The sequence below is a fragment of the Hesperophylax consimilis genome, chromosome 21, assembly GCF_061612785.1.
Source record: "Hesperophylax consimilis isolate HC1 chromosome 21, BYU_Hcon_1.0, whole genome shotgun sequence".
NCBI classification, from domain to species: domain Eukaryota; kingdom Metazoa; phylum Arthropoda; class Insecta; order Trichoptera; family Limnephilidae; genus Hesperophylax; species Hesperophylax consimilis.
The window spans coordinates 21393241-21640950 of record NC_142856.1 but is presented as its reverse complement, the minus strand read 5'-3'; the positions used below and the strand labels follow the sequence as shown (position 1 = coordinate 21640950).

The 247710-nt window shown below is 34.2% G+C and overlaps 5 protein-coding genes, 1 long non-coding RNA gene and 2 pseudogenes across 7 annotated transcripts in view; 4 read left to right on the top strand and 4 right to left on the bottom strand.

The window, feature by feature from the left end:
• Positions 1–6176: 6176 nt before the first annotated feature.
• On the bottom strand, positions 6177–155491 carry LOC149413733 (paired box protein Pax-6-like; annotated as a pseudogene).
• On the bottom strand, positions 90623–93713 carry LOC149413735 (uncharacterized). The gene is made up of 5 exons (XM_089644394.1): positions 93588–93713; positions 93105–93477; positions 92918–93001; positions 92524–92829; positions 90623–90673 (listed from the first exon to the last, which is right to left on the bottom strand). The coding sequence occupies exons 1-5, from the start codon at positions 93701–93703 to the stop codon at positions 90623–90625; spliced, it is 930 nt and encodes a 309-aa protein (XP_089500520.1). The 5' UTR covers positions 93704–93713.
• LOC149413734 (proteasome subunit beta type-1 pseudogene) lies at positions 140974–141666 on the top strand (annotated as a pseudogene).
• A 17818-nt stretch (positions 155492–173309) lies between the features above and the next one.
• Positions 173310–175305, top strand: LOC149413732 (uncharacterized). The gene is made up of 4 exons (XR_016304207.1): positions 173310–173484; positions 174266–174406; positions 174652–174798; positions 174983–175305. It is a non-coding gene; the product is annotated as an uncharacterized LOC149413732 (long non-coding RNA).
• A 2284-nt stretch (positions 175306–177589) lies between these two features.
• LOC149413731 (pickpocket protein 28-like) lies at positions 177590–191805 on the bottom strand. Its single transcript, XM_089644455.1, has 7 exons — positions 191801–191805; positions 189391–189505; positions 186532–186674; positions 185695–185923; positions 184110–184323; positions 182345–182593; positions 177590–177756 (listed from the first exon to the last, which is right to left on the bottom strand). Exons 1-7 carry the CDS (start codon positions 191803–191805, stop codon positions 177590–177592), a joined length of 1122 nt encoding a protein of 373 aa, XP_089500581.1.
• A 6185-nt stretch (positions 191806–197990) lies between these two features.
• On the top strand, positions 197991–199295 carry LOC149413730 (uncharacterized). Its single transcript, XM_089644454.1, has one exon. The coding sequence runs from the start codon at positions 197991–197993 to the stop codon at positions 199293–199295; it is 1305 nt and encodes a 434-aa protein (XP_089500580.1).
• Positions 199296–215638: 16343 nt separating this feature from the next.
• On the bottom strand, positions 215639–227731 carry Capa (cardio acceleratory peptide capability). 2 transcript variants are annotated; one of them, XM_089644639.1, is made up of 5 exons: positions 227561–227731; positions 226246–226266; positions 222336–222452; positions 218061–218288; positions 215639–216316 (listed from the first exon to the last, which is right to left on the bottom strand). In XM_089644639.1, the coding sequence occupies exons 1-5, from the start codon at positions 227616–227618 to the stop codon at positions 216204–216206; spliced, it is 537 nt and encodes a 178-aa protein (XP_089500765.1). In that variant the 5' UTR covers positions 227619–227731; the 3' UTR covers positions 215639–216203. The 2 variants fall into 2 exon arrangements, with proteins under 2 accessions (XP_089500765.1, XP_089500766.1); XM_089644640.1 differs by lacking the exon at positions 226246–226266.
• Positions 227732–247460: 19729 nt separating this feature from the next.
• LOC149413728 (tektin-2-like) overlaps positions 247461–247710 on the top strand; it is an 8346-nt gene continuing 8096 nt past the window's right edge. The window contains exon 1 of the mRNA XM_089644453.1: positions 247461–247669. Within this exon, the coding sequence (XP_089500579.1) occupies positions 247461–247669 (209 nt within the window). The remainder of the gene's footprint in view (positions 247670–247710) is intronic.

Here is a 247710-nt window from a genome sequence, read left to right as displayed (position 1 = left end):
AGTTTAACTAATTGAGTTTAATTCTCACAACATACATGTTTAATTTAGTAATAATACCTACTAGGCCTGGGTTAAACTGTTCTTTTGCGGTATTGCCTAATACTGATATATTAGTCTGCCGGTATTATGATATATTCACATTGGAGCCATCTTTTGTCATCTTTTTTTCTACACACATTAATCAAAACGATTAGGTAGATGCCGTAGGTATTAAGGTACCTTGTTGGAGTGAAAAATATAAATGTTTTTTAAATGATAATTATTTTTTATTCAGCGATTTCTTGATATTAATAAAAATTATGGAATGATTTGTAGCAGCAATTTTTAAGCAATGTAACAGCACTGCATAAATCATCTAATTGTTATTATTTTTATTATCATAGATTATTAACCAAAAACGGGTTTGTTTATTTTTACAAAACTTTCCTGTAATTACTTTTAAACTTAAATATAATATAGCTAGCATTACTCAGTATTCAGTAACGCTGATATCTGTGGATCCCTTACCGATATATTCGATATCTGGCGGTATCGTAATATTTTCGAGTAATATTCAGTAACGCTGATATCTGTGGATCCCTTGCCGATATAATCGATATCTGGCGGTATTGTAATATTTTCGAGTAATATTCACTAACGCTGATATCTGTGGATCCCTTACCGATATATTCGATATCTGGCGGTATCGTAATATTTTCGAGTAATATTCAGTAACGCTGATATCTGTGGATCCCTTGCCGATATAATCGATATCTGGCGGTATCGTAATATTTTCGAGTAATATTCACTAACGCTGATATCTGTGGATCCCTTACCAATATATCCGATGTCTGGCGGTATCGTAATATTTTCAGTGTTACAAATATATTACGTTCAGGCCTAGTACCTACCTACGAATTGGTAAAAATAACTGGTCCAAAAGAAATGTCCACTTTTAAATTGATGTTTAGTTTAAAAAAATGTATTTATATTTTATATACTAATACAAACAGAAAAAAAAACAGGAAACCACCTCTACCCTAAATCAACCGTAACACTTAATTTTAGCTGTTATATATTATACTGTATTTAATCTCTTCCCTGAAGGGATAAGCAGATAGAAGTTTTTTGTCCGATATTAGCTCAATTTCTGCATATTACTTCCGAAAATGATGGAACATTTAAAAAAATCAATTATTTTAATGTTAATAATCATTTTTCATTGTTCTTAGTTTGGCCTAGGGTTAACCTTTCCTAATCCAATGGCGCGCACTGTGAGACGGACACATTTTACATTCATTGTTCTTTGTTGGGCCTAGGGTTAACCTTTCCTAATCCAATGGCGCGCACTGTGAGACGGACACATTTTATATACATTGTTCTTTCTTGGGCCTAGGGTTAACCTTTCCTAATTCCATTGCTCGCACTGTGAGACGGACATATTTTACATTCATTGTTCTTTGTTGAGCCTAGGGTTAACCTTTCCTAATCCGATGGCGCGCACTGTGAGACGGACACATTTTATATGGTTTATCATCGATCACTTATAACGGTTCATACTTTCAGTGCCGTTCTTTATACTTATCTAATGATCATTTTAATATCAAAGGAAGACTGCCTGCTCATTTTTTTAGGCTGAATTATTTTATTAACTGGTTAGGAACTACAGGGGTGTATGTAATAAAATAAAATATTGTAAAACATAGTATTTATTGAAATGTTCATGTGATTTTCCTATTATACGTTTAATGATTAAGGGTACTTAATTCTAGCAAATAATTGTATCTTAAACATACATTAATCACATTTTTGTATGCAATCTGATTATTATTTCTATATTTATAACATTGAATCACATTATTCCACACAATTTTATTGATATACATAATAACTACAAAAGAACATCACAATAATGAAAAACAATTAGCAATAATTTAACTTATTGTAAAACAATATTTTTTACGAAATTTTCTGGACTAAATAAAATAGAAGTCTTTCAAATGTTTTTTCCTTCTTTTAACCCTAATAGATATTTATTAAAATCTCAATAAGCACTTTGTTGAACTGAAAAAATAAAGTATTCGCGGTGTTTTGGAAATAGTTATATTTCCATTGTGTGAAATTCAAAAAAAAAATCTTGTTTCTTGTTCTATTATCCTTGTTTACAAACATGTCTGATGGTCTCCGTGGTTGAAGGGTAAGGCTCGCGACTAGCAATTTTGGAGGTTGCGGGGTTGAAATCCCAGCATGCGCAAGTAAATTTTTTTTTGATTATTTTGAAATGGTTTTAGCTGTGTTTGGTGATCAGATATGCATAGCCAGGTACTTCCCTACCTTCCTCACCCATCTCCTACTCCTCCCCACTACCTTGAGCCTCACAAAATACCCCAATTGGGGATGCAATAGTCTCACTGGCTCCAGATGGTTGGGAGCAGTTGCACAGAATTCATATAAAAAAAAATCTTTTTTTTTTTTTAAATATAGAACTTACTTAGGTACGTTCTTTTATTCTCGTTTACAAAAAAATTGTAATTGAAATTTTTTGAAAAAAGAACTTTTACAAAATTGTTAATTTGTTTTGAAAAAAAGAACTTGTTATTCTTTATTCAATGTTCTTAGCAGAGATTTGTTCATTCTAACATAAACACTGGTAAATATTTTGTATTTAATTGGTTGTAATTTATTTTTAAATAATATAGAGCAAGTACAGCGTGACTGGGTGTGACAAGAAGCAACAGACTCCTACCTAATAATAGGCTAAAATAAGGTACATAATGTTTTATACATTTGATATGTTTAATATCGGCTTTGTGGTATTAATGCCATTTGTGAGTTACATCGAGCTACATCTAAATTATTTACAGAGTCATCAAGAATAAAAGTATAACTAATATGTGCCTATATCAAAAATCTTCAAAATCTGGCTTTTGTTCCGATACACTGGTAAAATCCACAACATCAGGTTTTCTTGGAAAAAGCTTTTAAGGCTCTGTTCATATTGAGAGTAAAAAAGCTCCTGGAGTAATTTTATAGCCTAACAATTTCATACACTCACCAACAAATTTGTATAATCCCAATATTCATATATATATTAACTACTTTTACTACCCGGTTTCGCAAGAGTTTAAACACAATTTTTTTGAAATTTTTGTTAATTAAATGAAAAATATACAAATTGGGCTTTTGATTACTGTCCTATGCGATAACTGAAGGTTCTAGCATAGGACAGTAATCAAAAGTATAACAAACAATAAAGCTTTTTTTATGTCTTGTTAAATTTATTTTTCAAACCTCCATAGATCACGATAAATTTCAAACAGAAAAGCAGTGCAAATTTCATGACACTAGGCTCTAGGTTTGAGAGTTTATTTCTTCATTAGAAATATCTCGCCATTGGTTGCTACTGTTGTCAACCACGACTGTTGTTATTGGATCGAAAAGACTCTGGGAGCTTTTTTACTCCTAATATGAATTGGGCATATTATTATACAGGGTGCGGCAAAACAGACCGTGCAGTTTTGAAGGCCAGCTGGGTGGCGACGAAAGAACGACTATTGTCAAGAAATGAGCGGATGGTGAAGCCAGTGACCAAACCATGGTTACGACTGAAAACGGCACGACCCTCCCGACACAATGAGACCTCTCCCAGGTTCCTATCCCCACCACTGCAGTGTCTGTTTTGTCATACTCTGTAGGATCATTGCAAATGAAATGGTTTTGATTAACTGAACTTATTTTCAACATTGATAGTATCGAATATAATAGATGGTTTTAAGTCCGCATTTAAACTAAAGATTTTACCAAACAAATCCAGGAACAGGTAATATTACAATGATATCAATATACACAATATCCATAAAATCAACAATGATTCATATATTTACCGGTTTATACAAAATCTATTTTGCACGAATCATGTTATTTTGAAATAAACATTAGCCTAGTGATACACAACCATTTAACACTTATAATGTACAATTATACTCCTCACTCGTTTTAAAGTATTCTAAATGTGTAATTTAATGTTTTTTATTGCATTCTTTTGCTAATTTCCATAGCAACACTTGTTTCACTGCAGTTCATATTTTATTACACATTTTTATGCAACCTTCATTAATTAATGAGAAGAAATAATAGATTTCAGGGAAAAATAATCATATTAGAATGTACTATAATAGCTAAACATAAAAACCGATTTATTAACCGGCATGAAAGCGTCTCAACTGTTGGCAAGCTACAATAAAAATAGTGGAGTCAATTAAAATTATGCTTTTGGTGTGTTCAGTATGTGTAAACGATGTTGAGACTTTTGTGTTCGCGGTTTCATTCTAATAAATAATTAATAATTCTTTCATTGGCTCATCTCCATGGTTTCTATTATCTACAGTAACAACTTAGGACGGGTTGTTTCGGAGAATTTGAACAGTTCATCAAATTTCAACGTTCATTTACGGGTTCTGTGAAAGTCCTATTCAAATTCTGTTATTATGTCATTATAGGCTAGTTGCTTGACAGAACTGAAATAAAAACAGAACTTAAAAATATCTTTCACAGAACTTCCAAATTAACTTTGAAATTTGAAGAATTGTTCAAGTTCTCCGAAACAACCCGTCCTTAGACTTGAATACTTCGAGATAATTTTTTAAACTTATTGAGTATTTTTTTAGAGACAAGCACTTCACCCAAGTAATGTTTTCAGTTATATATACAGGGTGTTAAGGAACATACTTGACTTACTTCAACCAGTGATTCCTGACATTATTTGGAGTAAAAAATGTTTATGACTTCCATATGTCGACACTGGTAATCCTGCCATCGACCCCGGCTGTCCAATTCCTACTGATTTTCTATATTTTTGTAAAAAAAAGTAGCTGGAGACGAATATTTTATTTACATTTATTTTCTCCAAATAATGTAAGTAATCACTGGTTAAAGCAAGTTAAGTAAGTCCCTTAACACCCTGTACGATCATTAGCAAAAATCGTCATTTAAAATTTTATTGAATCATGAAACAAACTGAGGTTTAGTTAAACTAATTTATCTGCAGGGATGTATATTTCTCATAAGGGAAATTAAAAGTTGTCTGGTTTATAGCATTTTTATATGTAATATGATTTTAGTATTTTTATTCCGGGAAAGTTTATTTTTAATAATACAAAATTGTAATTAAAAATCTTCAACCACAAAATTTTTAATTCTATATTTTTTTCTGGAAAATAACGAATATTGGAAATGTTAAGGAAAACCATTTTAAACACGTAAACACATTATTGTTTTTTTTTCTCTTATGAGAAAATTGTTTTAGCAGTATGATTTTTTTCTTTAGCCTCATAATAATTATAACAACCAAATCAAGCACAAATACATAATGTTATGTATTAATTTGTGACATTAATACATGTACGAATATGAAATAAGGAGGCGTTGAAATAATATCGAATTATTAGGTATGCTGTTTTAAAACCATATTTTTCAAATTAGTTCATTTTCATCGCATCCATTTCATATTTACTTCCAATCAGCGTAACATGAACACGCTGTTTATTGACGAAACACAAAAATTCCTTTTTTTGACGTAACACTGGAATGCTTTTTACTCACGTAACATGAAAATTATTTTTGTTGGCACAAGACCATATTTATTTAACATGAAAATTTTATTTGTTGACGTAATATAAAGTTGTTTTAAAATACTGTTTAATTGTCAGTGGCTGAATTGGCTTCGCGTCAGGTTCCCACTGCGAATTGGCGCGTATCGTGAGTTCAATTCCTCGACCGGCTAAGACTTCCATCACGATACGAGTAAAATTTTCCGCTAAGTGTGATGGTAGTAGGAGATTTTATAACATTGTCAGGTTGTTACGTAACCTGAAATATTTGTCTTTTTTAAAAAAAAGATATAGTATGAAGGTGGACATTATCATGAAAATACTGTTTTTTTCAACGGTAACATCAACATTATTTTTTTAATGTAACATGGAAGTGTTGCTTATTAACGTAACATCGAATTAACATTAACTCGCACAAAATTAATGTTTATTCACATAACACCAAAATACTGTTCATTTGTCGTAGGTAACACATAAGTTGTTATTTATTGACGTAACACTAAAACGCTGTTTATTGACGTAACATTGGTTTGCTGTTTGCTAGCGTAACACGAGAACAGTTGAAGTTCTCGCTTACTGCCACCAAGGTCACTGCAGACGTGACCAGTACTGCTGACTCATGTCGGGCCCCTGCCCAGGCACGGCGATGGGCACCGACACTCCGGGAGATATGAGGCCGGTGAATTCTAGAAACAAGTAAAAATTATTATATATAAATGTGAATTATACATATTTGTATTACAACATTCCTGTATATTTCCTTCCTGATACAGGTGAACGCCTTGTGTAAGAGATATAACCAATATTTGTTTTTTTATTTATTTAATACAGAACAATGTGGAAGAAAAAATACGACTTGGGCATTGCTATGATATATGTGTATTATTGATAATTAATTAAATGTTATTTCAAAGCTCCTAGAGCTCCATAGCTCATGATCACAATGACATAAGAGGCTAATAATAGATGGAAAATTTCATGATGCTGGAACTTACCGTTCGAGAGCTTTGTATTTTTTTCTATTCTTTGCTGGCATAATTATGATCAAAATGTTTTAAAAACTTCATTCTTCAAAAATAACATAATACGTTAGGTCGCTGAGTGCGAGACATGTAATCGCTTTGATCAATTATGTATGTCTCGCAGTGCGCGCCATTAAACCGGGAAAGAGATGTATAGGAAGGATATTTGTTAATATTCGATAATATCATCCACGTTTGCGATTGTGTGCAGATAGAGTTTCAGTTGTCAATTTAAAAATTGATGAATATTAATCTATATAAGAAATTTATAAGAAATATGAATTCGAAAAAAAATAGCAGAGTTAGCCGGTAGCACTGCGCGACAAAATGTGATTGTCTCGCATTGCACGCCATTGGCTGGGGATTGGGTTTAAATTGTAAATTTCTCTCACCTGAAGACCCGCCATTGCTGAACTGATGGTGATGATTGTGCCCATTGGTGTGGTAGCCCTGGTGCAGGGCGGGGCTGGCCGGGGGCGGGTGGTACAGGGCGGGCCCATAGCCCTGCGTGTAGCCCCCGTAAGGCGCTGGCGAGGGCTCGCGGGGGCACACGTCTGCGAAGCCGCCCATGCCCGACATGGGGGCGCGCAGGAAAGCGGATTCTAGCTCGCTGGAATGTGAAAATATACTATTTTAAATGAAATAAAATTTTAATGCTCTACTTTTGGGAAGTGAATTAGTTGGTTTGAACTTGTGTTTCGTACTGGACAGTGAAAACGAATGTTTTCTAGAAGTTAGTCACTGTCAATACCGTTGTCGATGATTTTGAGTAGGAATTTATTTTTCTTGTATATCCAGTGATGATTGAGTGATTTTATAGAATGCTAATGAGTTCGGTAGAACCTTAGAAGAATAATAAGGTTATGTATCACAAAAAGAAGTATACATTAATTGTAATAGAATACCAAATATATAAATAAATAATAGTTTTTACCTGTAAGAATCCGTGATAGGCAGCGGGGGTGGCGGCGCATACATGTGGTGATGGTGCGTCGTGTGATGATAGGGCGGCGGGGCCGGGGACGCAGGACCTTCCAGCGCGGGGCCGGGCCCGCTCTGGCCGGGGCCCCCCTGCCCGGGGCCTCCCGGCACCCCCGCGCTACCGGGCCCCACGGTGCGCCTCTGGCTGCGCATCTTCTCCTCGCGACGCCACTTGGCGCGGCGGTTGGAAAACCATACCTGGAAATAAATAAAATACCAATTTCACACGCCAATTTCAGATACATTTCAGGTATGACCATGTGACCTAATGGCATCTTCACCACTACTCTTCCCCTATGTAAGTAGTTTTTCTTATGGAATTCTAGTTGGCCATCCCTGATGGTTCTAGGAACATCCACCTTCCACAATTTACCGCGAAACATTCATCGCGGGGAACATTCACTGCCGAAAATTCACCGCACATATTAGATAAAATAAAATGTCTGAATGCGTTGATGTTTCCGAGTTGAATATTGGGCGGTGAAACTTTCTCCGCGGTGAATGTTCCACTGTGAATTTAACGGATACCGACCCAGACATAGTTGGAGCCCTGACGATGTGATGATGGACATCGCAAGACTACCCGAAACTTTGGGTCAATGTGAAATAAGAAGAAATCAACACGGCTAAATCTCAAAAAAGTATAAAATAAAGTCGCTATCCGCGTCTGTCTGTTTGTGCACTTAGTTCTTCTAAACTGCACAACCGATTTTGATAGAATTTTTACTATCATTTAGAGAATTTCTTCCGAAAGGTTTATGTATATAAAACATGCAAATTATATTTATAGAAAGTAGAGAAAAGTCGGTGTTTCGTAATCAAGTCGTAAAAAATATTTTTGGGCGCTTTCATTCCTAACGCTGACTAAACCTTGTGAGATATATCAAAATAATGTTCCACTGAATTGTATATCTTGAAAAGGCCTAGAGAAAATTCCGCGATGGTATATGTCTATCTCCTAAGGATAACCCCTGGCAACGCCGGGTACAGGTCAATAATAATAAGTAAAATGGGTAGGTACCTATTACCTATTACTTATGTGTAATGCGCTTCTTGATAATAATTCTAAGCATTTCTCAGTTTTCGGTGTTAGTAAATTTGCCTAAACGTAGGAGCCAATATTGATTACTAACTATAATGACAATTCCCCTCGGAGGTGGATAACGAGGGTAGAACGACACCCAACTCTTTTGTTGCACACATTTTTGTTTCATTCGCATTTATTCATCGTTTCGTCCTCTCATCTATTATATCTTGACATGACCCGACTCGATAGTGTTATACAGGGTGTCCGGGGTAAAGTGTACAAACTTAGAAAATATTATTCTTCTACGGAAAAAAATATTTTTGTTTTGAAAAAAACGACGAAATTTCAAAAAAAGTTTTGCATCTTTTAATTCACCTAAGATGCGATCAATTGATTTCGTTCCCGATTGCAGATACGAAAGTTGTTAAAATATCACTAGTAATGACTGAATTAACTAAAACCCCCAATTTAATTTAAAAAAGTACACAATGTTAGTATTTCAGGTTCGACATTGTCAATTTATAAATATTTTTTATTCAAGTTTTCTTTTACGTATTCAAAAATATAATTATTCAATTTACAAAAAAAAACAGAGTTTATTTATTTTGTAAATTGAGTAATAATATAACTCAATATATATATACAAGATTTTTTTAGACATTGTCAATTTATAAATATTATTTATTCAAGTTTTCTTTTACGTATTCAAAAATATAATTATTCAATTTACAAAAAAAAACAGAGTTTATTTATTTTGTAAATTGAGTAATAATATAACTCAATATATATATATACAAGATTTTTTTTAAATATAATGGAGTTCTACAAATTAAACTCGAAAACACAAAAAAAAGTATTTTTATTTTTCACGTAGCCATTTGATGTTTAGAAATGATAATCCAAAAACAGATCCGCCAGTGTTGCCATCGTATGACGATTTCTTTTTTTTTCGTGTCAATATCGGATCGGCTATCGACAGCGCTACCGTACTCGTGATATTGATAAAAAATCGTCGGAAGTTGAGCTTATCGATCCATATCGTTAAGTTATTAATTTGATCGTGCAAGACCCCCTGAGTGTTGTTCCGTTTCCTTTATAACCCCAGTTGAGATTGAAACCTTTTTTTATTTTTTTGTTCTGTTTCATGTTTCATTTCGATACATTAATATTATAATATCATCTTCAATGTTTAAATATTAAGTTGATGTATACAATTTAAATATTTTATTTTCTGTTTAAATTGCTCACAATTTCAAGGACTTCCTTTTCATTTTTAATTTTTTATCAAATTTCGCGCGACATTGTAATATTTTATGTTTTCCAAACAATAAATTTCCACAAAGATGGCGTCGAATCGTCATTTCAATTCGGATTACAAGGTGAAGGTAGTGTTTAGGACAAATGTAAAAGCCGAACTAGTATTGATATTAGCCGATATCCATTAGTAGTTAGCAACCAGTTCTAGTTCTGGGTCTCGCTTTGGGCATGTCCGATTAGCCGCCTAATGAAGCGTATGAACTCCGGGCAGACAAACACAACCGTTAAAGAGATACGGAGAGTTACACAGTTACAGATACAGAGAATTCAGAGTTACATAGAGACTGTGTTGCGTAGGTTTGTGGTGTTGCCAGCCTGCAAAGCGATAGTCTGCAGTATTGCCATTTAGTTCTGTGGATTAATGGGCGACATACAAAGTACCCATTTATTCAAATATAGAAGGTGTTTCTGGATATATTCCAAGGCATCCGATATTTTCTTTAAATTTTTTTCTTGCTTTTTATTGTTTTAGATTATTGCGGAAATCAATAGTTAGGTGATATTGACATGTTTAAAGATAACTTTATGAATTTTGTGGATCATATTAAAAAACTATTCCAATCCTATTCTTGAACCTTTGGTTGTCTCTTTGTAAATCAATCCAATAACTTTATTTAAAAAAAATGTTTCTTGTGTTTTTATATCACGTTTGTATTTTTTGTCTATTGTAATTTTATTTTAATTATTTCTTTCTCGTTTTCTAAATTATTTCTGATGTAAAAATTATACTTACTATATTTATTAAAAAGTCCTACGGCCGTAAAATGTGTAAATAAATATAAAAAAATAAATTCTTATTCTTAGATTAATAGACAGGTATAGGTGATATATGTGTTAAGATTAAATTACCAAACACCGAAATTATAATACTGATGGATATTGCATATGTTTTCTCTTTGTCTAAACTAGCATTTGTTGGTAAATAAAATTCAAATAGGTCATGTTATCCCTAACGTACAATAGTGGAATATTTGGTGCTAAAATTTTTGATAGACTTGGTTTGGGGTAAAGGAATTTTGAGGATAGGAAGGAGAGAACATGGGTTTTGTCTTGAAAAGATGAAATAAAATGTTGTAGGAGTGAGGAAACACAGAAACCGGCAAATCGCTCCACAGGCAAGCTGTTAAACTCAAGAACGAGTCGTAGAAAAGACCCGTTCTCGTGTGACCAATATAAGTTGATAATAGTTTAACTGTCTATAGTTAGTAATAAGAAAGATAATTGTAGACTTATACTATATTTTTTGCACATACGGCGCTATACAAATCATCCATTATTGTTATTATTATTGTTATTAAATGTCAACTATTTCGCGTATTTCCCGTCTAGGTATACACCAGTGCCGAAGGGATCAATGACGCTAGTTCCTCGGGGCATCTTCCATTGAAATACCGGTAAGACAAAACAGCACTCCTATCTGATGCCTGTGCTCTAAAGATTGCAAACTGTTTGTTAAGATAGATGAATCTATCAAACGGATCGCCCATTTCTAGGGATGTATTCGAGTATTTCTAGTATTTTGGGACTGCAAACCAGAGGTGACTACCACATTAAACAGTGGGGCGTACCAATTTATGACAGAGTTGTGCCTTAAAAGCAAAATTGCAACTGTGCAACATTATTACGGCTTGGAGATATGAGTGCAATTTGCTGTTTTTTTGTTGTTGTATATTACAAGATAGGTATTATAAATACTTTGCCTTCATTACCAACTACTTTTGTTTTGTTTTATTCTCTTTTCGTCTTAACTGCATCATTCAGTTTACTTCATCCAGTATCATTTTATTTTCACTAAACTGTTACAACGTTGTATCCATATACTTTCAACAACTAAATATCTAATATACAATACTGCCGCCATGGGTGGAACGTTGTATGCTTCTTGAGAATTTCAAGGATGATGCTGTATTTTTACCTATGACGGTATAATAACACTTTATCTAAATCATGCAAACACCTTGTTCTCCTAGTGAGGTGTTCAGAAAACATTACTAATAACCAATACAGTTACTGATTATCAGAGATGTGCTTTATTTCAAATAAATCCATTTCAAATGGAAATGCAAAATGCAAAATGGGTATTTTCCATTTTGCATTTTAAATGCTTTTCTAAAACCCATTTTGCATTTTCAAATGGAAAAGTTTTGACCCATTTCCATTTTGCATTTCAAATGGTTTTGGGTACCCATTTTGCACATCTCTGCTGATTATTAACACTTTTTTATGTAACTGGTAACACTTATTGTGTAAACTCTATGAAAGATAATTTTAACCTACTAAAAAGGAATTTAATTTTTCAACCTAAGTACCTACCGACAAATTGATTTAAATACCTGTATTCTAGCTTCTGGTAAGCCAATCTTCGCTGCCAATCGTTCTCTTGCAAAAACATCGGGGTAGTGCGTTCGTTCGAATTCTAGAAAATAAACACAATAAAATTAATTGTAAATCACACGAACGGCGAAAATGTATGGAACCTACAAACGGTTTGTGACCTTTAAGAGATTGAAAAATACGACTTCATTGATGTTGTTGTAACTGATTTTTTTTCTACTTCAGGATTCTTTCAATTGAAAAATTATCACAAAAAAATGAAATTTTGAACGGTAAAAATCATTTCACTTACAGCATCATCAATAGAGATATGTTTTTCAATTTTTGCACTGTTGCTCACTTAGAAGTCACGAGCCGTCACTGACGGGTCCAACCCTTAAATTTATATCTGAAATGTCTAGAACTGTTTTCAGTTCACAGCGTCTTTTTAATATTGAGCTATTGAGTTCCATATTTTTTATCGATGTAAATGTTGGGTAAAACTGGGTAATTAATTCAAATTCTTTAGCTAACCTCTTTCTAGACTATCTATCTGATCATTGGTGAAGGACGTTCTGTTCCTCTGAAGTTTCCTCTTTAGCCGCAACCTGGCCTGATCATCATCCGGACCCGCGCTGCTGCCCGCGTTGCTGTTTTCTCCCGAACCGGTTTCGTCGGAGTTCAAGCCGTCCAGGTCGCTAACTGAAATTAAAGAAAATAGTTATTTATTGACCACTTCGACATCATATACATATACGGAATCGGGCAACATCGGAAACTTCTTGCGCAGATGACAATACCGCCTGTTTTGATTGATTCAAAAAAACATCGCCAAAATTGTTTTATTTTATGTGAAGTTCAGGCATAAGTATTAGAGTCACGTGGGGTAACCGTGCGCAATTTTTTCATTGAGATTTTTGTATTAAAAAGCTTTAGGTATTTTACTAAATTTTTTTGTTTATTAATATGATCGATTATTAAGGCATCTCAAACAACCATAAAAACCTCATATGGTTCATAAATCAAACAGTTATATAAAAAAGTTTACATGCATGTCGATTGCGTACACTTACCCCGTATGCGGGGTAAGTGTACTCATACCGTAGGGTAAGTGTTCGCACCGCGTAGAGTTACCCCCCATTGCAATTATCACACTTAAATTGTCCCTTATCGTAGTCTGTGCAGTTCTCATGCCACCATGCTTTACACACAATACATTCTATCCAATCTTCTGTTGGTGGATCTCGATATTTCTCCTTGCATTGTGGGCAAAAATAGTCCTTAAAAGCCTGTTTTTGTGCGCTCTTTAAACAGTTATGCACGTTGGAATCTCCCGCCTTACGCTTTGTGGTGATTCTTTGTGGTGTGACTTTCTTGAAAAGAGGTGGTCGTCCGATTTCCATGGTTTTAAATATTGGTTTTCGGACGATTTTTGCATCTGGATCTGTCTGCTTCTGCTGAAGTTTCTTTTTATAGGGACTTGAGATAATTATTTCAGACTTGCAAGCATTTTTCAGTTTGCGTAAAACCGCCGAACTTGAACAACGTTAAACCCAATAGCTCTCGCAATACTTGTGGGAGTAGTCGGTCTTAAAGCTAAAACAGGGTTTCGTTTTAGAAATCCACCCAATCCTTGCCAGCCGTTTTTGTAATTTTGTCAAATCTGTTCTCGATCTTGTTGATTTCAGCATACTCGTAAACAATTTTTCTCATTGTCTGCATAGTCAGGCCGTAGAACATTTCGTCAGTTTTTTTACAATAATCAACGATTTCAGCCTAAAAATAAATGAATAATTATTAGATCAATAGTTTCACAAAAAATGACATCTGCACGATAAATTGAGTATCTATTTATCTAAAAATCTACCTCTTTATCTGGTGTAAATGTCGGACGATATCTCCCCATTGAAGTTGCTATTAATTTTAGTTTTAGGCGTTTACGCAGAGTGGCTTCACTGATCTCAACAATATCTGCAGCATCCCGCTGACTCTTCCCCTCTTTCATAAGCCTTTTTGCAGTTTCTTTTTATTCTTGAGTGCAAACTGACCTCTCCGGGTGCTTTCTCACGTACACACGTGGCATATTTCATTGTAAAAAAATAAGGAGAATTGAAATATTATGCTATAAAATCAATTTTATCTATCGGGGTAAGTGTTCGCACTCGTCCAACTGCGAACGCTTACCCCAGCACACTTACCCCATCACACCAAAATTTAATAAACTTTAAAAATCAGATTAGTGGTTATCTTTATTAGAATTATCACTTTGCACCCGTCTAACTAACAATATTTCACTAAAAATTATCATAGACCACGTCGCTCTGACACAGCTGGTTACACAATATCACACATCGGTAACAGAGATGAAAAATTTAAGAAAAGCACGAAAAAAAGGAATTTACCTACCAGTTTTTATTGACAAATCAGCATCCACTGTACACATGTCCCGCTTCGGCGCGATCCAGAAGGCTACTGAATTAAGGAACGCGCGGGCGCTTAACAGGCACAATCTTGTCGGAAACATCACTGCGAACACTTACACTCCGTGTACGGTTACCCCACGTGACTCTAAAATGTTTTTAGATCGTAATCTAAAAATCTTAATTTGCCATACTATACAGTAAAACGTTATTCAAAAAAGTGTTCGTAAGTGGGAGTTTTGGATATTAACCTCTTTTAAATTTTAGAACATTTTTTTATTTTTTATTTTATTTTATATATATATATATAAAATAAAATAAAAAATAATATATAAATATATATATAAATTATAAACAATACAAACAAAATGAACCTTTGTCTGTCCAAATGGGAATGATTCCCGTTTCAGGACAGCCAAATTGTGTATTTAGTACATAATATTCTTACAATGGAATGGCGATGCTGTCAAAACCTATTTTGAGAACATTGTTGATTGCATTCGAAGTGAAAAGATGGTTTCTTTATCCTTGAAAGAATCGCAAAGATTTAATTTATTACCAGGGTCAATTTGGATAGCATAGTTATTGCATTCAGAACAGATGAATGGTTTCTTTCGGGACATCACAAGTCTGAGATTCTTTCCATCAGGGCATTTTGGAGAACATTTACAATTATACAGGGTGTATCGGCACGTACCCGACAAACTTTAACCAGCTATTCCTTAGCATATTTGGAGTAAAAAATCTTATGTGCACTTTGCTGTCCGGTAACGTTTTTTTTTAATAAAAAATTTACTATTTATATTTTCACCACATGTCACCACTGTTTTATCCTTTGTCAAAGTTTAAAAACCCATCTGGCAAATATTTTATTCGAATTCCGTTGAATAATGCACGTGTGTACCTATATTGGCGCACGTTTACAGTCACAACGAAATGGCACGGCACCATTCGTCTCATTTTTAACTATTATTATTTAGTGTGCGCGAAAGAGCGAAGACGCTTTTTGATATACTTGCTTATAACAGCTGTTGAACACGAAACGCAATACCAATGACAGTGATGAAGTGTGGAAATTTTATTTTTTTTTGTTTTTAATTGAAAAAAAAATGCTACCGGACAGCAAAGTGCCCATAACATTTTTTACTCCAAATGTGCTAAGGAATAGCTGGTTAAAGTTTGTCGGGTTAGTGCCGATACACCCTGTATAGTTAGAATTTCCACATTTATAAATCAGTATAAGACATATGAATCCTTTTGAGAAATACATTTTTTTAGAATATCTTAGGTGATAGAAATTACACATTACTAGACCAGAATATGAATTTAATATTTTAATAAATTTTCCATGTTACTTATTATACAATTCTCACATTATGTATCTAGTCTAAAAGGTGCTCTTCAACCCACAAATAACTCTACAAACATCCCCTGATTCATATAATACCCCTTCCCTAGTCCCAGAGTTCCCTAGTTGCCGGAGTTGCCAGTGTTCCCGAGTTCCCGCACCCAGCGATAAGGTGCCATAAATCCCGTTTACGGGGATCCCGCTAACCGCGCACGATAAAGTATTTTTAGTGCCGCGTTTCGGCACCGCGCGCGGTTTCACTTTAAAATGGCGGCCGCTTTTTAATCCGGGGGCGAGGCGATATCGCAATCCACTGAATTTAAAAACGCAAACAGTTTGCGTGGTATCTGTGGCACCTAATGAATTATTATCACCTTCCTACCTATACTATGCGTCGTTTATGAGAAAGAGGGAGAGGTCATTGTGGAACGGTATGACTTTAGCTTAAGAGACACTTTAAAATCTTTCTCCGCCATTTACAAACTGATTTTTGCAGGTGCCGAAAGAGTATTAGGTAAATAAACGAATAAGGAACAGGTAAAATAATTTCCCACACGGCTTATGTCATCTTTGGGTATTCTGTGTGGAGGATTTTTTCTACCAAAGGAAGGAGAGAAAGATCTGGGAAGGAAAAAGGTTCGAGGGGTGGGTAGGAATTTAAGGGGGCGGTGTGTCAAGGAGTGACGGACGTGTGAATCCATCCCCTCCACTGCGGTACAAGGCGATGCGTCGAGAGTCCTTTTTGCTCTGAGCTTTCAGAGACAACTATTTTTGAATGAGCGTAGCGAAGTTCTGTTTTAACTCGAACTTCTAAAGCGTTTTGAATTTCGTTTTTTTGTTTGTTACGTTCTGGATCCGCTTTAAGATGGTGCCCATTTTTGGTCGTTCACCTCAGTAGCTGATAGGCACAATCGCAAAAAATATTTTTCCGCATAAAGTAGATATTCTGGGGTAAATACAAATGGTAGATTAAACACTATTTTTATAAAAAAATATATAAATACATTATTGGGTAAGACTGTACAATTTACAAAACATAATTTCGCAAAAACGAGTAGATTATTTTGAAAATAGAATCAGCTGATGAACGGCGAAAATGTAGCGTCATCACACGACGGTACCAGGTCAATGGTTCAGTAAAGATTCTTTTTTCAAATGTGAAGTCGTCGTGTTTTAATTATGTAGGTAGGTAGGTATTTCAGTACCTACTTTCAAATCTTATAGTTTCGACGGAAATGTTGGTTTTGATTGAGAATAAGAGAAAATTAAAAATTTAATTTTTTGAACTCGTGTTCTATATTGTTCACAGATCTACTAGTTTACTGTAATAAAAGCAAAGAGGCTACATCGGTTGTCATTTGTTCATCTGTTTTGATTGTTCAGTAAACAAAAAAAGATTCAGAAATTTTTACACAAAAATCTTGGTAGAAAAACTAATACTGGCATAGGGATAATTCAACCTTACCTACTCTAGGAATTGAACCAAAAAAATCCTACTATAATTAAGGTAGGTACTTGAGTAACTACTCGCCAACCGCGATTTTTGCAATCCACATGTTGGGTATAATATGTACGATGTTTAGTATAATATTTTAAAGAGCTTCAAGAATATGTGTCACATTATTCAACACTTCATAAAGTGCAAAGAACAAACCGTTAAACGGAAGATAAATTTACTTATTAAAATTGAGGGTTGCGTTCGAGATAATATTTTTTGGAGGTTTTTACGATTTTGAAGAACTTTCTTATACATTATTTACGAGCTTTGGTATAATAAACACATATAATATATTTTTAGTAGAGTTGGGATACATAACTATATCACTATAAAATACGATTTTACCAAACAATAAAGAGAGTACCTTCCTACTAAACGATATTCATCAAATAGTTACAACGCTATTGAGTCTAACAATATGTGGTTTGTTAATATTTGGTATATCAGAAGAGTGTGTACGAGACGATGTTGGAATGCGAATTCAGGAATGAATATTTGATACAATTTTACACCATAACATTTATATCCTTCTATAGCCGGTAGGTAGGTACCTAGTTTTGGTCGTCTCTTTTATTTTTTACGTACGTACGTACTTACATTTTCTCGAGATAAGTGGCCGCTTGTACTCACTAAATGAGTGATGCTCAAAAAACATTGTCAGTCTGTCCCCTTCGATAGATACAGAATACTAGCAACTTTAAAGTCTTACCCGCTGGATTTATCCGTATGCCATTTGTGAACAAGTGGTGCCATCTCGGCGCAATGAATAATATGGATAGATAATGTTGATGTTTCCAGGCAACATTTCTCGGTGTGATACAAATAATGAAAATTCGAACCGTTTGAATTTGCCATAGTCTTTATTACTATTATTTGCTTAGATGTTTACTGCTATTATTTTTTTTAAATTGAATAAAATTTAGGAGTGCGTAACTTCAACGCCACTGTTCTTAGGGGCAGTGGTTTTTATTTTTAGATAGACACAGTGTGCGCCATGATTAGTGTAGATGTATTCAATAGATATCTGAACGAAGGTGTTCAGGAGAGCCGGAAACTAGGAACCGCCATTTTGCGTGAAGGAAGTTCGTATCAGGAGACCAAAAATACATGCGGTGAAAGCGGACACTACATACACGCTGTACCTATAAAGGCTGCATAATTCACGCTACACGTCTGTCAGGAACCCGAGCGTTAAGTTATTATTTTTATATTAAAAATGGTGAATTGCTAATAAGGCAGAAAGCATCTACTGGACGTAATGACCACGTAATTTAATTGTATAAATAATAAAGCATTTGTTTACTGTCGCGTTACTACAGTGTAGTCCATAAATTTACATAAATAATCTTCCATTAATAACTGAGACACCTACCTACCGTATTGGCAAACGCAATACTAAGGCCGATGGAGGGGGCGATTTTGAACCCCCTCAACCCTTACCTTATATACGCTCTTGTTACTAATAGGTAAGAACTTACATACCTAAGGTAGATACCTATTACTACGTGAAGAATTTTTTTATTTATCAACAGGAAGAACTTTTTGTTAGGTTGAGTTTAGTGTATTAAAAAATTACCAGACTGCTTTTCCTGGTTTACAAAAAATTACAACATTAACTTAATACTTCAACGACAATTTTTCAGACGAAATCCCACCCAATTAATTCGACATGCGGACAATGTCTAGAAAGAAATTCAATACATTTTTTACCCTACTTATTCGTGAGAATCTGACTAACACCTTCGAATCGTCAGCTTTTTCTAAGTTATTCAATCTCCCAACTGACGAACTGACGCAGTAAACAAGTATTGTGTTTCGTGGAGTAAAAAATAACGGCAGCATGGTTTTTTACTGGCACTGACGCGTTTTTTTTTGGGCGGGAAAGAAACAGGTGACAGCTGATGGCCGCCATTGTTTCATGTTGAGCGATGCGCTTTTGTTTCGTATACGAAAAAATGTAGGTCACCTTTGAATGGACCAAAGAAGACGGACTATACGGACTACGCGACGCCGACCTGATACTTCATATTTTAGTAGAATAATGTACTAAATATATGAAGTAGAAAGTGAATTTGCAGTTTTTCAAGAGATTTAAAATAGTTTTAAAGTTCATATGAACATATGCGTGAAAATGTATCAATATTTACTGTTTTATTTCGAAAAATATTTGGAAAAAACCTGTCTTGTATACCTATATATATGTATAAAGTTTTAGCGGCCACCTTTGGTATGGAGCTCTTGGATATCTGAAAACCTCTTGAACCCCGTTTTGCGAAAACGGGCTAAAGTTTGTAACATTCCACTGTATCAACGGATGAATTTGCAATCTTTGGAAAAAAACAGTTAGGAATATTTGGTCATCATTTTTGTCCTTCCAGAACAAGAAGTAGAAAAATAAAAAATAACGTAAATATAAATAAAAATCGGATAAGTTAATCTGAGACACTATCTAGATTACAAACCAATTCTTTGGAAATTTGTAATTATTCGAAAAATGTAACTGCTAAAAAAATAGGAAAAAATTGCTGCAAGATAATTAATTAGTTCCAAATGCTCGAGTGGTTGAAGACATTGTCCCGGTAAGACAGAGATCTTTGGATAGATTCCCAATTGAGACTATTATATTTGTATTTTTTGTGTCTTGTTCTGTTTCATGTTTCGTTTAGATATATTAGTATTATTTTCTTTTTCATTAATCAAAAAATGACTGGAATTCCTATTTATAAGCGAAGCATATCATATATTAATTTTTTTTATTGGTGTCTTTTTTTACTCATTTAAAGTACGCTCTAGCGTGTTTAAATCGCACTTTATGGAACGCGCGTTTTTTAAAGTTACCATGGCAACATCAACAAATCAACAAAATGTGAAGTATGTCAACTTTTAACTATAAATCCAACTATTAATCTTATGTGACAGATTGCAAATTAATGTTTGTGTTTTTCATTTCCATGACAACAAGATATTGTGATGTCACATCAGGAATTCATTAATAGTTCTTATTTCCAAATTTTTAATAATAATATCAATATTTATGTTTTCAAAGTGTACCAATAAAAAAAATAGCGTAAAGTATTCGTGGATAACTGGTCTTTAAAACACTTGCTTTATTTCGAGCACTCGGCTACGCCGTCGTGCTCGAAAAATCGCGCGTGTTTTAAAGACCTGTTTATCCACTTATACTTTAATATACTATTAAACGCTGTTAAAAAAAAGCATCGCGTAAATTTGTAAAAATAATCGCAATATTTGCAATTTGCTGCGTTTACGATATCGACTGCATCCTCTTGTCTCCAAGGAATCAGGAAGAATCCGTCGCATTTTGGGAGGCTCAACACCACCCAAAGATTCCCGGGGAGGGGTGGCGGAGTGGGTGGTGAAAGGGGGTGTGATGAGGCTGTGGGTGGGGGTGGGGTGGCATAACGAGCGCGTTCAGGCGGAAAGTGACGATAAGGGAGTGGAGTGTGGAGCTATGGGGTGACACTCTACCAAGGGGGAGGGGGGGCACAGGGGGAGGGGTATCTAGATTTGAACTTGGAACGGAATAGTCGGGTTTGGCCAACTCTGGAGATGAGCTGTGTTTTGCGATGGGTGGATACTGTAATAATATCGCGCTTTTTAAATACACCTATATTCACATACCCATGTACTAAAAAACTTCACAATAATGCAACAATCTACACGTTTAAAGCAGCAAAAAATCTCTATACGTGAGCTATGGCCTCATGAAACTACCCACATATTTTTAATAATCAGAATTTCTTAACTAAAAAGCACGGTTTATCTGAAATGGAAAAATAAATTCTCAAATGGTTAACTCTGGCTTAGCTTAGATTATCTTTATTGAACATATCTTTTAGACGAAATTATTGATTTCTAAAATAGCAAAAAATTAAGAAATGGTTCTTAATTTTTTTCTCACCAATTTTCCATCTTGACAATACTTACCTGGAGATCAAGATTAGTTTTTATTAAAGAAGTCACTATTATTTACAATTTTTCTTACGAATTTACGTTACTGGTGCAATTGCAATTCTGCAAAGTTGTTTGCAGGCAGCTTGCAGGGTAAAGTTGCCCCGACGATAGCAAACTCCAGACAGGCGAGGCCACCAGAATAACAATTTCGTGCAATTAAATTAATTTTTCGAAACTGAGAGTTCTTAGAAACTTTTTAATTTCTGCAAGTCCCAATTGCTCCCAACCGTCTGGAGCCAGTGAGACTATGGCATCCCCAATGAGGGTATGTTGTGAGGCTGAAATAGTGGAGAGGAGAAGGAGATGGAGAAGAAGCAGGTGGGAAAGTTTCTGGCTATTCAGATCTGGTCACCAAACACGGTCAAAGCCATTTCTAGCAACGTTTGAATTCTGAACGGTGGTCTTACACCAGGGCGATACTGAGAGTATCTTCCACTCTGGAACGTGCCACAAATATACCATATATTATTTTTAATGAATAAATTGTGAAATAACACAAATTAATCAAATAAAATTAACTTGTGAACGGGATTCGAACCCGCGACCTCCAGTTCGCTAGTCGAGAGCCTTACCTCACAACCACGGAGGCCGTTTTTTCTTTTTTATGGTTAAGATATTTCAGTTTGAGCTTTAATTTATTAATTTATTATGGCATGTTAGGAGTTGTATTCGTATACGAAGGGTTTTTTTAATCAATATTTGCGTCCAGCAAGGTGTTCCCAGAATAAGGATCTGTTCGAACAAAAACACTTTTTTCTGTATTTTTTAGAATAATAATATTATATGTTTTTAAATTTTTTTTCGGGCAACAATTTACTCAGAAGAAAGGCTTTAAAGAGAAGAGGCTATGTGGCCGATATTTGATCGCAGCAGATTTTTTTCAAAAACTCTGAACACTTTTAGAAAGTAAGAACTTATTCGGAAAATAAGAACTTTAAAGGAAAACATACATATGTATTTTAAGATATCGAAGTTTTTCCAGAAAATCTGATCTTTTACCAAAAGCCTTTCTTAGTATTTATTTATTTTACTGTTTTTTACAGGTTATTCACACTTTTATAAATTTATATTTCATATATTTTTTTTACTTAATTTAAGAAAATTTTTTTGTTGTTGTTTGTTTTAAGTAAGTAAAAACTCATTACCTAACATTTTTTTAAAGAGATAACATGTAATAAATCTATGTTTTAACACTAATTTAAAGGTTTCAAAGGCCATAACAAATTATTATATTACATTAGAAATTATACTTCAAGTTGAAAATTGTTTCAAAATCTTAGAAATTCCTTAACAAAAAATGCTGTAAACCTTTCACAGCGCCAGAATTGACCGTTCTAAAATTTTGCATCTTCAAGTAAATCTTATGTGAATCAATATTTTTCCACTGCGGAATTTATATTCACCACGCGTTTCAAGCTTATACCGCGAATGTTTGGGGATATGATATATTAGTTCATGATAATCTAAGATAAAAATTGTAATAAAGTTTTCAAAACGAAGCAATTCTAATACGAATAATATAATAATAAAAAAACTGTCTTGTGTGTAATCCTTGCTTTACTTTTGCGAGTAATGCAGTGATAAGAAAGTGGTCATTAGAAAGTCTCATTACAAAATTTAAATAGAACAGCTGACCGAGCGGGAAGAAACTATAATTATAAATGTGTGTTTATACGAACGCTTTGTAAACTACACAAATAAGAATATTTCGATAACTTTTTTTTTTATTTAGGCACTAAAAAAACTGCACTTATAAATTTTTTGCAATGTTTTTTCATGAATAACACGGTGTATATTTTTAATAAAAACACTTATTTCAATGAAACAATTAAATTAGCTTGTTCTTATACGTTGGGGTATACTAATATTATATTATAAGGCATGTAAAATATTCAATTAAATAATATTGTTGAAGCCACATAACTAAGTAATAAATTTCGATGTAGTCCCATTTAATGAATTCCATCTCACCGGTTTAATTAAAATCAACAAATGATGTGAATTTGGCAACACCCTGTGGTGTTATTTGCAGACTGTACTGTCACTACTGTCAGGTGACAGTTGCTGACTCCTCCTCTAATGGATGTGTCAGTCTGAATAGGTGTCGCGGACTGTCAACTGTCACCCTGTAACGAGTTTCGGGCGAACTGTATAATGTTCAATGTTCCCGATAAAAACAATATATGTATTGTATATACTGTCTAGTTTTTTTCCATGAAAACAACAATGATAACATTGAAAATGATAACATTTAATAAATAGGTTACTAAAAAATGATTTTTATGTATTTTGTTTAAGTGATAATATTGTTAATGCTATTATACATTTTCAAAGTTCTGTAGCTACAAAAAAGGTTACGGAAATTGGTGCTCCTGAAAGAATTAGGTAGTAGGCTCTGAGGACCATTATTTCCATCAGGTCCTGTCTGCTCAGGGATTTTTTCGGTTACAACGAGGTGGAAAATATTATTATTAAGTATTACCCCGGCAAAACACCACCGTACACAATAGAAAATTTACTTAAAATGGCTTTATATGTGTTTAGTAACTAGACCGGAATAGCCAGGTGGGCAATTCCCAACCTTCCTCCACCCCATTTTTTCCCCTCTCCACTCCCACTAAAGCCGTACAATATACCCCAATCGGGGGTGCTACGTCATAATAATTACATTTTTTCACCTCCAAATTGAAGATGCCATAGATCCAAAGGTTCCGGCTACTTGACATATTTGTGCAGTATTCCAAATATGAATCTGGTCAAATCGTTTTAAAACATGGTACGACCAATATTTTAACCCTGTCTTATTTTTTGACCGCTTCGTCAAAATTTCGAATTTTCATTGGACTTTACAAACTGAAAATAGTTGCGTTGTTCCAGAAGCTCACCTTTCAGAAAGTATAGCGACACACCTTTGACAAATTTCGTTTCATTGTTAAGAAATGTAATTTCAAAATAACTCTTGAAACAAAAACTTAAAAATATCTTTTGAAATAAGAACTTTTAAATAACACATGAAATAAAGGCTTTAAAATAACTCTTGAAACAAGAAACTTTATAATAACTCTTGAAATAAGAACTTAAAAATAACTCTTGAAATAAGAACTTAAAAATAACTCTTGAAATAAGAACATAAAAATAACTCTATAATAAATAAATAAGAACTCTAAAATTTTCTTTTGTCTCCATTATCTTAAAATGGATAGTAAAGTTTATCAAGAACATTTATCCGACGATCATGGAACACAGAACTTAAAGCATAGAACGTAAAGCATAGCATTGAGCATAGTGATATACTTCATCCAGTTTGTCTGGTGGTGGTCTGAGGTGGCACTCGAAGGCTTAAGCCACGACGTGATCCGAATTATTTACGAATCCAAAAGTATCTCCTTTTTGAACCGTGAATATGAAAGTGAAATAGTGTTATGCGACGGTATTTTTTCGGAAATCATTGAAAATAATGTATTATTAATAATATTGTTAATAATTTGATAATTTGGGTGGCGGCGTTTATGTTTAAAAACCCTTCAAAGACGCTGTTAATATATTCTTGTCATGAAAATGGGACTTGTAAAATTTATTTATTTAAAAAATGTCCTATTGTAAAATTTATTTTTAGTTTTTTTTAAGGGTACAAAAATTATTATATAATTATTCAAAGCTTTTCAAATGCATTCCCAAAACTGGTTAAATTTTCACTTTACTACCCGGTTTCGTCAATGATTTGTAATCTTTTTTTTATTATATGTACATTTTTTTCTTATATTTAATCATAATCGAAAATTGTCACAAAATTTATTTAGTCCTTTAGTCATTTTTAGTGAACATCAATTTAAAAATATGTGGAAATGGATAGAATAATTTTTTTTTAAATTTTAATACCACATAAGAGTTCCAATTGCTCCCAACCGTCTGGAGCCAGTGAGACTATTGCATCCCCGATTGGGGTAAGTGTGAGGCTAAAGGTACTGGGGAGAGGAACGAGATGGTGAAGAGGAAGGTGGGGAAAGTACCTGGCTATTCAGATCTGATCACAGACATCAGACACCAAACACGGCTAAAGCCATTTCAAGCAACGTTTCAATTCTGATCGGTGGACTTACACCAGGGCGATACTGAGAGTATCTTCCACTCTGGAACGTGCCACAAATAAACCATATATTTTTTTAAATGAGTAAATTGTGAAATAACACAAAATAATCAAATAAAATTGACTAGTCTAGAGCTTTACCCTTCGACCACGGAGGCCGTCAAATGTTTTGTATTATCAGTTAAATAAGTATTACCAATAGTAATAATAGTATAAGTTTGGTTGTGGTTTGTGGTGTTGATCTAGAAAAAAATTATTTTAATGGTTTTTAACATGCATTTATTTTAATGAAATCTAGAAGCAAAATGGCGTCAAATCACAATCGAACGCCCCATTTCCGCATAAATTTAAAAATCAATATCATAACCATAGACCAAGGAGTTTAATTTAAATTTAAGAATTTAAAAAAAAGAAGAACTTTCTCCAGTCGTATTGAATTTTTGTCGATGGTAAGAATCGCCTTGTCTCTCTTCGCCACGGCTTTCGCACGGGTTTGCGAGGGACGCAGCATCCCTCTCTGTGCTATTTCCTTCCTTCCGGACTAAGATAACATGACAATGGACCGGCAATGGAATAAAAGAAACGATAGGAGAATAAGGGTTGGGAGTTGGGAGGGGGATTAATTTGGAGAAGAATACTTTTGTACTGGTCGGAGTTTTGCAGTTTAAGGATATAAACGGCAAAATACATAGATTTATTTTAAAGCGACATATAAAAATTTGCATGTTTTAAATCTAAATAATAATTAATTAGAAATAGAAAAAACAGCTGTGCCGAAACCGGTTTGCTTTTAAGGATTTAAAAATTCAAACTACATCTATAGTAAATAAGGTCTTAAAGAGTGTCTACGTATTAACCTTCGCATTTTTTAATTTGACTCTCAACTAGAAGTCTAAAACTTATGGTGACGGATGGAAAATGATTAAATAATTTAAAAAATATATTTAATAAAAAACGACTTATTTAAAAGACAGAACTTTTTTTAAATAAGTAGCATTTAAAGGAACACTGTGATTGTAATCAAACTTACAGCATGTTAAATAACAGAACGAGATATTTTTTAAAATAATTTTCGGTGCACTTAGCGATTTTTTTTCCATCGTGGAAATTTTATTTAATTACTTTTGCGTCTGAATAGAGATTATCTTCAAAAATAACATAGTATATATTCTTAAGACATTAAACCTGGGAGTGTTTAATGAACGTATGTTATATGTCGGTAGAAATTCGGAATCCTCCGCTGTTTTATAAATTGGGATTTAACGCTCCTCATAATATGACTGATTTTTGTATTTGACTAAATACTACAACTATTATTTATACTATTACTACTACTAATACTACTAATACCAATACTTCTACTAATAGTACACTAGTACTAATACTACTAACACTGTTAATGAAAAAATAAGTAAATACACAGATTTAGGAAATGAGATAAAAATAAATTGGCATTCTCAGACTATAAAAATATTACCATTCGTTATTTCGGCTACTGGCTACTTAGCTCTCTCATTAAAAATTTAGGTTTCTTAGATCTATCAAAAAAATAATATATAAAAATGCAAAAATCAGTCATTTTAAATACATTTAGGATAACGAAAGATTTTTTAAATATTTATACTAAGGGATCAGTAGGATTTATAGGCACTGTTAGAAGTTCTACCGAGCCGAACCCTCTGATATGAAAATATCTGGAGTCGGTGAATTATTTTCCCATTTGATCTCTGGTGAGTTGACATGTTGTTCTTGTATTGTTTTGTATTTATTTTGCTTATATAATGCACTTACATAATGTTGATTGACTAGATGATCATTTGTGGAAAAGTGAGTGGAAGGGTTAAGTTTTTCCTTTGGGGAAGATTTAACCCGGACAACTAAATCGGAAGTTAAAAAAAAAGAAAAATTTATACTAATGCTACTACTACTAAACTACTAATAACAATACTATTACTACTTGTACTAATACTACTACTAATCTTCTACTAACTTAACCCTCTGATATGAAAATATCTGGAGTCGGTGAATTATTTTCCCATTTGATCTCTGGTGATTTGACGTGTTGTTCTTGTATTGTTTTGTATTTATTATGCTTGTATAATGCACTTGCATAATGTGGATTGACTAGATGATCATTTGTGGAAAAGTGTGTGAAAGGGTTTAGTTTTTCCCGTGGGGAAGATTTAACCCGGACATAAAGTCGGAAAATTAAGTAAAAACTACTACTACTACTACTACTTCTACTACTACTACTACTACTACTACCAATATTACTACTAATACTACTACTACTATTTATACTAATGCTACTACTACTAAACTACTAATAACAATACTATTACTACTTGTACTAATACTACTACTAATCTTCTACTAACTTAACCCTCTGATATGAAAATATCTGGAGTCGGTGAATTATTTTCCCATTTGATCTCTGGTGAGTTGACGTGTTGTTCTTGTATTGTTTTGTATTTATTATGCTTATATAATGCACTTACATAATGTAATAAATGACATAAAGTAAAAAAATATATACTACTACTTATACTCATACTGTTAATACTAATACATATACTACTAACACTAATACTAATACTATTAATACTACTTTACTAAGTAGGAAAATATATTTTTCAAACTGTGGTTAAAAAACTAAATTTGTGGACAACCGGAAAAAAATTTATGTCTAAAGAATGGGAAGGGTGTCGTGAGGTGGGGTGTGAAGAAGAAAAAAGAAGAAAAATAAGAGGTGTGCGTTATTATTTATTTTGCCCGATATATTTTGAAGCTGTCACGGCCAAATTTAAGGGGGATTCCCCTTTCTTTACGCCCTTCTGGGAACACTGAGAAGTCATAAAAAAGATATAAAATGCATGAGACGAAAAAAGGACGTATAAATATGTATGTGTTATGTATAGATATTAAATATTGTACCCAGATTAAAGAGGCGGTGCGTATTTTATACCTTTTTTATGATATAAAAGACAAAAAATAGGTTTATACTCGTTTGTATGTATTCCCAGGACCGGATTTAGATACTCGTGTACAAGGAACGTGTAACAAGGGCGAATAATATTATATTTTATTTAAAAATGTAAATGCCGCACAAGGCTTCCAAGAAACTGGGCATCTTATATAGGCCTAGCAGATTCTTCAATAGTGACCAGTTTCTAAGAATATCAAATCTCAAGTAGACCCAATAATTTAATTTGGAAGCCACCTCTGGGCTGGAGCCCCACAATACTTGATAAACCTACTTGATTCTGTGCAAGGGAGGACGGTCCGTCTAGTTGACAATCCGTTGTTAAAATACCGATTGCCATCTGTAATGCATAGACGTGATTTAGGCATGCTGAGTCTTTTATATAGGTATTTTAATTAAGCCTGCTCTAAGCATTGTTTTTCCTCCGTCATATAATCCAGGCCTTTTCAAGACCCAATTGCATTCAAAAATCCCTTTTTACAGCTCATAGTTTGTAATCGGCGAAACGCAAAACCAACTGCGCATTTAAAAAAATAAATTATATTTTCCTAATACATGTCTAAAATAGTTGACTGAACACTGAATAGATAATTAGTACACACTAGAAATGTCTTCCATGTCAATTTAATTGGAAACAAACATTTAGCAAGCGCTCTGTCTCTCTTACACTTGTTTGACATCGTATATCACAATCAAATTTTATCGAAACGGAAATTTCACAATCATGATGAAACATGGTTCTGCATATGAAATTTAAGCAAAGAATGGTCAGACTTTTGACTTGCGAAAAACACCGACATCGCATTTTTGCGTTCTTTAGTTGGCGTGTTTAGAGATCCAAAAATCTGATCATTCTTGAGTTTAAATTTCATATTCAGAACTGAATGTTACCATCATTATTAAATTCAAATAGGATGGTGATATATGTTGTCATGAAGAGTGCGCGCTAAATGGGTTGGAACCAAAAGGTACTCTGTGAGAGGCAATATTGATTTCCATTCAAATATACACGGAAGACATTTATAGTGTGTATTATATATTCAGTGATTAGGGAATATAAATCTGGCAATCCAAATCTGATTACCCAATCTATTATATCCATTTTAAGCCAAGTTTCTAATAAATTGTTTTTGACTTCGTGATGTGATCCCTTGTTTCTAGTTTCAGAGTTAACCTCCTTAGACAGGGAAATAAATTTATCGTGAGAAAGCTAAGATACACAACTTTGTTAATTGGCAAACTTTCATAGTAAATAATAATAATATTAGTTAATTATAGACACTTTTTCGGCACCCCTATAACACCATCATTGCGCAGTATTATAATACATGAGCGGAATAATCCCCAATTTGGGGATAATCCCGCTTTGGTTCCAGGAAAGGGGACTCTCAGATATGAAATGACGGAGGAATATTCATTTGTAGATAACTGAATAATATTCTTATTAATATTTAGACTTTAAAAAAATCAATAGGGATCCCATATAAATAAAAATTGGATATGTTTATCCTAGACACTATCTAGGCTACAAACCAATTTCATTAGAAACTTTGAAATCATTTGAAAAAGGTAGCTTCAAAAAATATGGGAGAATTACTTGCAAGATGATATTGATCTGAAATTGAAATATGACGTTTAATAAATAGGTTCCAATGGTCGAGTGGTTTAAGACGCCTGTCCCGGTAAAACAAGAGATCTTGGATTCGATTCCTATTATCTTCTTCTTCAATAAAATAATATTCAAACTAAGTAACAAAAAATCATAATAATAATTATTTGAAAATATTACGATATTACGAGAAAAAAACGTTTGTTAGGGCCTTAACCAAGTTTAAAATCATCATAGTATTGACTTTTTAATATTTTAGATTGCGTAATTTTTATCTCGTCGAATTTAATGTTTCAAAGACCCAATCCTGTCTGATTACGTCTAAAAGGGATCCAAATGATAATCTAGTCTCCTTCAACGGAAGCAATCTTCCGAACAGGCCTTCCATTGATATGCTTGGTGTAACTATAAGTGACCAGCTCAGGTACGGGGGCTCCATCGAAGCCAGAGTAAAGTTGGCCTCTCAGAAGCTGGGCGTACTGTACAGGGCCCGCAGATACTTTAATAGTACACAACTGCTCACCCTGTACAAATCGCAAGTGCGCCCTACTGTCGAATTTGGCAGCCATCTCTGGTCTGGAGCCCCAAAATACCTGAAAAAAACCCTTGACTCTGTGCAGAAACGGGCGGTCCGTTTGATAGATTCCCCAATCTTAACAAACGGACTGCAATCTTTAGAGCACAGGCGTCAGGTAGGTATGCTGTCCTTGTTCTATCGGTATTACAATGGAAGATGCTCTGAGGAACTAGCGTCATTGATCCCTTCGGCACCGGTGCGTAGTCGGGATACACGCCAAACGCGCGCCCAACATTTGTACACAGTTGACACTTGTCACATGAGAACGGGTCGCTTCTACGATTCGTTCTTAAGTTCAACAGCTCGGCTGTGGAACGAACTGCCGGCCTCTGTGTTTCCTCCCTCCTACAACATAGGACTCTTCAAGACCCATGTTCACTCCTTCCTCTCCACAAAAAGACCCTCCACACAGCATCCCCAAAGATGACATAGGCCCTGAGGGAAATTATTTTCTTCAGGGCCTCCTGTGTGGAGTAAATATAAAAAAAAAAAAAAAAATTAGCTAATTATTATTGAAAGTATCTACTGAGAGATTTTCACGGCCAGTACGGACAGCGTTAAAGTACCATTAGAGTTACATCTACCCTGGTGATGGACACTGTGACGTTGTTCGAAACGTTTGGCTAAATAAAGTGGAAGCAAAACACAGCATAGTAACCTACAAATTAATCACGCTATGCTGCGTATAAACAGGAGAAAAAACCGCGCAGCCGAATCACGAATTATGGGAACGGAACGAAGCAACCACAAGCGGGTTATTGTGCCATTCTAGGTATCTCAGAGTTCATCCAAAATATTTGAAAACAGTTTCAATTTTTAAAAATGTATGAATGTAGATGAAGAAAGGGGGGAGCGGAAGCAGAAGTTCAAAAGTTCTAATAATGTCGTAGTAAAGTTATTAGCGGTTGAACTCTCATTCAGCCAAACATTCAAATAACTTACCGTAATATTTTATTAATTTCCTCCTTCTTCCAGCATTATAGGCGTCTGGGTGGTAACTTGACGCTTTAGACCATTCAGGCATTAGGGGAATTGCACAGAAATGTTTGTAACTTTATCATAACATAACATAACATACCCCAATTGGGGATGCCATAAAAAAAGAAAACTTGAAGATTTGCGCGACAATATTCAAAAGTTCTCATTTGGTAGAGTAGTAGGTATAATTAAAATCCACCATTCCCAGCTAGAAACATTAACGTATTAATAATATGTATGTAGGTAGTTACTTAGGAGAATATAATAAAACATAAATCTCCTCTGATAAGGTAGATTCCATCTCTGCCGTTCCGCAGTCCCGCAGTTCTGCGAGCCGCCGCTAGAGGCGCTGTAGGCGCTCCACTTTCTGTTCGCAGCCTATTTAGGTATTCCGAACATAGAGGGGACATTAATTACGAATGAATGATTCTCCGTTTACACCGTTTGATGAGCCGAGGATTATAATAAATGAATACGACGCAAATACACGTACTTAACTTGACGCGAGGGTGGGAGACGGGATGTATGGAGTACCATCTCTGTGTGTTACATATTGTCAGGGGCGCTGTCTTGTACGAGTTATGCGTGTGGCGCACACGGGCGGCCGGTCTGAGGGGTTTATCTATTAGTACTACTATATAAAAAAAATCTCCTTGATTTTGAATACTTAAGACCACGGATTCAGAATTTCTACCGACATATCACATATTTCCCTTTAACACTTTTTTATGCTGAAACATAAGTTATGTTAAGATAATCTCTTTTCAAATGCCGGGTTCAAAAAGTAATTCTATGAAATTACCTCAATAGCAAATCGCATAGCAAATTTTAAAATAAACATATCTGATTCTGTTTGACATGTTATGAGTACCTATGAAAAATTCACAATGTTTCTTAAATGCTACACTCAGATGTCGATGGGTTTTCGTTCCAAGTCGTGTTTTATTAAATATTTTCACTCCAGTGCTAACGCCTATTCAATATAATATTTTTTAAGCGCGCTCCCTCTATTATTTGCAGTAATATTTACCTATCCCTTTCAAACCATATTCAATAATCTTCTTCTTCTTTTTGATCGCTTATAACGGAGCCTTAAAGTAAAACAACTTAACTAGAATGAAACATGATATTATCTTGAAATATTTTGAAAAAAAAACGGCGCTATACAAACCATCCAAGTATTATTATTATTTTTATTAAATGCAAATAGACGAAATTTAATTCTTTTATGTTATATTACAATCCCCATTTTGGAGTTTTTACAAATTATTATTTTTTTTAGTTTTTTAAAAATTTGAAACTGATAACTAGCTGACGTGTACAGGGCGTTGCATGATTTTTTATACTTTCAGTAAATATGATATTCATGTTTTACATAAAGGTATAGAAACCTCTATAAATGAAAATTCTCAGAAAATCTCTAAATGATAGTGAAAACCGTACCAAACTCAGTTGCATAGTTTAGAAGAATTAAACACACAGACAAACAGACGCGGATAGTGACTTTGTTTCATACTACTTAGAGATTCAGACAAGCGATAAAGTATCTACCTGTAGTATGTATCATATTTTAACAGAAAATTATTTTAGTTTATTTAAAAAATTGAATACATTATTTTATTTTCCAGAAATGTAATCTTATGTGAGTATTGAGGCCGATGGGGCGTTTGCCCCTGGCTTCTACCTCTCGCGGCGGCCCTGTCAAAGTACCATCTCCGCTTATTACACATTACGCCATATCCGCGGCGTTTTAAAAAGCCCGCGCTTTGAAGTCGCACTGGCGTTAATAATAAATGTCGCTATTATCGACTGAACTGGAGGTGTAATACGCGTGAAGAGGTACCCAACATGCGAACAACACCCGAAGCTTCCTTTCTGGACCAATGGGTGACAGCTCATGGGTAAACTCCGGTGCCCATAACTGATAATCGACATATATGTAAATGAACCCTGCCGTCGCTTTTGAAGATTATGAGACAAAATTAAATTTAACTACCGACGCGCCATTATTTCAGCGAGTTATTGAAATAAATTACGACGGGATAATTGCTTCAAAGCGAACTCGTTGTATTAGAATAATGTAGGTTGTAAAGGATCGTGTATGATCATTTTGTAAATGCGAGTGGAAAGGTACGCATGTTTTAAAAAAGGCTTAATGCTACATCAATCAAAGGGTGTGCAACATGCGACCATTCTTTTATGTAGACCAATCACTCGCATCATATTTTGCGAATTTCAGATGTAGTGTAAGAAAATATTTATATCCATACTACCTATCTATTAACCCTTAGTGTGACAGCTAGTATGCCGAGCGACCTGCCGAGCGACCTGCCGAGCGACCTGCCACTCGCTGTCGACCTTATTTTAGTAATAAATAAATTGCTTGTTCTTAGCGATGTTTTTGCAAACTGTACCGTCTTACCAGATAATCCTTTGTACTTTTCACAGGATGGAGACATATGGATACAGAGAAAATTAAATCTAATGTTATAAATATATTTATTTTTGTAGAGAAAATTATAGAGAGTTTACATCTCCCGAAAATAATAACAACATTACTTTTACCCACATTCATGTGAGACTGGTATCACTGTGAACCTGCGCGGCAAATATTTCATTCTCTCTCCAGTGGTCTAGCCGCTGGTTTAGCCCTAAATCTCCTCTAATGTACGCGATCTGTTTTGTTCATAAAATTATTGTCACGCGAGTTTTGTTAAAATAAAAACTAAATTGAAAATATTCGAATTCTCATTTATACACACCGACAGTAATCACTCAACCTTGGATTTTGCGGATTGGAGAACCACAGAATCATTCAGCCAACAACCTATTAAAATTGGCGATAATTACAATCCTCCAAATTTTTATTTCTTATATTAACTCCACGTAATGGGGATGCTGTGCGGAGGGTATTTTCAGGACAATGAAGGATAGAAAGTTCTGGGAAGAAAAATGGTATGAGGGGTGGGTAGGAATCTGACAGACAGTATGAATCTGCGATGTATCTATTTGTGCGATGGGTGGAGAGAGTCCGGCTGGAGAGGCCAAAAGGTCACCCTTAACCAGTCTCTCCTAATCCAACCCGCCACGCAGTAGGTGGACAAACGGATGCGTTTTCCAAAGACCTATACAAACCTTACCCTATGAACCCTGGCACCCCGGATAAGTCACCAAACGTAGCAAACCACTTGGGGTGACCTATGGTAGGGGTGTTGGTTATTCAATAAATGATTCGCGGGGCGGCAGTATGTATAATAAAGATTGAAAATATTCTGTTTTATGATATTTTCCAACTAAATAAGCGTTTATCGCAATACAAATTAGACATATGAGGCTTGTCTGTAATAAAAAATGAAATACTGTGACTTTTAAAAATGGACAGTTATTTCATCTGATATGGAATTTGCGGCGCGCTTTTGCATACATAAAAAAACAATGTATGCAAATGACGAAACGACAAGTTAAAATTATATTAATGTACATTAATTCCTTGCCAAGCGAATAAAATTTATCTTAATGTGATAGGAGCATTTTTCAGGTTTAAAATACCGAAAAATCGAGGGAAGTGCGGTGAGTTCTTAGCAAACCCACTACGGATTCGCCAGCATTCTATGGGTTAAATAGAAGGTAAGTAATATTATACTGAACTGATACTATATAGCACTACTCAAACGAAAAATATAATTCATTAGTTTTTCTATTTGGCGTATCTCGAGACACTATTTTTAAAGTATCGGAGTGTTGTATTATTTTTGACAGTCATACATATAACAAGAAAAAAATATATTTCAAACCTCCTGTAACTCCGCTGTGAAGTAAAATAAATTGTTTTGACCCACGAATTTCAGAGAGAAAAAGCTGAACAAATTTTATTACGCAAGATACTCGTAGATAGATTCACAATTTAAGATTTTTTTACTATTCTAACAAACTTACTGTTATTTTCTACTTTATTCTCTTGATTCTTATTTTCATGGTACACTGAGAGTATTTCCATAATACTTCCAAAATACACAAACATATAGTGGATTTTTTTCAGCTACACATTGTTATAAAATCATATTGGACATCACCCTTTCAGAAATCGTCTTTCTTGATATTGTTAATACCTAGCTTCTTTAAAAACCAAATCAAAATCTGAAACTATCTTTTTTAGTGATAAAACAAACACCCATTTAGCACCACTGCATTCAGTCATTTTGCTTACAATATTTATCTAATTTATGTAATGCTTTCCTCTAATTGTGTTCATTACACTGAGAGCAATTAACCACTCTGGTTTAAATTATGTGTTCAGGATTAACTACTGAAGTTATTTACTGTGATTACTTTTAATCTATTCTAATTGAGTGCGCTTATTTGACAATCATTGCGTTCCAAGTAATCAATCTGTATCTCTTGACGAATTGTAATCACTACTAATGAACGACAAATGGTTAATTTAAAGATAAATACACATTAAAACAGAGATTATGAAAATAACCTTAAAAGAAAAACAAAAACACAAAACGATTACCAAAATATACAGGAAAATTTGTTTGTTAAGGCGATGCCATACGTAGTAATGCATAATCATGTGTTTTTGGTTTGAAAATTTGGTCGCCTAGAAATGTTTCAGATGCATTAATTAAATACTGCGAGTAGAATACATCTTGGTTTATGAAATAATCGAGTATTTTTTAGATAAGTTTTTTTATAAGCCCAGAAAAAAATAATGTATATAGCCTATGAAAACTGCTTTAAAGTTCAAAATCTCCTACTTACGAATCCATTTTCGATTATGATTTTATTGTATAATGTGGAAAATTAAGTTATTTATAAAATGATCGAAAAAAAATTAAATATTTATCCCACAAAATAAAATAAAAGGCACTTTTTGGCAATGTTTTTTTCTTGCTTAAATCAAAACAGGCGGATGGTGTTAAGCGGGAATGTAAACCTTATCGCCATCTACGTAAGGGTTGTTATTGATAGCGGCTCAATTTACAATATTACACGACGTAGTGCATCGCCTTAATCGGAACACCGCATTCTTCCATCGACGCCTTTATTAATACAGGCCGTGCTGTAGAAAATTAACTAAAATTCAAAGACTCCTGTTTTCGGACCTTTGAACTGGGTTTAGCAGGGTTTGGTACTCATATTATCAGTATCGCCCTGGTGTAAGACCACCATTCAGAATTGAAACGTTAATTGAAAACGCCGTTAATTGAGTAGCCAGGTATTTCCCACCATCCTCTTCTGTATCTCCTTCTCCTCAACACTACCTTTAGCCTCACAACATATCCCAATTGGGGATGTTATAGTCTCACTAGCTCTTTAAGGTTGGGAGCATTTATGACTCTTTTGCAGTATTCACATAAAAAAAATTCTGTATTTTGCAAGGAATTATAAGCACACATACATTATAATGTTTCATTTCGCTTGCTGGCGAATATTTGAAAATAAAAAATTTATATAAAACTTAACAATTGTGATGGAATAGTAAGCCCCTTGATTTTGAACTCAAAAATTAGGGGTTTGGATCTTTGCATAGGTAAATCCAGTTTTCTCACAAAATAAATTTCAATTTATAAAACATTTTGGTACCTATTTCATAGTGGAAAATACTCTCTTAATGAAATATAACCATTCAGAAAAGAAACTTTCCTTTAAATGGCTTTGGCTGTGTTTGGTATCTAGATCTTTATGTCCTGTTACACATTTACCTGCACTATTTTTTCTCTGATCCTTTCCACACTTACTTCAATAACACGAATCAGCCGGAAGATGGATTGCATCGCTAACCGGTTTAAGTTGGTCTGATAGATTCTGTATGATTGAATTGGAATTTCATGCAAAAAATGTTGGTTTATATCTTTTTCCATCTAACACTTGTGGGAAATCTATTGACATAATCGTTTAATCTTCTCAGGCTATTGTTATGTTTTGAATCAAGCAGCTATTATCCGTAGAGTCAATTTGTTCACTTTTCGAAACAGCTCACGTTGTCTCATAAAAATTGTCGTGATTTATCGTCATAGTTAGAAAAATGAACTAAACAGAATTGAAAGAAAAAAATATCAAGTTTTACATTTAAATATAGAAGTAAACGATAGAATAATTAAAATGTACACCCTCTGTGAAATCAAAGATTCAGACCGCTATTAGAGAAAAAATTAATGAAAATTTGTAAATTTTTAATTAATTATTTTTACATGAAATGACAAAAAAGTGAGGGGACAGTAAATTTTTATAATACATTTATGGAATAAAATATGTGTTTTTTGTTATCAGTATATTTAGTTCAGTGTTTAAAATTAAAAAAAAACATAAGGTGAGCCATTTTTAAAACTTTTTTATTCTTTCAAAAACAGTTATTAGTTTTGAAGACGTTCAGAAATATTCCATTTATTTTCATTTTACTGACATGCGGAAATACACACCAATTCTCCAACTTTCTGACAGCATATATAAGAAATGAAACAGTCAATATGACAGAAGCCTTAAGGGTTACGAAAATTAAATGAAACAATCCAAAGAATCACATATAAATCAAAAGGAAGAACATTTAAATTCAATTTGAAAACACCTCAAAAGTGGTTTTAGTTTAAATTCCATTAAAAACGGCAGCTTTCTTTAGGTCATCGGTAAATCTGTCCCTGAATGACCTCTGTTCCTTTTTTTCAACAAAGAGATTGAATTGCAAAAAATAATTATTTTCTGTAAGAGAAAATTTCGATATTTGACAAATTTTGATCAATTTCACAAGAAGTTAGGATAATTTGACATTTCTTCGTGAAAGCCCGCAAGGCATTTCTAACGATGTATCCTCTCTTCACTGGTAAAACCATAATATTGACTGAAATAGTTTGCGGATATCAACTTATTAGTTATAGGTAATACCAAAGATATTAGAAGAACGAGATATTATGCTATGTTGGCCGCCGGACCGTAGGCGGAGTACTACCTAATTAGGGTACTTTGAATACTATCGGGACGTGTACGCACAGAAATCTGTTCTATGTATTAGTGCGGATACCTTAGCGTAAGCGAAGGTGTGCAGTAGTATTGGTGAACAAAACCGGCGACACTGGGCAAAACAATTCCGCACAGTATGAACTGCTCATAGCACATCTCGTTCTTCTAATATCTTTGGGTAATACAACTAGCAAGAATCTAGTATCTAGCTACTTGCTTGCTATGTCTAATCACAACACGAGTGTATACATGGCTTGTACGGATATATCTGCCCTTTGAAGCCTGTGCAAGATATAAAGGGAGTCTTTATTACTACTAGAGCCTTTACCTAAAGAGCCTACACAAAGAAATTCCTGCTTTCATATTACTTATCCGGTATCTACATAGCTTCTACGCGGAATAGTATTATGTTGTTCTAGTTAATATCAGATGCAACCTCTCTGTGTTTATCTGTCTTTGAATTTGTTTACATAATATAATTATATAAATAGCTTCGCTATAGTGACCCTTTAATTTCCCGGCTTTGCTCGAGTTCAACAATATTTTGTTGATAATGAACAACTGAAAAATATGGAACCAGCTTTACGACTTTTTAAAAATGGTTTTTGTTTGACGGCTTTCATAGTCGAGTGGTTACTACCCTCGGCGACAAATCTTACAACGATTTAAGAAAAAGATTTATTGGGTGTATTTAATGGTAATTGTACTGAGAATAAGTAAATAAATGGTTGTTGATACGTAATTTGTAAAGCTACTCATCACGACACGGGATTGCCCTAGTGGCTTATGTTTTTTATTTGATTGTACACGGAGAAAAATGAGTTATGAGAAATACTTTTAAAAACGTGATGGCTAGCCATTTCCTGATAAAATATTGGTCTATTTAGAATATATCGGAACAGTTGATCTTTTGCTGTTAAATGTAATGACAGTGTTTTTAATATTTTTATGAACAAGTGTTCCGCCGTCCTCATAAAATATTAGCGTTTTAGTGGTACTTTGTTACTAGATCTGTCAATTCATTCGTTAAAGGCCTGCAGTCCCGTTTTTAACAGAAATGTGAATAATTTGACAAGATTTTCAATATATTAGTAATATTTTACATCAGTACGTTTTCTCCGTGTACTCGCACACCTATTTTAAATAATAAACAAATGTATTAGGAATATATACATAATATCCTAAAAGAATAGGATAAATTATAATAAAATAAACGATATAGTTATTTAAAGAAGGTTGAGCAAAAAAACAATAAAGACATAGATACGTATTTGAATACACTTTATCACAGTTATTATTATTATTATCAAACCGCGCCTATGACTGTATCGGATTTATATTTAAACCTCTCCAAACCCAAACAACATTTCCCACTATCTAAAAATAAAAATATTCATACACTCTCTACTATACAGGACGGCTGGAATCACGGCGAAATCTGTCAAGAAGATGCCCCCCGCCCGCCCCCTTTCAGCCCGCCAGGGGGCAGTGGGTGGTGGGTACGCCACTGGCGGTGCCACCCATTGGGGGAGTGGCATTACTGCCGCCCAAATGCGCGCGCCGGGCCCCGCAAGACGGGATATGGGGACGCCCATGACAGGGCCGGAAAAGAACCCTTAAATATTATTTCTAAACCAAGCAATCTGGATGGAGCGAAAGCACACGAATGGCGTCGCGAAATTAGCTTACATCATTGTGTCTGTAATTACTTGGTTAATTTTTTTTACATTAACTCCACACAAATAAAATATACTCCCTCTTGACCTGTGTCATCTTTAGTGATGCTGTGTGGAAACTCTTTTTAATGAAAGGAAAGAGATAAAGTTCTGGGAAACAAAAAGGTATTGCATTCAGGAGTTACGAACGAATCCCTCACGAGTCCGGCTGGAGAGATCAAAGGGTCTTCCCCAATTGGCCTCTCCCAATCCAGCCCGCAACGCAGCTGGCGGGCAGACGCACCCGCCAACAAAACATGGACAAATTTCACCCCACAAACCCGGGTATCCCTGCTAAGTCACCAAACGTAGCGAACCACTTGGCGTGACCTATGGCAGAGGTTAATGTACCCTTTGCTGATGCTTTGGTCCCATCAATGTTGTATCCTTAAGCCCATTCAACACCAGTGCGGAAGTGATTCCTTGTTAAATTATTTTAATATTAAATTTTAATTTAAATGCCATTCCAACCCTGTGAAATCTCCCCAACCCCTCCCCAAGAAGCTCGTGCTATCTCGCGCGGTATAACTATAGGTAAGCTATTTTGTATGGGGGACTTTCACTTTATGGGGATATTATCAGATGGTGCGGGCTACTACTATATAGTATGTATTTCTGCGAATATTTACGAGTAGGTAAATTTATGGTACGATGCATAGCTGATACGCTTTGTCTTCGCAGATTAAATAGTTACAATATTTACCATTTTTTCTGTCGACTTTGATTTTGCTTTAATGAAACATTTGGACTTATTTATTTGTGTAATATACCGTAATAACATACTGATAGTAAAAAATTCTATAATTAATTAAAAACTATAATTTGATTATTTTCAATACTACACAGAGAAAACTTCCTGATGTTAATTATTGCTAATTAATTGAGAATATTATAAAATTACTGGTAATCCTGGTAAAAACAGGACTGCAGGCCCTTAACGAATGAATTGATAGGTTTCTTGTTAAACATTTAGTAAAAAAGGAACGAATTATCGCGACACCGGAACATGTCTTCATAAAAATCATTATACTATTGCATTTCATTATTGTATCAGGGCAAATGTAGGTGCATGAACACGTGTTCTAATATATTAGGAATGTACTAAAAATTTAACAAAAACGGACTACAATTCCGTTTTAAACCGGATTTTAAAATCAGAAATACTCATTTTTATCCGCGTAGGTCATAATATGATGCGAAAAGATTGAATCTGATGTCCCGCATTATGTGATTTATATACATGTCATTTTTTCAAATTAATAGAATAATTGGGAAAATAGGTATGCTTTTTTTAAGGTTGAAAATAGGTAACAGATATTCTCTTCTGTTTTAGAAATTTAATTCAATAGCACCATTTTTCTTGTCATGCTATGCCGTGGTAGAAAGAACATGGCGATAAATACGGTTGCAAATAAAACAGAATTGACATACCAACTTTAACCATGTTTGGTAACAAGATCTGATAGGCAACGCACTTTTCAAAAATTTCTCTTCCGTTTCATTAACTTCGTAAAAAACAATCGCATCTCGTTATTCCACTGCAGTTGGAACTCTTATGGAGTTTCTAAGAGAAAATAATACCTAAAGATAAATACTCGCCCTTTTGACCAATGACAAATTGTCATTCGATTTTTCACGAGAAGGTCATAAATAATAATTATGTTTAAATGATCGATTTAATATTCTATCTTCTCCTTACAAAATTATCTCAACAACAAAAAATAATTTATAAATTGTAAAATAACATCTAATAATGCACAGATGTGTTAACCACGAAACAAATTTTCACTAATTTACCTTCAAAGGGCCAACGATAAAAATCAGTGGTAACTCAATTAAACTATCAGATATCATTACATTACAAAGGACAAAGGACATATCAAGTCGGGGAGCTTAATACTATTTCCTAGAGTAAATACCACTTGAATGCAACTTCCCCCAAGGATCGACTAACCCCAACCTACCGTGGGGTATTTTTAACAGGCAAACAATGTAACGAGATCATTTTAATCCATTTTATATGGCCTTTATAGGATTGGCATGAAAGGGAACAGAGTCGAGCGCTATTAAGACTTTGAAGCTGTCAAAAAAATACACTGCACCGTTTTTTACTGTGTAAATTCGGCTTTTTTATGGGGTGCAAATTTGTGTTTGAATTTATGTGTATTTTGTCTAAGGTATTTGCACATAATTAAAATTTGTAGGTAAAGATTTTTGTAGTAAAACTTGATAATTAAAATTGTAGGCTTTTTGAGATTGGAATGAATGAATTAAATATTTCGGGAAAAATTAATGCTGTTTTTTTTTAAATTTATTCGAATGATTTTTATATGCCTAATGATGCGACAGCATAAAATGAATCCAGACTAAGATTTAAGACATATTTTTTTTATTAACGTAGGTACATTAGAAATTCAAAACTAGGCATGGTCTAAATATTTACTTTTCTGCATTATAAAAATAGTAGGAGAATGAAGAGGAATGATGAAAAGTAACAAGATATTCGGATCTTTATTTCAAGGTAATTTTAAACGTTTCGTTTTTGGCCCTGCTGACAAAAATGGTCAAAACGTTGGTTAAAATGTTATATCATTAAATTAGTTGATAGTTGAGAACGGGAAGGCTACAAGAATATAAACATATGGAAATATACGAAGAGGGCTGGACTTCTTGGAGTCTGCTGTTATCCAACATGACATTTCTGGATTTGCCTACCAATAAAGAGGCACCCAAATCCGTCAACCACCAATAAATGGACCGCACCAATAATGGAACGGAGATGTCAATTTTTGTTTGTTTGTTGTTATATAATTATTAGTTTTACTATGTCATCGTATTTTTATTATTATTTGTTTGAGGTTTTTTAATAATAAATAAATAAGGGACCTACTTCTGAACTTTCCAATACTATCTCTTTCCCCTATTTTTAGCCTCTCAACTTTTCCCAAACTGGTTCTGCCATAGTACTATAGTAATTTTATACACATTACCTACATTTTAAATGTATTATAATAGCATATGGCTAATGTTGGAGTTGTGGCCAGGTAGGTAGATTTCATATTTTATATTCCCCGTCTTCTGAAAATGAGCATTGCTAATTTGTTGAGATTCAAAAATTATTCGTAATCCTGTGAAAAATGGGATTACAGGCTCTTTACAATTGAATTGAAAGGTTTCCACTTACAATTTTATTAAAGTTTGCTAACAGGTTTAGCTGGTACATGATGGAAAAGTACAAAAAAAACTCACTTTTTTTCCCATGCCAAAGAGAGACTTTTCCATAATAGAATTTTTTTTTTCCCGTACAAACAAATCAAACCTTATAACTAAAAACAACCTTAAAACGTTCGAATTTCGAAAACTTCTAAAATAATGTAGAATCACCCCCCTGAAGTTAGAGCACTTTACCCCCAGATACCCTGTATATTATGAAAGCAAATGCAGGTGCATTAAACTTTGTTTCGGAAAATTAGGATTTTATTAAGAATTTATCAGGAAACAACTTGCTATTCCGTTTCAGACCGGATTTTTAATTTGAAGAGATTTTTAATAAATCTGCAATATTTACTTTTTTCTGTATCCCCTCTCTACTTACTTCAATCACATAAAATTCCTGACTTTGGCAATTAATGCACCACCTTCGAGTAGTTTCCACTTTGGTGCGGTACCTACCTACCTATCACATGATGAAAAGTGAATATTAATTCTGGTCGAGGTCATATTCTCCTAGAAATGAGTGTAAACACATTAAGTCCAAGATCAGGCACAACACACAGTTATCACGAGTGTCAACTTGTGATAAGTGTGCAGATGTGCCGGGCTAAATAGGGTGGCGCGGGATCCATTGTGTCGGGGCACTTTGTACCGAAACACGGGGCTAGTTTGCACCCCACCGTTACAAGGGATGACACGGGGCGACATGGGGGAACATGTTTAGCGAGCTAATGTCCCGTTTCCCTTTCACATTCATTACGCTATTGACTCGAAATTGATAGTAATAATTCAAATTGATCAGGATTTTTATGATAGTAATTTGGGGAGAATTTATTGTTGGCCACTTTGTTCATTTTTGCTATCATTTTGTGTTATGCCAACTTTACTATTTGGTTTCGTCCGAAATGCGGTAGGAAGATGTGAAACATATCTTGTTCTGTTTCTGATTTTATTTAAAATTTCAAAGCTATTGTAATAAAGATGTCAACTGAAAAGAGTTGCTATGATTATGTGCATTTTTGTTATACCAGAGCTCACAGTTTCAGAGTTTTTGCTGATTCTTAAAATTATCAACAAAATCAGTCCATTTTTATAACACATATCTAAAAAATGGACTGATTTTTATATATAGGGTTTTCCAATAAGAGGTGTTATTTTGATATTCAAAGAAAAATGCAAATTTTTTAATATAAATGATTAAATGTTTATTTCATTATAAAGAAAAAGGTATGCCGTTAATAATAAAAAAATAACATTAGTCGAATGACTACCACGACCACGCCTACAGGACCATATCCTTTTCATTAAATTTTCCATAACCAAATCGCAAAGTGGCTGCCTTATGTCCTTGATAGCCTTGAATCGACGCTGGGCTGTTGGCGTAGACCTTCTCTTTCACGTGGCCCCAATGGAAGAAATCGCAAGGTGTGAAATCACAAGATCTCGGTGGCCAATTGTAATCACCTCTTCGAAAGATAACACGGTCCGGAAACTTATGCGTAAAAGATAAATAGTTTCGTTGCTTGTGTGGCACGTAGCGCCGTCTTGTTAAAAGTAAACCTTGTTCAGATCAATACCATCCAATTCCGGCTATAAAAAAATTATTGATTCCTTAATTAATATTCAAAATAACACCTCTTATTGGAAAATCCTGTATATGTATTTTGGCCCACCCAACGATTTGGATTGGACACCCCTGGTCTAGACCCTTTGATTTCATATTATAAAACTATGAATTCCAAATAGGAATAAATTTTACCAATCAAAAAAATGCGTTGGCTGTCTTCAGCTTATAAATCGAACAGTAGAAATCGTAAAATATTGAACCTGAGAGTTGTGTAGCTATTATTATTTTTAAACTAATCTCCTCACCCTATTTTCATCTACTTCAACTGCCTACAGAATTACATCCCCTAACCAGGTATCTAAATCATGTTAACTGTTCATAACTAAGGGAGGAAAATTAAACCTTAAAGTGTTGTAATATTGCAAATAATATTAAATATGGTGTTACATGGGGTCGATAAATGTATTTACAGCGTGTTAAATATTTTAAATACAGTTATAAATTTATCGGAATTAATTTATAACTGTTTTTATTAATGAAATATATTGCTGGCTATAACACATAATTCGTTAGAACTTTGAGATCATTAAAAAAGATAGCAGCCTAAAATATAGGAAAATTAGGTGAAGATTATATTGTTAATTCTGAGTTTGAAATATTAGTGGATAGAGGAGTTGTTCTGGTAAAATAGAGTTTCTGGGTTCGTTTCCCACACGGAGAAAACTTAAATACTGTTAATTTATTAGAAATCTGGTCAAATGGGACTGCGGGCATATATCGAATATATTGAAAGAGTTCCTAACAAGGTATCAGTCAAAATGGGACTGCGGGCATATATCGAATATATTAAAAGAGTTCCTAACAAGGTATCAGTCAAATGGGACTGCGGGCATATATCGAATATATTAAAAGAGTTCCTAACAAGGTATCAGTCAAAATGGGACTGCGGGCATATATCGAATATATTAAAAGAGTTCCTAACAAGGTATCAGTCAAATGGGACTGCGGGCATATATCGAATATATTAAAAGAGTTCCTAACAAGGTATCAGTCAAATGGGACTGCGGGCATATATCGAATATATTAAAAGAGTTCCTAACAAGGTATCAGTCAAATGGGACTGCGGGCATATATCGAATATATTAAAAGAGTTCCTAACAAGGTATCAGTCAAATGGGACTGCGGGCATATATCGAATATATTAAAAGAGTTCCTAACAAGGTATCAGTCAAATGGGACTGCGGGCATATATCGAATATATTAAAAGAGTTCCTAACAAGGTATCAGTCAAATGGGACTGCGGGCATATATCGAATATATTGAAAGAGTTCCTAACAAGGTATCAGTCAAAATGAGACTGCGGGCATATATCGAATATATTAAAAGAGTTCCTAACAAGGTATCAGTCAAATGGGACTGCGGGCATATATCGAATATATTAAAAGAGTTCCTAACAAGGTATCAGTCAAAATGGGACTGCGGGCATATATCGAATATATTGAAAGAGTTCCTAACAAGGTATCAGTCAAAATGGGACTGCGGGCATATATCGAATATATTAAAAGAGTTCCTAACAAGGTATCAGTCAAATGGGACTGCGGGCATATATCGAATATATTAAAAGAGTTCCTAACAAGGTATCAGTCAAATGGGACTGCGGGCATATATCGAATATATTAAAAGAGTTCCTAACAAGGTATCAGTCAAAATGGGACTGCGGGCATATATCGAATATATTAAAAGAGTTCCTAACAAGGTATCAGTCAAATGGGACTGCGGGCATATATCGAATATATTAAAAGAGTTCCTAACAAGGTATCAGTCAAATGGGACTGCGGGCATATATCGAATATATTAAAAGAGTTCCTAACAAGGTATCAGTCAAATGGGACTGCGGGCATATATCGAATATATTAAAAGAGTTCCTAACAAGGTATCAGTCAAATGGGACTGCGGGCATATATCGAATATATTAAAAGAGTTCCTAACAAGGTATCAGTCAAATGGGACTGCGGGCATATATCGAATATATTAAAAGAGTTCCTAACAAGGTATCAGTCAAATGGGACTGCGGGCATATATCGAATATATTAAAAGAGTTCCTAACAAGGTATCAAAAGCTAATGTTTTGTGAGGACGGCGGAACTTGTGTTCATATAAATACAAATATTGATACTGACTTTATCAGTTGCAACCGTTACCCTTTTTATTTTCTGTGTCTTATTCTGTTTCATGTTTCGTTTAGATTTGATAGTACTATCTTCTTCTTTAATGATTAATTTAAATACATATTCAAAGTTGATATTCAATTACCATATTTTATGTGCATTTCTGCAGTGTTTATAGTTGGTTCTCAAGTTCTTTAAGTTCGTTAATTTTCTAAAGTCAGATTAATTAAAAAAAATCGGCGTGGTTATTAAAAGAGAGTTCTCGGAGGTTGTCAAGTATAAAACAGACCATTTGAAATCTTATTGAAAAAAATTTGGAATTAACCTTCCATTTGTGTCCTCGAAAATCCGTTTTGATTAAGCGAACAGTTTCATAAACGGCACAATTTTTTTTGCTTTAAAATTACGTACATTTTGCATTGGAAACCTCAATCGATTCAAACTTATGAATCTATGATCAACTCATTATTTTAATGTTATTTTATTTAATAAAAGTCATTACTGGTTTACGAATAACCTGACGATAATTAGAAAATCTCCCACCACCCCCACAGTAAGGGCCCGTTCCCACTTCCGTTTTCAAATCGGAGGCGGGTCCCGTTTTAAAAACGGATGACCAATGGCCCTGTTCACACTTCCGTTTTAAAAACGGACCATACTCTACGAAAAAAGATAATTGTCGATTCAACCAAAACATGTTATTTGCTCATTCTTCAGTAATGGTGCGCAATGGACGACGATGAAGCTCTTGTTGTCATGTGGTACTTATTAAAAAGAAGGAAAAAAGTGAACTGAAAATTTTGGGTACACCCAATCATAGCCGAATGATTTTCTGTAGGAATTTTCAAAGTGTTAATTGGTGAGTTGAGAAGTGATGAACTAAAGTTCTTTAATTATTTTAGAATAATAATGATTGGATTATTTATATAGCGCCGTTTTCACCGTGAGAAAATCACCTCAAGGGCGCTTAATGGCTTAAGAGAATGTCTATCACTTCCTTTAACCATCTACTGGAATGCGTTTCAGAGAGCTTAACATATCAAAATACAAAATTGAGAGAGTGCATTTGTCCCGAAGAAAGGCTATCGATATTTTAAAGTAAGAAAACAATAAACACTCAAATATTTTTTATTATGTGTTTATTAAACTAATACGCTCTTCCGTGCATCTCATTAAAACTTTAAAATTTTAAAAAAGTAAACTTAAAAAAATAAAAATAAAAATTTTGATGTACAAAAGTTGTGTACACCAAGTGTTTTGTTTTTATTTAGTTAAAGATAAAATATTACCATACTCTTTCTTCGACCAGTGGTATTAAATTTTCGGCATATATTTCCTTATCCATTATTGTAGTTTTGATTTATTTACTTAACAAAATAACCAAATACAAGCACGCAGCGTGCCTGCTTCCTTGCGACAGGGAGCGGGCGGGGAGGGGTCGGAGTTTGGCGGGGACTCTGCCGGAACGACTGGACGACAAGTGTGAACAGCTCCATACAACACTATGAGCGAGCGTGTTCCGGCACGATTTGAAAACGGACGCGCTGCGTAGGCGAGCCATCCGACAAAAAATGTCGGATCCTTTTTCAAATCGTGTCGGACAAGTGTGAACAGCTCCATACATCCACTACAGCCACTAGGGCATCCGTTTTTAAAACGGGACCCGCCTCCGATTTGAAAACGGAAGTGGGAACGGGCCCTTAGCCGGCTGAGGAATTGAACTCACGACGCATGGGTGAGATCCAGACGCGATTCCAACTCGGCCAATGACCAGTAAAATTATTTTTTAAATTTTTACAATTACTGCAGTACAATACGAAAATGCTACACTCTTTTATTTTGTTATTTGTTTTTGGGGTGTTATGCCGTGTTGCGCTAACTCCTTCTTTAGCCAACGTTTCGGACAGCATTGCAGTGTCCATCATCAGGGCAGATGTGTTATTTAACGTTGGCTAAAGAAGGAGTTAGCGCAACACGGCATAACACCCCAAAAACAAATAACAAAAATACTTTTGGCCGTGAAAATCTTAAATCATATTTGCTACACTCTTGATTCTTGATCATGTTAAAAAAGTGACAGCATGCAAACTTCCTGATAAAATATTAGTAATTCAGAATGTATCGAGAACAAGGGTTTTTTTTCGTAACAGGTATCATGATGGAATGCTACAGTATAATATCAATATCAGTATTTGTATGAACACGTGTTCCGCCGTCCTCATAAAACATCCGCTTCTAACCGATACTTTGTCATGAACTCTTTCAATTCATTAGCTATAGATCCACAGTCCCAATTTTAAGAGTAAAACGAATAATTTGAAGAGGTTTTCAATAAATTAACAGTAACATTATTGTAGTTTTGATATATTTACTTAACAAAATAACCAAATACAAGCACGCAGCGTGCCTGCTTCCTTGCGACAGGGAGCGGGCGGGGAGGGGTCGGAGTTTGGCGGGGACTCTGCCGGAACGACTGGACGACAAGTGTGAACAGCTCCATACAACACTATGAGCGAGCGTGTTCCGACACGATTTGAAAACGGACGCGCTGCGTAGGCGAGCCATCCGACAAAAAATGTCGGATCCGTTTTCAAATCGTGTCGGACAAGTGTGAACAGCTCCATACATCCACTACAGCCACTAGGGCATCCGTTTTTAAAACGGGACCCGCCTCCGATTTGAAAACGGAAGTGGGAACGGGCCCTGAGAGGAAAATGTTGCTTGTGTCGTTGTGATAGACGACTTAGGGCCCGTTCCCACTTCCGTTTTCAAATCGGAGGCGGGTCCCGTTTTAAAAACGTATGGCCAATGGCCCTGTTCACACTACCGTTTTAAAAACGGATCCGTTTTAAAAACGGACCATAATCTACGAAAAAAAATAATTGTCGATTCAACAAAAACATGTTATTTGCTCATTCTTCAGTAATGGTGCGCAATGGACGACGATGAAGCTCTTGTTGTCATGTTGTACTTATTAAAAAGAAGGAAAAAAGTGAAAAGAAAATTTTGGGTACACCCAATCATAGCCGAATGATTTTCTGTAGGAATTTTCCAAGTGTTAATTGGTGAGTTGAGAAGTGATGAACTAAAGTTCTTTAATTATTTTAGAATAATAATGATTGGATTATTTATATAGCGCCGTTTTCACAATGAAAAATCACCTCAAGGGCGCTTAATGGCTTAAGAGAATGTCTATCACTTCCTTTAACCATCTACTGGAATGAGTTTCAGAGAGCTTAACATATAAAAATACAAATTTGAGAAAGTGCATTTGTCCTGAAGAAAGGCTATCGATATTTTAAAGTAAGAAAACAATAACAACTCAAATATTTTTTATTATGTGTTTATTAAACTAATACGCTCTTCCGTGCATCTCATTAAAACTTTAAAATTTTAAAAAAGTAAACTTAAAAAAATAAAAATAAAAATTTTGATGTACAAAAGTTGTGTACACCAAGTGTTTTGTTTTTATTTAGTTAAAGATAAAATATTACCATACTCTTTCTTCGACCAGTGGTATTAAATTTTCGGCATATATTTCCTTATCCATTATTGTAGTTTTGATTTATTTACTTAACAAAATAACCAAATACAAGCACGCAGCGTGCCTGCTTCCTTGCGACAGGGAGCGGGTGGGGAGGGGTCGGGGTTTGGCGGGGACTCTGCCAGAACGACTGGACGACAAGTGTGAACAGCTCCATACAACACTATGAGCGAGCGTGTTCCGACACGATTTGAAAACGGACGCGCTGCGTAGGCGAGCCATCCGACAAAAAATGTCGGATCCGTTTTCAAATCGTGTCGGACAAGTGTGAACAGCTCCATACATCCACTACAGCCACTAGGGCATCCGTTTTTAAAACGGGACCCGCCTCCGATTTGAAAACGGAAGTGGGAACGGGCCCTTAGCCGGCTGAGGAATTGAACTCACGACGCATGGGTGAGATCCAGACGCGATTCCAACTCGGCCAATGACCGGTAAAATTATTTTTTAAATTTGTACAATTACTGCAGTACAATACGAAAATGCTACACTCTTTTATTTTGTTATTTGTTTTTGGGGTGTTATGCCGTGTTGCGCTAACTCCTTCTTTAGCCAACGTTTCGGACAGCATTGCAGTGTCCATCATCAGGGCAGATGTGTTATTTAACGTTGGCTAAAGAAGGAGTTAGCGCAACACGGCATAACACCCCAAAAACAAATAACAAAAATACTTTTGGCCGTGAAAATCTTAAATCATATTTGCTACACTCTTGATTCTTGATCATGTTAAAAAAGTGACAGCATGCAAACTTCCTGATAAAATATTAGTAATTCAGAATGTATCGAGAACAAGGGTTTTTTTTCGTAACAGGTATCATGATGGAATGCTACAGTATAATATCAATATCAGTATTTGTATGAACACGTGTTCCGCCGTCCTCATAAAACATCCGCTTCTAACCGATACTTTGTCATGAACTCTTTCAATTCATTCGCTATAGATCCACAGTCCCAATTTTAACAGTAAAACGAATAATTTGAATAGGTTTTCAATAAATTAACAGTATTTCATACCAGTAAGTTTTCTCTGCATATTTTTCAATAATTTTCTATTCAATGAATTCAGATGTGTAAATGCCGTGGAGATTAGTTGGAACATCTGTTACATAAGATCATTTGTGGGTAGTCATTGGGTTCCTTCAGTTTGCTTACAATTACATTTTGTCTATTTTTTGCTCAATTAGTCGATCATTGCCACCGCGTTGTATTTCTTTCAAATCAAATGTTTGTACATAGATTTAATAGGATAATTTAAGAAGTTCAAACACGTATCATCGTACAACATAGCTATTTGTTAAAACCTATATGGTTTTTGGTATGTGGCGTCCAGAGATGTGCTTTATTTCAAATAAATCCATTTCAAATGGAAATGCAAAATGGGTATTTTCCATTTTGCATTTTAAATGCTTTTCTAAAAACCATTTTGCATTTTAAATGCTTTTCTCAATGCATTTTCCATTTTAAATGCTTTTTTGCAACATTCTTCCTACTTTCTTCACTCATCTTTTTTCATAAGCCCCAAATATCAGTCAGTCCTCAACCTCGCTTTGAGAGATAATTTACATTTGTTAAGTTGCTCCCTGGTAGGAGAGTGATACCATTACAAAAAATACTGATTTAAATACTGAACATGGCCATGACGCTGTAATATTAAATGTTAGATAGCAGTTTATATGTTTTTACGTTGGCAACTAGTCCCGCGCAAATTTTTTGTGGTTTCATAATCTGTAGTCGTTGTGTTTTTGGATTTACCATCATGTTAATATGTTTGTTCTACATTGATGTCCATTATTAAATGACAAAATTGTTTAAAAATTCTATAATTATTTTAATTGTTTGACCTGAGAAACCATTTTGCATTTTCAATGCATTTTGAAAATAGGTATTTTGCATTTTGCATTTGAAATGCTTTTCTAAAAACCATTTTGCATTTTGCATTTTCAAATGGAAAAGTTTTGACCCATTTCCATTTTGCATTTCAAATGGTTTTGGGTACCCATTTTTCACATCTCTGGTGGCGTCTATCTATTTAATGTTTCAGGAATTCTGAAACCCAGAAATTCGGCAAGCTCGTCGGTGTCCGTAACAACGCGAGCACTGATTGGATTACACTTCCAATTAATTGACCAATCAAAATCGTTTGTTTTGGCGTTCCTATCATTTCACCCGCATATTGGTTTAATTAAACAAGCTGCAGATTAATCCATTGACAATAGTTGTAGTTGTATGTGAATATTGTGTTAAGTCTGGGAACAAAACATACTCGTACATGTGTGTATGAGCTATAATTGATACAGAGTCAATAGGTATAAACTCCTACGCATCATTCAAAGTTCATATCTCCATTTATCGCGTTATTTTTTAGTTCTTAAGGAAATGCACTACGTAGTAATGCAAAATCATGTGTTTTTGGTTTAAAATTTTGGTCGCCTAGAAATGTTTCAGATGCTTTAATTAAATACCGCGAGTATAATACATCTTGGCCTTTGAAATAATCGAGTATTTTGTACATAAATCTTTTTAAGTCCAGAAAAAAATAAATTATAAGACCTATGAAAACTACTTTAAAGTTCAAAATTTCCTACTTACGAACTTATTTTCGGTTATGATTTTATTGTATAATGTGGCAAATTAAGTTATATATAAAACGATCGGAATTTTTTTAAATAATTATGCTTGAACATCATCAAAATAAAATAAAAGGCACTTTTTGGCCATGTTTTTTTCTTGCATAAATCAAAACAGCTGGATGGTGTTAAGCGGGAATTTAAGCCTTATCGCCATCTATGTAAGGAGTGTTATTGATGGTGGCTCGATTCAAAAGATTACACGACGTAGTGCATCGCCTTAAGATCTGTCTCTGAATCCAGAGTTCTTAGTTAAAACCCGAGTAGTATTTGCATCTTGTTATGGAGTTCTAGACTAGAGTTACTAATTGTAAGAGACTACCATTCAAAATCAAAAAATGTTCGAAAAGCTGCAGTTTTGTATTGTGACCAGATCTGAAGAGGTGTTATTGCGTTATTCTGAAACTATCAAAGCGAAAACCCATGTTTATTTACGTAAAAAACTTTTGAACGATGAGTTTAATCCACAGAGGTATGGTTTTATCATTATGAAACTTGTCAGTTTTTGTCTTGAATTTCTAGGTCAACGAAACATATTTTAGTTCTTAACGTTATTTCCACCGTCAGGAAAGTATCTTATTTTTTAACAAATAACTTCATATTTAATAATATTATTATTTATTATTATTAAATATTAAGTTATTTGTTAAAAATAAGACAAGACCTCAAATTGTTTGTTCCTTTATTTTATCAAATTTTCGGTAAGAAAAAATGATTTTTCAATGGAGTTTGAGTTAATTCGATCTAAGTCCAGTAGGTACTAACTTACGGATTAGTACCTACTCGACTTACGGATTACCCAAAAATAAAATAATGGCAACTTATAATTAATAATGATATCGTGTCCTACACTAGGAAGTAGTAACTAGTAAACAATTTGGGAGGCGGGAATGGGTACCGCCGCCCAGGGAACCATTCTTTGGATAACTTACATCGTAACAACTTACAACGTTTGGTGATTTAGCAGGGGTGCCCGGGATTGTGGGGTGAGGTTTGTCCAGGTCTTGGCGGTGGATGGGTTTGCCCACCTACTGCTTGGCGGGTCGGATCGGAAGAGACTGATTGAGGGAAACCTTTTAACCTATCTAGCCATCACTTTGCACCGCAGTGGGAGGGATGGATTCATACGTCCGTCACTCCTGGACACATGACCACCAGATTTCTACCCACCCCTCATACCTTTATCCTTCCCTGAACTTTATCTCATTCCTTTCCCGAAAAGACCCTCCACAAAGCATTCTAAACATAGGTATGGAAATAATGTAAAAAAAAACATAGTTATGAGTAATCATTTTTGTACATAATATCGCATTCGCTAAAACAGTCTGAAGCCGCGTTATAACTACCGCATCTTATATAATTGTATATCAGTAGTTGAGGACCTCTCGTATCCGTTTACCAGTTCCAAGACAAGTTGTTATTACGAAACTTTCCTTGTTCATGTGCCGGAGTTTCGACGCAAGGTAATATACCATCTTCACAACCCGCCAACAGGTGTTCCGAGATACGGTGTAGACGTGTAAACACGTTGCAAGGATGCTGAGAGTAATTATTATTATTACAAAGTGGAAATATCCTAGTAGCGGGCCGCTATTTCATCCCTTTGACGGATTTAATAACATTATGATAATCTCGCATGAGATTACTTGAAGGGCGTATGTGTTTGCAGATCACTGGTTCCGAGGCTTTAGAAGCCGGCAGACGCAACGAAAGGTGGAACAGATTAGAGGTAGCGTGTAATATCGATTTTTTAAAATCTTGTTCATTGGTACCTAATTATATAATTATAACGTGCTTCTCAATATTATATACATAGATGCAAATAAATAATCTTAAAGGGACCCTTACTTGTGTAATGTGTGGTGATATAAGTACTGGATGGATTGAGCGATTGGTGTCATATATATATATATATATATATATAGGTATATATATACGTTTACTATATTATGTGATTTACCATTCCTCAAAATATTAATACGGAAACATATAAAACTGCTTACTGCGGTTTAAAGCTAATGAATTCATCTAGATTTCACCGTTTATCCTATATTTTTAGTTTGTATACATTTGGCACATTTTGGCAATCGATCATTCAAAATGTTTATGCAAACTTAGCATAATATAACACAAATTACTAGAATAAAAAATAAAATCAAATATTTAGTTTTTGGTTAGGAAGTAAAACAATGAAACAAAATTAAAAAAAAACAATAATTTTATTATTTAACTCATGAAAATGGATATTTATAAGTTCTGCTGTGTAATTATTATTGCGTGAGAACTGTTTCGCCTTCCGAAGATATTATCAAACTGTTGACAGTTTTTATAAATAAAATATTTAAATTAAATTAAAATTAAAATTAAAAACCTTGTTGAATTGAATTGCGAGTCTAACGGAATTGAAAAACGTCGCTATGCATTAAGTATCTTAGGGAATTTGCGAGGTAAGAGAGGACTGCGGGCAGGTGTTAAAGCTGTTTCGAAAAACTTTTTCGAAGCTTTCGATAGTATCGGATGCAAACATACATTCAGACGTGACTAAGCTTGCTTAACATTGCTGTGGCCAAGTCTGCCTATGCAGTTAGAGAAACAATTGCGCGTTTTACTTTTATGTCAAACAGCATGTATACATATATCTGTCACAGGTAACATCTATAAAATATAGGTATAAAAAAACACACGCGCATTCAATTGCAACGATGTCAAAATTTCAAATCAATCGGTGAAAAACTTTAAGATTTTAAACAAACGAACATTTACCTTTTTGTTTATAAAGAGAGATGGGTTGGCCTTGAAGTGACAAGAAATGTCTAAATTAAGAGTATTTTACGAAACTCTTACAGTCATAAGCGAAAAGATGTTGGCACTATTATTAAGAGTATTTTACGAAACTCTTACAGTCATAAGCGAAAAGATGTTGGCACTATTATCACACAGATTGTAAAAAGTTATTACTTTTAAAGATTTATATCACGAGTATGTTACATGAAGAAAAATGTATTTTTGACTTTGTTTTTATAAAATCTACATTTTATTTCCAATATTGATGAAACTTTGCACACTTGACCTTTAAAACAATAGAAAGGTGTCCGTCTACACGAGATAAAATTAAGCCCATATCCTTTTCTAACTCTTAGCAGAATTTTGTTGCTTCTCGATGAAATTTTGCATTCTTGACTTCAAAATAAGAGGAAAATTGGAGTATAAATCTGATGTAGAAAAGCTTTACACAAATTCCGGGCAACGCCATGGACTGCATGAATTAATGCATATATGAAAAAAATCAAGTATAAAGAGAGTTAAGGAACGCACTTGACATAGTTTAACCAGTGATTCCTGACATCCGGGAATTTTTTTGATGTTTTTAAAAAAATTTTTTTTATCAAAAATAATTTTCAAAAAAAAATTTTTAACAAGTCGTCACTGGTTGGTCAGCTGAATGACCACTAAATTCTTCAAATCGACCCTAGCTGTCCAAATCTTACAGATTTTCTATGTTTTTTGATAAAAAATTATAAAATAAAAACATCAAAATTTTCACCAAAATTTTTGCCAACATTTCATATAATTTTTTTTTTCCAAAAAATGTCAGAAAAAACAACTCTGCATTGAAGTTTACTAATTTTACACTTTCACACAAATGTGTAAGTGCTCCAATTGATGTACAAATCGATTTTTTGTGCCTGGAAGGTATTTAGATACATAGAGAAATTCATATGTGACGGCACAAAATTTTGGATAGACACCGAAGGAAATACGCCAGTATATTCACTGCTCCATGTACCACGTATCACAGATTTATATACCTACTGGCCACTAGTATGTATGTATTAATAGCCCAGAACATAGCGAAGATAAAAGCAGTACATTATCCATTAGTGTCCCGAACAAAGGTCCCAGTGACGTCACCGTGTACAATACATACACAGTTAATATAATATTATACGTAAATGACATCTATGTATGCATTAGTTGGTAGGTTTGTTTGCAATGTTGGCTGCGCGGTATTCTGATATCTCGTGTTCCGCATGACCAAACATAGCCCGTGTTATATGTGGGAACGGATTAAACGTGGATACACGTTGTATATGTGGATGTGAATGCGAATGGAAAGGGTGTCTGTTTCTCTTGTAATTTGGAAATAAATTGTTTGTTCTTAAATTGAATTGGGACTTAGAAAATGACCGCTTTTATAACGATTTGATTATAGTTTTGGACTAATTTCATAACTACGATTGCGCAGCCCCTTTTAAGGTTAAGTTTTCAAAGTATCACATATATATTTGTTTATTTATTTATAATTTATTATAGGTACGATAGTTCAGCAATCATCCATTTACATACATGATAAATAAAAGATTTAATTTGTGTTAATGTGTTTATATATTAGTGAATGTACATAAGCTACCGTGAGTAGATTCCCCAGAATAGCAGTTGTATTCAAAGAAATGATTTTTTGAAAACATCCTTATGGATACGTTTTCAGTCAAGATGTTAAAGAGTGATTAAACGTATTTACTATTTTATAAATTAAATTCGATAGCAACAGTCATGCGATGCTGTGCTCGAATATCTCTTCTGCCCTGAGGTATCTTGAACTGAAATTTTCATGGACATATAAGCTATAGCTATACAAGAAGAATGGGCTATCAATAGATTTATGAATTATATTAAAATTCAGTATTGCAAGATTTGCAGAGGGTCTCTTTTCTAGGCCAATATATTATAGTACCCTTGGAAAATGAATAAAAATACGGAAGTAATGCTGGGAGAAGTAGAAGATCGGATCAAGAACAAATAGAGTAGGTACATTTTCAATAAATGAGTAGGTACTAGATACTAATTGGTAGGTACCCACGTTTAGAGTGCAAACCATCACATGAAGAGCCTTATGTGGTAGAGATTAATCTAGGGAAAAACTATAAAACAATGTGGTCAGAATTTCTATAATTATTTCATCAATTTGTATAATATTCGTATATCATGAGCTATTTTGGTTTGAAGGTTCAGAGAATTATTAGTGAGTAGGTGATTTCCAAATTAGAATGCATTGTCATTGACAACGATTATATTTACCGAGTTTCATCTCGAACGGATCTCGGAAAGTGTGTTAATTTCAGCTTCCAAGGTTTGAATTCATTTATTCCCAAAAACAAAAGTGATATTCAAATAGATATATTTATAGGTAAGGCAAGAAAAAATGTATAGAGACTTGAGCGAAACTGTGTTAATAAATGCAAATAAAGTGTTCCAATTCCCCAAGGTTCCCACCTGGGACCTTTATTATTTATCCTATTCATCAATGACGTTACTAGCATTTTCTACAATGTCGAAGTTTTTACTCTTTGATGTGTAGGATTGTCTAATCTTGCAATTGAAACTTAATAACTTTTATCAAATAGTGTTTTGGCAATAAAATTCATCTAAATATTAATAAATACCAAGGTTCTACAAAATTGCACATCAAATAATATATAATTATTCATCGTGTATTGTTACTTAATCAAGCATCATTTTTGACCAAAAACTCTGCTTTGTTTCTCATTTAACTTCTGTCGCCAACAGGGCTAAGAAAATGTTGGGTTTTATAGTAAGGATTTCCAACGATTTAAAAACTGTTCACTGATGAAAAATTCAGTACACATCTCTCTTCATCTCTCGTTAGAAGCATTTTAAAATATAACTCTACAATTGATATCATTGAAAGAGTCCAACGCAAATTTTTGAGTTGTATTAACTTAAGACTTGGAATTCTTTTAGATTCAATAGATTATGAGCTTTTATTACATTCATTGAAAATGTTGAAGTTAACTGACAAAAGATTTTTTTCTTACATTTCTATAAAATATTGTGTATTGTCAGTTGGATAGTTTTTATATATTAATTTTGATTCACTTTCATGTTACCACCCTTATTACAATTTCAGGGTATAATTTTGTTATAAATAGATCACACGCCACTGGTAACTCGTATGATATGTTAGCGGATGTATTGAATATGCCTTTATGGAAAAACAAATTTGTATTGATTAAACATTTTAGTAGTGCACATTTTCATGAGATCACTGCAAAAGAGAAGCCAAAAGCCAAAAATGTGTATGTTCTTGGTATGCCTTATATTGTCACGAATGTAGGTAATAGAAATTAAAATCGCATGACAAACGGAGTCTAGAAACTTTCGATTTCAAGCACAAAAGTGATTTTTATTTATTTTGTAAATAATTTTATTAAAAAAAACAAAAAAGTTAATCAAGGGAAAATGTCACAGATAATCTTATTAATAATACTGTATTTTTAAAAGGTAGTTTTCTTTACGCGTTCATACATTTCTATTGAAAAAAGAATAATTTTTAGTAGTCTAAATTTATATTTCTTATTGAGTAATGTATTTGTATTATAATCAAGGGAACCGATAGGAAAACCTTAAATTTATCTAAAGCATATTTTTTGGTATTCATAATGTAGACCAATTCGTTATAAAGATTAATCAAAATAGTGAATTAGCACTAAGCTTCGCTATAACTGTTTTTCTTTTGGTATTGTTTCTTCTTTATTTCTTATAATTACTTTGTATTATTTTTCTCATTAAATTATTTAGTCTTATAATTTTTACTTTCTTTCCATATTATACTCTTGACTGTCAATAACTTTCATGTTTAAATAGATTTAAATAAATAATTCGTGATGTATAAATCACATGTCACACAAATAATATCAGATTTATTATGTTCCCAAATCAATTTATCACCAAAGCGTTATCTTAATTTATTAAATCCTACACAACCCCAATTGAATCCTCACATCCTTCGGTAATTTAAATTGATACATTTAATGCCCCTAACCCGAGGCCGAGCCGAGGGCGCCCGGGGTGGTCGCAGGGGGTACTGTACAGGGTACCCTGTACACTGTGCGCTGTATCGCTTTGATCACACGCTCACCCTGGGGCCGGGTGTCTGGAACAGAGCTCCCACCCCCTCCAGGGGTATTTCTACCTCCTAAATCATTCTGCTGCCCGGGTTGAGATACGGTGCTGAAACTGTTTGGGCTGTGTTATCTGGGTTGCAGGGTGTTCAGTGCTTGGTGGGATATTTAAGAACGTAATAATAACAATAATTTAATCCAGGTGTGTATGGGTAGTGCAATGCAATACATTCCATAATAAACAGTTAAACAAAATAACAATATGCAAATGAAAACAGCAAATAAGTTAAAAATGTAATAATATGTAGAGTTAATAAATAGTCAATTAAAAAGAGTTTAAACCGTAAGAGACTTAAGCGCACTGTGATTGCTCGGCGGGTTCTAACAGAATTTACACGGTTAACTCGTGGGTCGGTTGGCTGCGTCTTTTAGAATATGAACAATTTTCTGCAAAGTTGGGCTGCGCAGCCTCAAATTATTTCAAAAGAATTCTTGTTTTTTGGAAATTTTGTTGTTAAATATTCAAATTGGAATTTGTTGATTTCATACCGAAACGAGAGGGATTGACCTTACTGTTAACCGTTAAAAAGGCGTGCTTTGGAGTCATATTGGTCATCTGTGAGATTTTGATCATTTTGGCGAGCTTTGAAAAATGCCAACTATTAAATTATTTTAATCATGATATTTGTAAAATAAAAAAAATATGGATCCTTAGTCAGAAGGTGAACTGGACTGGAATTTCTTATTGTATAATTTGTTATCGCCGTTTTTTTGTGAAAAATTACCTCAAGGGCTAAGTAGACAATTACAGTACGTACATCATTCACAAAAACCTTATTTTTTATTGATGATGTTTTCTCCAGACCTCTTTAAATATTTCATATCAAATACCAACCACCATGTATATTGCTGTTAGTTATACAAATTTAAACAATATCCGATTGCGGAAACATAAATATATATTTTTTAAACTGCTACTTTCTGGGAAGGTCAATTATTATTATTTTTCTATTACTATAGCTTTCAATACTTAGGTATTTTCAATAATACTTCCATACTTCGTCCCTTTCAATCATCTTTCACCCTCTCCCTTCTTTCCAACAATTAAAAAAAATATATATTTTGCCCCGTCCCGGTGAATTCCGTTAACGACGTCACTGGCCTCCCCCGCAGTGGTGGGTAGTGGGTGTGCCACAAAGCCGCACCGTAATGGGATAACAATAAAACATACAAACCGCAAACGCTTAGCAAGTTTACATGCAATGTTGATGCTGAAATAGCGCAGTGGCGTAACCAACACTGTGGTAAGTGGGAATCGTATTTAACTCTAATTCAATTTAACTCGACCAATGAATATTTGTGAATCTTATTATTTTTTTTGACATTTGCAAGTGGGGTACGTTCTGCTAAAATAAGCAAATCAAATTAACTTCGCAATTCTTATAAATCATTGGTTGTGGTTATATATTTACTTTGTCAAAGCAATAGATTTTGTAATGGCAAAAAAAATAAATTTGTATTGGTACTATATACTAAGGAATTGTTGTACTATTCTAATTGGGAAGTGTATTGACGTTTAGTGAAGTAAGAGGGGTAGGAGTTGGTGAAACTCAACATAAGGACAATCCAACACACCTTTAAAAGTGATATAAAGTCATGAAAAAAGATGAGGCAAAAACTAGGTTAAACAGGTTAGGTTTATAGGTAAGTTCTTTTTTCATCGCTTTTAAAGGACTTAATATAACTTTTTGAAGGTGTGTTAAATTGTCATTGTGTTGAGTTATCACGAACCATGTCTAATCCTTCTAAACGTCTCTTTCTTAAGCTTCTTCACTGTGCTTAGGTACACCAGAATGTTGAATATTAAAATGTGTATTTTTTCAAAACATCTCAGATTTTTACAATCTTGAAATCATCACAAAATTATTAACAAACAATGGCGTTTAAAAAATTATACGCATACCCCAAAAACACTAAACACCGCCAGCTGTTCGCGAACCTCCGATGGCTGCTAAAAATGCAAAATACCCAGAAATTATAACGCCGACAAAGGGATCCACAGATAATGAAAAGCAAAGGATTTTTATGCTACGTTTGTTTCAAAAAACGTAAAGCGCCCAAACCGCCGGAATTTGTGTATTATTCCGTTTTTCGGGAGCTTCCATTTGTGCGTGGGGTGTTTTCAATTCGTTTCCGAAAATTGAGGCTTTTTTTATCAGTGACTGTTAATGGATGGTTTTTGTTTTTATTTGAACTTAAATCAATTATTTTTGGTAGGAATTTTGATTTAGGAACGATATTTAATTAAAAGAAGATACAGGTCCTTGAATTTAACTTAAAAATATATTTTAACCCCTCAAGCATTGTACAATATCATTTCAACAAATATTTCAGCTTGAAATTCCATTTAAAATAGATTCACATGTTTTTAAACGTATCGCAAAGTCTTTGAAAGCAAATGAAATATTCTATTTATTTATTTCGAATTTAAGGCACAAGTGCTATTTACATACAAAGTTTATATTTTATTTTTTTACATATACATAGTGTAGTATTAAATTTTGATGAGAAAAATGAAAGAATTAAATTTAGTTAAAACATAACAAATAAAATAACAGTAAAGAAAGAAGCAATGACAATAGCCTGTTATGTAGTGACCTCATTAAAATAAGTGGCGTTAAAATGTGTTATTAGTGCAGCTTTATAATTTAAAAGGGGAATATTAAAAGTATCTGCGAGTTTAGCATGAAAGTTTCCAAGTGGGTGCAATCTATTTATAACTGAGTTATATCCCGAGACTGTAATATAATTGTCACAATAATACATACTAGAGGACCTTGATATAATGGTAGGTACATGAAATTGAATTAACATTAATATGTCAGGGCTATTCAACTGATAATGTATAATTTTGTATAAGAATAAAAGATCAAATTTTTTTCTTCTATCACTTAACTTAAGCAATTTTAATTAATATAATAAGAAATCATAATCTATTGTTTCTAAAGGAATTCTAAGCTTAAAATTAATACACCTCAAAAATTTTTGTTGGACTTTTTCAATGGTATTAATGTGATTATTAAAGACAGGTGACCAAATTGTAGAGTTGTATTCTAGAATACTTCTAACGAGAGATGTGAAAGAAGATGTGATTCTCTTTCATTTTGATTTTACAAAAAAATTGCAATTAAAATATTAAGAGACTTCAGTTCAATTTCAGTTTCAACCAGGGCGTTTATATTATTTTATTTTTTTATTACATAATTTTCTTTATCTGCCTCACCAGACAAAAAACTGTTTGAGGCGGGTAACTAGAGCCAAAATTTTTAAAATCGCAATACGATATTTTTGTTTGTCACTTCATTTTTTTTGTTACACATAAAATTGATTTCTTAAATAATTGGCAAACCGGGTGAACTTTTTGGCGGTAAAGTTTTTTTTTGCAATTAAACTTTTAAATGCAAAATAATGTTTGGTGTTCTCAATAGAAATTTTTCACTGTAATTTATACACTTTGTGGAGTGTGTTGATTGGACTAACCTGCCCACAATCCAGATCAAATAGTTCATATCAATAAAAAGGATTATTTTTTTTCACTAACCTTAAAGGTGTACCGATTCATAAGTTTTGGATTTGTGATACGTATTCATTTGGTGTCTTGACATTTGTTTAATTAAAATTAATCGTTGACAGTTTTTTCGAACATTGCTTATCAAATTAATTGATAATAATTTACAAGAAGGTACACGGAGAAAAATAATGATTCTTCATTAATTATTACTAATTAATGAAGAAGTTTTCCTCATATTATTGGTAATCCGGTTAAAAACGTGACTGCTGACCGCTTCCTGATAAACTTTTAGTAAATTCGTAATGATATCGGAAAACGTGTTTATGCATCTGCGTTTGTTAAGTAATATATAATGACGAAATGCGAAAATGTTAGAATATTTATGAACACGTGTTCCGACATCGTGACAAAACACAGGTATTTTACTAAAATTTTATCAGGATACCTATCAATTCATTCTTTAATGGCCTTCGATCCCGTTTTTAACCGATTTCGAAAAATCGAAAATATTTTTAATAAGTAAGTTTTCTCCGTGTAGGTGCTAAAACAAACCATAACACGCACTAAACTACAAATAAACAATAATAAATAACACAATAGTTCGAATTTCAATAAATAAAAATGTGTTGGTCCATAGTATTAAACATAATAGTGTTTCTTCTAAAAATGTCCAATCATAAAGTTACAATTTATTGAAATTATCACAGTATATTATTCTGATTTTCCTCTTATTAGGAATAATCGAAATTATCAGTCTTTTAAAACAATAGGCTCCTAGGAAACTAATTTCGTTCAGGGCCAATGTCATCTTTGAGGATGCTATGTGGATAGATATTTTTGAGGAGAGGAAGGTGTAAACATGGGACTTAAAGAGACCCATGCTGTCGGAGGGAAGAAACACAGTGTCCGGAAAATCCTTCCACAGCCGAGCTCGTAGAAACTACCCCTTCTCATGTGCCAAAAAAAATTTAATCTTTATCGTAGGTTTCGCGTATTTTTTGACTTTGTACTGGTGCTGAAAGGATAAATGACACGAGTTACTAGAAGCATCTTCCATTGTAATAGGGGTAGAATAAGGGCAGCATACCTACCTGACTGCACGTTTCTGCACAGAGTCAAGGGTTTTTTCAAATATTTATGGCTGAAAAATTCAATAGTGGGGTGTACTTGCGATTTGTACAGTGTCACCAGTTTGTCTATTCCTTTCCAAGAACCTCAACACTCGAGATCTACTGCAGAATCTACTATCTACTGAAGTCTTGATGAATGGAATTTAAAGATATCTAAGCAAAGTGGATAAAGTTCTTCGCGAGAAGTTCCTGTATAAGTTATTTAATGTAATATGAATGGAAGCCACTTACCTCTGTATATGCATTTATTATGCGCGGTCACAGACTTGACTTGAATATATACCCATAATAGGGTGTCCCTTATATTTCAAAGTTTTTATTTTCTAATGCATAGGTCTTAGTTTTGTTCCTTAGCTTCTAAAACACTCGGATTTTTTTTTTTACCTTATTCGGAGCACGATAACCCGTGCCGACTTGCACCGAATCATGTTCATACAAGTTGCGCGGAAGTAGCGGCGCGCACTCGCGGTATCTGTCATTTGTGTTCAGTTATTCTCGTGATTATCACGTATTGTTTTACATTTAAAAGATGGCAGTGGAATTAAGAAGCAATAAAAAAAATATTTTCTTAGTTGGTGACGTAAATTATCAAATAACAGGCGCAAAGTTACCGTCTAACCGGCAAGTTCTTGCAGTACTTTTTTTTAACATTCGCGAAGTTAAATTGACTGTTAGTGAAAGCGCGAATCTCGTCATTCGAGAGTGTATTATATTTTGGGAAAAAGCTAGAATCCCTACCAGAGCTATACTTAACTGTGTAAAAAAACTTGTGGATCTTCACCATGCTTGGAGGGAGTTGCAAAAAAATTCCAAAAAAAAACACTTGTTTACAAGCGCCGTGAGGAGGACTTTCAAAACAATTTAAACAATATATTCGATATAGCACACGTTGATGCTTTGGAACGGATGAAAATAGAAGAAGACAAAATATTTTTACAAAAACAAAGAGAACCAGGCCGTCCAGGATGCTTAGCGGGTGTAGACAAAAAGTTGGCCGAAAAAGAAGAAAGGACAAGAAAGAGAAAATTAAAAGAGAAGAAAAGACATGAGCAAATGTGTTTCGCGAGTTTATCGTCATCTCTTACTACACAAGATTTTATACAAACACAAGGACATACCGATCAACATACCAGCTCTGAAGAAAGCCTCGAGGAACCCTTGCCAACCACCTCTCAAACGGTTTCTGAAACTACTACAAAAAGAGGACGGAAAAACTTTATCACGCTTAAGTTAGTTGCAGCTTTAGATAGATGTCAATTAATCATAAGGGATTCTGTCTATATTCTTCATGCTGTAGTAGAAGCGCTAGACCTTAGCTGTGATGATTTTCCGATAAACAAATCGTCCATTCAACGCATTCGCACACAGAGTAGAAAAGATAGAGCGGAATCTATAAAATCAGATTTTCAGGATAATATGCCTGAAATGGTGACCGTTCACTGGGATGGGAAATTATTACCTGGACTGGACGTGAGAAGTTCTAAAGAAGAACGCCTGCCATATCGTCACACAACATTTTTGTAATACAACAATAGAAGAACTGTTGACATTTTATAATCAAGAACTGCAAAAAACCATTGTACGTGACGATTATCGTGAGCTGATTGACCTATCTATTATTTTCTTAGGAGGAGATAATGAGAAAAAAATTAATATCAGACCTCCTGGAGCGATGCATCAAGCAAGGTGGATGGCTAGAGCTATTTACTCTTTAAAGATATGTTTGTTGCAATCCCAGTTCAAAATTAGCGCCAAGGATAAACGAGCACTTCAAGACGTTTGTTTATTCATTGCGGTTATATATGTGAAACCATGGCTTGGATGTAGTCTGGCGGTAAAGGCACCAAATCTAGATTTGTGCTTTTTAAAGAGGCTTAAGGAATATGAAACTGTTGACAAATTGATCTCCAAAGCAGCCCTGAGCAAGTTTAGTCAACATCTTTGGTACTTGTCAGAAGAAATTGCCGTTTTGTCACTCTTTGATGATGAAGTTAATACACAAACCAAGGGAAAAATTGTAGTGAACTTACAAAGAGAGAGTTTGTATGATTCTGGGAAGAGATACATTCCATCGAAAGAAGATATGTCTGATTTTTTGTATGGTAAGTAGGAATACATAGTTTTATTTTTTATACTGTTTTCACTAAACTGATAATAAAACTTATTTATTATTGCAGGAAAATTATTAAGTGATTTTGTGTCTGTCAAAAGCACACATTTATTTTCTCGATTAAAAATTGATGAGAACTTCCTCCAGAGACCCGTTTCTACGTGGGACGAAGATGTTGCCTATATAGAGGCAAAACGAAAAGTTTTTTCTTTAAGGGTGTTAATGATACAGCTGAAAGAGCTGTAAAACTTATGCAAGATTTCCATGGTTTGATCACTGCAAATGAAGAACAAAAGCAATGCAACTACGCTGGCTGTGTGCAAGAGAATAGAAATCTGTATCCAGATTGTTAAAAAGAGACCCTCAAAGGAAAATATCCTGCCTGATCTGTCATTTTATCTTCTGTTAATAAATATTCTTTTTAATATAAATATTTAAACTGCTTACTTTGTACTGTTCATGATTTATTCCTTCTGTGTACTCCCTGTGTGTAATAAAAGTTTATTATTATTATCATTATTTCAATTGATTTCAATACACAACGGAAAGGGTTAAAAACAGCAATTTTCAAAATCTTCAGAGCTCTGTCGGCACGGGTTAATGTTGACGTAGGAAGATAAAATTTTGTATTTAAGTAAGTCTGGGTAGTTCAAAAAGAAATAGTGGGTATGCATTTTGATATCAAAAAAAAAAAAATTTTCAACCATATAAGGGACGCCCTAACCCATAACTAGTATATGAAATGCCTGTGTACTAAACCAAAGCTTTCGTTAAATCCAATATAAAATGAACGCTATTTTTTCTTCTCATTCTTCGTATTAGGTATGAACCTACAAGCTATTAAGCTAGACGCACAAGATTCTAGTCTCCTCTGTTGTATTGTAATTCTGTCTACAGGCTTCTCAAACTATTCAAGGACTATTATAGTGATTTATTTACTAGAGAGCCTTTATTATCTTTAAAATCTATTCAAGAAATAGATTTAAAAATAATAAAAGATATCTCATTGTAATCTCAGTGGCCTCCGTGATCGAGGGATAAGGGTCGATAAGTCGTGGGTCCAAATTCCGGCGTGCGCAAGTATATATTTTTTAAATTTTGTGTTTTTTAATTTATTCATTTAAAATAATTTAAAGTATACCTGCGGCACGTTCTAGAGTTTAGATATTCTATTTAGAACTTTGAAATGGCTTTAGCCGTGTTTGGTGACCAGACTTGTATTTTTTTTTTTTTATTATTGATACATTATTTTACAGTATTTCATATCTTAATTCAGTAATGTTAGCCTCACTGGGTTATTTACCCGTGCTGAGGCCCCCATTTTAAAATATACAAATTTATACATTTAAACAAAAAACAACATTAAAATAAAGATAAATTTAAACTAAAAATAAAGATTAGAAATTAAAATTTAATTTTCACACTAAAATAAAAATATTAACCAGATACTCCCCCACCTTCCTCCTCCCGTCTCATCTCCCTCCCCACTACCTTCTGCCACACAATATACCCCGATTGGGGATGCCATAGTCTCACTGGCTCCAGACATTTGGAAGCAGTTGGGACTCTCGTGCGGAATTCACATAAAAAAACCTAGACGAAAAGCTCGGGCACGAGCTCTATTAAAGACAGAATTAAGTCATTCTCTCTGGAGCCAGGCATATTGTACACATGTCATGTACAGTACACAGATATCTAGATGATAACCTACTGTTGACTCTATCTATCAGTCAAATCTGATGTAGAGATAGGCAATCTATTTAATAGATTCTATTTATCATGATATAAATGATTATTTGCAGACGATACATTAATCTATATATCATGTGAAGAGTATATAGATGCAATTAACAAATTAAATGAAGACCTACAAAATATAGCGAAATGGGAGAAATTAAACAAATTAAAAACTAAATGTAAACAAAACAAAATATATGGAAATAGGCAACAAAACGCATAAAACAATGAGTTAAAATTGACAATTAATGATGAAAAAATTGAAAAAGTAAATGAAATTAAGTACCTGGGTGTAATACTCGATTCAAAACTCACTTTCACAGCAAATTTTGAATATGTGCTAAAGAAGGTATAAAAAAAGTCAATTTTCTTAGAAGATTAAGAAATAAACTAAATGGAAACACTACAGAGCTCATTTATAAAACTATAGTTGCTCCACATTTAGATTGTTGCTCTTCTATGTTATATTTGGCCAATGAAGGAAATTTGAACAAACTAAATCCTATACAGAATAGAGCTATGAGATGTATACTGGGAAAAGGCAAATACGCTAACATTAATCAAATGAGAGAGCAGCTAAATTGGATTCCAATGAAAAAGATACTGTTATTTAATGTGTCAATTTTTGTGCATAAAGTCATGAACAACCAAATACTAAAATATTTTAAGGATGAAATTGTTTTTAATAGAGATGTTCATAATTACGAAACCAGAAATGTAAATAGAATAAAATTGCCACATATGAAGAAATCAAAATCACAGAACTGCCTGATGTACAAAGGACTAAAGACGTATGATGAAATGCCTCAAAGTCTGAAGAATGAATGTATTTAAAAATAAATGTTTATTGTAAGCATATTTAAAGTTAAAAGAAGTATTATTTTGTTTACATTAGTTTATATTCAAATGTTGTTTAAATTGCGATTCTTGGAACACACTCGAGAAGTGGATATAACATGTTTTTTGTAAAGTGATTTTGTTACGTTGATTCGAGGAAATAACTCCGTTGATTCCTTTGGCACAGAAAACTGACTGATGATTATCCTAACCATTGCTTTATATTTTTTCTCTTTCTTTAAACTATATTATGCTTTATGTTTTTATTTTATTTCTCTTTATTTTTTAGCATCTCTACCTAGTGACAATAATACCGTAAGCTAAGCACACTGTGATTCGCAACCATTTTCAGCGTGCACAATAATTTCGATTTCAAATTATTGAGCATTGTAAATAAATAAATTATGCAAACTAATAATTCAAATAATTTATAAGGCCATGAAAAACATCACTCTATGCATCATAGTAAGTATCAAGACAGAAGATTGAATCCTGATGATGGCATTAGAAGAAAAAGTAGAACCGTCTTGCTTGCAGCACAATTTTCACAACCAAGATAAAAAAATATATATTCAAAATTATTTAAATTAAATAAGAAAATAAAAAAGGTGACTGTCGCATTTGGGGATTGCACCCACTATCTCTGTTACCGGGACAACGCTTTTAACCATTAGGCATTTAACTATTAAGATTTTAGTCATTAAGACATGAATACTTTCCGTCATTTCATATCTAGGTTTAAGAATCACCAATATTATCCACCTCAAATAATTCCCCAAAGCAGTCAAAAATGTGACAGGCTTAAGACGGTAAGGCAGATTCTTGGGCTTGATCCCAGTTGCGACCTGTTGGGAAGTAAGAGTTTCACAGATGCACTCACAGAGGGCAGTGCATAGACCTTGCTTGGAAGTCCGCAAGATGGCAGCTAGTAGCCAGTAGTCGCCAGGACCAGTTAGAATGCTCCCAGACAAACTTGGTGTTTTCAGATCTCATTTAGCCAGCTTCTAGTTAGGTCGACTATCGAGTCACCATTGTAATACGCGAAGTATTAATAAATCCCTGATTTAACACAAAGAACCTTTTTTTTTAAATCTCCTTCCACGACGAGTTGGAGAACTGTTTGCGGGAACACAAAACGACCATTACTTTTTTTTTGATTTTCTGTTTCTTGTTCTGTTTCGTTTAAATTTATGGCTTTCTTCTTCTTCTTAAATTGTTAACCATATTATTTTGTTGCAAGAAAAGTTCAGAAAAAATGTTTGACATCTTATTTTGAGTATCCCCGGTACAGAATGACGGTAGGGTAGAGAGGGGTTGTAGTAAGAGTGGAGTGGGGTGGGGTGGGGTGGGGTGGTTGGTTCTGGAGTTTTTTCGCCATCAAAGAATGTTTCAAAGAATAAAAATGAAAATTAAATCTTCCAGTCGAGCGGGCACGCCCCGAACTGTGGCGGTACGTAATACCTAATATCTAATACTGAGGTATCCCAACACTCAAATACTTTTATAACGATGACCAAAATTTTCACAGTAATATTATCAAAACAATAAACAGTAAAAACTCACGTATTGTTTATTATAATTTTCAGAGTGGATGATACTTCCAATCCCTGCCCAACATTCAGAATCGAAACATTGCCTTAAATGGCTTTAGTCATGTTTGGTGATCAGATATAAAGAGCCAAATACATACACGCCTTCTACATTCCTTCTCCACTCCCAAATACCCTAATCTTGCTGGCTCTGTGCTGATCCTGTCGGTAGTTGAGTTGGCAACCTCTCTGTTGTTAGTCCAATTTCTCGGCTATCTAAGTCCTACATCATTACAAGAAAACTTCACCTCCCCGAAAATCGACAAATATTCGTGTAAAAATAAACAACGCGAAAATTTTGTGTTTAAGTTCTGATACAAATATGAAAATTTCCTCCAATAATCGAATAAAAAATTGAATTTGCCACATTATACAATAAAAACATATCCGAAAATGGGTTTATAAATAGGATATTTTGCACTAGACAGGTTTTTTTAGGCCTGATACTTTATTTTTTTCTAGGCTTATACAAAGTCTATCTAAAAAAAGTTTATGTAAAAAATGATCGTCTGCTGACTAGGCCAAGATGTGTTCTTCTTGCAGTATTTAATTAAAGGATCTGTAGTATTTCTAAGCAATCAAATGTTCAAACCAAAAACACCTGATTTTGCATTAATCGCCTTAATGTGATGGTAGTATATTGTCAGGTTATTCGTAACCAGGGAAAGATTTGTCTTTCTTAAAAAAAAAATATATATTTTTTTTTAAATGGAAACATCTTGTTCCACGCTCTTATCGCGAAAATTTATGTGGTGATTATGATTCATGAAAATGTTGACATTTTTTTAACCTAAAATAGGAAACAAATAGTTATGATGAATTTCATATTTTGTGTTATTTGCTATATTCGGTCAGCTGTCCTATTTATGTTTTGAAATGTGAGGGTGGCCATTTTGTTATCTGAACACGTGCATTACTAGCTAAAGTAAAGCTACCTTTACACTTGACAATTTTTTAACATTTTATTTTGGTATTTAATTAGAATTACTTCGTAAAAAACTTAACTAAGATTTTTTCTTAAATTATCACAAATAACCACTCCCCAAACGTTTCGCGGTATATTCTTTAAAATATATTAATTCAGAACAGTTTCAGAAGGTCAGGGCCTGCGTGCAACTTTAAAATTTCCCAGCCATTTCCAACGAAGTGGTCCCCACCAACTGGGCCCAGTGCGTGCCCGGGAGCTTTCTTACATTACTTGCGTTATATTTAAAAGCCCAGTTTCTCGGATAAACGTACCTACTATAGAATCTACTTAATTTATGTCGATTACGTTTTATTAATTATTATTTTTTTATTATTTTGTACTTAATTTGCTCAATTTTATTATATTTATTTACTTACTACCGTTAATATTATTACTCACCTGTTAGTATTTACTAAATTTTATTTATTCTTTCTTAATAAGTATTCAAAATATGCCTTTTGTTATCGCTCGTATGGTCACCCGATTTAGCTGATAAGCCAACATAGGTAATCTCTACATAGTATAAAATAAAGTCGCTATCCGCGTCTGTCTGTTTGTGCGCTTAGTTCTTCCAAACTATGCAACGGATTTAGATAGGATTTTCACTATCATTTAGGATTTTTTTTCTTGTAGATTTTTATATATAAAACATGCATATTATATTTATACAAAGTAGAGAAAAGTAGATGTTTTGTAATCAGGTCGTGAAAAAAAATCGGGCGCTTACATTGCTAACGCTGACTAAACCTTATGAGATACATCAAAATAATGTATAACCGAATTGTATATCTTAAAAAGGCCTATATAAAAGTCACCGGTGGTATATGTCTATCTCATAAGGATAAGCAACGCCAGGTACACGCCAGCTAGTATTAGTATATAAAAATTCAGCCAGCGTATTCGATAAGTACTCGACCTATATCGCTGAAAATATCAAAGTTTTTTTTCCTATTAGTGCCAGGAGTGTTTAGATAGTTGGTTTGAATTACAGACATAGGAATTAATAGACGAGAAGATAATGGCGAGGGGTAAAATCAACTGTTGAAGAACGAAGGGAGTGAAGCTGACTGTGATTCGTCAATAAATCAATCTGACAGTAAATAGGCATCTCGCATTGTAATATCACCATTTACTTCTTAAAAGTAAAATCTGCTTTTGAATGAATAGACATTTTTACATGGGAGCGCAAATTACTCGCCACGTTATGAACAAATTTGCGAAGTCCAAATTCGGCAAAAAAATTCGGTTCCATTTTTAGAGTCGAATATTTCGTTTAAGTATTTAGTTAAGACACTTTTATAAATGTTCATAATTTACTTCCCAGCAACCAATTAGCTTTGTGTTTCGCGTCCAGACGTTTCTCGATGTGATAGTAACAACTGATTCATATTATACGATGTGAATATGCTTAAAATAAAGTAAAATAATGCTTATATATGGAATGTAATACGACAATTGGGTTTATTCTCTTTTTCACATCTATTTTTACAAGTTTTCATAGTACAAGTCACCATTTTGCCGTGTTATTTCGTAAAATGATGATGTCACCTTTTCTAAATTCACTTGAGGCCATACGCGAGCACAGCCGGCTCCAATGGAACCGGTATGGGGAGTGGGGATAATACGCTTTTAATCACTTAGGGCAGGTCTACTAATATTCATATGTCTATGGTTTGAATAGTAGAAGAAGTTGGAGACGCCCGAGGAATACTTAACGCAATATCTCTGCACTGAATTGAAATACAGAATCGAATTGAAGTCCAAATAATGTAGTTTTTTAACAGTAACATTGTGGTGTACAGTAGTGAATGATGGAAGAAGTCAGAGACGCCCAAGAACAACATAAGCAATAGCGAAGTATTGTGAGTCCATTAGTTTGTTATACTTATATAAGTAGTAGAATGTAATGTAATGCCCTTAAGGCGATGCACTACGTCATGTAATATTTTGAATCGAGTCGCTATCAATAACACAACTTACGTAGATGGCGATAAGGCTTAAATTCCCACTTAACACCATTCACCTTTTTTGATTTATGCAATAAAACCATAAGCGAAAATGGGTTCGTAAGTAGGAGATTTTGAACTTAAAACAGTTTTCATAGGCTTAATACATTATTTTTTTCTGGGCTTATAAAAAGACTTATCTAAAAAATACTCGATTATTTCCAACGCCAGGATGAGTTTTACTCGCAGTATTTAATTAAAGCATCTGAAACATTTCTAGGCCACCAAATTTTCAAACCAAAAACACGTGATTTTGCATTACTTACTGTGCATCGCCTTAACGTATCTTTAAACGTACTGCCTAGCTGTAATTTTAGTTTTACTAACCGTGGAGTTTTATTTTAGTAATAATTTAGCACGTTTATGTTATTAATATTATTTTAAGTTAACAGGTATTTTTTAAAATTAACTATAGTTAATAGTAATACACTATTGTCTGTATATCCAAATAAATGCATTATCTTATTCTATAACTATTATTTAAGTGGAATCCACTTTTTACCCAAAAGATCCAGATCAAATCTACCCCATAATCCTACGGTGACAATCTTGGGTTTGTTAGTAGTCAATAATAATAGTTATATTAATATTTTATACATTTAGTACAGGATTTTTTTGTTTTTGTTTTAATCAATAAAATAAGGAAATCAATTCGTCGAAAATAATCCTTTATAACTGTTTTACGGTTCGAAAACTAATTCCTTACAATGACATAAACCTTTTCCAAATACATATTTAAGATTAATTTTTCTTAGAAAATATAAATGCTCAACATAAAAATAGATATTCTGCCAGTATCCTTCAAATCATCCATCATATTAATAAAAAAAAATGTTAAAAATAATTCATAAACGATGTAGGAATAGTGCGTACGTACGTTGTTTGAAGTTTCCAAGGTTCAAATTTTTGTCAAATACATTAATATCGTTATATTTGTTACCAAGACTATATACACGTTGTACTCGGGAATGAAAACTATAATTGGAATGAAATAGGTTAATGTTTGTCGAGTCTGTCTTTTAGGTACGTGTAAATTGATTAAATGCAGGAGTTCACAACAATCGAATTTAGAGTTTTAGAATTTTAATAAAAAGCTTAGATCGTTTATTTTTCGTCTCTTTTCTAAAGGTGAAATATTAACGACAGTCATTTAAGTGCTCTAGTTTAAAATATATTACATTTTCTTTGAATTCTTTCCACGATATGAATATCAATTTTGCAGCAGGAGTAACTATGTAGTAATTATAATATAACAAATAAAATCAAAGCGTGACTCACGTTTTTTATTGGTAGGCAGGTCCGGCACGAGGTGCGAGGGTGGCCCAGGACTGAGGGTGGGCAGGAAGGGAGATCGCGCAGCAGGGTACCAGGGTGCCCGCGGCCAGCCAGCGCTCTGGAGACAACATTACATTACATCGTATTAAAGTAACAAAAAATAATCTTTTATAACTTAAATAGGTTCAATGTAAGCGAATTCGATCGGGGCCACTTGGTTTTAGACCCATCCTGACTACCTCTCGTTTAAGAATATCTCTAGAACCTCTCGTTTAAGAATATTGAGGCTGACTCCGTCCAGAATCTCTCGTTTTACAATACTGACTCTGACTCCGGTCGGAGTCTCTAGGTGCAGACTATGGTCATAACCACTCAACTTGGTGCGGCCAAGTATCATCATTTTTAATAAAGGGTTTTCCAATAAGAGGTGTTATTTTTAAAAACCCGCTATTTCGGTAGATATTACTTTTGAAGCTGTTATTTTTGACATTTGACAAGTAGAAACTACGTTATTAATAAAAATGGAACGATACACGCTTCAACAACGTATTGAAATTATTAAAATTCAATTGAGTGAATCAAATGCAAATCATCTTGAGTGATGAGGCCCATTTCCACCTGGGTGGCTTCGTCAAAAAGCAAAATTGTCGCATCTGGGGCTCGGAAAACACAAGAGTTATTGTTGTAAAGGCTCTTTATCCTCAACGTGTGACTGTTTGTTGCGGTTTATGGTCCAGCGGAGTCATTGAACCTTACTTTGTCGAAAATGACGCTGGAGCAACAGTTACGGTGGATGGATTGCGCTATTGAGAGATGATTAATGATTTTTTATGGCTGGAATTGAATAATATTGATCTGGATAACGTTTACTTTCAACAAAAAGGCGCTACGTGCCACACAAGCAACGAAACCATTGATCTTTTACTATTGAAAATCAAAATAACACCTCTTATTGGAAAACCCTGTACATAATATTGTTTTACTTTAATGAATGTGGGTATTTATTTAACATTTACATATTTATTTTTGTAAAAATGCTGTCAATGGTTTTATAATGCGTTCTTCACAAAGAAACACTGTGATTGTATTTAGACTAGAAAATCAGTTATACTCTCATAATTTCTCTGTTTGTGGAGATGTAGCTTTGCTTACCTCGGTTCTGGAGGGGCAAACCTATACACTAAGGACATCTCTAGGATAACTACATCAACTCTGTGAGCTACTAGTACTAGAGCCATATATGCTACAAAGCTAGAACTATCGCAATTCACAATCCCGAGGGAGGGTCTATCGGCTTAAATTATTTTAATATCAGGTAGGTATTCCACAGTGCTCTTAACTTATAGATAAGGAAATTTATTGGTCAATAAAACAAAAACTTAGAAATGTAAGATTTGTCGCATTTGATGCTTTCATAGCTTATTTACATAGCAGAGAATTTAAATTTGCATTAGCTGGCAAAATAAGATAAGAAACCTTAGATATAATTTGAGGTTCATCGTGATATATTTTTTTGGGTACTATGCCGTGTTGCGCATCTCTTTATTTAGCCAATGTTACAACCCAATTAATATTAAAAAAAAAACAAAAAGGCTTAGCTTTCTTTACACCAAAGTAAACTCAAAAAACCAAATTAATCTAAATAATTGTTTTGCTGAAATACAAGCCCCAAAAATAAATTCGAAATAAATTAAAACAGAATCAACATTAGAAATAATAATGTATTTTATACTCCCCAAACGAACACAAAACAAAATATGTTACACTAAACACTTATAACTTCACTATACACTATGGAAAAAACTTTTTATACAAACCGCTTAGACAAAATGTAATCTTGTTTTGGTTTTATATGCCCACAGTTTGTTTCTTTCTAGGTACAATAATATAATAACTTAAATATATTACCCACGCACAGGCTGCGCCTTAGTGGGTTCCGATTATTCGTTTTGATTTATATAATATTGTATGTAATTAATGTAAAAATTGTGAAAAATAAAAGAATTAAAAAAAAGGATTTTCGCTCACAATTCGATAACTTTGTGTGTTTTTTTTTTGTTTGATTTTATTTTTTGAAAAGCAAATGTTCACTCTCCTTTCTTATTAATTCCTAATGAAAAGAATACCCGTGTTTCCCTTTTAGCAAGCATCAGGATTGGCTAATTGGTTTTTCTCATTTCCTATTTTCGACCAGAATGTCCAGAACCCTCCGTTTTTAAACCCTAATAAAAATAGCTCTTTTACAAATTCACAGAATTGTTTCAGTAATGAAAACACAACAATATTTTCCAAGAGCAATTGAACAAATATTCTTGGCCAACTATGCCGTTCTGTACCGTCTCGACAATTTTATTATTATATTGGATTTAAATGGTTTAATAAATAAGAATTAGATTTTTTTATTTTCTTATTTCTTTTCTCTTTCATGTTATTTTCTACTTTTATTTGATACACACCCATACATAAAATGTTTATTTTTTAGGTAACATATGAATATAAGTTAAATCATTAATTAAATCAGCAATAGTTCTTTAAAAATGACGTAATATGATATTGTAAAAAGATTTTTTTAACTGTAGTACCTACATTTAAAATTTATTTTTATATTTTTTTTAGTAAAACTTAATAAAAAATAATTTGGTTTAACTGAGGATCGAAGCTTCCTACCCATAAACTGGAGTCGATAACTCCACCAGCATCGCCAAATACCGATCGGGTGGGACTGACATTTATTTCGTACATTAACTGCTGTAATGTCATTCGATTTCAGAGAAATGTGTATATGTCCGCGAATGCTTTGTCATCGACAACGAGTCTATAAGCCGAGTTTCAACTCGATCGGAAGTCAGGAAATGGCTTAATTTCCGCCTCAAATATTTTGATTAATTAATTAAAGAAAACGAAAGTGAAATTCAAATATACCTGATTAAAAAAATGCGTTTGGTTTGTCGTCGAGAAAAACTTCCTAAAGGGTTAGGAATAATTTAATTTACCGTGCTGATATAAAACCTATTCACTTTTCTATTAAATAAAGAATAAGGTCTGGCATTCTTTCAAGGGATGTAAAAAAATAAGAAACATTATGTACCTGTCCATTTAGTAGTCTTAGTTTATCGTAAACAGCGCCCCCCGGGGAACCGGAAGGGGGTGATTGCGACTGTTTCTCCTTCTGCGCGGCGAGGTTGCGCAGAACACGGTTTATTGAGGATACCTGCAACAGAAGAAAGGCAAATTGGTATTCTGAATACTGAACATTAAATGAATTTACCAGCTTAGATAAACGAAAAGTATATGATTTTCTACATCTACAAGATACTAACAAACATTTAAATATAATTTGTTTGAGTTATCTACTATAATAATAATTGGATACTTTGTATGGCACCGTATTCGTAAAAAAAAATTCTCAAGCGCTGATATTTGCCTAGATTAAAAATCTCTTTAAATTATTGGTAATCCGGTCAAAAACAGACACAGCAGGCCACTTCCTGCTAAACTTTTAGTAAATTCATAATAATATCTGAACACGCGTTCATGCACCTGCAGTTGTCTTAATAATATAAAATGGCGAAATGTTAAGATTTTTATGAACACGTGTTCCGAAATCGTAACAAAAAAATAAATTTATGAAAAATTTATCAATTCAATCGTTAATGGCCTGCAGTCCCGTTTTTAAATAAGTTTTCTCTGTGAAGGAGCACTTTCGTTTATTCTTTTTTTTTCTCTTCACTATTATTTCTTGGACCAAACAGCATTAGAATTAGTTACCAAAACACGAGTAATCTACCCACTAGCCAAAATTATAAATATTTTTTTTCGATTTTAAAGTATATTATTTTTATCTGTCATTTTATATAGCGCCGTTCAGTAATAAATATCACCTCAAAGCGATGTTTTTATTATTTATCGATATATTTTTTACTCACTAATGCTTTTTTTATCTGATAGAAAAATAATATACGTAGATATCTTATAACAAATTGATAGGTTTTATAGATATGCATTCGTGCCTACAAAAAAACTTTAATATAAGATATATTATATGTCCATTAAATTTTTAAACAATATAAAATACGCATCAAATAACGTAGATAAGAAATTAATTACTTTTTTTTAAAAATAAACTATGACATTGGACTCCCTTAAACAAGATGGATACATTCCACGTAGCACCGTGTAAAAAAGTATATTTGTATAAATATATTTTCAGGAAATAAAACTAAAAACTTAATTATTTTTTATTGTATCTTAATTATCTTTCCACAAATAAGTTTAATTAGATAATTGACGAACTCGTTTATTTATTTATTTATTTAAGGAGAAAACACAGATACAGACAGTAATTAAAAGATAATTTTGTAAAACAATAACTTGAGAATTCGCCTGCATCCTAACTATTTCTCACAGATTGACTGGTAGATAACAATTCTAAATATTTTTTACATGTAAATAAGGAAAAAGTATAAAAAAATATATTTTGTGTAAAGATAATGCTCAATGTCAAATAAAAGTGTACAAATATTTTTTATACAAGTTTAGAGATAAGCCATAAAAAAGTACTTAAAGAGTATAGTGAATGAAGTAAGTACACAGTACAAGAAAACAGACTTCAATTTCCTACCAAAAGTACTATATGTATCAAAAAATTTGTCGAAATCCTTCAGGTTTTGGTTTTTATTATACAATTCGCACATTCTTCTGATTGGATCCCTAACACCAGCATTTGTGAGCGTCCGTCTAATATGGAATAAGTCGTTAAGCCTCGTCGTTCTGGGTGGTATTTTAAAGTTTATTAGATTGAGTACGTTTACGCACATTCGGTACGACGTCAAGGAATAAAGCACCGTGTGATTTCAAAACCGTGTAAAAGGGAGTCCAGTGTATTGTGAATCGAGCATAGTTACCAACGTTATATTTTCACTGTTTATTTTTTTACAAATTGATTTACTAATGTTGCCAATTTTTCCAAGCATAAAAAGTATCAAACTACACACTCTTACACATTAAGAGCTTGTAAAAGATATTCTAATAATAAAGTAAAGTTATACAAAGTACGTCCAAACATTTGCTCACCATTGTATCATACAATTCATTAATTTTATTTCCATTCCTCCTCTAATATTCCATGTACAATGTGCGCCACAGAAGGACTATAGATCGTTTGGGCATGTATAGCGAATGAGCCTAAAAAAGGAGTGTAATATGACGCAAATGCGAATGGTAGCAGAAGTCAGGGACGCCCGAGGAAGACACTGCACGATCATGTGAATCAGATACTTGAGTAGGGCCATGTCAAGAGTCAGAATAATAAAATAATTTTACAATAAACACATTATGAATGTGAATGAGGCAAAAATTGTGAGCCAAGACCAAGTTGTTGGGCGGTCCGTCTTTTCTGTCTTACCCTGCGGAGAAAGAAATGCGTGATGTTAAGTTAGTTAGTTAAAGTTAAGTTAGCAAAACCACGCTATAAAAGTTTTCTTAAATATAACTAACCAACTAACTAAATATCACGCTGTTTCTATTATACTCTTCTATTATTCTGACTCTTAACATGGCCCAACTCTAGTATATGATTCACTTGATCGTGCCATGTCTTCCTCGGGCGTCCCCGACTTCTGCTACCATTCACATTTGCATCGTATATTCTCCTTACACTCTTGACCTTACCTTACTTTCTTGATCTTACTCATTACGCTTACATCAGCCTTGCACTCTTTGCGGATCTCCACATTCCTCACGCGATTATATATGGTTTTACCACATATACACCTCAGGGATCTCATTTCAACAGCATTCAATCTACTTTCATCCTTTCTTTGTCAGTTCCATGCCTTACTTCCATACATCAGGTTAGGTACCAGCACTCCATTGTGGACTGCTAACTTCGCTTCTTTGGACATTTTTTTGTTAGAGCCAACTGCGTTCAGTCCTCCATTAATGGAGTTACCTACATTTACACTTCTTTCAATATCTCTGTCAGCCTTCCCATCAAATCTAAGGCTTTTAAATTATATAAAAATACAAAATTTTAGATTTTAAAGATGCCCTGTGAAGCTATCAACTATTTGAACCCAATTAAAATATACAAAAATCACCTCTTTGACATTAAATTGAGCGAGTTGATTGTTTTGTTCCCGTTAAGGAAACACACCATCGCTGTTTGCTTTTTTAAATTTATTTTATCTCTCCTCTTTCCAACTCTTTTGTTGCGAGTCCGTGCGAAATTAATTGGAAAATTTTAATAAACAAGCGTAATTGTTATTATTGGAATTTAATCATCTGAAAGCACATTGCACTCGAAAAGAATATAATTTTAATTGAAAGGTTATGAAAATAGAATGATGTTTGATCTGTCTGGATTGTATTACCTACTCCTGTCAAAGAGAATTGAAAAACGATTTAAAAAGTCAATAATTATTAACATTAATTAAAAATGAAAAATGTGGATTGATTTATATTTGTGAGATTGAAACATTTTTGAAAATGTAAAAAAACATTGGCATTGGGAGTATAATGAAACATTGCACACAATTTCATGATGTGAAATATGGTTTAAAGTGAGGAAATTTTAAAATTCGTTGCTTATAAAGCGTTGTTCACTCTAATTAATATATATTGTATTATGGTACTTAAAGAACAGGTATAAAATACTATAGTTACATAGTATAGACAACCAGATTGCGATGATAACATATTCTTTAATGTTTTATTGTGATTATCGCATACGAGTACCAACTGCCCCCAATCGTCTGGAGGCGGTAAGAATATGGCATCCTCAATCGGTATATTGTGAGGCTGAAGGTAGCGGGGAAGGGAAATATCTGGCTATTTGGATCTGATCACCAAACACGGCTAAAGCCATTTCAAGCAACAGATTGTGGTCTTACACCCGATCGATATTGTGATTATTTTTACTCTGGAACGTGCCACAAATATATTACATATTATCTTCAATAAATTATTTGTGAAATAACACAAACCAATCAAACAATATTAACTGGCGCACGCAGTTTTTAATCTGCGACCGCCAGATTTTTAGTCGAGAGCCTTACACGGAAAAATCTTCCAGATAAAAATATTGACAGTTTATTAAAAAATCTCACTTAAAAACGGGATTGTAGGCCATTAATTAATGAATTGGTAGGTATCCTTATAAACTTTAAGTACGGGTTGTTTCGGAGAATTTGAACAATTCACCAAATTTCAACGTTCATTTTCAAGTTCTGCGAAAGATTTTTTCAAGTTCTGTTTTTATTTCAGTTTTTTCAAGCAACTAGCCTATAACGATATAATAACAGAACTTGAATAGGACTTTCACAGAACCCGAAAATGAACGTTGAAATTTGATGAATTGTTCAAATTCTCCGACACAACCCGTCCGAGAATACCAATGTTTTTTCACGATATCCGAACACGATAATTCTGATAATTCCTAACAATTTTCCATTTTGTCTTAATATATTATTGAGACAAATGTAGGTGGATGAACACGCGTTTAGATATTATTACAAATTTACCAACACTTTATCTTTTAATAAATCTGCTTTGCTAATAATACTTAGACCACGGAGGCCAACAAAGGAGGAGGCTTCTATTACATCCTTTGTCTCCAATTTAACTTGTGAAGTATTAAAATCATTTTACAGTGTAAATCAGTTTCCACGATCGATGAACCGTTGTAAATGTTTGATTTCCATTGTTTGTAAGTCAGCTACCCGATAGCTAAGTACAGCCTGTGTAAGTATGGAAGCCTAGAAGTGTGGAAGTGTTTAGAGTTTAGAGACAGCTTCAGGAACCGGTACCAGAACAGGAGAATAGGAGTTGAGGAGAGACGGAAGAAGTCGCACAACAATAGGGATATTCATTTTAACATTTCCATATTTGCTCTCCGTTCAGAGGCGGATACAATAGGAGCATTACTGAAATCAAAATTTCAGCATTTTTAAGTGGTGGAGAACATTTTTTCTTGATAGAGATATTAAAAGAATGGGAAATGCAGGTAACAGCGCCCTTGAGGTGATTTTGCACAAAAGCGGCGCTATGAAAATCATCCAAATATTATTATTTATTTATTAACTCCGTTAATGGAGTACTGCACTCGGTTGGCGCTGGCAAAAATTGTCCAGAGAAGCGAAGCTAGCAGTCCACAATGGAGTGCTGCTACATACCCTGATCCTGATGTTTGTAATTAGGCCTGGAACTGGTAGAGGAAGGATGAAAGTAGAGTGAATGCTGTAGAAATGAGATCCCAGAGGCATATATGTGGTAAAACCAAGATCCTGTGAGAAATGAGGAGATTCCCAAAGAATATAAGGCTGAAGTAAGCGTGATCAGTAATCAGCTAAGATGGTTTGGGCATGCAGGGCGAATGAACGAAGAAATGAGTGTAAAGAGAATATAGGATGTGAATGTGAGGAAGACATGGCACGTTCAAACAAGCCAGATACTTGTGTCGGGCCATGTCAAGAGTCAGAATAACAGAAGAGTAGGTATGTCTAAGATTGTATGAATATGAATGAGGCCAGGAGTGTGTGTCAAATCCGCGTTATTTGGGGTGTGTCCTTTCTGCTTATCTCTGGGGGAAACGGCGTGATGGTTAGTTAGTTATGTAAATACATAGACGAGTAGGTATCTCTATTGTGTTGGGCAAAGCAATATAAAATAAATAATCTTTCAAAACGATGTTAGTAAAATATGTAATTATAAGCAATAATTTGTTGTCTGAAACATCAATACAAATTGAAAATATCTCCCGAGTAAAAATAAATGCCGCCAACGGGAATTGAACCCGTGCCTTCTGATGTCCGGTCAGGTGCTCTGAAACCACTGAGCTATGTCGGCTTATTTCCAAACCGCCAAATAATTCAATATTTACTAGTACCTCAATCAACAATTACTGCTTATTATACAGGGTGTCCGGTGGTAAAGTGCAGTAACTCCGGGAGGTGATTCTACGTGATCGTAGGAGTAAAAAAGATAAATAACTTTTTCTGAAATTCCAACTTTTAGATGTACTTTTAAGCTAATAACGAAAAATTTCTCCGACGTGCCTAGACGGCATTATTTTTTTCGTCGTTGCCAAATCTACATCCCGCGCCCCTTCCTGCACCTAATGTGTCACATTATTTGACGGGCGGAGTAAACAACTTTGAAAATTTAATTTATCTAGTGTTAAAAGTCTCATTTAAATAAAAACTTGGTAATTTAGTGTCTTTATCTAGTGTTTAAGTCTTACTAAAAAGTACATCTTTATTCGGTGCGTGTTTTCCTTAAACATCGAGTTTTATTTAGTTTAAGAGTAACCTAACTGTTAAAAATGTGTTTCTTTTGTGCGTAATTTTAATATTGAATTATTGTGACAATGCCTCGCTTTACCAACGAAGAACGGGCAGATATTCATTATTTTTATGGACTACATGGTGGAAATTCCGAAGCGGCGCGCCGGGAATATGCACGTCGTTTTCCGAATCGTAATGTGCCCAACGCTCGTGTTTTTGTTCAAACGCATGCACTTATTCGCGAACAAGGAATTGGCCGAAGACCCCGAAACAACAATGCTATTAATTTACCAATAGCAGACGAAGACTTCATCATGGCTACAATTGTAAATGATCCTACATTGTCGCTTCGTAGAATTTCCGCAATGACTGGTGTTCCTAAGAGTTCTATCTGGGATCTCTTCAAGACGTACGGAATGCACCCGTTCCATTATCGGTGCGTGCAAGGCCTTCTGGAACGTGACCCCGTATCAAGGATTGCATATTGTCAGTGGCTACTTCGTAAGCAACTTAATAACCCGAACTTCATTGGGAACATCCTTTGGACGGACGAGGCCCAGTTTAACAGAACTGGTGTGATAAACCTGCATAACTTGCATGAATGGGCGGAAGAAAACCCGCGCTCCGTAAGGCAGTTGCACCATCAAGTTCAATTTTCCGTTAACGTTTGGGCTGGAATTATTAACAATCAAATTATAGGACCGCATGTGTTGCCACCTAGGCTTAATTCAATAAATTACCTGGATTTCTTGAAGAATGACCTTCCCGTTATTTTGTAAGAAGTTGATTTAAATTGAAGACGTGAAATGTGGTTTCAACAGGATGGAGCTCCACCACATTTCGGACTTGCCGTTCGTCGCTACCTAGACGAACAATTCCCAGATCGTTGGATTGGACGAGGGAGTACTTCGCCATGGCCGGCGCGTTCTCCAGACTTGACACCGTTAGATATTTTCTTTTGGGGTGCGATGAAGGATAAAGTATACGCCAAAGAAGTAAATAACGTCGAAGATCTCCGGTTACGTATTCACGAAGCCGCAGATGAAATACGCCACAATGTACGAATTATAAATAATATTACTGTAAGTTTACATACTTGCCTACAAGCAGAAGGTGGACATTTTGAAAATATTTTAAATTAGTAAAAAGCGATGAAATTAGTTAAGTGTTCAATGAGTTATTAATATTTTTTATAATAAAAAGTGTAACGTGATTTTAGTGCAGTTCTCTTTTTGAATTTGGTAAAATATCAAAACATACGGCGAACTCTGTGTTGTTATTGTTTACAATTCACATGCGGTTTCCATGGATACGCGCCACTCACAATATGCAACGTTGCCACGTTCACACTTGCGAATTTATCGGGTAAGTTTGCACCTACACTATGGCTTTTTAGCAGGTATGTCTTTTTGTATGAAAAAGAAAAAATTGGAATTTCGGAAAAAGTTATTTATCTTTTTTACTCCTACGATCATGTAGAATCCCCCCACGAAGTTACTGCACTTTACCCCCGGACACCCTGTATACCATTCCACCTGTAAACATCCAAGTTTATTTTTGTAGGAAAGGCTTTGTTAGTGCTAAATTTCTCACTATATGGCGTCGAGACATATAATATCTTCATTTATTGGTGAAATATATAAATACATTTTTTTTTCTATTCGTTCTATATTTTAAATTTGTATTGATATTTCAGGCAACTAATTGTTTGTTTTCTTTAATGCTATGCATAAAAACCTTGTCTTATAAACATTGTTTTATCATTAAAAGACAAAATATGTGTTTGAGTAGAATGGTTTACGACATCTGTTTCGTGAAATATCGACAGTGCGTTATTTTTGAATTTAGGCGACACGAAAAAATGTGGTACCAGAAAGGGGCCGCGGATAAAAAGGGCCTCAGCGGGGGCCCCTCCAACAAAGGGCCTGACCCCCCGCGCCGACCTTTTCACCCCGGCCCATTCACAAGGGGCCCTACATAAAGGACCATCTCACGGCTGGAAGAGAAGCTTTATTATTTAACAGGCCTAAGCGCTGTTATGTAAGAGCTTAATCTGAGATAGAGAGAGACCCTTAAAGATATACATACTTAATAAGTTTTAAACTAGTTACTTTATAGTAGAGGTCATAATATTGGGTACCCATTTAGTATCATGTAAATATAACAACCAAATGCAAAATCTGCTTCTAATTTTAAAGTGATTTTTTGGGATATTATGCCATGTTGCGCTAACCCCTTCTTTGGCCAATTTTTCGGACAGTCTGCTTCTAATCTATAATTCTATGGATTAACAGGGACAATAATAATTTAATTTTTCGGCTGTATTTTGTTAAAATGACATTTTTTGGAATGTCACTTTTCATTGGTTAGATAGTTTTAAAAGTATAGTTTATAAAGTACAGTAAAAGTATGGTTTAAGGACGGGTTGTTTCGGAGAATTTGAACAATTCATCAAATTTCAACGTTCATTTCCGGGTTCTGTGAAAGTCCTATTCAAGTTCTGTTATTATATCATTATAGGCTAGTTGCTTGACAAAACTGAAATTAAAACAGAACTTGAAAAAATCTTTCACAGAACTGGAAAATGAACGTTGAAATTTGATGAATTGTTCAAATTCTCCGAAACAACCCGTCCTTAAAGTAGTTAAGTATAGTTTTAAAAGTTCAAAATGGTAAAGTAATTTTTGCTGATTAAAGCATTCTTAATAATAAAAAAATTATTCGTAATTTTTTTTAAGGTTATTTAGAGAAAACCATGGATGAAATTACTTAATGCTAAAATTTCTCAAGGTTCTAAAGCGTATTGCATATCAAAATTTTGTAAAACAAATATCCACTTTCACATAAACTTTAAGAATTTTAATTAGTTTAACGTCTCTTGTAAAGTTTTCATTTTGTGGCTTGAAGGGTTTTCCCACACCACAGTCGAAATATTAAATTTATCTACTTAGGCACATACGATTGACGTGTTTGACTTAATATATTTTTATTTATACTTAATACACGTGTTTGACTTAATATATTTTTATTTTTACTTAATACACATGTTTTACTTAATATATTTTTATTTATACTTAATACACATGTTTGACTTAACATATTTTTATTTATACTTAATATAGATACATGTTTGACTCAATATATTTTTATTTTTACTGAATACACATGTTTGACTTAGTACACTTTTATTTATACTTAATACATATGTTTGACTTAATTTATTTTTATTTATACTGAATATATTTGTTTGACTTATAAAATATTTTCTCAGTCATCGGTGCAGTGTCCATATAACTTTTCGAGCCCCTTGATATTGCCTCGATGTTGGTTTACCAGGTATATGGAAAGAGATCAAGTATAATAGTTATGGGCTTATCACGTTGGTTTATTTATTTCTAAGTAATTTTTGTACTATATAATGTAGATGCATTATTTATTTTTTCGCTCTAGCATAGAAGGGAAGCCTACAAAATAAAACTTATTATTAGCGCTGTTGCAGAATTTCGACAGAGAAAATGATTACAATAATATTGCGCGGAAATCTCCTTAAAAAGCCTTGAGTTTCAAAACTTGACAGACGGAAATTTCAAGATGTTAGAGTTCCTCGATTGCGATATTTTGGCGTTTCATATATGACCTGAACGTCTTTTCTGAAAACTAAACACTAAAACTAAACTAAAAAAGAATCTGATAGTTTCTTTGGTCAATGCCTACAAAGCAATGCAATACTTTATTGAACAGAGATATTAAACTCTAAGATTTAAATGAAGAACTATGAGTTATTGTTAGTAGAACATAAAACTGAAAGTAATGAGGTTCTTTTAGCAGCCCTCCGGTATAAGGGTGAGTTTCTTTCAAGCCATTGATCCTTTAAAATGGTTCTTCACCCATTCCAGGAGTTCCAGAGTCTCGCGCCCCAATATCCACTATTCACAGCCCTGTTCCTCCATTGTTTAAATACAATAAATACTAAATAAAAGAAATGATAGCGAACCGTGAACGATTCTTCCTTTATCGACATTTTTATATTGTTTAACAACAATACGGCAGGAGAAATTAAGAAGTTAAATGGGGATATTCTGGTTGTTAAGTAAGGTATAAATCAAAGTGAATTGAAGCAGCAATCCGCGAGTTTTAGCAGATTGCAGCCATGGAAGAATCTTTTCAAACAAACTATGAATATAAAATACATATCATTAAATGTATGCATTTATTATTTGGATATTTTGCGATAGAAAGTATGAAGAAAAAAATTAAATTGTTTTGCATAGGTATGAAAAAAAAGTTTCTCAAAGAAACTCTTGATAGAATCATTCATAGGATTAAGTTAAAAAATTAAGTGAACAAAAGTTTAAAATATTTTAACTCCTCGTTATACTAATTCATCATAGTGTTAAAGTTAATTGAAATCTAACTGTGTCGAATCGAAATTGTTTGACGGACTTTAATATATGTTTAAATATCAAAATTCTTCTTGTGGAAGAATTGATTTTATAACACGCACTAAGAAATCTAATAAATAGAACGAACTTGTCAAGCTTAAAATGGACTATTTATTACATATTTGATCCAATAATAGAAAATGAAACAATTATTTTAACCCCTAGAGCATCTTTTTTTTGCAATTTATGTATTTATCTTAACCCCTTCCTGCAATTAAGAAATAAATTTACAAAATGCGACTTTTCATTACATTACAAAAACCACTATAAACGAAACTAAATAACATATTTAATTAGACAAAGGTAATTTAAAAGTTCTTGTCACACGATTATTTGCTCATTTAATAAAAAAATATATATTTATCAAAACCGTGACAAATATTGTTCAAATGCTGAATGATGAACAAAACGAGCGTCTGTTTTAAATTTTTAAATGCAAACACAAAGCATAGTGTTCTCTCTTTCTAAACCTGTTAAAATCACATATCTCACCGTGAAAAAATGAGATATCATGACATTTATGTGTTTGTGTCAGGCTGGGAGAGATATATCTCCCAAAAATACTCCACGAGTGTTTGACGTCTAGGAGAGGGTTCTATGCTAACTCAACACAGTGTCTATTCAACACACCTTTAAAAAGTGACATAAAGTCATTAAAAACCATGAAAAAAAAAACCTAACCTAACCTAATATAACCTAACCTACTTAACCCAATTAATAAAGTTTTGGTTTTATCACTTTCCATGACTTATACCTTTTTAAGATAAGATTATAACTTTTTTAAGATGTGATGAATTATCATTTTATCGGTCACCCTAGGAGAGATATCTACCAGATTTTATCTAGGGGATATGCGGGATAGCTTTTAAATTTGAAAATTTATGCCCGTTAAAACAAAATCACATACATTTTGGAAATTCTGTAATTCTTTTATCAATTTTTGTTCTTCACATTTTATTTATACCATGTAAACACTATTTATAACTATCATAACACTATTTATAACTATGTAAACACACTTTTTTCGTATGATTTACAATCAAACTTAATTTTTAATGGACAAGTATGTATAAATGTATATTTCCTATCTTTTGTTTTCCACTTTGAGGTGAAGTCTCCAGAAACATCAGAAAAGTATTTTTATTATCTTTATTTAAAATTAATAGATGCTATTTATAAAATAAAATAATTTCTGATACATAATGTGGCTTAAATAATGAGGGTAGGTTTCTCTATTCTAGGGTTTGTGAGACTGGGGTGACTCAGAAGTCACGCAGTGTGCCTTTAACTGAAAAGAAACCAAAAGTAATCATAAAGCCAAATGACCCATCCGTGAAATAATTCACTTCATTTCCACAATGGATTACTGTAGAATAATTGCAAACGGTTTTATTATGACAATCTATCGGACCATGGGTTTTATTTACGTCAATATAAAAAAATTGGAGTGCATTGTTGGGCCAACGAAGGTGCTCACTGACTTGCCCTTAATCGATTATTTCACATCAATACGTGAAGTAACGGTTGACGAAGGACGATTGTTTTTAATTCAAAGGTCGACTGAATAATGCAATTCTGTTCGAAGTTCTTAATAGTTGAATCAAAACATGTGTTCATATTAAAGAGATTTTTATTTATTTCTTTTTATTTAGGAAGCAAACAGTCGTACAGTAAAAAACTATAACAATAAACATTCATATGTTCTAGACCAATTAAGTTCCATTGAGTTAAATGTTGATTTAGTATTTTTTACCTACGCAACATATTAAAGGGCAAAAAAAAATAAGCGTAATAAAAAAATACATAAAATTAATAACAAAAAGAAAAAATACAACTTTTTTAGCTATACTATTCACTACGGGTGATAATAATGTAATTTTCACAACAAAAAAATCGAATAAAATAAAAGTATTTTAATTTATTAATTTATTAAGCTGAATTTTATATGATATCAAGTTATGGTTGAAAATGTCTACATCTCTAGAGGCATTGTGAGTTTCACAGATACGTACTATTACAGAGTTTTGCGCGTATTTGGATTTACAATGTGGTATTCTAAATAAATCGTTCGATCTGGTGTTTTGCTTGGGGCAACGAAATGCAATCCTTTCTAACAGATATGATGAATCAACAAGGCAGTTCACGATTTTTTGTAAGAATAATGCATCAGAGATTTTTCTGCGTTTATATAGAGTGACAGGAACAAATCGATGGTCACTAAAACGATACGATAGGTGTTTCATAAATTTGTTCTGAATATTTTCAATGCGATCAATATATTATGTTTGATATTGAGGATTCCAAATTACAAGATATTCATTTTATTCTCAAAATCGATGGAAAATAAAAATTCCATAAATTATTCAAGTTTTTTTTAAAGACAATACACATACTGTATAGGACACAAACTAGCCTATATTCTAATGCACATATATGTTATGTTACGTAGGTATAGGTACATCCACCTATTCCTAATTTCTGAGATGAAGAATATGATTCGAAAGGGAGATATGAGAATAAATGCGGTTGTTAGAGGGAGCGCGCTAATATTAAAAAATGATAGTAATTAAATCTCAATTAAAATAAACAAAAAATTTCTAGACAAATGGTTAAGTTGCATTTAAATAAATACTGTTTTTTTCATACGCAGCTATTCCAAGTACAATTAATTTTTTTGGGGTAACAATAAACTTACTACTGACTATTATCATAGACACCTCACACTTCGAATTTTGACAGGTCTTATACAAGCCTAGTATAAATAAGTTTAATTATTGTTACACTGGTATATATTTATTTTGAATTATGCATTGTCTTACTGCACTTATATTAATAACTGCATTACTTGCAATAGATTGTTTATGTACACATTATTTTTTCTATAATTTATTGCTATTACTATCCTGTTTTCCACTTTACGCTTGTAATTCGATTATTACTGTATTATAAAAGCCATTTTATGGCGTTTGGATAAATAAATAAATATCTTTAACACGTTAAATAACAGAACAAAATGTGTTTTTAATGATTTGCGGAGCATTCATTGCTATTTTTTTCTATAGAGGGAAAATCATATAATTACCGTTTTGGCTCTACCAATGTTATATATTCAAAAAAAAATTGGTGTGTCAAGCCTACGCAAGACAGAAGTGAAACTTCTAGTATTTTTTTAAGCATCGTTTCATCAGCGGATGTCGCCTTTTTTAAATCCTTTTCGAACCAAAGCCGATCGCAAACGCTACAAGCATAGCCGAAAGGATTTTCCACAAACATTTTTTGAAATTGTTTATGTGCAAATTTGTGATTCACATAGCCACTATAGGGAGGCACAAAGTCATTATCAAATTCTATCGGTGGCCCATCGAAATGCTCTCCAATATCCATGTCGGAATCAACATCACTCAGTGATTCTCTATTCGGGAGTTCATGGTCATCGTGTACATTCTGTTAACAGAAAATATAATTTACTGGAAAACTCATTCGAAATCAATTTTTTCATCTATAATGCAATTTTTCAGAAATTGATACGTACAATATTGGCATTATTCGCATCATCATCATTCGGTTGTGTAGTTATGGCTTCTTGGACAGGAGCCTCTTGTATCTCATCAAAATCCTGGAAAAATTAATACATATTGAATGTAAATTTCCAAATTTAATTCAATGTTAATTAATAAATAAATTTATTCGAACAATGTAATCATGGCATATCAACTTACAATTTCGGAGGCATTAGTTTTTTTTTGCAAATTTTTATTTTGCTGCTGCCTTATTGAATTCTGGTGAATATTGTCGGGTTTTGGCATGGAATGTTGGTTATGTATTTGTGCTGCATGTAGGACGTATTCTGGACCATCATTGGGACTCAATAAATTCGCAGTACACGTAGAATTTGGAACGATTTTCCGTTTTTTTGATGGAACTGGAGCAGGTGTTATAGCTTCAGCTACCGCAGATTGCCGAAGTTTTTGACGGTCTCTGTATGCTTTACAACGTTCTGCTGCCGTTTTAGCTTGAGGTTTGGGAGGCTTTAATTCTTTTTTCCGCTGTCTGTACCGCCTGTTGGCCATTGCTTTGATTGTAACGACATTCCTACATCATATTTCACTGTTAATATAATCTCGCCAATATATTAAACAATCCTATTCCAACAATACTACTATATTGTGAAATATTTATCAACTCTTATAGGTTATATTTACCTTATGTTAATGTCATCACTGTGTGAATCAGACTCTCCTCTTCTTTGGTGATTCTCAGGGGATATTTCCTCTTGTGCCACTGATGTGTTCATCACCTCTATCTCGTCACTACTCATTTTTAACACTGAAATTCTGTACCAAACCGTATGAACCACAATCAATTACGTATTTCACTCGTATTACACTCACGACGCAGTATACTAACCAAGCAGCTGATGCTTGGCGTGGCGCAGTTCGCTGGTGTCTGAGAGAGAGGAAAGAAGAGAAGAGAGAGAACGTTCGTGAGCGGCTCCCCCACCTCAACAAGCGCATATGGTGAGAGAGGGACAGTGAACGGTGAGCGGTGGTGGGGGTACCCGCATTTTCGTGTCGATCCTGACTCGGTTTTACTCCGTCCCCGAAAATCCATTACGCGCCTAAAGAAGTTTCACTTCAATAACATAATTTTTTTGGAACTTAAATCTTAAAAGTGAAAATGAAAGTAGTATTAAAAAGTGGCAGAAAGTATAAAAAAGTGGAAAAAAGAATAAAAAGTATAAAAGTGGAAGAAAGTATAAAAATGGACGGAAGTATTATTAAGTGGAAGGAAGTATAAAAATTTTGGAGAAAGTATAAAAAAGTGTAAGACATTTTTATAAAGTAGAAAAATGTGTTTAGTAATAAATTAAGTATAAGAAGATAACGAAAATGAAAGTAGTATTAAAAAGTGGCAGAAAGTATAAAAAAGTGGAAAAAAGAATAAAAAGTATAAAAGTGGAAGAAAGTATAAAAATGGAAGAAAGTATATTATTAAGTGGAAGGAAGTATAAAAATTTTGGAGAAAGTATGAAAAAGTGTTGGACATTTTTATAAAGTAGAAAAATGTGTTTAATAATAAATTAAATATAAGAAGATAACGAAAATGAAAGTAGTATTAAAAAGTGGTAGAAAGTATAAAAAAGTGGAAAAGAGAATAAAAAGTAGAAAAGTGGAAGAAAGTATAATGTGTCTTGTTCTATTTCATGTTTTGTTTAGATTTATTAGTATTATCTTCCATAATGATATATTTGCATTTGAATGTGTTGCGATTTATATCGATGTGTGTGTACCCTGTTGCAAGTATTGTTATAACAATAATTAAGAAATGGTCCAACATTTAAATGAACACATTAGAATTTAAATAATGTTTTCATCTGACAGATGTGGTATGGTCGTTTACACGGTGACTCCCCTCCATTTATCATCCCTCTATGGTGTCAATGAGGTTATTTGAATACATTACGCTCCGAGAATGAAGTGGCATGAATACTCGAAAAGGCTCCTGCCACGTTAGGTCATAATGCATATATTTATAGCGGGCATTATTTATTATTTGATAATTTGATAATTTATTTGAATATCTTGTGTGAAATCGTTTGAATTAAATTTGAAACATTTGCTTAAGTTGAAGTGATAATAAATTGAGATTTCGACGGTCATTTAACATTTTTTAAAAATAAATACATATTTTATTTCATGATTTTGGCTGAGATTTGATTTGAAAAGTGTAGTAACAAAAATTGGTATTTTTTTCAGTTTATCGATATTAGAAAGATACGGTTCCATGATAACTCAACACAGTGACAATTCAACACACTTTTAAAAAGTAATATAAAGTCATTAGAAACGATGAATTATTATTTTTTAACCTAACCTAACCTAACCTAACCTAACCTACTTAACCCAGCTATAAAGTTTTTGTTTCATCACTTTCCATGATTTTATATAACTTTTTAAAGACGTGATGAATTATCATTGTGATGATTTATCCGGTCACCGAAAGATACATAGCTCACTATGGAAATGATGCTATGAACTGAAAAAACTCTTAGTTAGTTTTGTGACTAGATCAACTTTTTTTTATCACACAGCAAACTCTTGGGATTTTTTTAACATAAGCTCCACACAAGACGCCCCAACGAAAATAATATCCCCTAGGGTTTATGTAATCTTTGAAGATGCTGTGAAGAGGGTAAGAGGGTAAGGTAGGAGAAGGAAATGAAGGATAGGAAGAGATGTGAAAGACATTTGAAATCACCACTCCCACTTCGGTGCAAAGCTACGGGTCGAAAGAGTCTTACTGGAGAGATCAAAGATCTCTCTCAACCAGTCTCTTCAAATCCGGCCCGCCTGAGTCACCAAATTTGGCCTTTCTAAGTCACCAAACCTAGCGAATCACTTGGGGCGACCCATGGCAGAGGTGTTGGTTATGCAATGAATGGTTCCAGGGGCGGCGGTACTAATACACGCCACCTATTGTCAAAGTTTCACTGGCTCCAGGTAGTTGGAACTCTTGTGTGACTGTCCGGTAAAAAAACGATGATTTATTTAGAAACTCAAAACATGCAAAGTTAGTAGGTACGTACCCATATGAAGGAGATATTTTTCAGTTAATACTCCGTTTCCTCCGAGTTTAAAAACTCTAAGGACGGGTTGTTTCCGAGAATTTGAACAATTCATCAAATTTCAACGTTCATTTCCGGGTTCTGTGAAAGTCCTATTCAAGTTCTGTTATTATATCATTATTGGCTAGTTGCTTGACAAAACTGAAATAAAAACAGAACTTGAAAAAATATTTCACAGAACTTGAAAATGAATTTTTAAATTTGATGAATTGTTCAAATTCTCCGAAACAACCCGTCCTAAGTTTAAAATGTTGTTTCTAATTGAATAATATAAATTATTAATACTTGCCTTAATTTCTGACAGTTAAATATATATTTCAAAGGTCTGCAGTTAATTATTGTAAAGACAATGAAAACTGAAAATAGTTGCATTGACCTAAAAATTCTAGGGTGAAAAATCAATTTAAAACGTATTCAATGATTCTAACAATTTGTGGTCCCTTTTCGGATACTTCAAATAATAATAATAAATTATGCTCACACGTTCTGACCCTTGACTCTGCACCCCAAACACCCAACTACCCTATACCAACTACCCTACACAAAAGTATAGCCGGAGTCTTCCTACTTCAACAGAACTAACTGGGTACCTACCCCGCATGATGCGGTATATATTATATCATTTGTGTCATTCTACATTTCATCACTCGACATTTATGACGGCCTTCCTTTGTGCGTAAATGAGAGCGTATAATATTTGACAGGACAGCATTTATTTTATTATTCGGACAGTGTTCTTGGCAAGGGGATGAAGAGAAATGATACATGTATTCACAATGATCGAGGGAGGAATATATTATCACTTACGATTGTATATGCTTTTGTCAGAAACATCGATGACATGAATTATTTGGTACGACTCTAACCAACTCCATAGCAAAATGGTTATATTGTTGATATTTGGCAATAGTTTGCGGGATAAATTTCAATTTTATAATCACGAAAGTTTATATTATGTTACATTCATTGTGATCTAAAATTATGGCACTAGCCTATTTTTACAATCAGTATAGGTATTTAAATTAATCTTCAAAATTCATCCTCAGCAGATATATTGGCTAAGGAATACCCGAATCCTTTCCACCGCACAAATGCACAAAATAAATGACAAAATTTGTGTGTTGCATTCACAAAACTTCGCTGATATATTCTTCTTGGCAATAGAAATGAACCCTTGATATTTTCTGTCTTTAGTAAAAACCTGTCTTATCTTATCAAATAATGATGCTTTAGGGTAAATTATAGGGAGTTTACAACTCCCAAAAATAATGACAACATTACTTTTACCTAAATTCATGTGAGACTGGTATCACTGTAAGCCTGCGCGCGATACCTCGCTCGGCAAATAATTTATTCTGTCTCCAGCGGTCTAGCCGTCGGTTTAGCCCTAAATCTCCTCTAGCGTACGCGATCTGTTTTGTTCATAAAATTATTGTAACGTGAGTTTTGTTAAAATATAAACTAAATTGGAAATAACCAAATTCGCATTATTACACACTGAGAGTAATCACGCAACCTTGGATCTTGCGGAACCACAGAATCATTCAGTCAACAACTTATTTAAATTGGCGATAATCACAATCCTCCAAAATGCTATCATCTTCGGGAGTGATCTCTTTTGATTCAGAATGAATTAAAACACAGTAAACAATATATTTCACTACCCCTAGTTTGCAAGTTCCACGATGTACGAATTTTCGGACCCTTTTTAACTGTACTACAAGTTTTTCAATCAGTTAAAATTTTGAGAATTATTTAAAAAATAAGTGGGTATAAAAATCCGTAGATTCCAATTATTGTTAACCAACATTTAAAAAAATATTCTGGCACCATTGTATTCATTAATATCTTAGTACCAATTAATATAAGTTGACATTTTGTGAAATATTAAACCTTGTACCTATAACAGAATTTGTTTTATATGCTAACGTATAAGTGAAAACGATAGGCGACAAATATTAGTTACTATACTTGAAAAATTGACCTGTCTGAGCTGACCGTGAAAAATAACGGGATATTATAATTCTAATCTTTAAAAAGACAATTAAAATAATTTTTGTTGAAATATTAATTTACTAGCGCAGACCGGTGGAAAAATAACAAAATATTATAATTGTAAGACTAATAATAATGTTTGCTAAAAAGCGCTGAATCATAAAGTCTCTCTACGTTTTAAATATAGGAATAAGATAATAAAAAAGGTAATAAAAAATGTAATCACATGTAGGCAGGTATTTCATCGCTTGTCTGAATTCTTGAAAAATCATTTTAAATTTTGAAAATAAAATAATTTTCTGTTAAAACATTATGTTATTGGTAGGTACCTACTTTATCGCTCGTCTGAATTCTTCACACAATCAGTTACGATTTTGAAAATTACACTTAAATTTAAAGCAAATTTCAGTTCATTGAACGAGATTTCAAGCACTACTAACGAACATACAACCCAAATTAATCCAAATGATGAAAGGTAGGTGATACCCATTTTATCGCTTGTCTCAATTCTTGATACAATCAGTTAAAATGTAGAAACCAATGCTTAAATTGAAGGCGTTTTTGAGTTCATTCAACAAGATTCACGCAGTACTAACGCACAGACAACTGAAATTTGTATGTTTATATTATCGAGTATTCTAATTATTACCTACGTAATTTTGATTAAGACCTCTTACACAAGTGGAAGATTCAAACATCGGGCCCACGTACGTTATATAGAGTCCATTGGAAAAGCAGTTAATTTTCTAAGTAAGCGACTGTTAAATTGATGTAGGAATTTATCGGCCCACGAGCGCTCCCTGACCAAGCGTAAATCCGCACTTGGGGAGAATGACGATGGAACAAATCGGAAATAAATGCAGTACCGTGGCACCGGCGGGTGACCGCGGCAATAAAGCCACTTCAATTTATTTGTTCATTGAATTTCCCGTTACTTCTGTTTGTGGACTCCAACTCCAGTTTATTTACTGTCCACAAGAATAGTGTAACAAAAGGAAAGAGTAAAACCGGTGAAAATGTAAATTCATTCTTTCAAGAGCGAAAAGCTTTTCAGAAGGTTTTTTTTGCGTTTTTTTTACGATTTAGTAAAATCATCTGCAAAATTCTGGAGAATGCTTTATTCTGATAACAATTTAAAGTTTTTTTTTCATTACTGATCGTTACTGATTTCAGCCTATCATGGTCATGTTTAGACTGGTACAATATATGCAACGTTTTGGAATGTAAATAAAATATTTTAAGGAAAAATGTACCAGTCTAAAGTTGAACGTCATAGGCTGAAACCGGTAACGTTTAGAAATGTTGAACAAAGTTTAAAATTCTTTCAAAATATCATTTAACAAATACATTAAAATTGAAAGTTTATCTGTAATGCAATTTTGCATGTCACACTTATTACATAATTTGAGGACAGATTTTTTTGATGTGCGATTACATATATCATCACATCGTGATCAAAATGTTATTTAATATGATTATTTGAAAGCAACAGTCACTTTGTTTTCAGTAAGTTTGAAAAAAATTATCATTCAAACAATTTACAAGAAAAGTTTCTCACTGCCGTTTTCATGTATCAATTTCACAAAATACGCATTTCTGCTGAGAGATGAAAATAATTAATTAAAAACATCGTGTATGGTTATTATTATACGTTGTGAACAAAATTAATCACAAAAACTAAAGGTCGTGCCCGTTGAATAACCCTTATGAGACATTATCCCAAATCAGTAAAAATACATCAGTGAACCAGTTCACCGCTGAGACAATACATCTTACGTCACCCCCTCACGACACATCCTGAATTGATACCCCGCAGTGGGGTTTATTTATTTATTTGGCCGTACACATATCCTCAGCCGCCGTTAGATCACACTTAATGTCCCGACCTCCACCCCCGTGACGTTTATATCCGGGGTGGTGGCTGGTTCTGCTCTAGGGGTAGCAAAGACGTGGGATTTCGATGCTGGTTAAGTAAGCAATTTATTTTAGGTTTTTTGTGGAAATAATCCTTTTGAAAAAAGATGGGTCACGAGTCACAGACCGTCGAATGTATTTAAAATAAACATTGCGAATTGAAGTTAAGAAGATACGAATATCAAGATTCAATAAGGTCATTGACAGGGTATGGCACTGAGGAATTGAAAACAAACTGGTATATTATGAAATGTGTATGTAATACGGAAATTTTGATTCAAACAGTTTTTGCATTATGACTTCTTCCAAACGTTCAATGAAAGATGGCGTCCTACAGGGATCACTTATGTACACAACATTATTTTGTTGAAAATAATTGACAAATTGACAAACATATGATAAGTAGTTAATTATGAGATTTTCGAAGCCTCATTTACGTGGGTTGCCATTTTTGAAAATGGAGAGGTTGATTTTACTAGTTTTCGCGGTCTGACTTTTTTTAAATATTCAATGAAATATGGCGTCCCACAGGGATCGCTTCTGCATCCAACATTATTATTATGTTAAATTGACAAAAAATAGATAGTACGAATATACAACCGATCAGGGTTTTTAATATTATGATTCGGTACAGTTCTGAAGAACTGAAGAGAAGCTAAAATCGTAATGTGGCTCTTTTCTACGTATTACATTCATGAGTGTAAATGTAACACAAAAAAGCCATTTTACTTAAAATTGACAAATTGTGAGTCAGTGGATACGAAAACTGTGCCAGAATGGACCAGTTTTCTCAGCTGAGTTAAGATGAGGGGGGTAAAAGGGGAGCTGTCACAGAATCCTTTTGTCTGATTTCACTGTTCCCGAGTCCAGAAGTGAAAGGAAAAATACTAACTTTTCCACAGCTTTCTCCCCTCGCCCTCGTGTAAGTGAGCTTTATCTGCCAGAGTTACTTCACTGTCCTCTGGCTTTAAGCATAAAATAACTGTTTTAAAACATTTTTTAACTCTGAGGTTCATCTAAATGACTAAGACTAATTTTTAAAATATTTATAAATTACTTTTAAAAATAAAATCCATACCAAGGATACGCTGTTATAAATTGTGGGTACATGCTGTTACACTATCGAGACCCGTAAAAAATCACCGGATTCGAAGGTTTGATGAGCTAAAATTTTATGTTAAGAACACATTATAAAAGTAAAATTACGGCAGAATAATCAAGAATTCGATTCGTTAATACTTTGTTCTTGGTCAAGTTATCAAATTATATTTCATTTTTAACACAACAGTTCCAATTTTATTTTCTGTTAAAATATTATAATACTACGGGCAGGTACTGTAATGCTTGTCTGAATTCTTGACAAAATCAGTTAGAATTTTGAAATTTACACTTTAATTCAAAAATAAATCCGAGATAAAATCACTCAAATACCGACGCCCAACTGAAGTTAATATGCTCGATTAATTATCATGGCATTTCTCCGCAGGGATAGGCAGAGACTGGGAATCTTACATAAATGTTTTTTTCAATTTTCACACTGGATTTTCACTCATGCTTTGTATCATATTCCTGATGTTTTTAAAACCAGACATAATTTGATTCAAATGGTCGTGCTGCCTTCTTAGAGCAGCCTCAACCATATCTTAGGTCAAAAATATAACATATAATACATTAAAAATATCAAATTCATATTTATCGTATTGAAAACAACCAATATCATTTTACTAAACTCCTTTCGTATCGTTTTAGTAATCATCAATTTATTCCCATTGCTTTGTATGAATGTAGAAAAATCACTGATGCGTTATTGTTAGAATTGTTAACTGTATTATTGATTCATCATATCTAAAAAAAGGATTGCATTTTGTTGCCTTGAACGCAACACAATTTTTAAATGATTTATATAATATAAGTCTAATTATGCACAAAAATCATTAATACACACTATGAAATGTAGAAATTTTCAATTGTACCTTGAAAAAAGTTACAATCGATGTCACTGAATCTATCTTTTGATGCAAATGTTCAAGTATTTTTATTTTTTGTTTAATACTGTTCTAAACCTCATTTTTTTGTTTCTTTGTGTTTGCATTGTTTTAGTTACATACATCTACCAAATTTCTAAGAATACTATATTCCTATGTACTCGTACAATTATTTGTTTGTTTGTTCAGATCATTATTATGAATGGAACTTAATTGGTTTATCATATATGTATTGATTTTAAATTGAAATTATCTTATATTTAATTGTTGGATTCTTAACATAACAAAATACGATAAAAATCACTAATTCATGGTTTTGTGTTTAATTCAATAATAATAATAATAGTATTGAGGAATATTTGGAGCAGGTGGATACGTTTGTGTATTTAGGGAGTATGTTTACAAGAGATGGGAAGGCTGACAGAGATATTGAAAGAAGGGTAAATGCAGGTAACTCCATTAGTGGAGGACTGAACGCAGTTGGCGCTAACAAAAAAAAAATGTACAAAGAATCGAAGCTAGCAGTCCACAATGGAGTGCTGGTACCTACCCTAATGTATGGAAGTAAGGTGTGGAACTGGCAGAGAAAGGATGAAAGTAGACTGAACGCTGTAGAAATGAGATCTTTGAGGCGTATGTGTGGATGTATGTATGAGTGAAGAGTGCAAGGCTGATGTGAGCGTAATGACACGAAATCAAAAATACATACCACAACGAATTCTAACTTCCCTATATAGATGGCGGTTTGACTGTTGCAGGACAACATCTGCCCCGACCCACTAGTATATTATATAATGGAATATTTGACAAAAAACTTTAGAGAGTTTAAATTTAATTTACTTAAGTTAGTTTCAATTTATTAAATTGAATATTTCTAGATCTTATAAGGTTGCACTCATTTAAATGACTATTATTAAACCATTTTAATTTAAGGTGTAATCTTGTAACTGATTTTTACATCAAAAACATATACATGACACTACTATTTTTTTTTCTTTGTGATAATTTTCACGCCCGTGTTTCAAAAACGTCACGTTGTCAAAATTGATTAATAGACAAAAAACTTTCAAAAAGTTGATACTTTTAAAAGAAAATGTTTTTTTCTTACTTCTAACGACACGTTCGATTTAAAAAATATCTCAATTATACTTTTTACGCCGTTGGAAAATTCATAAATGAGAAAAATGAAAAATCGCGCCGGGGCGAGAATTCAATTCTGATAATTAAATGCTTACGCCACCGGGGTCCCTTGGCGCAGCCTCCAATCCGCACCATCTCACCCCATCGTCACAAAGTTACATCGGTGGGTCTACTCTCCCAGGCTTACCCCAATGGGGCAAATATATGGTATGACACCTCCGCTCATGTATAAATGCATGTTGACGACGCGTTTATACAAGTACAAGAATTCCCATGTTCGTGGGGTAGCATGGGGTGAACTGTGATTGAATGCTATCTCGGAGCTATAATTATGCGGCTGCAGAGTAACTCGCACTATATTTAGTGATTTTACGGCGTGTTTTACTTCGCAAATTACAAAATATTTAAAAAAAATCTAGTTTGCGTAAAATAGTACATTCTTCTTCTCGAATAAATAAATTTATACTTGAGCCACCCATAAAGGCTGTCAAGCTGAGATTTCCCAGAAAACAGCTAAAAAAATCAGAAAAACGACCTCATCTTGGAAAAATTCAACCAAAATAAAGAACAATTTATGTGTATTATATGAAAATGATCCCACTAAGTAATTTTGTAACTATTAAAGAAATAATTTGTGGTGTTTGTATGAATGTGTGTAAGTGCAAGCGAGATAGCATGCTTGCGAGATGCTATAAAAGGCGGTGCATACTACGATTGTCCCTCTTTTGTTAATGGCAGCTCTACAATAAATATCACTACAAGATCACGTATCATTATTGTGTACGACCTTCACCAGCTACAATAATACTCCTGCCTCTAAACTACATTGGAATACATTACATAATTTAACTCAATCAATTTTCTATTTATAAAGCTTATGTTTAAACCATCTTATTTTGAAAAATCGCCAAAATAAATCTGTAATTTTAGTTGAGACATTAGTTAGCATTAATAGCATCAATCAAAACAAATTAAATGAGGTACGCGGTGCATACAAATTCATACTTTATTTATTTTTATTCTACCAAAAGGTTTCAAACAATTAAAGAAAAACGAGAAATAAATAACAAATTGATATTTTTGCTATTTGTTTTTGAGGTTTTATGCCGTGTTGCGCTAAATCCGTCTTTAGCCAACGTTTAGGACAGCATTGCAGTGTCCATCATCAGGGCAGATGTGTTATTTATGTTTATTGTTATTGTTAATTGTTATGTTTATTGTTATGTGTTATTAAATGCCCTGATGATTGACACTGCAATGCTGTCCGAAACGTTGGCTAAAGAAGGAGTTAGCGCAACACGGCATAACACCCCAAAAACAAATAGCAAAAATACTTTTGGCCGTGAAAATCTTAAATCATATTTAACAAATTGATACGTTATTTTGACAAACTCAACTAATCAATTTTATTTTTTTACATTTCAAATGATCCAACAACTGTGAAAATAATTTTGTTTTTCTGGTCGAATATACCAAAAATTCCAAACTTCCACTAATAAACCAGCAACTAGATGTCCCAAATTCTTGCAACATTGTTGTGGATATAAAAAGAACCTTTCCACACACGAAATGACAACACACAAATACTTCAGGAGTTGGAAACCAAACAAAAACGTGAAATATTAAATGTATTGTGTAATGGATATTGTTGGGTATTTTCGCAAAATATGAATAACGTTAAAAAAAGTGCACAGGATTTAAATTTTATTTTTCTTATTGTCATCGTCATACGAAAAATGTGTAATTTTAATTTTTCATTCATGATAAATGATTTTAAAAACGATCTAAAACTAGTCATTCCGAAACGGTTCCAAAAGCCTACAGGGTCTTTATGGCGTAGAAAACGCCGACATTGGAGCAGGCCTTGGCGGATCAAAATGTATTTATTTATTTGCAAGAAACGAACGGCTCATAAAATTGAAATATATTTAGGGATTTAAATTATTTATAGGTAAAGGGGAGAGACTGAGGAATATAGAATAAGGATAGGAGATGCTTCCGATACATTCTATACTCATGTATTAATGTATCATTAGGATGGTAAGCGTTACTTTTGTTCAATATTTCTGAATTTTATTTAGAAGAATGTCTACATTTTGAAATTTCATGTTTTACAGCATACGTAAACGGGGAATTGGGGAATTTTTGTAACGTTGGTTGTGCATTGTGTTGGTTATTGTGGGCAATTGAAAACAATTGGTTTGTCGGTTGTCGAAAGTATACGATTTTTTTTATTCGATTGATAAGCTCGAGCAGAGTGATTTCTAAATAAGTCAGTGCCATCAAGAAACAACAGTTTGAAAATTGCGGCAATTGTTATTGATACTCGTCGTTACTTCTGATTTGTGTGTTATTTTATGGCAAGCAAATTAAATAAACAGAGTGATTAGACTATTTTAAACAGAGAAGTTTACAAGAATAGAACTTCTTCAAGCATATACTCTAGTCGCCTTTTCGTTTGCCGGTGTGAGGTCAACAACGCCATTATGACGAACACAAATAAATATGTAGTTTTATCTGTAAATTAAAAATCGCACATTTTTAATCGTTATTGAAATTGAATTCGTCAGCAAGAAACAAAAATGCTTTTACTATAAAATTTAATTTTTTTATTATTTAAAAAAACAGTGAAAATTCCTCTACGTTCAGAATGTAACAATGGAATGTAGAGACAAGGAGAAAAAATTGGATATTTTTTCTTGCGATTGATGTTGTTTTATAATATATCCAAAATATTGCTAGAATATTCGAGTACGGTGAGTAAGTACTATAGGCCAGGATATCCATATGATCTAAATCATTGAAAACGCCCATAAAAATGAAAATAAATATTTTGTAATAAAATAAATATTTTGTAATAAAATAGATATTTTGTAATAAAATAAATATTTTGTAATAAAATAAATATTTTGTAATAAAATAAATATTTTGTAATAAAATAAATATTTTGTAATAAAATAAATATTTTGTAATAAAATAAATATTTTGTAATAAAATAAATTACAAAGTACGATTAGACGTGAAATTAAAAAAGTCAAAGAAGAATGGATGAAGTCACAGTGTGAAGAACTAGAATCGTACAGTCGTAGTCACAATGCATTCAAACTTCACAAAAAATTAAAGGAAATTACAGGCACTTCTAGAAGAATTACTCCATCATGTTTAGTTGACGATTCCAATAAATTGATATTGGATGAAAAAGATATTTTACAAACATGGGAAAAGTATATTCATGATACATTCAAAGATATTAGACCTGACATAAATATTCCCAATGATCAATTGCATGGACCATCGATTTTAAAATCAGAAATTTTTCATGCAATAAAGACTTTAGACAATAGAAAAGCGTGCGGACCAGACGATATTCCAGTTGAGGTGTTGAAGCTCTTTAATGATGAAAATGTTGACTACCTGTTGAGGTTATTTAATTCTATATACGACACAGAGAATATACCCCAAGATTGGCTAAAATACACCTTCGTGACATTGCCTAAAAAACAATACCTTAAGAAGTGCAGTGACTATCGATTAATAAGCCTGATGAGTCATGTCCTTAAATTATTCCTTAAAATAATACATGCCAGGATACGCAATAAGTGCGAGCAGGACTTGGATGACACTCAGTTTGGCTTCAGAAATGCGTTTGGGACGCGTGAGGCATTATTGTCTATCGATGTACTATTGCAAAAGTGTCGTGACCAAAGAAAGGAAGTTTTTGCCTGTTTTATTGACTACGAAAAGGCATTTGACAGGGTAAAACATGCTGACCTAATGAAAATGCTTGCGGATTGTAACGTTGACACCAAAGACCAGAATTTCATAAAAAACCTGTATTGGTTCCAAACAGCAGAAATAAGACATGGGAATGAGAGATCTAATGCAATTGCCATTCAGCGTGGAGTACGACAAGGCTGTATCCTGTCGCCACTATTGTTTAATCTCTATTCCAACTATGTCTTTAAAAGATCCCTAAGTAATACTGAGAAGGGTCTTAAGATCAACGGAGTTGTCATTAATAACATAAGATACGCAGATGATACTGTATTACTAGCTGACTGTATCGATGACCTCCAAGACCTATTAAATCTTGTTAATAATGCTGGTGAGCAACTGGGCCTAACAATCAACGTCAATAAAACAAAATGGATGACTTTTGGACGACTAGATCACTCTGAATCAGTGATACAGTTAAATGGTTGCAATGTCGAAAAGGTCGAAAGATTTAGATACCTCGGCAGTATTCTCACGGAGACTCTTGACCCAGATGTAGAGGTTAGGTGCAGAATTGAAGCAGCAAGAACTGCGTTCATTAAAATGAAATCCCTCTTCTGCAATGATAATATCAGCTTAAAACTAAGGCTGAGAATGCTAAAATGTTATGTGTGGTCGGTCTTGTTGTATGGATGTGAAACATGGACCTTGAAAGTAAATACCATGAACAGGCTTTTGAAATGTGGCTTCACCGGAGAATACTCAAAGTCCCATGGACCGACATGATCACCAACACAGAAATTCTCAGGCGGGCTAGAGCAGAGAGAGAACTGCTTAGATTAATAAAAATCAGGAAAATTTCATATCTGGGTCATGTACTTCGAGGGGAGAAGTATCACTTGCTCCAGTTAATATTGAAAGGCAAGATAGAGGGTTGCAGAGGGCCTGGTAGGAGACAAATGTCTTGGCTGCAAAATATACGAGAGTGGACTGGCATTAGAAGTGTGGAGGAGCTATTCCGGGCAGCGCAAGACAAAGAGACATTTTCAAGAGTGATCGCCAACGTCGGGGGGACCTGATACGGCACATAAAGAAGAAGAAAATAAATATTTTGTAATAAAATAAATATTTTGTAATAAAATAAATATTTTGTAATAAAATAAATATATTGTAATAAAATAAGTAAGTTGTGTGAAAATGTTGCGCATTCCCTTACAGGGTGGTTGGGTTGTCACAGTTTCTGAGGCCGGACCTTCCCGCCGCAGTGACAAACCCTCCATCCGGAGCGGACGGGCGGGGCGGGCGGTCAGAGCGGGCGGACAGGGCGGCGGGACGTGTTTACCCGCACCTAATTTGTTCCGCCCGGAAAAGGGAACACAGCACACACAGCCTTGACACTTCTGACACTCCCGACAGTCCTGACACTGGAGTGATATGCTTGGTACTTGTATAGGACTTCATTATAGGTAAGTTGATTGTAAATCATTCAGTGAATACAGTGCGATATTTTTTTTTGTTAGATTTTTTGCTGTTTTTGTTATTATATTCGATATTTGAGCACACACGGAAAAATCGATTATTGCTGATTTATTAAGAATCTCCTAAAATTATTGGTAATCAAGTTAAAAATGGGATTGCAGGCCGTTAATGTTCGTGTTCATGCACATTGCACATGCATTTGCCTTGATAATATATAATGACAAAATGCGAAAATATAAGGATTTTTATGAACACGTCAAAGTAATCGCATGTAACTAAAAGATCAGGAAACTTATTAATTCATTCGTTACGGGCCCTTCTCGACAAAAAAGTGTCAATAATTGTCGCTATTGTTGTCAAGAATGTTGTAATGATGATGATAAAGTTCCTGGGGGTGGATGTGCTTAAAATATAAATTGGAGGTTTTATATATATATATGCTTTGTATGCTATGTATATATATGCTATGTATTTATATATATATATGCTATGTTAAGCATATAATCTAAGAATTATATCTCACAAAAAATATTTAATTAGCGTTGTTTTAGTTAGAGCTTAAGAACATCTTTCTAACCAACCAATTGTTTTAAATTGTACATAACTGATGAACAGCCATTTACCATATGTTTATGGTTATGTATCTATTGTATAAAATTTAAAACACGTTTATTAGTTAGGTCTTAAGTTACTGTTTCATGGTGTAGTACCTACCTATATAAAATTCATACATGGAGAAAACTTACCAATATAAAACACTGTTCATTCATTAAAAATCTGGTCAAATTATTAGTTTCCTGTTAAAAACGGGACTGCAGGCTTTAAAGAATGAATTGACATTGTTCCCAACAGTAAGTATCAGTTACAAGCAAATTTATGAGGACGCGGAACACGTGTTCTTACAAATATTGACATATTGATATTGTATTAGGAAAAGGATATATTCTTATCAGGAAATTGGCATGCTATCATTTTTTTAACAGAATCATTTTTCACCGTGTACATTGAAATGTTTTTTGTTTTCACAGTGCACGTCAAAAGTAAATTATGGTGTATAATTATTTATAAAATTGTTTAAAATATGAATTTTATACAACAAAATGATAAGTTTTACAAAACTTATATTTGAAATTTTTTAAAATTGGTTTAACTAGTCGGGTCATAGAATGTCGGGCTATGGCGGTCACAGAATGACATTTCATATTTTCACTCTTTAAATGCCCCTTTTTATTATGGTCACACATATAAAACAAACAGTTATAGAAAGAGAGAACTCCAAGCTATCTCTTTGCATTTAAAAGTTTGTCATACCCGTTTCCGTTTATTTTGAAATAACAGAAAACTTCTAGTAGTTCGCCGGATCATGGTGTGTGGTGTACGTTGTTAATATTTTTTTATGTAAAATAAAAAAAAAAATAAGGAAAGTTTTTTGTTTTCCTAAAAATAAGTTAATTGTTTTTTCCAAAGAATATCGGATTTATAAGCATAAACATTTAAAAACTTTATCTATATGTATTTGTTTAAATGTTCAAAAATTTTAAATTGCATTTCGATATCAGAAAGGCATTAAGGGTGTAAGCGACAATTTAAAAAAAAATGCTTTAAACATACTGTTTTGATTAGACAAAAATTCCAATCAAAACTGTATGATTAAATCATTTTTGACTAGATTGTCGCTTATACCCTTTTGGCTTTTCGGGGTCGATATGTCCATTTGTAATATTAAAATCTGAAAGAATCTGAAGAAACTGCTTTCAAAAACAGTATTTCATTTTGGAAAGAGGCGTATCTATTTGAAATCGAATGTCATGCGGGTATTTGTGATAACATGATATTATTTTGATCCAAGGGGTTAACTAAAACTGATTAATTGATTTTACTGGAAAAATTGTGGAAAAAAGCTTTTTAAATACTATAACAAGCAATTTACACAACATTAATGCTTTACGGGGTCGCTACGTTAAGAAACTTTTCAAATTATTCGTAATCCGGTTAAAAACGGGATTGCAGGCTCTGAACGAATGAATTGATGAGTTTCCTGATAATTTTTTTGTGCGTGGTGCAAGGTGCGTGAACACCGGATTAACAATAATTTTAAAGATTATTAATATATTAGCAATACTCATGTTCTCCTTGTGTTTATTTTTAGTAAATTAACAATGCTCATGTTCCTCCGTGTATACCGTTATATATTACACCAAATAGGGCAGACTTCATGCGATTTTAAAATATTAATTAATTATGGTTTAACGAGTAAATCCTGGTTTGGAAGAGACAAATACTGTGGAAAACTGAAATCACGAGGCCTGTCAATTATTTCACGATAAAAACATTATTTTTACCACTCATGCAAATACCAAACGTTCATAAAAGTCGGGCACGAGTTTACCGAATCACTTTAATTAACTACTCCAATTTATTTTTTAACGCCATTTTTCACTACAATAAACAATTTAATATATTTAATATTGGATTTTTAGTAACGCAGCAACCCTCTCGGAGCGTGCCGAGGCCGGGCCGGGCGGACCGAGCGTCGCGACGCGCCGTGCCGGCTGCGCGGCGCGGACGGCGCGCGTCGGGGCAGGATTGTAAAAGCTCAACGTACCAGAAATGGAGATTACAATTAAATTCCTCGCGCAAAACGACGTAATAAGGGACTGGTCGAAATACAGGGTGGTTGGAAAATGTGTTCAATACTGTGGTAACTTGGACCCCGTTAATACTTGTTAATGTTTTAGAGCATATGCCGTTTACTCGTGTCTGGCTATTTATTCTACGTGAACCCACAAAAGAGACCAATTATTAAGTAAAAAAAGGTGAAGAAGCAACTTTTCCAAACATACTGTATGAGCTTCTACACTAGCGAGCTATGGACGATATACACACAAGGCGTCATGAACACACTCCGAGTACAGTACAACCACGCATACAGAGCCCTATTTGTCCTCCCCTGGCGATGCAGCGCCTCACAGATGTTCACCGAAGGAAGGGTGCATGGGTTCGCTGCTTTGATGCGCCACAGAATATCCGGGACGTGTCAGCGCTACAAGAGATCGGATAACACTCTTGTCCAGGCTGTTGCCCAGTGGCAGGGAGCGCCTCTACACCAGAGATGGAGAATTTCACTCAAGCCACCATAAAGTCCTAATCCTGTGTTCATTAATTTATTCATTTTTTATTTATTTTTATACTGTTTTTTTTTAATGTATTAACTTAAATGTTAACTTTTATGACAGGCAGAGCATTGCACACACCGCTCTGTCCTGTAAATAAACATTATTATTAATTAAAAGGGGTAAAATTAAGATTTTAAGGTGGTTTTTTAACGCTTGCAAACAATTAAAAAAATTACATAATCTTAAACGAGGGTTTTTAGTAGAGCGCGTAAAGATGAATTCAACTTTTATAAACCTTGAACTACTTGCAGGTTCAGGTAATGTAGTGTCAGATATTCAAAAAATATTATATAAAATTGTTCATTCACGGTTAGACTGCTCTGACACTATAAACTTGCTATCTTTACATATACCTCCAAAATATACTAGACGGAATATTTTATTCTACAACAATAACTTCGCTACGAATTCTGTGTTAGAAAGAATACATAGGTTGGGCAACGAAGTGATGTCGCTGACATATTTAATTTAAACTTCAATAAATTTAAAGCCAAATTAGTCCACCAATTTTTAAATGTATATAATGTATGAGAAATCATTATATTTTATTTCGATTTTCTATTGTATGTTTTATACTGTTGATAAAAATGAAATTTGTAATTGTTATGTACTTAAAATAGGGCGTCAATAAATAAATAAAAAAACATAAAATACGCGTGCATATATTCATTATATCATTGATTATACTCACTACAAAAGAAAAGCAATATCTGCTCTGTATTTTTGTTGTTTTTGGTTCAGTTTATGAGAATATCCCACAGGAGTCCCAACTGCTCCCAAGCCAGTAAGCCAATAAGACTGCGGCATCCCCAATTGGGAACTCTATCACCCTTTCTGGAACGTGCCGCAAAAATATATTATATACTCCAGTTGTATACGCCAGGACTTGAAACAGGATTCGTAGTCGTGGTCCTCATCCTTGAACCACGGAGGCCATCAAAATATATGCGGTTTCAAAAAATATTTTAAAAATAATTATAATATGAAAGATGTTTAGTATGCTTTAACGTATTTTCTATAATAAATTGTGGCTAGACAACCGACAATTTAGTTCAGTGGTAAAATTTAACTCTTCTGACAGTTTATGTCGAAAGAGAGAATAAATGTACGTAAATAAAGGTACGTTATAATCTGCGCGTTCATAGATAGCGTTAATTTAATTATTTTACTAAAATACACATCATGCTTTACAATATTGAAACGAATCATTTGTTTGCGCCCATTTCTTACATTAAAACCATTCAAATACAATACTGGATTGAATCAACGAACGATCTATGAAACGAACTTAATTTCCAAGACTAGCTTTATATTATTGACTTTTACAAAATTTTGGTTACTTAAATTTAAGGTGGATTCTAGAGTATGCTATAACATATTCTATTCTAAGATAGTTTTCCCAAACACGACGTAATAAACATTTATAGAAAATTAAATTATCCATTAATGAAAGTAGTTGTCGGTCACCCTGTGATTTAACGGCCGTCATAATCGCAACAAACGAGTATGATCCTTCACGCACCAGCGGACCGCAATGTTAAATTTCACTAGTTACACTTACAGCCCCTGCCGCTGCAATGGGGCACCCTATACTGGAGCACCCTATACTAGATATTGTGATAGTAAACACCCTGTAATGCTCATGGTCCATAATAAAGTAGGTGGGATAGATTAGCCATTGAAAAAAGGCTCGATAAAATTTCAAACCAATCCCAATTTAGATTCTAACAGTCATTACAAAACTAATAATTTCAGGACCTAGAAGATGAGAACCGTTTTAATTTTTAACTTTTTCTAAGTTATTATTTTTATTTTATTTTGTCAACAAAGTGATTACATATAATACATATTGATAGTAACTAAGAACATCAGTAAATGTACAGCAGACAGAGGATTAATAGAAAATTTCAAAGTAATAACAAAGGATATAAACAAAGTATATACCAATCGTACAAAGACGCGTACAACAGTATGCTATTTCAATTAATTTTAAGGCGATGCTTAATGCTAAATCACTGTTTTGATTAATCTTTATAACGAATTGGTATACATTATGAATACCAAAAATGTGCTTTAGATAAATTGAAGGTTTTCCTATCGTTTCGCTTGAGTGGAATACAAATAAAAAATAAATCACTCAATAAATAATATAAATGTTAACTGTTAAAAAAAATTTTTTTCATTAAAAATGTATGAACGCGTAAAGGAAACAACTTAAAAAAATACAACAACTTAGTAAAATAAACAAGTGGAAATAAGTTAAAAAATGTTTTATTTTCTATTTTAAAAAAATACATAAGCTAAAAATATATAATAGCTAAGATTATCTGTGACAGTTTCACTTGATTATCTTTTTTGCTTTCTTATAAAATTGTTTACAAAATAAATAAATAAAAACAGTTTTGTGCTTGAAATCGAACGTTTCTAGACTCCGTTTGTCAAGTGTATACCAAGAATATACACATTGTTGGCTTGAAGCTTCCTCTTAATTAATAATTCCCTAATTGAAAATAATTGTTAATTTTCTTTTTGCATCTTATATATTTCCCGTAAATTAGTAGTACACTAAGGTATTACAGAGATTGTAAATTTAGACCATTTAAACTAACTAACTAACTAACTAACTAACTAACTAACTAACCATCACGCCGTTTCTCCGCAGGGGTAGGCAGAGAGGATGGACCGCCGAACAACTCGGTCTTGGCACACACTCCTTGCCTCATTTAGACCATTTAAATGTATTATAATACATGAGAAATGGTTAAAAAAAACATAAATATGTTTTTTTTCAAAAATTTATAGTAGAAGTAAGTAAATAACACGCACACATAGTGATTTATTTTCGAGGTATTATGCCGTGTTGCGCTACCTCCTTCTTTAGCCAACATTTCAGACAGCATTACAAGTTCTGTCCTGATGATGGAGCAGCAGATCTTCAGATCGGAAAAAGGTTTGGCCGATTAAGAAATTAAATGAGTCACAGGAATTTAAAATTTTTGTTATTCTACATATAAATTGGCTTACTAATTCGTCACTCCATACAGGCTGCACAAAATTACACATCATCACAGAATATTAACTAAATCGAAAAACTCGTTATACCCACTATATTTTTTTTTAATTTTTCGTTTTCGTCAAGAGCAAGCCCAATGGCACGCCATAGGAATTACATAGCTAGCCCATTGCGTCAGTTCGTACCCTGATTGACGAAATAATGGGGAAGGGGTAAGGTGAGGGTTAAGGAGTGTAAGGTGTACTTTTAAATGTGAGGAAGTGTACTTTTAAAGCGGATATTGTTATAAGCGAGATTTAGACACTAAGGCCCTACTAATAAATATGTCTTAAAATTTACACAACTTGTAAACAATAATTAATAAAACAACGGTAACAGATTTTTTATCAGTCGCTTCTTCACATATGGCGTTTACATAACACGTAAATGCGAATTAAGGTACAACAAATATTTACACCATAGTAAAATCATTTATGGGTAAATTACAAGGGCAAAAATTAATTATTAAGTAGTAGCTATCAAACAGTCCGAATTTCAACGTAATATTAAAAAATTAATAAAAAGAAACTTTACATAAAAACAATAAAAATGTTATCATTGTGATTGTGATTGTCAGTATGGTCACCCTATGATGGCGGCTGATAAGCCATTACAGGTACTTATTTATTCAGTTGAATGTTATTGTTGCCAACTTTAAACGGTTCCATGATTACTCAACACAGTGACAATTCAACACACTTTTAAAAAGTGATTTAAAGTCATTAGAAACGATGAAAAAAAAATTTTTTTTTAACCTAACCTAACCTAACCTACTTAATCCAGTTAATGAAGTTTTTGTTTCATAACTTTCAATGACTTTATATAACTTTTTAAAGATGTGATGAATTATCATTGTCATTATTTATCCGGTCACCATTTAAACGTACTGACAAAGTTATAATTTTAGTTTGAATAACTGTAGTGTTTATTTTTGTAGTTTTGTGTTAAAAAATTAAATCAATAATAATTTGAATAAATAAATATTAAATGGGTATTTAAAAACTCAGGTTTGAAAATGACGCTTCGAATTATAAATTCCCGACAGAAATAGAGCTTTCAGGTTTTTTTTCCTAATTACATGGTTACAATAACCCACTCCTTCGAAGGAACACAATTACAAAGAACTAATACGTACATAAATTCGCAAATTGTACAAAATTCTAAATATCTATGTACGTGTTAAGTACTGCAGCTGCTTGCTTATTATAACATTAAGTTTCATTTAAGCCGGAACGTCAAAGGAAACATTTGTATTGAAGTTGTCCAAAGCACGCGTTCGGATTTTTTCATAAAACATTTTCATACTTAGCACTTGTCGGCAGTTGCGCGCGCAATATCCGACCACGTGGCACCCACGTGCCGGTCACGTGGCAAAACTGTGAGGGGACCTAATCTTCTTATCTGGCGCATCCCTAAGTAATCTGCAATTGTCTGAATGCTGCGATTTTCACAATGCTTTTTACATGAATTTTGTATTATGATTTTAATATTCGTAGATTCATATGTAATTAAAAAAACTTGTTTGTTTTACTTAGGTAAGTATATAGGTACGTTCTGCAATAAGCATTTATTTTTGAAAATAGATTTCTAATTTCAACAATATGACGACGTATTTTGTGTACAGGGTGTTACATTTCGGGATATATCTTGCGTCATAACCTGGAAATTCTCAATGGTTACACTCTGATATACTTTTTATTATAGTATGTTTGATAAACATGAAAAGTCTCCTACATCAGAATGTGACCGTTGAAAATTTAAAGTTATCCTTTTCATTAGATGGTAACACCTATACAAATATTATTATTACTATCTGGGTGTACCTTCGAAATGATGGGCTCATGATGTTTAGCTAAAATTGGTAAAAATTGGTGGTGCAACTGAAATTAAAACTAAAAGTTTTCACACTTGGATTGTCGTTGATACTTCCGTATTTATTAAAAAATAAATTGTAAAAAACTAGTTTTTCGTTCTATTTTTTTTTTGTAATTCTTTCAATAGTTTAAATAAAAACGTAGTTTTACAGAAAGATTTTTCAATTTGATATGGAACAAAAAGCACAAGTTAGATACAACGTTGACTTTTTTTATCATGACCATTTATCAATATTTTAGAATTTTTGTATTTATGATTGGGCCTGCGTCATGGGACCAGTTTTGCAGGTACGTAAAGTTTTGTTGTAAACAAAAGTTTATTTATTATGATACAAATATAATATAAATCGTAGGTCCCAAAATTGAACCCTGAGGGATGCCACCACACATTTTATCTCCCACTCATTTTTAAATACATTTAGTAGGTTTCCTCCGATTCTTATTGCTTCTGAATATTTTAATAATTTAAATTGTGTCAAACGCTTTGGAATTATCGATAAATATTACTAAAAATAAAACATGCTTTTTAAAGATTTATTTAATATGCAAAAAATATGGGAAGTCCCGTAATAATATTTCTGTTTTTTTCTCTATTTCATAAGCCATGTTATTTTTGGTCTATGATACAAACATTTTCATTTTAATATAATTTTCTTAATATTTGTTTAATTTAAAAGAAATATATTTAAAAAAAATTCTAATTGGTCGAAAGTTTTCTATTTCTCAGCGCTTTCCTGTTTTATATCGGTCTAATAATAGCTCATTGGAATATAATTTTATTAATTTAATAATATCTACATTTTTACTGACAACTCTTATTGGGTTTCACAAAAACAGTAGGTACTGAACGTCAATACAAAAAAATATATTCATTATCAATAACACCTACAGGAATTAGCTTTTATTTGTCTTTCATTGTGATATATCTAAAATATAATATCCAAAGTTTTTTAAATTTATTTATTAATATACAGTTAATCACAAATGAACTCGTCTAATATTATTGATTAATCATTTTATCTCCGTCACACAACAAACTCATTACTTAGTTCCTAATTCAAGCAACGCTAATCCCTTTCCCACATAAGTAAATAAAACCTATTGTGGCAATCATGGAGAGCTCAGACCCAAGGGTGCTCCACCGGGAGTGATGTTGCTGGAGATTGCAACATATTGGATGGTGGTGATAGCACTTGAGGGCAACATATGTTACAACATGGGGTTGAGTCCATTCATCCCCATCCCTTGCAATAAAACAGAATAATCTGCGATAAGATCTTCAATCTGTACATTATTACAGGATAAAAATGTTATGAATAAAATTATGATGTAATATGAGAATGATTTTTTAACGTGGTTCGGGTTCATTGTGAGTGTGATTTTGTCTTCATAAAGCGAAACAGTTGTTAATTTGTCAACACGATAAACCCTCCATAATTTTTCGCTCAACCATAATCCCTGAATCTTGGTTAAAAGTTCGATTCACTGAAGTTAATAAATACGTATTTACTGAGTTAGATTTCTCACATGAAATATCATTCTGTTTATTTATTATAATATTTAGCAAGGTCGATTCAACTATGATGTAAATACCACTATGTAGGAGATGTTCTAACTAAATAGGGAACTTCTCAATGGATTATTTAAGTAATCTCATGGTATGATTTATAGGCGTATATAAGAGGAATATATATAATAATCATAGTGCACTTGGAGGCATGGAGATGAAAAATACAGTTGTATCAATTATAAGATCGATTATGCGATTTGTAAGAAATGTATTTATTCAATTTTGTTGGTTTATATGTAATGTATAAATAGAGACCACGTGGTCGACGCAAACTCTTAATAGCTTCATACATTTGCCAAGTACAGTTGTTTGATGTGACAATGTTTGTCTTTTGTATTTCGTTTTATCGTAAAATCCAGGCAGTTGGCTGCTTTGTTTTGTGAGTTGATTAGTGTACATTTATTTTGTTACTTTATATAGTTTTCATTTAAGGCGATGCCATACGTAGTAATGCAAAATCATGTGTTTTTGGTTTTTAAAATTTGGTCACCTAGAAATGTTTCAGATACTTTAATTAAATACTGCGAGTAGAATACATCTTGGCCTTTGAAATAATCGAGTATTTTTTAGATATCTAAGTCTTTTTATAAGCCCAGAAAAAAATAATGTATAAGGCCTATGAAAACTGATTTAAAGTTCAAAATCTCCTACTTACGAACCCATTTCGGTTATAATTTTATTGTACAGTGTGGAAAATTAAGTTATTTATAAAATAATCGAAAAAAAATTAAATATTTATTCTTGAACATCCACACAATAAAATAAAAAACACTTTTTGGCCATGTTTTTTTCTTGCATAAATCAAAACAGGCGGATGGTGTTAAGCGGGAATTTAAACCTTATCGCCATCTACGTAAGGGTTGTTATTGATATCGGCTCAATTTAAAATATTACACGACGTAGTGCATCGCCTTAACAGATCACAATTATTTTTTTTTTGTCATTTCTTGAACCATTAAAAATGCTACGCTACATACATAATTCTAAAATTTGATAATCATTACGGTTATTGGGTTTGTACAGTTCGGCATATAATTATATTATATTACACATTATTATTTTATAATACTGTTCATAATTAAAACTTCAATATTAATAAAAAAAATTGTTACGTGTTGTACTTACACCATAAAATTTTAGTTATTCTTTATTTAAATTTTTTGAACACTATTGATGTAAATTAATTTTCTAACATTATTGATGTTAATGGCACATTCCAGTTATAATTTTTTTAATGTGAAACCGTGCAACTGCTCCCAACCGCCTGGAGCCATTGGGTCTATGGCCTCCCATATTTAGATGTGGTCACTTTGGTCACGGCCAAAGTAATTTCAATTCTGAATGGTGGTCTTACACCAGGGCGATACTAAGTGTATCTTCCACTCTGGAAAATTCCGCAAATATATTAATTTAAACAAGTAAAATAAGACAAATAAATAAAATAAAATTTACTTGCGCGCGCCGGGATTTTCCCCATGAGCATGTAAATAATAATTTTCTCTAAAAATCCATAAAAATACCATTCTGAAGACCAAATTACATTCTGAAAAGTCTAAAACACTTCTAAATATTATACGCGTCATATGTCTAAACGAACATGAATTGAAATATTTTAATTTTCAGTCGTTTATATAATTATTGTTATAAATTAGTTTTGCTGTGTAATTTACTACTGATAGAGGGAAATAATGATACCGTGTCAATTTGTCCGTAGTTAATTTAACAGAATTACACATAATTTAAAAATGTTTTAAATGACGCGTAATTCTGGATAATACGATGTTAAAATAATAATACATTTGTATATATAGAAATGAATTCTTTGTTTGTCACCATAGACTCCAAAACTACAAGACCGATTTTGATGAAAGTTTCAAATTTTGTTATTATTATATTATATATTAGTGCTAGAAGTGTTTAGAGAGTGGTTTGGTTTGAATGGTAGAAGAAATCGGCGACGCCCGAGGACTCTTCCTCGGGCGTCAGTTCATCTAGCACGAATTTTTGATTTTTTGAGCTTCTGTACAAGTTATGTAATAATAATTAGATGAAAGTAGACTGAATGCTGTTGAAGTTAGATCCCTGAGGCAAAACCATGTATGGTCGTGTGAGAAATGTGGAGATTCGAAAAGAGTGCAAAGCTGATGTAAACGTAATCAGTAAGATTAAGAAAGGGAAGCTTGGATGGTTTGAACATGTACAAGGAGAATATAATATGACAAAAATGCGAATGGTAGTAGAAGTTGGGAACGCCTGAGGAAGACATGGCACGATCAAGTGAATCAGATACTCGAGTCGGGCCATGTCTAGAGTCAGAATAATATAAGAGAATGTGAATGAGGAAAGAAGTGTGTGCCAGGACCGAGTTGTTTGGCGGTCCGTCCTCTCTGCCTACTTCTTCGGAGAAACGGTGTGATGGTTACTTAGTTAGTTTAGTTAACTTGCCTGAACTCGAGTCAATTATCTTAACTACAAGTAAAATAGAATATCCATTCATTTTTTGGGGGTTAACAAAAAAACTCGCGAATGTTGAGCTCTGACAAAGGTTTTCTGTCTGAAATTTGCAGACCAGCGTATTTTCAGTTCACAGCGTCATTTTTAGAGCTTTTAAATACTCATTTAAATGCAAATTCCATCGTGGTTGTACCATCCACCCAATTAAAAAAAACACCTTTCTTATTCGAATAAGAATTGAACTTTCTGAATTGTGGTTTTTGTGGTCTAGAAGTGGGAACTAGTTTTTGGTTTCTATCAAATAAAGCATTATCTCTTCACTGGAATAAATGACATTACATACAGTTATTTGAATTTTATGATACCACATTAAGTAAAATGTTGAAGATATCGAGGTTGTCTGAGGAAGGAGAGGCAAGATCACGTGAAACAGATTCTTATTACAATTAGACTGTTCCGAACTCCTGCAACTTATAAACTTACACATACCCAAAAGAACAACACGACACAATACTCTATTTCACCGCAGTGAATATAAGGGCAACTATATTGCTAATTCTCCAATACAGCGGGTTTCACACTATGGGAAATCAATACTTAGATGAGATTGACATGTCTAATATTGACTTGGTGAATTTTGTGGATCACATCAAAAACATATTTCAACCCTATTTTCGAATCTTTGCAAACCTATGTTATCATTGTATTGAAAAAAAAAGTTTTTTGTATTTCATGTATGTATTTTTTGTCTATTGGAATTTTATTTTTATTATTTCTTTCTCATGTTCTAATTTGTTCGTCGTTTAAAATTATACCACATATACATTAGTAAAAGCCTCACGGGCGTAAAATGAATGAAATGAAAAAAATATATATTCTGTGATTCTGGAAGAATGTGCATTTTAACGTAATTTTTAACGCTTTTTAAGGAAGCCGAATTTAAAATGAATACCGCTTTCCATTAAGTTACTATTTTCCATAGAGTTACGAGTAACATGTAAACGACATTCGTTCCGCCATCGTTAACCGTCGAATAACCTTAAATAATTTCACGGGTAATCTTGCCGCGTGTCGTGAGGCGCTTCTACCCCCTCTGAACCACCCCTGATAGCGATCGGCTGGGGGAAGTATTTAAAATGATAGAGTCATCACACAAACAAATGACGTTTTTAATATGATCTACGATGAGATACGGAAGTGAGGGTGGATTTATGAATACACCGTGACGGACGCAAATCTAGCGGATTCTTTGCGAAGTGTCGTCTGTCGTTGTAGTGGCTTTTGGGTAGCAAGGGTGGGAATTGGGAGGTCGCATTTGGCCATTTATCCCCTAGACTTGTTGACGCCGAGTGAATGGGATTATTTGTTGTTTGAATCTGGAGTGACTTGAATATTCATGGGGGTATTGTTGTTAACAAGATGAGCTTACTAAATAGTGCTGCACAGAGAAAAATGAGTAATGCTGATTTATTGAAAATCTCTTCACATTATTAGTCATCCTGATAAAAGCGGGACTGTCAGCCGCTTCCTCATAAAGTGTTGGTATATTCGTAATAATATCGGGACACGTGTTCATCTACCTGCGTTGGTTTTAATAATACATCAGAACGAAATGCAAAATTGTAAAGACGTTTTACAAACACGTGTTCGGAAATCGCGATTTGTATTTAATTTTTTTAATTCTTTCGTTTATGACCTACAATCCCGTTTTTAACAGGAATACGAAGTAGGGCCTTCTTTTCAGGATGTTTTCACCGTGTGTACAACACGCGTTTATCCTGTCATAGAATATATTTCAATCGCGTTCTGAATCTGTGTAACCATTTATAAGATTTTAGTCGATAGAGAAAACATAATATTATTCAAGTAAATCAAATACTTGATTCGGGTCATGTCAAGAGACAAGAATCTGGATAATAGTTGAGTTATTATGAGATAATGAGATAATTTCACTTGTAGAAATACAAATTTACAAGGCGTTCCATCCTCTATTCCTAATGTCTACCACGATGAAGAAATGGTATAATGTTTTGTTGGAAAATTAGAGAGAAAAAATGTGATTAATAAAAACTGTGATTAAACTGTGATTAAAAATTGTGAACTGGTACAATACAATCATAAAGTTTGTTTCGTCTTTTGAATTCGCGAAAGCTTTTAATCATATGTTAAACTTACATAATATATTAAGTAGAAACATGCATTTTGTTAATGCAGTAATTACTTATAGAAGCTCTCGTTAAAATCTTTACTATAAATTTTTATTGTTTACAAGATATAAAGTGCATATTGTCAAGTGAAATATGGCCTAAGTGGATTTTAATGGCTTTTGTAAAAAAGAGGTAGGTTTAACATAAGCTTTGAAGTAAAGATTTAAGTATATAAGCAGAAATTAATTTCCCATTCATACCTTGTTATATTACGCGATAAATATAATTACAAAATATAAATGTAATAACGTAATATAAATGTCACAAATAGAATCACAATCAGAGCTTTTATTGTGAACAGTCCGCTCTGTGAGGAGTGTGAACTGAAGATATAAAATGAGTAGGAACTGTTTGACAATACAGCCTAAAAGCTCAAGTCCCCCTGCCTTTTCCCTCAAAAGCTTCCTTACAATGGCCACCAAGTCCTTAAGGTGAGAACGTCAGTTGAAATCTCAGAGGTTATGGAGATGTTTAACTATACTTACTAACAATTTTAGATAAACTGATTCTAAAAATGTCACTCCACGAATCGTCTAAATAATAATAAAAATAATATTTGGATAATTGAAAAATCACCTCAAGGGAATTTTATAAATTTATAATATATTTCTACAAAGCTATCTTATTACTAACTAGACAAATTATTATCAACTTAAGGCTACGCAACAGATTGCATCCACAGGTTCGTCGATCACAAAATTTATATGTACAATGCATTTAACCAATGAATTTGAATTATATTATGTACAGGCAGATAAAATGAATAAAAACACCTAAAAGGGATAACTCTTGAGATTAATTAACACTGTGTATTTACAAAGAACACAATATTCAGTGAAAGTAACTGATCACTATTGCACTGGAATGATTTGTGTCAAATGTAATTATTTACCAACCTTATTTAACTTTATTTAACTAATACAATACCTCAAAATATTAATATGAAACATATGAAACAGCTCACTGCGGTTTAAAACCAATGAATCCACTTAGATTTCGCCGTTTATCCCATATTTTTAGATTCTATAAATATGGCACGTTATGACAAGCGATCCCTCAAAAAGTTTTTGCAAAATGGAAAAATATGCCAAAAATCACTCCAGTGGTTTACTTGGTGGTTTAAGCCTGATATTTGGAATAAACTCCCAGAGTAACTAAGGTAGATAAATTTGGTCTCTCACGAAAATCTTACCCCTAAATGAATAATATTGTTTTCATGCTCATAAAATTTCACAACTTGCATTCTATAACATGATTTTTGTGCTGTTTTGTACACGTCTATCTTATAATATTACCTTTCATTATTTTATATCCAACAAATCAAAACTATTGTACAGCCTGCGACATTTGTGAATATGTTTTTTTAAATTGAATACCGCACAAGAGTTTTAACTGCTCCCAACGGTCTAGAGCCAGTTGGACAGTGGCATTCCCAATTGAGGTATGTTGCAGTGGCGGCTCGTGACTTTTGGTTATACCAGAGTGAAAATATTACAAAAAATGGCATGATTCATGTTGTTGTGGCTTAAAATATATATTTTTCGAAAACTCGAGATTTTGTATGAAGATTTTCAGGAAAAGAAATATCCTGAAAATTATCATTCAAAAATCGAATTTTCGAAAAGAAACAAAAATGTTTTTCAGCTACAACAACATCAATAATTGGTGATGATCTGGCTTGTAAGCCATTCAGACCATCAGGGAATAATTAATTCTCTATGAAAAAATGGCTTGATTTCAAAATTCACTCTGCAGGAAACGTAACAAATTATAATCCAGCTACCAAATACATAAAAAAAAACAGAAGACTCACCGAATATATCACTCGCATTGAGTTTGACAGCGATTCCTTAATCTCCAAATTCGGCAGCGGACGGCAATCAGCACAATAACACTTGCATTCGCAACATGAACAAATAATCTGTCACGATCAGCTCTCAAGAGAGTAGAATTTAGAATAAATTGAATTAACACAATGTAATTCTAAAGTAGACAAAAATATTTTAAAATAGAAGATGACAATCAGGACTAGTGGTGCCCTCTCTTGTCAAATAATATAATTCAGATGAATCCAGCTGCTTAATGCATAGATGTCTGTAATTCATTATCACTTACCTGCAGAGCGAAATCTATACAAAACTCACCAGAGAGTCTATAGTATCACTATTTTTAATTTTAAGTTTAAAATTTTATGTTAACTAAGTTTTAGTCAACTGCTTTTCTAATAATGCATTTTTTGTAATATTGCCACTTTAGTACACTCAAAAGTCACTAGCCGCCACTGGTATGTTGTTAGACTGAGGGTAGTGGGGAGGGAAGGAGACGAGGAAGAGGGTAGTGATAAAGTACCTGACAATTCAAATCCAGTCACCAAACATGGATAAACATATTTTGTGCAACGTTTCAATTCAGAATGGTGGACTTTCATCAGGGCCAATTTTTGTGGAGTATCATTGTCCAACAAAAATTTAAGAATTTTAAAGCAATTTAACAATAGTCTTAAGATATTTTCTAGTTTTATATCGTGCAATATGTGTTGGATATTTATAAAACTGTTTTAAAGAACATCTAATTGTTATTATTAAAAACAAGAAGTAATAACAAAAAGAATCAAGCAACAACATCTGATCACAAAAGTCTATAACGTTAAGAGCATTCGAGAATTTAAATGTATTTATCACATACCTAAATACAACATTTAATTATTAACAAGACTTGCTAATTTATTCCAGAAGGTTCAAGTATTGAAATATTTCCTAAACGGAACGAACGCTCCACTAGATAAAACAAATCAATGTTGACTGAGAAAATGTGAAAGAATTTTTAAAATCTCATCCCCTAATAATTCCTTGGGCACGTCGCGTCGTTCCGAATTACAGTATACACCCTAACGGAAGGCTGTTTAAGATGAAGGCGAGAATCTATCGAAAAAGATTTAGGGTTGATGGGTTGGGGGTGGGTGGGGGTGTTTAATGCTCCCAGTTGGCGGGAAAATTTCCCCAATTTTATTAAAATCGCAACCGGAGAGAATGCTTAAATTCCCGGAATATTTTTTTGATAATATTTTCGAAGGTTAATGAAATATAAAAGGACTTTAATAAAATAGTTAAAAAAATCGTACTTTGAAAACGATTCTATTGGGAAACGATTATACTAATGCGCACTATTTTCTTGAATCTTTGAAATTATTTGATTTATCTTCTTTTTTTAACATTAACTCCACACAGGAGCTACTGAGGAAGAAAAGTTTCTCAGGGCCTATGTCATCTTTGAGGATGCTGCACATAGCGTTTTTTTGAGAAGAAGGTGTGAACATGAGTCTTGAAGAGACCCACGTTGTAGGAGGGGGGAATCACAGAAAGGGACACACGTTCCATACCGACCTGTTGAACTCAAAAACGAGTCATGGAAGCGACCCGTTCTCTTGTGAAAAATATTAACCGCGTACATATGTTGGGCGTTTCCACATGTTAACGCGTTTGAGTGTTCCCGATTATGCACTGGTGCCGAAGGAAACAATGATGCTAGTTCCTCGGAGCATCTTCCAATGTAATATCGGTATAATAAGAACAACACACCTTCCTGACACCTGTGCTCTAAAGATTACCTAGGGGAATGTATCAAACAAACAGCCTGTTTCTGCACAGAGTACTATTAAAGCATTTGTGTACTATTAAAGTATATACGGACCCTGAATAGTACGATCAGTTTCAGAGAGGCTGACTTGACTCTGACTACAACTGTTACAGCTTTCTACCCTTTTGCTAGATGGGCAAAGTTAAGATACCAACCTTGCATAGTAATAAAGCATCGGAGACTGCTACCATGTACGAGGCCTATCCTTGGCTCTAGAACACGAAATCACGGGTTTTCGTACTATTAATAATGAATATATATTGCTTCATTCAATAAAACATTTAAAAATAATAAAATACATGTTTCCACCACACCCAAGACTCTACATCTTTATAACTCTGGATAGAATTGTTTTTTGTGCTGAAAACAGTTTAGTTGCATGTTTCATGTCGAGTTCTAGACAGATTCTTCTAATAAATTGAAACAATTCAAAACTTGTACCCACTTTTTTACCATTTTTATTATTTTTAATGATAAACTAATGTTTTTAATTACAAGATTTTTATGCATAGCACATAAGGATGACAAATTAATATAAGCAATAATTATTTGCCTGAAACACCAATACAAATTGAAAGAATATCCCGACAAAGACTAAATACATTTCAAAATATTTCACCAATAGTAGATCAATATGTCTCGACGCCAAATAGTGGGAGATTAAGTACTAACAAAGCTTTTCGTACCACAGTAAAGTTAGTTGTTTAAAGGTGCAAAAAATATTGTAATAAGCAAGAATATTTGTTAAATGAAAAATATTAGTACATATTGAATTATTTGGCGAATTTGGAATAAGCCGACGTAGCTTAATGGTTAGAGCAGCTGACCGGCAATCTGAAGGCTGCGGGTTAAATTCTCGTAGGCGGTATTTATTTTTTCTCGGGCGTTTTTTTATCCCTAAACTAGGGTATACGTACACTCTTTCAAGATTAACTTTTTAATTTTTATTGCAAGATTTATGTGCGTAGTTAATATACCTATGCCGTATGATTTTTTTATGGCGAGAATTGTTTGTAATTGTTTTTGCATCAGTGTTAGTTTGATTTCAAAATAATTTGATTTCCTGGCAGCTGCTTGTATTAAATATCTCAATAAGATCGGAATTCGATATTAAGCTACGAGAGAGCTAGGATAATCTTGAACAGCCACAACAAGGAAAGACGTGTTCACATCATCCTACGCTACAAGTTACAAATTACAATTCAACTGGCTGTAATCATTATAAATACATATGCCCAAGTAGAGTGAGTGTCATTTTTTTCTACTGTGCTCACGTATAAGTTATTATCAACAAAATATTCGTTAGAATTTTTTTTTTTACTATTTTATTCATATTTCTCATATCGCAGGAAACACCTTCTCAGAAGGGCGTGAAAGCTAGTATTGTGGTGATTTTCTAATATATGACTATGAAAAATTTTTGATGTCCAAAAATATCCCATTTTAGATTTTACAAAATAAATTTAATAAAAAAAAAATCCATGAAAATCTATAAAATTGTCATCAAAAACATCCTAGGAATTGTTACTTATTTTTACTTATTGCTCCTTGAGGTGATTTTTCATGAAAATGTCCTGTACATTTTCAAAACTAAATTAATAAGTTGGGAAGTAAGAGCTTCACAGATGCACTCATAGAGGGCAGTGCATAGAGCTTGCTTGGAAGTCCGCAAGATGGCAGCTAGTAACCAGTAGTCGCCAGGACCAGTTGGAATGCTCCCAGACAAACTTGGTGTTTTTGGATCTCATTTAGCCAGCTCCTAGTTAGGTCAACTATCGAGTCACCATTGTAATACGCGAAGTATTAACAAATCCCTGATTTAAAACAAAGATCCTATTATTTGAAATCTCCTTCCACGACGAGTTGGAGAACTGTTTGTGGGAAAACAACAATCATATTTATATTTACAACTAATGTATTTAACTAAAATATTGAAGCTAAGGTTTTAAAACTTCAAATAATAGTTTCCATTTACGCTTACATATTTTACGCTTATATGCAAGCGCCCCTGAGGTGATATCTCACAAAAGCGGCGCTATACAAATTGTCCAATAAATAGATAAATCAATTATACATTTTTCAATATGTTTCTGTTAACAAAAAATCGACCGTACGTAATGACTTCATTCTGCAAATAGACGAAGAAATAATAATAAATAAATGGCATATTATGGTTCGTATACATTTGCGAACCAATGAAACAATTGTTAGCGGAGTTTTGCACCATTTGCTGTTTCTTCGTTCCTTTATCATAAGTTGATGTTCAGTTCGGCTGTTCGGCTTACGTATGTATACGTAGCATTAAAGGTGTAGGATACATTCTCCTTTGTCTTTGTGAAAGACCACCAGCTTGAACTGACTTTAGCCGTGTTTTATGACCAGATCTAAATAGCCAGGTAGTTCTCCACTTTCCTCTTTTCCATTTCTTTTACTCCTTTAACCTTTAGCCTCACAAAACATCCCGGTGTCATAGTTTAAAATTTTAAGTAAATTATTTAAGTATTTATAATCTATCCACTGTCAGAAACGACATTACCGCAAATCTCTACACGCGTAGCGGTCTCCGCGCTTTTGCGTATCCCTCTTATCCCAAACACCCTCCCTCTTCTACACCCCCCCAACACCCTTTACCCCCTCTACCTCATGTTGAATCTCCCTATCCCCCGGTCCCTCCGTGCTCTTGTTACCATGGATATTGCAGCCTGACTTTCGGCAGTAAAGCCTTTACAAATTATTGTACCTACGTATAATCTTTACGATGCTACTAAAACCTCCACAAATAAGTGATAATCAAAAAATTCTTCTAATTTGTTAGGTTATTTTTAGGTGGCATTTGATATAAAATTGCATTATTCTTTTTCTGATAACTTATATTATACTTTCAATTTATAAATTCATTCACATTGTTTTATTAAATTTTACCAACTGTTTTTTTTTTACCTAATTTAGAATTAAAGGTATGTTTCCATTTAAATCCTCGAAAAATTCCTACTTCATCGTGTTATGTTCATCTCTTGGCGTTCTGTCTCTTTCTTTTGCATATGTCATCCCACTATATTTGAATGTAAAATTATCCCTGTCTCACTATTTCATTGTTATTTTGTTTATTCTCTCTTTTTTCCTTTGATACTTATGTACAGAGTCTATGTATTTTTAATCCTTGAAGACAATATTCAAACGAAAAATTAGAAAAAGATTAGCATCTAGAAATTGAACCCAAGACCTCAGCCTTGCCGGGGATTTGCTCTACCACTGAATTAATTTGACCCTATCCACTTCGAGCATATTTAACTGTATCATACTTCTATTAAGAGCTCCCAATATTATCTTATATATTTTTTATAGGCTGCTATCTTTATGTATAATTGCATGATTCTACCCGAATTAAAACCTATATGCAACATTCAATTCAATTCAATTCATTTAAAAACATTACAAAATTGTTAATTTTAAAATACATGCGCTGTATGGCTCATTTACGCTATAAATATTTAAAAAAAAACATGTTTGCCCATCAGATGGCGCTGTTTTTTAAATAATCATGTATATACCTGTCACAGGTGACAACTATAAAATATGGTCATATAAAAACACACACGTATTTGAATGCTACTTTGTGTCAAAATTTCAAAGCAATTGGTAAGGAACTTTCGGAGATTTAAGATTTTGAACGAACGAACACTTACATTTTTATTTATATAGATAGAAGATATATATACAGATTACCCAACTAACTTTAAATGTGTTTGTTACTTTTTAGCTTACAATATTTATTACCGATACAATAATTTGTTATTAAACGTTAATAATAATTTGGTTCACATAGTTAACAAACTACTTATAAAGAAGGTTGTTATAATCTAATTAAAATTTAACGCCTCTTATGGAATTTCCTAAGAAATGCGTACTTTTAATTTTCATCAAATTCATAAAGTTTAATAACCAACATTTTTATTTTTTCCGCCATCAAGTCTCCCCACAAGCTAAAGTATTTGCCCCAACATGACAGGGCCAACACTACGCGCTACGTTCTACGCCATCCCGCTTACCGTAGCGCCATGGAGCCTATAGTCGTAGAGTCGTAGCGGCGTAGACAGTGGGGCAGATTAGCAAAGTAAATTCCTTCGGTATTCGTAGAGGGGAAGAAACGGTACCTACGTAGGTATAAATATGAGCTGCTTTTGTGAGGGTATTAAACATTTTGATGGAATATCAAGGATTTAGATTACAAATATATTTTGGATTTATTATGAAGGGATTTTTGTGATATGTAATTATTTTAAATATTAAAATCGTATTTTATTACCTAGACTTCATCTAATCCGGGTAACTAATATGTAAGCGATGTTTGTAATTTAATTAATATATATATATTAGTAACTTAAAGGGTCATTTTATAAATAAATAAAAACCTAGCTTAGCAAAACTTATCGCCGAAATCCCAATTAATTTAAATAATTACCGTACTGAAATACCCCTAAGATGATTAACGCAAGCGACACTGTATCACTTCTACATACATAAACAGGCACTTCACCACAATCTACACATCTGCCCTGGTGATGGACGCTGTAACGCTGTCCGAAATATTGGCTATAAAATGGCGAAACAAGTAGGAGGCGTAATAACCCAAAACTAAAAACTTTTTTTCGGCTTTTATTAACCAGATTTTGAACAGCAACAAAAAATAAATAAAAAATAACACTTATCAATAACAAATATTTTCAATTTTCTTTAAAATGTAATTATATATTTTTTGCTGACAAATTAAAAAGACGATCAAAAATTTATCTTTCCAATGAACAGCGTTAGTAAACTTGGATAATTAGGAAAACTAAAAAAACTTATCAACATTAAAAATCTTATATTCTTCTTTAGTTCGAAGTCAAGTCGAATATAACTCTTCGTTTTTCTTCTTAATTTGTTCCCCTCACTTTAAAATCTACTCCGATTCCATTGAAAAAATTCAGTATAAATTTCTAAGCTATATTAACAATAAATATAAAATTATCACAAATCTCAGATAGAAAACTCGTTTCCGACTTTTATTTTAAAAATTGTTTAATAATTATACTGAACCCTTATTTATTGAGCCTAATCAATTTCAATATACCAACTAGAAGTACTCGACCGAAAATTCTTTTTAATAGCAACAACAATGTCAGGACTGAATCATTTAGATACTCGCTTGTACCTAGATTAGGTAATACTTTCGCAGAAATAGTAGATGTTTTCAACTGTACTGAATATAGTTACAAGAAGGCTATAATAACATACCTCAATAATATTAATACTCAAGGTTAGCATAATATTCACTTTGAGTTTGTGTATAATTATTTTTTTTGTTTACTATACCACCAAATCATTATTTATGTCAAATGTGTATAGTATAAAAATAAATCAAAATTAAAGTTACTGAATTATTAATCAATCAATTTAAACAAAAATAGGTAGATTATACTGTAGTATCGCTTGTCTGAACAATTCTTTAAATAATCAGTTCAAATTTTGAAAATGATACTTAAATTCAAATAATATTTGAGTCCATTAAACGTGAAAATTTTCACACAGGAAAAATTCGCGCAGGTATCATTTCACACCTGAAGTGATCAAATATCATTGGCATCAAGAACACGGTGATGGATTTTCCGCGCAGGGAAAGGATTGTAGAAGCCTTGTCCGCCATTGAAATTGGAGTGAAAAACCTATTAAAGTAAATAATGATGAATAATTGACTCACACTGGGGATGTTGTCATTGGTGCAGACGCCTTCCTGCAGCAGGCGGTCCCGGATCTCCCAAGCGAAGATGCTGGGACACTCTCGCTTATATTGGCTGATCTTCGATACCACCTCGGCTGTTGCTACGCGTGGTTTGGAGCCGCCGATAGCGCGGGGACGGATTGATCCAGTCTCGTAATACCTGCAGGGAGAAATAATATAGATACATAATATTAATACATTAACATATATTTTGGTGTAGATAGTGGAGAAACTGTGGAGACATGGCGTTAGTTATTGAAGTAGCTTTGGAAAAAGAAGAAGACGAATTATTAAGGACGGATTGTAAACATAGAAATTCAAATGAAACATTGTCATTAAATGGGCACTTAGCACCATTTTGTTTTTTTGACAGTTGAAAGATACCTGTTAAATGCCGATTCCAAGTCCGTTTCAGCTTTTGATCAAATTGTGATCAGCAGAAGATGACAATTATCATGTTTATTTATAATTATAAAGCCCTGATGGGCTTTTACATGCTCGTATTTTACAAGATTTACTTCATAATTCAGTGAAACCAGAAGTTTTTTTAATGTTTAGATAACAAATAAAAAAAACAATAAAAATGTACATTCATGTTGCATATAAAGTTGCATCAATTTCAATGTAGATACTATGAGAAATGAGAGAAAAGAGAAAAAAAAGAGAAAAAAATGTACAGGTTCATTATACATAATTTACAAGTGTATACAAGTAAATTACAATAAGAAGAATAAAATAAATGCAATCAATCCAACGCGATGCATTTATTTTTAAAATGGTAAAATCACCCGTCTCATATAGAACCCTCATAAAGTGGAGGGAAGCATAAAACATGTATTTATTATAGCAGAAGTTAACATCCTATTGGATGTTTACATGTATTTAAAAAAATAAGATTTTTGTAAATTATACTACAGATAAAAAAGGTTTTCATAAATGACAATATTAGTGCATTTATGGAACCTTGGTCACACATTCATCTTGGCAGAAGGAACGAAGATCAATAAACTCAAAATATGTTGAGCTTATTAGCGTTTACAAATTAAAATGGCGCTAAATGGCCATTTGATGACAATGTTACATTTGAATTGCTGTGAAACAACTGACCCTAGCTGATTGATATTGCGTGATGAAACTGACACTAACACGACTGGAATGGGTAATCTTTTCTTGTTTTTTTATGTAAGTACCCACTAGAGTCCCAAATGCTCTTAACCAGTAATCGTTAAGAATTGAAATTGTTGAAAATGCATCAGTTAAAATTATTGGGCTTGCATATGATTCGCAGGTAATGCATTTTTAAGGAAATCAACTGATTTTTATCATTGTTAACAAAGATAAATACATGTAGCTATACTTAATTTACCACCAAATTTACAATACTTACCCCTTTATCTTAAAGCACACTTGAGAATTAATTCACAAAAAAGAGCATCATAAATGATCTAAAAACAAATTTATTTAGCAAAGGTAAATTAAGTAGGTGTTTCTGAATTTATTTGGTGTTTTAAAATTTATGCTGTGTTAATAGAAAAAAAAATTTTCCTCGATGTCTTCAAATATAACCTCTTAACTTAGTATTTTGAGGTTTATAGAGCTTGAAGTTATTTTATTAACAACTATCACGCCGTTTTCCGCAGGGGAGCTTAAGGAAGAACGGACAACCAAATAACTTAGTCTTACCACACACTTCTTGCTTCATTCACAATCATACATTGACTCATATATTATATCCTTCTGTTATTCTGACTATTGATACGGCCCGACTTAGCATTGATTGGGTCACGTCTTCATCGGGCTGACTACTTCTACCATTCTAATTCGGTCATTTATTCTCCTTGCGCTCCTTTCTTCGTGCATTCTTTCTATTTGCTCAAACCATCCATGAGTCTCTTTCTTAACCTCACTCATCACGTTTACAGACATTGGTGTTATATTATTATAGTTTGTATTTATGAAAAAAAAGCATTCTTTTTCCTGCTTCTTCTGGTAAAATTGATCAAATATCACAAAACAATCTTATTACAAAATCGCTTCTTCAAATGAAATATTTTCGTTCGACATAAGATTTTGACTAAATACAGCTCTCTCAAAGTAAAATTAATCTTAATAGGCTCCGTTTATTCTAAATTAAGAGCATGGTTTGTAAAGGTGGGTAACTTAAGACGGCTTCACAATCGGGGCAGTCATCGCCAACCTTCCTTTTCGCTTTGAAGCATTACCGATGTCCGCGGGGTAGCCGTGCGAATGATGACAACACCGAACCTTTTGTACGCATCGATACTCGCTATACGGTGCACGTGACACTCGACCAAGGTACGACAACCTTTCACACAATTGTTTTTCCAACCAAATGTGAGAAAAAATAAATTATTTTGTCTCGTTTTTTTGTCGTTATTTTATCATAAGCTGTTAAAAAAATAGATATATTTTTGCTCCATGAAAACTGCAACCATTGATTTTCAAGGCTATTTAAATGAGTTGAAAATTATTATGTATAGATCGAATCATCTCTTTTGACGTTTAATTCAAAATTCGAACACCTTCAGCTGAGTTCCACCCCTTTACATTGCGTGGAGCGGCCATCTTGGACGCTTCCCCCGCATTAATACTATTTGTTCTAAATTTAAAAAATAAATAATCGAATAATAAAAATAATAATAATTATTATTTGATAACGATATGTACCCCTGTAATATACATAAAGAAACTTATTAATTTGTGAAATAATTTTCACAAGGAAAAAAAACTATAGCTGATTTAGACATATTAAAACTATTTATTTACTGTAATTTTTTTGAAACATATAAAAACTAAAATACGTAATTTTTTTTTCTTGTTTCTTTCTTTCTCCTTTCCTATCGAGCAGAATCTATTTTTACCAATGTATTAGTGGGTAAGTACCTTCATGTAAATTTCTACCATAGCTTTGTGCTTATATGTATATCCCTGTCTGTTTCTTTTTTTGTTTCTTCTTGTTTGTTCTACTCAACCTCCCCTTTTCTATTTTTATACTGTTTTGTATGTGAAACTTATAATTTAAATTATTTTCTTACTGTTTCGTAAGTGAAACTTATAATTTTTGTATAAAAATACCAATGTAAAATTGTACCTTGTAACTCCCACCTACGTATTGTAAATTCCTCTAGTCCTACAATGAGTTTCGTAACTCACCGGGATTGCTATAGCAAGAAATAAAGTAAAAATTAAATCCAGCATGTTTCCTGATAAACTTTTAGTAAATTACTTATATGTTATAAGAATAGAATATATTATATATCAAAATGTTGGAGTACCTATTCATGAAAATAAGAATATTTATGCATTACTACGAAAGTTCTTTGTATAGCCATGATATATTATTAAGGCATAGATAAAATATTCTTAAATTGATGTTTTATTAATAACGCTTGTAGTTTATCGTGAGGGAATAAATCGATATCTCTCCTTGCAGCAGGTGGTTAGGAATTTGTCGCATTTTAACTAAAAAAATACAATCTGTTTAACAAAGAGGCGTGTTTTGGGCCAGCGGTTTGCATTTTATTTGTATACAAGTCTACACTTTTATTACGAGACTGATGAAATTTTGCACACTCGACCCTCAAAACAAAAGAAACATCGTTTTTCATGTGAAATTTTGAAAAATCACCCCACCCCTTTAAGTAGAATTTTGATACTTCTTGATGAAATTTCGCACACTTTAAAATTAAGAGAAAAATTACTGTCTGACAAATTACAAATTACTGTACAGCCCGGACAACGTCGGGTACTTCCGCTTGTATTAAAACTAAATTAAATTAATCCAATGCGTATTACAGAGAAAATCTGTTAATTATATGGTTTGGAGCAGTTGGGACTCTTGTGCGGTATTCACATAAAAAATATGAAATATTGATTATAACCTATATTAACTGATTATTATAATATTATTGTACAGATATATTTTTTATTATTCACGTTTAAATAATGAATTGACGTTCGCTGCCGTTCACCGCCTTGACAGCAGCGCATAGAGCCTAATCGGAAATGACACTATTGCATGAAAATATTTGTGTAACACAATACATAGACCTTGCTTGCCTAGGCCGGGCCGGGGTTCGAACCCGCGCTGACCGCAGGCATGCACAGCACCCAGCACGATGCCTTACTGTATCGGGTTACCACGGTGTCCTGACTTACTAACTTGGTACTTGTTACCTACCGGTTTAGTATTGTTATTAATTTAAAGAGAGATCTAAGAAACGTTAATAGTTTTTACTTACTTAAATATAAAGTCAATCGTCTTTTTAAAAAGTAAAACGGAGGCGGTTTACACAATTCCCGTTAGCAATCAATCCGTTGGCCCATTGTGCTATCTCTCATTTCATCCCAATCCTACTGTTGGCGTGACTTTGACTTCTGTCGGATTATCTCTATGTTTCGGTATGTCTTTTCTCTTTGGTTTAATGTCTATGGAATTGTAATGCACCTCTGGTCTTCCGTTCTTGCTTTTGGACAGCAACCCGATCCCTTTAGTAATGTTCACCAGGACCGTCATTGGATATTTTGCTGTATCTCCTGGTTCACAATGTGTCTTCCCAGGACCTGAGCGTTGTTAGGATATTTGTCCCAAAGGTGAATTGGAGTCTTCATCCTCTTAATATTTACTGCATTTGTTTGTGTTTTCCACCCCAATGTTTCTCCTGAGGTGGCAGTATCCCGTTAGTAACACGGAGAAAACTAATGCTATTATTGCTAATTTATTAAGAATCTCTTCAAATTATTGCATAAATATGAACTTTTATCATGGAAACATGTTGTAAAAATCCTAAAATTTTAGAATTTCGTCAATATATAGAACACGTATTGCGATATTATTACGAATTTACTGAAAGTTTAGTCAGTCCCTTTTTTAATCGGATTACAAATAATTTTAAGAGATTTATAAATCTGCAATACCTACTCGTTTTTCTTCGTATACTAGTTCCCTCAGTGAGAAGTCGATCCTTATTGAGTAGTTGAATGGTTTGTCTAGGGTTTGGTTTTTTGGATTGTTTCATTCGGGATGCCCCCTCCCATTGCTTCAAATGCCGGGATTTGACCCACCTTTCAACACGTTATTTGTGGCAAGTTTTCACTTCTACGTCAGCTCGGATCACGCAAGTCTGTCATCAATATTCAATAATAATTTATCGGAGCAGTTGAAACTATTTACCGGAAAACATGGACCTCATAAAGTAGCAACCGGTGCAATTACAGTCACCGAGCGCTTTTTTTAAAGATTCTGAATTGTGTGAATGAAAACGACAGAACAAACAGCTGAAAAATGTCTTCACCTTTAATGGAGGCACATATCTGCTAAACCAAGCGACTGTTTATGCCGACTACAAGCTGACTAACTTTAGCACCCCACCGTGATCTCCAATAAATCAACTTCACAATACGAAGGCGATGAACCTAACTTAACTATCACGCAGCCAAGTGGAGGAGTAGGTAGTACCCAAAATTACTATCCTCCTTATATTAGCTTAAATACTTGACATATCATTTTAGTATTTTACGAATTTCTGCGCAAATACGTAAGTTACCATTAATAATTGTTATATCTGCCTTACTTTGCAGATTTAAGTGTTGGGAACTCTTTGTAAAAAGTAAAATGTTCTACTTATAATTGTGTTTATTTAAGTTACAAATAATAGGTCTGGATTTAGCTACACTGTTCATTACCCGAGGGTCGGTAATTCTCTGGTTCGAGAAGCTTGTTCCATGTCAATCTCATCTCACAAGTAATTGCTACACTCTAGCGACATCTGTCGGACTCTGGAGTAAGCTATATGACTAGCGCCATCTATCGCTTAAATACTCAACTTATTACCATACATAACAATAATTGACTGAATAATTGGGATTTCTATTGTTTAAAAGCCCATAAGACAGAAAAATGCATGGGGTCGTCGGAAGACCTACTTGGTTACAGACGTTTTGTTTGGAATCTTGGCCTGTCAAGAGTTAACCTAACGTAACCTTACCCCTTGTGGTGATTTTCCAACGAAAGCGGCGATATACAATTAAAACAATTTTTTGCATTATGAAGACGGTTGAAGAGGGGGGTAACAATCGTCAGCAATTATTTCACAAAGAAAAATGATCCTGTTAAAAAAGTGATAACATGCCAATCTGTCCTGATAAAATATTAGTCAGTCAGAATATATTGAGAGAACATGTGTTCTTTACCTATTAAATATCTTGACGGAGTTCGAAAATATCAGTAAGTCAATATCAATAAATATAAGTATTTGTATGAACACGTGTTCCGCCGTTTGTTCTGTATAAACTCTGTTAATTAATTAGTTAAAGGCCTGCAGTCCCATTTTTAACAGGAAAACGAATAATTTGACCAGATATTTAATAAATTTATAGAATTTTATATGAGTAAATTTCAGAATTAAGGTTTTTTTGTTACTACCTTACTCACTGGGTAGGTACGCAACGTTGCGTTGTGTCGAAAGAACTTTTGGAGATTTAAGATTTAAAAAAAACGAACACTCACGACGGGGTGTTTCATAAAATTTGAACAATTCATCGAATTTCAAAGTTCATTTTCAAGTTCTGTAAATGTCTCTCAAAATCTCATATTATTTCAGTTCCGTGAAATAAAAGGCCCATGATGGAATAATTACAGAATTTGAATAAAATTTTCACGGATTTTGAAAATTAACTTTGAAATTTGATGAATTGTTCAAATTCTCTGAAACAACTGGCCCTGGTATTTTAAAATGAATAGAGAAAATGGTTCTAGAACAGCGTTCTATGGCATTCGTCTAGGGGTCAAGTTCCTACCTAACTATTTTTGGTTCGTAATGAATTACTAGGTACTGAAAATTTCGATTACAGTGAAATACAAAGAAAGCCAGTTTTATTGCCTAAATTTCGGTTAGTTGGCAATATAAAAGCTGTATAGAAAAATACAGTTGGAATTGGTGAAGCCGAAAAGTAATTAATAGTTTTAAAAACTGTTTTGTTTTGGACTTTAAGGCCTTGGGAAGTTAAATATAATAGTTCAACAACTTCGTTTGTTAATAGACCAATTGCTATGTCTGATACGCAGAGCCAATTTAGGCATGCTGAGCCGGTTCTATAGAGCCTGCTCTAAAGAGATAGCAGCATTGTTCCCCTGTGCTACAGTTTTGATTTTGGCTTCGTGAGAACGAGTTATTCAAGTCGGCTCGTGGGTGGAAGGAGCTATAGCTACTGTTTTTCCTCCTTCATTAAATCCGGGACACTTCGAGACCCGAATCAACACACCCCTCCGTACAGCCCCTATCTCCACCCGCCTTAAAATGCTGCGTAATCGGGTGGCGTAATTAAACTACACAGACAAAGGTGCTCTTGCAAGGTGTCACATATAAAAACAAACACTGTTGTTAATTCCGTCTAATTCCAAGCTAATAATCTATAAGATAAAAACAATATTATTAATTATGATAAAATGTATGTTAGTTTTTCCTGATAGGTACCGATATTTAAGTATAAATCATTATCAATACAGTCATCAACGGCCTCACAACAAATGACCACACAGCCAGCCAACAACAGACCGCGTTGGTGAAAAGCTCGTCCTATCGACGATCTATGATCTATTAGAGTTGGTTAGGAGCCCGTACCGCTGTCTACTGTAACTCGATACGTCTGTAGAGGGGGTTCAGACCCGTAGACCTGTTTCACGGAGTTGTTCCGCGCACTGGACCAAAAAATAGGTACCATTGATTGCGGCCCACCCAGTCATGCTTTTAATGTGAAAATTCTAAGAGTTTCTCAAAATGTTTGTGTTGAATTCGAAATGAATAACTCTTTAATTTAAGAATAAATATAAATTATTATTACAGAAAAACCATAAAAAATCAAAGAATATACACAAAAAAATGAGTATTGCTAATTTATTAAGAATCTCTTCAAATTATTCGTAATCCGATTGAAAAAGAAAGAATTGAAAGTTTTCTTAATAAACTATCAGTAAAATACGAATGTTTAATTTTTGGAATAACTTTATTGAGTAATACCTCAAATTGTAATATTTAATTACTGACGATAATATTTTGTATACAATATTTTGTATACCCTTGCCTTGCCGGGGCACCGGTGTCTAAGGGCAAGGGTCCTGGGTTCGAGTCCTAGATGTGAACGTATCCTTTTCTTTTTTTGTTATTTGTTTTTGGGGTATTATGCCGTGTTGCGCTAACTCCTTCTTTAGCCAACGTTTCCGAAACGTTGGCTAAAGAAGGAGTTAGCGCAACACGGCATAATACCCCAAAAACAAATAACAAAAATACTTTTGGCCGTGAAAATCTTAAATCATATTTGTATCCTTTTCTGATTTTTCTGTTTCAGATTTTCGTTTAAAAATAGCTAATATTGTCTTCAGTAATTAAAATACGAATGATTTATGGCGATGTCGGAACACGTGATCATAAAAATTCAAATATTTTTGCATTGTGTCATTGTGTACATCTGGACAGACGCATGTGTATGATATTTTATTATAAATGTTCTAAAAGTTTACTAGGAAACGGCAAGCTATCCCGTTTTTAAAAGTATTTTTTCGAAGAAGAAGAATCTAAGAAACCTTCTTCAAAATCAGCTTTTTAATTGCTTGTTGGCTGACAGATTGCTCATCTTTCAATTACACCTGATATTATTTTTGGAGTGTCAAACCTACCACTATTACAAATAGCTATTTTGGTAGGCATATATCTACCACTGCACTACCACTTTTCATTACTAAACGTAATTGTGTGTACCTACTTATGAGTAATGAACGTTTCAACTAGTCAATAAGATCTATGTTAAATGTATTGAAAATTGAAACTAAGCAAGAACTTAACGCTTTATAAATTCGCATTACTCAGCTTATCCACAAATCCATAGTTCAAACACGATTTTCTAAACAAATGAATGACAATCGCAATTTCTTCAATATCAGACAATTAGCGTTTTGTTTTTTCTTGAATAATAACTAGCACTGTGCTCGCCGCAATGGAATACTTGCCTGATTACTCTGTGCAGGGCTTAAAAGAAGCTGGATTCAACGCTTACGCCGACAATGGTGGAAGTGTTGTGGCCATAGCAGGACAAGACTACGTTGTTGTTGCTGCAGACACTCGCCTTAGCACAGGCTTCTCCATTTATACAAGAAGTCAGAAGAAACTATTCAAGCTTTCGGAGACGACCGTCCTTGGTGCGACAGGATGTTGGTGCGACATACTGACTCTAACCAAGTTATTGCGAGCCCGCATGCAGATGTACCTGCTTGATCATCGCAAACCCATGACCACCCCTGCCGTGGCCCAGATGCTCTCTACAATGCTGTACTATAAAAGGTTCTTCCCTTACATCATATCCAATGTGCTGGCAGGATTAGATAACGAAGGAAAGGGCTGCGTGTACGGATACGATCCCATTGGCCATTTCGAGCGATTTAACTTCAAGGCTGGTGGCTCTGCAGGAACTCTGCTGCAACCGTTTTTGGATAACCAAATTGATTTCAAGAACCTTCCCTGCACAAACAAAGAACCAATTGAAAAGGAGAAGGCTATCAAGATTGTGAAAGACGTTTTCATTTCTGCTGTCGAGCGCGATATCTACACGGGAGACAGTATCTTAATCAACGTCATTACAAAGGATGGAATTGTAGAAGAAACCTTTGATTTGAGGAAAGATTGATTTGATAATGACTCTCAACATTAAATCCTTACACTTTTTTGTAATTCTTAAATAAATGAAATTTTCATACACTTGTCGAATTCCGTTGCACGCTTAATACTCAAAAATCATAAATAGCACTTGGTCTAGTACTACGTCTCTTGGTCACGATAGAGCACCTGTTCTATAGTTGAAATATGGTAAAAAAATGCTACAAATAAGAATGCATATACTATACACATACCTGCATTGTATAAACATGTATCCTGTGGCCAAAACCACATCAAAGTATATAATTCCCCGCCGACAGAGTGTCATATACTAACTAATTAATTTTAAAATGTAGAATTTTAATATTTTCGAGTTTGCACAGTATTTTTCCATCAAACTCTTGCTTGAGTGAGCCCTTTGGACTAGTGAAAAGATCGATTTGTTTCTGGCTAGAGTCTTGAGTTTTGTTAGCAAATGCACAAATTCTTCAGGGTGAGTTTTATGCCTTGTTTTTATTCTTATCTATTAGAGGTTATCTGATTTCGTCTGAGTTCATACAATCCTTACTATTTTTAATTTATTTAGATATTTATTTGCAAATTGCATAAATTGCAGTATTACTTAAATCTGAAATTCTTTATTTTGTTGTTTCAAAGCATTGAAAGTGATTTTTTTTGTTAGGATTTTTGATTTAACACATATCACATCACGCAAATGCTAGCATAATGTTTTACGTTAAAATTCAATGCATTAGTAACAAGAAAGTGTAGTGGAAGTCACTCCATGCACTGGAAATGTTTTCACATTTGCAATGTGTCACTGTCAGGACACGTTATAAAAGTGATACCATGTGACATTTACTGACAATCATGATATTGCGAAAATCGTGCAGGTCGTCATCGGTATTTATATTACACGCTTGTACTCACCCTGCCATAGACTTAATTACTTTGTTATTATAAATATATACCGTGTAATTTTTTCTATTACTCAGTACGCAGATTGGTAATTTCATTACAAAAGAAAACGTACTATTTGATTTTTTTACATTGGCATTTTACAGCAGGCCCTAAGGAAAATAATGGCCAATGTAATCTCTGGGAATAATGTGTAGCAGGTTTTTTAAGGAAATAAAGGAGATGAAGTCACGGGAAGGAAACGAGGGGGGGGTCAGTCTTTTGAGGAGTGACGGACGCAATAACCCTTTCTCCCATTGCATTATTTCAAAAAACCTTTTAATATTAAAATAAATTATGAACTACGAGCTTAATTTATCCTTTATTCAGGAATATGGGGAGGTTAGTGCAACCCCACACCACCCAAGAAGTAGATTATGATATGAGGTTTAGATACAATTTTTTTATGTTACATAATAACTATACTGTCCTGTTAAACTGCTACATAGCAGTTTGTCAAAGGGTTCTTAATTTATTAAGATATAAATATTTAGCAAAATCGACAATATGGTTTCTTCTAAGTGACGATGATTTTATGAACTATTCCCCAAGAGGTGATATTTAAAAAAAAATTCTGATCATGATTTCATATACAAGTTACATATATCGCTGCTCTTGGCGATACAAGACTATAATAACGAGGATTTGCTAAAAATTCTATCGTCGAAATCATTAGTATCTGAACTACGCTTTGGTGCCTTAAACTTTTCGTTAGTTGGTGAAGTTGCTGACCTTAGATTTGACTGTCGTCATTGTTGCATTAATTTATTATGTTAGTCTACAAGGAAACTTCATAATGTTAACGTAACGTATTTTATCTGTGATTAATAAATGATCATTTAGTTGTTAAAAGTTCTCGTCAATCGAATTAATATTATTATCCACTCAACCCTAAAAGTGTTACAAGTCAGAATGTGAGTTAGGTTTCGATATGTCAAAAGTATGGCATCGTGAGTTGGACCCGTATCTTGTTTCTTATAGAAATTTAAATCTTATCTTATATTGTATTGGTATAGATGAAACTGGATGATTTATTTTAGGAAGTTTGAATCATACTCGACCAGTTTGGAAGATATGGATAGTGTATCTATACAATTTAACTCAACTCTTCTTACCATTCATGCTTCATTCACATTCATAAATCGCTGCTACAGTATTTTGCCTTACCGACTTTTTCTGGGTGTCCCCGACATATTTCATAAATTGACATCAATTTATTTAACAGTAAAAACAGTTTTGAAGGATCGCTACATGCAAAAAAGGGACATTTTGAATAACACGTAAAATACAGACTTTTTAAGGATATAAATAAAATTTGGAAAACATTTGGGAAAGACATAAATATAGAACCTTTGATGGGTACAAAAATGTTTTAAAGAAAACATAAACACATAAGTTTTAAAGTCTATACATGAAATGGAAATTTTTGGAAGATATTTAAAAAAAGACGTCTTTGCTGGACACATAGAAGGAGATACTTTAAAAGAACACAAAAAAAATCATTTTTGAAGGTCACATAAAAAAAGACAGTTTTGATGGACACATGCATAGTGACATTTTTTAAGGAAGAAGAGATAATTTAGAGGGTCACACAAAAAATTGTATTTTTGAAGAAAACATAAATAGAGAAATTAAAGGACACATAAAAGAGAGAGATTTTTGAAAAAGTGGCAACGAAGTTTAACTCACCTCCCCAAGATCTTGCTGACGCAGCCATTGGACACCTGCAGGATTCGTGAGATGTCGCACGGCCTTGCCCCCGAGTGCGCCAGCTCGACTATCTTCTGCCGGGTCGAGTCGGGCAGCGGCCTCCCCCCTACAAACACCCCGCCCAGTTGGTTAACCCCGCTGTGACCTGCCAACACCAACCAACACACGCCGCGGTCACTCCCACTGGTCGCAAGGGGCACACCACCCACCACTTCCACCCACCTAGTGACCCCAGGCGACCTTTCAATAGTGGACACGTAAGGGGAAATCACTCTAACTAACTAAATTACTCAAATAACTACACATTTAATAAAATATCGTATTATGGATTATTTGTTTCATAAGTCACTTCTGATACAACATAAGTTCCTACTCTAAAAATCTACATGATATGTTAATGCTGTAAAACATGGGCTACGAATCCTCCGCGTCACTGCATCCATTATTTTCAATTGCACGTTTTGTAATCTTTTTTAAATGTAGGTCTACAAAACAGTCCCAACTGCTCCCAACCATCTGGGGCCAGTGAGACTATGGCATCTCCAATTTGGGTATGTTGTGACGCTGAAGGTAGTTGGGGAGGGGAAGGAGATAGGGAAGAGGAAGGTAAAGGACTACCTGACTATTCAGATGTGGTCACTAAACACGGATAATGCCATTTCAAGCAACATTTTAATTCTGAATGGTGGTCTTACACCAGGGCGATACTGAGAGTATCTTCCTCTCTGCAACGTGCCGCAAATATACTTTCTGTTATTTTTAATGAGTATTTTGTGAAATAACATAAATTAGTCAAATAAAATTTAATTGGAACACGCGACCTCCAGCTTGCTAGTCGAGAGCCTTACCCCTCGACTACGGAGGCCGGAGGCAATGGTGGCAAAAGACTATCTTAAACTAACTCATGATGTTTCGGGTCACCTTGAGATTCTTACGTGACCAGGACATCTTTTAATTTTTTATTTATTTACTTGAACTTGAAAATGTTTGTACTTATAGTCGATACACATTCGTCTTGTCACATATTGTTAGATTTTTGGTTGATTTTTAAATTAAATAAATAACTTTCAATCTGAAATTTAAAATCACCCCTTAGCACAGACTCAAAATGTTGCAAGCTGAAAATTATTGCCCTTCATATTCTTAACAGCTAGTTCTTTTATTAAATTATTAAATGTCCTGCAAGTATTTAGTTTTTATTATTGTTACAGCTGTGTTGGCGTTCAAGGTGATTATCAAACTACTTGGCCAGTAAAACCACACTGAGATGACTTATTTACTAAATAACTCATCTCCTATTTCTATTTGCATGACGTTTATAAGTCAGAATTTAAAGTCCTTGCTAGAGACCTGAAAGAGTAACCATATTTTACTTATACCTGGGAGGAAAGCAGTGGATAGCTTCCAATGACGTTTAACCTTTAGGATCCGACCAACTACAATAGCAGTTCAGTGAAATCATGACTACCTTCAGGTGCACTGCAACGTGCAGTGTGTAGACCTGGTTTTAGAAGTTTTTAACGCATTTCAGTACTATTCATGAAAATTCCTAAGTAAAACGTTGACATTGTAGATGTCTGTCAATTATTTAAGATATAATTTTCAATATTATATTTGGCTTTGAGATATTTACAAAATATTACGCATATTCTAAGGGTTAAAGTGATTAATTAATATTATCATTTGGAAAATTTATTGTGTGAGGAACTTACTGTTAAGATTTAATTTCCCCAAAGAAAAGAAAAACATATTAAAAAAATCAGAGCAGAGTTGCAATACTTCTATTCTGATGTAGACATTATTATTATGCATGAGAACGTTAGACGATCATTAGAAAGAAATTGTGAAATATTTATTTTTTTGCTTTATGCATGTGAAACAGACATTTGCATTACTAAATAAGTTTAAATGGCACCATCTAAGGTACACCATTAATTTGCTAAAAAAAGTGTTAATTTTCTAGAAATATTTTTATCCATTCCAAGTGCCTGCTCTAAATGTCATTTTAAGACACCTTACTAGTGCTAGAACGGATTTTATTTTCTTCTATATATATGTGTCTGTATGAAAATAACTTTAGTTGATATAATAAGCCTTGATGAAGCTTGAGCTAAGCGAAACCTGGTTGGCTGTTAATATTAATTCAAAATAAAAGTGGTGTTTTACAAAGTGTATTTTTCATTTGATATATAATGTCACATCACAATGTGTTTGCTTCCTTCGATAAAAAAAAATAAAAGTCTTACTCCTCAAAACGGAGGCCATCAAGTATCTACCTATTACCTATTCTAAAATATTAACCATACATTGCAATTTTTTACACAAAATAAATAAGCACCATTTAGTAATCAAAACTGCGATGCTAGCACTTACCAACAATACCAGTAATAATAATATTAAACTTAAATCATAAAAATAACTTGTAAAACACTTGTACATATCAATAGACCTAATATTTCACAAGTTACTATTTAGGTACCTACACAAAGAAATAAATAAATTACCTACATAATAAATTCTAAGTAAGTACCTGCATTTTTAATTTTGATTTCCCCTTTCGTGTTCAATTTTGAAAAATTTCACATTTCATTCAAGTCACACAATCTCACTACATATTGCATGTATGAAAATTAAACAATCTTACTTCTAATTAGCCTATAAATAATAAATTAACGAAACAATTAAGTATATTGTAACCATGGATACAAAAACATAGAAACCATTTATAATTTAGTAAAAATCATTCCATCTTGCGCGTTACATAAAATAACATAATGGTAACAATAAAAAAAATTAAAATATATTGTTGACATTCATTTTAAATTTTGTACGGAATGACTGGTAATTGATGCGAAATATAAAAATACACAAAAGCTAATGTAAATTTTCAACAAAGAAAGTGAAAACGGTAATTACTTTTGAAATCCATTCATTGGATAACTAATACTTCTGCCATACGTCACCCCAAGTAGCTCGCTACGTTTGGTGACTTAGCAAGGGTTCCCGTGTTCACGGAGTGAGTTTTGTCTAGGTCATGGTGGCGGATGCGTCTGTCCACCAGTTGCGTGGCAGGCCGGATCGGGAGACGTCGGTTGAAATTGCAACCCACACTCCATATATTTTCATTCCCATGACAACCTCTCCATCCTTTATTTGAAAAATCCTGACCACAGCATTCCCAGAGATAATATAGGCCCCGAGGAACATTACCTTACTCAAGGCCATATGCGTTGAGTTAACGCAAATAAATAACTACATAAACCACCCGTAGCACGTTTGACCGGTCGGTGGCCGAGTTGACATCGCGTTTGTGTCCCACCCAGGCGTAGTGTGTTCAATTCCTCGGATGGCTAAGTCCTCCATCACAACACAAGCAATATTTTTAGCTTACTGTGGTGGTAGTAGGAGATTTTCAAATATTGTAAGGTTATTCGTAACACGGGAATGTTTGTCTTTCTTTTTTAGAAAAAAAAATAATACATATATATAATGTCAATTAAATGTTTCATATCAAATACCAGTCACCCTGTATGCCTATATTAAGTACACAAATTCGAATTACTTAGATATGCCATGGTTTGCAAAACAAATTTTTAAAGGATTTTATTGCCATAATTTGCTAATGAAGTTAATGAATGAGAATTGAGAGTGTCCTTAAAATTCCCCTCTTAAAATGTTACAAACTTCTTAAGACTTTTTAACACAAAAAAATGCAACAAGGGAACATTGTAGGAACTCCGGGATAATTAATTACTTTAATTTTCTTCTCATTTACGCCTTTTTTTGTAAAACAATCTAAATTAGCAATTAAGTTAATGGACTTAGTTGTAAAAAAATGTATTTTTGAAAGTTAATAAATAAAAAAGTCTCATTTTTTGCATTTAATATTGTGATCTAGCTATTTTTTGTGTATCGCAAGGAAAAATGGAAAGGTCCAAAATATATCACGTAGAAGTCACAGAATTGCAATTAAAACAATATGTTACTGTCACAAAACAAAGATTATTATGTGAGCAGTTTTTAAATATTATTTTTAGCTCGGTTCATGGACCTACAATATTTTACTAAATGCAGAGAATATTCAGTAATATATTGTAACTATTTTTTGTAATTAAAATTTTTATAATTTTTTTAGATGTATGGATACTGATTACTATTGTGCAAATATTGGTACTTATAAGTAAATCATAGATTAAATACTCGTAATATGGTTTCACGTAACTTACCTGTGACAGCTGTTTCGCCTACCGAAGGCAGTTGGCCACTATCAAAAGACAGTTGGAAGGAAGCCAGTTGGTCATTATGTCCATTTCAAGATTATCGGAAGTTAGGCGAAACAGTTATCACATGTATCCGCACCAATTAGAACGTACAAATAAAACCGTCTGATATAAATAATGATAATTGTTGTTTATTTAAATTTATTGTTCACGTCTTACATTTTAAAGTAACCAGGATTATGTAATCCCGTATATAAATTAATATAACTATATCTGCTTGAGTTCTTCAAAGTAAACACGCAAACAATAAACCCAAAATGTTTTAAATTATCTTACAAGAATAAAATTATAGTAATGATATTTTCTGATATTAGTTAAGGGTTTTAATTCATTCTGCTATCATCTCAGTATCAAAACTTTACCCGTTGATATAAGATAGGTAATCTAACATAATAATAATTGTGTTTATTTGCGGCGTCTGAAATTACATTACAGAAGTTAAACTCGAAGCGCCAGTCCCACCGGTGGGAGGAGCAAACCCCACTCGCTTCACCCTATCCACCCATTCGACCCAACCCGCCACAGCCAACCTCAGCCACCCCCAGCCACCCCCAAACAGCCCAGCGGCGGAGGGTGGATACTAAATCCTTAAAAGCCTTAAACATTTCATGTTTGAACTTCCGTTCCATATCGCGTTTACTAGTCGGTAGGTATTAAACCTAAAGTTTTTAATTTCGCCCGTAAAAGGCCATAAAAGGGAACTTTGCGGCCTTTATCTCTCGGCAGTTTGAAATTATTATTTCTTTGAAACTAAAAGACCGCCTCTCCGGGCTTTTTATCTTTCGACAAATCAAATATTATACGCGAGATATTTCTCATTTTCAGGCCTATTTTTATGCCCCGAGGAACTTATTGGGCGTGAAAACATTGACCGGATTTCAGAGTTTCATGACAGGTAAAAGAAATGAAGTTTTTGATAATAGCAAGAATGAATTGAAATTAATTTATTAAATAATAATAATATTTCAATCGCACACTGGGGGTAGAATCGTAGAAAGTGCAACAAACTATATTTTCTGATGTCTATATAAAACAACTGAATTTTACGTGTATTTGATGGTGTCGAAAATTTAAACTTTTTCAGTGATTAAACCATTATTAAAGATTATGTAGGTAATAATATGTAAGTTCCTAAACTATAGGCTGACCACGTGGAAAGAATAGCAATGAAATGACACTGAAATTCATTACCTATATCCTATAGTAACAAATATAGCCGGAGCTGAACGAGGATGACGTGGAACGACTGCCTGGAAGAGATTTGAGCAGGATAAAAAGCTCTGATGATTGAAGAAAAATTATTCAGGTCGGAAACAAGTGGAACATTTGTCGAAGAGGCAGTGAGAGAGGTGATAAGGATGATGAATTATCTGTAGTTAGCTAAAATTTACGAACATTTTTTTCAATCACAAAGAACATTCTAAATAGATTTGTTTGATATAGAAATTGTATCAGTTTAAACGTCTTACTGCGGTATTACACCCAGTGTGCGATATGTGTGTTATTTACCCGAGTGTTACAATATTATATGAATAAGTATGAATTCAGTTTTGGATATATTATATAATACAGTACAATTACATGCATGAAGTGATTTTAAACAACTTGCTACGGTAGGCACCTCCAAGACGTTTTTGCTCGACACGTACTCAGTTCAGACCGAACCTTTTTAAAAGTAATGTACTTTAATTTTTCACGAGGGCCTTTACAAACTTGACAATCATCTGTTCTTTTCTGAAATGTGCAGGTGAAGGCAACATGCAAATTTCAACTCTAAATTGAAATCAATTTTTACAACATCGATTTATCACAAGTTATTCTGTCTGAATTGAGTATCATACAATTAACGTCAAACTGGTTTCAATCAAGGTTCAAATATGTCTCTGAAAGATATTGAAAAAACAATTTATGCTTTAGTTTAGTTACAAACTGTTTATGCTGTGCGAACGACTAAATATAACTCGTGAAACTGTGGGCTTTTTATTAGGTAAATTCTAAAAAGAGTACCTAGACTGTGGAATTTAGTTAAGGTTTAAAAAAAACTACGTGTTGCATTTGGCCAAATTGAATCCGAAAGTGGAACAAAAAGCTCACCTGTTTAATCTAATAAAATGAACTTTTCAAAGAGGATGCACATGATTGATTTCGATAAGTATTAACTAGACGTAATAGCGAGAAACTACATGAGGTTTCGTGCAAAAGTTAACAGCTGAATTAAGATCGTACGAATGGCACAAAACCCGGAAATTCGAGGGATGAAAATTAATACAACCCAATCTGATTTCATCATTTAACTGTAAAGACAACAGACGACAAAACTTCAACTGGCAATTTATAAAAAAACACATTCTGTAATTTTTAACCCCCTTCTTGGAAAAATAAATAAATGATCATTAAAGTCCAGGATGATCACGATTATTGCAAGGGGGAATGTGCATGAGCATTAATCCGCTTTAAAGAATCCTATCGTTATTCAGAGTGGCATTCGTAAGCCTTCGAAGTGAAGGTAGCCGTAACAAAAGTCACATATAAGAAGATTTTTTTCTAAATTTAACTCCTCCACACTTGCAGCCCAGAGTATGAAAGTGTATTTTGTCATAAATTCAAACCAAAAGTACCTGATTTTTATTCTGAGAGGCATCAGACAATCTCCGAAGAGGAGAATGCTGTAGAACCAACAAAAGGGACAGTTGCTTTAAAGGCCTGAAATTTAATGTTTCTTAGTCAATTTTTCCAGAGACGTATTGTAACCGAGTTTGACAGCAGAGGGCTCACCGCAGCAAGGGTGTGCCAGCTCCACGCACTCTATCCTCAGCAGGGAGCCTCCCCCGCCCAGGGAGCTCCCTAGCGACCCGCCCACGCTACCTTTGTGCGCCAGGTCGTCCATGCGGTCCATCAGCCCCGCGTCGGGGGGCCACGGGCTCAGCCCTCCCAGCTGCTGCGTGGGGAGCATCGGGGTGCACAGTTTAGCTGGAATTAAAAACACAAGTTAAACAAGTTCAATTAATTCATTCTTCTTCGTCGTATGGTGGAGGAGAGTTGGCGGAGGTCAAAGTGGAATCTTGGGATTATTTAGTTTTGTATTTTGTCGGTGCAAATATAGTGGAGGTCTAAGTCCAGGGTTGTCCTTTGCAGGCCACATTTGGAGCAGTCCGATCCGGGCGCCAACTTACAAAATTACAAAGGAGCCAGGGAGCCAAGGCGCTGGTAACACAGCGCCCTTAAGGGCCGGCCCTATCTTAGTGCGCTGCTGATGTTATTTGTCTTCTTCTTCGTTTGTTGGGTGAGAGTTGATGGCAGTCAAAGTGGGATCCTAAGATTATTTAGCCAATGGATAGCTTTTTCTTTTATCTTGGAGCAGAGTTAGTAGGAGGAAGAAGTGGAAATCTGAGGTTATTTAGCAAGTTGACGGCTTTCTTTGTCTTTGTCTTTTTATGGTAGAGGTCAAAGAGAGATGCTGAAATGATGAAGTCACTTGACTTAGAACAGATGTGCTAGGAAACTGGTGGAGGGAAAATTCTGTTGCGACGATCAATAGTTTTTATTTTTCTAATTTACACAATTTATAGACCTTTTTACATCATCATCATTTGCATCATCGCACAGCGACTGTACGGATGCAGTTTGTTGAGGCCAAAATCTTTAGTGGGAGAGATAAAGTTGGCAGTATGGTGATTTGGTCCACAATAATGTGCTTGTTTCCGCGTCTGAGTTCTTCTTATTGTGGGCACCATGCAAAATACTGCACGTATTCGGATTAGTGTGTTTTTACTATAAGAGATTTTGCAATTGTATATGAAAGTAAACTTGCATTTCGTGGTCATGTCAATGGGGTATGAATGTTTGCATTAAAAATGAACAAGAGGAGTATTTCGGGATATTCATATGTATTCTAAGAATATTGTACTTCCCTATTAGTCTGCATTAGGCTGGAGATAAGATCGGATGTTTGGAATCCTTATGAAGCGGGAGTTCAATTTTTTTTTGGATTTCTCTAAATAAGGGGGTGGGGCTACCATCTGTGGCTATATCCAACACACTTTCTTCTGGGCATGTTCGGATTCCACTCCTTGCAGCTTAGCTGCTGTGAGACCGCCTGTAGAAAAAATTTGGAATGCTAAGGTCTCTATGTTCCTTATAACTTTCTAAAGAGCGTCATCAAATATAGATTATTCTATTTTGTAGCCTGTGATAAATAATGTTTTTGGAGGTTTGTCCTACCTGTCGAAACATTTATGTATTTAATATAAACCGCGTAAATACACCATAAACAATAAATTATATGCAATGACATCACAAAGTGTAACAAAGTACCTACATTACTCCTGGATATTTAAAATAAATATAAGTATACATATTATGCGTCAGTGAGGAGAGATTCAAAAAGGAAACTCTATTAGTTTTTTAAAGAGTCATTTTTTGGAGGTTTTCATATATGTTAGGAGGCTGATTTGATTCAATGACCCGGCCTTGTGATCTAGGAGGTCTTGTTGCCACATGGAGAAACTGAGTAGGTACTGTTGATTTATTAAAATCTTGTTAAAAACGTTATGGCACGCAATATCCAAAAAAAAAACAGAAAGTTTAGAATATTTTGGAGAACGTGTTCTTGCAATTGCGCTTATTCTAATAAATATAGCGCCGAAATGCGAAAATATAATTTAAATGAACACGTATTCCTCATAAAACGTTCGTGTTTCATAGATACTTTTTTCAGGAAATCTGTCAATCCATTTGTAAAAGGCCTGCAGTCCAGTTTTCAACAGGTATAAGAATAATTTCACTAGCTTATTTATCAATATTTTTTATCAGTAAGTTTTCTTCGTGCATCACTGCTTGCAATTTACAATTTTTCTTGTATTTTGCACCTTACCCTTATTTCTTATATTATCTATTAAACTTACCTATAAGAATTTAATTATTATTATAATAATGGTCGTATTGATCTCCGAAGCAATATTTAGGATACGTCAAACAAAATTATAACATTCATTGCTGAGATCTAGAAGTGACCAAAGTACGTAAATGAGAATGTGTCATTTGAACGATTGCTAAACGTAAGATCAGCAATAATATAATAATATAAGACACTTCTCATTCTTAGGTCCAAAACTATACAATTTCATGCCTGATGCTTGGAAAAAGGAAAACACAGCTATTCTTCATAAATTGACCACTAATTGGTTTCATCAATTAGGTAGAAAGGAGAGTGAACTTTTACTACACAAAAAATGAAAACAAACACAAACCAAAAACAACAACAACAACAAAAACTCCAACAACAAAAAAACATGTAAAAGATACCTTTATGTTATAATCTTTATCATTTTGTGTATATATGTACCTACCCAGTACTTTTAAATTAGAATGCTACCCAAGCAGTAGTTAATCTTATGTTTAATTAGATATTTTATTTTATTCTATTTCTTCTCTTTGTTATTCATATTTATAAAAAATATGTAAGTAGGGTAAGGCACCAGTTAAAAGTACATATAACTATTATTACATTATTATTTTAATACTATACTTATCAAACAACTTATCAAAATGTTAATACTCATCCTAATTTGACTGTCCTAAAACGGGAATCCTCCTAGTTGGGCAGTCCAAACATTTCTTAAATAATGTATTTAAATGTGTAATCTTTTATAAAAAAAAGAAAAAAAATGTAATATACATGTCGATTAGTCGACCTTATAAGGTTTCAAATTATAAGAAGTTGATTAATAAGCATTCAACAAATCTAAATATCTAATGGATATCTTTGCAGTTATGTAATAGGTACCTACCTAGAAGATATTGGATTTGTAGGTATATATCTACCAAGAAAATACCTGTAAATAATAGTACACTAAAGAATGGCTGATTGTAAAACGAAAAGCCTTATAATATGGTATCATTCACAATTTCAATAAGTTTCCTACTACGCATTTCGAGGACAACTCCAAAAATTTCTAATTATCGACCCAAAACCAGTATCTCAGCACGGGAGATCCCAGTGAGGATATCATGATATCTATTTGTTACACAAAAAAAGATAATAAAACACTTATTATTATTATTATTATTATTATTATTATTATTATCTAAACTATACATTTTCAATCCAATTTCAGATTCTACAAGGTAGTTATTTAGATGATGAGTCGGTCAAGAAACTTTAAAATAGATACAAAGATGAAAACCAGGTGATTTTTACCAACATGTAAAAAATATATAACAAATAATATGGAAAAAATATACTATGATGCTCTTTTGAATAGAAAAAGATGTCGGAGACGCACAAAAGAGACCTACCACGATTAAGTTCATCAAATACTTGCTAGAGTCAGACAATGTGTCAAAATTCGGCATAACAGAGGAATAGTAGGTATATTTGTACGAGATGGAGAATGAATGTGAATAAAACTTGAAAGTGCATCTTTTTTTGGCGTTCTATTCGTTCTTTCTACCATGCGATATAACGGTATAACGGTTTGTTGATAATAAAAATACTTTGCAAATTTTTATAGTAACATGGGTAAAAACCACTTTAAGGGCTTTTTACGATTACAAAGTAGAAAATATTAAAACGAATCTTCAACTAAAGTTCATTTTAGATCGCGGCTTAGTTGAGACTTTATATTATAAACTAAAAATGGTATTTATTTATATAAATACGTTACCGACCGTAAAAGTTTAAAAAATATATGAAATAAATTTTTAAGAGTGGATTGAAATACCATCTCTTGAATAAAATTTTCATTTAGGTGGGTATTAATGTAGCATCTTAGTTTATTTATACTGGATTCTTACAAAATCAGTTCTTATACAAATAGATACATAAAATTCCAAAAACCTACTCAGGCAAAGGATATATAATATAACATAAAGTTACAAAAATATAAAATTATATAAAAACTCACTCATTCTATAACTACTCAATATTAGAGTAATTAGCTCAATTTTTTTAGGCAATAGCAGGACATTATCTATCATAATATAATATTGATAAATGATTTAAACCTAATATATTTTCATAGATACGAGTTAGGTACCTACTTAAATTGGTTGTTAACATACTTTTTTATTACTTTGATTAAAAAATTTCCGGCAAAACAAACATTTACAAAAAGCTTTTCAACCCTTAAAAAAAATTGAAAATCAAAATGCTTAAGAGAAAAGCTAGGGTCACCACTTTAGATTGATGACCTGCCCGACTGAGGCAAGGAGATAAGCCTGCAAAGGGAGGCCAGACCAGGAAGGAATACGGCTTCTAGTGGAAGAAGGTAGAAGCCTAGAACAACCCTTACAGACTTCTCCCTTCAGGACTTGCTTCACGGGTTATTTAACGCGCTATATAGGCGACTGTATTGGGTTATATCTGCTCTGAGCAGTTTGTTCTGACCCCGTCGGTTGTATCGATTTGCAATAAAAATGTTATCGAATTTCAGTCTATTTTTATATTGTTTATTTATGACGTAGGCGCGTGAAATTTCAAAAATACTGACGTGAGAATAAGCATGTAACATTTAAAAATATATATATTTACAACATATCAGTTTAAAGTTTTCCTTACATGTTCTTCAAATGGATGTGTGGGTAGGCACAAATACACAAAATCAAACGAAATTTAGAGGAGCAAATTTAGATCGACCATCATCTCTAAACTTAGTCTGAATAATATGTACATAAGCTCAACATAGGATAAGAGACACGTTGAAGGAGCTAAATTGTATGTCGGTGAAACTATATGTTTGAATGTTTTGTTTTTAAATTTTATACGTAAAATTAACACAGTCTTTAAGATTTTTTTGGTTTGACTGAGATTGAACCTTCCTACACAGGAACTTGAGTCAACATCTCAACTACGCCAAATGCCGACCGGCTAGGAGTTCTAGGTCACATATGTCGTATTGACATTAACTGCCGGAATTTCCTCTGATTTCAGAGAAATGCTGATAGGTCTGCATGTGTGTACGTGATTGTCAATAAAATGTTGATAAAATGCATTATCATTAACAACGAGACTATCTACAGCGTTTCAGCTCGACCGGATGTCGGAAAATGGGTTATTTTCCGCTTCAAATATATGCATTCAGTCATAACCGAAAACAAAATTGAAAGAGATCTAATTCAAATAGGTGTATTAAACAAGGAAAAATCAAGCACCGAGAAATCTCTTACTTACCAAGCCGTTAAAATATATAATAACATCAATGCCATTGAAATATACTTAATTTTTAAAACATATCTGACATAATCATTGATGTTTATTTTGTAATTACATTGTTATATAGATATTTATGTTAGCAACATCATTAAATAAATGTATACTATAATCCATTAAATAAATGAATACATAATCCTATGAAAGAGTTAGTTAGGAGTTACACAATGTTAGGGGACATTTCCGTCGCAATATTCACACATTGAGACCACACCGAACACAATATTCACACATTGAGACCACACCGAACACAATATTCACACATTGAGACCACACCGAACACAATATTCACACATTGAGACCACACCGAACACAATATTCACACATTGAGACCACACCGAACACAATATTCATACATTGAGACCACACCGAACAAAATATTAATACATTTAGAACACACCGAACACATACATAACAGTATCATATATAGGTTGAAAATGAAAACCGATCTTGTACAGTTGAGATGTGCTGACAACCTAAAGAAAATTAATCGCTTCGGATGAGGAAGAGACCAATAAAATCGGAAAAAATTTAAACAGTCGAAGGGATGTCTGAAACTGAATGCAAGAAAACTTTTATAGAAAACGAATAATTATTATCGCCAGGAAAGGAATCGAATAATCAGAAAATAAATCGCTACATGAGAGAAAAAATCTTCAGCATAGTATTTCATGTAGGTATTTAAGTGAAAATAAGGCTGGCCGCATACATACGTTTTCCGTATTCGATTTTCGAATTCGTTTTCCGTATTCGGAATTCCGTGAGACTAGCGCAAACGTTCGTTTTTCTTCATTCGGAATGTATAAACGTCAGTACCAGTGTTGCCAACAAGGGCGATATATCGCCATTTAGGCTACTCAGAGCGAGAATCGGCGCCGAAAAAATCTAAAAGGCGACTGGTCGCCAATTAAGCTACTTCAAAAACATCAATTTTAAACATGTCCCGAAATTCTCTAGCCACCCTCCCCATGAATTTTTTTTTATTTTCTGGGGACAAATTTTATTTTTTTGAAATTCTCTAGCCCCCCCCCCCACGAAATTTTTATTTTCACGTAAAAACATCAATTTTAAACATGTCCCACCTAACAGCAAATTCGGCTACTTTACGCTACCTTATGTATGAGAAACGGCGATATTAGGTCAAGATCCGTTGGCAACACTGTATTACGAACGGAAAGTTCCGTACGTTTGCGTCGGCACAAACAAACTGTATGCAATAGCTGCGTTCTACATGACGTCATTAGGTTTTTTCCATTCGTTTTCTCCGAACGCGCCGGCTCGCATTCGGAACGTGCGTAAGGAATTTGTTCCGTTCGGAACTAAAACGAACGTGTGCGGCAGTTAATGTATTTTCTACTGATTCCGTGCATTCGGATGTCCGAATACGGAAAACGAATTCGGAAATCGAATACGAAAAACGTATGTATGCGGCCAGCCTAACTATGACAACCAAAGTGGGTTTTATTTTAAAATTTAACTGTACAAACTGCTAATGATACTAGATTTGGATATAGTATTTTCTAGGCGTAATTTCTTACTTATTCCCTTCGCTAAAACAACATTTACCCAAAGGAATTTTGGATACTTTGAACAAAGCTAATAAACAATGCGCTTTCACTAAACATTAAACAGAATACAAATTACACACTAGATATATATAAATTAGATGTATCACCAGTCAAGACAGATCAAATATTAATATTATCAAGTATTACCAATGGTACAATGATGATTTTCTTTTATTTTGTTACATAACATAGTTTATAAAGATATAAATAAAATTATAAACAGATTATAAATTAAAGGTAGGTGTAGGTGCCTTCTTACCTACTAATAAGTAAAAAAGTAGTTTTTTTTAACATTGGTTCCACGCAAGAGGCATATAATTTCCCTCAGGGCCAATGTCATCTTTGGGGATGCTGTGTGGGGGGTTTTTATAAGGAAAAGAAGTAGATTAAGTTTCGGGAAGGAAAATATACGATGGGTGGTAGGAATCTGGGGGTCAGTGTGTCCAGGAGTGACGGTCGTATAAATCCATCCCTCCAACTACGGTACAAGGAGAAAGGGACCGGCCGGAGAGGTCAAATGGCCTATTTCAACCAGTCTCTTTCGATCCGGTCCGTCAAGCAGTAGGTGGACAGACACACATGCCGCCAAGACCTAGACAAACCCCACCCCCATGAACCCGGGCACCCCTGCTAAGTTACCAAACATATCTAAACACTTGGAGTAACCTATGTCAAAAAGTTATCGAATAAATAATAATATAAACAGGCCACGATAACCAGTCAAACGCTCTATATTTTGTTAACAATACATATTCTTATTTTTGTACAAGAGGTTTATACCTACAAATAATATAATTGTTGTATGCATTTACTATTTACTTGCTGTTATAATATGTCAAATGGATATGGTTAAATGTATTATTACTGTTACTATTGCGAACTTACAATCTTCAGAATATTTTTCTTAAGAACTATGTATGTAAATGCTCAATGGGCGTATAAATAAATAAATTTTAAAAAATCAATAAAAATGGTTCCCAATACCTCCCAAATTGAAAAATGCTGTTGAAGAGCATGCAGGAAGACATGGGACAATCAAGCACATCAAAAATGCACTACATTTAATCGGTAGGTATAATAGATGCGTAAGACGTTGCAACGTTTGAATGTGATTGAAGCAAAGAGTGCCTAGCAATACGGAGTTGTGTGGCATAAGCTGATGAATTTCAACCAACATATTTCTAATGCTCCCTTTTTCCTCAATTTTCCATCTGAAACACACTTAAATCCGTTTTCAACGATGACGTAAGCTCAAATTTAATTATTCTTTAAGCCCCTGATGCAGTGCTACTATGCTGGCAGTCATTAAGCCTTCTAGTGGTGAAATAATCCCCTCAAAAAATCGCCTTATTAACACTTATAAAAAGCGACACTCGTAGTGCGCCTTGTGTTAAAACACGCTGAGAATTATACGCATTCGCGCTTCGTTAATGTTGAGAGGTTGACTGAAAAAATATACTGATTTCAATGAAACAATTGTAAAGGGTTAACTCTCTAGTCGACTAATTGGCTGACTCTCAAGTGCTTTTTGTTTAGCTACCAGTAAGTTAACTGCCACCTAACTAAGTGTCAGATTACTTAAGTCAAAGTTTTATTTTTTGTTAAGATGTGTATATCTTTTCTCGTTTAAAAATAAATAAAACATTTCGGTTTACGAACAGCCCGTATATGTTTAAATTCTTCGTTCTTTTGGGATAATGATACATTTTCATAGTTGACTAGCAGAGTGAGTACCTGTGAAAATCACACAAATTTGTTGACTTGGCTAACCGAGCCTAGCTGTGTTCGAACACGTGTTCCGACATCGTAATAATATGTTGGAAAATTAATAAAAGTTTATCAGGAAACCTGTTAATCCAATCCCTTAAAAAATTCTTCAAATTGATTCTTCAAAAGATTCTTAAAAAATTAGCAACATTCATTATTCTCAGTGCGTTTACGGAAAAAAATACTTAAATAAAATACCTATTGTTAGTTTATTAAAAATATGCTTAAACTATTCGTTTTAATGTTAAAAACGGGACTAGAGGCCTATATTCAATGATTTGGCAAATTTCATAACAAACGATCAGTGAAGCACGAATATACTATGAGAAAGTCGGAACAAGTGTTTTTCAAAATAATAATATTTTGGCATCTCTTTCATTACATTTATTCGGACAAGTTCACCTTCGTGAACACGTGTTCAGATATATTATGAATGAATCATAATTTATTAACAGTTGTGATATGATGGTGGATGGAAAATTAGGAAAATCGGAGGTGATCCAAGAAGACATCATGAATAAGAGAATCAGATAAATACTTGAATAGAATCGTTCCAAGAGGCGGGAGGTATTGCAGAATACTAGATTTGCATTAGGCAATGTTTAAAAGAAGGATGGCTAAAGAAGGAAGAAGTGCGACACGGTATAATAACCCAAAAATGCATAATATATATTAAATAGCAATTTTAAACTCTATTTCGGAGCTATCCCGCAGTACCTACCTATCTAATTTTGTAATATCTCTAGGTATCTACCCAATATTATTACTATTTTTTATCTCACTTCATTCCACAAATACGAAACGTTTACACGTAAATTGGTATCTACGTAAATAGGTACATACCGGAAATCCAGTAGGTAGGTAGGTACCTAACTACTTATAATATGTAAAATTAGTTCATGTCATAATCTACCTAAATAATATGCCTTTAGATAAATAATATGTTGGTAAATACCTAGGTACGAACTACACTTAGGGGCAGATGCTGCACAGAATTTGAACAATTCATCAAATTTAAAAGTTATTTTTCAAGTTCTAATTAAATTCTGTTAATATTTCCGTTCCGTGAAACAGATGGAACAAATAATTAAACAAAAAAATAACAGGACTTGTATGGAACTTCCACAGTACTCGCTACTATAGGTATATTATTTGCGTGTACAAAATATAAATAATTAAGAATAATAACATATGTACCTACATTTGTAGAAATTTATTACACATTTGTACAGCGCCCTTGAGGTGATTTTGCACAAAAACGTTACGAAAATCATCCAAATACTATTATTATTATTAACTCACTGAAATGTGATTAAATTTTAAAATGCTGTTAATGGAACAACTGGCCCTTGTTACCTCCCTATATACCTATTGATTTGACATTTAAAATCACTCCTTGCAAATATACGTACCATATGTACCAACATGCTTCCAATATACTCGTATTTGTTTAGTCTTGTTAGAATGGTAGGTAGGTACATTCATAATTACTAACTTTTTAACTATTTATTTATTGAATTTACGATTAAAAAAAACCTTTACGGCCCATTTTCACTTATTTATGAATATTTTGTGCAAAGGTTATATAATAAAAATTTAAAAAAATTGTTGGTTATAATTTTTGTTCATGTAATATCTACTTTACATATGTTAAACTATATATTACGCATATGTCGGTAACTTCCCATTTAGAAATATATCTAGGTACTCACCTTCTTAAATATCAACCTGATGTGATTTTATAATTTTAAAGTTTACTAAGGTAGGCCAAGTATTTTTAAGAGGGTGCCTATGTAGACTTTTCTATCGATTGACAATGTTGTTTTAAGCGCCTACACAAAAAATAAGTTTTTTGTTGTGTACTTAGTGTATTTTTTTAATCAAATATATAATTAAATATACCAAACTCACCTTTTTATAGAATACTAAGTATCAAAAAACAGGATTGGTAATCCTACGTAGTTCACAATAAATATTAAAAAGTCACAATTAATTGCACATTTGTTTAACACTCCACAACAATTTAACCAATTAATTGTTTATAACAATCAATAAGGCGATGATACTTATCCTAACAAATAAATTTACAAAAACGTTTATTTTCAAAATCCTTACATATTATTATTATTTTTAAAGATTTTTAGTTTTTTTATATTTTATTTGCGTTTTGTTGCAATAACAAAAATTAAATAAAAAGTGTAATATACAAAACGGAATTATTTAAATATAGAACTGTCATCATGATTCAAATATCGAAAACGAACAAACGAAGCGAGCTTTTCAAAACAACAAAATCGGTACCCGGCGACCTCCGCTGGGGGCCAAAGCTTTACTACTGAACCTTAACGAGCATGGTTTATATTTTCTGATAACGGTTTAAAATAACGCCAAACAAGTTTATAACAACACCAAGCCGCACTCAAAAATTATCCTTAATGACATTAACAATAAAGCTCCAAATAATTTGTTTGAGTTCATTGCGTTACGTCGTTTTGTATGCGATGGTGTTAGGTAGACAATCTATCCCGCTTTAAGCGTCAAAACAAAATACAACATCCATACCTGTACTATATTGTAGCTGCCTCGCTCCCACTCATTGGTATTGCGTCAGCTTTATATATCTGTCTCTTTCGTAAAAGCTCCCCGTGTTCGAAACATAAATTCAAAGTTGAAAGCTCCCCGTTATCTCCGGCCAATGGGAGAGCGGCTCCGTTTCGACGGACCAATCAGCGTAGGAGCTTTGTGGCGGTCGCCGCCAATGGGTTGATACAATTGATTTTTTTGCAGGTTTCGCAGTATTCCCTGTGAAGTTGTGGTGTTTTGTTTAATGTTTATTTAGTTTGGTTATGGTATGATTTAGTGTCGGCCGTATGCCGCCAGGCGGTGCACGGCATGCCCGCCCTTTTGTAGGAAAACTGTACAAAGCCTTTGATAAAGCCCCGAACAAAAAAACAACCAACCATATTTTCTTTCTGAAGTCTTTTCCTTACAAAAATTTATGTCTAAACTGTTTTCTTTGTACCTTTTTGTATTGTATCGTAATTAATTTAAAACGATTTTCTTCTCCAGTGATGAAGGCGTAATTTAGTTTTTATTTTTATTTTATAATTTATATTTTTGGAACAATCGATTATTTTGAGCAAAATATAAATTAACCTTTTGAATGCGTTAATTTGCTCCGTTTTATCTATACCCGTACGCGGTACATATTTTCAAATACCTATGCACGCAATTTATTGTCAAATTATAGCATTCTGGCATGATTTATTGAACTATATAGACAGAACAGATTATTCTCCACAATATGATAACAAATCCTCGTGTGTCAACACTCTTAGATGTTTATAAAAACAAAATCATAAAATTTCATACAAAGACGTACCGTATCTTTTGAATGTGGTCCCGCCATTCACTCGGCGTGTGTGTACTTAGGCCACTGCGTTGATAGACAAAAGTGGGACACCATGAGCACTTATCATTTTTTGTTATGAAAACTTTTCTAAAACTGGACACTTAAATTTTATGTCACTTAATATAATAAAAATTGAACTAACGCCATCCGTTGACAAAATAGTAAACTAAAGCACTCGAAGGCGCGAAGAGGTTCACATGATTATCGATGTTTTTTAATGAAATACAATTTTATTTTCAAGAAATTCTTGTAGATGTCAACATCGTGATAGTTCTACGAATGTTCAAACGAGCGGGAAATAAATTTATGTCAAAAGACCGCTGGAATATCGGCATTCAAAGTTGCCGTATCAACTGTTGATACAGCCGCGTGTGAGTATGGACTTTTTGCCGTAACAACAGTTGATACGGCCGCGTGCAAAAAGTTAAGATTATATTATAATCAACTCATTCCAAATATTCATTTCGTTTCTTCAATAATTACATAATTAATTTGAGTCGCCATTTTAATTATATTGAAATAAAATAATTTGTATACAGCACTATTTAATCGAAAAAAAGTATCAAGGTGTTTAGAAATAATTATATGATCGAATGTTTATCCTGACTAAGAAACCACTGATTTCGAAATATGTCGATCCTTTTCGATTAAATAGTGGTGTATGCAAAGTATTTATTTTCATGCAATTTTATAGGTATATACTTCGGTACCTAGTTACAAAATGCAGGTAGGTACCTACCTACCTAGACGGAGTTTACAAATATAGGTTTTATTATAGGAAGGTATTGAGCTTAGTGCGTAGGTAACTAGTACCTACTTATAAAGTTATTGCATTATTTAAATACCCCCCTTGCACCCAGAGCCGTATTTAGGAGCAGGCTGCAGCCTACCGGCCCGCACCATACACATGCCTGTGTAATGGCAATATGCTGTATCTGCAAAAGCTAGTTTTAAGATAAATGACTTGGAAGGTTAGATTGAACCATTACAAAGACATAATAAAATATTTACAAATATATCACGTATTTTGAAATTGACGATATATTTGTTTTTTTTTAATACATTTCAAATTAAGTAACAGTTAAACCTGTCACCAAATTTTAAAATAACAAAATGTCCAAAAAGTTTGTAGTCGTTAATCTCAAAAACAGATTTGTAGAGATATAGCATATTGACACATTGCAAGATGCGCATGTGGCACTGATAGCTGCCGATATGTGAGGTTGAATTCAAACAACGCGACCCGAATGGCAACGTTGCGGTGTTGTAATGTCCTGGCAAAATGCTGTATTTTAAGTAGCAATATTTACTAATTTGGGAGGCGGGTTTGTGTTACAATTATTGGATAATCAACACCTCTGCCATAGGTCACCCCAGGTGGTTCACTACGTTTGGTGACTTTGCAGGGGTGCCCGGGTTCATGGAGTGAGGTTAATCTATGTTTTGGCGGCGGATGCGTCTGCACAGCTACTGTGTGACAGGCCAGATTTGCAGAGACTGGTTGAGGGAGATATTTGCCTCTCCTGCAGGACTCTCTCACCCATCGCACCACAGTAGGAGGGATGAACTCAATCGTGCCTCACTCCTAGACACACTTTTTCCTTCCCAGAGCTTCCTCTCTTTCCTTTCCTTAAAAAGACCTTCCACATAGCACCCCTAAAGATGACATATAACCCGAGGGATTTTTTTTCACAAGGCCTCTTATGAGGAGCGCCAGTAAAAAAATATTCTGGCATTACAGAAGTGTTCCTTTTTGCAGTTTAGTGCGCATTATGCCAGCGTAAATTCCTGGGTAAGAAAAATTCCAAAAAACCCTTTTACCTATCCGTGTTCAGCATTGAACATTTGAAAGGAGACGAGCTTTTTTTAAAGAAAATTTGAATTCCTAAAACTGTCGAAAAAATCATCCTCTATCGTTCTATCTTTTTCCATTTTTATCATACCACTAAATTCAAATATGACAAATTGACTATAAACCTGTTCTCTTCTAGATTAGTATCCACCATAAATAACCTGCAAATTTCTTATATTATACATAATTTAAATCATCTAAGACTCCCATAACACGACCAACGTATCGTAGTTAAATCGTTATCGAATTAGTAAAAAATACAGTTCATATTATGTAACTCGACGAATGGAATTGATTGAGCGCCGCAAAGCCACAATGTTATATCTATAGATAAGGCGCATTGCCATAACATGGGCGACAGGGCCCACGCCACAAATTGTTTAAATTTAAGTTGTGATGATATTATAAGTAACTAATTAATATATTAAAGTTACTTCATCAATACAAAGTGTATTTCCAAGTTAAGTTTTATGTGTACATAATGATTACAGATTTCAAATCTTAATGCTTAAATTTACTTTAGCCTTGTTTGGTGACCAGATCTGAATAGCCAGGTCCCCCACCTTCCTCTACCACATCTCCTTCCCTCCCCACTACCTTTAGCCTCACAACATACCCCAATTGGGGATGACATTCTATAACTGGCTCCAGATGGTTGTGAACAGTTAAGAGTTCTACCCCTCGACCACGAAGACTGTCAGACCAGATTTTCCTGTTAGTCTACAGGGTGAAGATTTTCTGATGATAGCTGACCTCTGATACTCGGGTAATATGTTCCTAGAAATATTATTTAAATCACCATTTTATTACGTGGGTTAGGTATTAGATAATCATTCAAGAAACTGTTCAGTACCAAATTAAAGAAAATCATATATTGAATGAAACAAACACACTTTTTTCTTTACATATCATAAATAAGCCCTGACGAAGCTTGAGATAAGCGAAACCCGGTTGGCTGTCATTATTAATTCATATAAAAAGTGGTGTATTACAAAGTGTGTTTTTGTCATTTAATATATAAAGTCACAATCCCAAAGTGTTTGCTACCTTCGAAAATAAAGAAAATTAACTTATAAACCAGTACCTTTGTAAACTGGCGGGTAACTAGGAAACCTACCTAGAAATCGTGTTTAAGGTTACCAAAAGTCACATGAATACTACATTACCTAAGGTACCTACTTCAGTAATTTAATAAACATGCAGCATTTAAGCTCATGCGAAAACTTTCCTTTTAATTTTAAGCATCAGCTCGTGATGACGTCAGACCTACATGGCGACCAGGTGCTGAGTGATTCAGGCTTGGGGAAGAGAAGGGGTAGAAAAGACGAGGGTTGGAAGGGAGAAGGGGGCGGTTGGTTTCGCAGGCACTACGCAGAGGTGTCGCTTCGTGTAAAGTCACTTGTCGTGTAGTGGGACATTGCACGGTGGCACTGTTGCTACAAATATACAAATGCATATTTTTTAGTTAATTTATTTTAGGATATTCTTAGGACGTTTCACAGAATATGAACAATTCATCAAATTTCAAAGTTGATTTTCAAGTTCTGTGAAGGTTCTAATGAAGTTCTGTTATCATATTATTGTTGGCCAGTTGTTTCACAAAACTGAAATAATTTCAAAGAACTTAAAAATCAATTTGTATAATTGTTCAAATTCAATTCAACAACCCGTCCTAACTGTTTGCTTTTATGATGATATTGAGTATAAGATTTTTTAAGAGTTAATAATAATTTATGATGTTTGATTGTTAATTATTGAATTAAATTATTGTTAATGTATTCAAAATATGATCAAATTATTCGCTACCCTGTTAAAAAATGGGACTAGAGACTCGTCCATTATATTTATTCGGACAAGACCATCTGCGTTGAACACGAGTTCGGATATATTCTGAATGACTAATATTTTATTGGGAAATGGTCATGCAGTCACATTTTAAACAGTATCTTGATTTTTAAAATGCCACACAGTTGGTAGGTACTTCTAGTATCTATTCATAAACAAGATTCTAATCTATACTGTCGATATTTAAAAATGTCACGGAGTCAAGAAGTAATATTGACTAATTCACCAGCACGTTGATTCATCTCTGAAGTGTCTTAGTTGAGGGAACAGAGTCCAGCTTCTTCTATGTGCCCTCCGGTGTACCTCAAAGTTCTCATTTAAGCCCATTATTATTTAATGTGTATATATACGATATTCACAAATGTTTTTTACATGCTAATTACCTAGCATATGCAGATGATAAAAATATACTTAGTTATTAAATCAATCAACGAATGCATTAAACTTCAAGAGTTTTTTTTTCTTTCGCGTGATCTTTACGTAGATGTTGTTTCGGAATACGAAGTCTAGGCGTATACAAGCAACTTAAGTTGCAGGCAACTGTGTTGCAACAGTTCTCTTGCATGCCTCAAAACCCATTACGGTATACGCGACAATAGGGAGTAATAATTGTTAAATAACACTGTTCTTACAATTCGAAGATGACACTGTATCCCAATGGCATTAGCTAAAAGTCGATTACAATAATGCTTATCGCCAACTTTTCCTGCTATCGAGATGCTGCAGTGCCACGGAAATGTTTGGAGGGACGAGGACTCTATTTTACAGCCCTTTTCCGCAACCGCACGGGAAGCTTATGGCGCAGGCTACGCCAATCGAGGAATACCACCTACCCTGAGATGGTTGCTGGATGGAGTCCCCCCTGATGGACCCCTGTAGACGGGAGACGGACAAATATGCGCCATAAACGGGCATTAGCATATATTTTTGTTTTTGGTCATTTTCGCCAAAATTTGTACAAATTGTGTTTTTGTCATTTCTCGATTTTTTTTGGTTTTTTCATATATAGTGTCGATTGGCGATTTTCAGAGTATTACAGATTTTTGGAAAATTATGCACATATTTCATATGCATATTTATTAATTTATTTTATTTAGTTATTAGTAATGAGAAAAAATTAGTATTGATGATTTATTAAAAATCTCCTCACATTATTAGTAATCCGGTTAGAAACGAGACTGTGGGCTGATTCCTGATAAACTTTAAGAAAATTAGTTTTAATATCGGAACACCTGTTCATGCACCTGCGTTTGTCTTAATTGTATATAATGACTGTTGTATATAATGAATATTGGGATTTATATAGTGACAAAACATTGGTATTTTACTAAAAGTTTACAAGGATACCTATCGATCCATTCGTTAAAGGCCTGTAATCCCGTTTTTAACCGGATTACGAATAATTTTAGGTGTCTAAGATTAATTTTGAGGTTTCTTAAAAAGCTTAGATAATATATTTTTGGATAATACACAAATTTTAGGTAAATTTCCACTAACATTGAAAGAATTTCGATAGAATTCGTTAGTTCCATTCCGTGAATAAATTTATTTATTTTTGAACACCCTTTTTAGGGTTTTTAAATAGGAATAGGTATAAAATTATGAATTATTTTAATTATTGAACATTTTTTTGTTCAAAATTAAACTGCCCCAGTAGCATTTTTTTCTATTTACTAAGAGTATTGAAAAAGTCAACGAATAATCCACTTTATAACATTCCATTAGTATTCTGGGCAGTGAGAAATATCTACATATTATGGTAGTCCCAGTATTTTTGCACTGAAATATGTTATACTCATACTTAAAAATAAAATGCTAACGCACCGGAATTGGCTCTACATTGAACTTTGTGGCTGTACATGCTAAAACTTCTTTTGGTCAAAGAAAATATTTATATCAGGCACCACATATGTTTCATATTATTCCAAATCATATTAAGGACGGGATGTTTCAGAGAACTTGAACAATTCTTCAAATATCAACGTTTTTCAATTTTCAAGTTCGGTAAAAGTTTTTTTCAGGTTCTGTTTTTAATTCAGTTCTGTGAAGCAACTAGCCCATAATGATATAATAACAGAACTTGAATAGGACTTTCACAGAACCCGAAAATGAACGTTGATTAATTGTTCAAATTCTCCGAAACAACCCGTCCCTAGTCTACCAATTCCTTACTTAAATTTAAAAAGGTATTTAAGAAATTTGTATTGACGGACGATTGTCTAAATATTTTTCATCCTTGTCCTTTCTTAATTAATAATATTTTACATAAGTCCCATTTGCTAAAAACTGAATGTCACCTTAGCTGTCTATATTCTACTTTGTTTCTTCTTGTGAATTGTTACAATATATTGTCAAATTACGCATCCGGTAACTCATATAATACATATTTCCTTTTATAGTGATTTGTTTTTGGAGTATTATGCCGTATTGCGTTACCTCCTTCTTTAGCCAAGGTTTCGGACAGCATTGCAGTTTCCATCATCAGGGCACATCTGCCCTGAAAATGCTAATGGACACTGCAATAGGGTCCGAAACGTTGGCTAAAGAAGGAAGTAGCGCAACACGGCATAATACCCCCAAAACAAATCATCATAATACTTTTGGCCGTGAAAATCTCAAATCATAGCATATTTTTTTTCTTTTTGAAATATTTTGTGTTTGTAAGTAGTATTACTTTATGGTTGTGATAACTCTATGTTTGTGTCTGTAAGTAGTATTACTTTATGGTTGTGATAACTCTATGTTTGTGTCTGTAAGTAGTATTACTTTATGGTTGTGATAACTCTATGTTTGTGTCTGTAAGTAGTATTACTTTATGGTTGTGATAACTCTATGTTTGTGTCTGTAAGTAGTATTACTCTATGGTTGTGATAACTCTATGTTTGTGTCTGTAAGTAGTATTACTCTATGGTTGAAATAACTCTATGTTTGTGTCTGTAAGTAGTATTACTCTATGGTTGTGATAACTCTATGTTTGTGTCTGTAAGTAGTATTACTCTATGGTTGTGATAACTCTATGTTTGTGTCTGTAAGTAGTATTACTTTATGGTTGTGATAACTCTATGTTTGTGTCTGTAAGTAGTATTACTTTATGGTTGTGATAACTCTATGTTTGTGTCTGTAAGTAGTATTACTTTATGGTTGTGATAACTCTATGTTTGTGTCTGTAAGTAGTATTACTTTATGGTTGTGATAACTCTATGTTTGTGTCTGTAAGTAGTATTACTTTATGGTTGTGATAACTCTATGTTTGTGTCTGTAAGTAGTATTACTTTATGGTTGTGATAACTCTATGTTTGTGTCTGTAAGTAGTATTACTTTATGGTTGTGATAACTCTATGTTTGCTTCACTCAAATGTAAATTGTTAACCTCGATACAGGTTTAGGCCTCGTGAGGTTGTTTCTTATGAGAAAAAACAAGAATTATGTATAGTGAGACTGAGATGCAATAAATAAATAAACGGAATGGAAAACACAAAGTAGGATAAAAACGTGCACAAACTTTGGCGAAAATGGTCATTTAATATTTTTCTCTTCTATTCTGTTTTTATTCAACTATGTAGGCCTATTTATGTATTTTCACTTTATTTATATTATTATTTGAAATATGGAATGTAGCTTTTGCATTGCACTAATTAATATTATTTTTTTGGATGTTGTGCTTTTGGCCTTTTGTCGAAATACCCTACGGCAAAACAAATTACAAAAATATTAGGAATAACTTTAAAAATAAACAACGAATAAACGATACGAAATTTAATATTGATTAAAATAATACCCAGTAGTGACCAGTACACGGAAAAATGAGTATGACTGATTTATTAATATCCTGTTAAAAAAGTTTCAAGCAGTTTTTCAAGCCATTTAATAATAAAATATTAGGAAATTCAGAACGTATCGGAACACGTCTTCATACAGCTTTACTTATCCAGATAAATATAATGACATTATTAATATAAGAATTTTTATGAACACTTTTTCCGACATCCTCACATTCGTGTTTTACTGATAGTTTGTGAGGAAATCTGTCAATTCGTTCGTAAAAAACCTTAGTCCCATTTTAATAGGAATAAGAATAATTTGACCAGATTTTTAATAAATTTGCAATATTTCATATCAGTGTGTCTTCGCCATGTAGCCTTCGCAAAAGAGTTAGCACATGCAGGGCCGGCCCCGTGCAGGTGTAATTGGAGCAGTCCGCTCCGGTTGACGATTTTCCAAGGCGTCAAGAAGCCAAGGAACCAAGGCGCTGATAATACCTGACACCTAACACAACGCACTTGAAGTTTTTACTATCGCCCGGCGCCATTTGTCTCAAAACCGGCCCCAAGCACATGGTATGTTGTTCATTAACAAATAATTACTATTTTTATATTATTATTGCACACTTTAGCCCCTCGTCCCACTGGTTCGATATCGGTACCGATCGGTATCGAATCGGCAAATCAGGAAACCGTGCGCACCGCGCACAAAAGTTAATTCCACTAAGTTTTGCAGCAACTGCAGCGTAGCCATCGTGGGAATTTTCCACGTAGGGACTCCGGTTTTTGTCGGTTCGGTACTGGTGTGTAGACTTTGCATCTATTTTTATATATTTTACCGGATTTTCGACTAGAACACTATGCACAGGCCCGTATTTAGGTGGTCGAAATATTAAATTTTTTTAAATTTAAAATAAGGGTTTGAAAAGAACACATAAATAACCTCACTGACTGTATCAAACCATAAGTTGACTTAAATAACTTGGTTATCCGTTGTTAGAAAAACCACTAAATGGTCATAGTGTCATATTCTCAAGAAATTGCAAAAATTGTATCTACCTACATCAATATCTGTTAAATGAAAACAAAATCGTCGTTATTCTCGATTTTATTATTATTATTATATATACCTACCTAATGGTTTCACCTCTTCCTCACATCAAACATGGATCGGTTGTGTTTTCGACTTTTTTTTGTTGCACATCCATGACATTTTGACGTGTGCACATTTCACTGTCACGCGAATGACAGTACAGACCCTGATAGCTTTTTGTTTGACAAACCTTCAAAGGATACGAAAACTCCAACAGATCGGAGGGCTTTGAAGCAGATAATGTACGGTTAACTCGAGAGGGTTTCCTCTTGGGGTAAGAATAAACAAATCGAATTAAAGGTTTTAAAGACCCAATAATGTCTGATTACATCTAATAGGGTTCGAAGTGATAATCAAGTCTCCTTCAACGGAAGCAATCTTCCCAACATACCTTCCATTGATATGCTTGGCGTAACTCCAAGTGACCAACCAGATCAGGCACGGGGACTCCATCGAAGCCAGAATTAAGTTATCCTCTCAGAAACTGGGCGTACTGTACACAGTACGGGGCCCGCAGATACTTTAGTGCACAACTGCTAACCCTGTACAAATCGCGAGGGCGCCCCATTGTTGAATTTAGCAGCCACCTCTGGTCTGGAGCTCCAAAATACCTGAAAAAACCACTGACCCTGTGCAGAAACGGGTGGTCCGTTTAATAGATTCCCCTATCTTAACAAATGGATTGTAATTTTTAGAGCACATGCGTAAGGTAGGTTTGCTGTACTTTTTCTACACTGAAAAAAATGAGTTAGCTAAAGTGTTAAGCTAATTGAAGTTGTGTAACCATCGCCTAAAGTTCAGCTATTTTACCTAAAATACTTTATGTGCAGATACCGTCGTTGTTTAGTAAAATGTGCTTGAGCTATTACAACTAAACTTTAATAATAGCACACTAAAAGCATACTTACCTAAACAAAATAATCGGTTTGGTAAATCAAGCTAAAGTAATTTACTAAACCTATTTCACTTTAGTAACTTAAGTGTATGTGTTACTTCCCAAAGTATTTAGCTAAATTTAACTAAACATCTAGTTTGGTTAAATGTTTTGTTCATATAGCAAAACTGAGGTTGGAATATCTAAATTTGGTATTTTTACATGACAATTAGTTGCTTTGCACAAACTTAGGCAAAGTGCAACAAAACTTTAGTTAAAATCTCCCGAACTTTGGTAGATCTGTTTATCGCGCAGGTGTTCATTTACGACGCAGTTATCAGATCGCCACAGTTCGCACCATACGTGAATTGACGTTCGTTGCGCGCGTTGCGAATTTATTTTTGAATTGAATTGAATTTATGTTAACCGCTGTTCCTAGTTCCTAGTGATAATGGCAGACAAAACCGTGGAGGATTATTTAATTTCTTGGAATCTGGAGGCTTACATAGAAACATTTAAAGGTGAGTTTTCTTTTTTCATTTTTTTATTGATTTAGAATTTAGATCATGGAACTATGATATTATATATTATGATAATATCCATTCTATTTAATTTAGAAACTGGCACCTTCATTATTCCATGACTCAAGTACCTACGCAATAGATTTAGAAGATTTGTATTTATTATGTACCTAGTTTGAAGAGTGCGTGTTGACGCTACAACCAAGATTGTGTCAGGAGTCATGACACAAGTTACAGAGAGTGGTATATAAAATAATAATTGGATCACTTGTATAGCGCCGTTTTTGTGCAAAATCACCTCAAGGGCGCCTTTATTTCTTTGTTTGTTTCCGCCAGTATTATTTTGTATTGAACGAATGTTGTTTGAAACTGTAGTATTTTAAGTTACAATTTTACCCTAGCCAGAAACTAGAACCAACCAAACTAGCTTTGAAATCGTATATATTATATTTTAATAAATGTGTATTGCAAATTATTAATTCGGACATAACATTTTGAACATTGAATACTGTTGTTTTTTTTTGGGAGGGATATTTTTTTTTAAATACAGGGTGACCACCCATTGTTAATGTTTACATTTGAAATTTTCATATAAATGAAATAATTTCATTATTAAAACTATTTTATCTCCGCTTGATTCATGATACAGGGTGTTCGGTATCTGCTGTTGTATAAATATACATTTTTTTAATGAATAATTTTCATTCCTTTGAAAAATAAATTTTTATTTTCTTGTTTTGAAATTTTTTGTATTATCTCGTCGTTTTTTTCTTTATTTCAGACTCAAGCCATAGACTCGAAAACACTCCTGATAATATCTCAAGATGATATTAAAGAATTGATTCCGACTGTAGGGCACCGGGCACTGCCTACAGCACACATTAATGCGCTCAAGGATGTTATTAATCCACCTGTCATAAGTGTAAGTTTTTAAAAGCAGTAATGATGACATATTGTTTACCTAGGCCTTTTTTGGCTAACCATTTGGAAATAGTTGTACCGGACGCGATTTTGATACAAAAATAATAGTATTTAAAATAATAATTCCTGTAATTAATGAATAAATCGACTGCCGGGGGGGTCAAGCAATTCCAAAGGGATAAAAACAAAGCTTGACCCCTTCACCCTTTCTTTCCCCTTTGTGTACATACCCGCTTTTTGTTTCAGATTGAAGATATACCTTCAACTTCCAAACAAACAACGCCCATATATTATCAACACGATGACTTCCTTGTAAATGACATTTCCTTGTTGGAAAATAAAAACAAATCACAAAGAATAACGCAAGAAGCTTTTGAAGAGCAAATTTCGAATGTAAGTTAAATAATTTTAGTAAGTTTCAGATACCTAAGTAACTTAGGTTAATTGTTTTATACATTCCGATATATGTATTTTAGTAGTGGCAGCGTAGAATAGCCATCCTGTGACTGATATTATGATGATTATAGAAGTGGTTATTAGTTATGTAATCAATATGCAATTTAATTTTGTTTTCCAGGACTTACGCAATCATCTCCTATCAATCAATGAACGGCAAGCACTTTTAATGCAGTTTGAGTCAAAGGGTCTGTTGGACAATTCTGCCAGACTGTGCAGTACTATTATAAGTAAGGAATTGCAGGGTAATCCAGATAGATCCATTACAAGCAAGAGATTTTATGAATTTGCTTTTCAAATCACCAAAGTCTTTAATAAAGAAAGCGCAGCTGTATATTTCACCCCATATGTGTGTTTTGGGCCTACCCAAAAAATTGCTGCTAAAGGTAAATTACTAGACACATACAGGCAGCGCCGAAAAGAATTTGCCAAATCAGGACACAAACATCTTTTACTATATTTAAAAAAAAATTATAATATAAATGTGTGTATAATCAAACGTGTTTTCTTTTTTGAGGCTTTGCTGGTAGCTGGAAACAATATTTTGAGAGACGATTCTTAACAAAATAACTTTTATATGAATGAGGTTTTTAATAAGTACTTTCTAGTCTTACAAAACATAATATTTATTTATTTAGGTTTCATCTCTCAAAAGGGTTGTAATAAACTACCTGCAACTCAAAGTATTTAACCCATGATTCTGAATTATGGGTATAATCCTTCGAGTTGATGGTGGTTACATTTACACCCTGTATTGTTTTCAGCTAAACTGCAAATCTGAAATCAAAACTGATAATCTAACCAAAAAGCTAAGCTACAGTACCTAAAGCTAGCTAGCAGTAGAGAGCTAAAACACCTATATCGGTAGGGCTATTCCAACCGAAGTTTAGTTAATCAACCTAACCATTTTGTAATATTAACTAAATAATAAGGTTACTACATCTAAACAGTTCAGTTTTTCTAACCGAACACTACAAAATGGTTTAGGTATATAATTTTTAGTTTAGGTAACACAACTAAACACAAAGCTGTCTCAGCCGATTAGTTTAGCTAGAATACCTGAATCGTTAAGCTGTCATAAATACAGTTTAGGTAACACAACTAAACACAAAGCTGTCTCAACCGATTAGTTTAGCTAGAATATCTGAATCGTTAAGCTGTCATAAATAAACTGCTGTTTAGCAAACAGTAGCTAAAAGTTCGGCAGTCACCACAGCAACTAAACTGTTTAGTAGATAATTACTGAAAATTTGGTAAATCGTACCTAAACATTTCTTTCAGTGTACCGGTATTACAATGGAAAATTCTCCGAGGAACTAGCATCATTGATCCCTTTGGCATCGGTTCTTAGTCGGGAAACGCGTCAAACGCGTATCCTGTAATGATTGATGCAACTGTATTTTTCAAAATTATAATAATAATAATATATCTATATTTTATAAATTTGCAACTTTAACAAAGAATACATGTTAAGTATCCATAGTGTACATTTTTAATAAATTAGGTAGTAAAGAGAATTAACAACCGAAAGTGAGAATATAAAACAATAGGCAGTATGTGACAAATAGAAAAGTTGAGGTTTCTCATAACTTGCCTCACTAGGCTAGCGGCTACCCTGTGTTGATGCAGTCATCAATTGATTCATTTAGTGTATGTTAAGGTGTGTTCAGCATGCTCCCGCTCTCCAGGTGCGTCGCATGCCAGATCGGGAGTGGCTGGTTTGGGGCGACCCTTGGACTGCTCCAACTGGTTTCTCGACCTGTCGCCTTGCGCCGCTTCGGGAGGGATATATTCATACGTCCTTCACTCCTGGACTCAGATTCCACCCTTTTCCACCCATAACTTTTTCTCCTTCATTTAAAAATCATTTCATCTTCCTTAAAAAAGACCCCCCACAGAAAATCCTCAAAGGTGACATCAGGGAACTTACTTTCCTAGTGTGGGGTTGATGTAAAAACGTAAACAATTTGCAAATGCGATGTTACTTTAATAACAAATCGTAAACAACATTTTAATAACTGTCCTAAATTAAAAGAATTTAATTTAAAGTAGGTACATACGCGGCAGACGCTTCGTGCGATGAAAAACAACGTAAAACTAATTCAAATCAATTTAAAATAAATATAATAACATTCGTTCTGACGTGGATATCTTTAACAACTATAACGAAAATAAATATTAATTCTCTATCAAAAATATTAATTACAAAACGTATTCATATCCCAACTAAACCTAACTATGTACAATGTTTTGTTAGTGCCGAAATGAATCGATTAGAGACATCTAGTGAGGAAATTTATACGCATGCTTATTAATATTTTGGTTTGCATCTCTGCTATGGAAGGTTAAGCAGGGATCGCATTTTCTATTAGACCCACCTTTCGAAGTATTATATTTTTTCGGTAGATGTCACTGACGTTGAAAATTCTGCAATATTATTCTAAAATCACACAGATTGGTGCCGTCAAAAATAGTTAGGAATTTATAGAAAAAAAAAATTTTAATGGGTTTGAACTGTTTGTTTTATTTTATCTAGAATTTCAACAATAAAACTAATTTTATGAAAAAATAAAGACGTGGTACGTACAACTATAGAACAAGTATAAACGTGATTAGGTTAGGACATTTTAAACCCGAATGATGTCTTAGGTTGGGTTTATGTGCAAAACAACATGTGAGCATGTTTGGTAAAGTGATTATCTATGGTTTTGCCAAAAGGAATTTTCTTCTATTTTAAGTATTGCTGAAAATCAATTATTCGAACTTTATTCCGCTGGAATCTGTATTTAGAAATGAGGGTGAGGAAAGCTGGCTTCATTAGGACGTAGTAAATGATCTCAAAAACACTGATCATAGAAAATCCTAGAAAGAGTCCTAAAACTCCGCCACAGGACGCTGTAATCAAACGCATACAAATATCGTCAAATACAAAAAGACACATCATTATAATTATCAATCAATTTTTTTAAATAATGTTCCTAATTTTGATAAACATTTGGTTGAGCATATCTCTCCCAAAATCTTGATGTCTAGTTAGCAAGATTTGACCCAGTCCTGGGTTCTCCTGGATTCTCCAATCAAAAGTCTTTCCACTCGAACAACTAGTGGGCCGAACCAGTGGCGGACTAAGGCGGTAAAGATGAATGAGCCCCCCCCCCTAGTTTAAGAAGTTTATGTTATTTTAGAAGCTTTTTATTCAGTTCACATTTGTATAAATAAGTGTTTGTTTATTTTGTTAAAATCTTGCAAGCGAAATTTAAATATGGATATGGACGGAGAAAATAAAATACGAATGGATCCGCAAAAAAAACATCCAATTTGCAAACACCAATTCTTAAACTGTTTGAAAATCCAGTCATTATGGCCAGGGCCGTATTATGCGTAAGGCAGTGTAGACAACTGTCTAGGTAGTGACCCCTAGGGTAAAGGGGCCCCGAGACGAGCATTGCCTAGGGGCCCCGACATTTTTAATTCGGCCCTCGCAGGGCCATATTGTCCGTTAGGCAGTGTAAGCCACAGCCTTGGGGCAATCAGGTTGAAAAACGTGTTAAAAAAGTTTCGAGCAAAACGCATTCAAAGTTATGCTGAAGGATAATTCAACATACAAACTGTTTCAAACGGTTTCACATGAAATGAAACATTTTATGAGAGCATTCTTAACAAGTGAATCTTTCACTAAATTATATTTAAAATAGTCATTTTTTTTAATAGTATCCTGGGCCGAACCACTCGTTGTTCGAATGGAATGACTTCGTCGAGAATCGAGGCTCTAGACCTGCACTGCGCAGCCAATTCCGCTTCGAACAGCGCTTTGATGAGTAGCCGTATTTGTAAATTAAGGACAGAAACATTTAAGAAAATCTAAGAGGTGAAAAAAATTTAGTAAATTTAAAATATCGAGGAAATTTCAACTGCACGAAAAGAAATCGATTATTGACCTGAAGTTAAATTTGACATACCTACCTGGTTATTTAAATATCAAAGTAAGGATATTTACGTTTTTGTCTTAATAAAATTCATAACGATAGTAAAGAACCATTATGCACATACAACTTTTTATGACTATTAATTTATACTAATAAAAATTCCTAATAAGGTACCCTAATCGTTTAAATTCGAAAAATTATATAAAACAGCTCCAGGCTTCAAGCCTCGGGATCGGGGTTGCTCTACATCCACTTTAACAATATCTATATTTTACCCTTACCTATATATTTTTGAAAATTAAAAAAAATTCGATTCTATTCACAGACATAGGAATTAATAGACGAGAAGATAATGGCGAGGGGTAAAATCAACTGTTGAAGAACGAAGGGAGTTAAGCTGACTGTGATTCTTCAATAAATCAATCTGACAGTAAATAGGCATCTCGCATCTTAATATCACAATTTACTTCTTAAAAGTAAAATCTGCTTTTGAATGAATAGACATTTTTACATGGGAGCGCAAATTACTCGCCACGTTATGAACAAATTTGCGAAGTCCAAATTCGGCAAAAAAATTCGGTTATATTTTCAGAGTCGAATATTTCGTTTAAGTATTTAGTTTAGACACTTTTATAAATGTTCATAATTTACTTCCCAGCAACCAACCAGCTTTGTGTTTCGCGTCCAGACGTTTCTCGATGTGATAGTAACTGATTCATATTATACGATGTGAATATGCTTAAAATAAAGTAAAATAATGCTTATATATGGAATGTAATACGACAATTGGGTTTATTCTCTTTTTCACATCTATTTTTACAAGTTTTCATAGTACAAGTCAACATTTTGCCGTGTTATTTCGTAAAATGAACCGATGATGCCTCGACCATAGTTCGCACAAGAATGATGACGTCACGTTTTCAAATTTCACTTGAGGCCATACGCGAGCACAGCCGGCTCCAATGGAACCGGTATGGGGAGTGGGGATAATACGCTTTTAATCACTTAGGGCAGGTCTACTAATATTCATATGTGTATGATTCTATTCAATGCCTAAAATAACAATTTAAAAAATCTGTAATATTATTTTCTCTTTCTCGATACGAGCAATACAAAAAAATATGTTCAAGGAAAGCACTCTAACCTTAACGAGATGTAACATATTTATTGAATAATGCTTTACACAAATTACCACACGGAATTTTAATTAAAACTCCGTATAAGGCTGGCCGCATACATACGTTTTCCGTATTCGATTTCCGAATTCGTTTTCCGTATTCGGACATCCGAATGCACGGAATCAGTAGAAAATACATTAACTGCCGCACACGTTCGTTTTAGTTCCGAACGGAACAAATTCCTTACGCACGTTCCGAATGCGAGCCGGCGCGTTCGGATAAACCGAATGGAAAAAACCTAATGACGTCATGTGGAACGCAGCTCCTGCATACATTTTGTTTGTGCCGACGCAAACGTTCGGAAATTTACGTTCAGTAATTCAGTGTTGCCAACGGATCTTGACCTAATATCGCCGTTTCTCATACATAAGGTAGTGTAAAGTAGCCGAATTTGCTGTTAGGTGGGACATGTTTAAAATTGATGTTTTTACGTGAAAATAAAATTTCGTGGGGGGGGGGGGGGGTGACTAGAGTATTTAAAAAAAATAAAATTTGTCCCCTGAAAATAAAAAAAAAAATCATGGGGGGGGTGGCTAGAGAATTTCGGGACATGTTTGAAATTGATGTTTTTGAAGTAACTTAATTGGCGACCAGTCGCCTTTTAGATTTTTTCGACGCCGATTCTCGCTCTGAGTAGCCTAAATGGCGATATATCGCCCTTGTTGGCAACACTGGTACTGACGTTTATACATTCCGAATGAAGAAAAACGAACGTTTGCGCTAGTCTCACGGAATTCCGAATACGGAAAACGAATTCGGAAATCGAATACGGAAAACGTATGTATGCGGCCAGCCTAAGGAAGCAAAATTTGATTATTTGAAACAGAAGTATTTGGTACTTGAACAATACGTTTTTTGCCGAAATTCAAATGTAAAATTATCACCAATTGGCCATTCAGTGTCATTTTGTTTGTTGACAGTTGAAAGGTCCAAATGCCGATTCTAAGAATTTGAGCAATTCATTAAATTTTAAAGGTGATTTTCAAGTTCTGTGAAAGTTCTGTTATTATTTCAGTTTTGTGAAACAATTGGCCAATAATGATGTTATAACCGAACTTTACAGTTTTTGAACAAAATAGGAAACTATCATCTTGAAGCTTGTCAGCTTCAACTTTTGCGAAACAACTGGGCCGATTTCACACATTAAAAGTCCCATGGAGAGAGGGACTATGAGAACCCTATTTAAATATAACGAGGGAAGGTTGATTGTTGATAGGTTTTTTTAAATACTAATAACATCGCATTTAATATTTACCTAGCAAATCCATATTATTATATCGCATTAGCCTGTGGGTCCCAAAGAACACGACTTCTTTAAAATTGATCATTAACCTGGTCACTTCATTCCTAAAACATAATAAAAATAAAAGTAATATTCACTGACATGATTTATCTACTGTTAGGTTTTTTAGCCACCTCTTCGGTCAATCGTTAAAGGTGTTATCGAAAATCTCGGTAACTTCACGAGCACCAACAGTTCATGTCGAATAAATTAAGAATTAGTCATTGTAAACTGTTGTTTATTCGTTGGTTATCTGCTGTCATGGTCGGGAAGGATGAAAAGTTCCGAGATATAACCTTTATCGTTTGATCGTGTTAGACACCATGCTCTAGAGACCATACGTGACTAAACTTTGGGATTCCCTTAATACAGTTTTATCTTTTCAACGGCCAACAGGTTAAAATCTCTGAAACTACTATATTTCAGGTATAAAACCTACAGACACAATGTAATATAATCTACCATTATAAGAAATAACTACATAAAGTACTAAAATAAAACAGATTTTTTCAAATGTATGCATCATCCCTTGTGACAAATAATATACTTTGTGCGCCGGAACCATACTACAGCTATTTATTCTATTCTCTGTGACTTCCTTGTCAGTGGTTCGGGCTATCTCAATCGCTCGCGCAATTACCAAAGCTGGGTGAGGGCTAAGGTAATCTTACTGGCCGGAGGCTACGTTTGTTGAAGAAATTAAATTTACAATTTACATCAAACCAGGTTTTGTTTTGCATCTTGGCATCTTTTGTATCATGCCGAAGGTTAAACAAAGAAGACCCAAAGTGGGAATGGTACCTATATTTATTTAGGTATTTCAAGGAAAAGGAAAAGCAAGGAGTCTTAGATAAAAAATGTCATTGGTTCCATCGATATACCCTAAACGCGTGCCAAACAACATTTGAAAACGGGTCGTTTTATGACCTATTCTTGAGCCTAAAAACTTAACTGCAGAATCTTTTAGAACATTTTTGTATTCACTCTCTCTTACAGCATTGGTATACGACAATTGTCAGGTTAATTCCATCCTATAAAAATACCATACAGGCAGTATCCCCAGAGGTGTTAAAGGCCCCGATAGAAACCCAGAGTACCTTGTATAGTAATGTAAATTGCATACTTCTTCGTCATCTTTTCAGCCCAGGGTGGTTTTTGAGAATTATTATTCTTGATAAGATCCGAATAGAACACCTCCACGTTGAAGAAGATTTCATCACAGCTTGGCCAGCAGCCGCAACTCTTCACAACATCAAATTGCTTCATTTTTGTTTTTCGATCTCCGATTGTTGAAGAGGCCCCCTTCCTGCGATAGTAATCTTCTATGCCATTCAAGGTTATGTCGGCTGAAAATAACTTTAAAGTTAATATTAACACATTCTGCTGGAAGATCGCCATTCAAATAGAAATGTTGCTTTAGCCAAGTATTTTCCAAACTTCCTATTCCCTCCATACTCTCTTCTGCCTTTCTATATCGGCGAGACTGAAATAGTTGGAAGTGCCAGTTTATTAATCGAAGGAATTATGAGAACAGTTTGATAAAATCAACGTTGCTTGATAATGGCTTCAATATCCGATGTAATTTTGATATTTCTTCTTTTGGATGCCTGCTTTGATAAGTTTGTAAATCTGTAGAGAGAGGACACTCATCCAAAAAGTTGAACACTAGGCTGAGCGCCAAATTAACAAAAGCTGTGTAGGAGGTTTAATAATTTTATAATTTATTAATTAGTTATGAAAGGTTAAAATATCAAAGGTAAATGAAAATATGCTATCTTTTGAAATACCTACATTTTACATTATTGATACATAATTGTTCATCCATTGAAGAGCAGATTCTGGAATTGGGAAGGCGATCTGGAATGCAAGAAATATAATTTTAATATTCGATCCCTTGTGACCTATTACCACCTTTTACCCTTCCTTTATTCCGTCTTTATTGTTGCCTTTTTCACATGTGTTTTTTTTTCACTTGTAAGTAGCGCCGAAAGATTTTGTGTCAGATGACGTCACATGGAAGTTATTATCATCCGCAATGTACTCCGGACGGTTATCTATGACGTCAGAGCAGAGCCAGATTTTTGTTGTTGTTTTGTCGATTTATTGACTGTACGAATAACCATTATTTACTATGAACCTATTAAGAACCAACCATGTGAAGATATTTTTGTCAACGGTAGTTTTCACTGTGTGTGCCACATAAACTCAAAAACTACAGAACCGATTTTGTTGAGAATTTCAAAGCTCATTCTTATTAGTGCCAGAATCGTTTAAAGAGTGATTTGAATGGTACAAGAAATCGAGGACGCCCGAGGAAGACATGGCACGATCAAGTGAATTAAATTCTTATGTGTGATAAAATGAGGCGTGATGAACGAAGAAGTCGAGAACGCCCAAGGAAAAACTTGGCAAGACCAAATGACTCAAATACTTATGTGTGGTAAAATTTGGCGTATGTGATGAATTGAGAAAAGAGTGTAAGGAGAATGCATGACATGGAAGTGAATGGTTGAAGGACGCGTGAGGAACACATGGCGTGATCAAGTGAAATCAATACTTGAAAAAAGGAAAATTTTCAATAATTTGTAAAATAAATATTATTTCCACCTAAAAAATGCACTCAGTTTTCGGGTACATTGGAATTCACCACCTCAAAACTAAACCTACTCCAAACCATTCGTAACCCCGAGCAATGACAGATAAATATCAAATAGTATACTATATATAGACCTCATCAATGGTCCCAACAATCCCCATGCCCCTAGCAGCGTATAAATTTCGAGCCCCATTTTTTCGTAATATTCTTACTTTTAGCAAAGAACGGTGTGCAGCCACATATCAAAACAATGTATTTAATTTCACACTCCAGAATGCAGTTGTTCATGGTGTAGAACTCGAAGTAGGACAAGTGTATCTCGCCGTCGAAGTAGCATTTTCTGTTTTCTGGAGGCAGAGACTTCATTTTCAGGTCGGTCCAGATGCGGTTTGGGATGACCGAGAAGCTGGTCACTCGCTCCATGGGAATTCTGGCGTAGGTGTTGATCACTGTGCTCTCAAGGGGTGAATCTAGAATAACCTGTAGATTAAGAATATACGTACATACGATGAGTAAAATAATAAAGCTACTTAAATTATGCAAAACCAGAACTCATGAAGAAACTAAATTAAAAGCATTGGATCGCAAAATATACTAGTCCCAGCGGGAGATCAAACGTGATGTCATCTTCTGTATTTTTCGTTTTCATCAAACAAGACTAGTGTGAATGAAGAGGACGAACGTCGATGACGTCCATACGCACTCTCGTTGGGTGTAGTTTACTTCGATAAAGGTAAACCTATGAAAAAAACATCGTACAGAAATTATTTAAGACGTGAACACGAAAATCATCGTAAGATTCTGTAGGCCTATGAACTGCAAGGTATTGGCCTCGTTAAAAGAATAACAGGTAATCCTGTAAAAGTCATACAGAGGCAGACTGTATAGAAAATGTTTGGACCAGAATTAAGATTCAGGGGCGAATGATGGCACTTATGGCACAAAGGACACGAGCTGTGGATAATGCCTATATAGTATCTGTTGTCGTCAAATCAAATCTTCATTTGCATGATTTGGGAGCTATGTAATATTGTTTTAAGGATTTAAAGGCATTTAAAAAATGGGTGAAAATCAATATGATGGTTGGAGTGACGAGGAGTTAATAAATGAATTTTGAAACAGAAATTCAAAAGTAATTGGGGGAAAGAAAGAAAGAAAGGAACTTAGTAAATTGTTTATAAGCCAAAGTTATTTCAAGTCGTTTCCTATTAACGCGTGAGTAAAAGAGATAATACGAAATGTTGATGTAGGTATCATCGTATCTTTATTATGTAGACAGTATTGGTGTATGCATCACGTTGGGATGCTTTTCAGCTAGGTCACATCACGTCGGGTTTTGGATCTGTGCTAAAGGATCGGTGGTAAAGATCACGGAACTTCCTGGTCCTCCGGTGAAGATGAAAGGATGACGAATTCCTACAGGTCAGTGCTCTACATCGTGGATGGTGGAGATGAACGAAGGCGAATTCTCAAGGTCGAATATTTATTTTGAAATTAGATTGCTTACGAATATAATAAATTCCATCAAAAAGATTTTTGCAAATTTATGGTTTCTAGGGGCTTTATATTTATCTATTTTTAATGCCCAATCCACTTTTTTCTTGACTTTTAACTACTTGGAAACCAATCAGACCTTCTAAAAGAGCAGGGAGGCACAAAGCAACATCGAGCCATTTTAAAAACAATTATTAGATAACTTTTGTTAAAAAATATTCGTCACATCATAGGAATAAACAAAGATTGACAACTATCATGGACCGTCAGCTCACTAGCGCCAACGGCTGATTCGAGCATTCCAGATTACCTGTCATTGCAATGTCTTATAACCTATCAGTGAAGTGTAATTATTACCACCTTGAATCCTTGTTCCGAGCCATCACAAGACTCTTGCGTTTCGCTGGTGTTAAGGAACAGTTCTACACTGAGTCCGGAGTATTCCCCGTTGTTGAACACCCTTCTGGGGTAAGGCGACTTCCCGTCGGTCTCAGACGCGTCCAAGGAATAACCATCGTGAATGTTCCATAGTAAGGAGTGATTGTTGTTCACTATCTTGGCCAGGGTATCTTGTGGGAGACTGGTCCTGAAAAATAAATACAGTTATTGATTAACGAGGCGTCTTCAATTGAAACACGGGAGGTTCCTTAATGGGGGAAGTGAATAAAAGGTACCCTCTGATAGAATAAAAGATCAGAAGAAGAGATATTACCCAATGGTCACGGTGACTTTCTACACAATTTGGAAGGCGGGTTCCAAACCCGCCCGGGGAAAATGTAATCATCGTTTATGAGGTGAGGTTTTTTGGTTTTTTCACCATGCTTTCCACCGAACTTTCCACCGTACAGCGTGGCGGTCCGGATCGGGAGAGACCGGTTGACCCCTTGACCTCTCCAGACGGAGTATCTCGACCCATCTCCTTGCGTCGCAGTGGGAGGGATGGATTCATTCATCCGTCAGTACTGGACCCGCTGACCCGTAGATTACTACCAAACCCAATACCTTTTCCTTCCCGGAACTTCTTCTCCTTTCTTTCCTTCTAAAAATTCTCCATACGCCATCTCCAAAAATGACGTACGCCCCAAACGAAATTATGTTCCTCAGGGCCTCCTGTGAGTCCTGTATAGAGTTTATCTTCGTGAACCTATTGTATCTTCATGTTAGGAAATTAATAGAAGTGTTTGATTGTCTTACATCATGTTGAAGCCGAAGCAGATGCCGATGTTGGTCACAACCGGATGAAACAAATCCGTACAACAATCAAAGGAATAGGCTTTCGCTCCGTTCTGAAATGTCCAACTGCAGACTTTGATTGTTTCAGCACACGATGGAGTACTCTGTCCATCAATAAAATTGTTTTATTAATACAGAACCTACGGAAGCTATATATTATAGATGCTGTATCGATCGTTTCTTTGATAATGGGTACCGACATTTTTTGCGTGGGCTGAAATCTCACTATCCGGAAAATATATCAAATTTCTCAAATGACTATATCCTTGAATAAGTGATAAACCTAATCAGATATCTGTATATCAGTATTTTAGGTTTTTTATTATTTTCACCATACTCAAAATGTATACTACTTGCAAGCTATCGTAGCAAGTAAGAACATAATGTAACAAAAAAAAAAAAAAAATTTAAATGTAAATACCTCGAACAGGTTACACCTAGTGAGGAAAATTAAATTATGGATGCGAATTATCGTAGATATTTATGTTACATTTTATGAAACTGATCACAATATTTCAATAAACGCCGATTTATCTTCTCTGAAACTGAAAACTGAAATATCATGAAAAACGCAATATCTTGTTAGATTATCATCGAACTTAAATCTCGACTCCCGCTGAAACTACGTAACTTTCTTGAACAAAAACAAATAGTCCAATAACACTGGTTAACACATTTTTTATCCCTTTAACGAAAGTAGCCAAATCTAGCCAGGAAATTTCTGGCTGATTTCAGATATGTGATTAGTTTTTTTATATCACGTCAGGTTTTTATGGGTTTTAAGTTTTACTAAAATGTGTATTAATTCATTTTTATTCGTGAGTTATCATTGATTTTTTGATTTTTGACCATCCATTCCATTTGGTCATGCTGCAAACATGAAAGAGAACTATGACAACATGAAGCTGCTGTTAACAAAAAATAAATTTGCAAAATACGATTGGAAAATATGTGGTGATCTAAAAATAATAGGGCTCCTACTAGGACTGCAAGCGAGATACACAAAGTATTGTTGTTTTCTGTGCGAGTGGGACAGCAGAGACAGGAAAGACCAAGGACTGGCCTACTAGAAAGCACGTTAAACCTGGCACGAAAAACGTTCAACATGCTCCCTTAGTAAAATCTAAAGATATCTTACTTACACCCTTACACGTTAAATTGGGTTTGATGAATTTTTTTCAAAAGGCTTCTCTAAGGATGGAAATGGCATGATTTACTTAAAGCAAAAGTTTCCTAAGGTCAGCGACGCAAAAATTAAAGAAGGAATATTTGTGGGACCACAAATAAGGGAGGTCTTGCCTGATCCGAATTTTATAACAGTGTTGAGACCAGTCGAGCTAGCCGCTTGGTCAGCCTTCAAGAATGTTGTCGAGAACTTTATTGGAAGTCATTAAAGTGAAGACTATATCAGCATTGTGTCTGAAATGCTCATAGTCTATAAAAATATGGGATGTAACATGTCACTAAAAATACACTTCCTTCAATCTCATTTGAATTTTTTCCCCGAAAATATGGGAGATGTCAGTGACGAGCACGGCGAACGATTTTACCAGGACATTGCGGATATGGAAAAGTGATACCAAGGAAAGTTGAGTCCATCTATGATAGCAGACTATTGCTGGACCCTGCAGAGAGACTCTCAAAATACTCACAAGCGCAAATCAGGAGCAAAAAAAAATTAAATTGAATTAGTTTTGAAATTTCGTTAAGTTAGTTACTATGGAAGAATTATGTAAAAAAACTTTGTTAAATAATAAAAAAAACTGACCTATTAAAAATTTTTTTTGTTTCATTTCGTGTTTATGGATACTAAATACATATAAAAAAATTAGCTATGCTTAAGGGACAGCACTCAAAAAAAGAAATGTCGACCAGTGTAATATTCGTCACGAGGGGGATTAATGGTATGTCCACGTGTCAAGTGAAATCCACTCGGAATATCGCCATGTCACCTTGGTATCTTATCAAAATTCAAGCCTGATAATAATTCTTAATAATTGCCTTTATGTTTAAAGATTTCATTCGTTTAGGTGAAGATAAAGTATCGATTATTTGTGTATTTGAGAGGGATTCGGGAATATCTGATGGGAATTTTCCCCAATGTCCCCCTGTGAAGAACCGCCACTGGATTGAAGATCTCAAGTGGAGGAACCGGTTTCATCAGAGATATATAAGAGAGCGGGGATCACGGTCGTCAGCAAAGACTCAAGAAGAAGGAAGGTCTATTATACCATCTCCCCCTCCTGTGTGTAAGATATCTAAGATATATCAGTTATTTTCATTAAGGTGTGTAAGACATCTAAGATATCTCAGATAATTTCATCAAGGTGCTTAAGATATCTAAGATATCTCAGATAAGATATCTAAGATATATCAGTTATTTTCATTAAGGTGTGTAAGACATCTATGATATCTCAGATAATTTCATCAAGGTGCTTAAGATATCTAAGATATCTCAGATAAGATATCTAAGATATATCAGTTATTTTCATTAAGGTGTGTAAGACATCTATGATATCTCAGATAATTTCATCAAGGTGCTTAAGATATCTAAGATATCTCAGATAAGATATCTAAGATATATCAGTTATTTTCATTAAGGTGTGTGAGATATCTAAGATATCATAGTTATTTTCATGTACTTAGTTATATATTTTCAACGTATATAACTAATTATATACAAATGTAATTGTTTATATAAAATTGTAAAACTGGTTGTTTCCCCAATAAACTAAAATAAAAAAAAATAAAAATAAATGGGACCATCGAGATATTTTGTAAAGCGGAAAACTTATTTTCTATTAAAACAAATTGAAATACCTTCTCTAAGAAATTTATTAAATTGTTATCGAATTCCCGTGATATTATGTAATCCAGCGAATAATTTTGTACATCCATTTGGTTACAAACCAAAGAAGCCGCAAATAAGATTTCCCTGAAAAAAAAGAGAAAATGTACGTGCATTAAATGAGAACTTAGATCCCTTTAGGTCATTTGTTAAAAAAGCATTTAAAGATATCGTAAAGAATATTGAAAGAATCACATAAAATAAAAAAAAAGAAAGAAAACTAAGTTTTTACAACTAATTGGGTAAACTTGTCCGATTCCGCTGCATGCCTATCTTGCCTATGCCGATCTTTAAAAAAAGAACACTTGATTTGAAGTTCTCTATCTAATGTTTACAAGTATTAAAGTGGCACATGCATTTGATAGCTTTTTAGGGTTTAGTTTGGGTTATTTTAATAATTTATGCGTTTTTACTAACCTGAGAACATTACTTTGATTGAGAAAAATGGTAATTTTGATGCATCGTTTACCATCTCCTATCACATAAATAGACTAACACTTCTTGTAGAAATTAAGTTGAAACCATGTTCCATTTATATATTTTTGCGTACTGCGGAATTCGACAAGTTTATCGCTAATTGTATTTGGTTATCGAAGAGAGCAATAACTTTTTGGTACATTTTATTTGATTAATTTATGTTTTTTCGAAAGAATTCGGAACACAGCTAGGTACTTCCCTAACATCCTCTTTCCCACCTCCTTCCTCTTCCCACTACCTTCAGCCTCACAACATACCCCAATTGGGGATGACATAGTCTCACTGGCTCAGAAGATTGAGATACATAAAACATATTTTAAGAACTTATAACAGTAACCAGTTGACAGAATTTATAAATTATAATTTCTTAATACAAAAATATGTTCTGTTTCGTATTTATGGTTTGATGGAAGATCCTGGTTTTATTCACTTTTCGGGTATCCTAGGTGTTGGGCATTAAACTACACATATTTCAGGAAACAAAAAAACAATCTTCACGCAAACAACATACTTATCAATAACTTTAGACAGATCCACCACAGATTTTTTAATTGTGATTTTAGGACAAATCACAACTTGAGGAAACGGAATGTCATAAATTGGGGTTTGGCTATCATCCAGGACTATGTTGAATGGAGAAGAATACCAATTTATCCAGATGCTGTAGATGTTGTAGACGCAGAGGGAGAAACTTGCAAGGCAAAGGATACTCCACAGGAATCTTTCGTTCAAAGGCTTTGAGGCATCTGAAATGTACCTGAAAATGATATTGTAATAATGTTACCAATATTAAATTAATAAGTAATATTAAATATGAAAGACAATTTATTATTTTGAAGTGTCATCAATGTCATAAATTTCTTTGTATATATCTAAATAGTATAAAATAAAGTCACTATCGGCGTATGTCTGTTTGTGAGCTTGGTTCTTCTAAACTACGCAACAGTTTTTGATTTATGTTACATTATAATTTAGAGAATTACTTCCGAAAGGTTTACACACAGGGTTTTCCAATAAGAGGTGTTATTTTGAATAGCCCGTTATTTCGGTAGATGTTACTATTGAAGCTGTCATTTTTTAACATTTGATAAGTAGAAACTACGCCATTAATAAAAATGGAACGATACATGCTTCAACAACGCATTGAAATTATTAAAATCCACTTGAGTGAATCAAATGCAAATCATCTTGAGTGATGAGGCCCATTTCCACCTCGATGGCTTCGTCAACAAGCAAAATTGTCGCATCTGGGGCTCGAAAAACTCAAGAGTTATTGTTGAAAAGCCTCTCCATCCTCAAAGTGTGACTGTTTGGTGCGTTTTATTTCCAGCGGAGTCATTGGACCTTACTTTTTCGAAAATGAGGCTGGAGCAACAGTTACGGTGAATGGATCGCTATCGAGAGATAATTAATATTTTTTTATGGCCGAAATTGAATGATATTGATCTGGACAATATTCACTTACAACAAGATGGCGCTACGTACCACACAAGCAACGAAACCATTGATCTTTTAAGATTGAATATCATAATAACACCTCTTATTGGAAAACCCCGTAGATAAAACATGCATATTAAAATTATAGAAAGTTGTGTTTTATAATCAAGTCGCAAAAATATTTTTCGGGCACTACATTGTTAACGCTAGCTAAAACTTATGAGATACGTCAAAATAATGTACTACAGAATTGTATGTCTTAAAAAGGTCTATAGAAAAGTCCGCTATGGTTTATGTCTATCTCCTAAGAATAAACTCCAGCAACGTACACGTCAGCCAGCAATAACATAATTTTTTGTATTTCTTTGGCATTCACTATGTAACAATTTCTTGTTTTTTGTTTTAAAAAAAAAAAAAAAAAAAAAAGCAATAACATAATCCTACGAGTATTACGTTGACTGATTTTACTCCATGTTATATTTTTTATATTCTACTAGCGGACCCGCAATGGTTTGCTATCCTTCCACCATTCACTACAGTATACCACAATGTTACTGTTAAAAAAGTACATTACATCGACTTTAAGTGGGCTCAGTATCTCATTCTGGTGAAGAAATATTGCGTGAAGTATTCCTAGGGCATACCCGATTTCTTTTACCATTTAAATAAAACACCTCAGCTCTAAACACTCCTGGCACTAACAAAAACAAACACACGCCGGCTAAAATGTTATATATTGAGATACAATAATATTAGTATAACACAATATTTTGTGCTATTTCACTTCAAGTGCGCATTACTATAATAAACTTGTAAATAATAATTCAGTATTCTTTGTTCATATTCTTAAACTTACTCCTTATATCGCACACCTAGATAAAGGGTAGCACAACTCGAAATAATTCAAAATTGAGTTATTGCGATTTTCGGAATCTGCGTCGAAAACTACACAAACTACAAAGACACCTGTTTTAAAATCTCCATCAATAATAATGTGATGGCGATGTAAGTTAGTCTTTCTGAGTTGCTCCACGTACACCCACCACCAACAACAGTAACACATCACCAATTACGACATACCAGCAGTAGGGAAGGTGCTGTCAATACGCACAAAGACTGGATTATTTCGACTTAGTTTTGTATTCGTGATTAACTGCAGTCATAAAGCGTGAATTATTTTAGTTGATTTGGTATTCGTGATTGAACCTGTCTTGTTTCTCGGGCGTTCTACATATCAACTCCACATACTCCGGTTTTGTTTACAAAAGTAAGTCATTTTAATTTTACTGTATCGAACGCATTACGCAATGCTACCCAAAGGCCGCAAAGCAGATGTCTGACCATGTGAGGATAAGAAAGCTGTATTTACCCGGCCGGCGAGTACTGAGCACAACGCGCGCCAGGACACAGTATTTACGTAGTATCCCCTCCCCGGCTCGAGAACACTGGGCACATCGCAAGCCATGGACCCAGTATTTACGTAGCATCCCCTCTCCTTTTCCTAGGCGAAGCTAGGCCAAACAGTGAGCGGCAACGGTCAGCCAATCAGCTTAAAGCCACGATAAACCTAGAAATATTTCTCTTTTCATATATAATTGCGCAAATTAATGTTAGATTTGCGTGAGTCTCGCCGCAACAATGCTAAATAAAAATATACAGGTTGAAAGGCTGGACTCACGTCTATGTTGTAAAGTAATATTGAAATATGTAAACATTAATATTAAGTAGTTATAAGGATTTCCTCACACCAATATCGGTCTGAGGACCCACTGATTCATATTGTACAATTTATTATAAAAACATTAAAAATGCTAGGGAAAAACAGTTTTCATGAGATGAAGCGGCGTAAAGAGTACTATTGAATAAATAATTTTAATATTGACTATTAAAGTCATATGAAAACACACGAAGCTGCACAAAAATGCACCTCGTTTACGCGGGGCATTTTAGACGCGCGCACACCGATGTGTGCGCGCCCCCGCTAGTCCTATATATACTGCGCGTAAAGCGATCTCAAGTCTCTCTCTTCCGACATCTACTCTGACCGCTTCACTCTGGACTGCTTCTCCCGCTGGAACTACTACAACCGCCTTTGACTTCTGACCTCTCGCTTCCTTGGACTACCTACTGCTCTTTCCTTGGATACACGACATCACAGCAACCGGAAAAGGCCCTGAACATAAAGCAGCTCACCGACTAGAAGATTCAGCACCCCTTATTTACAGTCAATGTAGAGGACTTGCGTCTGATACATTGTGTGGTCCTTCGCAGCCGCATTTTCTAGTCTCCAGCTGCCAAGATGACACCATCTCTACGCTCCGGGAAGAATACATTGGAGGGAACCGGAAAAGATGAGTCACAAGCCGCTGGCAGTACCCCGCACCCCGCCGGTCCCTCACAAGCCACTGGAATGGCGATATCGGACCATTCTCCGGTACAGATACCCATCCATGACTCATCATCAGACAGCGAGGCGTCAAATGCAGATTCATTCAAACAACTGCAGCGAGAATTGAGAGCAGAAAGGCGACGAAATCGGAAATTACAGGAGGCCCTCATCGCTTCAATAGCGGCTCCTACGAAAAAACAAGCGCCTTTAGTGGAACCTGACACACATACAGAGCAGGCAACCACACATCAACAAGGTGCCATGCAGGGCGCTCTACAAGGCTCCATGCAAGGTGCCGCACAACAAAACAGCGCAGGGTACCGGTCTTCAGCATCCAACACCACGATGCGAGGCCAAACAACCCCTCTGCAGCCTGCTATCATCAACACGGAGTATCCGGCCACAATATCCGGACAACAGCCGACCCAAACCACAGCTCAAGGGGCCTCGCAGATCCCCGCAGCATCCTACAATCCGGAATATCAGCCGGGCTCACCACATACGCAGTTCGGCCAGACACCGCCTGCAAACAACACATACGCGACATTCCCGGGCCATCCCACGGAGGATGACACGGCGCGACAAACCCAAGATTGGGTCAATAATAGAACGGAACAAACGGCGCCAGCAAATCCGTTCCAACAGTTTGCGGCCTTTATGACGGAGGCTTTCCGCGCCTCGCAAAATGGCGGTACTCCGCGGCAGCAGCCCGAAGAAGAAAACCGCATGGCGTCCCTTATTGCACGCCAATCAAGCGCTAAGGACCTCCCATCATACTACGGAGACGCCGTAGAGTGGCCAGCATGGCGCGCTCAATTTTATCAATCAACGTCTACATGTGGGATGACGCAATCAGAAAACCTCATGCGCCTTCAGAGAGCATTGAAAGGCAAGGCTCGTGAAGCAGTAAGTCCACTCCTATTGGACCCCACGCAAGTACCGGAAATAATGGACGTGTTAGAACATCGGTTCGGTGGTGCTCACACTATTGCATCACTGATGTTTGAAAAAATAAAAAAGTTACCGCGGCTGCCCGAAGATGCATCAAACGACGCACTTATTGAGTTTTCGGGTACAGTTCAAAATGTGGTGGCCTCACTCGGCAGTCTGAAGTGTGATTATTTATCTAACCCCGCGCTACTTAGTGAAATTGCATCGAAAATGCCTCTTGTGCTCAGAGTGGCGTGGTTGGATAAAATAGCCGATCAAGTGATAAGTGCGACAATTCAACAATTAGCCGCATTTCTAAAGCGGCTCACAAACGCGATCCCGCGTTCGGGCTTAGTTGACAATGCTCGGGCTCCAATGCGACCGCGACGGGAACAAGTATATGCGCAAAATTCTCAAACTGATACGGAGAGCGAAAAGTGTGCACAGTGTTTCAATTCGCACAAAATTCACGAGTGCCCCGTGTTTTTGGGGAAAAATGTCCCCGGACGATGGGAAAAAGTAAAAAATTCCCGACTTTGTCATAAATGTCTAGACGCAAGACACCATACGAGAGCGTGCAAATATCGTGTGTGGTGTGGAGTGGGTTCTTGTCGGCTTCCTCATCATAAACTACTGCACGACCCGTCGCGTGTGAAATCATCTGCCGGTACCTCGCGCGATAGTGAAAACCAAACTGTAACCAGTACCACGTCATATGGACATGAATCAGTGCTGTTGAAAGTGATACCGGTAACCATATGTGGCCCAAACGGGCAAGTGTCAATTTATGCCCTACTAGATGAGGGGTCAACTGTGACCCTTCTAGACAATGAAACAGCGGACAAAGTGGGAGCAACCGGGCCGACCCGCGGGCTCCGTATTCACGGGGCAAGTGGTATGTGTTCGTCGGATAGTACATCCCGGCGAGTTAAACTATCAGTGCGCGGAGACGGTGACGAATATGTTATTACGGCGAATACAGTGCGAAACCTGGACCTACCTCAACAAAACATAGCCGGTCGGTGCCAAGTGAAACCAAAAATATTATTGGGACAGGACAACGTGCATCTTATCGTGTCAAGAGAGGTGCGCGAAGACACAGAGAAAAGAATGCTGTCCCGTACTGCACTCGGTTGGATCGCGCATGGAGGCGTTCATCCCGTAGAAAATATAACGCTGAGCATTATCGGTGAAGCCGAGAGTGGAGACCAACAGCTCTCAGAGCTAATAAAACAAAACTTTGCGATCGATTCACTTGGAGTGACGTCAGCTACACGCGTAAATGCGACTATTCAGCGAGCAGAGGCCCTCATGGAAAACACCACTCGGCCATATGACACCGACCGGTGGGAAACGGGCCTACTGTGGAAAGAAGATAATACGCACCTGCCTGACAACAAACAGTGCGCGCTAAAACGATTATACGCATTAGAGAGAAAGCTAGCGAAAAATAATACATTAGAAGCAGCATATAAAATGAAAATTAATTCTCTGATCGAACGTGGATACGCGCGCAAATTAAATATTCAGGAGGCGGCCATTCCAAGCCCTCGAAAATGGTACCTACCGCATTTCGCGGTAGTTAATCCCAATAAACCGGGAAAGCTAAGAGTGGTTTTCGACGCAGCAAGCCGCTGTCGAGGTGTATCATTAAATGATAAACTGTTAACAGGGCCCGATCTGCTCTCCTCGCTATTGGGTAACATTTTGCGCTTCCGCGAAGGAAAAATCGCGCTCGCAGCAGATATTGCAGAAATGTTCTTACAAATAAAAATAAAAAGTGAGGACCAACCATCTCAATTATTTATGTGGAGAGCAACGCCAAATGAAGAGCCGAGCACTTACATGCTCACCTCTATGATGTTTGGGGCAACTTGTTCCCCAAGCAGCGCGCAATTCGTGAGAAACAAGGTAGCTGAGCAACACAAAGTGCAATATACCGCCGCGGCAACAGCCATACAGGAAAAATTTTATATGGATGATTATCTCGACGCCGTGGACACATCGGACGAAGCCACCAAGTTGGTACGGGAGGTGAGCGCAATCCTTGCAAGTGGGGGTTTCCTGCTCACTAATTGGGCTTCAAATGACCCTGCCGCCATTGCAGAAGTACCCTTTGAAAAACGGGCGAAATCGGCAATACCTATTAACAGCGGGGACCACGAAAACGAGCGCATACTAGGCCTCGTATGGGACCCCATAGGTGATCACTTTCTCTACAGCTTCAGGGAGGCCGCCTCAGCCGAGATGATCCCACACCCAACGAAAAGACAATTACTAAGTATTGTTATGAAGATTTTTGATCCTATTGGTTTCGTATCATGCTTGACAATACGTTCAAAAATACTTCTACAAGCAGTGTGGAGATCGAATATAGGTTGGAATGAACCAATTAAACCCGAGCACGCGAATAAATGGTCGGAATGGCTACTACTTCTCAGCCAGAGTAGCGTTTCTATACCACGAAGATGCTTAATTAATAAAAACGGCGATTTTGAACTCCACCTGTTCTGCGATGCATCGGAGTCGGCGTGTTGCGCTATTGCTTATTTAACCGAAAACTTCCAGGAAGGCACACACTCAACTTTCCTGGCTAGTAAATGTAAAGTGGCACCATTGAAACCCCTTTCTATACCGCGCCTTGAGCTACAAGCAGCCCTAATGGCTGCACGATTGGCGGCTACAATCAAAAGGGAAAGCCAAATTCACATTAGAAGAATAACATATTGGACGGACTCAACGACCGTCTTGTGTTGGCTAAGGACAGACCCGAGGACTTACTCCGCCTTCGTGGCCAACCGGCTAGGAGAGATTGACGACCTAAGTGAGATAATTAATTGGAGATGGGTACCTACTAAATTAAACCCGGCCGATATCGGTACAAGAGACATCGAGCCGCCCGACCTCTCGCCCACTAGCAGGTGGTTTTGCGGTCCTGCCTTTATTACCCACCCAGAAGCTACATGGCCCCGTGAAAAGGAGCCAGTCATCCGACCTGATAACCAAGTTTTGGAGGTGAGGCCTCAATATGTCGGGCTCACAATAATAAAAGGAGGCGGATTACCTCTTATTGAGCGATTTTCATCGTGGCATCGGCTAATACGCACCACTGGATGGGTTCTCCGCTTCATAAGGAGATGTCGGCCGAACCCCAACAAATCATCAGAAGGTCCTCTGAGTGCCGAAGAGACTCGAGGAGCAGAAACATTATGGGTAAAGAAATCTCAAGCAGACTCTTTCGCGGCCGAAATTTGCGCTACCCGAAAAGGCGATACACTACCCGCCGACAGTCGCTTGCGAACGTTAACGCCTTTCCTTGGCCCAGATGGCATTATACGAATGGGCTCACGGTTACAAGCCCTGAAAGGAGTTGCCAGCGGAGTACGGACACCAGTCATCCTGGATGGTGACGAGGTATACACTCGGCTCCTGATCCGCCACTATCATCAAATGGCGGACCATTCAAGCACCGAAAAAACCATGGCGGAAATCAGAGGCAGCTTTTTTATATTGAAATTGCGCACCAACCTTCGCCGAATAGCGCATGAATGCCTAGTATGCCGCATTAGGAGAGCTCAACCACTGCCACCACTGATGGGACCATTACCGGCTGCCAGGCTTACACATCACGTGAGCCCCTTCACGCATTGCGGCCTAGACTATTTTGGCCCTATGGAAGTGACAATCGGTAGGCGTCGAGAGAAACGGTACGGGGCATTATTCACCTGCCTGTCAACCAGGGCTGTACATCTCGAGCTAGCGGCCTCACTAAGTGCCGATTCAGCTATAATGGCAATGCAGCGAATGTCAGCTAGACGCGGCCAGCCCGAATGTATATACTCCGATAACGGGACTAATTTCCATGGCGCTGACAAAGAAATCCGAGACGCGCTGGAATCAATCAGTCGAGACCCCAGAGTACAAAACTACATTGCAACACAAAAAACATCGTGGAAATTTATCCCCCCCCTGTCTCCCCACATGGGGGGAGCTTGGGAGCGCCTCGTGCGCTCTATAAAGAGAGCCCTCAAGTCAACTATGAAAGAGCGCTCACCGAAAGAAGAAACTCTCCTCACGGCCCTGGCAGAAGCAGAGTACATAGTGAACAATCGCCCGCTGACTCATGTCTCTGTCGACCCGAGAGATGAGGAGCCGCTAACCCCTAACCATTTTTTGCTGGGATCAGCAGGAAAGCGGCCACACCTGTCACTGTATGCGGCAAAAGAAGAAGAGGTCTGCCTAAGAAAACAATGGCGAATCAGCCAGCAATTAGCAGATATGTTTTGGCGGCGATGGATGAAGGAATACTTGCCCACTATAGCCGCACGTCAAAAATGGCACCAGCCAGGTACCCCTATCAAAACGGGTGATCTTGTGCTAATCGTGGATCCCGCTTTGCCCCGCAATAGTTGGCCCCGCGGGCGAATCATTGAAACAATGCCCGCCGCTGATGGGCATGTAAGGACCGTTCGGGTCCAAACCAACACCGGAGTGTACGTGCGCCCAGCGGTCAAAATTGCCGTACTCATGACGACACCAAACACGGGCCCTAAATCACAAGAGGCCCCCCCACGCCGCCAAAAAGGAACCGGCCGAATGGATCGCCGCCGGACAAAAGCATCCCGTCACGTTCGAATTTGCTAGGCGCAGCCGATACTGCACCGGGGGGAGGATGTATCGAACGCATTACGTAATGCTACCCAAAGGCCGCAAAGCAGATGTCTGACCATGTGAGGATAAGAAAGCTGTATTTACCCGGCCGGCGAGTACTGAGCACAACGCGCGCCAGGACACAGTATTTACGTAGTATCCCCTCCTCGGCTCGAGAACACTGGGCACATCGCAAGCCATGGACCCAGTATTTACGTAGCATCCCCTCTCCTTTTCCTAGGCGAAGCTAGGCCAAACAGTGAGCGGCAACGGTCAGCCAATCAGCGTAAAGCCACGATAAACCTAGAAATATTTCTCTTTTCATATATAATTGCGCAAATTAATGTTAGATTTGCGTGAGTCTCGCCGCAACAATGCTAAATAAAAATATACAGGTTGAAAGGCTGGACTCACGTCTATGTTGTAAAGTAATATTGAAATATGTAAACATTAATATTAAGTAGTTATAAGGATTTCCTCACACCAATATCGGTCTGAGGACCCACTGATTCATATTGTACAATTTATTATAAAAACATTAAAAATGCTAGGGAAAAACAGTTTTCATGAGATGAAGCGGCGTAAAGAGTACTATTGAATAAATAATTTTAATATTGACTATTAAAGTCATATGAAAACACACGAAGCTGCACAAAAATGCACCTCGTTTACGCGGGGCATTTTAGACGCGCGCACACCGATGTGTGCGCGCCCCCGCTAGTCCTATATATACTGCGCGTAAAGCGATCTCAAGTCTCTCTCTTCCGACATCTACTCTGACCGCTTCACTCTGGACTGCTTCTCCCGCTGGAACTACTACAACCGCCTTTGACTTCTGACCTCTCGCTTCCTTGGACTACCTACTGCTCTTTCCTTGGATACACGACATCACAGCAACCGGAAAAGGCCCTGAACATAAAGCAGCTCACCGACTAGAAGATTCAGCACCCCTTATTTACAGTCAATGTAGAGGACTTGCGTCTGATACATTTACTAATTCATAATAGTTGATTAATTTGAGTTGATAAAATTATTAAACAATGATTTAGTCACGAATACTAAAATAACACGAAATTAATTAATAAACAAGTGATACGTGTATTTGATGATACGTAATTGAGCAAATAAATATCCTAGTAAAATAACATACAACATTATATAAAAATATTTTTAATCGGTCACATAAAAATCGAGTAAAATGTTTTTTGCTGTTCCTGAAAAAAGAGGTATTTTGAGTTGTACTACTCTTCATCTAGGTGTGCGAATAATATTAATCAAATAAAATGACATCAAAATGTACAACAAAAGTAGAAAGCAATGACAAGAAAACAAATAATTAATAATAACAGTACCACTACAGCACGGGACAATAATAATAACTGACATCACATTAAAAAAATGTGCATTACATTTATAGTCCAGTCAAGTTAAACATGAAAAGGGGGTTGTGCTTGCAAAAGGTCCAGTCATTCTGAATTTTTTATATGTTGTTAGGACCTAAACCAGTATTAAAAAAAAAATTTTGCAACTTCGAAAGTGCTGTGCGAGCGGCGGTGGACCTAAAAAACCAGGAAATTTTCGGATTTTTTTCAGTTTTTGCTCAATATCTCAGTAAAGGAAGGGTCTGACCGGTGTAGTCGTTATAAACACTTTTAAAGTAGACTAAATTTTCTATAATTTGAGACCAAAGCAAGCCATACACAGCCATTAGTTTTCAAAATAAAGTTCTTCAAAAATAGGCAATTTTTTCCAAAAAGTGAAATTTTTTCGAAATGGTCACTTATTTTGTAAAATAATTTCTAAAATACGCATCCCACGTCAAATATTATAGGAAATAAAGTTGTTGTAAATTTAATTAACTTTCATTTGAGACTAGATTAATATCTGTAGACTAAACGTTTCTCTCAAAAATGGCAGATAACCAAAAACAGTCATAAGTGGATTTTGGGTGAAATGCAAATAAACTGTTCTCACGTCTTTTTATGGTTTTATTTATCAAACAGTTAACACATTTTTGATGAAAAAAAGAAAAGATATTACATCTATCGGGAATTATGTCATCTTCAAACATTGTTTTATATACCTACATACCAAAATGCTTGTACAAACATCATGGTACCTACTATAAGGACAAATTGCATGTACACAAAAAATAAAACTAATATAAATCATGTAGGTATTGTGTCTTGGTTGCCAAATCATGTCTTTCTTTTTATCTTAGCTGGGAGAGGCGCCCAGTCTGTAGTCGGGTCATCTTCATCGTCCGAGCATTTCAGCTCCACATCCGGGACGTTAATGCAAAATTTGCCACCGCATGACTGACAGAGGACTGAGCAGTGGAGCCCAGCCTTTCTACACGAGCAGCTCCCAGAGCATCCTTTCTTGCATTTAAATGAAATTGTTCGCAAAAGGGCAGGAGGTGCGGGATCCATCGTGGTGGGGATGGGGGTGAGTCCTTGAGAAGACAGCTTCCACCCCCATTCAGTGGGATTCAAGTTGACTCCCCACCACTTCTGCACTTGGAGGTATCACCTTGCTGCATGGTGGCCTGCAGCATCTTCCGTCGGTGGCAAACGGGCGAGGTTTATGTTTGTTGAAGTGACAAACGTCTTATACTTCAGGAAATCCAAAGTATCCCTCGCAATGTCACCCCCATATAGAGCCACAAAGCACTTGATGCCTGCTTCACTCACGCTTGTGGGGTAGAGTCTGGCCGAAGGAAGACATCCACTTGCTCAGCAAGTGGTTCACTCTTGCTCAGAGTATGCTGATTTTGGTCTTTCCTTGGCCAAACGGTGCTGAGGTGGTATCACACCCGGCAAACGCGTGGGTAAATAGTACCATTCCTGGTAATTGTCGGGAGTCCTGGTTGTTGTAGGAGGTCGTAGAGTAGTGACAGCAACCTGCTTCACCCTTCGTGCTCTTCTGAAGATAGACGTTTATCTCTTCAGCGCCTAAACCATTGAGAAGAACGAGCAGGTCGACATCTTCTTCTACTATGACGACCCGATCGGCATCTGCTCTTTTTGATAACTCCATCATGACGATCTCTCGATCAGCATCTTCTTCGGCAACAGCCACTTCTACTCCCTCTTTCTGAAAGGCGTCACAGAGAAGAGTTATAAGGCGTCTCTTATTGTTTTCATTGCCCAATACATGCTCTTGAGCAATTTGAATTACTGTGGATTCATCGAACGTCGAGTCGTTCCGCTGTTTTGGTGTCTTTTTTGGTAGCATCTTCGGGGTAGCTGTCAAAAACGATCTAGACGTTCTTCCCAAAGTGGTTTCGGACGTAGGTGGTATAACGCGCCAAAAGTGCTCGAACCGTGCTGTTCCGCTACCACACGACCTTATGCAAGAGGTAGCCACCATCCAAAATGACGTGAGTGTTGGCATCTATCGGCGTGTGGCTGGAAAGAGGAGTGAAGGCAGAGTACAGAGTAGATTTTGTGCCCTTGCGCATCCCTTGTTCATTGAACAGAGACATCGGGAACGGGGCCAACTGATACTTGAAGTCATCCTGTAAATCCTGTTCAGATTTCTTTGCAATACACACTCACTGAAAAATTGTGAGCGGATCCACAGCCACTCTTCTGTTTTTGTCCGGCAGTTTAACGGTTGAGGTGATCGATGCCAGCGTGGTAACTTTATTTTTCCGTTTTATTACTACCTTGTCATACATTTTCCCCACAATTTTCATCACTCCTTCCGTTCCAACTCTCTGGGCTGTGTGGCAATTAATTTCAGGACCTGCCAATAAACCACTACTGATAGAAATTAAACTGTCAGTTTAGGGAAATGGAGGGTGGAGTGCAAACCAGTTTAGTTTTTCCACATCACTATTATCTCGGATGATTCGAGTCTCATGTCTATATTCGAGTCTCATGTCTACATGCTGCTCTCCAGTAGGACATGATAAGCTGCAAAAACTTTCCAGTTCTTCACAAATGTTCAACATAAACATCATTCCTGTTGTCCACTTTGCCAGAACACTTTCGGAGATTCCCCTTCCTTGGGTCAACCCACCGTAGGTTTTCATGGATCGCATCAGCTTCTGCTCAATTTTTAGGTCTGACCACAACCCAAACCAAAACTTGTCAGACCGGCGAATGGTGAAGGATCCTTTTGTGAACATGTCGTATTCACTTTTATCCATCCGATCTTGTAGAGCCATCATATCCTGGAGGTAGAGGTGCTCGCTCTTAGCATATAAAAAATGTCCAGCTGCGTGGAAAAAAGGGAGCATCTTGTGGACAGTGTACAAATGAAGGTTCCAATCACCAGCACGCTCTGCCTGGATGAATAGTTTTATCAAAGTGGTCATACGAAAGTATTGGACCCACAACTGTGATGTTGGACCATTCGCTTCAATTTTCTCCAAGGCACTTTTAAATTTTGCCTTTAGTATTTGGTAGGTATCAATTTCTTCTGCTGATATAGTGAGAGACCTTTCAGTGTCTCGCAGCAATTTTTCAGTCTCGTCTCGCTCTTCAGGAGTTATTTCAACCTCATAAAAAACAATGCTGGCCAGTGTGAGGTTTGCCAAAATGTGGGCTCGAACAGCTCGTGAATATGCGTGCCCATTCATATGGGTACCCATGGGTATAGGTACTAATGGGTACTTGAAATTTGAAATAGTCGTTATTATATTATAACCCTAGGATAAACCCACGATGATTAATGGATTTACTTCACAGCCAAAAAGAAAATCATAAAAAGACGTGAGAACAGTTTATTTGCATTTCACCCAAAATCCACTTATGACTGTTTTTGGTTATCTGCCATTTTTGAGAGAACCGTTTAGTCTACAGATATTAATCTAGTCTCAAATGAAAGCTAATTAAATTTACAACAACTTTATATCCTATAATATTTGACGTGGGATGCGTATTTTAGAAATTATTTTACAAAATAAGTGACCATTTCGAAAAAATTTCACTTTTTGGAAAAAATTGCCTATTTTTGAAGAACTTTATTTTGAAAACTAATGGCTGTGTATGGCTTGCTTTGGTCTCAAATTATAGAAAATTTAGTCTACTTTAAAAGTGTTTATAACGACTACACCGGTCAGACCCTTCCTTTACTGAGATATTGAGCAAAAACTGAAAAAAATCCGAAAATTTCCTGGTTTTTTACGTCCACCGCCGCTCGCACAGCACTTTCGAAGTTGCAAAATTTTTTTTTAATACTGGTTTAGGTCTTAACAACATATAAAAAATTCAGAATGACTGGACCTTTTGCAAGCACGGATGTACATCTTGACTGGACTTATAATGATAATAAAACAAATAATTAAAAATAACAGTGCCATTATAGCACAGGACGAAACAAGAACATCAAAGTATCAACATAGTGCTAATATCATATATAGTGAGATTATGTAAATGCATTCATCTAAGGCCAACATGGATAAATAGAATTGCATATCCCATTCGTGTAGCTGAGAATTAAACAATTATAATCTTTTTTATGATTTCGTAAATTTTAATGCAATACTATGATAATTTAATAAGACTTGTCTTGTGTCTCACCCGGTTGGGCGGCGTTGTGAAGCGGGTTAAGGTAGGAGCTGTGGGTGGGGATTTATTAATGCGGATTATATGAAGGAGGAAAAACAGATGCAGGTAACTCGTTACACATACGAGCCGTCTCACATCAAGTGTGAACGGGTGCTCCGCTCGTGTACGTCGAGTTTCACGCATTGGTGCACCGGAGACAGAGCATGCTTCACTAAAATACCTGTATAACAAACTAAGCATGCCCACATTGCATTTGTGCATTAGAGATGGCAATCGATCTGTTAACAATGGATTGTCAATCAGACGGACCGCCCTCTTGCACAGAATCAAGTAGATTTATCTAGTATTATGGCTTACAAATTAAATTGATGGCGTATTGAGATTTGGTTCCACGATAACTCAACACAGTGACAATTCAACACACTTTTAAAAAGTGATATAAAATCATTAGAAAAAAAATAAACCTAACCTAACCTAACGTACTTAACCTAGTTAATAAAGTTTTTGTTTCATCACTTTCCATGACTTTATATAACTTTTTAAAGATGTGATGAATTATCATTTTGATGATTTATCCGGTCACCGTTGATCCGCTCTGTGTGAGTGCTCAAGCCATACTCCTAACCAGTTATCCCGTACTTTATTAGTGATATATACAAAGCGTAGTACACTTTTTTGTCGTTAATAATGAGGATATTACGGATGTTTCTAAAGAAGATTATATACCTGGTGAGTTTTTTGCCCTAATTAATTTATTTCTTAATATTTCATATAAATTCGTTAAACTAACAAAATTTTAATACGGAACATGTTTATTCACGTACTTAATTTGTCACATAAAATTCTAAAATGGTGTTACTCGCTGTTTTTATTAGTCGGGTTTGAACCACGGTATGCGAAAATAATTAAAATTGACATATCTGATAGTATTATAACTCCAGCACCTGGACGGTTTAGGCCTTTTGATTGTTCAAATTCAAATCTTGTGTTTCGGGTAAATTCCGCATAGGAGGTCTGCAGGCAAAAAACGACCACTCTGCCCCTAATTTTAACCAACCGTAAGGTTCATTTCGGTTTGCAGGCAACCGGATCCAAAAAAATAAGACTTGAAAATTAAGACCCGATTTCATACTAAAATAAGATCGCCTCATGTAATACGAGATTTCTTCCAAAACATCGATTCTGCTCATATAATTTTTGGATAATGTCGAAGAAAATATGTTTTAGAAAGTTAATAATCCATTGGATTAATTAAATTACAGTAAAAATTATCCACAATTACGTATTAAATATTTGACGTTTGTCATTATTATCGCGACAGACATATTCGTCAGTGTTGTCAGCGTATATCGATTTCCTATCAATGTAAAAAGCTTTTCTAGTACATAATTATTATGAAAGAATTTATTTATATCATAATGGCAGATACTCTCGTTATCTGAAAAGGTGAGAGAATCTAAACGGTGCACGAAAGTGTTATAAAAATTTACTAAACAAATGCTCTACTCAAATTTATAAGAGAAAAAAGTACCCTACTGACTAACACACCTAAACTACTAACACTACAAGGACGAAAACCTCAAACCTACTGAACTTCAAAATTACATACATCTTTTGGCCAGAAAACCATATTTTCCATTGTACAAAACTATACAATGAAATTAAAAACACCCTGGAGATAAAAAAGTTTGAGGACGACGTCGAAATATGGCTAACTAAACATGAAGATGAACAAATCATTAAAAAAAGAAGTAAGGTTAACAGTCTAGGGACGGGTTGTTTCGGAGAATTTGAACAATTCATCAAATTTCAACGTTCATTTTCAAGTTGTGTGAAAGATTTTTTTCAAGTTTTGTTTTTATTTCAGTTTTGTCAAGCAACTAGCCTACAATGATATAATAACAGAACTTGAATAGGACTTTCACAGAACTCGGAAATGAACGTTGAAATTTGGTGAATTGTTCAAATTCTCCGAAACAACCCGTCCTTACAGTACAACAGTTTTAATAACTAACAGTCTTCTAACAGAAGATTTTTTCATTGTGTGGAACATTCATAAAAATTAGAAAATCAACCCACACAAAAACGCCAGTCCGCCTTGGAACAAGTATACCTAGTGAGGAGAGCTGTGAATAATCTACTATATTTTGAATTTTTGAAATAGATTTAATAAAAAATGGTTTGAGCCTTATTTGGTGACCAGATCTGGTACTTCCAACCTTCCACTCCCTCGTCTTCTTCTATTCCCCTTTCCCTCCAGCTTCACAACATACCCCAATTAGAGATGCCATAATCCCACTGGCTTTGGACAGTTATGACTAATCTCATAAAATCTAGATTTATATACATATAAAGTGTTGGGGGTTAACATCAAGCGGTGATTTTTTTTTAAAGAAAGACAAACTTTCCCAGGTTACGGATAACCTGACAATATTTAAAAATCTCCTACTACCACCACAGTAAGTGGAAAATGTTGCTTGTGTTGTGATGAAGGACTTAACCAGCCGAGGAATTGAACACACTACGCCTTGGTGGGTCCAACCGCGATGTCAACTCAGCCACCAACCGATTCTACATGATTTTTGAAGAAAAACACGTAAAAACTTTTTTTCGAAATTCCAATGTTTTAAGTTAGGATAAAAAGTTGAAATGTTTGTATGGGAAAATATAATAAACATTAGAATTATGAATTTTTTTATTATTTTTTTTTACTTCTACCACCACATAGAATCACCTCCAGAAGAGGTAAAGCGCACTTTACCCCCAGACGAAATAGTAGTCTCTCCCATAAGCGACTCTTTAAGTTTTGTATATTCCAATAAATTTATGTTGGTTCACTATTAGAGAGTCACAGCACACTTGAAATAAAGTTAATACTTACTTTAACCCATGTAAACTTCCCTTACTAAAAATATCGTAAACTCCCTCCTTCAGTTTACTGTAGAATGTTTGCGGTTTTACTGAATTTGCTCCAATATTCATTAGAGATTTTTTAGGATCGTTGAAATTAATTATGTAGTTGTTACAAGTATTATCAACCGCTTTCAAAATTGGTAGTTTTTTATCTTCCGAAATTATTTTCTTATTTTCCCCTTGGGCATTTTGAACAGTTCGTGGAGGGAACAAATATTCGTGGTCGAACGTGATTCTTCTATTAGGATGTATGTATATCTGGTTGCCTTCGACTATTGTATGAATAGGCCGATGTTTTGGGTCCATCCCAACAGATTTGTTGCTGAAATAAAACAGAAGATGAAAAAAAACTCTTAAAGATTAATCAAGTGAGATTAAAGATGAGGAAAATATCCATAATTTGGTAGATGGTCCATTGGTACCTCAAGGAATGCTATATTTTTGTTTAGTACCCAACAACTACTGAATGGTGCGGCACCATGATCTGCTATGCATACCACATGATAGAACAGACGTATTGGCACTAGATACGGTGCTGCTAAACATCATAATTTCGTCTTTTGACATCTTCTAGATAAATCCCCAAGATTTTAAGAGACATGTCACACTTTGTTATGTATAAGGCTTAAGAAATTACAACTTACGTTAACTTTTACTATATTTTTGTTACAGTTCATGTGTATACTAATCTGTGTATATATATACAATATTGGTAATGACGACTGACGGCCTGTATTTGATTGATTTGTGTTAATCCACAATTTAATCATTTAAATAAATAAGGTTTAGAGGAATCACTCGGGAGATACTAATTCAACGTCTAAAAAAAGAAAATTTTATGCTTACCGCTAATTTTATACAGAAAAAACGTTTTATAAACTTTAAAAAGCGTTGTACATGAAATATTTGAATGGTTAGGTACTGTTTTAATAAATCGTAAATATAAATAACTTACATCCAAAAAAACCAAAAATATATATGTAATCGTTACGAATTCTTCTGAATTAATTGAAATATGGGCCTCGAGCAATCCATCATTATTAGAGTATTTTGTCTCCTTAAGATATAAGTTTATTGCAAAATGTAAAAGGCTTCAGGGTTTAAGACATCTTCAATAAATTATTTTGAGATTTATATATGTGATAATATAAATATATTAATTAATTTTATAAATCCCCGGTAAATCTACGTGGGTTGCTATTATTATTGTATTTCAATTGCAGTACATTAAAAAAATCTCTCCACAATAATTATAAAAATCATACGGCGTGATTTGTTGCATGTTTAACCTCCAGTTTTTCTTTTAGATCTGTGTTAGATTGCTCACATATTTCTATTTTTATTTTTACTATTAGACGGATAGAGTAGATTTTATTATTAAACGGCCTTAGTGATCGAGGGGTAAGATTCTGCTCTGTGAATCCGGATGTCGCGAATACGTGCTGTTTCACAATTAAATCATGTAAATAATATATATAACCCATTTGCGGCACGTTCCAGAGCGCAAGAAGTACCGTAGTGGTAAAAGACGATAAACGTTGAAATGGCTTAAGCTCTATTTGATGACGAGATCTGAATAGCTACGTAATTGCCCCATTCTTTTCTCCGTCTCCTTCCCCTCTCCACTATCTTACTATCTAGAGTTAAAATTTTGTTACATAACTTAAATATGATGACAACTAAACAACATATAATACGTTTAGAATGATTTATAAGCTTAAAAATAACATGCTCCCTAAATATCTGCAAACAAATATAATGTACAATGAAAATAATTATTTTATAAGAAATAATTATTAGCCTGAAACACTCATCCACATTGAAAAATCTCCTGATAAAAGATACATGACGCCAACGGGATGTATTTTTTATCAGGAGATTTTTCAATGTGGATGAGTGTTTCAGGCTAATAATTATTGCTTATAAAATAATTGTTACCCTTTGTGCTATGCATAAAAAAATCTTGTCTTAAACATTAGTTTACCAAAACAATAATAATTACAATGAAAATGTTCACAATTATCCTACGAGGAGTTGTCGAGACTTCAGGCTTCCCAAAACTAAACTTACGTGCACCCAGAACAGCGTTTTTTATAAAGTCCAAAAGCTTTATAATAACCCAACAAGTGCCATAAAGGAAGCCTCAAATCTTAACACTTTCCGTAAAACATGTGATATAAATATACTAAAAAATGAATTGTATACACTCACAAATATTATTGTCACCTTAACAGGAGTGAAATGTATTTTTCAAACTCTATTTCTTAAATGGGGTAACTGTTTTTCTTTTGTTATAATGTATAGTTCTTTTGCCCTATAATTTTAAAGATTCTATTTGTTATTTTATTACTAGATGTATGAAAAAATTTGCTTACACTAAATAAAGGTTCAAAAACAAAACAATTAGGGATGCCATAGTCTCACTGGCTACAAAAGGGTTGAAGCAGTTGCAGTAAGATTTTCACACCACAAAAGTAGGTACAGTAACCTAATTACGCGACGAATATTATTTTGTTAACAATTTAACAGATCACAATAATATCATTACCCTATTTTATTTTAATTTTTAAATTATTATTCATATATTAAGGATTTACTATACGGAGAAAACTCACTGATTAAACATATTACTATTTATTAAGAATCTATTAAAATTATTCGTAATCCGGGTAATATCGGGATCGCAGGTATCGCCATTAGCGAATGAATCGACAGGTATCTAGATAAACTTTTAGTGAAACACTAAAGTCACGATGTCGGAACACGTTCATAAAAATCATTTAGGCATATCGTCAATATATATTATTAAGACAAATGCAGTTGGTTTATATTTTCGTGTTAATACGAATACACTAAAAGTTTATAAGGAAGCAGCGTGCAGTCCCGTTTTTACCCGGATTACAAAAAAATTGAAGAGATTTTTAATAAATCCAAAGTATAAAAAAGTGGTATGCTTTTGTTTTTTGAAAACGAAAATAGATATGAATTTTATCAACGTTGACAATTATAGAATTAAACAAATAGGTAGACTATGATATAATTTTCGAATTTTCAACTGTCCTGGAACGGGAAACTTTCCTAGATGGACAGGCAAAGCTTCCTAATGTATAATTTGTACTTTCTCTTGTATCTATCTATAAATAAATAAATAAATAGAAAAACCAATTTTATTTTTTGAAGACAATATTAACGATTCTCAAACGAAAATTTGAAACGCGTCTGGATACGTCCGTATTTTTCTGCTTTAAATTTACGTCTGAAAATCGCTAATATTGTCTTCAATAATTAAAATATTACATTTTGAGGTTTTAGTAATTAATTATTTAAAAAAAATACATTACTTTTTTAACTACTTTTATGGGTAAATTTGATTAGCCTTACCTCCCGTGCATGTCGTTAACGGTTTGACGTTTAACACAGAATGAATTGAGCCTCCATAATACAGTGGTTGTATTAGCTGATTGATTGTAACGAGCGGAGGGATGAATGCGGTGGGGATGGGGTGAGATTGTATCTGCGGGCAATTTGTTAGATTGTCCACTTAGCTTTCTTTGATTGAAGGGGTTTTCGTGACAGGGGTAGTGAATATAAATAGGTAATAAAATACTAAACTTATAACCTAATTTTTTAAAGCTAAAATACTCGTAAATATTTTTGCATTAATTCGCTGAATCAATCTTAACATAAAAAAAATGTTTTAGCAAATTCTTACACGGAGAAAAATACTGAAATGAAATGTAATTAATTAATTAAAAATCTGTTCAAATTATTCATTTTCCTGTTAAAAACGGGACTAGAGGCCTATTATGAATGAAAGTCGGAACACGTGTTCTTCAAAATAATAATATTTTCGCATATTTATTATATTTATTCTGACTAGGCAAACGTTATGGGGATTTTATAGTTCACTACCTCCAGGTAGATGAAATTCTGAGTGGGAACGTATTATAAAAAAAAATTACAAATCTATTTCTGAAATATATCGAGGCTTGTTACCATGACAACTACAGTGCAGGTGCGTCTGACATCTGTAATAATTCTCAAATAACTTTACATAAATTTTTAAATAAATACTTTTACTACGAACACTTATATCTCTTTGGTCAACTCTAAAATAGAATTTCTGAAGTGGTCTAAATTCCCGAAGACTTCGGATCATGAAGTTTTGCTCAGGTTTTGTCTGGAATTCAAGTATCAAAGTAAATCAAACGGTGTAGTATATTTATGGCACGCTCCAGAGTAGAAGTACTCTCAGTATGGCACAGTGAAAGACTGCCATTCAGAATTAAAACGTTGCTTTTATAACCGGGTACTTTACTACTTTCCTCTTGCTCATCATTTTCAATTAACTTCAGCCCAACAACATACCCAAATTGGGGAAGCCATAGGGCCCGTTCCCACTTCCGTTTTCAAATCGGAGGCGGGTCCCGTTTTAAAAACGGATGCCCTAGTGGCTGTAGTGGATGTATGGAGCTGTTGAAACGGATCCGACATTTTTTGTCGGATGGCTCGCCTACGCAGCGCGTCCGTTTTCAAATCGTGTCGGAACACGCTCGCTCATAGTGTTGTATGGAGCTGTTCACACTTGTCGTCCAGTCGTTCCGGCAGAGTCCCCGCCAAACCCCGACCCCTCCCCGCCCGCTCCCTGTCGCAAGAAAGCAGGCACGCTGCGTGCTTGTCAAAGATATTAGAAGAACTTGTATTTGGTTATTTTGTTAAGTAAATAAATCAATACTACAATAATGGATAAGGAAATAAATCCCGAAAATTTAATACCACTGGTCGAAGAAAGAGTATAGTAATATTTTATCTTTAACTAAATAAAAACAAAACACTTGGTGTACACAACTTTTGTACATCAAAATTTTTATTTTTATTTTTTTAAGTTTACTTTTTTTAAATTTTAAAGCTTTAATGAGATGCACGGAAGAGCGTATTAGTTAAATAAACACATAATAAAAGATATTTGAGTGTTTATTGTTTTCTTACTTTAAAATATCGATAGCCTTTCTTCAGGACAAATGCACTTTCTCAATTTTGTATTTTGATATGTTAAGCTCTCTGAAACTCATTCCAGTAGATGGTTAAAGGAAGTGATAGACATTCTCCTAAGCCATTAAGCTCCCTTGAGGTGATTTTTCATGGTCAAAACAGCGCTATATAAATAATCCAATCATTATTATTCTAAAATAATTAAAGAAATTTAGTTCATCACTTCTCAACTCACCAATTAACACTTGGAAAATTCCTACAGAAAATCATTCGGCTATGATTGGGTGTACCCAAAATTTTCTTTTCACTTTTTTCCTTCTTTTTAATAAGTACAACATGACAACAAGAGCTTCATCGTCGTCCATTGCGCACCATTACTGAAGAATGAGCAAATAACATGTTTTTGTTGAATCGACAATTATTTTTTTTCGTAGAGTATGGTCCGTTTTTAAAACGGAAGTGTGAACAGGGCCATTGGCCATCCGTTTTTAAAACGGGACCCGCCTCCGATTTGAAAACGGAAGTGGGAACGGGCCCTGGCCCTTAGGGCCCGTTCCCACTTCCGTTTTCAAATCGGAGGCGGGTCCCGTTTTAAAAACGGATGCCCTAGTGGCTGTAGTGGATGTATGGAGCTGTTCACACTTGTCCGACACGATTTGAAAACGGATCCGACATTTTTTGTCGGATGGCTCGCCTACGCAGCGCGTCCGTTTTCAAATCGTGTCGGAACACGCTCGCTCATAGTGTTGTATGGAGCTGTTCACACTTGTCGTCCAGTCGTTCCGGCAGAGTCCCCGCCAAACCCCGACCCCTCCCCACCCGCTCCCTGTCGCAAGGAAGCAGGCACGCTGCGTGCTTGTATTTGGTTATTTTGTTAAGTAAATAAATCAAAACTACAATAATGGATAAGGAAATAAATCCCGAAAATTTAATACCACTGGTCGAAGAAAGAGTATGGTAATATTTTATCTTTAACTAAATAAAAACAAAACACTTGGTGTACACAACTTTTGTACATCAAAATTTTTATTTTTATTTTTTTAAGTTTACTTTTTTTAAATGTTAAAGCTTTAATGAGATGCACGGAAGAGCTTATTATTTTAATAAACACATAATAAAAAATATTTGAGTTGTTATTGTTTTCTTACTTTAAAATATCGATAGCCTTTCTTCAGGACAAATGCACTTTCTCAATTTTGTATTTTGATATGTTAAGTTCTCTGAAACTCATTTCAGTAGATGGTTAAAGGAAGTGATAGACATTCTCTTAAGCCATTAAGCGCCCTTGAGGTGATTTTTCATGGTGAAAACGGCGCTATATAAATAATCCAATCATTATTATTCTAAAATAATTAAAGAACTTTAGTTCATCACTTCTCAACTCACCAATTAACACTTGGAAAATTCCTACAGAAAATCATTCGGCTATGATTGGGTGTACCCAAAATTTTCTTTTCACTTTTTTCCTTCTTTTTAATAAGTACAACATGACAACAAGAGCTTCATCGTCGTTCATTGCGCACCATTACTGAAGAATGAGCAAATAACATGTTTTTGTTGAATCGACAATTATTTTTTTTCGTAGAGTATGGTCCGTTTTTAAAACGGTAGTGTGAACAGGGCCATTGGCCATCCGTTTTTAAAACGGGACACGCCTCCGATTTGAAAACGGAAGTGGGAACGGGCCCTTAGTCTCACTGGCTCAGGCGGTTGGGACTCTAATGGCATTCAAATAATAATAATAAAAACAAAAATTAAATGCAATGTTCTTGTTTTTCTTGTATAAACATGCGTAAACAAACAATTATTCATCTTAATATTTTAAAGTATAACTTTAAAAGTGTTTTTTCTTAAAATAATTAAATTAGCGCCATCAATGAAAGAGCAGTTTATAAACGAACATATTATTTCCCAATTAAATCCCACCACTCCCAACCCCTTCCTCTCCTTCGTTAATGCTTCTGCCGATTTGGGTTGCTCCCTCCACCTCCCCACTCTCTTGCCCTCTACCAATGTTAAACTATATTACACAACTCATCCCAATGAAGAGAACATTGTTTTCGAAACAAGTAGATTTTATTTCTAATAAAGTGGTGTAAATAAAGTAACTAACTAACTAACCATTTCCCTGCAGGGGTAGGCAGAGAGGATGTACCTCCAAACAACTCGGTATTGGCACACACTTCTTGCCTCATTCACATTCATACATCGTCTTATTCAAACTCTTCTATTATTCTGACTCTTGACATGGCCCGGCTCAAGTATCTGATTCACTTGATCGTGCCATGTCTTTCTCGGGCGTCCCCGAGTTCTGCTACCATTCGCCAAAACCAAACAAAGTAATTATATCATGTCAAAATAAAAACCTTCCTTCAGAAGAACTATTCTTCGAAAAATTAATTAAAATTTTGTTCGCAAATGAGAATTCAACTTCAGATCAGCCATCAAAATCAGAAAACTGGAGTGGGAAAGCCTACTCCAAAAAAAAGATATTATTAGACACATAATATGTATTTTCTAACCATATAATTTCTATTTATTTTGTTTACCTTTTCCAGCATGGAAATATCTACTTACGGATTATAAGAAAGAAAACAATGGGAAAAATATCATGTATTCTGTAGTTAAGGCTTCAGGCTAAACACGGGGAATATTTCAACCCCATACAATTATACCATGTGGCTGAAGTAATAACATTAATAATTTTAATGAAAATAAAAACTCTCATGCATAAATTAGATCTTTATTCAGTATTCTAAGTACACAATTAATTCAATATGCTAAGATTAAATTGTAAATCTTTATACCAAAATCTAGTTTTTTATTTTGCGAATCATATTATTAGTGAATACAAATCGCAAAGGTTTTCAACCCAGCCAAAGAAAACTAGACATTAGCATAAAGTCATAATAAGTTAATAACAATATTTATATACATTTTTCTTAAACTAAACTCTTTCTTCGTAAATTTTGACTATCTGGTGCATGCAAATGAATATTTATGAATTTATATAAGCATGCCAAAACAACAAAGCAATCGATACAATTTTATTTCAAAAATGATGTAAAAACTTTTATAAATTATTAAACAAAGGTATATTTTATTATTATCTTTTGGTACAGCTTATTGTTATTAATTTGATTTTATTTCCAATTGCTAGAAAGCGTACGACTCTTTCGAATCATAAAAAATAAGTTGAATATTTAATATTGTAATTTTAACTAAAATAATTGCTTTGCCTAATGGATTCTTAAGCGCTTGACAATTTATTTTTGGATTTTATTGGCATTCGTAAAATTGATGTTTTAATATTTATATGTGGCCAAGGTCAAAGTCAGAAGTGATTGAATTAATTACATACTGTTTTAATATTATTGTTTATAATCGGCTTATTGAGGATTCTTAAGCGAAGCGTTTGGGTTTGCATAGATATGTCCAGGTCGGTTGCTGGTCTAGGATTAAGAGTTGATCTTTTTGTTTAGACCGTTCTCGCAATATCTTGCTCGTTGGGGTCCTGGTCAAGATCAATGTCATCAGCTTCTTCAGATTCCCTTCCAAGACGAGGAGTGAAGTCGCGCTGGGAAGTCATTTCTGCAGAGAAAATTCAAAAAATATATAAATAGAAGTTCTCTCGTCCACATCACTTGAGATGGGCTGATGACCTAAACATAACATCTTGCTTCAAATGCGTACGAGTTGCCAATAATCTAATAAACTGGAGGTATTTTAGGACGGTCTATATGAAAAGCTGAGTACCAGAAGGCTTATCATAATCGACTATGTATTATTTAGTCAGGAATTTTAAAATTAACGCCGAAACCAAAAATATTGTTTAAGAAAAAAAATAACAACATTATCTCGTAACAAATTTACACCGAGTTGGGTTGTTAAGTTATTCTCTATATCTCGTGACGCGATGCTTTTCAGACTCACCGATAAATTAACAAATATTACATTGTGCGATTTGGTCGAGTACTTTTTATATTGTAGGAAACTTGCATTGAGGCTTTCGAAGCAGGGCATCGGAATTCTATGGGGAGTTGTATTATAAAATTAGTCGGTTAGACTCTTAGTCGGTTTATTTTTAGACTGAAATAAAAAGACGAGTCATCAGGTTTTGACATTATTGAGAGATATGGCAAAGTATCATGTACTGTTTCATCAACATTATCAACATTGGGAAACTTTTTAATCAGCCCCTCATGTATTTTGAGATTTCGGGTTTATTTAGAAATAGTCCTGGATAACATTAATTTTCAAATATTTGCAAACACTTTACATACTCATAAAACCAGAGCCAAACAAACAGAGATACTAAATACACCAAAGTTTAACTCTACGTTTGGACAATGAAGCTCTGAATGTTTAGCAGTAAAGGTATAAAACAAACTCCCACTTAGTATCAAACAATTCAAAACAAAAAATAAATACATTAAGGACATTAAATCTTGGCTTAAAGAGCTACCGGATAAAGAACTTACTAGCATATTTAAAACATCGTCGTAGAAGTTTCTGGAAAACCTTAACCAAAACATGAAATCGAAACATAGAAGTCGCAGAAAACTTCCAAAACCTAGTCAGCCTCAACACAAGATCTAGTGAAGAATATAATCAATATCTATTAAACATATATACAAATCTAAGAATATAATCAATATCTATTATACATATATATAAATATACATATTCTTGTAAAAATGAAAAAAAAATGTATGTATTAAATAAAAAATATAGATTCTCTGTTTTTGGATGAATACTAAAATTAAATAAATTTTTTGGAAGCAGATAAAAAATAATTTTCAATTTTGTAATTACAAATGGACAAGTGTAATTAAAAATTTTAAAATTCTGATTTCAAAAATAGAAGAAATATTTTGCGATTTTTTGTCGTTTGCCGATTGTTTTTCATGTTAACTATAGAAATACCACTTTATACAAAAATTCAAAATACATTTAATCAGACGAACGTATTAGAAAAGTGATTGCCAGTTTCTTTTTTTTGTTTCACATAAAAAATAATTAATAAAAAATTCACAAACTTTTACAAATCTTTTGCAAAAATGCAAAATTTTATGGTCGATGAAATTTCGGAAAATATATGATAATAATTATTTGTAAGTGTATGGTTAACTTTTAGATGAAAATGCAAAGCGAAGTATTGCCTTATTCAAACACTGCTTAAATCTTACAATTCACAGTATAACAAAAGGAAATGACGACTTTTGTGAGTTCGTCTCAGTATACAAAAATACCCGAGGGGTAAAAAATATTGACACTTTTAACATTTTGTGGGATCATTGTCCAAATGATCTCGTAGGATCTCTGCTTTCCTTACCTCTCAAAGCAATCATGGTCCAGGGAGCATACTCGCTCAGTCCGTTTAGTCCGTTGAGACCGTTCCTCTTGGACAGCCTGCCGAGCCTGGGGCCGAACCACATACCGCCGCCGGCGTCTCCGTTGGCCCCCCATCTGGTGCCTTGACCGACCTGTGGCTCCAGGGACATGGAACGACCAACACGAGGGAAGGGGATGAGTCCTTGGCGCTTGGTATCGGAGTGGAGTTCTGGTGGAAAGAAAATAATTATCGTGATTGTGCACTGGCATATCCCCGTGTTACGTAGTGTTGTGCTTCATCCTCTTTTAGTAAACGTTTCAGGTAGAGATGCACTGCTCATCATCATGTGTAGATAGTTACGAAAAGGAAATCTCAAAGCATATCGTAATAAGGGTTTAATTTTTAAACGTCGTTTTATGGAAGCTGTTGAAAACTTAACGTCAAAAAAATATTTATTAATTTCGTCAAAATGGGCTCCTCTCTGACCTATCACTCTTGTAAATCATTCACACAATTTTACAGTACAATTACATGTCTCCGGGACGAGGTGTCATAATGATGTACTCTCTATCATATGCCACTGCATCTGGCATCTCCAATTGGGGTAATTTAGGAGAAGCTGAAGAGAGTTGGGAAAGGAATGACTAGTGAACGAGGAAGTTTGGGATATACCTGCCTATTCAGATCTGGTCACCAAAAATGGATAAATCCATATCAAACAAAATTTAGATTCTGAATGTCCGTCTTTCACCAGGGAGATACTGAAAGTATCTACCACTTTGGTTGGTGTCAAAAGGGTTGTATATGTATATCTTACCAAAAGTTTCATTTCCACCACTTTCATTCCTTTCCTACCACTTTCCCCTGCCCTATTTATAAGCATTAATTCATAAATCTATAAAATGATTACCCCTATTTTTTACTCAGGTGAACATAATATTTATTTTAAATGGACTGACTGAAAGGGTGACCGGATATATAATCAAAATGATAATTCATCACATCTTTAAAAAGTTATATAAAGCCATGGAAAGTGATGAACAGAAACTTTATTAACTGGGTTAAGTAGGTTAGGTTAAATTAAGTAGATATTTCTTTCAATCATGGAACTGATTGAAAGAAATATCCACCTGTCCTGGAAATAAGCTAAATTTTATACAACCGTGAACTACTGTGTATCTAATTGGTAATAAAATAAATTATTGTAGCTATTTTTAATCCTCACCCGTTAATACATTGCGTCACAACACCATACAAATAAGGCTTTAATGTATTGTGTATTTTCTAATACTACTACCTTAATGACCAATGTGATTGTTGGCACAGTACAAAGTCGTTTAGATTAATTAAGCTTTTATTTCTATAACAGAACCGCTATTAATGACAATTTCTTTTAATTTTCTCATTTTTCATCACAGGCTTGTAGGAGTTTTGACAGGTTCAGGAGTTGTCAAACACATATAAAAACAGTATAAAATAATATTGAAAAAATTTTTACAAATTGCTAAGCAGAAAAAATACTTTTTACTAACACCATTGTAGCATTTAAAAAATATTTGTAATTTATTTTTAATGACTGAGAACGAAGTTCTGTTTTAACACGACCGGTTTGAATTTTCGTGCGTTTGCAAATTTGTTGTACCGTTTCCGTTTCAACATTTTTTGACCTCTTCGATGGTTCTTTTTTCAAATGCAAAATCGTAGTATTTATTTGGATTTTCTAATTAGCTAATTTCTATTTTTTTCAATTTTCCTACCTGCCAGAAGAATGTTTGAAAAAAGAATTTTCATTGAGATAGTGAGATTAGTTTGAACAAATTGTATTATTCTTGCATTTTTTAAATATATATAAATAATGTTTAAATTTAAGTTGGTAGGTATGTGAATACCTACTTGAAAATCTTATGATTTATATTTATAACAATTATTTGGATTTTAAATGGTGGTCTTTCAGAGCAATGTTAAATGACTTTCCACTCTCGAAACGGGTGCAAGTGATATTATTATTTACAAGCAGAGATGTGCAAAATGGGTAACCAAAACCATTTGAAATGCAAAATAGAAATGGGTCAAAACTTTTCCATTTGAAAATGCAAAATGCAAAAAGGTTTTTAGAAAAGCATTTCAAATGCAAAATACCTATTTTCAAAATGCATTGAAAATGCAAAATGGTTTCTCCGGTCAAACAATTAAAATAATTATAGAATTTTTAAACAATTTTGTATTTAATAATGGACATCAATGTAGAACAAACATATTACATGATGGTAAATCTAAAAACACCACGACTACAGATTATGAAACCACAAAAAAATTGCGCGGGACTAATGTTGCCAACGTAAAAACATAGAAACTACTATCTAATAATAATATTTGGACAATTTGTATAGCGCCGCTTTTCATTTAATATTACAGCGTCATGGTCCCATGTTCGGTATTTTTTGTAATGGTATCATTCAATTGCCAGGGCTCCTACTAGGGAGCAACTTGACAAATGTAAATTATCTCTCATAGCGAGGTTGAGGACCGACTGATATTTGGGGCTTATGAAAAAAAGATGAGTGGAAATAGTAGGAAGAATGTTGCAAAAAAGCATTTAAAATGGAAAATGCACTGAGAGAATCATTTAAAATGCAAAATGGTTTTTAGAAAAAAATTTAAAATGCAAAATGGAAAATACCCATTTTGCATTTTGCATATCCATTTGAAATGGATTTATTTGAAATAAAGCACATCTCTGTTTACAAGTCAAGTTTCAAACCCATCACCTCTAGGTTCAAACTAAATAGCTCAAAGGAATCTTACAAAAGTTTCTTTATATTAATGGTGGAGAAAATTAGCGGGTCTGAAGGTTGGCATATAGCTCAGTGGTACGTAAAATTTTACTCGCATTTTTTCCAAATACGTACATAAATATGATTGATGATTATATATTAATGTTGTTTCAATGATGACTTCAATCATTTAATTATTAAAATTGTGGGATCCACGTATTTCATCCATACAGATTGTAATCTTTCAATCAACTTAATATTGTCCATGTTAACTGACGTAATGAAAAGGCAAATGTAGATTGTTAAAACTACTGATAATGGCTTCGCGGAAATAAATCACCCATAGTATAAGCCTTGTGTAAAAATACCGTATAATATGCAAGTAACAGATTGATAGGTTGGGGGGTAGAAAACAGGTAGAAAGGGTGTCTTAGGGGAAGACGTGTTATTTTTACTTCATTTTGGATGCTTTAAACTTGATAAACAAAGCTTTATTTGATAAGCTATATTTTGAAAATGGAATTGTCAAGGAGAAAATGATTTTGTTTCTTTGGCCAAATTGTGTAATTCCTTTTTTGAATTAAAAAAAAATATATACACATACGGTATATAATCTAGTGGGTAGGTATTAATGTACCTACTTACAAATCTTATGATTCCGAAGGAAATTTTGGCTTTGATTATTAGATATGAGAAATATAGGACATACTCGTTTGGATGCGAGGTCTACTGTTTAGGTACAGATAAATTTATAGACCGACTAAATTCAAATAGGACATGGCTACGCTCAGTCAATGAAGAGTGATATCTAACTTCTTAAGAGGAGGCTACAAGCCAAAAATGTGAATATTCTTGTATACCTTATATCGTAGGTAATAGGCATTACAATCGCTTGACAAACGAAATCTAAAAACGTTCGATTTCAAGCACAAAATTGTTTTTTATTAATTTTGTAAATAATTTTATTAGAAAGCAAAAAAGTTAACCAAATGAAACTGTCACAGATAATCTTAGCTATAATATCGTATTTTTAAAAGTTGTTTCCTTTACACGTTCATACATTTTTATTGAAAAAATATTTTTTTTAGTAGTTTACATTTACATTTTTTAATTGGGTAATTTTTAATTTTTTTATTTGTATTCTACTCAAGCGAAACGATAGGAAAACCTTCAATTTATCTAAAGCAAATTTTTGGTATTCATAATGTACACCAATTCGTTTTAAAGATTTATCGAAATAGTGATTTAGCATTAAGCTTAGCTTTAAGAAAATTTATCTTTAGCGCTATTTCAAATAGTTTCCGTTTTTAAATTTTGCTGTCGCATCAAAATACACCTTTTAAAAATCAAAATATTACTCAATAATAAAAAAATATTCGACGTATCCAACTGTACCCTCGATACAGCTAATGTGAATAATTCTTTATGGAAAAATTCGAAAGATTGAAAGAATGTTTCGTTTCATGTAGGTTTGGTGAAATTTGTTTAAAAATATATTTACCTGAGAATTCTTCAGGAACAACTTGCCAGCTCTTTCCGAACTGCGCTCTGCCTACCCTTGGGAAAGGGAACAGCCCTACAGTGCCTCCCCTGCGAGCCTTATAGCTGGACTGGACCGCTGTAACATCAAAGAAACAAACACACCCCTTATTATAGGCTTTTTCAAGAAACACGATAATTTTATTTTTCAATTTCCATTCATTTTCAAATCTTCTTTCATCTTATTCATTAACAATGACGTAAAATAATGGCGTGCTACTTTTATGAGTTGCAGATTTCCCTTAAATAATAGTTAATTAATATAACTGTAAGATAAGATATTACTAATAAATCTGAAAAAAATGAGACACAATTTTTTTTTAAATGAAACGGTGGCAACTGGAAATCAAAACCAGGATTTCTGTGTTACCGGGACAATGCTTCTAACCACTTGGCCACTGTGACCTGGTTTTTTTCGATCTCATATTTCAAATTCAGAATTAAAAATACTATCCTCAAAAAATTTTTTGAAATTTTTTCCAGTCACCAAATGCCGCAAATCCTAATAATAAAATTTGGAAGATTTGCATACCGCCGTTTTTGTAAAAACTCACCTAAAGGTGTCCGGAGGTATATTAAAAAGTTTCAGGTTAAAAAGTTTAATTGTTTTCATGGAAAAAAAATCTATGGAAAATGAAAAAATAGTTTTGCATGGGAAAAAATAGTGGAATATCGAAATAAATCTTTTTTTAAACTTCCACCATCATGTCGAATGACTTCCTGAAGTTAGTTCACTTTACCCTCGGACACCTGTATACCAGTAATATATAGACACTGACGTTGTAAATGAAAATGAGTGTTGAAAAGCTGGTGCGAATAAAGTAAATAAATTATTATGAAAAGTGCAGTGTAAGGTTATAATGAAATACAGAAAAGTAGAAGTATTAGTCACAAACCATGTGGCAGGATCTCTATTCCCTTTGTTTTCTTCAAAAACTAGTATATAGTTTGGGTTCCATCGTTTTTATTTTCATATTATTGCTCTCCGTCCGTAAATATATGAGTACGATATCGTACATAAATTGCAAAACATTGTTGTTATTCAATTTCGGAATATGTTACCCTCGCAGGTGATATAAAAGGTAGACTATCATTCGATATCATGTGAAAATATTTGTGTTGTCAATTTACCTGAAAATTGTACTGCAATATTTCCACCTCTACGTATTGAAAAACTTTCAGATACCTATTTGTATGTAAAAGTTTCCGCGGCCTATTGGGAACAATAAAAATCTCCCGGCAAAATGGATTGAAGTTTTTCAATTCTAGAGTTTAAAGTTCGAAAGGAAAAAATCTGAATATATGGTGGAAAATCATCTCTTGCTCTATTGTCGAATAAGTATAAAGTGGACATGTCTAGAATTTTATATTACTGCGTGAAAGTTGGTATTGTTGGTTTTGAAAGTTGAAATGGAGAAATGTTACTTTGTGAAAACTGAAACAATTTTTTTTCGAATTAAATTTACTTTGGGTGCCCTTTTGAGTGTTATTTCTAGAATTTAACTGTTAAAGCCGTACCGCTGATAGCTCTTTTCTAACTTCTCTTTCTGTTTCACAAACGATGCGTGTAATAGAATGAGACGTTACAAAGGAGCTCTCAGTGAAAGGAACAAAATTATTAAATACGATTGTGATTTTAAAAAATTGAGAGTATATGTAAAAATATATTGATCATTGTTGAAAACTGTTTTTTTTGAAGCCGCAAAAACAATCATACAGTAAGTTATGGCTTCAAGAAATTTAGCACAGCCTATCCCGGAATTTAACTCAATGCAACTAAAATGTAATTTCAATCATACGTGAAGGTGCTTAGAAATTTCCCAAACAGTAAAAAAACAGTTTGTTCCATATTCCCAAAATACTTGAAAAAAAACTCTTTTTCAAACGGGCGGTTTGTTTCATATATTGAAACCTTTAGAGCACAGGCATCATATGGAAATGTTCTCAGTTCATATATTCACTTTTTCCTCTCCATAAAGACCCTCCACACAACATCCCCAAAGATGACATAGCCCATGAGGGAAATTATTTTCCTCATTGCCTGCTATATGGATTAATGTAAAAAAATATAAATCAAAAATATATTTCACGTATTTAATAAGAAAAAAAAAATACTACCTAATAACTACATACTAGAATGATATGCTTTTAAATTGTATCAAATGTCGAAATCTATGACAACTACGTGCCTAGTTATTATTTTGAGGTTCACTACACTTGTGAACATCAAAATAAATGAAAATTGATTCTTTAAACACATACCAAATCTATTTTAATATAAGGTGAAATCCAATAATCAACATATATCATATTTTTTTTGTGACAGCACGGAATAATAAAAAAATGGATTACAGAAACTGTTAAGTATCTTTGTACTAGAAATAGTTTCTACCTAATATTAAATTCTATTCTACGAAATTATACAATGCTCTACGAAATCAAACAAAAAATAACTGAAATTAATATATTTAAAACAAAAGTAAAAACATGGCTGAGAGAACAAAGTGATATTCAACTTACAAACATTATGAAGACGATATAAAGACAACTTGAAACTAAATACAAAGTTTAAAAACTAAAGGCCGCCTCAAACAGGAAACCCTGGTAAGGAGGACTGTGAAAAAATATTGACTTTATACCTACAACATGTACAATTTTTTTTAAACATTTGAATGCGTACGTTCTCTTTAAATTATCATGTTTGACTTTAATTGTTGAAAAAATTAAAGTCAAACATGAGCCACAACTATTATAGCTATTTCCCAACTTTCATCATACAATCTTTTACCTTAACGCTTTTAAAAGCAGCCATGGTTTTTGGGTGGATAATATTTTTAAACTTTGATAAATCTCTTATCAAGAAAATAAATTACTAGTTTTATAAAAAAAATACTAATTAATTAACTTACGTTAATAAGAGGTTTTATTTGTTGCTCTATAAGTGATAGCGAAAGAATTAAACTAATTCTTAAATATTGTTATTAACTCAATTATCAAAAATCTATTAATACACACTAATTACCAATGAAGGAATGTACATATGTGGGGAGATGTACTTCTTGCTTTATCCACATTTATATATTTTAACCTTTTAGCTTTATAAGTCTTGTGCGGGATTTGAACCCCCGACATTTCTCACCGACTCAAATTTAAATACGTATATCACAATGAGGCCATCAAAAAACGGCAGCGGCAGTAACGAGCAGCTCAGCGCCTTTGTTTTTTTTAACATTAACTCCACACCTATTTCATTTTTGGGGATGCTTTGTGGAGGGTTCTTTTAAATAAAGAAAGGAGAGGAAGTTCTAGGAAATAAAAGGGAATGATGGTCGGATAGGAGTCTGATGGCCAGTATGTCCACAAGTGACGGACGTATGAATCCCACTACGGTGAAAAGTGATGGGTTGAAAGAGTCCTGCTGGAGAGGTCAAAAGGACTCTTTCAACAAGTATTTCCAGGTGTATCACCCGCCAAGGTCTAGACAAACTTCACCCCATGAACCCAGGTACCTCTGCTAAGTCACCAAACGTACCTATCTACTTGGGGTGACCTATGGCTGAGGTGTTGTTTTCCCAATAAATGGTTCTCGGGCGGCGGTTCATACATATTGAGTGAATATTTTTCTCTGGTATGTTGCCGAGGGGTTCAAAGCGTCGCGTCGGCTTCGCACCCAGGCTTCGATAGTTCAATCTTCCACAATCTTAAGTTCTCCATCATCGTACAAACAACATTATCAGTTTTTAATGATGTTAATATGGGGAATTCAAATATTCCTATAATTCATACAATGTTCGTTATTCTAAATTTATTTTTATAGAAAATAATTACAAGTGTGATGCATAAATAAGTGCGATATGATTGAAAGAACTTACCATCATCATTACTGCTTACAGCTGCGTGATACGGCATGAATGGAAACATGAACAATGGTGAAATGGTAAGTTTTTAGATTCTCACGGCCAAAAGCATTTTTGTTGTTTGTTTTTGGGGTGTTATGCCGTGTTGCGCTAACTCCTTCTTTAGCCGACGTTTCGGACAGCGTTGCAGTGTCCATCATCAGGGCAGATCCGGTAGATCTATCTCATACTATCTATCTATCGTAGTCACATCTTCGGATCTACCGGATCTGCCCTGATGATGGACACTGCAACGCCGTCCGAAACGTCGGCTAAAGAAGGAGTTAGCGCAACACGGCATAACACCCCAAAAACAAACAACAAAAAATGGTGAAATGGTTTTAATAGTTAATCATACTTTGTTTAACATTGAAATAAAATGTCCCAGAAATATTTAAAACCTATTGATTCAACTGATTAGTTCTTCAGTTATTATATATGTGTTTTAAAAAACTATTTAATTCAATCAGTATGAAAGGTATGGGAAAGTTTTCATACTGGGAATAAAATCCTTCGGGATTCTGATTAATTTGCATTTGTCGAATGGATAAAATTTCAACAATTGCATTTGAATTTGAATGGTTCTTTCCCGTTTTTTTTTAAATTTTGAGTTGTGAGTTGTTTTTAAAATTTGTTTGACTTTGTGATCGTGTTTGATATTGTGATTTTGAAAATGAGAACATAATATAATATATTTTACACATATAGACATATGAATGTGGTTATGATTAATTGCGGATCAAATTTGACATAAAATGTTTTGACATCAATAGATGAATGTAAATGTAAATAAATAAATATAAGCAAACATCATAAAATCAATCTTTTTTAAATCACTATAATCACGAATATATATGTAATTTTATAATATTAACAGCAATACATATTTAACTGTGATAATAATATGAACGCGATGTAAAGGAAACATCAAAGAACGAAAAAAGGTTTTAAAAAAATTACGAACAATCATTATTAAAAGAAGATATTTCCTTTCTCCTATCACTTATTGAACATATTACATAATTAAATTTTACAAGTACTTTAGTAGTATTTTAGTTAATTTAGCATTTTAAAGCCGCTATGAGATAATTGCTCTTTGAGAAAGAATTGACTATGACTAACACTTACAAAAAATTGTGTATACAGAAACAAATTGAAATTTAAAAATTAGACTAATGAAATAGTTTTTCGTCTATTGGAGGTAATGGAGAAAAATTATGTAAAACATGCAATATACGAACACAAATAAATTAAATTAATGTAGATATATTATTATTTAAAAAAATCTCACCTGCTCCTTGAACTGTTGCAGCTACCAGACCCAAAAGCACAATATTTACAAACATCATCTTAGCTGGTTTAAAAATTTCAGCTCAACAAAAATTAAACTTAAAACTTTTACAAAATTCGCAAGGTTTTCGGGGATGAAATGAAGGCTTCTTGGGTGTCTCTAGAACTGAAGCCGCAGGTCAACTGTGAAAGCTCTGAGGGATGCTGGCTTTTTATACCTCCGCCACAGCCTCCCTCCACCGGATGTGAACACGCTTTTTGCTCCCGACGAAATCTTTACGTACACGTTAACGTAGATTGCTTGAAGCTCGTTTGGTTGACGGTACAACAGGTACAATCAGATTTCATGAGTTTCAGTGGAAATTTAGTACAACACATTATTAGTGGAACTGACACGTGAAATTTTATAAATATAATTAAAATATAAAAATCAAAACATATTATTAATATAAAACCCAAGTTTTCAAAGCTTTATTAAATGGTTTTCAGTAGATTAACATTCTATTGACAAATTAAGTATCTCTTAATATTTCTTTTGCCCTTCCAAATAACATCGCGACTTGTTTGCGGTGAGGAGATCTTGAAAAAAAGTAACGGTGTAAGTCTAGGATTATCTAACATCACATAGTCAGTGGTGTAAAAACAACGCTGTCGCGCAAAACTCTCGTTTGGGGAAGTTTATTAAGTGTATAAATTTATGTGTGGAATCACTGTTAAAGATTGAAAGGCGAAATACAAATAATGTAATTAATTAAATAAATAAATACATATATTAATAGGGTATTGCTTCAAAGGTGTTGCCTGAAATCTCTTCAATATGGATAGTAAAAAAATAATATGATTTTTTCCGGTATATGGGGTGGTTGGTTTTTAATAAATTGAGTAGGTGACACACAACAAAAGCAAAAAATGTAAATAACAACAATTAAAAAAGTAGATAATATATGAGTGAAAAAAAATGTATGGAGCTGTAGCATCTTGTATGTGAGGGGTCAGTAATGGCGAGATCTGAATAGCCAGGTACCTAGATCCAAGCCTTTCTTCTTTTTCGCACACTCTTTTAAGACTCACACCATTTTCAAATGAAGTATTTTTTATATTTTTTTATTAATTTTGAGCTCATTTACATGTGCTAGAAAAGTGTAAGAAAAATAAACACGTAAAAGCCCAGTCGGGCTTGAAATAAAATAATGACATGGCCCACTGACTCCAACCGTTAAGGAATCGTCCGTAAAAATCACATTTGAAATTTTTTTTCGAATGTAATAGTTTTTTATTTATTGTTTTTGTGTTTGATTCGTAGAACTCCATTTAATTTTTTTTTAATTTAATTAAAATCAAATTTAATAATATAATTATTAAGTTCTGCAAGTATTTTTTGGTTTTTGTTATTGTTACAGCTGTTTCGGCTTTCAAGGCCATTTTCAAACTGTGGTTTATCCACGTTTAGACGACTTATTAATATGATTTTATTTTACCCCCTCCCAAATTTAAACTGATTTATTACCGGTTAAACCAATTTACTGATAAAAATAATTGTGACAATAGATTTCATATTCTGTAGGGGTATTTTGAAGTCTGTTTTCCCCACATTAATGTTTTCTTAATTGTTCAATAATGATGTAGCAGTTATTAATTTATTTAAATGTGTTATATTGTTTAGGTTTTGTGAACATACTTAGAAGCGGGGAATAAATAATTTTCCTTACTTTATTAATTAATGTTATATTAGGGTCATTGGTTCTTTTATTGATTTCTAATTGTTCAAGTAAATTTAATCTAATGCCCTTTCTTTCTATGTGCAAGGGTTTAAGTTCATTGTTGTCAAGCGGGACGTGATTTTACTTGATTTACGTGATTTACTAAGGACGAGTTGTTTCGGAGAATTTGAACAATTCATCGAATTTCAACGTTCATTTTCTAGTTCTGTGAGAGATTTTTTCAAGTTCTGTTTTAATTTCAGTTTTGTCAAACTACTAGCCTAAAATGATATAATAACAGAACCTGAATAGAACTTTCACAGAACCCGGAAATGAACGTTGAAATTCGATGAATTGTTCAAATTCTCCGAAACAACCCGTCCTAAGAGGTGTTCTGCGAATTTTGAAAATGTGCTCTTATTATTATAACATCTTATATGTTCTTTGAATCTAGTTGAGAAAACCCTTCCCATCTGTCCGATATAAGTAGCGTTGCAATCGGCCTGGTCACATTTTAATTCATATATGCCACTATTATATAAAAAAAAGTTTTTTTGCCCAAAATTATACGAATATTGGTATATTTATCAAAATATTATAAAGAGCAAAAAGCTACCATACTGTAGAATAAACCTAAATTTCAATAATTAGTTCACACATGTTTTATCCCGTGGGAAGGTTTAAATTTTATGTATATTTATTTATGGTTTTCGTGTGTTTAATACGTTCTCCAACTCAAACTTCGTAAGATTTAATATTTGATGTTATTATTAACTTCTGTACGTATTTTCATTTTTATCATGTAGTAGAGAAAGGAAGTAGATTTGGAGGAGGAAGGTGGGGAAGTACCTGGCTATTCAGATCACTAAATTCGGTCAAAGCCATTTCAAGCAAAGTTCTAAATGGTGGTCTGACACCAGGGTGATTCTGAGAGTATCTTCCAACGTGCTGCAAATATACTACATAGTCTTTTATATGAGTAAATTGTGAAATAAGATAAATTAATCGAATAAAATTTACTTGCGCACGCCGGGATTTGAACCCGCGAACTCCAGTAAAATTATTATGAAGTATTCAGCAAACGAATTAAATTTGTGAGGAATCGTGAAGAGCAAAAAAGATTTAAGGAAATGTAAACAACTGATCGACTCTCCAGTCGGTACGTCTTAATAGATGGTATTTCTTTTCTCTCACAAACCCTTCTGGACGGAAAGAGAGAGGCTCTTCCCGATAAAACTTTGGTGAAAATCGGCTGACGCGAGAAATGCCAATCTCGTACACTACACCACTGAAAGACAGACTTTATTCTCAATGCCTCGTAAACTCTGTTCCGCTATCAATATGATGAGGTCCTTCCACAGCCGCTATACCCACATGATGCATGAGTAAGCCCATAAAGTCGTCGATGTGTGAATGCGGTGCGTTACAGACCACCAAACACGTGATCTAGTACCTACGTTTGCCGGCGGGATTGATGAGGTCCACACTCTACAGGGCTACACCCGAGGCCCTAGACTGACTCGCCCCCCTGACTCCCCACCATACGATAGAAGAAGTGAAAATGGTTTTGAACTATTTTTGTTTTAATGTTTATTTGAAAAGGGGGCGGTGAGTCAACTAAGATTGAAACACACTGGATTAAATGATGCAAACAACTTCTGCCCTGTTTTGTTTTGCATGTTCAAGGGATTAGGTGCACCGGGAAACATGCTAATTAAATGATTGGTGGGATTATTTTATATTTGAGGCCGTGTATTTACCTAACAACCGTTTATTTGGCTCTTAATTGCCAACAGTGAGTTCAGTTTAACAATTGCAGTTAAATCGTGATCGTTAAATAAAGGGCTGGATTACCGAATCAGATAAAAGTATTAGTGACGAGTGTAGCTACCCAACTGCTGTATTTCAGGACAAATTAAACAACTGGTTTTTTTCCTCATCGAATGATTACATTTGTTTATGAATTGATTACGTCTTAAGGTTCACGGGATTCCAAATTAAAAAGTAATTATGTTAGATCTACACAGGAGGGTGTGAGAAAAGTAATTTCCCTGAGGACCTTTATCATCTTTGGGATTGCTCTGTGGAGAGTCTTTTTAGGGAAAGGTAGGAGAAGAAGTTCTGGGATGGAAAAGGTACGAGGGGTGGGTAGGAATCTGGGGCCTCTCCAACTAGACATTCTGGCTGGATAGGCCATAGGGTCTCCCTCCGCCGGCCTCTCCCGATCCGGCCCGAAACGCAGCAGGTGAGCAGAAGGCAGAAGTTCTTAACAAACCGCACCCCATTAACCCGTTCACCCCTGCCAAGTCGCCAAACATATCGAACAACATAGGGGGATCAACGACAGAGGCTTTAGTTGTCAAATAAATAGGGAAGGTTGTGCAGTAGAAGGAAATGGAGATTGAGAAAGACCTGATTTTAAAATCACATTATAATATTGTTACCTGCATAAAAAAGAAATGAAAAGTTTTGATTCTGAATAATTTTGGTCTTTCACCAGATATGAAAGAATACTGAAAGTATCTGTGCTCTTGTACTTTTTTAGTTCTGATAAAATAATATATTACAGAACATAAAAATCTTCTTCAACGGGTTTCTGGATGCTAGGCCATGCATGCGGCTTTTTGATAGGCTTCGCCCTATCTAGTACCTGATGGTAGTTTTTCCCGTTTGTACGTACAACAGCAATTATTAGAATGGGTGAAAATTTTTGTTAATAACAATGGTGTATTCATTTTTCTAACTAACTTTAAACCAATTATGAATGCCTACGTAATATATGTATGTGTTATAACTTTGTTCGTTTTTTATATACAAATCTAGTTTTTCCCTCATAAGCAGTGGCTGCTCGTGATTTTTGGGTGTACTACAATGCTAGTACTACAAAAAATTACATTATTGATGTTGTTGTAGCTGAAAACGATTTTTTATTTTTTTTAAAAACGAATGTTTTAGCTAATATTATTTTTAAAAGTACATCGGGAAACATTGAAATATCAAAAAGTTTTGGCCTTGAAAATTGGTCAGAAAAATTTATAAGAAATTTTATCTATTAGTTATTATGTTAAGATTAAAAAATTTCCATTTTGATAAATTTTTATTTTTCTGAAAAAATCTAAAATGTTGTGTGCGGAAAAATGATCGGAAAATAATTATATAATCCAAGTTTTGAAAGAAAAAAAATTATCGGCGATGCTGTTTGAAAACTTCAACGGTTCTTTTTTAAAATAATAGAGGGCGCCACTTCCGTCTACAACAATCCTTGCTGTACAGGCATTCAGATACTAATATTATCAAAATATGTTTGTATGGTTCCATGATAACTCAACACAGTGACAATTCAACACACTTTTATAAAATGATATAAAGTCAGTAGAAACGATGAAAAAAATTTTTTTTTAACCTTACCTAACCTAACCTACATAACCCAGTTAATAAAAATTTTGTTTCATCACTTTTCATGACTTTATATAACTTTTTAAAGATGTGATGAATTATCATTGTGATAATTTATCCGGTTACCGTATGTATATATCTGTCTAAAACAAAGAACACCATACTTAATATAATACAATTTTTTATAATTCACTACTAGGTTATGCAATAGAATCACATCGTTTTCAGGCTATATTTAGTAGTTCACCAAAGGACGGGGGCTTGCGGTGAGTTTCCTGATAGGTTTTTACCTTGGTTCGTACTAACTTCCACGTTCTTTTCGAACGTAAGGCAAAGTTTCATGAAAAGTCCTTTGACTTGGTTTTGATTAAATGTTGTGAAAGCTCGTAAAGTATTTATTAAAATCGTATTGTGTGCATCTATTAGCAATATAATAAAACTCAAAAGTTGATAAAATTAGATGAAAATGCGAATAGTTTTAGCTTTGGTAAATGCTGTATCTAAAAAATATCAATTGAGACCAAAGATATTAGAAGAACGAGATATGCTATGTTGGCCGCCGGACCGTAGCCGGAGTACTACCTAATTAGGGTACTTTGAACGGTATCGGGACGTGTACGCACAGAAATCTGTTCTATGTATTAGTGCGGATACCTTAGCGCAAGCGAAGGTGTGCAGTAGTATTGGTGAACAAAACCGGCGACACTCGGCAAAACAATTCCACTCAGTACGAACTGCGCATAGCACATCTCGTTCTTCTAATATCTTTGATTGAGACGATTCATTTAAAATAATGAATTGATGTTTGTCTTTGTTTCTTTTCATGGTACTCTAATTCTCTTGTTTCCTAATTGTGATATTAGCTGTCCCTTTTGGAAATCATAAACTCAAAGTTTTCTTTCAGTTTCAGTGCCGGCAACCCAGAACTATTTATTAATTTAATTTTGTTTTGTTTTTTTTTATTACATAGTTTTCTTTACCCGCCTCATTAGACAAATTCTATTTTGAGGAGGGTAATTAACAAATAATAAATTATTAACATAAACAAGTTATAAATACAGTAATTACATGATAAATAACACGATGCAAACAAGCAATAAGTACCTACACTATATATATTATTCTATTATATTGTAACAGTATGTAATTTTGTTAGAAATTGAATGAAATGTGAATGATTCGAATGTCTGTTCGTTTTTTCCGGTCAACCACATTAAAAATATTTTGAAAAATCAATTCAGATTATTTGGGGTGATGTAAGTTTTTGTTTGTGTTAAGAAATTGTTGAATTTAAGTGATACCAGGTAAGATTAATATTTTTTTTGCAAAAGTTGATTTAATATAGGGTACTTGAAATTCTTTGATGATTTTCTTAATTAATAGTTTATTAACGTCTAGTAATTTGTTTTTCATAGTTAGCTGTTCTGTTGGATGTTGGCAAGACTTTTTAAACATGATTATAATTAATGTTTATTTTTAGAGGCTTGAGGTAAGCATCTGCTGCTTCTCCACATACCGGTATACCATATGTTATGCTGTATTTGCGAGCCGAGCCTCGAATTATTGGAAAAGAACGAAGCGACAGCAAGTGGCGTTTCGTGCCTTAGAATTACTTTGAAAGTGTGCAAAAAAAATTTTTTTAGTTGATTTAATAACAACGTTTTTCATATTGTTGTGAAGGTTTATGACAGTTTCCGGAATTTTCTTATGAGTAAATTGTCATGGAGATCACATTTTAGTTTATGGTCAACAGTTAATCCGAGATATGTAATATTATCTGCATTTCAATTTTGTCACAAGCACAGTATGTGTTATATACAGGGTTGAAGATGTAGTTGTGGACGGTTATTTGGTTGACTAGCTATTTATTTTGCCGAAAGTTTAGTATTTTGCTTTAGAAATGTTGATTGTTAGTAAATTATTTTCAAGCCATTTTTATTTTTCACTTATCTCTCTTTCTGTGTTTATGAAGTTCTTGTCTCATGATTGTGCCTTGAACAACATCATTGTGTCGTCTGCATAACTGATTACTATGTACTCTATTTTTCCTAGGTTTATCTCAGATAGACTATTAATGTAGATTAGAAATAATATGAGACCCAATACGCTGCCCTGCGGTACTCCATACCTGATATCTAATTTATCACCGCTGTATTTAAGTATTTTTTTCTATTTTCAATGTAACTGACAAACCATTTTAGCGGTTGACCGAATCAAATGTTTTTAGAGGGATCCCTGCGGAAGTAAGTTATTTATATGTAAGATTAATCAAAACAGGACCCTATAATGAAAATATTTTATGTAAAACGGTTCGAAAATTTTAAAACCGTTTTTCAACTATAAAATTAACGGCAACCAACAGATTTTTTCTAGACGGTGAATTAGTAACTTCCCGAGGGATCCCTCGAGAAACATTTGAAAATTTAGTAATACGTTCATCAGAAATAACTAAATAAACCAAACGGAAAGATTGATTGTCTAGGCCTGCCAGGCCAAAGTCGACCATAGATCTATCGATTAGCGGGTGGTAATATAGTTCACCTGTCTTTATTTCAAACAAAAAAATAAAATTAAAAACAGGTGCCCGTAAATTTCTTCAAAATACCCCGACCGTTAGAGCCCCTGAACTGGTATGTCCAACACAAACAATCATCCTTAATTTATTAAAATTCATTGTTACGGTGCTTTGTTATAACTTTAACCCTATATCCCTCCCGAACAAAAAAAATCATGAAAATTCCTAAAAATTCACAAATATTCAAAATAATAATTTATTTAATCTAAATATTTTTTACTGACCATTATTTTGGAAACGTAATAATCTTCCTTTTTCAGGCTTTATCCGAAGCTGGACAAAGGGATTAAATAGACAGAGGGGTTGGAACATGACGTATTGGAGAATAAATATGGGATGACAGTGAAAACCGCCACGGGGTGGGCGGCGGTAGGAGGAGGTGTTGAAGGGGTGGTTATGATTGCAAAGAAAATATTTCTGTTGAGATAATGCTGAAAATCTTAGATTTAAAAATAGACCACAAAACTTGATCGACATACGATAAGTTAAGTAACGTGTGTGGCAATAAATAAACAGTTGACATCTGTGAGTACGCAGCATTCCCAAATTAATTTTAATAGTTTGTGGTGTAGTGTTCAGGACAGTTACCTTCCATGCAGTTGTCCAGGGTTCGATTCTTGTATTTTTATTTTTAAAAATTTAAAATCAATTTTTTTTTAAACTTTTATTTAAAAAATAATTCTGATTTTTCAGGGGTCTGAGGTAGTATTACAATAATATTTTATCGCTTGCGGATGTTTCTATGTTTTAATTTGTGATATTCCCCTTAATAAAATTTGATAAATACTTGCAACTTATTTTATTAAATAATTTCGATAATTGCTTTTATCCCGTGTTCTCCTCTTTGACACATTTCGTTATATCTATTTATTTAAATGTATCGAAAATTGTTGAAATTTATATCATAAGATCTCCACTACTCTACGTAAACGTAGAAAAACTATATTCCCGATGGTTGGGTGACGCTCAGCGAACAATGAAGCCACTGTCGGAAAAGATGTGTTTTTTAATGTTATTACCGCACAGGAGTTCTAACTGCTCCAAAAGTCTGAAGCCAGTAACTCTATGGCATCCCCAATTGAGGTAATTGTGAGACAGATGGCAATGGGAAGAGGAAGGAGATGGGAGATAGGAAGGTGGGGATGTACCTAGCTATTCAGATCTGGTCACTAAACGTATGTTTCCGTTTCTGTGAAATCAACGCACTTAATAAAACATCAAATAATATTGTTAACTTCTTGTCATCAAATCAGTGTGATAAAATACAATAAATAATTCTTTAGCGTCACAGAAAATGTTGAGTGATATGATGTTTAGAGGCCGCCATAAACATTGTGCAACAATAATTACAATATGTGAAAATCGCGTGTTCACTACTGCGTATACCATCGTTAGATTTAGAAATAGAAGTTGAGATTTAGTGTTAAATTTAGAAAAAATAATACCAGTCATAATTGCTTTTATTTGTATTCTGGCTACAAGAAAAGTAAAGACAATCCAGCTCTTTGATTAAATGTTAAACCCCCCACCCTTATAGAGTTATACAGTACGGTATTCAGGAGATACGTGTGAAGTGAGGTTATTGCGGCCCACCCTTAGCGTTCCCCCCAGCCCCAGGGCTCCGAGACCCCCGAGGTGTGGAGATTAAAGCAGCCTTATTAGTCTCCCATTACCTGGGACCTGCCCCAAGCGAATCTTAATTAAATTACATTTTTTAAATCAATCTGACAATAGCTGCGCGTGGAACCATACATATTCTATGTGGTGAATTAGAATACGATTGCACGCAACTAGTAATTGCCCATTCTCATTTTGACTGTCTTTTTCTCACTAACTTATGTAAATATGTCACCGAAATCTTAATATATATATATATCGATTAGTTAAAAGTGATCAACAAATTGACATACCGGCAAAAACAGACAAGTTTTATTTTCATTGATATGATGATTTGAGATTTTCAGGGCTAAAAGTTTTACCGTGATTTATTTTCGAGGTATTTTGTCATGTAACGCTGTTCGAAATATTGACTAAAGAAGGAGAAAGCGCAACACTGCATAACACCTCAAAAATAGAACATCTTCACCCTGTTTTACTATCGATTTTTATTTTACATTTAGGTATGCATTTTTGTTCCTGTTATGGTGTCATATAATAAATGAAAGGATTAAATAGATAATTAATTAAATATCAAGCATCTATTTTATTGCAATATGGAGGGTAGGACCAAAACTTATATTAAACGTAAAAATTTCATTAAACAGGCAATCATTCCCATCAATACCTGCTTACTCCAATTAAATTCAAATTCATCAATATTATTTTGATTTGAACCCGCAATGGTCTACCAAAATGCTAATTTCCAGTTAGAGATGCAATTTCGTTATGAATATGTGTTCTCTGCTCCCGTACCAATAGAGAAAAAACTCAAAATTGTCTTGTTTGGCATATAAAACAGTTCCATTGCAACTCAGGACAATGGCAATTAACACACTTTTCAAAAGTGATGTAAAGTCATTAAGGACGGGTTGTTTTACAGAATTTGAACAATTCATAAAATTTCAAAGTTGATTTTAAAGTTATGTAAAGGTTTTATTCAAGTTCTGTTATTATTTCAGTTTTGTGAAACAACTGGCCAATACTGATAAATTAAATTCTGTGAAACAACCCGTCTTAGAGTGATGAAAAAAAACTCTCCTATGAACTTAACCCAATGTAACCTATGTAAGCTAGTTTTTCATGACTTTGTATTACTCTTTTTTATGTTGAGTTATCCTTATGCAGGCATGTAAGTTTTAAATGCTTTTTGGGATTTTCAAATTTGTGATTTTTTATACGATTTGTTCGTTGTACGCCACTGGCTCGTAGGTAATCCCGTCATAGACTGTGGATTTAATTAATTAGTGGCGTGTAACGTCAAAAGAAAACATTACCCCCCCACCACTCCCCTATTGCCCCCCCGTCAACACCTCACACACAATCACATCATCATCTAAGCTCAGTCGAAGTAATTAGAAGAACAGACATGCTATTACGTCTTTACCATTCATTCATTATCAGATATTAGCTGTTCGGTAGGCTTGTGTCTGTTATACCAATAACAAAATCACCTCATAATATTCTTCTTCGGGTAAAGTCCGCTCTAAGGAAGTAGCAGCATTCCGGAACAAACACAATTAAAAAATCAATAAGCCATTATTGTTGAATAAAATACTAGAATTAATTGAATTAGTTGACGGTTAAAAATAAGCCGACTTGGCACAGTGACTTAGTGCACCTGACCAGCAATCAGAAGCAGCATTTCCCGTCGGTGGCATTTAGTTTTTCTCTGATTTAAAAAAAAATTTATATTTATGTTTCAGGCTAGTAATTATTATTTATAATAATTTGTCATTGTATCATTGCCATACACTCCGGCCATAGTGGCCAAGTGGAGATAAATTTGATTGTAACAATAAACTCACTACTATTTGCGCTACTACTATAATATTTTGCTAGATTGTATCTGTTGGCAAGTCACCTTTTCTGTATATTTTTATCCTGTTTAAATGAAGTGTTTTCTATTATTGTAGCATTCTATGCCTTAAGAAAAATTCAGCTGTATCACATTCAATGTCGTTTTGTATACATATTGTTGTGTTCTTAAATGTAATACTAATATTCGCCTATGTACCACTGTGTACTTATAATCTCATGTATCACATTATTGTAAAAGCCTTTTATGGCGTTTAATAAATAAATAAATTTATGCTTTTCAAATTTAAGTTTATAAAGATAGTTTCATTTGTCTTGTAAATATAAGTTTATGTTAAAAAAAATTATTGGAATAAATATTTATTTAAATATATTTCACGCCTATACAGGTTTTTACAAACAATTAAAATACATAGTATGATGCTATGCTTAGTTATAATATTATTGAGGTATGTTACTATAGCCATCTTGTAACTATATTCCGTGCAGTTGAACACGACTATATCATACTATGTATAACTTGTGCAACCATCAGCAAAGTACCCGTTCGCAGTAGTTTGTGTCGGCTTCGTGAGAACGGGCCGTTTTTGCGACACGTTTTTGTGTATGTCGACTCGCTTATGGTAACGAGCTACAGGCACCTGTTTTCCTCCTTCATATAATCCGAACCTCCTGCAAGACCCACTTCAATAAATTCCTTCCTACAGCCGCTACCCTATTCCGCCTTACAACGCTGCAAAACGGAAGGCGATATACAGGGTTTTCCAATAAGAGGTGTTATTTTGAATAACCCGCTATTTCAGTAGATGTTACTTTTGAAACTGTAATTTTTTGACATTTGACAAGTAGAAACTACGCCATTAATAAAAATGGAACGATACACGCTTCAACAACGCATTAAAATTATTAAAATTCACTTGAGTGAATCAAATGCAAATCATCTTGAGTGATGAGGCCAATTCCCACCTCGGCGGCTTCGTCAAAAAGCAAAATTGTCGTATCTGAGGCTCGGAAAACCCAAGAGTTATTGTTGAAAAGTCTCTTTATCCTCAACGTGTGACTGTTTGGTGCGGTTTATGGTCCGGCGAAGTTATTGGACCTTAATTTTTCGAAAATGAGGCTTGATCAAGAGTTACGGTGAATGGATCGCTATCGAGAGATGATTAATGATTTTTTATGGCCGGAATTGGATAACATTGATGTGGACAACGTTTACTTTCAACAAAACGGCGCTACGTGCCACACAAGCAACGAAACCATTGATCTTTTAAGATTGAATATCAAAATAGCACCTCGTATTGGAAAACCCTGTAGTTCCCCTTCTTTAATACCGTACAAACCGAAGCGCTTTCATAAGGAAAAAAAAAGAAATTAAAACAACTCAAAGCACATCATATTATGAGGGACACCTCAGATACAACAACAGAAGTCGTAGCGATCTCTCACACAGATAAGAACTTTCAACAAAAATTTTCCATATATTCAAGGGTTTCTGGATAACCTTGTTCAAAATCAAAAATTTCCGAAACCTCCTGTTACCTAAAAACCCGAAAAATTTGTGGGAAAATACAAATGCAAGCTGATTGGGTTTACGATGTTGACAATCACTGGGTGATCTGAAAAATATTGAATCGCTTGTTCATTTATTACCTTGTAAACCTTTTGAATAATTTGAGACGAAGAATATTAAAAAAAAAAATTGATGGTATTAGCGATTTTTAAACGAAAATTTGTAACAGAAAAATCAGAAAAAATACGGTCGCATCTGGGATTTGAACTTCGCCTTGTCGGAGCGCTGCACATTTTTATTGGCTGCTATTTTTATCTATTATCGAAAGATTCAACTCTAACTAAATGCAATCTAGATAGTGTCTTCGATAATTATATCCATTTTTTATGTGCGACATCTATTGATTTTTTGCAATTCTATGGTGATTTATTTTTTTTATTTTCAATAATTAAATATTACAATTTCAGGTTTTACTCAATAAGTTATTCCAAAAATATTTTTCTTAATTACAGAAATAAATTGACCTAATAGTGATATACATTTTTGGGGAACTACCAGATAAGTAAAGCGTTTCATAATTTATTTGCTGAAATGAGAAAATATATATTTAATTATTATGTTCAAACATCTGATATTAATGATTTGAAAAGTTATGTCCCGAATAAAATTGATATAGTCATTAAAACTTAGTTTCATAAATTGATATTAATTTGCTGATACAAATAATTATGCGTTATTTGTATGGCGCGATTTCATAAAAAAATAACTATTCCTACTTGTCTCCAGTCTTTAAAAAAATCCTTCCGTTATGAATCATTTGAACTTCTCTCCTTAAGTAGGGTGAAATATCTTGTTTGTCTAATACTATTGTTTTATGGTTTACAATATAATAAAGTCCAGTGAATCCCCTTTGAACAGATTTATAGCCTGCGTTTTCTAAAGCACAGTTTACAGAGGGACCAAATATTCAATGATCTTTTTTTCAAACTCAAAAACTGTTTGAGATATGAATCGTCTTTCTCTATCTCACAGTTATTAAGTTTTATTACACTGTCAGAATACACGAAACGAAAAATTCTCAACTGATTTTTATTCATATTCGATCTTTTTTTAAATAGCCAACTGTGGTAATTTTTACAGTCTGTCGAAAAAATTAATGACTTCCGCGTTTATTTTTTAATGTGAAACTGCACAAGACTGCTCCCAACCGTCTGGAGCCAGTATATATATGAAACCACCGACTGGGGTATGTTGTGATTCTGAAGGAATCGTGGAGTGAAGGAGACGGGGAAGAGGAAGGTGGAAAAGTAGCTGGCTATTAAGATCTGATCACCAAACACGACCAAAGCCAATTCAAGCAACATTTCATTTCTGAATTGTGGTATTACACCAGGGTGATACTGAAAGTATCTTCCACTCTGGTACGTGGCGCAAATACATTATTTATATTTTTAATGATTCATTTGTGAAATAACATAAATTAATAAAATTAAATTTATTTTGCTAGTCGAAAACATCCGACCACGGAGCTTTTCGAGCGTAAATTAATCTTTATACCTATCACATAAACGCTATTAATAATAAGGGAACGAAAATTCTTGGTTTCAAATTCCAGAGGCCTTAGGAATATTTCAACCTTGAAAATATTGTAAACGTCTTTAGTTCGAAGTCAAGTCGATTATAATTCCTCGATCTGGACCGCCATTTTAAAATATATTCAGATTCAATCGTCAAAATTCAACCTAAATTCCTAAGACACATTAATTTTAAATTCGGTATTTCCATTGTAGGCATATATAAAAATTACTTGTTGAAAGAATTAAATTTATAAAAACACTTAGATCGAAAAATTATGTCCGATTAAATATTTATGTTCAAAGTTAAGACATAAATGTAAAATCAAAATTTCTCTATTTTCTACACAACAAATGCACAACAATTATATTTACAATAGTCTTAAGAATATTTGAATTGGATATTATTCAAGAAATAAAATAAAAAATAACATTTAATTTAAAAAAACTGAACGCGTAACATCATTAACAAAACATTGCAGTAACTTCATTTCGAACCATTTTTATATTTTATAATGTTACCACTTTCTGTAATATACTGATATTACTTTTTACTCCTACACCAAATTGAAATTCTAAAAAACTATTTTGTTCTTATGCCATTCACTATGTATTTTTGTAACAATAATAAATGTTTTAAATGTTATGCATTAAATGAATAAATTTTCACAATACTTTTTCGAAAAAAAAAGAAAAATGGTAGTATAGACAGCCCTGATCCAATTAACCTCATTAAATTAAATAAGTGTTTGCTTATGCTTGTATATTATGACGTGCAATTATTGTTTATTGTATTTTAATACCTTGGATATTAAATAAATAAGCCTTACGACTGAAGGTAAGGAGGAGGGGGAAAATATTAGAAAACGAAGATTGGGAAGGTCTTGGTATTCAGATCCGGTCTCCAAGCTCGGGTAAAGCCATTTCAAGCAACGTCTTGAACTTAAATTTCAGGTCTTTCGCATCAGCCACTCTGAGACGTGTCTGTTTATATGTTGTTATCATTATTTACGAAAGTGAATGTTTTTGCAACTTTATGTTGATTTTTTTTTCTTTCCCGTGTAAAACCTGCATTACAGTTTTTAGTTCAGCCGTTAAAACAGTTCCCTACTTACCGACGCGCCTTTCATCCCACGGTCAATGGAGTTTCCCGCTAATTTCTTGCCGAGCTCGGCTGAGCGCGTAAACGTCATTGATATAAGTTGTTTCACATAAAACAAATGAGAATTTATCTGTTAGGATTCTTCACGGAGATGGCTGGGCGTTAAATCTGAGAGGATTCTCTTCCAACTATTCTCTGAAACGAGACGTGGGTGCACCAGTTTTATTATCTGTCGATGTGTTTCCAGAAAGAACTCGAATGGGTCAAATAGAATTTCAATTCTTATATTGAGATTTTCAGCTACCGGAGGTGGCATTTTAAATACCTGAAATCATTTTCAACTTCAAATGGTTGCACAAAATATCTTATCTTCCTATGAATTTATTGTTAATTGGTTTACTTTTTATGACTGCACACCTATGAGTATGATTCAGTTAAAAAAATTATACTGATTTTATGCTTCGTACTTCACCCCAAATGACAGCCTCAGTGGTTTAGTATTTACGATACTTGGCTAAGAATCCGGAGTAGTACAATAAAGTAGTTCATAATCGAAGTATGATACAGTTAAATATGACCGAAGGGAATAGGGTCCCCTTCTTCGCCCGGCAAGGCGTTGGTTCTATGTTCAAGTCCTAAATGCGACCGTATTTTTTTCTGTTTCAATTTTCGCTAACAAATTTTACTAAAATTTAAAAAATTGCTAACACTGTATTCAATAATAAAATGTTACAATTTGAGGGTTTACTCATTATCAGTAAAGTCAATAGATGTCGCACATTAAATTATAAATCGGATATATTTATCCAAGACAGTACCTAGATTGCATTTAGTTCGAGTGGAATCTTGCAATCATACGTTAAGATAGCAGCCAATAAAAATATGAGATGATAAAATGTAGATAATGTTGGTAGTTCTTAATCAAAGTATGATACAGTTAAATATGACCCAAGGGAATAAGGTCTTAGCTCAGTTGGTAGAGCACCGCCCCGGGTTTTCAAAAGTCTTAGGTTCAACTCCTAGATGCGACCGTATCTTTTTCTGATTTCTCTCTTTTAAGTTTTCGTTTAAAAATCGCTAACATTGTCTTCAATAATAAAATATTACAATTAGAGGTTTCACTCATTAAGTTATTCCAAAAAATAAAAGATTACATGTTTTGTAGTACCTGCATTTTGCGGCACGTTCCAGAAAGAGAGGCACTTTCAGTATCACCCAGGTAAATAGATTCTTAAAATGGCTTTAGCCGTGTTTGATGACCAGATATTAATAGCCAGGAACCTCCTCCCACCTTTCTCTTCACCGTCTCTTTCCCCTCTCCACTACCTTCAGCCTCAGAACAAACACCATATATACACTGGCCCTCAGGAGATCTATCGATAAACCCAATGCATATTGATATTTACAATACGTAAGATATTGACGAAATTCGTCATCAATGGTCAGTTAGCGATATTTGCGAGCACGGTCAACGATTGATATTTCGATGGACGATTGACGAATTTTGGCGCGGCCTTCATAGTAACAGATAAGTTTCTTCTGAAAATACACATTTTTTTTCATATAATTTCGTTCGTTTCGCAAATTTACTGGCTTATTAAAGAACGGAGTTGAAGCATTTAGAATTCGAAGAATTCATATACGCGGTGAGTTGAATTCGTTCGGGCCAATGACACTACATTGGTTCAGGCTTGTAGAAACTATTTTTTGTTCACATAACAAGTTGTGAACAAAGACCTCATTAACTAATTAGATCCCTTTTTCTGCCAAAAAGTAAATGCGGAATGCCAATACATATTTAGATTAGTATTTGAATTCAACATTTCCAATTTATTAATGTTTTTACGTAAGTGTGTAACACAGACATATGAATATTAATAGACTAGAAATTAAGGATGAGGGGTAAAATCAACTGTTGAAGAACGAAGAGGGTAAAGCTGACTGTGATTCGTCAATAAATCAATCTGATAGTATATAGGCATCTCGCCTTATAATATCACCATTTAGTTCTTAAAAGTAAAATCTGCTTTTGAATGAATAGACATTTTTACATGGGAGCGCAAATTACTCGCCACGTTATGAACAAATTTGCGAATTCCGAATTCGGCAAAATAAATTTCTTCTATTTTCATAGTCGAATATTTCGTTTATGTATTTAGTTAAGACACTTTTATAAATGTTCATAATTTACTTCCCAGCAACCAACCAGCTTTGTGTTTCACGTCCAGACGTGTCTCGATGTGATAGTATTTATGTTTCTACAACTGATCCATATTATACGATGTGAATATGCTTAAAATAAAGTAAAATAATGCTTATATATGGAATGTAATACGACAATTGGGTTTATTCTCTTTTTCACATCTATTTTTACAAGTTTTCATAGTACAAGTCACCATTTTGCCGTGTTATTTCGTAAAATGAACCGATGATGCCTCGACCATAGTTCGTACAAGAATGATGACGTCACGTTTTCTAAATTCACTTGTGGCCATACGCGAGCACAGCCGGCTCCAATGGAACCGGTATGGGGAGTGGGGAATAATACGCTTTTAATCACTTAGGGCAGGTCTACTAATATTCATAGTCTATGGTGTGTAACGTTTTATGTTTCGGAATGTCAATTCAAAGATAATACATCCAGGGATTTTTTTACATTATCTCACACAGGAGGGTCAGAGAAAAATAACTGCCCTCAGGGTCATGTCATATTTGAGGATACTGTGTGGAGGGATTTTTCAGGAAACGAAGTTCTGGTAAGGAAAAAGGTATGAGGGTTGGGTAGGAATATGGGGGTCAGTGTCCAGGAATGACGGATGTATGAATCCATTCCTCCCTAGGAACCACTAGGGGTGACCTATGGCGGAGGTATTGATTATCTAATAAATGGTTCCCGGGGCGGCGGTACCCGTACCCATCTCCCTAATTATAATTTTTTTTTAAGAAAGACAAACATTCCCGGTTTATGAATAACTTGACTTTATTTGAAAATCTATATTATTATTGCTAGCGATATATCGATTTATGATTTTTTACGTTATCAATATCGGTCTGACTTATCAACAGCGCGACCGTGCTTGAGAAATCGGTACAAAATCTGCAGCAGTTATGCCTATCGATCTGATATTGTAATATAATGGATTTCACTGTGCTAGACTCAGATGAAACGCTTACACGTACATCAATGACCATTATAAAACATGAGAGGATTAGCTACCACAGAATTTAAAAAAATTAAAATTCAAAAGTTTAAAATATTTACAACAACTATGTAACTAAATACAAACCTATTATTTTTCACCCCGATTACAACAAATCCCTTCTTCCTCGCAGTGAATATTTTGAATACAGAACAATAAAGCCCCCATTACGAAAAGGAAATCTGTCAATGTTTTCTGTGGACTTGTGAGATCTAGTTTAGTCGGACATGACATCGTTTGCCCAACACCATTTTTCTAACTTAATTGACGTTACAAAGGCGAACACTTTCATTATTAAGCATTACAAATAACTTTGGCTTATACGAGGAAATACCTTTTTTGTATTTAGGATTCGATTAAAAACGTCATTAAAACCGGGCAGTTCAATTCTAGTTACTTCTACAAGTCTAATTTTAATAGAACGGTGATAGAGAGTTAAAGGTTTCTTTTTGTGAACACCCCACACTCCCAAATACTCGAAGCCTGTGTCGCACTATGTGACTATAAGACCACAGGACTAAGGGACTACAGGACTATGGGACCACAGACTATGGGACTAGAGATTATGGGACCAGAGACTATGGGACTATTGGGGGCTAATATGGGCCAATGGGATTATGAGAGAATTGGACTGTGGGACAATGGGGGCATGGAACTATGCAATTCTGGACTTTGGGAGAATGGAACGATGGGATTATGGGACTATGGATTATTGAACAATGGGACTATGGGTTTACATGAGTATGGTATTATGGGACTATGGACTATGGGACAATGGGACTATGTGTCTAGTCCATTGTGCATAGTCCCTAAGTCCATGGATCTAAGGGACTATGGACAATGGGACATTGGGTGTGCGATTTTGAGACTGGGACTATGGTACTATGGGATAGGTGGCACTATATAGTGGATGGTACTATAGCTTATTAGGTTAAGTTGTGAGCCTGGAGGGAGTGAAGAAAAGAAGGAGATGGGTAGGGGAAGTTTCAGAAGTATCCGACTATTCAGATCTGATCGTCAAAAATACCGAATGTCATTTCGAGCAGCAAGATTGCGATTCCAAATGGTGATCCTTCAGCAGGGCGTTACTGAGAGTATCTGCCATTCTGGATTCTTACTTAGCCCATCTAGATTAACAAGAGTATTTTTTACTCCAAAATAAACCAGTGTCTACGTCTGGTACAAATATTCGTCCATTCCATTTTATTATGTAGGTACAAAATCAAAAAATTCAAATGAAGAACCTCATCATTTATCTTAGGCAATAATTAATAGTCATTTATTTTATTCTGACTTTTACATTCCGGATCATTTCGATAGTAGCACTTTTGGAAAATCATTTCATAATTGTTTTTTTATAAAATTCCAAAATGGCAGACTCAGTAGTAACTTTCGAGAAGCCCTGTCCTCATGTCGAGCTTTCAGATTGGATCGCAGGTCTGGGTGTGATGCAGAGAGATGCAGACAAGAAGAGGCAGTTCGCCTTCGAATTCAGGCACTCCTCCAGAAACCTGAGGAACGAGACCAAAGTTAAGACGGAATATGACACGTATAGGAATGATTGCCAGCTAAAAGACAGGTGAATATTAAATTTTAATTTCTAGGTTTATTTCTCTTTTT

Bases quoted from the DNA above. Each gene is read 5' to 3' on its own strand.
- LOC149413735 (XM_089644394.1), bottom strand. From the start codon at position 93,703: ATGAGTAGTGACGAGATAGAGGTGATGAACACATCAGTGGCACAAGAG. The intron at 93,478-93,587 runs GTAAATATAACC...AATATGATGTAG, and splicing joins AGTGATGACATTAACATAAG to GAATGTCGTTACAATCAAAG. The intron at 92,830-92,917 runs GTACGTATCAAT...TTCTGTTAACAG, and splicing joins ATGCGAATAATGCCAATATT to AATGTACACGATGACCATGA.
- LOC149413731 (XM_089644455.1), bottom strand. The intron at 186,675-189,390 runs GTATTTCAATTT...ATTGATGGACAG, and splicing joins TAATAAATTTCTTAGAGAAG to AGTACTCCATCGTGTGCTGA. The intron at 184,324-185,694 runs GTAATAATTACA...CTTAATCTACAG, and splicing joins CGGAACAAGGATTCAAGGTG to GTTATTCTAGATTCACCCCT.
- LOC149413730 (XM_089644454.1), top strand. From the start codon at position 197,991: ATGGGCTCACGGTTACAAGCCCTGAAAGGAGTTGCCAGCGGAGTACGG.
- Capa (XM_089644639.1), bottom strand. From the start codon at position 227,618: ATGATGTTTGTAAATATTGTGCTTTTGGGTCTGGTAGCTGCAACAGTT. The intron at 222,453-226,245 runs GTAAGTTCTTTC...TTGATGTTACAG, and splicing joins TGTAAGCAGTAATGATGATG to CGGTCCAGTCCAGCTATAAG. The intron at 216,317-218,060 runs GTAAGGAAAGCA...TTTTCTCTGCAG, and splicing joins GACCATGATTGCTTTGAGAG to AAATGACTTCCCAGCGCGAC.